The sequence below is a fragment of the Panthera leo genome, chromosome E1 (assembly GCF_018350215.1).
Source record: "Panthera leo isolate Ple1 chromosome E1, P.leo_Ple1_pat1.1, whole genome shotgun sequence".
NCBI lineage: Eukaryota > Metazoa > Chordata > Mammalia > Carnivora > Felidae > Panthera > Panthera leo.
The window spans coordinates 46,677,400-46,965,757 of record NC_056692.1 but is presented as its reverse complement, the minus strand read 5'-3'; the positions used below and the strand labels follow the sequence as shown (position 1 = coordinate 46,965,757).

General features: G+C 40.6%; 5 protein-coding genes across 19 annotated transcripts; 3 read left to right on the top strand and 2 right to left on the bottom strand.

Annotated features, from left to right (window-relative positions):
* The first annotated feature begins 56,868 nt into the window (after nucleotides 1–56,868).
* On the top strand, nucleotides 56,869–173,799 carry SMURF2 (SMAD specific E3 ubiquitin protein ligase 2). 2 transcript variants are annotated; one of them, XM_042917256.1, is made up of 19 exons: nucleotides 56,869–56,984; nucleotides 117,751–117,789; nucleotides 123,482–123,590; nucleotides 132,723–132,856; nucleotides 135,802–135,867; nucleotides 140,154–140,238; nucleotides 142,270–142,353; nucleotides 144,852–145,054; nucleotides 147,370–147,454; nucleotides 152,482–152,640; nucleotides 157,552–157,747; nucleotides 160,110–160,213; nucleotides 162,663–162,777; nucleotides 164,681–164,859; nucleotides 165,913–166,050; nucleotides 169,174–169,294; nucleotides 171,366–171,567; nucleotides 172,826–172,901; nucleotides 173,213–173,799. In XM_042917256.1, exons 1-19 carry the CDS (start codon nucleotides 56,933–56,935, stop codon nucleotides 173,310–173,312), a joined length of 2,247 nt encoding a protein of 748 aa, XP_042773190.1. In that variant the 5' UTR covers nucleotides 56,869–56,932; the 3' UTR covers nucleotides 173,313–173,799. The 2 variants fall into 2 exon arrangements, with proteins under 2 accessions (XP_042773190.1, XP_042773191.1); XM_042917257.1 differs by lacking the exon at nucleotides 152,482–152,640.
* An 8,732-nt stretch (nucleotides 173,800–182,531) lies between these two features.
* CEP95 (centrosomal protein 95) lies at nucleotides 182,532–224,937 on the bottom strand. Of its 4 annotated transcripts, none has more exons than XM_042916659.1 (21): nucleotides 224,851–224,937; nucleotides 224,428–224,558; nucleotides 222,787–222,915; nucleotides 219,144–219,251; nucleotides 215,789–215,899; nucleotides 212,951–213,056; nucleotides 211,132–211,247; nucleotides 204,287–204,406; nucleotides 203,567–203,760; nucleotides 201,425–201,537; nucleotides 201,120–201,249; nucleotides 199,991–200,144; nucleotides 189,546–189,685; nucleotides 188,705–188,794; nucleotides 187,771–187,900; nucleotides 186,747–186,916; nucleotides 186,558–186,632; nucleotides 185,368–185,520; nucleotides 183,685–183,831; nucleotides 183,123–183,194; nucleotides 182,532–182,833 (listed from the first exon to the last, which is right to left on the bottom strand). In XM_042916659.1, the coding sequence occupies exons 1-21, from the start codon at nucleotides 224,853–224,855 to the stop codon at nucleotides 182,657–182,659; spliced, it is 2,571 nt and encodes an 856-aa protein (XP_042772593.1). In that variant the 5' UTR covers nucleotides 224,856–224,937; the 3' UTR covers nucleotides 182,532–182,656. The 4 variants fall into 4 exon arrangements, with proteins under 4 accessions (XP_042772593.1, XP_042772594.1, XP_042772595.1 ...); XM_042916660.1 differs by lacking the exon at nucleotides 224,851–224,937 and adding an exon at nucleotides 224,673–224,766; XM_042916661.1 differs by lacking the exons at nucleotides 222,787–222,915; nucleotides 224,428–224,558; nucleotides 224,851–224,937 and adding exons at nucleotides 213,981–214,045; nucleotides 214,771–214,826.
* On the top strand, nucleotides 224,625–231,979 carry DDX5 (DEAD-box helicase 5). 2 transcript variants are annotated; one of them, XM_042916664.1, is made up of 14 exons: nucleotides 224,625–224,710; nucleotides 225,336–225,514; nucleotides 226,732–226,897; nucleotides 227,246–227,342; nucleotides 227,438–227,571; nucleotides 227,694–227,759; nucleotides 228,002–228,143; nucleotides 228,225–228,385; nucleotides 228,479–228,651; nucleotides 229,020–229,130; nucleotides 229,361–229,422; nucleotides 229,501–229,560; nucleotides 230,828–231,052; nucleotides 231,275–231,979. In XM_042916664.1, exons 2-14 carry the CDS (start codon nucleotides 225,471–225,473, stop codon nucleotides 231,676–231,678), a joined length of 1,845 nt encoding a protein of 614 aa, XP_042772598.1. In that variant the 5' UTR covers nucleotides 224,625–224,710; nucleotides 225,336–225,470; the 3' UTR covers nucleotides 231,679–231,979. The 2 variants fall into 2 exon arrangements, with proteins under 2 accessions (XP_042772598.1, XP_042772597.1); XM_042916663.1 differs by lacking the exon at nucleotides 224,625–224,710 and adding an exon at nucleotides 224,958–225,050.
* A 92-nt stretch (nucleotides 231,980–232,071) lies between these two features.
* POLG2 (DNA polymerase gamma 2, accessory subunit) lies at nucleotides 232,072–273,187 on the top strand. 7 transcript variants are annotated; one of them, XR_006196636.1, is made up of 11 exons: nucleotides 232,072–235,122; nucleotides 238,760–238,886; nucleotides 239,012–239,117; nucleotides 240,366–240,539; nucleotides 246,129–246,269; nucleotides 248,445–248,525; nucleotides 251,149–251,249; nucleotides 253,425–253,542; nucleotides 256,940–257,032; nucleotides 270,228–270,287; nucleotides 272,436–273,187. XR_006196636.1 is itself a non-coding variant. In XM_042916666.1 (9 exons), exons 1-9 carry the CDS (start codon nucleotides 234,561–234,563, stop codon nucleotides 256,976–256,978), a joined length of 1,449 nt encoding a protein of 482 aa, XP_042772600.1. In that variant the 5' UTR covers nucleotides 232,072–234,560; the 3' UTR covers nucleotides 256,979–258,356. The 7 variants fall into 7 exon arrangements, 5 of the variants coding, with proteins under 5 accessions (XP_042772600.1, XP_042772603.1, XP_042772599.1 ...); XR_006196637.1 differs by lacking the exons at nucleotides 270,228–270,287; nucleotides 272,436–273,187 and adding an exon at nucleotides 258,222–258,356; XM_042916666.1 differs by lacking the exons at nucleotides 270,228–270,287; nucleotides 272,436–273,187 and having other exon boundaries at nucleotides 256,940–258,356.
* MILR1 (mast cell immunoglobulin like receptor 1) lies at nucleotides 258,579–279,987 on the bottom strand. Of its 4 annotated transcripts, none has more exons than XM_042916671.1 (9): nucleotides 279,593–279,985; nucleotides 274,664–274,939; nucleotides 269,221–269,508; nucleotides 267,465–267,575; nucleotides 265,526–265,615; nucleotides 264,695–264,745; nucleotides 264,494–264,562; nucleotides 263,968–264,051; nucleotides 258,579–258,655 (listed from the first exon to the last, which is right to left on the bottom strand). In XM_042916671.1, exons 1-8 carry the CDS (start codon nucleotides 279,720–279,722, stop codon nucleotides 263,996–263,998), a joined length of 1,071 nt encoding a protein of 356 aa, XP_042772605.1. In that variant the 5' UTR covers nucleotides 279,723–279,985; the 3' UTR covers nucleotides 258,579–258,655; nucleotides 263,968–263,995. The 4 variants fall into 4 exon arrangements, with proteins under 4 accessions (XP_042772605.1, XP_042772608.1, XP_042772607.1 ...); XM_042916674.1 differs by having other exon boundaries at nucleotides 274,790–274,939; XM_042916672.1 differs by lacking the exon at nucleotides 258,579–258,655 and adding an exon at nucleotides 258,680–258,698 and having other exon boundaries at nucleotides 279,593–279,986.
* Nucleotides 279,988–288,358: the final 8,371 nt, after the last annotated feature.

Sequence of the window (288,358 nt, the reverse complement as noted above, 5' to 3'; positions counted from 1 at the left end):
GTGACCCATGGAAGAGGTGATGCTGTGCCCTGGTGTCCAAGCAGCATGGCTTGGCCAAGTCTTCTGGGCTCCTTCCAGCTCAGAAACCCATTTGCTTTTACCCTTCAATGTGAACCAGATGTGGGGCACCTCCACTCAGCAGGGCAGAGGCCACTCCCAGAGGCCCCTTACCACACCCCGGGCCCCTCAGCACCTGGGGAGGGGGTTCGCTGCAAGCAGCAGTTGGTGGCCCGGCCCCCTTCCCTCTCTCCTGCTCCCCTCCCCCCGCCCCACACTCCATTCCTCATGGCACCCCCTGTATCTTTCCTCCCTACCAACAGGAAATAACACTGGACAGATCTCAAAAGTCCATATGCCTTGGACAGTCTCTCTAGGAATTTTCTGGGCCTCTAGTTTGCTCTATGTGTCATGTCCTTTCCACTCAGCATTTAAAAACAAAATAGGAAAAAGGAAAATGAGAGTGAGCGTCCTTCTTCCCCCAAGTGCCACCTTACCTTCTCTCCATCTTGGCAAGAGACAGAAGGTCTGCGCGCACTCTCAGCTTCAGTGGGTTATAATCTGTTACTCTCATTACTTATTTTGATCATTATTCCCCGTTTGGCCACTGGGAGCCCACTCAAACTAATTGCTGCGTCCTTCTGCCAGGCCTGTCATTCTTTGAGCTTTCTAGCACAAGATGTTCTAGGCTCATCTCGCATTTTTCCTGTCCCGGCCCTGGGAAATCAGTCATTTCTCCAAGGACCCTGGTTCATCTCAGTGCAAATGGTGTTTAGAAGTCAAGATCTGGCTGCTGGGTGTGCTCATTGCTACCAGGGTGAGGCTTCCCTGGCCCTCGCAGGGGAGAACACTTGTGAGTGTAGGTGTGTATACACATCTGCACACACAGCAGAGCACGTACAACATGACATGCACACAAACACAACCATTTGTGTCTACATCTACTTATTAGCTTATTGATTAAAAACATTTTTTTTTGTTAGTTTATTTATTTTTTGAGAGAGAGAGAGGGAGAGAAAGAATCCCAAGCAGGTGCCACGCTGTCAGCACAGAGCCTGCCATGGGGCTCGAACTCACACACCGTGAGATCACGACCTGAGCCAAAATTAAGAGTCGGGCGCTTAACCCACTGAGCCACCCAGGCACCCCTACTTACAGTTTTTAAACATTAGGGTGAAACACACATAAGATTTACCGTCTTAACCATTTTGAGGTGTACATTTCAACGGCATTACGTGCACTCACGTTGTACAACCCTCACCACCATCCATTCACAGAACTCTTCATCTTGCAAAACTGAAACTCTATTAAATACTCATCTCTATAATTACTTTTATGTCCCTATGTATGGAAAGAGTTCACACCAATATGAGTTCACACCAATACGTCCAATTCCTATCCAACACCACAGGGTTTGTCCCGGGCTTCTCTTTTTCCATATTTGCAACTCTGTTCTCCGAGAGTAATGCTTTCTCCTCCGTGCGTGGGCTCTGACTGCCCACTCCAGGCCATGTCCTGCGTGGACACTCTTCCTACCCTGCTCAGGCTCTGAATCCTCATGTCAGGGCGCCCACACTCTGTGGCGAAGCCCGCTCTGCGTCACCGCAGCTCCCCACCCCCTTCCGCCGTAGATGCCTACCTTGCTGTCTCACCTACATTTTAGGATTGAATTGTTCCAGAAGGGAAGAGGAAGAGCTATTAGTCCCATGATTTAAAAAAAAAAATTTTTTAATGTTTGTTTATTTTTGAGAGAGAGAGAGAGGTAGACACAGAATCTGAAGCAGGCTCCAGGCTCTGAGCCGTCAGCACAGAGCCCAACGTGGGGTCTGAACCCACGAACCGCGAGATCGTGACCTGAGTCGAAGTCGGACGCTCAACCGACCGAGCCACCCAGGCGCCCGGCCCCATGATTTTTAAACTCAACTGCAGAGACCTCATTCAGTTCTCACTAGTTCTACTTGTGGCCTTTTTCCATCCTGGGATCAATCCAGGATACCATGTTGCATTGCATTGTCTGGTCCGTTTCTCAGTCTATCCTTGTTTTTCTTCACCTTGATACTTTTGAAGAGTATACTCGGGTATTTTGTATAATGTTCCTCAATTTGAGCTCCTCTGATGCTTTCTCAGGATCAGGCTGGGGATATAGATTTGGGAGAAGAATACCACAGAGATGAAATGCCCTTTTTATTGTAGCGTATGAAGGGGTGCACGATACCAGCACGTGTTGGTTACATTTTAAAGGCGGAGAAACTGAACTTCCGAAGCTGTCACCTGCCTAGACTCACACAGCCGGCAGATGGTTGAAGGAGGGCTAGAAGCTGGGCGAGTCTGAGCATTGTGATTTCCTGAGTTTGAGAGGAAGGACTGGCCAGTGAAGGAGATGACAAGAGGCCGCTGGTGTTAAAGTGAAGGGTGGGAGGTGGGGAGACTTTACATCCATATTAGGTCCTCAGACCAGGGCTGATTCACCACCCGTGGCCTCTTCCCCAGGGCCCTGTCCAGTCTTGTCTTAAATTCCCTCTGTCTTGTGCAAATAGCAGTGAGGGCTCCTCTTTAAATAGATCTGGCAAGACCATCTTTTGTCCATTAGATGGGATTGTCTGGTCTTTGTGCCTCTAGCACTGGGATGAAAATAGTCTGATAATTCAAAAAAGATGCATTTTTCATGAGGGTTCAAGTTATACAAGAATCCTATAACCAAACCAGCTAGCAGTCATGTGGTCATCTGTGTCCCCCCCCCCCCTTTTCCCCATCCCCCTTTTCCGAGTTCCTGCCTGTTCTTTGGGCCTCTCCCAGTGGTTTGCTTACAGAAGAGGCCATCGAAGGGAATTGGCTTATGGCTGTCGATGACACTGGCTTTCCTTTGCCTGCTCTTGAACTCTTTGCCTAGCAGTATATCGGCAAAATCACTGCATCAGAAACTCTGAAACATCCTGAAGTCTCAGAGTGGATGTTCCAGACGTCCTCTGGGCAGTGGTCAACCAGCATATGTGTTTTGTTTGGCCCTCACTTAATTTTAAAAAGTTTAAAATGAGTTCACAACATGGAAATATCAGGAGCTCATCATAAAAGCCTGGATTTTGGCTCCTCTCAAAAAAATCAGATGTGGCAATAGATGATCCACATTCCCACACGGAGGCAAATGACCATGGCTGAGTAGCGGCTGCCCCTTTAGAGGCGGCACATGGGCTCCAGTGTCTTCCTTGTCATTCCCTCCATTACCATCCCCAGCCCCATTCATTTGTATCGTCTGCCTGGCCTTGCAAGGCATTTGAGTCCACAGTCCTGGGCTAGATTCTTGCGGTTCATTCATCCACTCAACACTCACTAAGCCCCAACCCAGGCCACGGTCTATGCTGGGCTCCGAGATCAACAACAGCTTATACACTGGTGATTTCTAGAACTGTATGGAAAGTCCCCGAGAAGACAAATCGTGCTGATCTGGGAGCACTGAAGTTTGGCCGGTAGCTCAGCCTGGAGGGAGCCAGGGGAGGCATCCTGCAAGGGGGACGGGGCACATCCTTGAAAATTCCGTCATCATCTAAATTGAAGTGAGCTTGAGGGAAAGCTGCTCCCTTGACTCTGGGCCCCCTGACCCCAGGCTGAGCCATCTGCCTGTCTGGACTTGTCCTGTAGTTTGCTTTTAATGGCTTCGTCTCTCTGCTAATTTTTCCAGCCTCTCCACAGCAGCCTCTCCTTTTCTGTGTTTATCTCGGGCCCCCGCCACAGCTGTGGGGAGTTCCAGAGAGGGACAAGTGCAAGATACTCAGCTGTGGTGTGAGATGACATCAGGGCTGCGATGCCCCGTTGTGGGAGCGGGGGAGGCTCCATGCTGTTGATTTCTATTTACGCATTGAGTTTATTTACGGATTAGGAGGTTTCACGAGGCAGGGAAGGGGCAGAAGACTTGGAGTCAGATTTGGCGGAAGTCCTGGCTTTGCCGCTTACCTGCCGGGTCTGTTTGCTCCCCCTTCAAATGGGGGCTATAGTTTTTACTCACCAGGTTGCTGTCAGTAGCCTGTGTAATGTACGTGAAGTTCTAAGACTGTGTTTGGAACATGGTACTTAGCAAACAGATACTCATCAATTTCTTTCTAAACGTTCATTCCTTTTTTTTTTTTTTTTTTGGTGTATGGTTCCATGACATTTTATCGCATGGGCAGGCAGATTCGAGTGACTATTGCCACAATCTGGATACAGAACTGTTCCATCACTGCTAAGAAACTCCTCTGTGTTACCCTCTCCCTCTCTCTCTGCCCCTCCCCTATTAGTGCTTTCTCTCTCTCTCAAGATAAATAAAATTAAGCTTAAAAAAATCAAATGGTATGTAACCATTTTTAATAATCAACATATTATTATTATCTCAAAAAAGGAGTTATTTAAATTTTTAAAAATATTTATTCATTTTTGAGAGAGACAGAGTGCGAGCAGAGGAGGAGCAGAGAGAGAGAGAGAGAGACAGAATCTGAAGCAGGCTCCAGGCTCTGAGCTGTGAGTACAGAGCCCGATGCGGGGCTCAAACCCATAAACTGTGAGATCATGACCTGAGTTCAAGTCAGACATTTAACCAGCTGAGCCACCCAGGTGCCCCCCAGAAAAGGAGTTATTTTAAAAATGTGTACCTATACCAAGCAAAAAGGAGCAAAAACAGCTTTATGGGCAAGGTCTAATCTTTTTTCTTCCCTACCCCCCCACCCAGCTTTATAGAAGTATGATTAAAAAATAAAAATTGTAGGGGCGCCTGGGTGGCTCAGTCGGTTAAGCGTCCGACTTCAGCTCAGGTCACGATCTCGCGGTCCGTGAGTTCGAGCCCCACGTCGGGCTCTGGGCTGATGGCTCAGAGCCTGGAGCCTCTTCTGATTCTGTGTCTCCCTCTCTCTGCCCCTCCCCCGTTCATGCTCTGTCTCTCTCTGTCTCAAAAATAAATAAACATTTAAAGAAATTAAAAAATGAAAATAAAAAATAAAAATTGTATATATTAAGGCCTACAACGTGATGATTTGATACATGTATACATTGTGAGATGATCACCAAGATCAAATCAACATATCCATCACCTCCTTGTAATCTTTCGAGATTGGCTTTTCTCACTCAGCATAAAGCCCTGACATCCCCTCAGGTTGTTCCATGTAACAATAGCTCATTCCTTTTTATTGCTGAGTGATATTTCAGCGTATGGATATACCACAGTTTATCCATCCACCTGCTGAAGGACATATGATTTGTTTCCAGGTTTTGACTTGTGACGGTCAATTTTATATGTCAACTTGACTGGGCCACAGGTTGCCCAGGTAGTTGGTAAAACGTTATCCTGGATTTTTCCGAGGATGTTTTTGGATGAGTTTAAAGTTAATTTATTATTTTTAAGTAATCTCTACATCCAACACGGGCCTCGAACCCATGAACTGTGAGATCACGACCCGAGCTGAAGTTGGACGCTTACCCAACTGCGTTACCCAGGCGCCCCTCCTACTGTTCATCATTTTTATGATTTTACTACATTGGTTAAGTCAGTGAACTTCGAAATGAGCAGATGTTTCGAGGGCTGCTCGCACGGGGGTTTTTGCCCACTTGTATTCTAATCATGGCTGTTACACGCATCCTTGTTTTAACTTTCGTATTTATTAGCCAAATGCAGGGGTCTGCGGGGTTAGAGATTTGAAATAACAAACGTGGCTGCCTCAGATTTTCTTGGCTGGCACTGGGTCTTGCCAGGCCTTTGAATCAGCTGGGTGCAGGGAAGGGTCACCAGGAAACCCAGGCTGCCGGACTCAACAGGAAGCGTGGGACGAAACTTACTCTGGGTCTGGCTCGTGGTCAGGCCGGCTGGGGCCTGAGGCTTCCAGGCCTCCTCAGTGTGCACTGTCAGGAAACAGCTGAGGCTCTTCAATAAAATAAAGACAAATTCATAAACAAGGAAGCTCTGAGCTCCTTCCTTTGAGAAATATCATCTTATAGCCTGAAAGAAAATCTGTTTGCAGAGCAGTTCTGACCATGAGTTCCTTGGGGTCCATATACCCATAAGTCAACGACAGGTGGCTCTGAGGCTTTTTTTTTTTCCTTTTTCTTCTGGAGAAGACTATCGTGGAATTGCTCACCGACGCTTAATACCATGACCTTCTCCAGTCCACCCTCCCTGCACGCCTCCCCCAGAGTTAACATGTACAGAAGTATTTATCTTGTCTGTGGTTATTACCTAACACTATAATTTTAACACCTTGCATTTTAGTGTTGGTGAATAGATTCGATCAGACACCACAACTGAATGAACGTTTCTAGTTTTATGTTATGTTGCCAAAGGCTAGCAATAACCTTTACTGTACAAGCAGGTGGACTGTTAACTCTATTTTATCAGGAACTTCCCAGGAGTCTGAGGGAAATTCCTAACTATTGAGGCACCTTCCCTAGTTCCCGCGGCTGTAAGTGGGGTCGCTGGGCCGGGAAGCCAGAGGTCTGAGTGCTGGTTCAGGGCCTCTCCCCTCCTTCTAGCCCACCGCCATCCAGTACAAAAACCATGAGCCACGTGTGGCCACGGAGCCCGGAGCCCAAGCCGAGATATGCTGCTAGTGGAAAATACACATTGGCTTTTGATGACTTAGCATAAAAAAATAATGAACGGAGAATATCTCATTAATGATTATATAGATATATATTTAAATTTTTTAATGTTTATTTTTGAGGAAAGGAGAGCGAGTGTATGTGAGTAGGGGAGGGGCAGAGAGAGAGGGAGACACTGAATCCGAAGCAGGCTCCCGGCTCTGAGCTGTCAGCACAGAGCCCTACGTGGGGCTCGAACTCATGGACCGCGAGATCATGACCTGAGCCGAAGTCGGACGCTTAACCCACTGAGTCACCCAGGCGCCCCTATGATTTTTCATATTTTTTACAAGCCCAGATGATATTTTGGATATGTTGGGTTAAAAAGTTTTTACACAAATGAATCCCCTCATTTTTTTTTTTTTTTTTTTTAACGTGACTACCAGCAACGTGAATTGCACGTGCCTCACATTGCGTTACTCCTGGACAGTGTTGCTGTAGATCCCACCACAGGCACTTTTTTAATAGAGGAGAGTTTTAAACATATGATTTCATTTTCTCGTAAAACATACCCATTCCCAAGTGTCTGCCTTCTAGATGGCATTCTTGTGGGTTTCTTCTTGCCATCTTTTTTTTTTCACCTGTTTGTTCTGAGGGCCAGAGAGAAAGAGGGAGAGAGAGAATCTCAAGCAGTCTCCACACTCAGCAAAGAGCACGACTTGGGGCTCGATCCCGTGAACCGTGAGATCATGACCTGAGCCCAAATCAAGAGTGGGACACTTAAGTGACTGAGCCACCCAAGTGCCCCTCCCTACCATTTTTAAATGTCACCCTTCCCTGATAAATTCGGGGAAAGGGGCTTGTCTCCTGACTGTTCCTGAGTGCTTTCCTTCTCCTCCTCCTCCTTTCCCTCCTCTTCCTCCTCCTCCTTCCCCTCCTCCTCCTCCTCTTCTTCTCCTCCTCCCCCTCTTCTTCTCCTCCTCCCCCTCCTCCTTCTCCTCCCCCCTCCCGCTACCTCCTCCTCTTCCTCCCCCTCCTCCTTCTCCTCTCCTTCTTCTTATTTTTAGAATTTTTAAAAAGATTTTATTTTTAAGTAATCTCTACACCCATTATGGGGCTTGAACTCATGACCCTATGATCAAGAGTCACATGCTCCACTGACAGAGCCAGCCAGATGCCCCTGGAATTTTTTTATTGTAGTTAATACACACCACATAATATTTACCATTTAAACTATTTTTAAATGTACAATTCATTGGCATTAAGTGCGTTCACAATGTTGTACAATCATCACCAGCATTTCCAAAACTTTTTCATCATCCCAGACAGAAACTCTGTCCCTATTAAACACAACTCCTCATTCTCCTGCCCCGGCCCATGGTAATCTCTATCATATTTGTTGTTTCTATGAGTTCGCCTATTCTCATACTCTATACCTCATACAAGTAGAGTCCTATTTGTCCTATGGTGTCTGGTTCATTCCACTTAGCAGAGTGGATTTCATGTGGACTTCTAGTGCTTTCTAGCTTTATTCATGTTGTAGCGTGTATTAGAATTTCCTTCCTTTTTAAGGCTGAGTAGCATTCTATTGTATGTATATACCACATTTTGTTTATCTACTCATTTTCTTTTTTCACCCACTCATCTTTTGATAGACATTTGGGTTGTTTCCACCTTTGGGCTAGTGTGAACAATGCTGCTGTGAACCTTGGTGTATCTGTTTGAGTCTCTATTTGTCAGTTCTTTGGAGTATACACCTAGCAGTGGGATTGCTAGAGCGTATGGTGATTCCATGCGTAACTTTCTGAGGAACCGCCCTACTGTTTTCTACAGTGACAGCACCATTTTAGATTCCCGCTAGCAGTACCCAAGGATTTCAAAGAGTGGCTATCTTTTACAACATCTTTATTCTAAGTTCCAAATTGACGTATTCCCATCATAACAAATCCGAGCTGTAAGGAAGAATGGAAAGTTAGATGTTCTTTGGAGGGAACCGCATTGAGAGTGACCCATCCGGTTTTGTCTGTGCTTGTACATGGAAGGCTGTGTCTGGCTTCTCCATTCCTGCTTCCGCATTCCCCAGCCCCCATATAGCATCACAGGGGGCCTCTTAATGCAAAGCAGAACATATGGTTTCCCTGCCCGGAACCCTCCATGGGCCTCCCATCTCACTTTGTATTTATGCCAACTTGGACATTGGCATCTGGGCATGGCTGGCACCTAGCATCTTCCCCAACTGCATCTTCTACCCATCTCTTCTTCACTCACTCGGGTGTAGCCACACTACCTCTTTGCGGTGGTTCTAACCCACCAAGCTTGCTCCCACTTCTGGGTGTTTGTGTTTGTTTGGTGTATACAGAGCTCATTATAGGTTCCCTCTTTCCTCATTTGGACCTGTGCCTCATGTCACCTTCATCAGAGAAGCCTATCACGGATGTTCTGTCTGCTCTCCAGATACGTGATCCCTCAACGTGCTCTCTTCGTCAATACAGCATTTATCCCCATCTACCTTGTATGCTGTATGTTCATTTTTGGTCTCCCTTACTGGAATATAATGTCTAATAGAGCAGGGGCTTTTTCTGTTTTGTTCTTCTTGTCTCCCTAGTGCCTAGAACAGTGCCTCGCAAGTAGTAGGTGTTCATTTGATAGGTGTGTGTGTTTGTTGGATAGATGAATAAATGAACAAATATGCACATGTATAAAGTACACCTATTTTGGGGTACCTGGGTGGTTCAGTTGGTTAAGCATCTGACTTGGGCTCAGGTCATGATCTCACAGTTCTTGAGTTCAAGCCCCGCATCAGGCTCTGTGTTGACAGCTCAGAGCCTGGAGCCTACATTGGATTCTGTGTCTCTGACTCTCTCTGCCCCTCCCCTGCTCACAATCTCTCTCTCTCTCAAAGATAAAATACACCTATTTCTATTTACAAATCTTTCAGTTATTTGAAATACAACCGTGTTCCTATCTGTTTGCAAAAGGAGTGGAAATGATTGCACATCAAAGGACTAGCACCGATGATTGTGACCCGACCGTGGCGGTTTCGTAAGCAAACCCAAGGCAGTTGTGCAGGTCTAACATAGGGACTAACTTGCAAAAGCATCACAGTCACTCAGACTGCAGTTTGCTTCCTGCGGCCGAGCATGTGTTTTGCTTGGCTATAGGATAAAGCGGTAAACACTCTTGGTGCCACACTGCAGCCTGCAAAACCGGATTTCTGACACAGGCCTCCAGCTTTATTTCCTCACGGTCATTGTGGGAGGACAGGCCTCTGAGCCACCTCCAAGCCACGCTCCCATAAACCGTCTCGAACCTCCTCCTGGGGGAGAGTGGGGGAGGGACAGAGCAGGCCACGACCTCCAGTGGAGGATCTTCAACGTGTGTGTGTGTGTGTGTGTGTGTGTGTGCTTACATTGCAATATAACTCATGTGCCGCAAAATTGACCCCTTTAAAGTGGATGATTCAGTCTTTTTAGTATATTCAGAGTTTTTTTTATTTTTTAAAAAAAAATTTTTATGTTTATTTATTTTTGATAGAGAGAGAGACAGAGCATGAGTGGGGGAAGGGCAGAGAGAGAGGGAGACACAGAATCTGAAACTGAATCTGAAATCTGAGCTGTCAGCACAGAGCCTGACACAGGGCTCGAACTCACAGACCATGAGATCATGACCTGAGCTGAAGTCGGACGCTCAACCAACTGAGCCACCCAGGTGCCCCTATTCAGAGTTTTGCAACCATCATCACTATGCGATTCCAAGACATCTTCATCACCCCCCCCCAAAAGAAACACCGTATCCACCAGCGGTCACTCCCCATTTCCCCTTCTCCCCTCCCCTGCCAGCCATAGACAGCCACCCATCTGCTTTCTGTGTCTGTGGATTTGCCTTTTCTGTTTGCTTCACACAAATGGGATCATACAGAATGCGGACTTTTGTGTCTGGCTTCTTTCACTTAGCATGATGCATTCTAGGTTCATCCAGGCTGTAGCATGTATCAGTACTTGATGCGTTTTTATTGCCAAATGATATATGAATGTACCCTATTTTTTTGTCCATTCATCAGTTGATGGACACTTGGGCTATTTCTGCTTTTTTGACTATTACGAATAATGCTGTTATGAATGTTTGGGTACAAGTTTTTATGTAGACATATGTTCTCAATTCTCTTAGGTATATAGGTAGAAGCAGAAATTCTGGGTCATAGGGCAACTCTATGTTTAAGATTTTGAGGAACTGTCCGATGTTTTCCAAAGTGGCTGCACCATTTCACATTCCCACTCGGGTTCCAATGTTTCCACATCCTCACCCGTATTTCTGATTATCCATCCTTTAGATTGAGTGGGTGGGAAGTGATATCTCATTGTGGTTTTGATTTGCCTTATCCCGAATGACTAGTGATGTTGAATATATTTTCATGTGTTTATTTGCCACTGGTATATCTTCTTTGGAGAAATGTCTATTCAGATCCGTTGCCCATTTTCTAATTGGATTATTTGTCATTTTATAGTTGAGTTGTACGAGTTCTTTAGATACTGTGGATACTAGGCCCTTATTAGATATGTGACTTGTAAAAAAAAAAAAAGATATATGACTTGTAAATATTTTCTTCCATTGTGTGAGCCATTGTTTTACTTTCTTATAAATGTCCCTTGTAGTACGAAAGTTTTAAATGATGATAAAGTTCAATTTATCTATTTTCTTCATTGCTTGTGGTTTTGGTGCCAAATTGTTGTCTATCCAAAGTCACAAAGATGTGGAGTGCCTGGGTGGCTCGCTTGGTTAAGTGACTGACTTTGGTTCAGGTCATGATTTCACAGTTCATGAGATCAAGCCCGGCGTCGGGCTCTGTGCTGACAGCCCGGAGCCTGCATCAGATTCTGTTTCCCTCCCCCACTCACGCTCTGTCTCTCGATAATAAATGAACACTAAAAAAAAATTTTAAAAGAACCAAAGTCACAAAGGTTCATATCTTTGTTTTCTCCTATGAGTTTCATAGTTTCAACTCTTACATTTAGGTCTTTGATCCATTTTGACTTAATTTTTGTATATGAAAGAAGGTAGGCACTCCACTTTCATTCTTTTGCATGTGGATATCCAGTTTTCCCAACAATATTTATTGAAAAGATTAATCTTTCCCCAATCATTCCATTGTCTTGGCATCCCTGTCAAAAAAAATCAGTTGACCACAGGGGCGCCTGGGTGGCTCAGTCGGTCAAGCTGTCGACTTCTGCTCAGGTCATGATCTCGCGGTCCGTGAGTTTGAGCCCTGCGTCGGGCTCTGTGCTGACAGCTCAGAGCCTGGAGCCTGTTTCAGATTCTGCGTCTCCCTCTCTCTGACCCTCCCCTGTTCATGCTCTGTCTCTCCCTGTCTCAAAAATAAATAAAACGTTAAAAAAATTTTTTTTTTAAAAATCAGTTGACCACAAACATCCAGGGTTTATTTCTGGACTCCCAATTCTGTTCCATTGATCTATAGGTCCATTTTTATGTTTGGAAATTGGGAAGTGTGAATCCTCCAATTTTTTCCTTTAAAAAAAGCAAAAAAAGATTGTTTCAGCTATTCTGAGCCCCTTCCCTTTTTATAGGAATCTTAGGAACAGCTTGTCAATTACTACAAAAGAGGGTTCCATTTTATTAATTGTAAAATATTTCAAGCAAAAGTTCAGAGTTTAATATAACGTCCTCTGCACCCGTCATCTATTTGAGCAACTTTTAATATTTTGCCATATATGCTTCTGAGTTTTTGCTTATTTTTAAAGAAATGAGGCATTACAGATAGAGCTCACCATCACTACTCCTGCTGGGTAAGCTTCACCAATCTTGCTCCCTCCTCTAGAGGTAACTACTCTCCTGAATATCTAGGATGTCTTCATAATTTTACAACATATGTGGCATCCACACATAATATCTAGAGTTGTCGTTTGGGTTATTTATTAACTATTATTTTAAATATTTTTGTAAGTTTATTTATTTATTTTGAGAGACAGAGAGAAAGTGTGTGAGTTGGGGAGGGGCAGAGAGAGACTGCACACTGTCAGTGCAGAGTCCGACGCGGGGCTCGAACTCACGAACCGTGAGGTTATGCCTCAAGCCGAAGTCGACTGAGCCACCCAAGCGCCCCTTAACTCTGTTTAAATTACAACATGTATATATTATGTTTCAACATGCTTTCAAAGTTATGTTTTTGAATTTTTTCCCCTGGTGATATATGTAGCTCTAATTCTTTTCTTTTTTTTTTTTTTTTTAAGCACAATTCTGCTGCAATTTATTTATCCAGTCTTGTATTGATGGATATTTAGGTTGCCGGCAGCTTTTTGCTATTACAGGCAGAGTGGCAGTGGGCATTCTTGTTGATCCCTCTTTGGGCACATATGTGACAGCTTGCTTGAGGTGTGTAGCCGGAAGTGGAACCGGGGGACTGAAGGATTTGTTCCCCGTTGATTTTACTACCTCTGTTCTTCAAAGTGGTTGTACCGATTTGCACCCTTGCCAGCAGTGCATGTGAGTTCCCATTTCTGCACGTCTTTGCCAACGCCTGACATCGCCAGTCTTTTAAATTCTTGCCAACCTCAAGGATGTAAAGTGGTCTCTCAGGGTTGTTTCAATCTGCATTTCCCTGTTAATGAGTTCGGGGACTCTTTCCACATGCTTTTGACCATTCTCTGGGTTTCCTGTTAAAATCCTTTGCCCATTTTCCACTTGGGTTGTTTGTCATTTCTTCTTGTGTTTATGGGAGTTCTTTATATCTTCTGAAAATTAGTCCTAAAGCCTGTGGCTTTATTTTCTCTGTGATTACGGTTTTTTAATTTTCTTTCTTTTGGTACAGATTTTTTTAAAAAAATGTATAGTTTATCCTATTTGTGTCTTGTTTGAGAAATCTTCTACCCAATGCTATAAAAATAATCCTCTCTGTTTTCTTTCTAAAAGTTTTAAAGTTTTGCTTCCACATTTAGGCCTCCAATGCATCTAGACTTCCTTTTTGTGTATACTATGAAGTAAGGATCTATTTTCTCCTTAACTAATTCTGCCAGCACGACTTTTGAATAGTCCAGCCATCTTCTTTTCACTGATTTGTAATGTCCCCTCTGCTGTAGATTGTTTTCACATGGCACGGGCAGTTTTGGCCTCTGTATTCTGTTCGATTGATCTCTGTTTCTCCCTACAGAAATACCACACTGTCTTAATTATAACAGTCTGAAAGCATTTGGAAGGGCAAATGCTACTATACTGCCCTTCCTTAGATATTTCTTAGACCTTGTTCTTTTTTTTTTTTTATCAAATTCTATAAGAAAACCTATTGGGATTTTTAGTGAAGTTGCATTATAGATGATAAGTTAAGCATTATCAATTATAAATTAATTTGGGGGAAAATGGCATCTTTACAATATTGAGTCTTCCTATGTCGGAACAGGTTGTATTTCTCCATTTCTGGATATAGGTCTTCTACTGTCCTTTAATAACGGTTGGAGATTTTCTCTATAGAAGTTTTGAACGTATTTTGTTAGGTTTATTCTTAAGTGTCTTAGAGCTGGTGTTGCGCTGTATATATTTAAGGTGTAGAGCATAATGACTTGACTTACGCATTGTGAACGATTACCACAAGTGTACTAACATCCGCCATCTCATAAAGATACAAGAAAAAAAAAGGCAAAAACATTTTTTTTCTGGTGATGAGCACTCTTTGGATCTCATCCAAAATGAGGTCTTTTTAAAAAATTATCCTTGTTATTTTTAAAATTCATATCCAAATTAGTTAACATATAGTGTAATAATGATTTCACGAATTCAGGAATAGAATCTAGTAATTCATCACTTACATATAACACCCAGTGCTCATCCCAACAAGTGTCCTCCTTAATGCCCCTTGCCCATTTGGCCCATCCCCCCACCCACACCCCCTCCAGCAACTCTCAGTTTGTTCTCTGTATTTAAGAGTCTCTTATGGTTTGCCTCCCTCCCTGTTTTTGTATTATTTTTGCTTCCCTTCCTTTATGTTCATCTGTTTTGTATCTTAAATTCCACATAATGAGTGAAGTCATATGATATTTGTCCCTCTCTGACTTATTTCGTTTAGCATAATACACTCTAGTTTCAACCACGTTGTTGCAAATGGCAAGATTTCATTCTTTTTAACCACTGAGTTATATTCCACATATAAATTATATATATATTTCTTCTTTATCCATTCATCATTCGATGGACATTTGGGCTCTTTCCATACTTTGGCTATTGTCAATAGCGCTGCTATAAACATTGGGGTGTATGTTCCCCCTCGAAACAGCAGTCCTTTATCCTCTGGATACATACCTAGTAGTGTGATTGCTGGGTTGTAGGGTAGTTCTATGAGACCTTTTTTTAAAAAAATGTTTACTTTTATTTATTTTGACGAGGGAGGAGGAACATTGAGAGAGGGAGAGAGAGAATCCCAAGCAGGCTCCCTGCTGTCAGTGCAGAGCCTGACATGGGGCTCGATCTCACAAACCATGAAATGGTGACCTGAGCCGAAATCAAGATTCACACGCTGAAAACAGACTGAGCCACCCAGGTGTCCCTCACCTGGTAGCTTTTTAAAGACATCAATTGTATCCAGTAGGTACTCTAACATTGCAGGTGTGGTCTCCCAGCTGACCCTGTTACTGAGCCTTCAGCAGGCCATTCCAGCCTCTCCAAAACAGCTGCTTCTGGACGTTGGGACATATGTTAAGACCAGGGGGCGCCTGGGTGGCTCAGTCGGTTAAGCATCTGACTTCAGCTCAGGTCATGATCTTGTGGTTCATGAGTTCGAGCCCCGCTTCGGGTGAATGTGAATCTCACCTTGGGTGAGCCTTGCTTCTCTTGCTCGCTCAATCTCTCTCTGCCTCTTGCTCACTTGCGCCCTCTCTCTAAAATAATAATAATAATAATAAATAAACTTGAAAAAAAAAAAGACCAGTGAATTCTGTGGATCTGAGCCCCCCGTGATGCTTCTTTTGCTTTAAAAGGGTTCCTTGGTTGGAGACACCATTGTGTGGAATGGATAGTGATGGATAAGCTATTTTGTAAATCCACAAATGATGGGACTGGCAGAAGCACTACTAACAGGAAAGGTAATCAGAACCTGGAATATGCGTGTTTCTTTGAGGACACAGCACAGCCCTGTCCATGAGTCCTGTGTAATTAACATGTTACCAGGGAGCTGGCTGGCCCCTCCCTCCTGGGGATGACGCCCTATTAGAAGGTCAGCGTTGACCTCTGTTTGCAGACGGGGCCCTGAGCTGTGACAGTAGCTAATGCAGCTCGGGTAAGGGGAAGTCTATGTTGTTGAGTCCATGCATGGACTCCAGCCCAGCTGCCATGGCCACTTTGGCCACGGGCTATTGAAGGAGCACTGGGATGCCCGGGGAAAGAGCCCAAATGACATCCACCGGGTAAGTCATCTTGTCTACCTCATTTGGGGGCATATATGTGGTCATTATTGAGCACACATATGGGACATGAATACCTTCACACTGTAGGTCCATTCCCACGGGTCCACCCACATCTCCCTCCCCTCCAGAACCTCCTTGTCACCAGCTTTCCAGTCTTGTTCTTTCCAAGCCCCTGACCAGTCAGCCAATCCATGAGCCGCTGCCAACGAATCAGTGTGGATTCAGACCACAGGCCATCTTCCATTCCACACAAAGTGGACAATCACATGTTTGATCTCAAGTTCTGCCCACTGGGAAGATTTTCCTTCACCACTGTCTTCAGGGCCACGCTCGAGTGGGAGGCAAGGCAGGAGTCATCTGTTTCCTGCTGATGTCAGCGTGTTGTACTGACTCAGCCAGAAACCAGGCCCTCCTCTGTTAACATAAGGAAATTGCCATAGATCTGTAGGCATGGGTAGAGGGAGAGACGACAGAGCCGGAGGAACTCTTTGTTACCTGCCTGTACAGTTGACTTGTGCCTTCTGGATCTTCTCAGGCGTGGATCCAGACGTACCCACTGCATTTTATCACAGAATGCTGGAACACTGTTGCGCATGTCACTTGGTTCACAGTGACATGGGCCCAGTCATATCAGGTGTTCACACTGTACTTGGGCCCAGGAACAAACCAGAACCTGCTTTTCAAAGGGAGAATAATTATTGGTAGAAGAGGGCATGACTTTCTGCAATTTATCGTGCTTCTGTTGGGCCTTGTCAGCGCTCCTTAGAGTATCTCCATTGGCCTGAGACTCTTCTGGTTCCATTAGGTGTGCTAGGTCAAAACGCCCAAAGGCAGGGCAGCCTGAATGGGAGCCTGGACCTCTACAGGCCCTTTCTTACTGCAGGCCCCATCAACACCGGCAGCTTCGCAGGTCGCCCAGAGTAGTATGCCCACATGTGATATATGCTGTCTCCAAAACTCAGAGATCCAATCCCCCAGGGTGGGCAAAGCAAAGCATGACAACTTGTCTCTTACCTTGGAAGAGATGTTCTGATGTGCCCCAAACGTTTGGATCCGAAAAACTTCTCAACATGGCAGGCTTTGAGAGTCTGTGGGGTTTCTCTCCCACTCTGTTAGATGCATGGGGCTGACTGAGATATCTAGGGTGATTACTATATATAGCTCACTCATGTAACAGACCGGCCTGATGCTCTGTAGGTTATCAAGATGATTAAAGCCTCCTGGATGAGATTAAGATGGGAGAAAGGCGTTGATGGAGCCTTAAGGCAAAACAGTAAAGATCATCTATATTGACCCCTGCTTCTGAGGTTTTTTATTGATGGGTGTGGGGAAAGAGGTTTTTCTGCAAGCAAGCAAACAAACAAAAAAACAAACAGCAACAGACTCATAGAGAACAGAGTGGTGGTTGGCAGAGAACGGGGGATGTGGGGGAGTGGTGAAATAGGTGAAGGGGATTAAGAAGTATAGGGGCGCCTGGGTGGCTCAGTCGGTTGAGTGTCTGACTTTGGCCCAGGTCATGATCTCATGGTCCGTGAGTTCGAGCCCCACGTCGGGCTCTGTGCTGACAGCTCGGAGCCTGGAGCCTGCTTCGGATTCTGTGTCTCCCTCTCTTTCTGCCCCTCCCTCGCTTGCACTCGGTCTCTCTCTATCTCTCTCAAAAATAAATAAACATTAAAGAAAAAAAATTAAAAAAAAAAAGAAGTATAAACTTCCAGCTACGAAATAAATACATCACAGAGATAAAAAGTACAGCGTGGGGAATATAGCCAATAATGTCACGATGTTGTCTGGTGGCAGATGGTGACCGTGGTGTGGTGGCAAGCATCAAACACTGTATAGAACTGTTGAATCACTGTGTTGTACATCCGAAATTAACATGATATTACATGGCAACTATACTATGGGTTTTCTAAAACGTGTTTTTCTGGTGAGTTGCTGTATATTACAGTGTTGTGGCTATGCCAGTCACAACTGGCACCTGCTTAAGGCATCTTCTGACATTCTCCGTAACCACACGGGGCTTGTGCCATTCAAACAGGCATGCCGCGTGGGCGTGGGGTGGGAAGGGTTGCCCTGCAGCTTTCAGGTCTTTGATGGTGGCACTAATGACTGTGTTTTCTTTAGGGGTTTAGAGCTGGTTTTGGTTTGGTATCTTGGGCATTGAGAATGGGGGAAGTTCCACAGTTTCTCCTTATCCTAATAGCCTCACGGTACGGGTCCGAGCACCAATGTGGGGATGCTGCCCTTTACTAAGCATAATAGTGTATGGCTGTTGTAACAAATAGCGACCGATTGTGTCGTTTCAAACAACACGTTTGTTATCTTATGGTTTTAGAGGTCCAAAGTGTGTGATGGGTCTCACTGCACTAAAATCAAGGTGTTACAGGACTACATTTCTTTCTGGAGGCTCTAGGAGAAATCCATTCCTTGTCTTTTCTAGCTTCTGGAGGCCTTCTTTGGCTTGCGGCCTCTTCATCTTTAAAGCCAGAAATGGTTGGGCAAGTCTTTCTCATGTCCTGTCACTCTGACATTGACTTTGACTCTTCTGCCTCTCTCTTCCATGTTTGAGGACCCTTGAGATTACATTGGGACCACATTATCCAAGATAATCTCCCTATTTATTTATTTATTTATTTATTTTTTAACGTTTTTATTTATTTTTGAGACAGAGAGAGACACAGCATGAACGGGGGAGGGGCAGAGAGAGAGGGAAACACAGAATCGGAAGCAGGCTCCAGGCTCTGAGCCATCAGCCCAGAGCCCGACGCGGGGCTCGAACTCGCGGACCGCGAGATCATGACCTGAGCCGAAGTCGGACGCTTAACCGACTGAGCCACCCAGGCGCCCCAACTTATTTATTTATTGAGAGAGAGAGAGAGAGAGAGAGAAAGGAAACAAGTAAGCAGGAGCAGGGGAGGGGCAGAGAGAGGGAGAGAATCCCAAGTAGGCTCCACACTGTTTGCCAAGCCCAATGTGGGGCTTGAACTCACAAACCACAAGATCATGACCTGAGCCAAAACCAAGAGACCGTGGCTTAACCCACTGAGCCACCTAGGTGCCCTCAGATAATCTCTCTATTTCAAGGTAACCTGATCAGTGAGCTTAATTCCATCTGCTACCTTAATTCTCCTTTTCCATGAACTGTAACATATTCCCAGGTTGTGGGCATTAGACTGTAGACATCTTTTTTCTCTCTAAGTTTATTTATTTATTTTGAGAGAGAGAGCATGTAAGCAGGAGCAGGGGAGGGCTAGAGAGAGAGAGAGAGAGAGAGAGAGAGAGAGAGAGAGAATGAATCCCAAGCATGCTCTGTGCTGTCAGCATAGAACCCGACACGGGACTCAATACCATGAACCGTGAGATCATGACCTGAGCTGAAATCAAGAGTTGGATGCTCAACCGACTGAGCCCCCCGGGCATCCCTAGACCATAGATATCTTTGTGGGGGCTTTTATTCCACCTACCACACTAAGTGTATGTCTTCCTTGTATACATTCAAGGACTAGGGAAATCACCACCAGACACTAGACTTGGGCCAAGATTCCATTTGCGTCTGGTCTCTATAAACTCCTTCTGACCAGTAGACTACAGTGGTATTTTTGGTCTCCAGAGACATTAATATAGAACCAACATCTAAAATCCCCTAGAAAGTCTGGGTGTTTCCTTTTCCTCTGCCCACCGCCACTCTGGTAAATGGCCCTGGGATCTGCTAGGGAGGTTTTGGGGGAAGATTCACAGTATATACATGTGACTGCATTGCAGACCTTTCCTCAAAAGGAAGGCACCTGGGTGGCTCAGTTGGTTGAGCGTCTGACTTCAGCTCAGGTCAGGATCTCGTGGTTGGTGAGTTCGAGCCCCACATTGGGGCTGCGGACAGCCCGTCAGTGCAGAGCCTGGTTTAGATCTTCTGTCCCCCTCTCTCTGCCCCTCTCCCGCTTGCGCTTTCTCAAAAATAAATAAACATTAAAAAAAAAAAAAAAGCCTCTCCCTCAGTCAATGGGACTTGGGTCTGTGAACTGGTAGGTCTGGGAATTGCATAGGAGGCCATGAATCCCTATCATAGGCCGTGCAAATTAGAGTTCTGCCTCCCAGACCTGGAATTTTTCCTCCTTATGTGTCAAGAAGCATCTTACTAGGTTGTTCATCTACCTGATCCCCAGGAACCCTGTGATCAGTTGGCCATCACTAGTCAGTACAGTCTGATTACCATTCCTCTCTGCTGTTTATGAAGAAATTATGCCACATGGTCTCTGACAAATACCCATCTGACCACTACCCTTCTGGAATTTGGCTATTCTCATTGAGATCAAGGACTCTAATTTCTTTGTAGCATCCCCGACCTCAACTCCAGCCCACAGCGATGGTCACTACAGAGCTCCTGAAAGATAATGGCGCCCCCGTCACAATGCATGTGTTAATATCCTGCTAAAGAGAATGTCGTCCGGGCCTTGGGGTGAAGGAAGGGAGACATGGCTGGCAGTGGCTGAGAGGTCACACATAATCCATTCACTGAGCATTCCTATTTCTTTGGGCTTTCAGACTCCTTCCTCTACACTCAACATGCCAGGGATTTTTTGGCATCTCAGCCTCATTAACTTTAGGTCGCTATTAAATCTAGTCTGAATTAACCATTGTAGGAGATTATTCTTGCCGAACTCCAAAGCCCAAACCCGGGTGTGTATATTCACGTCAGCGAATTCAGCCCAATGAAGCATTGTACTTACGCTCCTTGGGCTGTCATGCTTAGAATCCATTCCATACGTGCTCCCAAGACTCTTGATTTGAGTTGGCAAGGTCCTGTATCTCTTTCTGTATATAGGCCATCTCCTTCTGGCACAGGGTTTGTATTTCCCCATCCGGGTTGGGTTGGGATCTAACTCTCCTTTTCGAGCCTGGGAGATTGAGGAGGATATTAGCCATCTCCTTTGTGAAGCAGCTGTCCTGGGTACAGTCACTGAGGCTCGTAGCCAGGACAAAGTTGGTTCCCCCAGACAGGGAAGGGACCAACTGAGCTGACAAGGGAGGTTCAGGGGATTTGAGAGTTCAAGGCTCTCTGCTACATGTACAGTGAGCCCCTGGGCTCAGTCTTCGGCCACATCTACTCTGCAAGGACAGAAGATGAGGGTTTCTTCAAAGCTGCCACCAAGCCTTTCTCACTTGGCCGCTGCATTCTCCGTTTGACATCCACAGCTTTCAAGTTTTCCTTTTCCCTTCTTGTCCTCTCCAGTGCTGCCAGAAGCCAAGCGACCACCATCTTTGAAACAATCAGAACTGCTGTAGTAACTTAGGGCCCAAGTCACCCCAGGTCCTGGTGCCTTATCCCCCACATGCCCTTCATCCCGTGCCACCACTGATAAGTTGAGCGGTTATGTTGCCACTGATTCCACATGACCCATCCCATGCCCACCACTGCCTTCAAGGAGGTCCTGGCTGCTCTCCTTAAATATGTGAGCAATCTAATCTGGGCATTCCATCTCGAGGGGCTGCCCTGGGTACTGGGCCACCCCTGGTACCATTTACCAGCAGGGACACAGGTGGCACCCTCCAACTGGGTCATTTGAGGAGATTTAATGAGAGGCAGGTGAGGAAAACAGCAAGGAATAGCATAGAACCCCAAAGCTGGTAATGGTGGAATGCTTTGCCATGCGTGGGCCTGAAAGGGAAAGCATGGGAGTGGTTACTGAAATCGGGGGATGGAGAGGTCCGAGACGAGCTGTGACCTTCAGGCAAGGACTGCCCTGTGGCAAGACCTGGAGGAGTCGACAGTTCGCTCCTCCCTTCCTCCTGTCTTCTCTTGGCGCCCGCATTGGCTGAGCCTATCAGAAGCCAGGACGAGGGGCAGCTGGGTGGTTCAGTGGGTTGAGTGTCCAACTTTGACTCAGGTCATGATCCCATGGCCCGTGAGTTCGAGCCTTACCTTGGGCTCGCTGCTGTCAGCGCAGTGCCTGTTTTGGATCTTCTGTCTCCCTTTCTCTCTGCCTCTCCCCGACTTGTGCTCTCTCTCTCTCTCTCTCTCTCTCAAAAAAAAAAAAAAAAAAAAAGAAGCCGGGGCCAGAAGGCCCAGTGATGTGGTCCTTAGAGGACAACCTTCAGGGACATAGAGCAGGATGGGGAAAGGTTGAAGAGTGGCTTTGAAGGGGCAGATGTCCAGCAAGGCTATAATTATAATTTTGATGTTTAACAATACTTCAATTCCAGAGATGAGTCTTACTTGGTCATCTCAATTTCATTTTTTTAAACGTTTATTTATTTTTGAGAGAGAGAGAGAGAGAGAGAGCACACGCGCACGCGTGAGAGTGGGGCAGGGGCAGAGAGAGACACACGCACAGAGTCCGAAGCAGGCTCTAGGCTCTGAGCTGTCAGCGCAGAGCCTGAACTCAGGATTCGAACCCACAAACTGCGAAATCATGACCTGAGCTGAAGTCGGACGCTTAGCCAGCTGAGACACCCAGGCGCCCCTTTAATTTTGTTTTTGTTCCCTGATGAGTTCATTTGGCAAGTATACTGTTAAGATGTTTAAATCTGTTGTTATTTTCTAGCCAACTAAAGGAAGGGTTTCCCCAATTGCAATTAGTTTTGGAAGACATATCCTGTGCTGATGATCCTTTGAGAGGTGATGGAGTTTGCCCTAATGTTCTTGTCCTTGGTATCCCTTTACCCCCCCCCCCCCAATACAGTTCCATGAGAATGTTTTCCTACTTTTTTCCAGACCCCTATGCCGCTCAGTCACAGCCTTGTAAGTCAGCGGAACCTAACTTTCGCACATGACAATACATATAGAGAGTCATACTTTTGATGTTTTAAAAAATATAAATCTTTATTCTTTTAAGTTTATTTTGAGACGGAGAGAGAAAGAGCGAGTGGGAGGGGGCGAGAGAGAATCCCAAACAGACTGTGCACTGTCAGTGCAGAGCCCGATGCAGGGCTCGAACTCACAAACTGTGAGATCCTGACCCGAGCTGAAGTTGGGTGCTTAACCAACTGAGCCACCCAGGCGCCCCCCTACCCCCTCACTTTTGATTCTTTTAAAAGTAATCTCTATGCCAAACATGGGGCTCAAACTCACAACCTCAGAGTCAAGAATTGCATGTTCCATTGACAGAGCTGGCCAGGTACCCCTGGAAAGTCATACTTTTGCATAGAATGCTGGGGTAATGAAACAGGCTGCTTGAGGCGGAAGGCTCCCATCACACCAGGCCTCCCCGGCTGCCCAAGGATGTTGTAGACTCACCTGTCATCCATTTGCCCTTAGTTGTGGCTTTTACGACTACAGTCTAGTCTGTAAAATTTGAGGAGAAATGATGTGTTCAACTCCCAGGCAGTGCCCTTGCAGGAAAAGTGTGCCTCTCCCTCCTCTTTATTCCCTTTCTGCTGCTTGGAATATGAACACAGGGGGCTGGAGCCCCCTTGCACCATACCCTTGGGAGGGGGCAGCAACAAGAGAGAAGAAGCTAGAATCCCTGACAACTGAGGACAGCTAACAGACGGAAACATCGTTTGTTCCAGCCACGGTTACTTTGGCTCTCAACTTAACTTTATTATTTAAAACGTTTTTTGTTTTTTTGTTTTTTTGTTTTTTTGCATGATGGTTATTTTTAAAATCACAAAATCAGGCACGGGTCAAGCGTGGACCCGAGGCAGGCAGCCTGCTACTCTGAGGCAATTACTGACCGAGCACAGGGTCGTGTAAAAGCCCGGACCCTGGAGTCAGACACTCCTAGGTTCGAATCTGATTCAGTTAACCACTGCCTGTGGTCCCAGGATGAAGGGTTTTTACCTCATGGGCTTCAGTTTTCTTATCTGTAAAATGCTAGGAGGAGGCAACCAGCCATGATTACTCAGTCTTCTAGCAACATCCCGTGGCCCTGAGCAGGCCTGTAACAAGCAGGCGTTGCCCTCTGTCCCTAGGGTTGCCCTGCGTCTCCCTCTCTGCCTTCTTGTCCCCCCTCCTGTGTTGCTCTCCTGTCCTCTCTTTCCCTCAGGAAGCTAACCTGTTGTTTCTTCTCCCTCCTTCTCCAGAGATGCTGCTTCAACCCACTAAGAGATTCTTTCTCTCCTCACAAGGCGATCGCGTGCACAGAACTCCCCAAGGGCAATTGTGACTAAGCCCAACCTGATGACCTGCCTCTACCTTCTCTGTCTCCCCCAGGGAAGGCCAGGACAGGGAGCTGTCCCCAGGGAGCTGTGCCCCGGGCCCTCCACCCAGCCGGTGGTGAGATTGGATTATCCAAGGCCCCAGCTGGGCCTTGGATATATCAGATTTTTTTTTTAATGGTTTAAATTTATTTTTGAGATGGGGGAGGAAAGGAGGGGCAGAGAGTTGGGAGGGGGACAGAAGATCTGACAGCTGAGAGCCCCACGCAGGACTCAAACCCATGAGACATGAGATCATGACCTGAGCTGAAGTTGGATACTTAACCGACTGAGCCACCTGAATATATCAGATCTTGAAGGAAGGGCACCCACTCTTCTCCGTGTTTCTCTGGGGGCTTGTTCCTGGGTTTTGCAGAACGTGTTTAATACTTCCTTGGAGAATGTGTGGGGGTCGAACAGAAGAGAGAAAAGGAACCAAGAACCAAAATACCGCTTATTCCCTGAGGGAATAGAAGGCCCAGCTCTGAGTCCCTCTCTTGCCGGGGCGGGGGCGGGGGTCCCCACTTCCTGTGGTAGCCTGGCTTCTCAGGCATGGGTTCCACCCTGGCTCCAAAGGTCACAGATCCCCGCACCCCTCCTGGAGAAGTTGACCTTTTGTGCAACCACATAAAGGTGACCAGCGTCTGGTGGCTTGATGGGATGGACTTGTAAGGCCTTCTTGCCTTTTGATGCATGCCATTCCTGTGAGCTGAGCTGGGCCTCTGAAGGTGAGAGGGCCCTTCAGACTTCCTGGGTGTCTCCACACTCAGACTCTTGGGCTTTGTGGTCTCAGATGCTGGCGTGAACAACATGTCCTATAAAGTGTGCCCTCGGGGTCCCAGCAAAGCTTTGTGCAAACCACCTCTAACCAAACTGACCCAGAGGGTCTGAAAGGCCCTTGACCTTGCTGCCTTTAGCAGAGAATGAGTGAATGGCCGGGGGGATCTGGGAGGATGAGGGAAACCGCCTGTCCGAGGGGGTGGTGACAGTGTGGCTGACCCTCTGCTGAACCAGACTGCCTCCCCACAGCTGTGTAAGTGTTGGCAAAGTCGGGAAACATGGGACAAACTCTTTTAAAATCACCTGGCTGGGATGGGGCGTCTGGGTGGCTCAGTTGGTTAACATCAGACTTCCGCTCAGGTCATGATCTCAAAGTTCAGGGATTCGAGCCCCACATTGGGCTCTCCGCTGTCAACACGGAGCCTGCTTTGGATCCTCTGTCCCCCTCTCTCTCTGCCCCTCCTGCACTCTCTCTCTCAAAAATAAACATTTAAAAAAAAAAAAATCACCTGGCTGGGTAGGGGGCGCCTGAGTGTCTCAGTCGGTTGAGTAACCAGCTCTTGGTTTTTGGCTCAGGTCGTGATCTCACATTTCATGGGTTTGAGCCCCATGTCCGTGCTGTCAGCATGAAGCCTGCTTGGGATTCTTTCTCTCTCTCTCTCTCTCTCTCTCTCTGTCCCTCCCCTGCTCGAGCGCTCCCTCTTTTTCAGAATAAATAAATACACCTGTATTTATTTTAAAATAAAATCACCTGGCTGAGGTCATGTTAGTCAGGTTTCTCCGCTATAAAGTTCCTCTCTTCTCCCATTTTCCGGCTGTTTCTTGGAAGGAAGTCACTATGCACAACCCGTGCTTAAGGACCAGGGACCAGGGAGCCTTGAGGGCAGAGTATATATACAAATTATTTGGAATTTTTCTTCATGGGAGATTTGTATTTCGTCCTCCATTCATTTATTTATTCAATTATTTACTTTCATAAAAGTTCTTACATTTTGGGGACACCTGAGTGGGTCAGTGGGTTAAGTGCCAAGTTTGGCTCAGGTCATGATCTCACAGTTCGTGGGTTTGAGCTCCACATCGGGCTCTGTGCTGACAGCTCGGAGCCTGGAGCCTGCTTCGGACTCTGTCTCTCTCTTTTTCTCTCTCTCTCTCTCTCTCTTTCTGCTCCTCCCCTGCTCGTGCTCTGTGTGTGTCTCTCTCTCAAAAATAAATAAACATCAAAAAAATTTAAAAGTACTTACATTTTCAAATCATAACCTCATTATGTTTTCAGATAAAGTACTTGAAATTGAAATTATTGGGTGTAACTGTTAAGCTGAAAAAAAAAAAAAAAGAGAGAGAGAGAAAGTACAATAAATGTACCACAGAATGTCCAGAAGTTCTGGAAACACAGGGAAAGTTGTGTACTTACTGGGTATTCTCCAAATAGTAATTAGATTCATTGGCTTAAATGTAGAGAGAGGCCTTTTGCCTGAAAGATGTTGGAAGGCTCACTTCCAGCAAATGGGGCCTGTTATTTGAAAGTGTTCCTGACATACGGCTTACACCTAAGTTTAGCCTGGTCTCCTGACCTTGCTGGCCACGAAGTGATGAGTCCTGCAGTGGTGGCCAAGTCTGTCCTGCCTGTGAGCGTCTTCCGCCTCTTAGGGGGTCCATCCTGCTCCCAGCTCTGCTCCTTCGAGGATACCAGGACTCATGTCCCACAGACTGCGGTGGGGAAGGGCCTGGCAGCCACCTCGTTTGATGAAAAATGAGATAATCTAGGGAGAGGCTGTGGCTGGCTTTAGAGAAGTGACAGCTTTGCTGAGTGGGAAGCAGTCAGTGTCTTCATTTGGATCCCTTTCCTGGTGGATAGCTCTTTTTTATCTTTATCTTTGTTCATGTTTCTTCATTTTTGAGACAGAGAGAGAGAGAATGAATGGGGGAGAATGAATGAGAGAGAGATTGGGGGACAGAGGATCAGAAGCGGACTCTGTGCTGACAGCAGCGAGCCCAGATGCAGGGCTCAAACTCATGAACTGGGAGGTCATGACCTGAGCGGAAGTCGGACGCTCAACGGACTGAGCCGCCCAGGCGCCCCTCCTGGTGGATAGTTCTAAGCCTCTCAGGCTTCCATTCCCTGTCCTGGTGATTGTTTCCAGGGTGGGCATGGGACCTAAGCAGGCCCAGTCAATGAGAATCTCTGTAAGTGTGCCTTCCAGAAACTTCTAGCTTGACCTGGGTGGAACTGTGAGAAGGGGATCTCCAGAAACTCGGTCAGGATTGAGCTCCCTTCCCTCCTGCCAACGCCATGATTCTGGGAATAGGACGACCAGCCCTCCTGGTTTTGATGGGACTGTCCTCATTTTAAAACTCAAAGTCCTATGTCCTGGGAAAACCCTCACTCTCAGGCAAATCAGGAGGGCTGTTCACTCCACCAGGGAGAATGGTTTCTTTGCTTTTCATTTCTAGCCTCTGGAAAGGAAAAAGTGAGTTTGGAGCAGGGTGAGGGGAAATTGCAGCGGGGAGGAGCTCAAAGACAGCCAAAAGGTGGCTCCTCGTGGGGGAGTATCTGGCAGAGAGCACTGAGCGGCGTGGATGTCTGCTTGGGGCTCGCCTTCAGGCCATCCCCAGGGTGACTCCGTCTCCTCCATCGGGGAAGACCCCTTAGTTTCTTAGTTTACAGGAAGTACATAGAAGGATGTAGATACAGGGGCACCTGGGTGGCTCAGTGGGTTAAGTGTCTGTCTCTAGATCTCAGCTCAGGCCATGATCTCACCATTTGTGAGATCGAGCCCCACGTTGGGCTCTGTGCTGACAGTGCGGAGCCTGCTTGGGATTCTCTCTCTCTCCCTCTCTCTCTCTGCCCCTCCCCTGCTTGCTCTCTCTCTCTCTCTCTCTCAAAATAAATGAATACACTTAAAAAGAAAAAGGATGTAGATATATACATACTAACATGAAAAGATGCTCATGGGCAATTACTTAAGCTAAAAAAAAAAAAAAAAAAAAGCAGGTTGCAGAATGCTTTGTACCATATGAGCTCTTTTCTGTGAATGAGTAAGTTAGAAGCAGTCTGCCGGGAGGACACCTCCCGCTCTCTTTAACCTCTTACCAAAGACAAGCTTAAAGATGCTTGTTTTGGTTTTCCGAGAGGAAGAAGAAAACGCGTCCGCTTTTATTGTAATAATCACAATGCTCACACAAGCTTTGAGTTGCTCCCTGCATTTCTCCAGAAACAGAAGGCCCAGAGCTCGTCTGGAGATTGCTGCGGTGTCGCAGGGTGTTGGGAGACTTTTCTTGCTCTATTCTTCTGGGAACTTGAATTGACGCGTCTGCCCGTTTCCATGCTGAACACCGTGTTTGTGGTTCTTTTCTTAAATAGCCAAGTTGCTTTCCATCGAAAGTTTCCTGGAGTGGGTTGTATGACATTAATGCCCTTTGGCCAAAATGCAGAGGCCACATTTTTGAGCCCACCAAGGCAGAGCTACCGTGGAGCGTCTGTAGGAACTATTTCTCTCTCTTCTGGCTGCAAAATAAGACTTCAGGCCGCAGCCTCCGTGGTCTGGAAGCGGGAACCGCCTTATTAAAGCAGGGAGATCCCTCTGCTGGGCGCCTGAGCGTGAGGTCCCAGGGCTCGGTCAGGCTCAGCTTGCTTTCTTGCCCACTGCTGGGGAAGGGGGAGAGAGCAGGTTTCCTAGAGACCCCGGGTGATGACCTTTTGCACCATCAAAACTCTGATCTCGAATCAAGGAAGACAACAAGACTGGTGAAAGGATTTGCTAAAAAGCTGCTCCCTCTGACAGTTTCTGCAGAGCCCTAAACTCGCGTGCTCTTTTCGGTCTCCGGCACGGAGTTGTTCCTCTCGGCAGTGGCAGTCACAGCACCAAGACCCTGCTGCCTTGCCAATGCTACCTCCTCATCCACATCATTCCCAGGAAGACGCCGGCACGGAAGCAGGTTAACCTTGTAGCCCACCCGAGCTGGCTGTGGGCTTGGCACGGGCCTTGCCTCTCCTTCAGCCCCCAGTGGCCCAAGCTGGGAACCCCAGAGGAGGAAACACCTGTTCGCCCTGTCTTAGGGATGGGCCGTGAATTCCCCGAGATACAGAGTGAGTCACTGCGAGACCGTGGAGCGGAATTTACTCATCCCCCAGGAATGGACCCTTGGAAGGCTCCAGAATGACTAGCCTCAAGTGTTCTGTCTCAGGCACAGGGCATTTTCCCCCCCGAACTATGTCTGCAGTCACTTCCTCTCTGGACACATCCTGTTTCTGGGAGCAGGCGACTTGCCAGGCAGATCACAGCCTCTGCTGCTGGGAGCAGACGGGCGGAGACATCCTTCCTCTAATTTCTAGTACCTAATCCCATCTTCCTTCCCAGTCAGAGATATCAATCAGCATCTCCGCTTTTCCCAGGTCCCTGCACGCCAGGAAGGGAGCATACAGAAGAGCGTGTTTCTGTTGGCAACCCCAACTTACAAGAGGTGCTCAGAGACCACTGTTGATTCGCCACCAGCTTCTCAGGCACAGGTAATCGGGAAAGGATCTAGGGCAAGGATCCATCCATCCATTCACTCATTCATGCAATAAATATTTATGGAGTACCTACTGTGTGCCAAGCGCCATTCTAGATGCTGGGCTACGGAGGTAAACAAAACATAAAAATCAATGTCCTCCTAGCAGTTACATTCCACTGGGAGGGACAGCTGATAAACAAGATAAAAAATTATGGCGTGTAAGATAATGATAAATGCTACGCAGAGAAAACAAAGCTGGGAAAGCAAATACGAAACGCGGGGTATGGAGGGAAGTATGAAACGTTCAGCAAGGTGGCTGGAGAAGTCCTGGCTGGGAAAGGAAGTCCTGAAAATAAGACTTGAAGGAGGCAAGGAAGCCAGCGGTAGGGGCAAAAGCATTGTAGGCAGAGGGGACAGCAAGTGCAAAGACCTTGAGGTAGGAGTGTGCCTGGACTTCTTGGGGAACAGGAGAAAAGCCAGTGTGGCTGGAGCAGAGTGAGAAGAGGAGAGGCACAGGAGTGAGAGTCAGGCTAAAAGGAGGCATTCCACATTATGAGTGGTAGTATGGACTTTGGTATTCACCCTGTGATATAAGAGAGTTTTAATAGTGAATGATGGGATCTCATTTATGTCCCAACAGGATTCTCTTAGGAAGCCGCATGGAGAGTAGCCTAAAGAAGGTAAGGGCAGGATGTGGAAGGTGGGAGACCACTGAGGAGGGGACCGCAATAGTCTAGGGGAGAGATAATCGTGGCCTAGACAGGTAGTGGCCAGGGGTGCGGTGAGCAGTGATTCCAGAATATTCTGAAGATAGAGCTCACAGGATGTGCTGATACACAGGATATGGGGTGTGAAAAAATACAAGGAAAAAAAAAAGACGACACCAGTAGGGTTTTCAGCCCCAGTGAATGGAACAATGGAGCTGCTATTAATTAAGAAAGGGAAACCTATAGGAGGGGCTGGCCCAGGGCAGATTAGGAGCTGGGTTTTGGCCATAGAGAGTTTGAGATGCCCATTAGACATCCATGTGTTGTCAAGTAGGCTTTGGAGACATGAGTCTGTGGTTCAGAGTAGAGGTTCTGGCTCGAGATACAGATTTGGACTCACGTTTTTTCTTATTTTTCTTCCTCCTCCTCCTCTTTCTCCTCCTCTTCTTCTCCTCCTCCTCCTCCTCCTCCTTCTTCTTCTTCTTCTTCTTCTTCTTCTTCTTCTTCTTCTTCTTCTTCTTCTTCTTCGAGGGAGGGGAGGGGCAGAGAGAGAGAGAGACAATCTTAAGCAGGCTCCATGCTCAGTGTGGAGCCTAACATGGGGCTTGATCCCATGACAGTGAGATCATGACCTGAGCTGAAATCAAGAGTTGGATGCTCAACCAACTGAGCCACACGGGTGCCCCTGAGCTCATGCTTTTAATGCTGGCACTGGTCAACTTGGGTTTTATTTCATATGGTGAACATTTAAAACATGTTATCTTTGGGGTGCTTGGGTAGCTCTGTCAGTCACTATCCTTACTGATAGTGTGGACTCTGCTTAGGATTCTCTCCTTCTCCCTCTCTCTCTCTCTCTGTCCCCCTCCCCCCTGCCCCGCTCTCTCTCTCTCAAAAATCTATATAAACTTAAAAATATATAATCTTTAAAAATTTCTATTATAAATTTTCTTTAAAGATATAGGTCAGATTATGTGATTTCTCTACTTTAAACCTTCAAATGATTTCCCTTTTTATTCAGATTAAAAAGCAAAGTTTGAAGACAGTTTGGGTATTCATCAAAGCAAATGCTATGCCCGGTAATCCCACCCCTCAATATTTACTTAACTGAAATGCATACTCATGTGTTCTGAAAGATACAAAAAAAAAAAAAAAAAAATCCTCATAGCAGTATTATTTGAAATAGCCCCCAATTGGAAACAATCCAAATGTTGATCAATGGTAGAATAGAAAGACACATTGTGGTATATGTATACGGTCAATACTACCTACTAATGAAGAAAATGAACCATGACCATCCATAGCTACATGGACAAATGCCCAAACATAACATTCAGCAAATAAAGCCAGACATCAAAGGTTAATACTGTATGATTCCATTTGCATGGAGTTTGAAACCAGGCAAAATGAATCCACAATAACAGAAGTTGAAATAATGGTTTTATCCTTGGGGGGATAATGACAAAAGAGGCAGGAGAGAGGCTTTAGGGTTGCTGGCAATGTTCTACCGCTCAGGCAGGTTGGTGGTTTAAATGGGTGGGTCCAGGCGGTGAAAATTCACGGAGTTGTACATTTATGACTCGTGTACATTTCTCTACGTGTGTTGTAGTTCCATAAAAATCTTATACAAAGTCCTCAGCGAAAAGGCCCTACATGATAATGGCACTCCCTCTGCCCCACCCCTATTTCTGGCTGCACCCCAACTTTGCTCACCCCACTCTTGTGACCCTTCTCTCATGGTTCACTGATACACCATTGTTGGTTTTTCCTTCCTCGAGGATTTTGAACTTACAGATCCATCTGTTCCCAGATATCCACATAACTTACTCCCTCACCTAATTCAAGTTTCTGCTGGAACTTCCTCTTATCAGAGAAATCTCGCCTGATAAACCTATGTGAAATAACATCCTCCACCACTCTTGTCCCCTTGCTCTTTTTAATCTTGTCCAAATATGTAACCACTGCTTTGCATATTATGTGTTTGTTTGCTCATTGATTTGTTGTCTATCTCTATTACTAGAATCTAAGCTCCATGAGACTCGGTACTTGGTTTACCATCGTATCTTCAGTGCGTGAATTGGGGCCTGGCGCATAGTAGGTGCTCGGTAAATATTTACTGGAGGGATGAATGCAATAGGCAGCAGTAAATAAGACAGACGTTATTCCTGTTCTCATGGAGGAAAGAGTGGCTTAGATCTTTAAAAGGAGCATAAAGAGTCTCGCTAGCTCTGAGGTAGGAGTTGTGTTTCTTTGTACTTTTATAGGGTGTAGGACAGGGACTGACCTATAGGGTAAATTTTCCGCAAGTGGTTATTGTGGTCTTTAAAGCTACATTTCTGAGCTTAGAAATTTACCCTCTCAAAGAAAGAATGAAGACAATTAATTGAATGAATGAATGAATATTTTTAGCCCCATCGATTTCCAAGCCATAGAAAAGAGACTGGATCCAAACCTACCAGCAAGTTCTTGAAATCAGGTGAGTGTGTGAGTGTGTGTGTGTGTGTGTAGATGTAACTGCCAACACCATCACTTGATGAGAGCTCACTAAATTGTACCACATTTCCACATCTTGACAAGACCATCGGATTCTGAGCAGTAAGTCTAGGGCATCAGAGGTCCTGGTGTGTGGAGACTGGATTTGCTTTGATGAGTAGGATCAAGGCAGGGCAACGAGGGGCTCTAGATGAGAGCCAAAGGCAAGGCGCCTAAACAGGGGACCAAGGAGGACATGTCATTAGTTCTACAGAAAGTAGCGGCAGGGGGCGCCTGGGTGGCTCAGTCAGTTGAGCTTCGACCCTTGATTTTGACTCAGGTCATGATCTCACAATTTTGTGAGTCCAAGTTCCATGTCGGGCTCTGTGCAGGCTGTGTGGACCCCACTTGGGATTCTCCCTCTCTCTCCGCTCCTCCCCCTCCCCCGCTGTTGCTTTGTCTCTCTCAAAATAAAAAAAAGAAACATTAAAAAAAAAAAAAAGTAGCTGCGGGGCACCTGGATGGCTCAGTCGGTTGAGCGACTCTTGATTTTGGCTCAGGTCATGATCCCAGAGTCGTGGGATAGAGCTCCACATCGGGCTCTGCACTGAGCTTGTGCCTGCTTAAGATTCTCTCTACCTCTCTCTCTCCCTCTGCCCCCTTCCCCCTGCTCATGCTCTCTCTCTCTCTCTCTTTGAGACAATTAAACATTATTTTAAAAAATTAAAAAAAAATTTTTTTTTAATTGGAAGAGAGAAAGAGAAAAAGAAGGAAAGAAGCCGCCCAAGGCGAGGCCTAGGCTGGTGTCCTAGCTGGGAGTTTCGCACCATTCATCCCTTTACCAGTGGCCATCTCTGCCCTGTTCTTCAAGTGATGTGAGCGTTTGGCCAAAGCCTGCATATTAGGCTGCACCTGTAGCTGCCCAGCTCTGAACCCGGGGTGCTGGTCTCTTGGGTGGACGAGAGAATCACAGGATTTACAGGGCTACAGGACTGGTAATAACCCTCCTTCTGCCTGTCGGGTCTTTTATCCCACCGGGTCACATACCTTTTCAAACAGTAATTAACCTCCCCACAGCCCCAAGTGGAAGCTGGGGATGTTAAACACAGTGTTCCTTGTTTCGTTGGGAGCAGAGGCCAGAGCACTTCTAAGTGTCTTGGCTGGAGGGCACACACGGTGAGTCAGCAGTGTCTCCCAGGAGGGGAGTCTGGAGTCCTGTCCACAAGTGACCTGTTTTACTTTAATCACCACCCCACCCAGCGCCTTCTGGTCGCTTCCTTCACAGCCCTGTGGTGTCTGTTACCACTCCTCAATCCGCAGACTCTCTCCCAAAAACGTGTCGGAATTTTTCAACCGTGAGATCTTTTTCTCCCCCCTCCTTTTTTTTTTTTTTTTTTTTTTTTTTTTTGTCTTTGTAGGTTCGTAATCTTTGCTCTCATTTTAGTGAGGTCTCCTGAGGCACAGGAGAAAAACCCAGAGGGACAATCTGCCATTCTTAAAAAGTAAATTGCACCACGTCGCAGAAAATCCGGAGGTAAAAAAGGTGGGGGAAAACTCTCTCGTCTCTCATGCCAACAAAACCATGTTATGATTCTGGTGTGCTGCTCATGTGATTCCTTGCTATGCATGTTTTCAGACTGTGGTCATGTTCTTGGTTTGCATAAAGTTTATATCCTTCCTTTTTCACTTAACTTTTGCATCAAAAGCATTTCCCCTGCATTTTGACATAATCTTTATAATCATTTCTTTAAAGGTTGTACACAAGTCCATCAGGGAGATTTACAAGAATACACTTTAAGCAGAATACTATTGTCGGTCCCTGTTGCCAAATATTTAAGATGTTTCTGGTATTGATTCATACATGTAGTGGGGAGGGGCAATAAAGTGGGGTATCTACACCTAGTAGTTTTTTTTTTTTAACCAGAAAAAGCTATTATTTGAATGTTGTCAGTGAAATTTATCATAAGAGTGTATAAATTAATGGGAAAATATAGATAGTCTTTCAAAATAGTGTTGGGGATAACTGAGTGGCCATGTGAGGTGGGGGAAGGGGAAAACTTGGATCCATTTCTTTAGGATAAATTCCACATGCACCAAATATTTAGATGGAAAGAAAGAAAGAAAGAAAGAAAGAAAGAAAGAAAGAAAGAAAGAAAGAAAGAAAAGAAAGAAGGGAAAGAGAGAAAAGAAAAGAAAGAAACTATAAAAGTACTTGAAAAATCCATTGGAGAATTTTTTATTATTTCCTAAGTGGAAATTTTGTCCAAGAATGAAATGAAGTCTGGAATCCATAAAATAAAACATGGATAAATATGATTATATAAAACTCGAATTTCTTCAAGGCAGAGACCATTATACATGGAGTCAAAAGACAAATGACGAACTGGGAAATATATTTTTAATTCCACATACAGAAAGGATTAATTTCCCTAATATATTAAGAGTTCCCACAAACTGGTAAGGAAACCAGCCAATAATCTAGTGGAAAAATGGGCAAAGACTGTGCAGACAATTCACAGAAAGGAAACACAAATCATTCTTAAATATATGAAAAAAAAATGTTCACTTTTTCCATTGGATGACCAATTCATAGAAAAACTACCCGGGTAATAACAGTCTTGATTTTTCAGTTTGGGAGAGACTGAAAGGGCAGTTCAGCTCAGTGACCAAGAGCCTGAATTTGGACTTAGGGAACCTGGGTTTGAGTGTCAGGTGTACTGTTATTAGATGGGTTATTAAATTTCTATGGAGAGTGGATTGGTGATATCTACTAAAATTTAAAGTATGTTTACCCTTTAATTCATTAATTTATCATGAGCAATGATGCCCCTTTGTGATATTGTGATTTACAGTAAGAAATATACATTTGATCTTAGTTCAGGCACAGAGCTCCCTAAACCCTTGGAATTTCCTAAGTGGTGAGAGAGGGAAAGGTATCTTTTGTTATGTTAACAGGGTGAATTTTTGGACCGCGCCTAAGAATGGGGGCTGGCTGCCCAGAGACCCAACTGTGTGATTAGAGGGTTAGGACGCACAGTCCCACTGCAGGGGACCTCCTGCAGCAGAGCTGGAGACTGAGTTCAAGTACCAACGGCCAATGATTTAATTAGTCGTGCCTTTGTAACGAATCTTCCATAGGAACCCAAAAGGAGAGGGTCTGGAGAGCTTCTGGGTTGGTGAACACTTGGAGATTAGGGAGAGTGGTATACCTGGAGAGGGCATGAAAGCTCTGCCCACTTTCCCTATCCCCCTGCCCCATGCATCTCTGCCATCTGACTGTTCCTGAATTATATTCTTTTAAAATTAACTGGTGATCGGGGCACCTGGGTGGCTCAGTCGGTTGAGCATTCGACTTCGGCTCACGGTCATGATCTCACGGAAACTGGTGATCTAGTGAGTAAAATATTTCTCTGATCTCTGTGAGCCACTCTAGCAAATGAACGGAACCGAAGGATGGGGTCATTGGGACCTCTGATCTATAGCCAGTGGGTCAGAAACACAGGTGTCAATGTGGACTTGGGTGGCCTGTGAAAGTGGGAGGTAGTCTCTTGGGACCGAGCCCTGACCCTGTGGGCTCTCATGCTATCTCCAGGTAGATAGTGTCAGAATTGAACTGAATTGTAGGGTATTCATTCAGCTGGTATCTAAGCATTGCTTGGTACTGTGGGGGGAAAACCCTCCTCTACACATTGGAATTTGGGTACAGAACCAGTTTACACTTCTAAGGGTATTTTTGCTGCATGGTTGATTGATTAGCAAAAGATTAAAAACAGCCTAATAAGGGATTGGTTAAATCAGTTATGATATATCCAAATTGTGCACTGATACAGATGGTGATCAAAACAAGGTGTGAAAAAAGATTACATATTATCAATTTCCATAATGTAATGCTGGCTTGTCTCTAATATCGTCCCTAAGCGGGGACAGGAATGGAGAATGCCTTTTCATGGTGTACCCCTTTGTATTTGTTGATTTCTTTAATTTAAAAAAATTTTTAATGTTTTTTTTTTGAGAGACAGAAACAGTGCGAACAGGGGAGGGGCAGAGAGAGAGGGAGACACAGAACGTGAAGCTGGCTCCAAGCTCTGAGCTGTCAGCACAGAGCCCAACGCGGGGCTCAAACCCACGAACCATGTGATCATGACCTGAGCTAACGCCGGAGGCTTAACCAACTAAGCCACCCTGGCGCCCCTGTATTTTTAGATTTTTGCGTGGAATTTATTTCCTCTTCACAGAAAAATAAATACCACTTACTTAAAAAAAATTGTCTTTAACATTTATTCACCTTTGAGAGGCAGAGACAGAGCGCTAGTGGGGGAGGGGCAGAGAGAGAAAGAGAGAAAGAGATAGAATCCCAAGAAGGCTCCAGGCTGTGAGCTGTCAGCACAGAGTTCGACACAGGGCTCAAACCCACGAACCGTGAGATCATGACCTGAGTCAAAGTTGGACGCTTAACCGACTGAGCCACCCAAGGACCCCAAACACCATTTACTGTTTAAAAATTAAAACAGAAGCTGTCAGCAGTGGGGCTGATCTTTAGGAAGGCCTTTAGGAGTGTCTCCTTGTGGTTAGGTAGATATAAGGCAAAGGGCACCCCATACTGTGGAGGATTCCAGAATGTGGAATGTGAGGCAACTCCACCAAAAATCCTTAGAAGGTACAGCTCATAAATTGTTGGGGAGGGGTGGGCAAATCTGTCCTTAATGAGGCTTAGTGGGATTAGAATCTCGCTGAGCTGCTCTTCACTGAGTTCATTTGAAGGACACGGGGGGCTGGAGGACAAACTCGCCAGGGTGGGCCACAAAGGTGCAGGGAGGCTGGTACCCAGACCTCTTGTGGAAATGAGCAAGGGTGGCCCGCCTGTGCCAAGTGTCCAACAGCCCCCTTCCAACAGTGACCCTGCGGGAGAGCCACCCCAGCAACCGTGGCGGAGATGGGACCCTTTGGCGACCGATCGATTTTCTCTTGGGAAAAGACTCTTGGGAGAAAAGACAGCAACGTGTCTTCAGTCATTTCAGTTTTAAAGAAGATAAGTTCTTATTTTTGTACCTGATGCTGGAGAAACACGACAAATTGGCTACGTTTAAATAATATCATGATCAGCAACTTCCTACTTGGGGCTTTCCCACCTTGCATATTATCTATTTATATTAGACATAATTTATTTGCTTAAATCAGATTCTGAGAAGCAGGGTTATGCAGTCAAAAGGTACGGACATTTTACGTATGACTTTGTCAAAGGGTTACATCCAGTTTACAGATTTCCAGCCATGTAAAAGACAATGAGTTATTCCACATGAAAACTTACACGTGAACGTTCGTCACCAGGGAAGAGTGGAAACATTCCAAATGCCCACCAGATGATGAATGGAGAGACAAAAATGTGTTACGTCCCTAAGGTGGAATACTATTCAACAATGAAAAGGACCGAAGCCCTGACACGTGCTGCAACATGGATGGACTTTGGAAACATCATGTTAAGTGAAAGAAGCCAGTCACGGAAGACCACATATTGTACATCCGTTTATTTGAAATGCGCGCAAAAAGCAAATCTATAGAGGCAGAAAGCAGATTGGTGGCTGTCCCTGGCTGGGGGAGAAAAGGGTAGGAAGTGCCTGCCAATGAGTGCAGTGTTTCTTTCTGAGGTGGTGAAAATGTTCTGAAATTAGATAATGATATGGTTGTACAACGCTGAATATGCTAGAACCCGCCGAATTGCCCACTAGAAAAGGATGAATTGTATGTGAATTATACCTCAACAAGGGCTATTGTTATTATTTTTTAAAATAAGGACTATTATTTCAAAAAAGGCAATGAGATCTCTGAAACCCTAATATGAGGTTGTTTCTTTGTTGTTATATTTTTCTGCTTTATATGAGAAATATTTTAATATTTGAATAATTAAAACTTTTTTGGAAATAAAAATATGTCTTTGTGAGCTGTATGTGCATATAGTTTGCCCATTAACCTTTTGGGTGATTGGGTTTTCTTCTTGTGAATTTAAGTTATGTGCATAATAAAAAATATTAAAATTTCCTAATCACATTTGGGAACAGAGTACAGTCTGTTTCTTCTACTCTTATGTTAATTTTTCATGGGAATGCATAACTGAAAAAAATAATTTTATAAGGTCCAATGCATAATTTTTTCCTTTTGTAATTACTTTTATTGTTTTGTTACTGGGAAGTTATTCTCTGAAGGAAATAATAAAAAAAAAATAGTCAGAAATAAAGTTGAATTGGCAAAAAATTAAAGGGCTGGGGCGCCTGGGTGGCTCAGTCGGTTAAGTGACTGACTCTTGATTTCAGCTCAGGTCATGATCTCACAGTTTGTGGGTTTGAGCCCCAAATGGTGCTCCATGATGAGAGTGTGGAGCCTGCTTGGGATTCTCTCTCTCCCTCTCTGTCTGCCCCTCCCCTGTTTGTTTTCTATCCCTGTCTCTCTCAAAATAAAAAAAATTTTTTTTTTTAATTAAAGGGCTGATTCTTTGAAACACCAAACTAATCTGGTTGTCTAATTAAGAAAAAACAAACAAACAAATAAACACCAACCCTCCCCATAATAACCAGAGTTAGAAATGAGAAAGGGAATATAATATCAGATGGGAATAAACCCCTTAAAAATTAAAATATATCATGTTCAAGTCAATTCTAGTAAATCTCCAATTCTTGATGAAGTGAACATTTTTTTCTAAGAAATATGAATTGCCAAAATTGATCCATGAAAAAACAATGTATCAGGGGCCCCTGGGTGGTTCAGTCAGTTAAATGATTGACTCTTAGCTCAGGTCTTGATCTCAGAGTCGTGAGTTCAAGCCCAACTTTGGGCTGTGTGCGGGTGTGAAGCCTACTTAAGAAAAAAAACAAAGGAGTGTATCAGAATAAGCAAACAGGTATGGAAGAAATTGTGTATGTCTTTGGGGAAAAATGTCACTTCCAAGAAAATTTCTGAGTCCAGACAATTGCCAGTCTATCCTGTTAGCTTTTAGGAAAAGCAAGACTTGTGGGCACGTGGTGAGATCTTTTCAGGATTCCAAAACAAGATGGTACCCCAAAAGAGTTCATGGCCTTCGACTTCAAGATAATCCCAATTCTGCCTCTCATTCTAATCAAGTAAACAGGGATTTATGAGCAAGAGTACTTTTATAGCTCTAAATAGTGAAAAACTGGAAACAAAAATATTCCTCACTACGAAAATGGGCAATAGGGGTGCCTGGGTGGCTCAGTCGGTTGAGTGTCCGACTTCGGCTCAGGTCATGATCTCACGGCTTGTGAGTTTGAGCCCCACGTCGGGCTCTGTGCCGACAGCTCAGAGCCTGGAGCCTGCTTCTGCTTCTGTGTCTCCCTCTTTCTCTGCCCCAACCCACTCGCATTCTGTTTCTGTCTCTCTCAAAAATAAATAAACATTAAAAAAAAAAAAAAAGAAAATGGGCAATAAATCAAGGATATTTACAGCACAAAATACTTTCTAGTCACCCAGTTTGTGTTCAAACAACATTTAATGATATGGAAACAGTCTCATGATAAGTGAAAAATCTAGATATAAAATTGATTTTACAATATAATCCCAACTTGTTTAAAACAATTTTTTACATTGATGCATAAAAACACGAATTGGATAGAAATGTCGGTAGTCATTATATCTGAATACTTAAAATTTTCTCTGTTTGGGGTGCCTGGGTGACTCAGTCAGTTAAGCTTCCAACTCTTGATTTCGGCTTTGGTCATGATCTCATGGTTGGTGGAATCGAGCCCCGCATCCGGCTCTGTGCTGACAGTGTGGAGCCTACTTGAGATTCTCTCTCTCCCTCTCTTTCTGTCCCTCCTGTGCTTGTTCGTGCTCTCTCTCTCTCAAAATAAATAAACTTAAAGAAAAAAAGATTTAAAATTTTCTGTTGGACTTTTCTTATTTTCAAAATTCTCTATATTAAACATGTATTACTTTTATAATCCAAAAAAGTGTTATTTAAAAGGCATAAATTTGTATAGAATAAGGAATAAAAGGAAATATACAAAAATAATAACAATGGTTATCTTTGGGTGGTAGATAATAAATTATTTTAGTTTCTCCTTTGTAATGTCGACCATTTTCCATATTGCATAACGAGCAATGATTACTTTTATTATAAGCATTTTAAAAAACAGTCTCCATAGGCTTGATAACTTGATAACATTTTTATTATATATTTTAGGTTTTTCATAATTATTTTTAAGTGGATGCTAAATATACACGGTAAATATATGCATATTATATTTTGTAATTTAGCTTCCCCTAGTATATTACGAACATTAAAATTTTTTTTCCTTAATGTTTATTTATTTTTGAGAGAGAGAGAGTGCAAGTGAGGGAGGGGCAGAGAGAGAAGGAGACACAGAATACAAAGCAGGCTTCAGGCTCTGAGCTGTCAGCACAGAGTTCTATATGGGGCTTGAACCCATGAACCATGAGATCATGACCTGAACTGAAGTCAGATGCTTAACTGACTGAGCCACCCAGGCGCCCCTGGACATTTTTTAAAGTAGACTTCACACCCAGCACAGAGCAGGCTTCAGGCTCTGAGCTGTCAGCACAGAGCTCAATATGGGGCTTGAACTCATGACCCTGAGATCAAGACCTGAGCTAAGATCAAGAGTCAGACACTTAACTGACTGAGCCACCCAGGTTCCCTGTATTATGAACATCTTTAACGTCCTTAAACATTAATCTAAAATATCATTTTTTAATGGCTCCATAATATGTTGTATATTTAAGTTTATTTATTTTGAAAGACAGAGCATGTGAGCTGGGAGGGGCAGAGAGAGAGGGAGAGAGAGTGAGAGAGAGAATCCCAAGCAGGCTCCCCACTGCCAGTACAGAGCCTGATGTAGAGTTCAAACCCACCAACCATGAGATCATGACCCGAGCCCAAGTCAAGAGCCAGGCAGTTAACCGACTGAGCCACCCAGGTGCCCCAGCATATTTTTTAAAGTTTAGTTATTTATTGAGGAGAGAAAATGCGCACACGTGTGCGTGTGCGCACACACACACACACACACACACACACACACACTTGCAAGTTGGGGAGGGGCAGAGAGAGAGAGAATCCTAAGCAGGCTCTGCACTGTCAGCCCAGAGCCCGATGGAGGGCTTGAACCCGCAAACCATGAGATCAGGACCTGAGCTGAGTTGGACCCAGGCACCTTGGCTGCATAATATTTTATTACAGTTTTTTTTTTTTTACCAGATTTAGATTAAAAATATTTTTCCTAATTAAAACTGTACTTCAGGGGCGCCTGGGTGGCGCAGTCGGTTAAGCGTCCGACTTCAGCCAGGTCACGATCTCGCGGTCCGTGAGTTCGAGCCCCGCGTCAGGCTCTGGGCCGATGGCTCGGAGCCTGGAGCCTGTTTCCGATTCTGTGTCTCCCTCTCTCTCTGACCCTCCCCCGTTCATGCTCTGTCTCTCTCTGTCCCAAAAATAAAATAAAAAACGTTGAAAAAAAAAACAAAAACAAAAAAAACAAAACAAAAAAAAAAAAAAACTGTACTTCAATAAACACTCTTACTCAACAGTCTTTCTCAGACAATCTCACAGTTTTTGAGTTCTCTACAGTCTGCTGAATGAGGGCAGCCCAGACTTGGATTTCTCTCCAGCGGAACAGGGCATTTATTCCCTCTCCAAGATGGGCAGTCTGGACCAGTGTGACCTACGACATGAATGTGCACGTGAGTTGCCTGGGCATCTTTTTGAACGTCAGGTTCTGATTTAGTAGGTCTGGGCTGGCCCCGAGATCTGGCACTTTTCTAATGGGCTCCCTTGAAGTCTGTGCTTTGAGAAGCACTTCCATGGCCAGCATATCATTTGCCAATTCAAGTTTCAAAAAGCTTTCCTCCTGTCTCAAGTTCTGTCTCAATGGAATTCTAGTCCCAGCTACACCCTGCAAAACCACAGAGCACAAGATTAATTTACCTGAACGTGAAGGTTTTTCAGTTATTTTAAGGCAACTGATGAGTTCCTCTGAGTTTTCTTTCTCTGCTTTTCCAAATATTCCGCATGGGCTATGACATAAAGTCCCTCAGCAACTTGATTTCTGTATCCCTTGTCCCTTTTACAGTGCAGCTCCCAGAACTGAAAGTATTGCTTATCGTCTAGGCTGATGGGCTGCAGGTAGAAGGGTACCATCATGGCCTTCATCTCCAGTAGAATTCTGTTAGGAATTCAGCTAAGAGCCCATGTTACTGGAATGACTCATGCTGAGCCCATTGTCAGCTAAGAGCCTGAAGTCATTTCCACATGGACTGCTGTTGGTTCACATCTTCATCAACTTTGACTTGAGCAATGGACTCTTTGAACCGAAGTAACCCAAGGGACTCTTGTTAAGCTTGGATTTTCTCGCTTGAATTCGGCATAGAGCTGTCCTTGTCTCAGAGAAAGATGCTACGACCACAGGAAGGGGGCGGTGTTGAGTCAGGGATCCCACCACCATTTGGACCAATATAAAGGTGTCACTGATATTTGCAAATTCCACCTTTTTCAGCTTTATTTTGGAATCTCATTATTGACAATCAGACATTTCTGAAGAAAGAATCTATACTTTTATTTACTTATATAACAGTTAATGATCATGCAGAATTTTTTTTTAATGTTTGTTTACTTTTGAGAGAGAGAGAGATAGCATGAGTGAGGAAGGGGCAGAGAGAGAGGGACACACAGAGCATGAAGCAGGTTCCAGACTCTGAGCTGTCAGCACAGAGCCTGATGCGGGGCTTGAACTCAAGAACCGTGAGATCATGACCTGAGCCGAAGTCAGATGCTCAACTGACTGAGCTACCCAGGCACCCCAGAAATTTTTATTTTTAGTTTATTGAAGTGAACTTTCTCCTGTGTGACCATTTCCTTTCCCCTTTCACATCCAATAGGGAGTGATATAATATGTGCTAGTATGATGCAATACTAATGATATATGTCGTGATTTTAATAAATGCTGCTTTTTTTGTGGAAAATTTAGAAAACATTAAAATTAAAGAAGAATATGAAAGTCCCATTTGATGGCATCATCTACTGGCATCCATTGTTTGACATTTCTTTCATTCTTTTTTTTTTTTTTTTCTTTTTAAGTAGGCTCCATGCCTGGCATGGAGCCCAAGTCAGGGCTTAAATTCACATCCCTGAGATCAAGACCTGAGCCGAGATCAAGAGCAGATGCTTAACCAACTGAGCCACTCAGGAGCCCCTCCTCCATTCTTTTTTATTTGCATATTTTTATCTTACTAAAATCCAGTATTTTATTTTATTTTTTTAAAGATTTTTTTTTAATTTTTAAGTAATCTCTACAGCCAACATGGGCTCGAACTTACATCCCCGAGATCAAGAGTTGCATCTCTACTGACTGAGCTAGTCAGGTGCCCCTAAAACCCAATATTTTAACTGTTTTATTACTGAGTAATAGATGTTCATTGTAGAAAAAAAGTGGAAAATACAAATGTGTAAAAGAAGAAGAAATAGAAATTCCCATTATCTAGAAATAACCTCAAGTTACATTTTGATATGTTTCTTTTAAGATCTTTAAATCTGCATATAAATTACATTTTTTGTTAAGAAATGAAGTTACACATTAATAGTGTATTATAAATTTTTTCCACTTAATATATTGGAAGCATTTTCTATGTCAAAAATATACATATTATCAATACTTGATATTTACATATTACATATGCTATATATCTTATGTATAATGAATATATATCTACAATATAGTTTAATGGATGTAATTTTTTATATATATATATATCTTATGTATATCTTATCTTAAATATCTTATGTATGTCTTGTATATATATATCTTATGTATATCTTATCTTATATATCTTATGTATAATGAATATATTTCTACAATGTAGTTTTTTTTTGTTTGTTTGTTTTTTAGCGTTTATTTATTTTTGAGACAGAGAGAGACAAAGCATGAATGGGGGAGGGTCAGAGAGAGGGAGACACAGAATCTGAAACAGGCTCCAGGCTCTGAGCTGTCAGCACAGAGCCCGATGCGGGGCTCGAACTCACGGACCGCGAGATCATGACCTGGGCCGAAGTTGGCCGCTTAACCGACTGAGCCACCCAGGCGCCCCTACAATGTAGTTTTAATGGATGTATAATTTATTTAACTTCTCCTCTATGGTTAGATAGTGAGAGTTAAAATTTTCTTGCTGGAATACAAACTTTTTATTCTAGTTTTTTTTAATGTTTATTTATTTTTGAGAGAGAGACACATACACACACACAGAGTGCGAGCGGGTTAGGGGCAGAGAGAGAGACAGACACAGAATCCGAAGCAGGCTCCAGGCCCCGAGCTGTCAGCACAGAGCCGGACACGGGGCTCGAACTCACAGAGCGCAAAACCATGACCCGAGCTGAAGTCGGACGCTCAACTGACTGAGCCACCCAGGTGCCCCAAAACTTTTTATTCTAAATAGGATCACTGCATTAGATCAGGTGTTCTTAACCTCTCTGTTAATATGAACTTCTTGATGATGCCTACCTCAAGTTTTTAAACAGTTTTTAAACTTAACTTTATTACAAATACACATTTAAATGCATTAATATAGTTTACCTACTTGGTGTCTTTACCGACCCTTATGGCGTTCTATTAATTGAATATATTATAGATTGCTTAGCTACAATATAATCACAAATGGCACATTAGAAATTGCTATTTTCAACAAGAAAATTAACAACGAACATTATGCAGTATAGTAGATAGCTTTAGTTTTCATTTTCTATATTTCTATCTGTATATTTTCTGTATTAATATCCATGAGCATTTTCTACCATTTTCTTTTTTTTTAAGTTTATTTATTTTTGAGAGAGTGAAAGTGCAAGCAGGGGAGGGGCACAGAGAGAGAGAGAGAGAGACAACCTAAGCAGTCTCTGGGCTATCAGCAAAGAGCCTGATGCGGGGCTCGAACTCATGAACCTTGAGATCATGACCTGAGCTGAAGTCAGTCACTTAACTGACTGAACCACCCAGGTGCCCCGACCATTTTCTATATCCATGCTTTTTCTCAAGCTTGTTAAAGTTGAGATCCCTCAAGCCAACAGATCTTCCCCATTCAGTCCACTCAGCCGTGGGGTGGGCACCTCAGTTTACTCAGCGTTCTCTCTTGTGTCTCCCACATTATGAGGCAGAGAAGCAATTCCCTTTCGTCTTGACACCTAAATCACTTTTCCGGGTTTCAGTTCTATGGCAAACTATTTTAGAGAACGTTCAGTGAACTTACTCTGTATGTTTTCACATTGTGAGGATTTACTCTGTAAGAATATTATTTCACCTGTATTTAGAGAAAGTTGCTTGCTTTGGCAATCTCTCTTTTGCTATGAGAATTCACAAGAGCCAAATTCCACTTTCAGAAATGCTGTGGGCCAAACTTCATGCTGTGTAAGTTCATATCTAAAGACTAAATTTCTGAATGGGTTCATAAGATGAAATGGAACTTACTTGTGCTCACTCCTTTCCTGAGAAATTAATTCCAGAATGTTTTAAATGCCTACAGTTATCTACTGAAGCTGCTAATGACAGAAAAAAAAGACATCAGTGTTTTCAGATGGGTTAGACCACACATTTTAATAATTTTGCAAATAAGAAAGTTCTGACCTTGAGGGGAAACCCATCTGAAGTGGGCTCCAGGCTCTGAGCTGTCAGCACAGAGCCTGACGCAGGGCTCAAACTCATGAACTGCGAGATCATGACCTAAGCCAAAGTCAGGGCTTAACTGGCTAGTCACCTAGGGGCCCGTAAAGGATATTTTTCAAGACAGTAACTTAAAAATTAAGAATTCCACTCATTTCAAGTTTGACAGGATTTGGCATAATAAATATTTGAGACATGAATGTATAGTTTATATTTACTTTACCAGGATAGTAGAAAATATGGCTCTGGTTTCTTGATTGTTACATGGTATATGTGGTGGGGACACAAGTCGACTGGATATAATTTTGTGTTTGGGTTTAAATATTTGCTTTTCAGGTGCTCGCCTCATGTTGTCTTACCCCAGCCTCAATCCATTGACCATGGTGCTGCTTTTCTAACTTTCTGTACGAAAACTATGTCCCACCCCTAATATCATCTGTCAGCTGTGGTTAAGAGTCCTTATCCTCTGGGAGCCTAAGTCATGTTGGCCACGAACTAGGGCTAACTATTGAACACTCCCTGAACTACAAACATGGGAACGGGGCATAATACTGTTGCATGAGAACGTCATAGCTTCAATCTTTCTGGGGAATATGGAAAGAAAATCCTTTTTCAGCTCAGTCCCTAATAAAAAAAAGTAACTCATCCTGAGAGGCTTTACGTATTTCCACTCTCCCTCCTGGGACTCTGAGCAGCTTCCATGTAAACAAGCCCAGGCCGGCCTGCTGGAGAAAAAGGTCAACTATCTTACCTGAGTGCGTTTTGGACTAACCAGGCCCTAGCTGATCTGCCAGCTTATTGACAGCTGACCAAAGATGCTTGGGTGAGTCCAGCTGAGACCAGAAGCCCAGTCCAAATTGCCGACCCCTATAATGTTGAGTGAAATAAGTTACTATGGTTTTACGCACTGAATTACGAGGTTGCTTCTTACACAGCAAAAGGCAAGTGATACATACTACTAGAGGCCTGGTCACAGGTTGAATAACTGGCTCAATTTTTCTTGATTTTGGAGCAAACTCTGGAGCTATCCTGCTCTTCCCTGACATCCTCAGCTCTGCCACAGCACTTTAGTGTGGTGGCCGAGGTCTTGGGCATGTATTTGCAGACCTGGGTTTGCAATGAGTCTCTCCCACTCTTTTGCTGTATGACCTTGGGCAAGTCACTTTCCTCTCTCTGAACTTTATTTTCTCACAGTGTGTAAAGCATGGAAAAGAATATCACCTAATAATATCACATGTGGTTGCTTATCCAGTATCCATTCCTGCCCCCAGCCCCACCCCCACCCTGTACTTCCTTCCTGGCAGAACCCTGATTGCATGCAGGTATTTATGCATCCTCTGTATTGTTTTCTGCATTCTCTACATAGCTTAAATGAGGAGGTGATTCCTAATTAGTCTTAACTAATCTGGGAACTTCCATTCCTCTTGCCAATGCTGAGTTTAAAAGTGAGCATCTAAGCAAATTCTGACCAATGAGAAATGAGAAGGAAGATACTAGTGTGGAGGGACTTTGGGGAAATAGTTCTTCACTTTTTTCTCTCCTTAAGTTTATTTATTGACTTAAATCCCTGCACCCAACTTGGAGCTTGAACTCACAACCCAGAGATCAAGAGACACATTCTCTTCTGACTGAGCCAGCCAGGCATCCTTATTTCTTCACTTGTAAGAAGCAGGCGGAGGAAGAAATGATCTGTTTCTTCTCCTAAAGATGATTTGGTCTGGATAGGAGGCCTGGGACTGTAGTAGCCATCTTGTGGTCATGGAGGGAGTTACTTAAAAGCAAAGCCGAAACCCTGAGGGAGGCAGAGGCATAAGATAGGAAGAACCTGGGTCCTTGAACATATCACTAAACCACTGGAACTTCAACCATGGAATCACCCCAATCTCAGAAATACTTGTTATATGAAAGACAAATCCTTCGTATCATTTAAGTTTGTTTGAGGAGGGTTTTCTGTTCCTGGCTAACCAAAGCGTCCTAAGTGAGATAACCCTTAGCACAGCATCTTGCCCGTAGTAAGCCCTCCATAAATATTAGCTCTTCTTGTGATTGTACTGGCTTCTTTCCCTCAACTGTTAAATGGTTTCAGATTTTACAGATCTTGGACAAACACTTTACCGAATTCTACTGACCCTCTCGGGCACGGTACTGTTTATCCTCTTACGGCTCCAGATCTAGAGCGGGGGTTGGCACCATGGTCAGTGAGCCAAGTCTAGCCCACTGCCTCCTTTTGTACCTTAAGCGGGCCTGTGTTCTGGAGTCAATTCTTCAATGATTATTCACACGGGGACCTAGTTAATAATGCAGATTGCAGCTTTTACCCCAGAGACGCGGCTTCACTGGATGGATCAGTTAGGACTCTTACGGGCAAGCGACTGAAAACCTGACCCAAGCGACCTGATGGCTTCAGGATACAGGGTTCAAATGGGATCATCAGGATCAGATTCCATTCTCTCCATCTCTTGGCCCCTCTTCCTCTATGTTGACTCCAGTCTCAGTGTCTGCCATTGAGGGCCACAATATGGCCCAGTAGTGCCTATCCTTTCTAGTTCATGTCTAGTGGGAAAGAGGTTAAGTCTGTCTCAACATTTTCAGTAAAACTTTGGAGAATCACAGTGATTGACTTGACCTAAGTATTGAAAATGCTCTCTAGAAAGCAACAGATAATCCCTTTGTACACTTAGCATTTTATACGTCGGTTGTCTTCTCTCACTAGATTACAAGCTCTAAGAACAATGCTCAGCACCTGGTATGTGCTTAGTCAATATAATTTTGAATGAATGAATGTATAAGCATATTTATTTAAAAGTTGGGATTGGGATCGTTTCTCACCCATATTTTTGTTTTCTGCTTTTTAAAAGTACACACACACACACACACCATGAGCATTCCTTTATGTTAGTAAAGCTGTTTGGGTTGGAGTCGAGAGGCAACAAGCAGTCATTGAAGGTTTTCAAGCAGTGGTTGACATTGACCCATTGGCTTATGAGCCATGTTGATCTCATTCTGGCCCATATTCTCTGCATTACCCATAAAGACTGCATCATACAAATATTTCCACATCTCCTCCTCCCATCCCGCCCTTAGAGGATTGTGTTGTAGCTACTACAGTTCTTATTTTGAAGATGATTGGATCTGACTTTTTTTTTGAGCCTGCTCATGTTGCCCAGTTGTCCAAAGTAGTTGCAGTCAAGTGATGCGCCCGCTCCCTTTCCCCCGGGGTTGGGGCTGCTACCTCATCCCCAAAAGATGTATTGCTTCATGAGATCAGCTTACAGCAAACCATGCACAGATAACTTTTCAAACATTTAATTGTAATACTTCCATGCTTAAATCACCAAATTGGCTTTGGAAAATATGCAATCTCTTCAAATGACATTCTCTTTTAACTCAGAATTTACAATATAACAGGGCAGTCTGTATACTTAAGGCATTTGAAAATGGGTGCATAAAAATGGCCTTGATTTACAGGATTTTCTATTTTTTTGAAAGCACTGTATTGTGAATGCAATAAATAATGAAAATCAGCTGTGCAATCTGCCTTTTTACCTGTGTGGCACTTAATATAATTGGGTGTACAGGGAACTTAGAAGTTATGTTTATTTTCTACGGCTCCTATAACTAAGTAGCACAAGCTTAGCAGCTGAAAACAACAGAAATTCATTCTCTCACAGTTCCAAAATTAAGGTGTTAGCAAAGCTATGCTCTCTCTGAGACTCTGGGTAGAGTCCTTGCTTGCCTTTTCCTAGCTTCTTAAAAAAATGTTTTTCCTAATGTTTATTTATTTTTGAGAGAGAGAGAGAGAGAGAGAGACGGAGTGTGAGCAGGGGAGGGGCAGAGGGAGGGAGACACAGAATCTGAATCAGGCTCCAGGCCCTGAGCTGTCAGAGCCCAATGTGGGGCTCAAACTCATGGGCGGGAGATCATGACCTGAGCCGAAGTGGGATGCTTAACCAACTGAGCCACCCAGGTGCCCCACCTTTTCCTAGCTTCTGGTGGTGACCAGCAATCCTTGGTATTCGTTCACTTGCAGCTACACACTCCAATCTCTGCCTTCGTTGTCACATGACCTTCTTTCCGCGTGTCTCTGTCTTCACATGGCATTTGCCTTGTCTTGTAAGGATAATAGTCATATTGAATTAGGACCCGCCTGCATGGCCTCATCTTGATTACATCTTCAAATACCCTATTTCCAAATAATGTTATATTCACCGATACAGGGGATGGAGTTTAGGGCTTCGACCTATCTTTTGGGGAGAATAATTCAATCAATAACATGGATCATCTAGTCTACGTCTCTACTGAACATATGAAGCTGCCATACAAGATCTGTCCCATCTTAAGACTTAGGTACAGTGCATGATAGTCGATTTAAATCAAAACCAGATAGGCGGGGTAAGGGCAGGGAGAGGATCCTGGTACCAGATCTTCCCATTCTCACTAGGGTGAGGTCGTTGCTATTGAACCGACCTAGCTATAGAAATTGATTGGAGACTTGGGTGGGTAAGATAAACTCTAAAAAGCATAGCAGGGAAAGTCAGATGCCGGGCAGAGTGGTGGGGAGTCCAGATGGTGGTGGACATTCTGGAGGTAGATGAGTGGGATCGTCATCACCCTCTAGATTCACCACTGGTCAGTAGAAGTACAGAAAGAGTCACATTGGTGGTTTCAGATTTTCCACTAGTCATGGTTTAAAAAGTAAAAAGACCGGGTGCCTGGGTGGCTCAGTCGGTTGAGTGTCCGACTCTTGACTTCGGCTCAGGTCATGATCTCGTGGTTCATGAGTTTGAGCCCAGTTCCAGGCTCTGCACTGACAGCACGGAGCCTGCTTGGGATTCTCTCTCTGCCCCTTCCCTGCTGGTGCTCTCTTTTTCTCTCTCTCTCTCTCAAAATAAATGAATAAATCTTAAAAAATAAATAAAAAGCAAGAAGACATAGGCAAATTAATACTATATTTTGTTTTGCCCAATGTATCCAAAATATTATTTTCAATGCCATGGATATAAAAATATTAAGACATCTTGCCTTCTTTTTTCCCCAGACTAAGTCTTCCAAACCCAGTGGGCATTTTATGCCTGCAGCACATCACTAGCCGTATTTCAGGAGCGTGATAGCCATATGTATCAGAGTGCTGTAGATTCTAAAAGCACTACCGCCGAGTGGTAGGATCCCAAGCCACAGGCTGGGTTGTAGGTGAGACTCATTTCTGGGGAAGAACATTGGCGGGAGCAAGGCAGACAATCAAGGGTGTTTGGAGAAATGCGCAGGACAGGCCTGAAGAGGAAAAAGTGTTCCAAGTGAAGACAGAGTGAATGCAAGGGACAGAGACCCATTTAAACCTGCTTAAGTAGGGGTGGGATGGTTGTTCTGCATAGTGAGATTCCTTGGAAATGAATTATAAGAAGTCACTCGTGGACCAGGAGTCCAGAGGGAATTCTGGTCAAATAATCACTCTCTTTGTCTCCCTCTTTGGGGTTATGAAACCTCATCCCCATTTTGGTTTGTCTGCTTTGTTAGTCTCTTTCTACTCACTGATTTCCTCATGTCTTCATCTACTTGAAACTTAAAATGTCTTTCTCAGGTGCCAGCCCTACAACCTGTCAACCCAGCTCCACACCACTAAGTCTCCCACTGTCCCCATTTCAAGTTCCAAGGCGATAAAATCGGACTGGCCTCTTGATCAGTCATCTCATAGCCAGGAAGCCAAGCTCACCTAGTATAAAGAGGGCCACCCAGCCTCATTCATGATATCAGGCAGTGGTTCTCAAAGTGGGTTCTCCCCACCAGCAGCATTAGAAATGCAAATTCATGGGCCCCACCCTAACTCGTTGAATTAGCATCTCTGGGGATGAGCATAGAACACTATGTTGGAACAGTAGGTGAGGGCAGATTCCTTCAGGAAGGATGTGGGGAGGGACTACCATCAAGGGCAAGAGCAAAGTCAGTGGCCTGGGGGGAATCCAGACCTGGAGAAACACAGGTCCCAGATGTGACCTCAGTTTCCATCACTGGGAACCAGGTCTACTGGGAGGGGATCAGGGAAGGGGTCATAAAGAACAGCTTGGAACATAACCTAATTCTAAACCATGTCAAGACAGGACTGCCCACGAGGGTTTTTAGTAAACCCAATTCTCAGTACCCAGGACAGGCAAAGGCAGAGAGGAAAAGAGTGGGGATAGGAGAGGGAGAGTCAGGTTAACAGCTATAAGTACATGGGAGTTCTGCTTAGCTGCTTCGTTAGTTAAAGCGAGAACTAGATACTACATTAGATTAAATTAAATTCATGGTATTTTAACCATTAAAAAAAGTTGAATTTTAAGCAGTGGTAGAAACTGCTGAGTGCTTGACGTTTGCTTTTTCCACGGTGCATAAACTGTATTAAATTAAAAATTTACGCTACAAAAATAGCTTCAAAAAAATGGCTTTCACAGGGGTACCATTATTAACATAACCTTACCTCAGACAGATTTTTTATTACTGGAGACAACTCTTCTATGTAAAAAATATATTAATGGCGGGAGCAGAAGAAAAATACCGACTACAGATGGTAAGCATTTTCTTGCAAAGTCACATCAAATTTAACATTAGCCTTGGAAAACAGAAACATGTTTCAAACAAAAGGTTTTAAATATTCTTATGACCGTGTGTAGATTTTCACCTCTGGTCTAGGATTCCATCATAAAGAGTGCAACTTTAAGTGATTAAAATATGTAAATAAAAGAGCTTAAATTTTTTGCGCCAAAATGCTATTTAATGAGTTGTTGTTATAGTATTTTCACTGCAAGTTTCTAGTAAGTGGCATTTATGGAAAAAAAGACTTATTTTATTAGTAGGAAATAGGTGGAGTTAGTAAACTTGAGACAGATGCCTAGAATAATGATTTGATAAAAGGTGCACAATTCTACCAAGAGCAAATTAGAAGTCCTAAGGGAGTAAGATCGCTCTGAAAAGATTTTCTGCAATCCTCATTCCCATTACAGACATGTCTAGGTACAACTTATGTCGGAAGTGGATTTCTATTTTAGGAAGAAAGAAAAGGGTGAATTCCCTAAGAATTATTTTTCCTCCCTTTTTTCTCAAACTTATTATCTAAAAGTGTTACCATGAGGAAGCAAAGCATGCTCCTAATGCTGAATGCTGAAATTTAATCTAATGAAAGTTTAGCTGAACAGTACGGTTTTATAGTGTTATTCTCATCTGACTCTTTTGTTTTACACGATGAGATTTAAACTTATACACCGGCAAGCCTAAACAGAGTCCTCCTCTGCGTATTAAACACGTATACACTTTTCTGCACTGTTCCTTACGTATCTGAACATACTGCTTTAAACTTCACAAAAGGCTGGGGCGCCTGGGTGGCTCAGTCGGTTGAGCATCCGACTTCGGCTCAGGTCACGATCTTGCGGTCTGTGAGTTCGAGCCCCGCGTCAGGCTCTGGGCTGATGGCTCAGAGCCTGGAGCCTGCTTCCGATTCTGTGTCTCCCTCTCTCTCTGCCCCTCCCCCGTTCATGCTCTGTCTCTCTCTGTCTCAAAAATAAATAAATGTTAAAAATAAATAAATAAACTTCACAAAAGGTAGCTTCCCCAGCTCCCCCATCATTTTCTGAAATCCTAACTATTGCTTAATAATACAAAGCTACAAATGATGTTAGTGGGTGGTTGGGAACGTAGCGTGTGCCATAAGAGTAAGGCAAATGTGTATTTATCTGTCAGTTTGCTAATTTTATTGCCATTGTCCATCCAGTCTTTCAAATTGTGATAGCAGCCATTGTTCAGATTCATTAGTGTAACTTCAGAGCTTCTGTAGTGCAAAGAAGCATTTCTCGAACTTGTTCACTGCTTTGCACATAGTAGGCACTTAGTATTTGAATTTGAATGAATTTCTAGTACCCTCCTTTGAATTTATTTTATTTTTTAATCATTTATTTATTTTTTAATTTACATCCAAGTTACTTAGCATATAGTACAATATTTTCAGGAGTAGATTCCTTAATGCCCCTTACCCATTTAGTCCATCCCCCCTCCCAAAACTCCTCCAGCGACCCTCTGTTTGTTCTCTATATTTAAGAGTCTCTTAATGTTCATCTGTTTTGTATCTTAAAGTCCTCATATGAGTGAACTCATATATTTGTGTTTCTCTAATTTTGCTTAGCATAATGCCCTCTAGTTCCATCCACATAGTTGCAAATGGCAAGATTTCTTTCTTTTTGATTGCCGGGTAATATTCCATTTTATATATATCACACATCTTCTTTATCCATCCATCTGTCGATGGACATTGGGCTCTTTCCATACTTTGGCTACTGTCGATAGTGCTGCTACAAACATTGGGATGCATGTCCCTTTGAAACAGCATACTTGTACCCCTTGGATAAATACCTAGTAGTGTAATTGCTGGGTCTAGGGTTGTTCCATTTTCAATTTTTGAGGAACCTCCATACTGTTTTCCAGAGTGGCTGCACCAGCTTGCATTCCCACCAGCAGTGCAAAAGAGATCCTCTTTCTCCACATCCTCGCCAACCTCTGTTGTTGCCTGAGTTGTTCATGTTAGCCATTCTGACAGGTATGAAGTGGTATCTCACCTCCTTTGAATTTCTAGTCTAACTTGTAGAACTTTATATAATTTTTTGGATACTTTAATTGTAGGGCTGTAGCCAGACTGATGTGATGCTCTTGGAGGTACTTCATCTGGAGAATGAAGAGACATTACTAATAAATTGAAAGTAACGACCTGGGACGCCTGGGTGGCTCCGCCGTTGAGCGTCTGACTTCGGCTCAGGTCGTGATCTCACAGTTCCTGAGTTCGAGCCCCACGTCGGGCTCTGTGCTGACAGGTCAGAGCCTGGAGCCTGCTTCAGATTCTGTGTGTGTCTCTCTCTCTGCCCCATCCCCACTCATGCTCTGTCTCTCTCTGTCTTAAAAATAAATAAAACATTAAAAAAAAAGTAATGACCTGACACTGAGTTAGCATTAAAATATATTAGACTTTACTAAATTTTAAATTTTTTTAACGTTTTTTAAATTTATTTTTGAGACAGAGAGAGACAGAGCATGAACAGGGGAGGGTCAGCGAGAGGGAGACACAGAATCTGAAACAGGCTCCAGGCTCTGAGCTGTCAGCACAGAGCCCGATGCGGGGCTCGAACTCACGGACCGCGAGATCATGACCTGAGCCGAAGTCGGCCGCTTAACCGACTGAGCCACCCAGGCGCCCCAGACTTTACTAAATTTTAAAATTGCATTAATAACAACCTTAAGCAAAATACTAACAAAGCGCGTATAAAAATCTCCCGTCTCCCCCAGTTATCCTTAGTTTTCATTGTCCTAGATACTTTTGCATGCATACAACCTTTTGTTCTGCTTTTAAACTTTATTTGTAAACTGTTCATTTCAAGCTATTATATGATTTTCATAATTACCATTTAAACGGCTGCATAAAAATCGATGCGGATGATGTAATATCATTCATCAGGAGGCTGCTCATTCATTCCCCTTTTGTTCTTAACTGAACTTTGCAAAGAACATCTTCTGTATTATTATATATCAAGAATAAATTCCCAAGAGTGCAATTACAGGGTCAAAGGGTAAGGTACACTCATTTCATTTTCTATTTTTCCTCCTGAGATAACGAAATACAGTACTGTATGAAAAGCTTTTCATACATTGCTCTCCAAGGTTTATCATGTTGATACTCCTTTCAAGCATTATTATCAATCTCCTATCCTTGCACTACAGCTGGAAAAAGAGCCAGAGCAAGCAGGTAACCTGACCCGTTCACCAGGTGAGTCCCGGATGGAGGTGGCAACTACCGTACCAGGAGCAAAACATCCCAGGAGATTTGCATTAGCCCTCGGTACGAGAACAGTGTCTTTTTCCTCACCCCAGCGACGCTAAATTCCCGAGGGCAGCGGACTCGGTTCCAACCCTGCTCGCCTCAGTCTCTCTGAGCGTCCTGCACGCAGTAGGCGTCTAATAAATGCAATCTGCGGTGCACGGACAAAAGCTCTGCCTTAAGTGGGCAGGACACTAAGCCCCTCCCGGTGCCACAGAGCTCCGCGCCGCCACTTTGTTCTTTTGCCCTCTCTCTCCCCCAAGTTCTGTGTGGGACCCTCGGCTGCACCGAGCACCGCCCCCCACCGCCAGAGCCCAGGCCCGCCCGGGCTCCGCGCCCCCGCGCCCCGGGCACCCTGCGCGCGCCCGCCCAGGCCCCGCCCCTCCGGCCCCGCCTCCCGTCTCCTCCCCGCCCCTCGGAGCCGACGAGTGGCGGCGGCGGCCCCAGGACCCGGCTCCCTCAGACAAGAGGGCGGGTGGAGGAGGAAGCGGCCGAGCCCCGAGTCTTGCTCCGGCGCCGCCGAGCACCGCCCGCCTCGGCCGAGCAGCGCCGTCGGCTCCTGGGCCTCGCCGAGCCGAGGGAAAGGCGGAGGCGGCTGCGTGCGGGCGGCGGGGGCGCGGGCGGAGGCGGCGCGGCCGGCCGCGGCTGCCGCTTTGTTGTGCGGCCCGGGCCGAGGAAGGAGAAGTGGGAGGAGGGGGGAGCTCGGCGTCCCGCTCCCTCCGCGGCTCATGGCGACGACGCTCGGCACATCCGGGACCCTCCGGCCGTGGCGGCCGCGGCGCCGGCTGCTCGGGCCCCAGCCCCGGCCGCTGTGGTGACTCCGCCGCGCCTCGCCGTCGCCCCCGCCCCGCCCGCCGGCCCCGGGCCCCGCGCCGCGGCCGCAGCCCCGCCGCCGCCGCCGCCGCCCCCGCCGCCGGGGACATGTCTAACCCTGGGGGCCGGAGGAACGGGCCCGTCAAGCTGCGCCTGACAGGTGAGGGGGGCGGCGGGAGCCGGGCAGGGGCAGCCGTGGGGTGGGCGAACCGGCGGGGGGTGCCTGTGGCCTTGGGAAGGGCCAGGGTCGTGATCAATGGTGAGTTGGGGGTCGGGGACGTGGGAAGGCCTAGTTCAGGGGGAGTAATGGCAAAACCACTCGCCCTTGTGGGGAAATTCTTTAAAAAACCGACGGTGTCTCGGGGGTCTTTTGTTGAGGGAGGGCTGCTCCGGTTGGAATCGCAGGCGGAGTGGAGGTCGGAAAGCCTTGGCCGAGGAGCACGACTCTCTCCCGGGCCTCGGGGAGCAACCCCTGGGTTGCTGCCCAGGTGGGGTCGTCGGGGGGGATGAGGAGCTCCTGTGGCGGGGATTATTGAATCCGGTCGCTGACTGCGCGCAGTAAACACTCCTTAAAGATGGAGCGCTTAACGGGAGGGTGTGTGTGTGTGTGTGTGTGTGTGTGTGTGTGTGTGTGTGTGTTCCCCTGCTTGTTAACTTGTTCGCCCACTTATGCCCGCGTGCAAAACCTTCATTCTCTGCCGCCAGCCACAGCAGCTGGTGCCGCACACCTGAAACGCACGACTCGGGGACGGGTGGAGACCGAGGTGGATGATTTTCCGGTGTGTCCGCCTGATCGGATGACTCCGGCTCATTGTACACTCTGTGTTTTGGAAGTGTTTGATTGTAGGGTAGCATGTTTTGGGTTGTTCCTTGTAGGCCGCAGAACTTGTGTCTCACTTCTAACTCCAGACCTGCTTTGAAAACACACTTTTTTTTTTTTTTTTTTTTTTTTTTGGTGGACATTTCTAAGTATGTGCTCATACAGACTTGCAAGCGAAGTTTTCTCCCTCCCCACCTCCTCCCCTTCCCTTTTCTAAATGGAAAAGAATGTCTGGAGGGGTTGCTAGGTAGGAGGCTTCTCTCTTACAAAGTGCTTATGATTCCAAGTGCATTAAATCTTTGACATTACAGGTACACTTTGCTTACACAGTGCCGTTTTCGGTATTCTTACATGGTCGTGTCCCCCCATTTTAAGGACAAAATTATTTTTGATTTGAAAAGTGGAATTGAAATCAGTGTAATTATCCTGGTTTTACTATTCACTAAGTTATCCACGTCGATGTTCGAATGTGTGGTGAGAAAGATGGTTTTTCTTAAAGGTCTGGGTGTGTGTGTGTGTGTGTGTGTGTAAGAATAAACTGTAATTATGTTTGCCTACAGTGGACGTAGAGATTTATATGGACTAATTTTGTAATTGAATGCTTGTGTGTCACATCCCAGTCCACTGGCTGAACTTTACAGATAAAAACTTGCAGTGAACTTGGTTTTTGAGAATTTAGCCTGACTGTAAATTGGCTGCAACTTAAAAAATATATTACTTTTATGACAGTGTTACTTTTCCTAGGGAAAATTGCAAAGAATCATTAACTGAGTTGCTCTTTAAAAAAATTTTTTTTAACGTTTATATTTGAGAGACAGAGACAGAGGGTGGGCAGAGAGAGGGAGACACAGCATCTGAAGCAGGCTCCAGGCTCTGAGCTGTCAGTACAGACCCCGACGCGGGGCTCGAACTCACAAACCGTGAGATCATGGCCTGAGCCGGAGCCGAAGACAGACAGTTAACCAGCTGTGCCACCCAGGCGCCCCTTCAGTGAGTGGTTCTTAATGGAAAACCTGGATTGGGGATTCCCCGCCCCCCTCCATTTCCCCCATTCAGTTTCCTTGTTTTCTTATGAAACCTTTATTAGGGATCTTTGTTGCTTTAGAGTTTATCTACAGCTGTTCCTCTGTAGACCCAGTGCTGTGTCAGTGATCATGGGAAGAACCTGTGATTCCGGGTTTGCAGAAAGCATCGGAAATAGGCTGTTGGCCATTTACTTCTTTGCAGGCTATATGCATAATGAGAAAATGAGGGAGAAAACAGGTATTTTAATTTTTTAAAATGAGTTTGAGATTTTTTACTGTGACTCAGTAGATCTTAAAGTGTTTATCTGTGGTTTCCTTACAGCCTATGCTACATTATAAGAATTTGTGAGTTCACTCAGGAGAAAAGATGACACTTCTTTTTTGCGGGGGAGAGGACACATTGGACTAAATTTGTAGAGTGATTTTGTATTTTTAGATTTTTCTGAGGAATATTAAATACACTGTGTCCCCTTGATTGTAAAAACAGTTGGAGGTACTCTCAATTTTTTAAAACCATTGGGAATTTGTCTCTGTCATATTTCAAGAAAAAACTGTTCAAATAATAAAAACATTGCCCTCTACTTTTTGGTTACATTTGGTGGATTCTCTTCTGTTTTGCCAGGAAAGTTAACTTCTATTTTTTTCATTTTAGTCCATTTACAAATTAGATGGTATAGATTTTAACAAATAGATTTCAAGAGCTGGATTCAATTAGCAGCTTTTTAGGACATAAACATTAAAGGGTTAGATGGAAAAGATTGTTTTGACTGACTGGATAAATGACAGGGCTGTGTTTGATGTGCGTCCAGGAATTGGTCTGGAGCTGGTGCCCAACTTTTCAGTCCATCTTGAGAAGCCAAATAAAATATTTAACCTAGGCCTCGTTTTGTTTAAAAAAAAAAAAAAAAAAAAGGTTGATTCTTTGTTAAGACCTTAAGAAATGTTTGGCATACCTTTAGACTAAGTGTTTAATAGTTTGTTTAGATCCGGGTTCCCTAATAGAGGAAGATCACTAAAAAAAATAAAAAAGTCACATCCCAGAGTGGATTTTTATTTGGTTTATAATACACTTGGGCTGTAAGATGCTTTAAAATTATTGTTCTTTGCTTTAAGTCAGTACCATACTAGTATTTTAAATTTATAGAGTGCCTTTGATTCCAAGGTGCTTTATGAACTGTACTTACTCAATTATATCTTTAACATAGAGCTGTCTCTTTCCTGAAAGGTGTAAACAATTTTTGCCTGATGACGTGCATGCACACGCACGCATACACATTCTCTCTTTCTCTCCCTCACTCACTCGCTCTCTCTCTCTCTCTCTCTCTCTCTCACACACACACACACACACACACACACACACACACACAAACTGAAGAAGAAATATTTGAATCACGAGATCTCTGCCCATGACAGATATTATACTTTCCCCTGTATTAGTCCTTAGCCCACAATCACCTAGTGAACTGTTTGGTATTTTTGGTGCTAAGAAGGTAGGGTTAATTGAATCCCACATTTGAGATTCCTTAGGCCATTGGCGGTTAAAATCTGATTTGGTTCATCAAGTTACTTCGGTTCTTATGACACATTAACACTTAATCATTAAAATGGGCTGTATGGTAAAGCTACCAATTTCAACTATTTCTATAGAAAATTGGTTAGAAAATGTAAAATTTGTGTACATGATACTTATGAATATCTGATACAGGCTTTTCTTACAATGCTTTGGATAGAAAATATTATTTGTATTTAGTTACTATAAAAAATTTGGGGCAATTTTTTTTATATCATTGATGTTTTTGAGAACCAAAGACTCAAAAAAGCAGTTTAGTATAATTTCTAATATTTAAGTGTCTTAGATATGGAGAAATAACTGACTTACTTCTCCAGAACGTATATTGCAAACCTTTTTGTAATTTAAATGTTTTTATATGCAGTTCCTCATGTTATTAATTTATAAAACCCTTGGAAGTAATGAGGTTAACCCTGTGTGTAGCTTGAGGAAAATCAACATTAAAAGTCTCAGTTTAGATATGCTGGTATCTTAGTATTGTTTTATTGTATATTTTATTGATTCAAGGCCTTAAAAATTACAACTTGAATTGTGTCTCATGGGTTTCTAATTAAGGGTGCTTGTAATTTGAGTGTCCCCATTTTATTTTCTTGGTTTCTGAGGTAGCTTAAGCTCCTGACTTTTCTCTTAAGTTACCTCTTCTAGTCTAACACTCAGACATGCAGTTGAACCTGTGTAGGTGCCTCATGTAGTTTGGTTTGCATTGGTGAGTAAAGGGTGTTTTAATCATGGATTCTACTTTTTTCCTGTTGGTGGAACTGTAACTATCATAATATATACTAGCATGTCTTTTATTTAGCTTATTTATCATTTAGCATGTAACTCAATTTTCAAGGTAAATGAAGGGCCACACTTTAGGCACACAAGATTTCTATTGTCGCCATTTTTGATGTCTTTTGAAGATTTTGAAGGTTTTCAAAAGTTGTAATATGTCCTACTTTTTTCATGTAGACCATATTTAACAGAACTTAATGTTTTATTTATGATTTGGTATCATTATGAATATAAATTATGGTATTGTAATGTGTAGTATGAGGCTATCATCATGGTGTATACAGAGAACTGTTTGACCCTGGCTACATGGCAGTATGTTGTTTAACCCCATTCTTACTACTTTTTCTCTTTTTGGTCTCGTTTTTTGTTTACTGTTACTTTCTCTGTTCTAAGAAGGCTAGACCCTTGAAATACACTGTTGTAATCAGCATTGTGTGTTTCTGTATGACTGACATATATTAAATGCTTATTAAGTGCCAGACATTGTACCAAGTTTATATCTTTTATCACTTTTAATTCTCCAAGAGGTAGCTCCAAGAGGTAGGAAAAAACTTGGAGAGGTTAAGTACATGTCAGAATCCCAAGTTGTCTGTCTAGAGAGCCTGTTACAAACGTCTAAGATTTTGTGTGGAAAAATAAAATATACATTCCATTTATTTGGAATTACCCTTGCCCTTGAGATTCTGGCTCATCTTTTAAGGTTCAACTCAAAGCTTACCCTTCTCCCTAGAACTTTCCTTGACCTGAATTGGCCTTTCCTCTGTGACTAAGAGGCTCTTCCTCTAGTGTCAGACCCAGCTCACTGAAGGGCATTTGTTGTTTCTATGCTGTCAGCTCTGGGAAGCCAGAGTCTTTGTTTCGGCTTGGATTGAGGGTTTTTGGCATTTTATTGAATGAACACTGGAGGCGTAGAAGTATTTCTCTGTCATTCTATATGTGTTCTTTGTGGCTAATGCACTAGGTATGAGTGGCAAGAGTTGAGGCTATAGACAGGGACCAACCCATTTAGGAACTTGTTATATTTTGCCAAGTTTTTTTTTTTTTGTTTTTTTTTTAGGAGGAAGGATTGTAAGCTTTCATATCTTTGATGTTTAGAAACATTATTCTTGGGTGGTGCTTGGGTGGCTCAGGTCATGATCTCATGGTTTGTGAGTTCGAGCCCTGTATTGGGCTCGTGCTGACAGTGCCGAGCCTGCTTGGGATGCTCTCTGTCCTTCTCTCTCTGCCCCCTCCCCCACTTGCACTATCTCTCTCTATCTCAAAATGATACACTTTAGAAACATCAATCTTGAGGCAAGGGATGATGGGAACTCTGAAGACTGCTTTTAGGATAACCAGTTAAGAGGATGCTACAAAACTGGTTCTTCTTTTTTTCTTGTTCTAATTTTTGTTTCTAAATTTTTATTACAGATTATTGCCCTAAACATCTTGGTGTAGATAACTTTTTTTTAAGGAGTATTTTTCTAGGATATTTCCATAGAAAGAGTGCTTTGCGTTAAAGAGTGTGAATCTTTTGTTGAGTTCTTGATAAATTTTTCCTCATGCTGCTTCCTGTAAGAATTGTTCCTGTTTAGGGAAGCAATGAATAAATAAACATACATTTTTATAGTACTGTTGCAAGCATTGGCTCTTGTTTTTAAAATTTTTTGCTAATTTCATGGAATACAGTATTTAAACATTAACTTGTGAAGTTGAATATTTTCCTGTTTATTATATTTATTTTTGTTGACTTGTTTGGCCTTTTCCTACTTGTCTGTTAGGGCCTTCGTATTTTTCTTAATGATTTGCCTGAGAATTAAAAAGATGTTAATTTGTTGTTATATTTGCTACAAACATTTTCCCCAGTCTGTTATTTGACTTTTAATTCTGGCCATTTTTGGACATGCACAAATTTGTTGTTTTAGTTAGGAGTCAAATCTGTTCAACTTTTCTTTTGTTTTTCTTATTCTATTATTTGGAAGGCCTTTTCCGTTAAGAAGTTTAGTAAGTATTTAAGTATATTTTATTTTAGTGTTTCTAAAAAATGGTTTAGGAAGATATTCCTTCCCCCCACCCCCGCCCCCAGTTTCTGTTTAGTCATCTCATCATTATTTATTAACTAATTCTTCCTCTTCACAGTGATGTGCTATCTTTTTAGTTATGTTAAATTAGTTATAATAGAGTCAGGTTATCTCTTGTTCACTGCCATACTCTTTTCATTATTATAGCTTTATAATTTAGTTTAATACACTCATTGTGATGGAATTTTTTTTTTTTTTTTTTTTGCTATTTTTACTTATTTGCTCTTCCACATGAATATTAAACTTGTCAGGTTTAAGAAGAAATTTCCTTGGTGTTGTAATTAGAATTGCCCTGCTTTGGAGGGAAAAAGAGGCATTTAAGTGTACTTAATTTCCTTCCTCGGAAGACGCTATTATTTTACATTTATTTAAGCTTTTGTCTGTATTGCTCAGGACAGTTCAGGTATTTTCTATGTTTGAATGTAATTCCAGCTAATTTATATTTGTGACATTTTCATTGTATTTTCTAATTTTAGTTATTATATTTAGGAACACAGCAATAGGTATTTTGCTTGATTAGAGCAATTTTGTTGCAAGCTAATCCTGTTAGTATTTCACTGAATGCTAGTTTTCTGGGTATGAGTACTTGGCATTTTTTACAGTAAAATCTTTACATTTAAAACATTTCTTTTGAACTTTTCCACTAATGTATAATTAATTGAACAAAAAGAGGAATTTTATGTTTGTTTTAGAATAGCTTCTGAAGGCTTGAACTGCTCTTTTTTTTTTTTTTTTTTTTAAAAGGAGGTTCCAGGCTGGGTGCAGGGCTGGAACTCACAACTCTGAGACCAAGATTTCAGTTGATACCAAAAGTTGGATGTTTAACCGACTGAGCCACCCAGGCAGTCCTGGCCTACTTTTTTAAAAACCACATTTGATACGCTAAGAAGTATTGATGTGTATCTTAAGTTTAACAGTTTGATTTCTTACTAAAAATTGACAGCAGACATAAAACTCAAGTTTTAAAATGAATCTTGGGGCTCCTGGATGGCTCATTTGGTTGAGTTGGACTCAACTCAAGGGTTGGTCGGTTGGACTCTTGATTTGGCTCAGGACGTGATCTCCCAGTTGGTGGGATTGAGCCCCCAGTCAGGCTCTGTACTGACAGTGTGGAGCCTGCTTGGGATTCTCTCTCCCTTTCTCTCTGCCCCTCCCTTGCTTGCACTCTCTCTTTCTCAAAATAAATAAACATTAAAACAAAGCAAAACAATAAATAAAATAAGTCTTGATGATAATGAATCTAATAGTACCTAAAATGTTAGGTAGGATTTAACTACATAAATTGCACAAAGGTTATTTTTCCCAGAAAGTTTCCTTATGCCCCTTCACAGCCAGTCTCCTCCTATCCCCAGTCCTTGACAACAACCACTTTACTTTCAGTCACTAGGGTTTTGCCTTTTCTAGAATTTTATGTCAGTGGAATCCTACAGTATGTAGTCTTCTGGCCCAGACCTCTTTCACTTACCATAGTGCTTTTGAGATCCATCCATCTTGTGTATCAGTTGTTTGTTTCTTCTTATTCCTGAGGAATGTTGCATTGTGCATGTATGGCTGATTTTGTTTGTCCGTTCACAAATATCCACAGATATTTGTTCTTTCCAGTTTTTGGCCGTTACAAATAAAGCTGCTGTGACCATTCTCTTTGCGCGAACATGTTTTAATTTCTCTCCAGTAAATGATTAGGGTTGTTGGGTCATATGGTAAATATGTGTTTAACTTTTAAAAAAATCTGCTAAAGTGATTTTCAAAGTTGTGCCATTTCCAGCAGCGATGCGTAAGAGTTCCAGTCGCTCCCAATCCTCGCTAACACTTGAACACGTACTATTGTCGTCTTTGGTTTTAGCCATTCTAATTGATGTGTAGAGAGATTTCACTGTAGCTATGATTTTAATTCCCTTATTGACCTGCAGGGTTCAGCATCTTTTTATGGACTTACTTGCCATCTGTTTATCTTTGGTGAATATCTGTTCAAATATTTTGCTCATAATTAAAATTTTTTTTTCATTAAGTTGTGAGATTTCTTTTTGTATTCTGGATACAAGTCTTTTATCAGATATGCGTTTTGTGAATATTTTCTTCTGATTTGGGGCTTTCCCCCAATAGTGTTTCAAAAAGCAGAAGTTTTGAATTTTGATTGAGCCCAGTTCATCAAGTTCTCATTTATGATTCATGCTTTTTATGTCCTAAGAAATTAAAAAAAATTTTTTTTAATGTTTATTTTTGAGAGAGAGACAGAGACACAGAGCATGAGTGGCGGAGGGGCAGAGAGAGAGGGAGACACAGAATCCGAAGCAGGCTCCAGGCTCTGAGCCGTCAGCACAGGGCCTGACGCAGATCTCGAACCCATGAACTGCCAGATCATGACCTGAGCTGAAATCAAAGAGTCGGACACTTAACCGACTGAGCCACCCAGGCACCTCATAAGAAATCTTTTCTTAATCCACAGTCCTAAAAGTTTTCTCCTGTATTATAATTTTAGCTTTTACATTTACATCTGTGGCTTTTCTAAAGTTAATTTTTAAATATGATGTGAGAGGTAATGGTCAAGGTTTTTCCCCCCCCCATATGGGTATCTGATTTTCCTGGTGGCACTATATGTTCACATACCTTTGTTTCTTCCATTGCATTGTCCTGGCACCTTGGCTGAAAATCAGTTGACAATATATATGTAGATCTATTTCTGGACTCTGTTCTGGTTCTTTTAGCTATAATTCTTTTGTTTTTTGTTTTTGTTTTTAATTTGAGAGGGCGAGGTGAGGGAGGGGAAGAGGGAAAGAGAGAATTCCAAGCAGGCTCCACGCTCAGCACAGAGCCCAGAGCCCAGTGTGGGCCTTGATCCCACAACCCTGGGATGATGATCTGAGTCGAAATCAAGAGTGCAGTGCTCAACCGACTGAGCCACCCAAGCGTCCCACTTTTTGCTGTAATTTTGTCCTTTCTAAGTTTATCATTTATGAGCCACACTTTCTTGATAACTATAGCTTTAAGTCTTCTGATTTCAAACAATGATTAAAAAGTTTTTCATAGACATTTTGATAACAGTTTAATAAGCATAATTGAGTCTTTAATTTAGAATTTTATAATGTGTTGGAGCCATTATTTCATGTACTCAACCAACAAATATTTATCAATTTCTTGACGTTTGTAGGCATTGATTATTTTTATTATATAGTACCATGAATGGAGATGTAAGAAATCAGAATAAACTTAGATTAGGGTCTGTATTTTTCTCCTGAAAATTTCTGTTATGGACTTTTAAAAAATTTATTATTTTAGAGCTTGAGTGGCAAAGAGGGACAGAGAGAGAGAATCTTAAGCAGGCTCCATGTTCAGTGCAGAGCTTGACACAGGGCTCAATCCCATGACCCTGGCATCATGACCTCAGCCGAAATCAGGAGTTGGATGTTCAACTGACTGAGCCACCAAGGTGCCCCTAATTTATAACTATTTTATTTCTTACTGATTGAAGTGAATTGCAACAAGTGTGAATTAACAAGGGATGCCTATTTATGAGTTATCAGCCCCTTCAGATCATTTTTGGGAAAAAGTGGCATAAAAAGAATAAACATAAAGAATGGAGCAATAGAAAGGAAATGACATATTGTTACAAGTGTGTTGGGTTCTGGGTATTTTTCGGGTTGCATTATATTATGAGCAAGTATTTTCTGCAAGACCAAGAAAGTTAATTTTATTAAAATCTAAGCCGACTTTTTTATTTGACCATAATACATTCTTAGGAACTGTCACAAAACAGACATCCATAATGTAGATCTTATTTACTCTGTAAGATATACTTGGTAATTTTTGGGAGGCAGTTGGAATGTTATAGAAAGACCATAGAACTTGCAGGCGGAAAATTTAGGTTTAGATCCTAGTTAGGCCACTGATAAGCTTTATGCCTTTTATCACCTACTTTCTTGGTGCCTGTGCTTTTAGTTTTAAGGGCATGCTTAAAATGATAATATTACTTATTTTAAGATTCTCCTGGGTGAGAAGTATGTGAAAAATACTGTTCAAGTTGTAAAGTGTTAATGAATTTTGTCATTTTTGACCAAAGACTTTTAAAAATAAGTTAGTCATCGGGTTCCTGGGTGGCTCAGTTGATTGGGTGTCCGACTTTGGCTTAGGTCATGATCTCACGGTTCCTGAGTTTGGGCCCCGCTGTTGTGCTCTGTGCTGATAGCTCAGAGTCTGGAGCCTGCTTCGGATTCTGTGTCTCCCTGTCTCTCTGACCCTCCTCTGCTCATGCTCTGTCTCCCTCTCTCTTAAAAAGTAAATAAACATTAAAGTTAAAAATAAAAATAAATTAGTCATAACCAATTATACGCTGTTATCTGTAGGAGCAAGTACAACATTAATAAGGATTAATATAGGTTTCTATTTAATTGATATCATGTCTTATGGGCACAGATGTCTTGTATACCTTGGGGGTGCCCAGTATATCAAAGAAGTCATGTAGATTAGCCACTGTGTTATAACTTTTGTCATTAACTCATATGGTGAACATTTAGGCAATTAACTGTGTTCTCTTCCCTCCCCTGTACCTATGGTGAAAAGTAGAAGAGCTTTGGAGAATAGTTTGAATAGTTCAGGGTTTTTGGAGGTGGCGGAACTGTGTGGATCCAAATCCAGTCTTTAATGACTTAATACATTTCCCTGTAGTTTGCTGGTACTTTCAAGAATGGCTTGTAGTTTCACCTCTTGTCAGTAGGTGGGGATATTTCGGCACAGGTAGATGTCAGGCTGAGTTAAGACCTATAAAACTGAAACCTAAAGTCCAAATGAATGTACTTGAAATAAATGGAGATGGAGAATTAGAATCTATCATGAGTGACACTGGCATATTTTAGGATAAACTTTATTTTATTTTTTAAAGTATTCTGAGAGAGAGCATGCGCACAAAGGGGGTGGGAGGATGGGGCAGAGAGAAGAGAGAATCCCAAGCTCCATGCTGTCAGCCAAGCTGTACTGGGGGCTCGATGTCACTAACCCTGAGATCGTCACCTGAGTGGAAATCAAGAGTTGGACACTTAACTGAGCCACCCAGGTACCCCTAGGGTAAACTTTCTTATATAAACTGTATGCTACATGTGTTGTAGGAACAGATACAAAAATTCTTTTTGTTATATTAGAATTGCAAACAGTAGTTAATTCGGTTTTCATTTTTTGTGTATGATCTTATGTCATCAGGCTTTAAATATAACTATTTCCCTAGTGAACAAAGAAAACTTATTGGTTGGTCCGATTATTCAGAATCATACGAATTTAATACTATAAGGTTAAATTTTTTAAAAATTGAATTTTGGGAATTTTGTAAAGGAAGAAGTATGAGAATTTTTTTTAAAATTTAAGAAAAGTAAAATGGCATTTAATACATGTGATACATTCAAAATACCATGCCTAAAGTAGTACTTGATACATAGTATATCTTTAGTAAATATTTGTGAATTAAAGAATGATTGAGGAAATTGAAAAAAGCTTACATGGTCTGTAGGACCTCATTTGAAACAAATAATAGGATCTCTTCTTGTGATGTCATTGAATTAACTGACATTTATACCTTAGTAATTTTGACAAAAGTTATGAAGGACAAGAGGACTGAAGTATTCCTGCAAGTTAATATTTGACTTCATGAATAGAACTCTTTCATCATACTCAGCAAAATTTACTTTTTTTTTTTTTTTAAGATTTTAGGTAATCCCTACACCCAGTGTGGGGGTGAAACTTAATAACCCCGAGATCGGGAGTCACATGCTCTGCCAACTGAGCCAGCCAGGCGCCCCAAAATTTACTTCGTAACAAATATCAGTGTGATATTCACCGCAAAGAGATCTGTTTTTGTAGCATCACCTAAGAAAATTCATGTATATAACACGTCTGTCAATGTTAGGGAGATGATATTTTTCCAGAGCTCTATAGTTTTAAAGTGTTCTCATTTATAATCTAAGTACTATTCACATCCCAACTTTATAAGTATTCTGAAACAATGAAAGTGAAATGAGAACCTTTATCTGATGAAATTTTTTATTTTGAAATTTTTTTCTTAAATCTCATGAATAGTAATAGATTTTTGAGGAAACAATTGGTACAACTATTCCAGTTCTGTATAAATGAAGTTAGTTGAACCAAAAGTCCTTTGGAATGAAATATAAATCCTTTTAGAGGTGCCTGGCTGGCTCAGGCAGTGGAGCATGTGACTCTTGATCCTTAGGGTCATGAGTTCGAGCCCCAGATTGGGTGTAGAGCTTACTTAAAAAAGAAAGAAAAAAAGAAATACATTTTAGTTTTCTATTTTCTAGTTTTGAATTTTTCTTTTTTTATTTGAGGTAGATAAAAAAGCTTAGGTAGGAAACTAACCTTTTTAGTACTTTAAAATGGGATTGGTGATGATATTTCAAATTTTTTCTGATTTCCAGTTTGGTTAACTCTTAAGTGTGTTTTCTCTAACTAGAAAGAGGATGTGGAATGTTGACAAAAATATTTACATATTCATTCAGGGAACATCTGTTGAGAGTTTTATATGTACCTAACATTGAGGTGTAGGTACTGGGATTTCAAGAAGAGATTTGGACCTTGATCTGGCTTTTGGGGAACTTGCATTATAAACAGAGACAAGCCTTGATGGATGAAGTAACCAGTTAGTGCTAGAGTTAGTGGTACACACAATGAGGGTGAAATACAAGAATGAAGGCCTATGGATAATTTTAAGGGAGCTCAATTTCCAGATTCTAAAGTTGATCAGTCTTTAAAATTTTCTTCTACTTTACAGAAGAAAGGTACGTCTCTTGGCCACCCCAAGTAGTACAGTGTCCTGTGGTGAGAAGCATTCCAGGGCATCAAAGAGACAAATCAGAGTACTGGTTGGGTTGTTGAGAAGGCAGTGACTCCAATGACTGATTAACATCTTTTCCCAAGTCAGGTACTCTAGTCCTTAATTTTAAACAAAATCGAAGGACTTGATCAAGTTATTAGCTAATCATTAAAAATAGTTTTCATAAAATGTAGAAATGTCAAGTAAATGCCATTATTTTCCAGAAAGTTAAAAAAGTCATGATTGTGATTTTTTTTTTTTTGTCCTGTAACTCAAAGAATTAAAATAATTTGACAGCATGGCTCTAATAAAACTCCTTTCATTCTCATCTACTTATTTATGTGAATAAGTTTTCTTAGCACTGATAGTTATAAAAATGAAAAAAATAGGAATAGAATATTTACAATAAATATTCACTCATAGATATGTGAACTAATTGAAAATAAGAAAACCCTATCCATCTCATGAAGAGATGTATTTCTGCCTCTTTTCCTCCTCCTTCCCCCCCCCCCCTTTTTTTTTTTCTTTTGGACTAATTGGTTCTAATCAGGATGCAGGAGAGGTCTATGTATTGTTCGGTTGGTATGTCTCAAGTCTCTTTTACACTGTAACCCCCTCAGCCCCTCCCCCCACCCTGAACTCCTCACTCTTTCTTATGCTTTTCACATTTTCTCCTGTCTCCCAAATTTTTGACAGTGTTGTTTCCTTACTTTCCTTTCTTACTAGTCTTCCTGTCTAATCTACTCACCTATTAAGACACAGCTGAAGCATTATCTCCTCTGAGAAGTCTTCCCAGACTTCCTCAGGCAGAGTTAGGTGCCCCTCTATCAGTTAGAGTCCTGATAGAAAATAGGTAACATTCTCACTATAGGTGAAAGAGAACGTCACGAAGGGACCACTGACAAGAAATGGACAGGGTTACAGGAATACGACAAGGTGTAGTGCAGCGCCTAGGGACTAGCACCATCTTTGGGCTAGCAAGGGCAAAGGAAGAGAGTAGTTACAGGAACCCAGAGAGACCCTCACTCTTGCTTCTTATTCACTGAACCCAGTTTGAAGCCAGGGGGCAAGGGAGCCTAGTTTGTGTAGTCCATAAAAGTCAGCCTCTTGGGACGCGAAGTCCTAGGTGAAGGGTGGAGAATGATCTGGAGGAACAAATGGAGAACATCCAGTACACCCTTATTTATACTCCTACAACACTTTAGCACACTTCATTGTGCCATGTATCATACTGACTTAAAATTCCTTGGTTGTATTTATGTTTTCCTCATAGCACTGGGAGCTGCTTTGTAGCTGTGAACTATTTCTTATTCTCATTTGCGTACCTACAGTGCTCATTAGGTATTTGTTAATTAAATGAATAAAAGTTTAAAAAGAGCTGGATGAGATACATAAATTAAAAGGTCTGTCTCTCTTAGTGGTAATGTGTGATGATTCTTTAAAAGAGAGTAAGCCTAATAATTTTTGCATCATTTGGCAGTTTTGATGCTTCTGCAGTAATTGGCTCACTCATTTTAGTTGAAGAGAGGCCAGGGATTGATTTGGTCTGTTAATAAGTAGCTAAATTTAGAAGGATTATAATGCAAGACCCTGAGTTGGCTGCTTGGTGGCGTGGTAAGTGTATTTATGCACTTTTCTTTTGCTATAGGAGAATCACGATGCAGGGCGAGAATCTATAGAGGCTGTAAGGCTAATTATGTTGACTTTAGGAAGAATGTGCCTTACTAGACTTTCTATGGGTTATGACATAGCTTTTGCAAATAGAGCCGGGCTCTATCAGGAAAATCCTCCCTCATTGCTCACCAAACAAATTTTTTCTCTCCCCCTAATTAGTTGAAGTAATTATCATATTTGCTATAAAGGCTTGTTAGAATTGCTGCATAAAGAATTACCGCAAGGGCACCTGGGTGGCTCTGTCGGCTAAGCATCCGACTTTGGCTCAGGTCATGATCTCGCAGTTCTTGAGTTTGAGCCCCCCATCGGGCTCTGTGCTGACAGCTCAGAGCATGGAGCCTGCTTCAGATTCTGTGTCTCCCTCCTCCAATCTCTCTTTTCTCTCTCTTTTCTTTCTCTCTCTCTTCTTTCTCTCTCTCAAGGATAAATAAACATTTTAAAAAATTGCTACAAAACTTAGAGGCCTAAAACACAAATAATAATTTTATTATCTCATGGTTTCTGGAGGTCAGGGGTTTGGGAAGAGTGGTTTTGGCTCAGAGTCTGTCATGTGTTTTATTCAGATGGTGTCTGAAGCTGGAATAGCTGGGGGTAGGCTGGGCATTTGTCTCTCTTCAGGTCATCGGAGAGCCTTTCCATTAGGCCTCTCTGCATAGGCTAGTTTATGGCGGCTCTAGGGCAATCACACTGCTGGCATGACAGGCTCAGGGCACCAGCAGTAGTCCTGAAAATAAGGTAAAGCTGCATCTTCTTTTCTGAAGTAGTCTAGGAAGTCCTTGCTGCATTTTATTGGTTACAAGCAAGTTGGTTCATTACAAGCTCCTCTAGATTCAAGGGGAAAGAACATAGACCTCATCTCTTGATGGAAAAAGGGTCCAAGAATTTGCAGCCATAAAAAATTGTCATAGGAGGCAGCTGTTGGCTATTTCTTTTTGTTTTGTGGGTTGGACTGCATACTCTTTGGTATCCTAATCTACTAGATAGCATTTTTCGGCTTTTATAATTTATTTTATGTTCTGCCTTTGAAGTTTCCAGGAATTTTATTAGAGAACACTTAACAAGTGGCATACTCAACAGCTTCTAGAAGAGTTATGATAGTTTGTTATTAAAGTATATTGGGGTGCCTGGCTGGCTCACTTGGTAGAGCATATGACTCATAATCTCAGGGTCCCATGTTGGGGGTAGAGATTACCAAAAAAAAAAATGTGTGTGTGTATGTATGTGTGTGTGTATCTATATACATACACATATGTGTGTATGTATGTGTATATGTGTATGTGTGTGTATATATATGTATATATATGTACGTACATATATGTATGTGTATCTATATGTATGTGTTTCTATATGTATGTATATGTATGTATCTATATGTGTGTATATATATATGTGTATATATATGTGTGTGTATATATGTATGTATATCCATAGATTTTGGTAAAGCATAAAAAAGATAATGGAAACAAAAGCAGACTGGTAAAAAGAAAGAAGGCAGATACTGTTTGAAAAAAATTATGCAAAGATACCAATTCTTTAATTCTCTGGAATGATTTTTATATTGAAAAAATTTTATAGTTCAGGGCTAAAAGTTAAATAATTTTAGTATTCTCCCATCAGATCCATGTTATTTTACTTTAACCTTTTTTAATCCATTCTCCACAGAGTAGCTTCATATGTTTAAAAAAAAAAAAGTGAATTGGATAATTTTCCTCCCTTCAAATCCTCCAGTGGCTTTCCATTATGCTTTAAATGAAGTAGATAATTATTTGCATAAGATCCTGTACAGTCTGGCCTCTGTTGACTGGTCTTTCCTTTGCTCATTATTTTATAATCACATTGATTTTGTTTTAATTTCTTGAAAAGGTCAGTCTCTTTCCCATCTCAAGGACTTTATATGTATTTTCTTTTGTGGGGGGAAGGAGGGATCTTTTTTTTTTTTTTAATGTTTATTTTTGACAGAGCATGAGCGGGGGAGGGGCAGAGAGAGAGAGGGAGACACAGAATCTGAAACAGGCTCCAGGCTCTGAGCTGTCAGCACAGAGCCCGACGCGGGGCTTGAACTCAGACTGCCAGATCATGACCTGAGCCGAAGTCGGACGCTCAACCGACTGAGCCACCCAGGCGCACCTCTTTATCTTGTTGCTTATTTTTATTTTTCTGTGTCATCCCAAAGAATTCCTAAGTATTCTGTCTAAAGTAGCTTCTACCCTCATTGTCTATTGCTATATCCTGTTAAGTTCAGAGGATTTAATAAATTCACTTTTGTATTAATTTCTTTACATGATTATTGTCTTTTAAAGGTAAAAATACCTTTAATTTTAGACTAGTTTTAAAACTACAAAGATATGACAGTGTTCCTGTATATTCCATACCCAGTTTCCCCTGTTATTAACTAATCTTACATTAGTATGGTTCATTTATCACAATTAACCAATAATGATACATTATTATTTACTAAAATCCATACTTAAATTTTCTTAGTTTTTCCTAATGTTGGTCACTGTCATTTGTCTTTACTAGATTGGGAGCTCCTGCAGGCAGGGACTGTGTGTGTTTCATTCACCTAGTATAATACTAAATAAACACTTGGGAGGTACTCTGTAAATATTTCTTGAAAGAATGACCGCTAGAAAGATGTCTTAGAGTTATAGTCTAATCTCTTTCCCATAGGTGAGTAACTTGCTTCGGGACATCATGTGTGTCTTCTCTAAGTTCCATGGCTAGTTGGCAGGGTGGCTTGTGATATCTAATCTGCTATATATAGAGGTGAGTTTACTATGAATCTCATGAAACTAGCGAAATTCGTGAGACTAATGAACGTTAACTTTCAAGATTCTATCAGAGGGCCTGGGAGGGACCCTAGCAATGAGTTCACATGGTCACTTTAAAAAATCTTTAATTGCTGGGGCGCCCGGGTGGCTTAGTCGGTTAAGGGTCCAATTCTTGATTTTGGCTTAGGTCGTGATCTCACAGTTAGTGAGATCAATCCCTGTGTCAGACTCTGCGTTGTCAGCGTAGAGCCTGCTTGGGATTCTCTCTCTCCCTCTCTCTCTGTCCCTCCCCTGCTTGTTCTTTCCTTCTCTCAAAATAAATAAACACTAAAAAAATCTTTTATTGGGATATATTATATACATGGGCAAATGCAAAGATCATAAGTGCAGCTTAAGACTTCCTACAAACTTAACACACCTGTATAACCAGCTCCCAGATCAAGAAACAGAACTTCTGTGCATTATCACATAGTTATGAAGAATTTGCAAATGTAAGATATCCTGAGCACAATCAATTAAGATTGCTGTCTCTCTTTTCACCGACTTCCCCTCTATCATACTTGTCCTCATGTTGGTGGCATTGGAATGGCTGTAGGCATCTAGGACATCTGGTGTGGGGGAAACTGACATTGGGGATACATTTAATTGGGTATCAGCAGGATTTATTTATTTGGTTCATAGTCTGTTCATGTATTGTCAAGGTATTGTTAGCCATCCCAGTATAGGGATAGTTTCTAGGAGTACTCTGTGTTATGTTAACTCACCTGGCATTGTGACATAAATGTGCAGACTTAGGAATGGTACAGTAACATGAATGTGTCCCATGGTATCTGGCACCTGAAGTATGTGGTTAGTGGAGGAAGAGCAAGGTTTGGTGCCAAAAGCCAATTGGTGAATATTCTTCCAAATCTTAAAGCTTCGTATGAAAAAGACTGAAGAGTTTTCCCAAGTTTCACCACCATCCTAAAAGTTTACATAACATTACCAATAATGGCCCTGTGCTAGAAGAAATTTTTCTAAGCTGCAAACAACAAGAAAAATAGGTTCAAGTATGCTAGAGGAAGGACTGAATTATTTTTTTGTTATCTCTGTGGAAGTGGCAGTATAAAACTCTTGAGAAAGTGTGATACTGGCACAAACATTGACAGGTCAATGCAATAGAATCGGGAGTCCAGAAGTAAACTCGTATACTTGTGGTCAGTTGATTTTGACAAGGTTGCCGAGACCATTCAGTGGGGAAAGGTTAGTCTTTTCAACAAATGATGTTGGAAACAACTGGATGTACACATGGAAAAGAATGAAGTTGAACTGCCACCTCACGCCAGGTGTAAAAATTAACTCAAAGTGGGTTAATGTCCTAGTGTAACAGCTAAAACCATGAAAACTCTTAGATGGAAATATGATACCTTGGGTAGGAAATGATTTCTTAAATGACACCATAAAGCACAGGTAACCAAACAAAAACCCAACAAATTGGATCTCATTAAAATTAAAACATTTGTGCCCCATTGGCAAGGATTCTCATACATTGTTGGTGGGAATTGAAAATGGTTCAGCCACTGTGGCCAAAAGTTTGGCCGTTCCTCAAAAAGTTAAACATAGAATTAACATTTGACACAGCAGTTCCATTCCTAGGTATATAACTAAGATAATTGAAAACCCTAGGTTGACACAAAAATTTCATACCAACATTATTCATAATAGCCAAAATAGTTCAGTGGAAGCAACCCAAATGTCCATTAACTGATGAATACACAAAATGTAGTGTATCTATATAATGGAATATTATTCATCCATAAAAGGGAATGAAGTAGTAATGCATGCTCCAGCATCAGTGAATCTCAAAAACATCCTGTGTGAAAGAAGCCAGACACAAAGGGTCACCTCTTCTATGATTCCAGTTGGCAAATCTGTAGAGACATGAGGTGGATTATTAGTGGGGTTGCTAGGTATGGAGTTTCTTTTTGTGGTGATGGGAATGTTCTGGAGTTAGATAATGGTGGTGGTTGTATAGCATTGGAAATATACTAAAACAAATTGAACTGCACAATTTAAAATGGCATATTTCATGTGATGTGAGTTTTATCTTAATAAAACAGAATGCAAACAATCTGTCATATGGGAAGAAATAAAGAGTATGGGGCTGGAAAACTAGGAAAAAAGGTATTATAGGGCTGTGTAATTAACAAAAATACTGTTGTTTTCTGTTTTTATGATGTGGTATTTGTCAGGTTGTTAAAATTATGATTTTCCCATTTTGAATTGACTGTTAGGTGTGAAAGCAAATTCTACATTCTTATTCTTCAAGTTGGGCCCCTCAAACTATAAACTCCAGGCTTCACAAAACCTGGATGCACCCTAGGATATATATTAGCATCAAATAAAAATCATTCAAGAGCTTTTGTCTTTTTACGCATGGGGGATTGAACAAACATTGATTTCTGTTCTCTCCCAAAACCCCGTTCCATGAGAGTAAGGGGATGAAAACAACGTACACTTAAAAGAGCAAAAAGAACAGAAGAGAAAAAAGCAAATACATGATGTGAAAAAAATTCAGGAAAATGGAAGGTGGTTGGAGTAGGTGATTTAGCTGAGAAAGTAGAATATATAAAATATCTGTAGTTGGATATACCAGATTCCTTGCAGTATTCCAACTAGTTCATATCTAGATCTCTACAAGAGGCTCAGGAATTGGAGGCACTCTATCTCTGAGGCTCCAGGTGAGATGTAAGGCTGAAAATGGGAAATGGTTTAGTTTGTAGAAGGTTCTCTATGTACTTCATCCCAGGCAGCCAGGTGACTGTTCTTCCTCAGCCCTCATAAAAAGTTAGTCTAACTTTGTGGAGAAAGTGAACCAAACTGGCTGTTTTAGAAAATATTGGACAGCTCCAGAGAAAACACAAATACTCTACTAAGCCTCTTACTGAAACAGGTCACCCTGCCAGGCACCCTACAGTGAAAGTTCTCAGTTGCCAGTGGTGGGGGCGGGGTGGGGGGAGCCTCACCACCGAGTCCTTAAACTTTCAGTTTCACGTAAAGAATTAAAAATGGCACTGACTTCTCATGGGGAGCCTGGGTGGTTCAGTTGGTTGTGTCTGACTCTTTATTTTTAAGTTTATTTATTTTGAGAGAGGGAGGGAGAATAAGTAGGGGAGGAGCAGAAAGGGAGAGAGACAGAATCCCAAGCAGGGTCAGCGTGGAGCCCCATGTGGAGCTCAAACTCACAAACCACGAGATCATGACCTGAGCTGAAATCAAAGTCGAACCCTGAACCGACTGAGCCACGCAGGCACCCCAAGTGTCTGACTCTTGATTTTGGCTCAGGTCATGATGTCACTGTAGTGAAATTGAGCCCTGTGCAGCTCAGCTCTGGGCATGGAGCCTGCTTAAGATTCTCTCTCTCCCTCTCCTCCCCCCACTGCCCCCTTTCCTTCTTGCTTCCTCTCTCCAAAAAAAAAAAAAAAAAAAGAAAAAAAAAAAAAGGCACTGACTTCTCAACAGCAGCATCAGAACTGAGAAAAGAGTTGAGCACTGCCTTTGGTATTCTGAGGGAATCTGATTTGTAGCCTAGAACCCAACCATTTGTTCCATCAAGTATGAAGGCAGAGTAAAGGTATTTTGCATGCCAGATTTCAAAAAAATCGTGTCCACTTATCCCTTCTTAGCAAAGTACTGAAAGATATGTCTACCAAAATGAGGAAGCATACTATGAAAGAGGAATACATGGGTGATTGTACCCTTGTACACAAAGGGAAAGACAGAAGGAGGCAAAGTCCTAGGACAATAAACCTTAACAGTCCAGGGTAGGAGACTCTCCCTTGAAATTTCATGCAATATCTTGTGTATTTTTTCTTGAGAGAGGGTATATATTGGGACTCTTGTTTATAAATGACCGAAAACCAAACTTGTGAAAATACTTTGGCCAACTATGAACATTATCACTTAAAAAAATTTTTTTAATGTTTTATTTATTTTTGAGAGGGAGAGAGACAGAGAGCACAAGCAGGGAAGGGCAGAGAGAGGGAGGGAGGGAGGGAGACAGGGAAATGGAGACACAGAATCTAAAGCAGGCTCCAGGCTCCGAGCTGTTAGCACAGAGCCTAACGCGGGGCTGGTAGCTGTGAGATCATGACCTGAGCCGAAGTCAGACACTTAACCAACTGATCTACTCAAGCGTTCCCAACATTATCACTTTTTTAGGATTTAGCAATTCTGTAGGTGAGAGAGATGGTATGCCTAAAAATTTTTGAGTTTGAAAGTCTTTTTTTATTAGGCAGGTTAATCACTTTTACTGTCAGAACTTTTTCCTTTTTCTCTGCTTTGGTCAATTACCTTATGGCTTTATTGCTAAAATACTTGCTAGTAGAAACACTCAAGTTTTAAAGCTGGCCGACAACCAAGTAATTACATTAACCTGGTATGTAGATATTTAAGAAGTCTGTGGATTGGTTCCAGGTTAGCACTGTGAATCCGTTGAGTTGTATGTAAAATTGTATATGCGAACACTTTTTTTTTTCTTCCTGGTATCAGGTCCAGTTTCATATTACCGAAAAAGTAGTTCAGGGAGGTTAAGTGACTTACAAAGCTATGGTCTCCTCACTCCTGTTCTGGTGTGCATTCCTGTTACATCATGCTGTCTGCAGAGTCCTGAATTAGTGTAGTTTTTATTATATGATTGATTTTAAATTTCTTCAACAGTGTGTTTAACGATTAAGATGAACCTAAGAACTGATGTGGGTTTCTCTTCAGTGATACATTATGTTAAAACATCTGAAAGATTAAAAAAAAATGTGACAACCTAAAATAGACATTTCAAATAGTCCTGAGCATTATGGAAAATAAAAATTTTTACACTTCTGTTTTGCAGAAAAATTCTGGAAACAGTCTTATAGGGTTAAAGTCTGCGTCTCACACACATTTTATAAATACGTGTATTTTGGAATTGCTGAAGAATGAGTATTTAGGGACAACCTGGGTTCTTTGTCTACTGTATTGGAACTTTTTTGTAAAAATGTAAATCTCCTTTTTTGCCCTAGTTAGTAATATCTTAATGACTGTTTCAGGATCTTGCATTCTTTAGTTTGCATAATCAGTCTGAATGCATTTTAGCATTGAAGCCTTAAGTAATCTAGGAAATTGGGTTGGACACACATTACATATTCCTAAGCTTTTGGTTAATTTTGGAGATAGAGTTTAAGGGCTAGTGTACCTTTCTGTGACATACCCCTTGAGCAACTACTGAGCTTAGTGTTATATCTAGGCGGAAACATACTTGGTAAGGAACTTACTTTAAGTAATTTGTATCAAACCTGTAAGGAGAGTTCAGAGCTTGTTTATTAAATAATAAAACCTGAGTTTAAGTCCATTAGGATGTATTTTAAAGGCTGAACTTGTCCGTTTTATAATATCATTTAAGAAAAATTGATTAGAAAATAATAGAGATGTATTTTAGAAGTTTTGAAAATTACTGTAAAGTACTTGAAAAAGAAGACATTACCCAGGGATTACCTTATATTTTGGAATTATATTGAAACATTTTCTTTCGTTAATCATCTGTGGCCCATAAGTGTGCTTTAATAGGGAAATTACTTTAAAAATAGATTTATATTGATAGGCAAAGACATTCTTTGCCTTTTTCTCTATTTAACAGTTTTTACTTTTACTATATAGTGAGACGGGAAAAGATCAGAGTTCCCCTGGGGTAGTAATTTAGCTTGAATTATGAAGAAGTCTTGCTGCTTGTTCTGCTCTTGTGATTGATTTGAGGTGAGTTGTTACCTGGATTTTGTATATTTTGTATGTAATTATAAAAAATTTAAAAAATGAATGAGCTAAATGTATATGCATGGCAAATTTAGCTTGTACGAAGATTACACAGTGAAATTATTAATTTCCTTCTGCTGCCTAGTTTCTTAATGTGTCTCCTCCAGATGTAATCAGTTACCAGTTTTATTGACTACTGCTGAAGTAGAGGATGCTTGCGGGTTTTGTCCCCTTTTCTTGTTAACCTGTTCTATTCCTTTTGATAGCCTCTTCTGTCCCATTCTCAATCCAAATCATTCCAGTGTTTTAAGCCTGCTGCTAGACTCAAGCTGTTCTAATCTTCAGGTAGAGAAGCATGAGCTAAGGCAAAGGATATAAAATGCCAAGTTATATGTATGGAGTAGGGTAAGGAGGGGAAGAAACGAAACACCCGAGGTCAGATTGTACAGTGACTTAAATGATAGGGTAAGGAGTCTGGATTTTTTATCCAGTAGGTAGTCAGAAGTTAATAAACATTTCCAAACAAGGGAGAAATTTTGGATTTATAATTAATTCCCCATTCCTCCCAACCCTAACTGTCAAGCCCTGCCTTTTCTGGCAAGCCCTGCCTTTTCTGCTTTGAAATTTCTCTTGACCCATCCCTTCCTTTTCCATTCTTGCTCATTCCACTACCATAAGTCAGTCTTTATTACATCAGACTGAGATTGTTGCTGTAGTTAACAAATGGTTTTTCTGCTTTGAATCCTTGCAGTCCTTTCTGGACATCACTCTCAGATTAATCTTACCGAGAGCTTCACTTTGATCATGTCTTTCTCCTCAGAAAGAAACTTTTAATATCTCCCTGTTGTTGACAGGGTAAGATCCAGACTTCGTCTGCCATTCAGGCCATTCCAAAAAATAACCCGGTCTACCCTTTTTAAAGCCTTCTCTTTTTCCCTTCATTTAACCTAGGTTTTAGAGAACTTGCAATGTTTCTTTTTACCCTCTCATATATCTTGCCCCCTCCATTTAAAAATTTTGTCTGTTTCTTTCCCCTGGGTTATCTCTTCTCTAGTCTCATCTTGACTTATTAAAAATCATACCCATCCTTAGAGTTAAAATTATACCTCTTTTGCACAGCTTCTTCAGATAACTTAGAAGCTAGTTTGAGTTCTTTTTTCTGAAATCTCAGAATTCTTTGCTTGTACTTAAGGCACTTGTTTAATGCTTTCTATTGTGCTTGTTTGTCTTAACTGTGCTTGTTTGCCTTGCTGGATGCTAGAACTTTATGGTGTTTATTTTCCACACACAGTACCTTCATATACTTGGGTGCTTGATAAATACTTGTTTTGTTAATTGGATTTTTCTATTTTGGACTGACTTTTGTGCTGATGTGTTTTGGTAGTTCAGTTTAACACTGTTTAGCACTAAACACAATTAACACATCTATCTAGTTTGATAGATGTTTAGTCATGGGTTCCCAACTAGAATATAAAATTCTTAAGGGCAGGAAATATGTCTAATCTGTACTTCCAGAATCCTTTCGTAGTGTATGCATAATGTGCTTTGTCTTTTAAAAATAGGGCTGAGATGCTTCTGCCTGGCATGAAATATTTGGCAACTGATTATGGGACTTAGAGTTTTTTTAATTGAAAAAATTTTAAGACTGGTTTCTCAAAACACATTTTAAAAATATATTTGTATGACAAGTAAACACAAATATGGAATGTCTGTGGCATTAGGTTAGGTTATATTTTAAGGAAACAGGTTCACGTAGCCTTTTGTGGCTACACATACACACATATACAGTGTGGTGCCCTTTTCTATGTATATTTTGTAAATATAATCTGTAATTTTCTATAATTTATGTTTGTGCAAATAATCAAAAACTTATGTACTTGTATAGGAGTTAATCTGTGACAAGAGTATCTTTTTTTTCTGTGTTTTGAATTTGAATTTGATGGGATGGTTGGTTTTATGACTACTTTTATTTTTTTTTTTGTTGTTGACAGTTTGTCATAATGTATCCTGTATTGCTACTTAGTAAATATATTATCTTTTTTTTTTTTATCTTTGAGGAGGTATGTGTATATGAGAATTTATATACTAATGAGTTGAATAATGTGTATTCTTATGTCTTTGTTTTTGCCTAGTGATTCTTTTTCTTAAAACCACAGAAAAATCAGTACCTTTCATGTAGGTACTGATTCATGACTATTAGGCCAGTCATCTTGGAGTTAGGACATAAATAAATTAAAAAACAACATAAATACATATGAACGTTTGACAAGGTTCTTGGATTGTGTGGCCGGCTGTCTGGTTTTGTAACGGACAAGTGTTAGTATGAAATAAAATTGCAAACATAGTCTGCTTTTGAAGTGGAATTGAGAAGTTTGTGTTCAATTTTCAAAAGCTTTAAAACTATTCAGAGAACAAAAGGAGAAACAATTTCGTACATATATAATTATTTAGAAAACTAATATTATATGTCAACTACACCCTAATAAAAAAAAAGTTTAGATAGGGGCGCCTGGGTGGCTCAGTCAGTTAAGCATGCGACTTTGGTTCAGGTCATGATCTCGCAGTTTGTAAGTTAGAGCCCCACATCAGCCTCTGTGCTGACGGCTTGGAGCCTGGAACCTGCTTCGGATCCTGTGTCTCCCTCTCTCTACCACTCCCCCCTCTCATGCTCTGTCTCTGTCTCTGTCTCTTTCTTTTTCTCTCTCTCTCTCTCTCAAAAGTAAATTAACACTAAAAAAAAAAAAAATTAAAAAGTTTAGATTAAAAAATAATCTTGACCCATTGTTTTAAAAACTGCAAATATAGTCTCTATAATGCAAAATTTTGAAATCTAAATTATTAAAAAACCCAGAAAGTAGGAAATGTTCAATATTTTAATTTTCATTGTTTAATTACACATGTATACATGGTCACTAAAAATTTCAAACAATATAAAGGTGTATAGAGGTCTTTGAATCTCTCTTCCCTAGAGGTAACCACTGTTCATAGCTCATTGTATTTTTCTAGATTTGTTCTATGCATTTGACTTACACACACTCACACGGTTTTTTTCTTAATAAAACATGGAAATGGAATCATACTGTACAGGTGTTCTATGACTTTTTCATTTACTTTGTCTTGAAGTTATTTTAACCATACTACAAATAGTGTAAAATACAATTCAGTGATTAAAAATAGAGGACTCTGGTCTTCTTTGCTGAATATTTAGATTGTCTCTCTTCAGCTGTAATAAATAATGGCCCAGTGAACATTTTTGTGTGTGCATCTTTTGGTTCATGTTTCAGTATGTTTACAGAATATATTTATAGAATTCCTGAGAAGGGTAACTGAATTTTGAATATTGTGAGATAGTGCAAAATTTCCCTCCAAATATTAATTTACATGCATATTTAAAAATAATCTGTTTCTTTATAACCCTGAAAAACATTGAGTTTTAACAGATCTTTATAATTGTTGCCAATTTGATGGGTTAAAATGTTACTATGATATTTAAGTTTAATTTCTTTGATTCTTAATGTGGTAATCATATTTTCATTTTTTTTCCCATGTTTATTCATGTTTGAGAGAGAGCATGAGTGGTGGAGGGGCAGAAAGAGTGGGAGACACCGAATCCAAAGCAGGCTCCAGGCTCTGAGCTGTCAGCACAGAGCCCCATGTGGGGCTCAACCCATGAACTGAGAGATCATGACCTGAGCTGAAGTTGTTTAAAATTTTTTTTTTTAATGTTTATTTATTTTTGAGACCGAGAGGGACAGAGCATGAACAGGGGAGGGTCAGAGAGAGAGGGAGACACAGAATCTGAAACAGGCTCCGGGCTCCCAGCTGTCAGCACAGAGCCCAATGCGGGGCTTGAACCCACGGACCGCGAGATCATGACCTGGGCTGAAGTCGGACGCCCAACTGACTGAGCCACCCAGGCGCCCCTACCTGAGCTGAAGTTGGACGCTTATCCGAGTGAGCCACGCAGGCGCCCCCATATTTTTTTATATTTTTATCTGCCTTTTCCACTTCTGCAAATTCTGTGTTTATGTTGTTTTAACAATTTTTCTATTCTGAATTTTTTTTTTTTTTTTTTTTTTTTTTTAATTTTAGAGAGCGAGAGAGAGCATGAGCAGGGGAGAGGGATAAAGGGAGAGAGAATCTAAGAGAATCCGTGCTGAGCATGGAACCCAATGTGGGGCTTGATTCCAGGTTCCTGGGATCATGAACCAAAATCAAGAGTCGTACACTCAACCAACTGAGCCACCCAGGCACCTGCCCCTATTCTGAATTTCCCTCCCTCCTTCCCTCCCTCCTCCCTCCCTCCTCCCTCCCTCCCTCCTCCCTCCCTCCTTCCTTCCTTCCTTCCTTCCTTCCTTCCTTCCTTCCTTCCTTCCTTTATTTATTTATTTATTTAGAATACAGGAGGGGCAGAGAGAGACAGAGAATCCCAAGCAGGCTCCACACTGCCAGTGCAGAGCCTGATGCAGGGCTTGAACCCACAAAATATGAGATCATGACCTGAGCCAAAACCAAGAGTGTAGGTTTTGGATATTAATCCTTTGTTATACTCTGTTTTGTTTTTGTTATACTCTATTTTGTTTCTGTCATTTCTTTTAAAATTTTATTGTAGGGGCGCCTGGGTGGCTCGGTCGGTTGGGCGTCCGACTTCGGCTCAGGTCATGATCTCACGGTCCGTGAGTTCGAGCCCTGCGTCGGGCTCTGTGCTGACTGCTCAGAGCCTGGAGCCTGTTTCAGATTCTGTGTCTCCCTCTCTCTCTGCCCCTCCCCTGTTCACGCTCTGTCTCTCTCTGTCTCAAAAATAAATAAACGTTAAATAAAAAAAAAATAAAAAATAAATAAAATTTTATTGTAACTTTTGCCATACAGAACCATAAATTAACCGTTTAAAAACAATTGTGATGAGATTCACATTTAATATTGCATAAAGATCTAGTCTGGCATTATAAAATTGACATAATTACTATGCCAGATTTTGACTTCTTAAGAAAAGTTTAATAAAAACTGATCATTGCTTCGTTTTATTTTCTTGCGTTATATAACACGGACACTTAAAAATCGTACTTCTCAGTATAAAGTTGCATTCAGGTCTCCTTTTGTTCCTAATTTTAAATAATGAGGATAGCAATTTAAATGGTTGGATTATGTCCAGTGATACTAAAATGACTTTTTTTTAAAAATTTTTTTACGTTTATTTATTCTTGAGACAGAGAGAGACAGAGCATGAATGGGGGAGGGTCAGAGAGAGGGAGACACAGAATCCGAAACAGGCTCTGTGCTGACAGAGCCCGACACGGGGCTCGAACTCCCGGACCACGAGATCATGACCTGAGCCGAAGTCAGCCGCTTAACTGACTGAGCCACCCAGGCGCCCCCTAAAATGACTTTTAAAGGCAGTAGTTTCTGGATAGCTTTTTTTTAAACTTCTTTTTTTCCCACACGGGTGATTTCATTTAGAATTGATACATTTTTCTGAAAGGTAAAAGAGTAGAAAATTTGTTTCCTGTGGAAAAAATGTGGAATTTTTGATCTCTTTGGACGGAAGCCTCTTTTTTGATGTTGTAATAAGCATGTAAATATGCTACTTGAACAAGAGATTGATTCTAAGCGTATATAAAGAGAATTTGTGGTCTCTTCAACAAATTTGAGCATATTTTTTGTGTGGGTACTCTGAAGGAAATTCTGTCCTAAATAAATGATTAGTAAACTGATTCTAGTAATGTTTAACTCCTTTCAAAAATATGAAATAATCAAAGCTAGAAAATGACAAAAGATTTATCTTGACCAAGTAGGTTTTTTCCAAAAATGGAGGGTTAATTTAACTATAGCAGACATGTTAAGTGATCATTACATTAACAGAATAAAATAGGAAAAGCATATTTTCATCATGATTGATCCAGGAACAGATTTTAACACCCACTTATGTTAAAAAATGCTTAGAAAACTAAGCCTAGATGAATTTTTCTTAACTTGATAGTGGATTATTATCTACCAAAATCTTAAAGGAAAAATCACACTGATCAAATGGTAGAATTAGGACAAGGGGTAAGTTCGGAAAGTCCAGTATTACCGCTTTTATTCATCATTGTACTGGAAGTAATCGACAGTACTTACGAGGCAAGAACAAATACAGGAATTAGAAAGGAAGACCTAAAATCACAAATGGCATAAAAACCTAAGGCTAAAGACAATACTGTGGGATAATGACCACCGTATTTGAGGGTAGAATAAAGGACCCAACAAGAGTTGCACTGAACTGATTTGTAAACTTAAATGTGATAAACATTTCTGCCACTGTATTTGATAGTTTGAAGTTTTTCATTTACTTTTAATCTTCAACGTTTGCCTCATTTTGGGAGTAAAGCACCAAGAAGTCTTTTTGTGTCTAGGATGTCATTTTTAAGTGTTAAACAGAGCAAGCCACAAATGATTTCTGAGATTACTTCAGGATGTCGTTACACTTCCTTGGCAAAAAAAGCTTTACCTAGTGGTATTCACGGTAATTGGTGAATTTGTAGTTCTCAGTTGATTCTGAGGTAAATTATCCTCATTGCCTGTCACCATTCATTCATTCATTCATTCATTCATTCTGTTGCCTACTTTGTCAAAATAAGGCCCTGAATGTGGTATTGCTGCTATATGGATGTATGGAAAGATGAACGAGGCAATCTCTCCCTTCTGGAGATCAGTTATAGCTTTAGTGACAAAAATTATGTAAACAGATGTTTCATTTGTTCATGTCCCAAATGATTCATTTGGTATATGTGCTATTTTTATATGAGGGATATATATCAAATATATTATGGGAAAACAGTGAAGTAATTGGGTCTGTTTTTGGACTTTTTATTCTGTTCCGTCAGTCTATTAATGCACCAATACTGATGTCTGTTTATCTGTTAGTGGTTTTAATTATAGAGGCTTTGTAGTTTGTTTCAGTATCTGGTAGGACTACTCTCCTTTCCTCCTATAGCTTTTCCTTTTCTGTGTTTTCCTAGCTGTTTTGCGGTATTTTTCTTTAAAAAAAATTTTTTTTTTAAGGTTTTTGTTTTTGAGACAGAGAAAGAGCATGAGCAGGGGAGGGGCAGAGAGAGAGGGAGACACAGAATCTGAAGCAGGCTCCAGGCTCTGAGCTGTCAGCACAGAGCCCGACGTGGGGCTCGAACTCACGGACTGTGAGATCACGGACTGTGAGATCACGGCCCAAGCTGAAGTTGGATGCCCAATCGACTGAGCCACCCAGGTGCTCCTGTGGTATTTTTCATGTGTACTTAGGTATCCATTTTTCCAGTTCCAGAAAAAAATTGCCAGTATTTTTATTGGGATTTCATTAAATTCATAAATTAACTAGGGGCGGTATTTCAATGATGATGAGTGAAACATTCTAATCAATAATAAGGGATTTCATTTCATTGATTACATTTAATTGTTTTTCAGAGATGTTTGTAATGTTTCTACTTTATAAATGTCCGATTTTTTGCGGGAGGGTGGTCCTAATACATGATCAGTTTCTGTGATGGTTTTGTGTGTATGTGTGCTTAATATTACCTGTGTTCAGAGTGTTATATGTAAAGTCTGTCAGAACATACAGTATTTGTATACTGTGCTTTTACCTATGTTCCTGCCTTTGTCTTCTTTGGAATTCTTTAAATACAATAAAATGCTCAGCACTTTTTTTTTTTTTTTTTTTTTTTTTAAGTTGCTTTAGTTACTTATTTCTTGGATGAAGCTCATCCTGTAGTTAGCCTCCTCAGGAAGGGTCCATGGATAGAATATTTCTTGAGTTCTTGTACATTTGGAAAGAACTCTTTTTTAAGTCTTGATACTTGAAAGATTGTTTTGCTTGATGTGAAACCCTTGGCTTGCACTTTCTTTCCTGGATTTCTTGAAAACGCTTCTCCACAGTTGCCTTGCTATGGGTTGTTCTTGAGAAGTTGGATATCAACCTGTTTTCTTAGGAGTATTAATTTGATCTTGCCTGGTATCTCTGGGGATTTCTTTGTCTTTAAAGTCTAGTCTTACTAGGATAATGTGTCAGAGTTTACTGTTTGAGTCAGTTTTCCCAGATATACTATGGGCTGTTTTCAATAGGTAGAAAACATGTGTAGATTTGCTTTCTCTCATTTCTAGAAAGTTGTTTTGTACTGTGACTTTAAATACTAGCTCTAAAAATCTTTTATTTTGTTTTCCCTCCTTAGATTCCTAATTATATGTGTAGGTATTGACCTTCTCTGTCTCCTTTCCATTTCAGTCTCTTTATTTCTGCCTGCCTCCTTTTATCTCATTTTTGTTCTGTTGACTGTCTTCCTCCTTTTCTTCAGTGACCCTTACTAGCTTTTCATTTGATTTTGTTCTCCCATGGACGCTGTGTTATCCCTGCCCCCCTCCATTTCTGCAGTGGTCTTCTCATTTTTCAGTTTCTTTCCTGAGTTTGGTCAATTACTGTTGCCCTTTTCCTCTTCCTCCTCTTTCTTACTGTTTTCATCCTCTCCTTTTCTTTCTTTTTCTGTTCTTTGTTTTTGTACATCTCCAAACTCTTGAGCATATTTAATTCAACTTGAAGTGTTTTGTTATAGTTTTTTTTTTCATTGTGTTTGGTTTTTTTTTGGGGGGGCACAGTTTTCTGAAGTGTTTTATTTGCATTTTCTGTTTTTATAGTATGTATGGAGAATATAAAATTCTTCATAGCTTTTTTTGGGCTAATTTCTTGGTAGTTGTGTATGTTCTTAAGTTACCTCTAAATAAAGTATAGTATTGAGAGTTGTGTGCAGTGAGTGTTTTAAGCATGCTGTTTGTTAAAGCCTCAGAATTGTAGAGATGAGAATTTTACTGACACCCCTGATGCCACTAAATAATTGAAGTTTGAAATCATTCATGGCATGTGAATAGCAAATCAGTGAAGGTGGTTGAGTCCTGGAATTTAGGCTTGCGGTACAGTGACTATGACACATTTAATGGTTATTCTTCTGTTGCCTGGTAAATGTATGCTAAGGGGTTTATGTAAATGAATGTACTTACTATTTTTACCCAGCTAATGCAGACATTTCACTGGGATCAAATGACACTGTGTGTTGGGGGGGTGTCAGTGAAAAGATGTTTCTTGCCTCTGCTTCTGTTTTCATACTGCACTTACTCTTTAAAGTTGTTCTCTCTGATTTTAAGGGATTCTGATGAACTCCCAACACTGGTTATAGAGGAGTGAGGAGTCTCTTGTTAGAGATTCTACCTTTTATTGTAATAATAAATACCATGTATCTCTGTGGCCAAGTACAGGTTTCCCCTTCTTATCCAAAAGTAGAGCATTTTTGTATGAAACCTTTCATAAGCTGAAAAATTGGATTAAAACAAAGAAACAGTTACCATTTTGTAAAATCGAAAATCCTCAGATTTCTCTCGGTTAGTGAAAACAGATAGTGATATAGTTCTGTTCTAAAAGTTTAGTGGGGATGGGGCGCCTGGGTGGCGCAGTCGGTTAAGCGTCCGACTTCAGCCAGGTCATGATCTCGCGGTCTGTGAGTTCGAGCCCCGCGTCAGGCTCTGGGCTGATGGCTCGGAGCCTGGAGCCTGTTTCCGATTCTGTGTCTCCCTCTTTCTCTGCCCCTCCCCCGTTCATGCTCTGTCTCTCTCTGTCCCAAAAATAAAATAAAAAACGTTGAAAAAAAAAATTAAAAAAAAATAAAAGTTTAGTGGGTAAAGCAAACTTTCAGATAGTGGAGGAAACTTGTATTAAATTCTTTACCTATATTCTCTCATCTAATTCTCAAAGTAATCCTATGAAGTAGGTAGATACAAATATTATCAGTATATCATCATCAGAAAACACTGATGATTATTAAGTCATTTGTATAAGGGCTCAAAGCTAGTAAATGTGGGGGAGATAGAATTTGAATGCAGATGTGTTTTGCTCTCTAAGGTTTGTTTTATATGGTCTTCCTAAATCGCTTAGATCTCTTGGCAGGTCTGGAGTGGAGGCCTTTGAGTAGTTTTTTTTCCCCTTCCCTAGGCAGTTTTTTGTCTCACTTGTCCCTCCAGCCAAAAAAAAAGGGGGTGGGGGTGGACACAGCCATGTTTGTAAGTTCATTTAGAACCAGGTTTTAGGTCAAATAGACTGAGTGAGCATTTTGAATTAAGAGAAGTTTTTCGTTTTTTTGTTTTGTTTTTTCCCTGCCCATGTCTCTTTCTACAGCTGGCGTAATCAGTTGGAGATTCATTTTGTTTAACTGGTGAACTATTCCCTGGGAGGGTTGATGTTATTGAGTGTGTTGGGGCACAGGGAGTTGTTAACCATGTGGTGTGGATTACACAGGACACTTTGGCCATTTTACCTTTAGACTTATGAACTAATGGAGGAATTTGTGATTAATATGTCAAAAGTTAATCAAGTCAAAACTTCTGGAGATTGAAATTTCCCTTTTTCCCCTTTTTAAAAAGAAAGTCTTAAAAGAACAGTGGAGTGATGGGTGGCTAATAGATGATCTGAGAGGCAGTATCTGATAGTGAAGCACAGGGTGACCATATGTTGATCTTCTCTAAACTTTCATTTTCTTCTGTAGAATGGGAATAGTATTATTAATCCAGAGAATTTTTGAGCTAGTTCCTATGAAGTGCTTAGCACAGTGCCTGAGAAGATAGTAAGCACTCAGTGAATATTAGTTATTATGTGAGCACTTTCTCTACTTGATAGAGTATATGAAAATGAATTCCAAAGTAGAATTAAGGATCTTGTCATATTTCACTGTTTATTTTGTTTTTATTTTTTTATTTGGGGATGGGGGTGGGCATTGGTTAAACGCCTTTTGTCTCATGAAAGAGTAGGTCAAGGAGCTGGTGTTTGAAGGAGAGCCATCAAGAAGTTTGTTGCTCATTTGTCAAGGCTGGTTAATTTTCCTTTTGGATTCTGAAACTTGGCCCTATCAAGTACCCTCTTACAATTATCTTAAATATCCACATATGCCTGTCATATTAAAAATGCCTTTCTTGATGGGTATTGAGGAGGGCACCTTTTGGGATGAGCACTGGGTGTTGTATGGAAACCAATTTGACAATAAACTTCATATATTGAAAAAAAATGCCTTTCTTTAGCCCATTTCTTTTAATTTCTGTTTCTTCTTTTCAAGTTTGACTTTCAGAGAAGAACAGTCTACTCTCATTTCTATCCACGTATCACCTTTCATTACGCGCTAGTCCAGTCTTTGCTCAGCACTCTTCCAAAGCTGCTCTTGGTGAGGATACTGGTGACCTCATTGACAAAAACAAAAACAAATGGACTTCTGTTTTAGCTTTCTTGACCTCACAAATTCATTTGACTAGTAGTTGATTTTAGGAATACCCTAGAGCTGGTGAAAATAGGGCCTCGGGGATGTTGAAGTTCTCTTTTGTCATGTACAAGGAAAGCTCTTAGCTGGAGCTTTCAGGAAGTTTGTAAAAGCAGTTTGTTCTTCGTGGGTTCAGCTACTGAGAGGCAAACTCTGGGCAATTCCTCTGGTTTTCTGAGAACAGTTTAAAAAACCTATTTGGGGTACATTTGGTTGTGTTCTATTCTGGTTGGGCTGTCATTTGTTTTCTCTCCCATTGTGGTTGTCCTAGAGCCTTTAAATAGAAATTTTTAGGTCTGATTGTATTAGCACACAGTTCTCCTGCCTTACTGCTTACACCAACCTGTTGTACCAGTTTGGGTGTGTTGGTGGGAACTAACTTCTTGTGTTTTGGCAGGTTAGCTCTCTGCGTGCTTGCGGACCTGCAGGTTCCCTTTCTTTTGTGGCATCTAATTTGAGTAGGATCATATAATTTTAGAAATTCCCAATTGACTGATAATCTCGCAAGTGAATTGGTTTTCTGCTTGATGCAGGCATGACTTTGGAAGCCTCTTGTAAAAAAAACAAAATCTTCTAGGATCTTGGGTAACCACTTAATCTACATTAACTTTATATTTCACAACCTAGGGGCAGAAAAAGCAGATGATTATTTCCTCCAGTCACCTCAAGTGGTTAGTCTTTCCTGTCATTCTTTGTCTTCTTTCGTAAAACCACCCTGTTCACTGAGTTCAGATTTATAGCTAATCTTCATACATATGAGAGCATTTCTGGGTTCAAACTACATATAGTTGAAATGCAACTAGTTTCATGTCTCTCAGCTTGACGCTTGTTTAAAATATTAAATAGCTCCTTCCAGGAATCTTTTGTGATTTCTCAGGTCATTCTTCTAAACCGAACTAACACTTAGGGTTATTGTCTTTATAGGTTTTATCGACGTCTTCTGGGTCTAAGCCTTTACTTTCTCCACCAGGAGCCTATGTTTTTGGATAAGTATTTTTCTTGCAGTCAGGTCACCAGATTAATTTCCTGTAGACTGTAGGTCAAAACTGTCGTCTCAAGGCAGCCTTGTTTGGTGGGTGTTCTAGGCTCTTCCTGTAGGAGGTTTCTGACTAGGCTTTCTTTGGTTCTGAATAGTTTACCTGTTTATTATCATGATTGTTTTTCCTGGCCTCTGTTCTCTTACTTCTGTTTTTCTGTTTGCTTTCTGTCTCCTATTGCTATGTTGTTTTTAAAATTCTGTTAATGTTGCTGTTCTTCTTAGCCTCATATTCTTAAAATTTGTCGTTCTCTCTAGCCTTTCTTCTGCTGTATTACTAAAAAGTCTTCTTTAAGATTCTGACTTAGGACACCAGTCCCAGTCTCCCAAGATTCTTTCTCAGGACATCACTTGGTTCCTCTGGAAATTTTGTCTTTTTAGAAACTTGTGGCTTAACACTGATCTGGTTGTCTCTTTAATTCTGGTGCAATGAAATTGCTCTAACTTGTCTTAAGGATTCTTAAATACTCTTTACAGTTTATAATCATGTTTTGCAGAAGGATAAAGTTGCCACAGTAGAGGAGGGGAGCTATTTTCTCTTTAGATTTTATCCATAAGTAAACAGCAAAATGTGGTAGAAAGGGTATGGATCTTGAAGTAAGAAAATTTTGGATTTTAAGTCTTCCTTTTCCGGTGGGTATTTTTGAAGCTGTAAGTCTTTTTTTCCTCACCAATAGAATTATATCCACCTCCTAAGATTGTTGTAGGACTAAAAAGGACAGCTCTTATAAAAGATGATACCTAGAAGATAGTATCTATATAAAAAGTTTTTTTTTTTTTCCTCTTAAGGAGTGGACTTCAGTTGTCTAACCTTATTGTGGTAATCATTTTGCAATATGTATATGTACCAAATCATCAGTTGTGTACCTCAAACTTACACAATGTTATGGGTCAACTGTATATTAATAAAGCTGGGGCAGGGGAAGAAATGGACCTCTTAGACCATTAAAGTAGTGAAATCCAACATCCTGAGAGCACCATTCATTCAGTAAAACAATATTTATTGGGTGTTTGATCTGTGTCAGACACTGTGGTAGGAGAAGAGGTTTAACATCTTTGTTTCTAAGGTAGTTTACTGTGTGTATTTCAGTATATTTTGGTAAATGCTATGATAGAGATAAACACAGTACCATGAGGAGACTGAGAAGGAAAATCAAACTGGGCCAGTAACTCAGTAGATGTTAAGGATCACTTTCTGCTGGGAAATGATGATTGTGCTCAATTTTTAAGGATTATTAGGATTTAGCTAGGTATATAAGCTGAGTAGTAGTGAAGGAGTATAGTGAGATTAGGCTTGAGAAGATGGTGTTCAGGAGTCAAATTATAAAGTACCATGTGTGCTAAGGTGTTTTGGCAAGTCATTGAAGGATTTTAAGCAAGTGAATGTTACAGTCTGAGTTATTTTAGAAATTTTGCTATGGAAGGTGTATGGATGATGGGTAAAGGCTAATTTCCAAGCTTCCTTGTTGACTGTGTGGATTGGTTGATGCTGTTAAACTTGAGGAGGAGAGGGAAAGATAAAATTTGATAGTGCGGAGAACCCTAGACATTATTACTAAAGACAAAAATAAAGACTATTAGAGATCAAAAATTGAGCATTGAATTAAGAACTTTTATTGCTAAACAGGGAACCTGATCTAGCACAGAGTCTAGGGGGGCTCTGGAAGACAGCATTTGAGGAGCGAGAAATGGAGATCTTTTAAAGTGAAAGACTATGAGGTATCTCTGTTTCATACTAGGAAAGCAAAATGCTGTTGATAGGCTGGTGACATGGCTTTGCTGGTCAGAGAAGCCATAGACTGGCCAGAAGGGGTCTGTGTATGTGTCTTGAGTATTTATGGATGTGCCCATCTTGAGATTATGGTGGATAGCCAGCGGCCAATGCATAGGCTAACCTGCAAACATATGTTTTGACCATACAAGGAACTAAATCTAGTTAAACTCAGTCTCACTATGCTAAGAGAACACAACGACCACTTGGTATTTGATTTAAATCACCAGAAAAATATTAGAACAATCATTTTTTAAAAAGAACCAAGCATTCTATGTTTTGTTCCAGTATCTTGTTTAGAAGTTGTTGTATGTGCAGCCATCAGCTTGATCTGTGGTTCTGGGGCAAGTTGTGTGTTGCTTGGAGTCGTCTGCTTCTGAAATTATTTTAGTAAATCCACTGGTTTGGACTGGTAGCTTGTTTTCACTATGACACATAAACATACACATCAGCACCTTGAAGCTTGACTGTAGTTGCTGTTGACAGGAGGACTTGAAATGGACCTTTTAGGTGAGGTCCTTTACAGAGGAAAGGGAACTTGTATTTCTTGGGGTAAGACTGAGTAACTCAGGTTACCCTCCTCAAAACTCTCAGTATAGTTTCACACAGTTTTTAGCTATATTTGCGTATAAGGGTATAGAATAAGTTTTTAGTGGATTGGGGGCCCAGTGGTGTTGGGCATATTGTAATGATTTCATAGGGGAGAAAGTCTATGTAGGTAATTAGTGCTAGTGGCAAAACTTTAGGAAGAATGAAGGGTTTCTGAAACTTGCGGGATCATATGAACAGTGGAGTTTCTAAGAGAAATATATTAGAGTTTCTGTTTAACTCCTTTAGTGAAATGAATTCCTTGATCATTTGATAGGAAGGTAGGGATTCCCTGCATTTCATTAAACAGTGAACCTGCTTCAGTGGCTACATGTTCAGTGGTAACAGAGTATCTTGCATGGGGAATGCCTTTGTCATTTTTAAGGTAAGTTGTTCCACAAACAGTATTAAATCAGAATTGACAAAAGGGGTATCTATAGGTTCAGAGGTGGGCATAATTAATTTTAAAGTTAATGCTAAGCAATCATGTAGTTCTCCTTTATTTGAGGAGGAATTGATACTGTAAGAGTAGGTTTTGAACAGAGTTGAAAAGTGTTACACAAAGTGAACAAGAAAGGATTTCATAAGAGGTAAGGTGGTTGATGGAAATGTTGACTCTTGCTCAGAAGTAACAAGAGGGGTGCCTGGGTGGCTCAGTCAGTTAAGTGTCTGACTCCTGATTTCAGCTCAGGTCATGATCTCACGGTTTGTGGGATCGAGCCCCATGTCAGGTTCTGTGCTGACAGTATGGAGCCTGCTTGGGATTTTCCCTCTGCCTCTCTGTCTGCCCCTCCCTCACACGTGTGAACTCACTTTCTCAAAACAAATAAGCTTAACAACAACAACAAAAAGTTTTAAGGAGCTCTTGGGACCCATCGAATGAGTAGAGAAAGTGCTACCAAATGCAAACAGGGATGGGATGTCTTAGCAAGATAAGCAATAGGCTTCTGGCGTCAACAGTGCTGTTAGATTACGTATGGAAGGAATTGAGGAAAGTGAGGTGTTTTGTTAAGAGTTATTGGGGATTCTAAGGATCACGGTTCCATTGATGCCCTGAAATCTTGAACAAATCTTTAGTCTTTTCCATTAGTTTTCTGAAGGAGCAATAGGGCAGTATTACGAAAGGCAATACATCTTTGCTATAATAAAGGCTCAATATGAGATTTATTCTTGATAATCACTTCAGGTTTAAATATTGGGAGTAACTGAGGGACGGACCCCTGGGTGGCTCAGTCGGTTAAGCATACGACATTGGCTTAAGTTATGATCTGTTCATGAGTTTGAGCCCCACATCGGGCTCTGTGCTGACAGCTCGGAGCCTGGAGCCTGCTTCTGAGTCTTTGTCTCCCTCTCTCTCTGCCCCTTCCCCACTCACTCTGTGTCTGTCTGTGCTCTCTCAAAAATGAATAAACTTTAAAAAAAAATTTTAAAAAATTTTGGAGTAACTGGGGCAGAGTTTTGTAAAGATGAGTTTGCACTCTTACTGGAGTCAGCACCATGTATTCTACCTGTGTCAGTAAAAATGTTTAGCCCAAAGAGTACAGGTATCTAACAGTGGGTTAGGAGAGGCCACTAGGCACAAGACAACAAGGGTGTCTGGGGCTGCTATAATTTGGTTTCGTGCACTTGTCATCTGGGATCTCTAAACATATGCCTTCTGTAGAGCATTTAATTTGATAAGAACATGCCTCACCCTAGCAAATTATACAGAGTAGAGGTCACACTAATGGAGACTCAGAAGATAAGAGAGTTTTTGGTGATAACTATTATTATTATTACTATTATTCTTTTAGTACAGTGAGGAAGAGTAGAAATGAATTTAAGGTAGAAACAGAAGACCCCTATACCTACTAGGAATTTGTAGGTCTGTTCTTGGACAGAAAATGGTTTTCATCTTGTCTGGTAACAGCAGAGAATGTAATAGAGTATTATTGAGATTCTCAGAGGCATGTTTGTACTGTATCTCTAACTTGGATTGTTGGACTCCTTTCTTGGCTTTTAAGGGACACTCGGTTGTCTAGTACCTGAACTCTTTATAGATTCAGCATCTCCCTTGGGACAGTTCTTAATCTGCCATAGGAGGGAGTATTGGACTTTAAGTAAGTTGTTTACACTGAAGGGACGTGTTGGCTTCCCCTACCCTTTTCATTATTTTGTAGTTTTTTGATAATAATTTGTTGTAATTATTTACAGATTATTAAATCTGTTTGCCAGTCTGGTTATTTTTAGTTTTAATCTGTTAAAGAGCTGAAAAGACCTTGTGGTGGTCTGGTGGTCTATATCAAAATATTTCCTAAAATTCCTAAAACCTTCTGTTTATGATGATTTTGCTTGCAATTTTAGATTTTGGTCCAATCTACTTTGGTAAAAAAGGCTTCTGGGATGGCCAGAAGTACTTTTCTGTGTCTTTAACTTTCTTTAAATGTTCTTCTGACTTGGGATATCTGATCTGCATTAGGATCCTACCTTGTTTTTTCGAATTACCTCTGACATTCTGTTGGGGGAAATTAGTAGTCTGTATAAGCTTGTGAAGTTCTGGAAGGCTAGGGAACATAAGTGTCTAAAAGTATTCTAAATTCCTGAGAAAACCTTTGGTTCTCAGTGGGCTTGGGGATTCCCTCAGGGACTAAAGTTCAGAAATAATAGCATGACCTTCTTTTGAAGAGTGATAAGTCCTTAATGGAAATTGCACATTGTCTATGCCTCACTATATGAGTGCTCAGCAACAAGGGAGGAGGCAGGACCATCATGTTTAAGGGAGGAAGATATTAGGGAAACCCATGGTGATAAATGGAGAAAAGTATGAGGTTTTCATCTGAAGAATCAGAACATTAACGTTTTAGAAGATGGAATAAAGGCTGAGCTTTACAGGCAGGAAGTTAGGCACAGAGAGTAAGCTGCTTTTTCCTTTGCTTTTTCCAGGCAATCCTTCAGGGAAGTTAGTTATGAGCTATTGAAACAGTAAGATGTCTTGGTGTACCAGTTTAAAAAGGTAGACCTATTGTCTTGGGGGTTTTACCTCCTTTGGTTCTAAGGCATTTGCAGAAGTGTAAGTCTTTATTGAAATCATAAGTTCCCCAAAGTGGCTGCTGCCATTATAAACTATCCATGGTGTAATTATGCCATATTATTAGAAACGCACATGAACTTAGACTATAGTGAGTATACGTATACTTGATTCTTTGAGCTGACAGTCCCTGCGACAAATACGAAAAAGGAGATTCCTTTACCATTTGGTAGACAAAAGTATATACAGAGTGTTTAGGCAGTTGGGAGGGAGCCAGTATTCTAGTACCTGCAGTCCTTGAATCTGGCCCAAACTATGAGTTTTCTGAAGAATCTTAGACGAGACACAGGTGGACTGACAATAGAACATATACAGGACACATCCCCTCTCTTTGTGTCACTCAAGAAAGTGACCATATTTCCTCTCCATCTGTATCCATGAGAAACCAGATGGCTCTGAGCCAGAATAAACAGAAACTTGTGGGACAGAATAGAACAAACTCAGAACTGAAATCAGCTGAATCACTCTCCGAAGGTGTCAGAAACTTGCTAAATCCAGGGCTCAATAGGTTCTTAAGTGTCAGTGGTCTGTCAGCTTCAGTCGGTAGCTCAATCATATCTCTGTGGGACCTTCAAACTGTTAAAGCATAGCGACTCTTAGAGACCAAAGACCGAGCACTATATGAAAAAGCTTTATTGCCAAGCATGGAACCTAATCCAGCCCAGGGTTGAAGCAGGCTCTCAAGGATGAGGTTCAGGGCAGGAGAAATGGGGTAGCCAAATTTAAATCCAAAAGATCATGAGTTATCTTTCGTACTAGAAAAGTCCAATCTGTGGGGCACTGGGTGGCTCAGTTGGTTAAGCATCTGACTCTTGATCTCAGCTCAGGTCTTGATCTCAGAGCTGTGAGTTCAAGTCCTGAGTTGGGCTCCACGCTGGGTGTGAAGCCTATTTAAAAAGAAATAAAATAAAAAGAGTCAAATGTTTTTTTTTTTTTTCAGTATATGAAATTTATTGTCAAATTGGTTTCCATACAACACCCAGTGCTCATCCCAAAAGGTGCCCTCCTCAATACCCATCCCCCACCCTCCCCTCCCTCCCACCCCCCATCAACCCTCAGTTTGTTCTCAGTTTTTAAGAGTCTCTTATGCTTTGGCTCTCTCCCACTCTAACCTCTTTTTTTTTTCTTCCCCTCCCCCATGGGTTTCTGTTAAATTTCTCAGGATCCACATAAGAGTGAAAACATATGGTATCTGTTTTTCTCTGTATGGCTTATTTCACTTAGCGTCACACTGTCCACTTCCATCCATGTTGCTACAAAGGGCCATATTTCGTTCTTTCTCATTGCCATGTAGTACTCCATTGTGTATATAAACCACAATTTCTTTATCCATTCATCAGTTGATGGACATTTAGGCTAAAAAGAGCCAAATCTTTGAGTGTTGTTGATTGCAGGTGATATCTGGGTTTGTTGGTTGGTAAACGCTGACTGGCTGGAGATTGTCTGTAGCATATGTGTGGTACAGAATTTTGTCTAGCTGCCTCTGTTTTTGTACTTTATATGTGTGAGTTAGGAATATGTCACCCATCTGCATCACTGGTATCAGGCTAGGTGGCTAGGACAGGGTTTATCAAGACTTGAGTAGTTTTTTGGATATGAGGGGGTGGGTATTAGGAGAGAGGTCTGGGTGTGGTGCTATAGCTGTATACTTTGCAGTGTGGTCTAGTACAGAAAAATACCAGCTTTCATGGGTCTTAATCTGTTCTTAACTCCTCTAGTAGTGTTCTTATTATCTGTTGATGTTCAGTAAACCACTCCAAAACTTAGTGGCTTAAAACAGTGACGTTTATTTTACTTGAGAAACTGCAATTTGTACAATGGGTGGCAGGCTCAGTTTGTCTCCCACTCAGCATCAGCTGGGTGGCTTAAAGGCTGGGACCTAATGTTATCTTAAGATTCACTAATATTCACTGGCAGTTCAGCGGGCTGTCAGCTGGGGCCTTAGCTGGGACTCTCAGCTGAAGTTCCTACAAGTGGCCTCTTTATGTAGCCTTGGTCAGTTCCACGGTGAGTACTCAGAGAACCAAATGACTTCCAAATATGATACGTTGGGGAATAGGTTTCAACATACCAATTTTGGAAGGAGACAAACATTCAGTCTATAGCATACTTATTTTTCAACTATATCAAAATTATGCACTCTGATTTCCATAAAAGAAAACTTTACTAAAAATAAAACAACATTATTTGAGATTTTCTAAATGTGGAAATAGAGGTTTATGAACTACAAATAATGAAAAAGTATAGCTCTTCATTTTTTACAGATTTTATTATAGGGCCTGTCACATTTTAGTTGCTATGATAGATACTCTTGAGGATACAAAGACCTAATAACCTTTTGAAACAAAAAGCCTAAATATTCTGCCATTGCAGGATTTATCCTGTCTATCCATAATGATATTTAGATCATTATGTAAAAGTGATATGCATCTGAATTTTTCCAGTGGCCCAGAGAGCTTTCAGAGAATGAGTTTTCTCGGGGTGCCTGAGTGGCTCAGTCGGTTGAGTTTCCAAGTCTTGATTTGGGCTCAGGTTGTGCTCTAGGGGTTCGTGGGATCAAGCTCCGCATTGGGCTTTGTACTGACAGCACCGAGCCTGTTTGGGATTGTCTCTCTCTCTCCTCCTCTCTCTGCCCCTCCCCTGTCCCAGCTCTCTCTCTCTTTTTCTCTCAAAATAAACTTAAACAAGCCATCACAAATTAGTGCATATTGTAGTTATGTAATAGATATAAAGTTGCTTTGTAGAATCATCATCCCATTGTAATCTTGGCTTATTTTTGCATGTGTTTGAATAGGCTATGAGAACATGTCTTCACCTTATAATCAAACCATGTAAACATGAGACAGTATATGCTTATGCTTTTTCCTTTCTACATACTACATTTGTTTATAAATCTATAAAAATTTGTATATTACTTAAAAAGATTTATAGGGCTGCCTGGGTGGCTCAGTCGGTTAAGCATCCGACTTCAGCTCAGGTCATGATTTTGTAGTTTGTGGGTTTGAGCCCTGCATTGGGCTCTGTGCTGACAGCTCAAAGCCTGGAGCCTGATTCAGATTCTGTTTCTCCCTCTCTCTCTCTGCCCCGCCCCCACCTCCCCATGCTCTGTCTCTCTGTCTCTCTCTCTCTCTCTCTCTCTCAAAAATAAACATTAAAAAAGTTAAAAAAATTTTACAAAAAGATATTGGTAGGTTTCAGATGCTTTATTTTATATACATACTGAGTGTTTGAGGGGGCATTGTATATAAACAAGTAACAGTAGATTTTTGGCACTTTCATTGTCAGTAATTTTTCTTCTGCCAGTGTTGGTAAGGATTTAGCATTATGCCTTTCATTTAAACTCTACTTAGTCAAAAATGATCATTTGAATAGAACTTGGAGAGGGTGATGTGAATGGCAGTATGCCATTATAGAAAGAATCTAGGAAATGTGATGGCTTAGTCATTTGCGCTGAAAATTTTACTGGGAAATACTTAAACTTTTGGCTTGCAGTGCAGTGAGAGGGAGGAGAAGTGGAAAAAGGAAGCCTTTTGTTTATTGTAAAACAATGCAGTGAATTAGCCATAGTGATGTTAGAATAAGAGTCTAAACATGACACATCTAGGCAAATTTCATCGGATGGCAAGTTCTGTTGTGACTCAATCCTGAGCCCCCTGTAGGGCTTCAGAATTTGTAAGACCTCAGTATTTGTAGAGGTTATTGAAGGCATACTCTGCACAATTTTCTAGTCTCTGGGGATGCAGTGGAGATCAAACCTCATGGCGTTTAATGTTCTAGTGGGAAAGACTTTAGGAACTGAAGGGTTAATCGAACTGTTCACGTTTGGAAAATGTGAGTCTTTATGGATGTTTAAAATTGGTAATTCCCAGGGGATCCTGGAGAAGTGACTGATTCTAGGGCAGGGGCGGAGAACACACAAGATGAACCTGGAGCATTTTCTAGTGTCAGAAAGTATGCAAGTGTGCGCGCTCTTCCCACAGTGATGCACGTTTGTCAAAGGAACACAGGAACCAACTGCAAGAACTCCCAGTGGCCAAAGCTGGGACAGTTTGAGCAACAAAGTGAAGTAATACTGGATTATAACCCAGAGTATAAAATAAATATTTATGAGTCCGTACTGGTATAAATAAATGGTTGAATAAATAGATAAATGGAGAAGGATGGACAAGTCTCCCATGCAGAATTCCAAATAATTTATGTGAACAGTCCACTGTTAAGGAGTGGGAAAATAACTCCCTGGCTCTTTAAAAAAATTTTTTTTTTTAAATGTTTATTCATTTTAGAGAGACCAAAACAATGTGTGAGCTGGGGGGGTGGGGGCAGAGAGAGAGGGAGATACAGGATCCAAAGCAGGCTCCAGGCTCCAAGCTGTCAGCACAGAGCCCGATGTGGGGCTCGAACCCATGAACTGCAAGATCATGACCTGAGCTGAAGTTGGAAGCTTAACCGACTGAGCCACCCAGGTGCCCCAATAACTGCCTGGTTCTTAAATCAGGGGGATAGCACATAGTGACTTCCTTCCAAAGAGCACAGTATGGAAAGGAGGTTAAAAGAGTACCTTTAGAGTAGAGAAACGCTACAAACACTGCTTCAGTCACGTCAAGGTTAGTATCAACAGTGGTAAGTCACATTGATAGTATATGCCCTTGACGTGATATTATGAGAATGCACCTTTACCATTGTGGTCTTCTTCCCAATGACCCATAACCCAGAATAATCATGAGAAATCAGACAGATTCATTCTACAAAATACCTGATGAATAGTCCTCTAAACTGTCAAGGTCATGAATAATAAGCCTGAGAAATAATAACAAAGTCTGAGAAACTGCTGTAGCCATAGGAGCCTAAGGAGACATGATGACTAAATGTAACATGACTTCCTCAATGGGATCTTGGCACAGATAAGACAGTATGTGAAAACTAAGGAAATCTGAATAAAAAATGAACTTTAGTTAATAATAATGTATACTGATTCATTAAATTGTGATCCATGTACCATACTAATGTAAGATGTTATGAGTAATGGGATAATGGGTGTGAGGTATATGGGAACACTGTACTATCTTTGTAACTTTTCTGTAAGTCTAAAATTATCCTAAAATAAGTTTATTAAAATTAGTAATTACCTATCAACCCAGGAAATACTTCAAAAGTATGAAATTATAGAGAAGTTTTTTTTTTTGTTTTTGTTTTAGTTTTTTAATGTTTATTTATTTTGAGACAGAGAGAAAGACACAGAGGGAAAGGGGCAGAGAGAAAGGGAGAATCCCAAGCAGGCTTCACACTATCCACATAGAGCCCAATGCGGGGCCTCATCCCATGAACTGTGAGATCATGACCTGAGCTGATATCAAGAGTCGGAGGCTTAACTGACTGAGCCACTCTGGCAGCCCTATAGAGAAGTATTATTATAAATCACAGTGCTTTTTTTTTTTTTTTTTATAGTTGCAGTCTTCTTTCCTATTTGTATTAGTAGCTTGTATTTACAAATGGGGTCTGTTTGGGAAACTAAATATCTTTGGCACTTTGCTCTGTTAGAGTAGATCATCAGGTATTTGAGTGACTACCGTTTTTAGAAGCTAGAAGGATGCGGAATACCTGAGAGCTCATTCTTATTGTTGTAGAAATAAGGTTAATATAATTGGTGGTTATAAAAGGTGGTAATATACCGTTTTATTGTATATGAAATCTGTGGTTTGTTTGTTTTAAGTGATCTCTACACCCAACATGGGGCTCGAATTCACAACCCTGAGATCAAGAGTCACACATTCAACTGACTGAGCCAGCCATGTGCCCCTCAGTGAGATCTGTTTTTAGGAAAGGGCCCTAAAATAAGCAGTGGTTACAAACACTTGAGAAAGCCACCCTGATTTCAACAAAAAGACTTGCTAGGTTCAGAGAAGTAAAGAGTGAATTTTATTCTTTACCTTTTAGTTTGCTCATCCTTATACCTTGTCGGTTTTCTGAGGATTTTCATGGATGTCAATAACTATTTGAGTGCATATCATGTTTATGATACTATATGTATAACTGTAGGAGAAATAAAAATAAATCATGGCTTTGTCTTTAAGAAATGTATAGCTGGGGTGCCTGTCATCTAGTAAACGAGCTTATTAGGCATTTTGAATCCAGGCTCTACCTGGATTCTATAGAATCAGCTCAGGTCATGATCTTGTGGTTCATGGGTTTGTGCCCCGCGTCAGGCTCTGTGCTGACAGCTCAGAGCCTGGAGCCTGCTTCGTGGATTCTGTCTCCCTCTCTTTCTGCCCCTCCCCTGTTTGCACCCTGTCTCCCTCTCTCTCAAAAATAAATAAAACATTAAAAAAAAAGGAAATGTATGTTTTAGTGGGAACATAGAGGGATGGAGAGAATATCACGTGAATAATTTAATTTTTTATTTAATTTTTAGAGTATGAGCGGGAGAGAGGGGCAGAGGGAGGGAAAGAATCTCAAGCAGACTCCATGCTCAGCACGGAGCCTAATGTGGGGCTGGATCCCACGATTGCGAGATCGTGACCCGAGCTGAAATCAAGAGTTGGATACCCAACTGACTGAGACACCCAGGTGCCCCACGTGAATAACTTTAATACAAGTATAGTGAGAAGGGACATACGAAACAAGTAGAGTCAAAGTGTTGTTGGAAATTCATAGGAGGGGAGAGAGAAAATCAGATTGTGAGAAAGGAGGAGATCAGAAAAAGTTTCACATGAAGTTGAGATTTGAATGGATAAGATTTTGAGGGTCTATGGTTAGAATAATAACACTTGAAGTAGGAGGAATGTTTTGAATAAAAGCAAAGGCAGAAAAGTCCTGGGTTTATTTTAGGGGACAAAGAGGCTGGTATTTTCAGTCTAGGGGTTAATGAGAGAGAAGGCTGGGATAATTGACAGCCTTCTAGATGAGGAGTGTATAGAAAAAGAAAAAAAATCTATAGAATCCAGGTAGAGCCTGGATTCAAAATGCTTATTAATAAGCTCATTTACTAGATGACAGGTAGGGCAAGCCGTAGCTCTTAGTTGTAGTTTACTTTTCTGTGGATATTAGAACATAACTCACAAACTTGCAAGGATCAAGCAAGAGACTCTGTGGAAGTTTTGGGGAGCACATTATAACATATTCTAGAAAGGGGCACCTGGGGTGGCTTAGTTGGTTGAGCGTCTGACTTTGGCTCAGGTCATGGTCTCGCAATCCGGGGGTTTGAGCCCTGCATCCAGCTCCGTGCTGACAGTTCGGAGCCTGGGGCCTGCTTCAGATTCTGTGTCTCCCTCGCTCTCTGCCCCTCCCCTGCTCGCTTGGTCTCTCTCTCCTCTCTCTTTCTCTTTCTCTCTCTCAAAAATAAATGAACGTTAAAAAACAATTAAAAAAAGAATTAAAAAATACTTTAGATGTGTTACTTAAATGTGAACATTGAAAATGGAAATAGGCAGAGTGATCTGTATATGATACCAGATATAATCTGGCAACTGCTTTAGATGTGCAGTGGTCAGGGAGAGGGAGAGATAAAAGAGACATTTGCTTTCTGGATTATTGGAAATGTGGTACAGTTCACAGAACTAGGAAGGTCAAAAAGAAGAAGAGCTGGTTCAGTAGGGAAGCTGTTTGGTTCAATTTTGAATAAATACAATTTTCAGTGCTAGTGAGATATTCAAGTGGGTATGTGGGGTAGGCAATTGAAATGTGGGTTTGGAGCTTGGGAGAAGAGTGAGGCTAGACATATACCTTGAGACTCACTTATCGATACATACTGAAAGCTTAAGTACAGAAACTTTGTTATAGACTGAATGTGTCCTCCCAAATTTTATATGTTGAAGGCCTAATTCCCAATTTGATGGTATTTGAAGGTGGGGTCTTTGGGAGGTAATTAAGTCATGAGAGTAGAGCCCTCATGATTGGGATTAGTGCCCTTATAAGAAGAGACTCAACAGAGAAGATACCTCTCTTGGCCATCTGATGATAAAGCAAGAAGGTGTCTTCCTGTCTACAGAACAGGAAGATGGCTCTCACCAGACATCACATCTGTTGGCACCTTGATTTTGGACTTCCTGGCCTGTGGAATTGTACAAAATGTTATTTTAAGCCACCCAGTGTATGGGATTTGTTATAGCAACCTGAACTAAGAAAAAAATTTTTTAATGTTTATTTATTTTTGAGAGAGACAGAGACAGAATGCGAGTGGGTTAGGGACAGAGAGAGAGGGAGACACAGAATCGGAAGCAGGCTCTAGGCCCTGAGCTGTTAGCACAGAGCCCGACACGGGGCTTGAACTCACGAGCTGTGAGATCATGACCTGAGCCGAAGTCCGATGCTCAACCGACTGAGCCACCCAGGCACCCCACTTGCACTTAAATTTTAAAAAGTTTATTTGTACACCCTAATCTTGTTTCAGTTTTATTCGGTTAAAATACACTTCTTTGGAAAATTCTTTTGACCAAAATCTTCATATGTTTGAAATTACAAGAAAAACTGTTTTAGTTGTTTGAGCCGCCTGGGTGGCTCAGTCAGCTAAAGTGCCCAACCCTTGGTTTCGACTCAGGCCATAATCTCATGGTTTGTGAGTTCGAGCCCCACGTCCGGCTCTGGGCTGACGGTGTGAACCCTGCCTGGGATTCTCTCTCTGTTTCTCTCTCTGCCCTTCCCCCATCTCAAAAATAAAGAAAATAAATAAAGTTGTTTGGTATGAGTGAGCTGGAAAGGTTGCCTTTAATTGGTTCACTTGAGAACCCATTTTGCCTTTGGTGAAATATTTAAATGCTGACAGTTTGGTTTTTTTAAGCAAGAATATTTACCTTGTTATAGTAGAACCTTTATCTTTTAATAAATCTAATACACTAGTTTCATGAACTACCTGCCAGGTACTAAGTATATTATGGTAAACTTAGTGGCCCAGTTTGTTTTGTAACATGCATAAAACAAACTGCCTAAAATTCCTGGATTAAATGGCACTGTGGCAAGATATTTAGTTAAAAGCAGGTCTAATATGACTGTATAGGTAAACTGTTATATATCTGTTGAAAGAAGGAAATTGCTAATTTTTTTGGAGAAGGCCCTTTTGCATCCTAAGTTTCTGTTGACCATTTTGTGAACTTGGATCACGCCAGTAATTGCTTTAACCAGCGTTAAGTTCCCTTATAAAGGAAGAAGTAACCTGGGAGACTGTTTCATTTTATATATGATGGTTAAGAGACTGGATTCTGTAATTAGTCTGTTTGAGTTGGAATCTCAACTCTAGTACTTACACTGTAATCTCTGGCAAGTCTTTATGCCTGAATCTCCATTTCTTCATTTCTAAAATGTAGGTAATAATACCACTTTCTTCACAGAATAGTTGGCATATACTCGCACAGTAAATATTCAGTAATAAATATTCAGTGTTAGCTAATCTTCTTATATTCCTTGCTAAAATTATATTTTATTAAATGTATTTGTAAATTGACTTTTAGTGTTTTCAAGAAATATTTTCTTGTCAATAAATATATTTACATAATTTTAATGGATGTGTAATAATATTGCAGCATGCTGTTTGTCATCTTTAACTGTTTCATTTTTGTTATGTGCATAGGGTTGTAGCTGACATTTTTGCTCATTGCAGCATTTTGTAATAATGCTCTTGAATGTGAATCTTTGTTAGTGCTCCTGTTTAAAGCAATAAGTAGAATACGTACATGGAAAAATTTGTTTATGAGTTTTCTAAAGAGCTTAAATTTCCTTTTCATTCCATGTGTAGGAGTTGGGGTAGAGGTTGTTTCTTGGAGCAGGAAAATCTAAATTGCTGTCATGTGCTAGCCATCAGGAAGGGTGCGTATTAGTAGACATTTTTACAGTACTAGGCCATCTTGTTGGTATATGTATAGGATTGTTATCCTGAACTTCAGTTTTAATTTACAATGATAATATAAGTTCAAGGAAAAAAAAACAGAGAAATCTACTCTGTTCAAAAATAGTACAACTTTTGAGTTGCAGGAACAGTATTATAAAATCTGTTTTCGTGGGGCGACAGAAGACGGGATGTCTGAGTGGTTTTTTCTTTCTCTCAAGCAGTTTCATTCCAGTCGGCAGTGTAATTGGAATGCAGCTCTAATCTGGAGGAGGAAGGGGAATTTTTGGCAAGAAGATACTGAACAGTTGGGAGTTTTACTCAGATTAAGCATAGACAGCCATTCATTATGAGTACAACTCAGTAAGAACAGCAATAGCATTCTGTTTCTACAGCTGGGATTTACTCTGATATTACTACATGGTGTGTTGCATATAGATAACTCCTATCCAACCATAAAAAAAATATTGATTTAAACAGTAATATTTACTGCATCTGCACTTCTGCAAATGGTTTTCTCCAGTCACTGCCTCAAATCAAATATACTAAAGGAGATTTTTCAAAATTTAAAGTCCTTTCTTGAGAAAACAACAAAAAAAAGGGCATTGATGGGGAACTTGGGTGGCTTAGTCGGTTAAGCGTCCGACTTCGGCTCAGGTCATGATCTCATGGTTTGTGGGTTCGATCCCCATGTCGGGCTCTGTGCTGACAGTTCAGGGCCTGGAGCCTGCTTGGGGTTCTGTGTCCCCCTCTCTCTCTGCTCCTCCCCCACTCAGGCTCTGTCTTTCAAAAATGAGTAAATGATGGGGTGTCTGGGTGGCTCAGTCGGTTGAGCGTCCGACTTCGGCTCAGGTCATGATCTCGCGATCTGTGAGTTCGAGCCCCGCGTCGGGCTCTGTGCTGACAACTCAGAGCCTGGAGCCTGCTTCGGATTCTGTGTCTCCCTCTCTCTCTGCCCCTCCTATGCTCATGCTCTGTCTCTCTCTCTCTGTCAAAAATAAATAAACATTAAAAATAAGTAAATGTTAAAGGAGGGGGGCGGGCATTGGTGGCACGATATAGGAATTATATCTGACCTGCAAGCTCTGAGAGCAGAGTACTAGGTCTTACTTATCTTTGTATCTGCAGAATCTATCATAGCACTTGGCACAAAGTTGGTGCTTAGGAAATATTGAAAGAGTGAATGATATAGGAAGTGCTACCTTCTTATTAAGCATCTCAAGATGATCACATCTGCTTCCCTGTGAAATAGGACCAGGACACCAACAAGGCTCATCTTAGTTTATTTTGAACACCTCCTCTACTGATTTAAAACCATTTATCTGCAGAAGAGGTGAGCAGAATAGAACAGGCTAGGTTTTAGGTGTGTAGTCTTAAGAATGAGGAATGCTTTGAAGGAATTTGAGAAGGGTAATAACGTGATCAAAGTAGTCTAGTGAAATTAATCTAGTGCAAATCTACAGATTGAGTGAGACCTGGTCCCCAGTGGATTCTGGAGTAACGGTACTATGCTTAATAATGCCACATTTGTAGTTAGCATTAATCAAAATTAATACATGACTGCTAAATATCTGGAGTCCAGTATAATGTTTTTAGTACAGAAATCAGTGAAAATTCATTGAACTATATAGTTAAGATTTCTTCACTTTCCTATATGTATTACTTCAATGGAAAGCTTACTAAACATTGAGAGATACTGAAATATTGATAACTGTCTAGGAGAAAGTCTGTACTCCTTAGCCTTTGTTCCAGGCCTTCCCAGCTTATAAGTTGTCTCTCTTGCTAGTCCCTTCCTGTAACTTAGTCTAGCATTTCTCAACATTATTTTTATCTCTCTTCCTGTAATGATTGTTTAGAAAACAAAAATAAGATTTCCTTCGTAGTGGTACCCCTCCCTCCCTAGCTGCAGGATTCCCAGTCTTGGCTCAACTTACTATAGTTTATGCTTCACAATAGGATAGGTTTACAAATACAAATTCATATCAATATAATTATGAAATTATGTTACAAACATAAAATTACATTATAATATTGTATGTACATTTCCCAGGAGATTCTGATACATACCTCCTTGGTTGAGATTTTGTTATGGTGACAGAGAGGAGTCTGTCTTGTTGAAATTCACCAAGTCATTGAGCATTTACTGAGCTCTCATAATTGGTACTGAAGATGGAAAGAGCAATAGGCTGTGGTTCTAGTACGCAGAATACATTCCCAAGAAAAAGAACAGTACAGAAAAGGCTTCTAGCTGTGAAAATTATTTATTTATGCAAATAGCTAAAATTACCAAATCTCAAATCATGTTTAACAGTCTCTCTTTTAAAACTTGCAAATGAGAGTTTTTGCTTTTAGAGTATAAAAACAGTTGAAGCAAAAACTGGCTGATGCTTTTGAGGTCTAGTGTTAAAGTTAGCAATCTGACCAATCTTGATATTTATGTTTTAAGTTAATCTTGTTTCTTCTGGAACCCTGGTACTGGCTTCCTAGTCTCTGGATTACTAAAATTCAATTTATCTTTAACTTTGAATCTGACTTTAAAGTTATTCTTTCGTGGGGTGCCTGGGTGGCTTAGTCGGTTAAGCATCTGACTCTTGGTTTCCTCTCAGGTCATGATCTCACTGGTTGTGAAATCGAGCCCCGTGTCTGACTCTGTGCTGACAGCGGGAGACCTGCTTGGGATTCTCTTTCTCCCTTTGCTTCTCTCCCTCGTGCACTCTCACTCTTTCTCAAATAAGTAAACTTTAAAAAAAAAAAAAAAAAGGTTTATTTTTTATTTTTTGAATGTTTATTAAAAAAATTTTTTTTTAACATTTATTTATCATTGAGAGACAGACACAGAGCATGAGCAGGGAAGGGGTAGAGAGAGGGGGAGACACAGAATCTGAAGTAGGCTCCAGGCTCTGAGCTATCAGCACGGAGCCCGACGCTGGGCTTGAACTCAGGATCTGTGAGATCATGACCTGAGCCGAAGTCAGTCGCCTAACCAGCTGAGCCACCCAGGTGCCCCTAATGTTTATTTATTTTTGAAGGAGAGACAGAGCGTGAGCAGGGGAAGGGCAGAGAGAGAGGGAGACACAGAATCCAAAGCAGGTTCCAGGCTCTGAGCTGTCAGCACAGAGCCTGATGCGGAGCTTGAACTCACGAACTGTGAGATCATGACCTCAGCCGAAGTTGGTTGCTGAACCGACTGAGCCACCCAGGTGTGCCCTGTGCCAAAAAAAAAAAAAAAAAAAAAAAAGTTAAAAAAAAATTATATTTTGTATTTTTCAGTTGACCTTTGAAACTTATATTAACAATATCTTAATGATTTTTAAAAGAAAATTTGTCAAATATGATCTGACTACTTTGTTTTAAATAAAAGGAAACGATAAAAATAAAATTTCACAAGTTAAAATTATGATTACTTGAGGATTAATTTATCTGTCACATAAAAAGTCCTCCTTTCAATGAAATTTTAGATTATTTTAGAGTCTGTTTCATTCATCCAGTAAATTTATTGAGCACCCATCAAATAACTGGTGCAATGTGTGCTTGTGCGCCACTGAGGCAGACCTGATTTATGCTGTATGGTGTTTACCACACCCATAGTCACAAGTGGTATTCTAAACTTAAGCATTTATAATGAAGTGTGAGGAGTGCATGTTATAACTGGGGGATTCTGTGAAAATACAAATGGGTGGAGGGTTGAGAGGAATATGTTCTAAAAGGTTTCCTTTCCCTTTTGAGATGATTAGGTGAAGAAGCCTGGGAAAAATGTTTCGGGCAGAGGGAATGGCATATGACTCTCTGGGTGAGGGATGGAGTTTGTTTGAGAAAGTGAAAGTTTAGTGTGGTTGGATCTTGGACTTAGGTTAGAGAGGAGGGGTGGTAATGAAAGATAAGATCAGAGAGGTAAGCAGGAGCCAGGGCCTGAAGGGCGTTGTTAACCAATATAAAGTTTGGGCCCAAGAACCTTGGGACTGTTTTGAAGATGGAGGTCAGCTACCTCCAGAGTGGTAGGTTGGGTGTGATATCCAGAGCACAGATGGAAGGATAGTTTTGAGGAATTTTTGAAGGGTATTTTGGAATGTTATTAGGAGGATGGGACATGTATGAAAGGCCTTAATTGTATTTTTAAAATTTGGGTCCATTGCAAAGAACTGGTGGAGGCTTGAGGCAGGGGACTGATTGGGAGGCTGGTTTTAGTGGCCTAGACTAGTTGATGGTGGCCTGGACAAGGGTGGTGGCACTGGTAATAGAAGTGGGCAGATGAAGGATATTTCAGAGGTGGAATTGATTAGAATTGGTATCTGCCAGGAGGTGGGGAGAGGGAGGAGTAGTGAAGGTTGCTATGGAGGTTTCTGACTGGAGCAGTGGAGTTAAAAGCAAGGATGTTTATTGAAAGAAAGTAAACCGGAAGAGCAGTTTTTGGGGAGGGAGAGATGGTGATTTTATTTTGGGGGCATATTTAATTTGTGTGGACCTGAAGTTCAGGAGAGAGTTAAGTTTGGGTCTTAATATTTAGGTGTCACTAAAATGGTAAAGGTCAGGGAGAATGCATGAAATGTGGCTCTTCAAATTTATTTATATTTTTTATTAAAATTTTTTAATGTTTATTTTTGAGGGAGCATGAGTGGGGGAGGGGCAGGCAGGCAGGGAGGGAGACAGAATCCAAAGCAGGGTCCAGGCTCAGAGCCTGACACAGGGCTCGAACTCATGGACCATGAGATCGTGACCTGAGCTGAAGTTGGACGTCCAACCAACTGAACCGCACAGGTGCCCCTTCAAATTTATTTTTTAGAGAGCAGAAAGAGCTTTGTTAGTCTGTTAAGCTACGAATTTTCTACTAGGAAAAATGTGGGTTCTTCCCCCAGAAAAATACACATACATATAACAGTTTACATATAATTCCAAGGTTTGCAGAGATGGGCATCTGTGCTTCTCAGGTTATAGAGTAGAAGAGGATCCAGGGCAAAAATCCCGAAGAACCTCAACTTCCGTGGATGGAATATAGGAAAACGATCTGGCAAAGAGGATTTAGAATGTATTTTATGCCTGGTATAAAACCAGGTGAAATGTGGTGTTAAACAGAAACCAAAAGAAAAGCGGGGTTCCAGAAGAGGGAGTGATGGCAAATCTCCTCAGGTGTCAAGTGTGATAAAGAATGAAAGTTGTCCATTGGATGGATTTAGTAATTAATGTCCCCTGGGCTTTGGAGAAGCCACGTAGTGGCAATGGTGACAGAGGAAGCCAGATTGTTAATGAATTGAGGCATTAGTGGGAAGTGAAGAAGTTGAGTCAGTCTAAATTTACTTTGTAGAGAGTTTTTATCATGAATGGGTGTTGCACTTTGTCAAATGCTTTTTCTGCATCTATTGAGATGATCGTATGGTTTTAATCCTTTCTCTTGTTAATGTGATTGATCACATTGACTGATTTGTGAATATTGAACTGCCCCTTGCATCCCTGGAATAAATCCCACCTGATTGTGGTGAATGATTTTTTTTTAATGTATTGTTGGGTTGGGTTTGAATATTTTGTTGAGGAGTTTTGCATCTATATTCATCAGAGATACTGCCCTATAGTGTTGTTATTCCTTTTTTTTTAATTTTTAATTTTTATAGTGTCTTTATCTGGTTTTGGTTTTAAGATAATGCCAGCCTAATAGAATGAATTTGGAAGCTTTTCTTCTTCTGTTTTTTAGAGTAGTTTGAAAAGAATAGGTATTAACTCTTCTTTAAATGTCTGGAATTCACAGTGAAACCTGGACTTCTGTTTGTTGGGAACTTTTTGATTATTGATTCAATTTTGTTAGTACTTCATCTGTTGAGATATCTATTTCTTCCTGAGTCAGATTTGGAGTTTCTTTGTTTCTAGGAATTTATCTATTTCTTCTAGGTTGTCCAATTTGTTGGCATAAAATTTTTCCATAATATTCTCTTAGAATCCTTTGTATTTCTGTGGCATTCATTGCTATTTCTCCTCCATCATTTCTGATTCTATTTATTTGAGTCCTCTCTCTTTCTTTTTTTTTTTTAATGTTTATATATTTTTTTTTTTTAATTTTTTTTTTCAACATTTTTTATTTATTTTTGGGACAGAGAGAGACAGAGCATGAACGGGGGAGGGTCAGAGAGAGAGGGAGACACAGAATCGGAAACAGGCTCCAGGCTCCGAGCCATCAGCCCAGAGCCTGACGCGGGGCTCGAACTCACAGACCGCGAGATCGTGACCTGGCTGAAGTCGGACGCCTAACCGACTGCGCCACCCAGGCGCCCCTAATGTTTATATATTTTTGAGACAGAGAAACAGAGCATGAACGGGGGAGGGGCAGAGAGCGAGGGAGACACAGAATCTGAAACAGGCTTCAGGCTCCGAGCTGTCTTCACAGAGTCCGACGCGGGGCTCGAACCCATGGACCGTTATGATCATGACCTGAGCCGAAGTCGGACACTTAACCGACTGAGCCACCCAGGTGCCCCGAGTCCTCTCTCTTTCTTGATGAATCTGGTTAAAGTTTTATCCAGATAAAATAAAGTACTGTTTGTTTTTGTTTTTCAAAGAACCAGCTACCGGTTTCATTGATCTTTTCTATTGTTTTTTTTTCAGTCTCTTTTTCATTGATTTCTGCTTTAAACTTTATTATTTCCTTTCTACAGACTTTGGGCTTTGTTCTTTTTGTAGCTCCTTTACATATAAAGTTAGGTTGTTTACTTTTCTTGTTTCTTTTGGTAAGCCTGTTTTGCTATAAACTTCCCTCTTAGAACAGCTTTTGCTGCATCTCAAAGATTTTGGACCATTGCGTTTTCACTTTTATTTGTCTCCATATATTTTTTTATTTCCTCTTTGATTTCTGGATTGACCCATTCATCGTTTAGTAGCATGTTACTTAGCCTCCCTATGTTTGTGTTCTTTCCAGATTATTTCTTGTGATTGATGTCTATTGCTGTGGTAGGAAAAATGCATATGATTTCAGTCATTTTGAATTTATTGAGACTTGTTTTGTGGCCTAACCTCTGGTCTATCCTGGAGAAAGTTCCATGTGCACTTGAAAAGAATGTGTATTTTGTTGTTTTTGGATGGAATGTTCTGTGTATATTTGTTAGGTCCGTCTGGTCCTGAGGCGGGGGTGGGAGAAGTTAAGAGCTTTTCCTCTAAGCTCAGGAATAAGACAAGGGTGTCCACTTTTACCACTTCTACTCAAAATAGTACTGGAAGTCCTAGCTGCTGCAATCAGACAAGAAAAAGAAATAAAAGGCATCCAAATTTGTAAGGAAAAAGTAAAACCTTGACTTTGACTATTTGTAGATACCATGATAGCTATATATATAAAACCCTAGAGACTCCACCAAAAAACTAGAACTAATAAATGAATTCAGTGAAGTTGTAGGATACAAAATCAATATACAGAAATCTGTTGGGTTTTTATAATTTTGTTTTACTGTTTATTTACTTTTGAGGAGGCGCGGAATGCGTGTGAGCAGGGGAGGGGCAGAGAAAGAGGGAGACAGAAGATCCAAAGTGGGCTCTGTGCTGACAGCAGAGAGCCTGATTCTGGGCTTGAACTCATGAACCTGCGAAATCATGACCTGAGTGAAAGTTGGATGCTTAATTGACTGAGCGACCCGGGCGCCCCTTAAGTAGTTACATTGAAGGAGAAGTAGGATGGTGTCTGGAGAGTATGTTTAAATGCTGATGAGGCCATAAGTAGAGGAGACGGGAGAACAGGTCCCTGAGAAAGTGGTGATTTGCATATAAGATCTAGAACACAGGGGGAAGGACAGTGTGAGACAGGACGGTGGATATTATAAGCAGAAGGAAGACAAAACGAATGAGTATCAAAACATAACTTTGTAGGGTTAGCAATAAGAAGTTGGAGAATTCGCATATATTTTTGGTTTCTCTAAAGCAGGATGTGAAATCAGTTCACTTCTGGAATCATAGGACGGTGGGTTTTTTTTTAATTTTTTTTTTAACGTTTTTTATTTATTTTTGAGACAGAGAGAGACAGAGCATGAACGGGGGAGGGGCAGAGAGGGAGACACAGAATCGGAAGCAGGCTCCAGGCTCTGAGCCATCAGCCCAGAGCCCGATGCGAGGCTCGAACTCACGGACCGCGAGATTGTGACCTGAGCCCAAGTCGGCCGCTTAACCGACTGAGCCACCCAGGCACCCCCGGACGGTGGTTTTAAAAAAAAGTCATTACCTCAGCAGTACTGAAGATTAGAATTTGGATTCATATATGTGTTGTAAATGTATTGATCCTGAGTATTCTGTACGGTTTATGTGGTGATAATGAAGATTAGAGAGAAGTTCTTCTAAATCCAATTAGTGATTTGGTACTCTCAGTTACGGCTCTTAGTTTTCATATTTGAGTTTTTATGTTTTTAAAAATAAAACTGTTTCTAAGACAGGGCCTAAATGACTCTGGGTACTAAATCACTATCTTGTACTTACTTAATAATTTTACTCATTTACCAATGGCATCTCTCTTTTTTTTTTTTTTTAAGTTACTTATTTTGAGAGAGAGAGAGAGAGAGAGAGAATTGGGAGGGGCAGAGAGAGAGAATCTCAAGCAGGCTCTGCTTGACAGTGCAGAGCCAGATGCAGAGCTTGAACTCATGAACCATTAGATCATGACCTGAGCTGGAATCAAAAGTCAAATGCTTAAACCAACCACTAAACCACCCAGGTGCCCGGCATCTGTCTTTAAAATAATTTTTATTTAACTTTTTTTAAAAGTTTATTTATTTTGAGAGAGAGAGAGAGAGAACGAGAGCACATGCAAGCAGGGGAGGGGCAGAGAGCGAGGGAGAAAGAATCCCAAGCTGACTCCGTGCTGTCAGCACAGAGCCCATGAACCATGAGATCATAACCTGAGCCGAGATCAAGAGTTGGAGGCTTAACAAACTGAGCCACCCAGGCTCCCCTTTATTTGAACTTTTAGAGTGATTAGTTATATATAGACTTATTCCCAAGGTTTGTTATGTTAAATAACACTAAACTTCCAGACCATTTCAACCGAGTAGAAGTGGGTAGAAATTAACCAAATATTACATGTATAGATATTTTATAAGTTATAAACCATACAGAAATCGATGTTTTCCCTTCAATTTTAACAAGTTTGAATTAAACAAGTTAATTTTATAACTCTATATAAGCAATAATTTTTTAAAGTGACATGTAACCACAAACTATAAAATTCACCCCTTTAGAATGTGCAGTTCAATGGTTTTAAAATTTTTTTTTAATGTTTATTTATTATCTTGAGAGAGACAGAGAAACACAGAGTGCAAGCAGGGGAGGGGCAGAGAGAGAGAGAGACAGAGAATCCGAATCCAGGCTCTGAGCTGTCAGTACAGGGCCAGACGCAGGGCTCGAACCCATGGACCACGAGATCACCTGAACCGGAGCCACCCAGGCACCTCCAATTCAGTGGTTTTAATATATTCGTAAGGTTGTGCATCCATCACCTTACGAGTAATAATTTCATGCAGGGTAATCCAGAGAATGTGGCTTTGGGATATCTACTCAGTGTATTAACTTTTAATTTTTGGTAGATACAGTAATCTGTCTTGTCATTGAGTGATGATTTAGAAGAAGGTAATTTATCTCTCCTATAAAATTTCTGTGGAGTTAGGTGGAGACTAAATAACAATGTTATTTTTAAAAAAATCTCATCTATATCAAGAAAGCTTTATTTTATTTATGATCTTCAGTATAAAATTATTTCATTAAAAAATGTATATGTCAACCTGAGTTTGCTTATTTTTTTCTTGGAACTATTTTCCCCTTTTCACTGAGCTGCTCTGAGATAAATCTTAATGGAAGATTGATTGGAAGTTGGTCCTTATTAGAATACCAGATTTATAAATTTTCTGGCTGTCAGCTGTTATGAGTGATCATTGCTAAAGTTGGAACCACTGGTTCAGCTGTCTTTTGCTAGTCTTTAATAAAAGCTTGTGATCATATTTCAAACCTTGCTATAATGTTTATCATTCACTGGTACTTTCAGTGTTTTAAAATGAACGTTTTGACAGTGCAGTCTTACCATTTTAATTCTTTCCATGTATTTTTTGTTTCCTTTACAGTACTCTGTGCAAAAAACTTGGTGAAAAAGGATTTTTTCCGTAAGTAAATTAACTTTAAATCTTGTATGTTGTGTGTAGACTTTTTGGATAACTTTTCAGAATTGTCTGGCTTTAGTGATTTCTCTATTCAGAAATATACTTCATACTATTTTATGAATGCTTTGGTTTGGACCCTTTTGGCAGTACTTTTTTTTTTTAAGAGGACTTTGTGCTTTTTAGCCGTTCTTCCTTTCCTTTTATCCACCCCTCTCACATATTTGTGTGAAATGTATATGTGTATAGGTGTGTATATGAGACATGTGTAAAGAATATCGAGGGTGTGCATACTACTAGGTTTCTAGAAAGGGTGGAGGTTATTTTGTAAACACTTTTTCTTTTCTAACATTTTATAGGAAATTTTATTCAGGCATTCACCATACCTTGGAAAGGAGAGAAGTTATTCAGCCTGCTTAGAATTTCCAGAGTGTAGGAAAGAAATCTCTGCCACATTCAGTCATAGATGCTCTTATGTCTCGGCCTCTAAAGCAGACATTTGGTTCCCCTATTTGCAGTCTCTTTGCCAATAAGTTGTCAAATTTTTTTGTGGCTTTATTTAGGATTAAGTTTTGTGAAGGAGGATTGGGAAGAACCCCTCACGTGTGTTTAAAATCTTTACCCTGTAATCTCATACTTCACAATAGCTTTAAGGTATTGAGTAAAAAAAATAAAATAAACATATATAAATAAGTAATTGAGTCAAAATGATATAATTTTTAGTAAAGAACTCGAAGCCAACAAAGTATTATGTGTAATATATTTGAAGTTATAAATTGAGAAGATTCATTAGATTTTCATTTTTTATTTTATTTAAAATTTTTATTTTAGAGAGAGCATGTGCACACTCACAAGCAGGAGAGAGGGGCAGAAAGAGAGAGAGAGAGAATCTTAAGCAGGCTCCACACTCAGTGTGGAGTGATCCCATGACCCTGAGATCATGACCTGAGCCAAAATCAAGTGTCGGACACTTAACCGAATGAGCCACCCAGGTGCCCCAAGAAGATTCATTACATTTTAAAATTCAAGTTCTACCAGCCCCCAGAAACTAGGTGTGAGTGCTAATTTAATACGATATTTCTTAATTTTCAGGGGTTTCATTAAAAGAAATAGTAAGCTCTTGATGCATTTTGAAATCATACTTCATTCATCTCACTTGAAATTTTCTTCTAAGATATCTAGAGTAGAACCAGAATTAAAGCTTATAAAATAACATAAAACTGTATAATTAGAAATTTTTCTGGTTTCTGTGCTTATATGGGAAAGCAGTTAAATAGGATGCTGTGGGACATAGTAAAGAAAGTTTTAAGCAGTCTCCAATATGTGTACCAGGTGCTGTCTACCGTACTGCGTATCACAGCGGGAGAGGCCAGTGGCCTCTCTCCATGCTGCCACCAAATTCTGTCTTCACAGGCTTTTTCTGAACTACCTACTTCATCCCTGTCACTAATAACCAGTGTATACTCTTTTTTTTTTTTTTTTAACCATTCTGAAGGTTGATTTGAGGTAGGATTAGTAGAACTGTGAAGTGGCAAATAGGATTGGGTAGGTAGGTGACAAGGAGAAAAGGGAGACGAGTGAGGCATGCACTCTTTTATAGCTCCTTCTGCATCCTCCAAGATGTCTGCTTTGGTTTTACAGATGAAATCTAACATTGTGTCTCCCAGCCTTCCTTCCCAAGTTCTTTTCTTTCCTCCAGAGTCCTAAGACACAGTTTCTCAAGTATAATACCCAGATCTACTTGTCTGAGTTTTCCTAGGAAATCTAGAAGAATCTTACTTTGATTTTTGGTAAACCTTGGAGAGCCAGTTAATATCAGTTATACGATCTTTATCTGCCCTTACGTTGTAGGTGGGAAAAAAAGTAAGAAAGGACTCTTTCTCTCTTTCGTTAGTGTAGGCAGTAAAAATTGATAAAAGTTTTCTTAAGAGTTGTGAGTTTGCTTCTAGGGATAGGGAAATTAGGGGAAACTCTATGATTATCTTGAAAACCTAGAATGGAAGAAACATTTGATGGCTCTGGAAAGGGAAATCGGAAAGCCAATCTTGAGGCCTTCAGAAGGTGCTCAGCCAGGGATGGGCTATCACCTGGGTTCACAGTGGGAATGGCCTCTGCTGACAAACTTAAGTTTGTCATTGATCTGTTTATAAGTTGAAGGTTGCCCACATTAATTCCAGAGAAAAAATTGTAGTACTTCCTAAATCTCTTCATGAAATTTGAGTGAGAGTGTGTTTATTGTCAGAATGCAGTTATCATTGATATCAAAAAGTAGTGTTTGCTTGTAATCCAGTTTAAATCATGTTGAATGAGAAAAGTAAACTTTAATATCAAGCATGACTATAGGCTGATGAAACATGTGTGTGTATATATTTAATTATAGGAAAAAATACACTGCCAAGTGCTGTCTTGTAATTTGTGTATTAGAGATAATACTCTTTATTCTGGGTATCTACCCTTGCTGAGAAAAAATTTGCTAACTTTTTGGAATTGTTTTCGAGCTTATTGGCTTTAAAAAATAAACTATTTCCCCCCTCCCCAAAATTTTAGAAGGAAAACTTTCTAAACGTATAAGAACATGGAAAAGTTTTATAGTGAATATCCACCATCTAGATTCTACCATTAACATGATCCTGTATCTGTCTTTATCCATTATCTGTTTCTTAAAGAATGTTTTCATTAGTATAATTTTCTTCTCTTTTATGCAACATTTGTTTGTTTATTTAAGTTTATTTATTTTGAAAAAGAGTGAGAAAGAGGACAAGTTGGGAGGGGCAAAGAAGGGGTGGGGGACAGAGGATCCGAAGCGGGTGGCACAGAGCCTGAGGTGGGGCTCAGACTCACGAACTGTGCCATCATGACCTGGGCCGAAGTCAGATGCTTAACTGACTGAGCCGCCCAGGTGCCCCTCTTTTATGTAACATTTAAATAAAAGATTTATGTGTAAGATACTGTGTTGAGTCACTATATTTAGGGGCCAAATTGAAGTCACTCAGAACCACGGTGATTGGTGAATGTTCTTTTTCTTCCCCCAATCAAAAATAAAGCTTTATTTTCTCCAGAAAGTAACACACTTTTAAGTTGAAATTTTTGTTTCATTGTTATTTGCAGCTCAAGTGCATTTGTATAGCGAGGAAGTCTTCAGCTTTAGCTATTTTTGTATGACTCAGAAATGATGGGGATGATTGAGAAATTTTTAAAAATACAGAAAATACCTTAGCCACTTGATATTTACCACTAGAAGCCTCACTAACTTCAGAAAACTTGATAGCTTTTGATCACATCACAGTAACTTGGCTCTCAAGGTAAATTTTTGTGGACTGATAGAAACAGGTAAGTTGAAATATAGGTACTTTTTGTTGTTAGGGCATAGAGCTTGTGTTTTGTATTATTTAACAGAAAAGAAACATAGGAGGTTGGGACTCAGAATTTCATAGTTAATTAAGGACTTGGAAACCATGCCTAGTGTGTTTATGTGGAAAAGTTGTTCCCCTTAGTCCTTAATTCTTTAAACATCTAAAAGGAAAGCTTGAAATGTGATTTTTGTTTTTGTTTACAAACATACATTTGTATGTTTGCTGAGATAGTAGAATCAAAAGAAAAAGAATAGATTCTTGAAAATACTTAATGTTATTGAAGGTAGTGGGAAAAATATTCTTCCATTAAACACTTTTAAAAACGGTAGGTATTACTGAAATAATATGAATAGCAGTAAACTTCAAGAATATAGTTAAATACATCAATACCCTAACTTCCAAGTATCTTCTTAAATACTTAACACTCTTAAAATTTGGTCCTCTCTTATTTGAAGTTGACAGATCACAGAATCATAGGATTGGGGAACTGACGATGTGATTTATGCCTGACCTCGAATCTTGGCACATACGTATCTTGACTTTAAAAAAAAAAATTAGCATAGATATCGAGGTGCAGAATTTCTCCAATTATCAACCCATACCAACATTTTGTTCTAGTATTTTCTTTGTTTAAAAAAATTTTTTTTTAAATGTTTATTATTGAGAGACAGAGAAACAGAGCATGAGCATGGGAGGGGCGGAGAGAGGGAGAGACACAGAATCTTAAGCAGGCTCCAGGCTCTGAGCTGTCAGCACAGAGTCCGACACGGGGCTCGAACTCACAAACCGCGAGATCGTGACCTGAACTGAAGTTGGGCGCTTAACCGATTGAGCCACCCAGGCGCCCCATTCTAGTATTTTCAACTGTCCATAGGAGATCTATGCTATCCCAAAATGTCATTTTTGTCTCCTTAACACTTTATTTAGTTCTACCTTCTAACTTTTTTTTTTCTCCAAAAGAACCACTGTTTTCATTGTTACTTAGGGCTGAAAACTATAGTGTCATCTTTGACCCTAGTTTCTTATAAACTTGTATTAGATCTTTCAGAGTAGTTTATTACTTCACTGTCCTTTGCCTTTTCCTGTGACTTCCCTAGTTCAGAGTCTGCTCATCTTACTGTTCGTTTATCCTACTGTGTGAAACTTATGACCGCTTCCTAGAGAGTCTCTGTACCAGTCTTCCCTTCTCCCAGTCCACCCTGAATACCGCTAATAGAAAAATATGACACCCTATTATCTACCTCAGTCACTTTCTGATTTCTAAGCCTCTCTTACCCACAGCATTTACTTTTAACATCGTAGCACAAATGATTTGGTTAGATTCCTCACAGCCCTTCAGATGCAGTCGTACCTTTCTTGTTGATCTTCCTGTTTGTCCTTTAAAGCCCAATGAGTCCCATCCCCCCCCCCCCCAAAAAAAAGCCTTGATTTACTGTTCAAACTCCCCAACAGTTCTGTTTTTCTGAACTCTTACTTGTACTCAACTGTTGAACTGCATGGTACGTGAGAGGTATACTATAGTATAGTAGTTGAGAGCATGAAATTGAGAACCAGATTTATGTGCATGGGTTTAAAATCTAAACTTCAGACCCTGGCTCTCTCACGTACTATCGTTTGTCCTTGGATTAGTTAATTAACCCCTTTGTGCCTCAGTTTCCTCATCAGTAGGGTAGAGACTATAGTAACATTTACCCCATTGGATTATTGTGAGGAATAAGAGATTTAATATATGTAAAGCATTTAGAATAGTGCCTGACATAGTGTTAAAAGTATTTTCTTTAGAATCTATACAAACATCTGTTTGTTCTCTGGTTTCCCTCTCCCCCAAGGCATTCTTAACGTTTTAAGGCAGGGTATTTAATTTTTTGATTCAGTTTTTCATCACTCATGGTAGTTATTCAGGAAAACTTTTTGGCTAATTTGATTTCTCTGTAGCCCATATTCTTGTGTGAAAACCTGTAAGAAGCTCTTTCTTTAAAAATGCTACTAAGGAGGACCTTGGGAAGGCCCTAAGAGAACCAGAACTGTTTTAATCTTCCTGGAGTCAAAGGGCTGGTAAAGATGTATAAACACTTCCCTATTATGAGGTAACCTCTAGGCTTTGGTAGTTTAAGAGAATGTTTTGAGATAGCAACAAGAAAAACGTAGCTTTTGGTATTTAATGTAGAATTAACTTTAATCTTCGTTCAAAATGGACCACTTTTCATTTATAGCTAAATGTTACGCTTTTTATAAAGAATGGAATAATCTTTTGTAGCAAATAGTAAGTTTTATGTAATTAATCTTCTATTTTCCATGTCACGTTATTCTTTAATTAAAAAAGAATTCTTCCCCTTTTTCCACAGGACTTCCTGATCCATTTGCTAAGGTGGTGGTTGATGGATCTGGGCAATGCCATTCTACAGATACTGTGAAGAATACACTTGATCCAAAGTGGAATCAGCATTATGACCTGTAGGTTTAAATGATTCATTTGAAATGAAACATAGAATCGATATTATTTGATATAGTATTTGAAAAGAATCACTGAAAATTATCAGAGTTTGATCTGTGGTATAATTTGGTCTTCACAGAGGGGCACAAAACCTAGTGGGAAGGTACTGTGACTTATTGATAGCTGGTTTTGGAAGATGAAATGCTCTTAGTAAGCCTATGGAGAATAAAACGTATATGCAGTATAGAGCAACCCCGTCCCATCTTCTTTCGGTTAAATAAAGGTATTAATTTACTTTAGGTCAATTATGAGTATAAAACCAGAAATCGTAATTGGAGTGCACTCATAGACATTCTTTGTGCTTTTATAGGGATGGTTTCCTTTTTTCAAATTTTAATCACAGTGCTATATGCACCATTCTAAAAATGTGCATAATACTGTAAGGCTTTTTTTTTTTTAATATTTATTTTTATTTTTGAGAGAGACAGAGGATAAAAACAGGGGAGGGGTAGAGAGAGAGGGAGACCCAGAATCCGAAGCAGGCTCCAGGCTCTGAGCTGTCAGTGCACAGCACAACGTGGGGCTCAAACCCACAAACAGTGGGATCATGAGGTGAGCCCAAGTCAGACGCTTAACCGACTAAGCCACTGGGGTGCCCCAATGTTGTAAGGCTTGTAATGGGAAACTGCAGTTTGCCGCCCCATCCTTATTCCTGATTCCCATTCTCAAGGTAACTAGAGTTACTTTGATTGTTTAGTCTGGTATTTTCTTCTCTTTCTAGATCTCATGCTTACTTTATACATCTCTCTGTATATGGGGTGGGGTGGGGGACGCAGAGATTTAGTATATGCATACTTTTAGGTATTATTTTTACATTTCTTACCATAGAAGAAGATTTAGCTTTTACAACTGATCTCTCTCATCCCTGTTCCTACAGCACCCACGTGGCCCTTCCTTTCTCCGAGCCCTCCATTTGAACCTTTTTGGTTAAATCACTGTTCTGTATTTACATTATGATCATGTAACTATTCATAACTGAGTCACATGGTGTGCAGTGATTACATTTCCTCTCTTGATAAATTTTGTTTTTCTGGAATTAACTATCTTATTTTGCCATTTGTTTAGTTTTCTAGCTGTCTCATTAATTCCTAGACTCTCCTACAGGACTGGACATTTCTGCATATATTCAACCGCATGAACTATTCTGTTGGCTTTGTTTCCTTGTTGGAGATCTCCCTCCTGAAACCTTTGGCCTCTTCCTCCATGCTGGTCTGGTGGTCTAAGCTGGTCTAGGACCTGCTGCACAACTGTCCAGGAACCTCCTTTATCATTATGTTGGGAATTTCCTTTGTCTCTTCTGGGTTCAGTGATTTCCCATTTTTTGTTATTTCCTGTTTCGATGAAGTCTTTCATGGTCATCTTGAGAAAGAGTACAAAGATAGGGAAAATTTCTTTGAGATCTTGTCTGAAAATGTACTTTGTCTTTCTCAATGGATAGTTTGATTATAACCTTCTAGTTAAGACACGCATTGCTCTCCAAATTGTGAATATACGCTCCATTGTTGTCTAGGTCTAGATCAGCACTTGAACAGAAATATAATGTGAGCCACAAATGGAAGCTTGTCTGTAATTTTAAATTTTGTAATAGCCACATTTTAAAAAGTTAATAGGGACACCTGGGTGGCCCATTTGGTTAAGTGTTCAACTCTTGATTTTGGCTCAGGTCATGATCTCACAGTTCATGAGTTCGAGCCCCATATCAGGCTCTGTGCTGACAGTGCAGAGCCTGCTTGGGATTCTCTCTCTCTCTCTCTCTCTCTCCCCCTCTCTCTGCCCCTCCCCCACTGTCTCTGTCTCTCTCTCTCTCAAAATAAATAAAAGTTAATAAAAAAGATTAAGCTTAATAAACATATTTAATTTAGTATAGCTGAAATATTCTCATTTCAACATGTAATCAAGATAAAATAATTATGGTCTTTTTTTCTTATAAATAAATGCATAGGTTAAAAAAATAAACATTTCTCAGCTAAGTCTGAGATTTTAGGGGTTTGTTTGCACTTACAGAGTGCCTCAATTTGGACTAGCCTTAAGTACTCAATAGCTCCATGAGACTGGTGACTGCCCTTTTGAGTAGTGCAGTTTCAGAGTATCATTAATGGCATCCTGATTTTGGTCTTTCTTGATTATTGTTTTCCACTGGAAGATTTCAGGGTATTCTCTTTATGCCGCGTAATAAATTTTTTGATGATGGTCTTGGTATATATGTTACATAGTGCTTGGTACTTATTGGGACCTTTTAATCTGGATAAACTCTTTTTAAAAAAATTAAAAAGTTTTTAATTCCAGGATAGTTTTTTTTTATTTTTAAATTAAAAAAATTATTTTTAATGTTTATTTATTTTTAAGAGAGAGAGAGAGAGAGAGAACAAGTGGGGGAGGGGCAGAGAGAGAGGGAGCCACAGAATCTGAAGCAGCCTTCAGGATCTGAGCTGTCAGCACAGGGCCCCACGCAGGGCTCGAACCCATGAACCGTGAGATCATGACCTGGGCTGAAGTTGGATGCTTAACCAACTGAGCTACCCAGGCGCCCCTAATTCCAGTATAGTTAACATACAGTGTTCTATTAGTTTCAGGTATACAGTACAGTGATTCAGCTTCCATTTATTACTCAGTGTTCATCAAGATAAATGTACTCTGGGGGCTCCTTGGTGGCTAAGTTGGTTGAGCAACTGACTTGATTTCAGCTTGGGTAATGATCCCCAGGGTCATGGAACTGAGCCCTGCGTTGGGCTCCACACTGAGCGTGGAGCCTGCTTGGGATTCTCCCTTGCTGTCTCTCCCTGTGCCCCTCTTCCTGCTCATGCTCTCTCTCAAAAAATAATAATAAATAAAAAATAAATGTACTTTTAATCCCCTTCACTTTTTTCACCTGTCCCCCCATCCACTTCCCCTCTGGTAATCATTTGTGTGTTATCTATAGTTAAGAGTTTGTTTTTTGGTTTGTGTCTCTCTCTCTTCTTTTTTTTTTTCCTTTGTTCGTTTGTTTTATTTCTTAAATTCCACATATGAGTAAAATCATTTGGTATTTGTCTTTCTCTGTCTTATTTTGTAACATTATACTCTCTAGAGCCATCCATGTTGTTGCAAATGGCAAGATTTCATTCTTTCTTATGGCTGGATAATATTCCATTCTTTATCCATTCATATCTTTATGGACACGGGCTGTTTCCATAATTTGGCTTTTGCAAATACTGCTGCAATAGACATGGGGGTGCATACATCCCTTGGATGTTTTCATATTCTTTGGGTAAATACCCAGTAGTGTGATTACTGGATTGTAGGGTAGTTCTATTTGTAACTTTTTGAAGATCCTTCATATTGTCTTCCACAGTGGCTGCACCACTTTGCACTCCCACCAACAGTGCATGAGGGTTCTTTTTACTCCATATCCTCACCAACACTTACTATTTCTTGAATTTTTGATTTTAGACATTCTGATAGGTGTTAGGTAATATCGCATTGTGGTTTTGATACATGTTTACTTGACGATGAGTGAGTTTTCATGTGTCTCTTGGCCATTTATAGATCTTTGGAGAAATGTCTGTTCATATCTTCTGCGCACTTTTATTTTTTAATTATTTTTAAAAAATATTTATTTATTTTTGAGAAAGTGAGAGAGAGCAAGCATTTGCGAGTGAGGGAAGGGCAGAAATAGAGGGAGACAGAGGATCCAAAGTGGGCTTCGTGCTGACAGCAGAACTCAAAAACCATGAGATCATAACCTGAGCTGAAGTCGAACGCTTAACCGACTGAGCCACCCAGGCATACCTCTTCTGTGCATTTTTAAATTGGATTGTTTGTGGGTTTTTTGATGTTGAGTTGTGTAAGTTCTTTATATTTTAGATACTAACCCTTTACTGGGTATGTCATGTGCAAGTATCTTCTCCCATTCAGTAGGTTGTCTTTTATTTTTGTCTGTTGTTTCCTTTTCTGTGCAGAAGCTTTTTATTTTGATGTAGTCCCGGTAGTTTATTTTTCTTTTGTTTCCCTTGTCATAGGAGACATGTCTAGAAAGATGTTGTTATGGCTGATGTCAGAGAAATAACTGTGCCTCTTCTGGATGCTGAAACTCTTTAGTTATGAGGAAATTTTGTCTTTTTTATTTGTTTTTTAAAGATTTTATTTTTAATCTCTGCACCCATCGTGGGGCTCAAATTCACAACCCCAAGATCAAGAGTCGCATGCTGCACTGACTGAGCTAGCCAGGTGCCCCTGTCTTTATTTATTATAGGTGATTTCTTCTCCATTTTCTATTTCCTTTCCTGGAACTCCTGTTACTTGGATGTTACCCCTTCTGAATTGATTATCATTTAGTTGTCCTATCTTTTTTCTCTCATATTGTATCTCCAGTGGAATAAAATATTTTTGTTTCAGTAAAAAATTAAAAACTATGATGAACTATCTGGGCTGTTTCCCCTACTTAGTTTTCCAACATTCCTTTTATTGTGATTTCTGCTCTCATATTTTTAGCTTGCAAGATCACTTTGCTTATTGACTATCTGTTTTTCGTAATTTTGTCTTATTTCTTGGATGCAAGAGAAGTGAGTTTTATTGCTTGTATTGCCTCTCTTTTGTCAAGGTTCCTTTTTTTTCTGTTAGTTTGATTTGGGTTTCTGTTTTTTTATATTTAAGGGGAGGCACTTCCATGTTGATTGGAAATTCTGTGCCCATGGGTAGAGGTAGTCCGCTTGCTAGGGTAATCAGGTATGGCTGTGACATATTCATTGCACAGAATTCTGCTGTTTCCTGCCCGGGGCTATATATTCTTGGATGCTAGTGTTCTTGGAGCTGAAGAGTTTAAGAATGCTAGGAGGTCTCTCTATTGACTGTAGTAACCTCTTCTTAGTATCCATGCTTTTATAATGGACTTTTACCTTCTCCCTTAGCTGTGCCTGGTGTCCCTGAGTAGAGAACTTTTCAGAGAGTAAAGCGTACATCTCCTGCTGGGTTGAGGATGACCTGGGTCAAGGAGGGGATTCAGGAGGGCTTTCCATTCCTTTTCAGTAATTTCACCAGTCCTTCTGTTTTAGCCCCACCGTCACTGTTAGAGTATCTTGGGCTAATAAGTCGGAAATATTTCAGGGATGGGGTGGCAGTAATAGTCTTGTTTCTTATCTGTTGTTCCCTGCAGGTGTAGGTGTCAGTTTTCTCCAGGTTGCTAATTCTGTTACTATATGTTTTCTATACCTCTACCATTTTGTCAGCATATCTCATGTTATAAACATGTTAACTGCCCTGATATCCTGACCTTTAAGTCTTTGGTCTTTTAAGCTTTTTGAGCTTTCTACTTCACTCTTCATCAATCTCAGTTTTTCTTCAAAATGTTCCACTTGCCTTACCTACAAAAATGAATTTTACATCTCCCATCAAACGTTTATGCCTGACACCTCATTACTTACTTCTAGACAATTAGTTCTAACCCACCCCCCTAGCAGAGTACCCAGCTCAGCCTAGACTCTGGACAGTTATTTAAATTTGACCTTCTAAACCACATGTGAACAAACATGTTTCTCCTAAAACATTGAGATACTGAGAGGCAGTTCAGAATAAGGCTTTTTTGTGTGCCCCTCAGTGCTATGGCTCAGTGACTCCAAGTTAGTAGGCAAATAAATAGGAACTAAAAAAGTAGGCAATAGAGAGAAGTGAGACTACCTGGCTTCCCACCCCCCAGCCCCCCACTTAGTTGTGTGATCATTAGCTCAGTGTTTAACCCCTCGTGTGTCAGTTTCCATTGGTGACAGCAACAATAATGCCTACTTTAGACGACTGATAGGAAGATGCAGTGAGATAACCCCTGCAAAGTGTTTAGACTAGTACCTCACAGGTAATCCTCAAATGTCAGACACTTTTAGTAAATATGTTAGGTCGCACCTTTTTTATTACTTTATTTGACCTGTGGTGATTTTGAAATCCCAGCTGTAATAAGCTACTGTCTGTGTAACTGACTCAGCTTTTGAGTTCTTAATCAGATTGTTTTAAGCCGTCTCTTTAAGCTTCAGTCACATTTAAATTCAGCCAGAGACCCAGGTATAACAGTGCATAAGATGTAGTCTCACAAGCTTTCAGCTAAGTGGTGTATAGACACAAGTGAATAGGAAATTATAAACAGTATGATAAGAATATGGGGAAGTATAGGTGCCCTGGAAATACACAGAACTTTTTTATATGAATTTAGGAGCTAAGGACAGCTTCCTAGAAAAGTGGCATTTAGGCTTAGACCTTATGTGGGAGTTAATTTGAAAAAAGAAACGGGGGATGGCTCTAAGCAAAAGTAGTCTGTGTGAAGACCCAGAGGTGAAAGAGAACATGACTCTGAAAACAGTTGGGAGGGGCAGCATTGGGGAGTTCACGTCAGGTAAGGGGAGTTCACGTCAGGTAAGGGGAGTTCGGCATAGGACAACCAAAGAGAGGCGAGTAGGAACCAGCTCGTGAAGGTCCTTGAAAGCCTACTAATAAGTTTGAATGCTCTCCTCAAAGCAGTGGGGAGCAATGAAAAAAGGTTTTAAGTGGGGAAATGCTATCATCGGGTTTATATCCAAGAGCAGACACTTAGGCGGTAACCGTCGAGAAGGGCTTTGAGGGAGACAAAGATGGCAAGGAGACTAGTTCCTACACTGTGGAGTGTGGGGCGACCTGATCGGGTGGGGACAGCATGGATATAGGCAGAACAAAGGAGGTAGTGAATCCACTGGATACGCTGCAGGGGAGCAGGGGGGCAGGATAGCAAAGGAAATACTGTCTGCCAGGAGGCAGTCAGTGGTGGGGGGCTCTAATTACGGGGAGGGAGTGTGGGAGTATAGGAACATACGGACTTTTCCTTTTTTGGTACCTGTGCCTGACCCTAGCCCATTGGTCGGCTGGGGTCTGTGGATATTTTGAGGTGGGTCTCTTCATGAGCCTTTGCATGCAGCTGGGTGGTCACTGTGGTCGGCCCCTCTTACCTTACTCAGGTTTTCATTGCTCAAGCTTGTTGCCTAAAAGGGGCCCCTGTTTTCCCCCCTGACGGGTCGACAATCACAAATCTTTGGCATTTGGGTGGAGGGCTCATCTTCAGTATCTGCTTCATGCTAGACCTAGGGGAGGGGTGTCCCTACCTAAACCTGTCAGTCCGTCAGGGGTTCTGTGCAGTTACAGACCAGAGCGTGGTATTATATTAACGTGCTGATCAGCGAGATTCCCTGGTGGCCAGGTCCATGGGATTTAGGGGGAGGGGACTCTGATGGTATGGGCTGGAATTCTTGTTGGACCATCATTAGTATGTGGAATTGTTGGGTCCAGCAAATAGAAATGATGACCTTATGTTAGAAAAGTGGTGATGTGAATGTAGACATTCTAAATAGTTGATTATGGCCTTAAAACTAAAAAAAAAAATTATGTCACCCTATATACACTGAAATCACACTATGTTTTGTGCTCTGCTGGGTTTGGGTCACAGGCTGTGTTTGCTGACCCCTGCCTTACACGCCTTGCTTCTACAGTCGTCAACACAGCAGCTAGAGTGATGTTGTTAAAACATATTTCAAATCTTGTTACTCCTTTGCTGCACGTCTCCCGTTGGCTTCCTGCCTTACTTGGAGAGAAGGCCAGAGTTCACACCATGGCTGACAAGGCCCTTTATGATTTGTGCCTGATTGGTTAGAGCAGGCTAACTGATGGAATAGGCAAACCCAAATTGTCAGTGGCTTCATACAAGGCCAATGTATTTTGTATAAAAGTTCATTTGGCAGGGAGGTGATTTCACTGTCTCACAGTCATTCCAGGACACAATTGACAGACGTTCCTCTGTTTTCAGTGTACGTTCTCAAGGTCTCTCTGGGCCTTGACAGCATAAGGGTGCTTATGCCAGTGGTGGGCTGTTCTAAGGCACGGGGATCAATACTTTATCATGCTGGGGAATCAGGCTTGGGGAACTGATTTAATGTGATTTTGTTTTAATGCTTGATCTGGGGTGCTGTAGCTGTTTAATAATTGATTCTGGTTGTAGAATTTTGATACACCATGCAGTAGGTACTTGCCAGGTTAGGTCTGTTAGGTCTCTTTGAAAATTGGTGCATGCATGTTGGATGTTTTCGACCAGAGTTTTCCCATTTGTAAGCAACAGAAATGAAATTCAAATTGGCTTAATTTTTAAAAAGGGAATGGATTAGCTTGCGTAATTAAAAGTCCAGTAGGGATAGGCATGCTTTATGCACAGCTGGATCTAAGTGTGGTTTCCCTGTTTCTCATTGAAAAGTTTTAGTTCTCACTTCAGTGGTTTTGGCTTTTTTACGTACTAGGTGAATTTTTCTGATATTACTGCTTTACTGAATGACACTTGAAGATCAAGGTTGCTGGACCAAAAATTTGACCACTTAGAGGCAATGAAATATAGTTAGGATTCTACTGATATAATTATGTTATTTTATTATATTTTTGCATGGGATGGCACCATGTGAACAATTGGCTGTGGTAGAGCTCTTAACGTACTTGCAGGTATCCGCACAGACAAGTGTAGTAACGCTTTCCCCTGCTCTGCTTGTCTGCAGGCAGTGAAGTGAAATCTGCAAGAGTCCTGCTCGCTCAAGGCCTGCATACAGGAAAGAAGCAGGGGAAAAGCGTTACAATCAGCTTTTGTTCTACAGCATTTTAAAACCCACCAGGTATGTCAGATTTTTGGTCTGTCAGCCTTGACAATGCCCCTTGAAAACTGAGTACTCTTCGAAATGATAGGCCATGTCATTGAAATGTTTTTTAAATGTGACTGTGATAAAAGCTCTTGTAAGATTTTTGTTCTTGGAAAGAAATAGCAGAAACCTGTAGTGTTATTTGACACTAGCTACTAAAATAGTTTTTTTACTACCACATTGTTAGCCAGTCTGAGAGTGGCAGATGTGATGAAGGATATATTAAAAATTCTTTATAGATTTTTACTTACAAGATTTTTAAAAAAATTAAATTCAATCTTGTGGGATTGATTGAACTCAAAACATATTTTGCATTATCTAACCATACTCTGAAACATTTGTGACTTTAGACTACAAAAGCAAAAGAAAAAATTTTACATTCGCTACTTGTAGTTGCCAAGTTACTCATTCAGTTATGTTGTTTTTTAGGTATATTGGAAAGTCTGATTCAGTTACGATCAGTGTATGGAATCACAAGAAGATCCATAAAAAACAAGGTGCTGGATTTCTTGGTTGTGTTCGACTTCTTTCCAATGCCATCAACCGCCTCAAAGACACTGGTTGTGAGTAGATACGAGTGTTTTTTAAAATATAAAAATATAGGGCACACACATTAGGCTCTGTGCTGACAGCTCAGAGCCTGGAGCCTGCTTCAGATTCTGTGTCTCCCTCTCTCTCTGCCCCTCCCCTGCTCGTGCTCTGTCTCTCTCACTCAAAAATAAATAAACATTAAAAAAAATTTTTTTTTAAAAATATAGGACACTTACATGGCTCAGGTCATGATCTCATTGTTCGTGAGTTCAAGTTCCATATCAGGTAGCTTGAACCCCACTTGGTGTGAGCATGAGCCCTGCTTCAGGTAAAAAAACACGAGCCCTGCTTTCGGTGAGCCCCACCTCTCTCTCCCTCTCCCTCTCTCCCTCTCTCCCTCTCTCCCTCTCTCCCTCTCTCCCTCTCTCCCTCTCTCCCTCTCTCCCTCTCTCCCTCTCTCCCTCTCCCTCCCTCTCCCTCTCCCTCCCTCTCCCTCCCTCTCCCTCTCTCTCCCTCTCCCTCCCTCTCCCTCTCCCTCTCTCCCTCTCCCTCTCTCCCTCCCTCTCTCTCTCCCTCTCTCTCTCCCTCTCTCTCTCTCTGCCCCTTGTGAGATTCTCTCTCTCTGCCCCTCGCTCACTTGTGCCCCCCCTCAAAAAAAAAATATGTATGTGTATGTTTGTTTTTGCGGGGGGGGGGGGAGGGCAGGGATCCAAAAATTTAACTTCCTATGTATGTTTGAAACATTGGTAAAAATACTTGTTTAAATTTATTTTATGGAGTTTATAAAAAGAATGAAACATTTAAAATGATTCAGCTGAACTGAATCAGCTGATACTTAGTGTACAGTGAATTTATAAGTGTTAGGAAATGTTTGATATCCAAGAGTAAAAAGAAGGGTGTCAAAGTGTATATGCCTTTTTAACATTTCTTAGCACCCTTCTCTGGTTTTGGTGGATTAATGAGATAAAATGAGTTTTATTTAGGTGACTGGAGTGTTTAAGGTGGCAATTAAAGGGGAATTATTAGTGAATAAGAATGATATATAAAACTAAAAAAAGGTAAAAGTTCTAGAAGGGTAAGACATTGATTGTAAGACAGCTGTGTTAACTGCTTAATTATAGCTTAGTTTTACACTAGCCTGGGCATTTAGAAGATCAGACCAAGGTTAAGACATTAGAAATGATTTTCGTATTGGATTGGCAGTAACAAGGTGACAAAAAATCTTTTTGGGGGTCTTTCTTTTGGGACATAGCTGAAGATAACTTTTTTGACAAAATTTTTTGTTGTTTTTACAGAATTCTTTTTCATATAATGTAAAAAATATTGCTAGTCATTCATTGTCATGGGATTTTAGTCCAGATACCTCTGCTAAACAGAAATTCACATGGAATCTAGCTAAAGAAATTAATAAAAAAAGAGTAAATTTTTCTTGGAGTATTAGATACATTAAGAGATAGTCCCTTTTACTGTAGTATGATACCACAGTCCAGATATATAAGTATTGATCTGTTAAGAAGAAAAAGGGAGAAAATTGCACCAGAAGCTCTGAGTCAGGGGAATTTAAAGGCACTTGAGAATTTCTTGTATTTCTGAGTTGACGAGGTGGCTGACCCAAAAGGAAATAGAGGACGCTGGGATGGGAAGAGGTCTTATAGTATATAAAAATGAATTGTTTTATTACCCAACCCAGCAGGCAAACTGAAGACTTACAGGCCACATGGATGACCTTATCTTTGGTTCAGTTTAGCCAGCATTTATCAAACCTTTAATGTGCCAGGCACTGTTCAAATCCATGGTGGATGTAAAGGTGAAAATGGGATGGATCCTGTCCTCTGAGAAACCAGGGCAAAGGCCTGCTGGTCTGTGCTGGCAGAGGGAGCAGGACACACTGGAAAGACTGAACAAGAGAAGAGGAATTGCCTTGCAGAAGTCTACTATACAGTTGATTTGGTAGCGTCCGTTTATTTTGCAAGGGGAAAAAATGTCTCTTTTTGGCTGGATAAATCTGGTGGGACACAGATTTTTCTTTGTGCTGCCTGTGGATGTTTCATTGCATTTATTTCCTTGACCTTTTTGATGTGTAATAATACTTAATTTATCAAACATTTATTGAGCACACTGTACAGCGTTCTGCCAGTTAGGAGCAGAGAATTCAAAGACTAATGTATGGTCTCCTCCTTTTTATCAATTCATGACTTCTTTGAATAGATGGCATGCGTGTATGTATATATATATATATATATATATATATATATAGCTGTAAAAGAATTCAGTTTTAAGTGCTATAATCAAAGTAAAAGCAGCGTGCTGTGGGTGACACTGTTCCTTCCTGTAACTGGCCAGGTCAGTGTTATGTCTGTTCTATTGATGAGGCATGAGAGAATAAATGAGTTGCTCCTAAATGAGTTAGTAGAACTGACTCAGACCCTTATCTTACAGTTTATACTTGGCTTCTTATTAATATTTACTTTATGTGTATGGAGGTCCTTTGAAATGGTTAGATAAAAAATAACAGTGATAATAACTCACATTTATTGAACACTTATATGCCAGTTACCTAAGAGTTTTACATAATTACCTGATTTGATCCTTCAAAAATATGAGGTGTAGGTACTACGTGAGAAAATCAAGACTCAGGGATAAATTGCTTAAGAACAACAGCTATTAAGTGACAAGCCAAGACTCAAGACAAGTGTCTGAAATCTTTGGAGAAAAAGTAATTGCATGTTGGCAATGTATATACACCAGTGACTTAAAGTTTTTGAAATCCAAATTTATCAAAACTGTTGTTAAGACATTTGTACCAATTATATATACAGTTAGAGATTTTAAATGTTTGTTTCATCTTTAAAATGTTATTATTTAAATTATAGGCCTGGTTGCCATTGGATTATGGAAATTTACCATCACTCTATAGATGTTAGAAGCTCTGATATCAGCTTATTTTTTAATTGCTTTTTTTGTTGTTTTCAAATAGATCAGAGGTTGGATCTGTGCAAACTTGGGCCAAATGACAACGATACAGTTAGAGGACAGATAGTAGGTAAGTGTGGAAATTTAAAGTTATGTGAAATTTTGGCATCATTCAGACTGACCTAAACTCTGTGTATCTTTTAAATCCAAGTACACTAACTATAGCTTCATTGTATTGGCTTAAATTAAATGAGTCCCATAAAATATTTCAAACAGTGGATCCAGGTTCCTGGCTACCTTAATTTAAAAAATTATTTAAAAAAAACCCTTCAAATTATGAATAATATAAAAAAAATAAAGGCTCCTGATGTAAAGAACTATTGATCCCTTAGGCATTCATTTAAAGTATGCGAATGTATGGTAGCACACTAAAATAAACTTTTACAGATGATCTGAAAGTTTTCTAAAAATAATCCTTAAACTGGTTTTTGATAAGAATATTCTATTGAACTTTGTTTAATGCTTTACAGTTTTATAATAATTGTGCTAATTGGAAAAGAAAATGAAGGATAGTATAGCACTGATTGAAAAAGGGGAGAAGCTATTACTTTACTCATAAGGTCTGTCTTGAATTGATTCAGAGGAAGGGCTTAAAGGTAAAATTTTCTGAGACCTAAGAATTGATGGATTGAGCTTTGATCAAGATACATAGTGTGGTAGGGGTGCCTGAGTAGCTCAGTGAGTTAAGCGTCCAACGTTAGCTCAGGTCAGATCTCACGACTCTTGGGTTTGAGCCCCGCGTCAGGCTCTCAGAGCTTGGAGCTTGCTTAGGATTCTGTCTCCCTCCCTCCCCCCCCCCCCCCCCCCGCTTGTGTTCTTTCTCTTTCAAAAATAAACATTAAAAAAAAAAAAAGATACATCATGTGGTAGGACACTGATATGGACTCCTTTGAGGCTTCTTAAAAACAATAAAATGCAAGTGGGATCCCACCACTTCACTACAGAGCAGAATTTAGGATAAGTTGATTGCATTATGAACCTGTCAGAGGTTTCAGTTACTGAAGTTACTTTTGAAGGGCTTCATTTTCCCAGGAAATGAATTGGGTTCATAATGAATTGCCAGAGTAGCGACCTAACAAAGCCCTGTTGTAGTTACCACAGGGAAGTATCTACACTGCAGCCTTATTGAGAATTCCTGTCATTCTTAGATTGAGAAGGGAGTAAAAAAAAACCTCAAAAATAAATGCTGGCATATAAAACTTTAAGAACAATCACATTTAATTTGATTTTGCATGTCATATAATAATTTGCCAACTAATGTCCAGTAGTAACAAAATAGTTTTACTAGGTGTAAATTGGCATTTATAAAAACAACCAGCTTTCCTTTGTCAGCAATTAGAAATATATCTATGGAGTATACTGTATAAAAAAGTAATGTTTTACTTTAAAATGTGTGCATGTGTAGTCCAATTTGAAGCTTTTGTATGAATTTAGTTTTCATAGTAGAGATGAGTTGGACTCACCCATTATGCTTCATGATCCTGCCATTTAAAAACAGAATGAGTTCCAGTTCTTGCTGAATTGGACCTTTGCAAATAATTATAGGGGTACCTGGGTGGCTCGTCTGTTAAGTATCCAACTCTTGATTTTGGCTCAGGTCATGATCTCATGGTTTGTGAGTTTAAGCCCTGTGTTGAGCTCTGTGCTGACAGTACAGTCTGCTTGGGATTCTCTCTCTCCCTCTCTCTCAGCCCCTCCCCTGCTCATGCTCTCTCTCTCCCCCTCTCAAAATAAACATTAAAAAAATAATTATACATATTCGTAACACTTTTTGAGAAATGAAGAAAAGTATGCTAGAATACTAATTTTAAAAAATATATATCCCTTTCTAGTAATTTTATATACTTTTATATGTGTATATTTTTTATGGTTTTGGTTCAGTGAATGTAAAATTTTTGTTTTCCTTCACTTACTGTAACCATTATTAGTGTTCAAGGGGTGAATTATATCAATATATCAAAACTTGATTATTGGACGGTTAAGTCATTTTTTTGCTATTATAACATTGAAAGTTGTAAGCATTTCTGGACACTTAGCTTTATCCTTTTCTTGGAGTGTTACCTTAGGAAAAGATATCCCAGAGGTGCCTGGGTGGCTCACTCTGTTGAGCGTCCGACTTTGGCTCAGGTCATGATCTCACAGCCAGTGAGTTCAGGTCCTGCATCGGGCTCTGTGCTGACAGCTGAGAGCCTGGAGCCTGCTTTGGAGTCTGCGTTTCCCTCTCTGCCCCTCTCCTGTTCATTATCTGTGTTTCAAAAAATAAAATGTTAAAAAAAAATCTACCAAATTGAGATGACTGATTCAAGTTTATAAATCTTTTCCCTGTTACGTTTAAAACTGTTGCTCCGTTCTTCCCATGTCTTGTGAAGTTTTTCTTTTTTTGTTATAATATAAAAATAGAGAAGATAAGGAACACCCATGATATGCCATCATTGTTATTAGCTTGATGTATATACCTTTTCTGTTTTTTTAAATGAGATTATACTGTGCAGAACTTTAAATAACCTGTTTTAATCTGTCCTAAACATCTTTCGTTGTTGCTGTTGTTGTTCATAGATTTATTTCTAAAGCATTTTTGAAAGAGTGGGCTTTTTTTAATGTTTTTAAAATTTATATATTTTTTTATTTTGAGAGAGAGTGCAAGCTGGAGGGTGGGGGGCAGAGAGAAGAGAGAGAGAATCCCAAGCAGGCTCTGCACTGTCAGCTTAGAGCCTGATGCGGGGCTTGATTCCGTAAACAATGAGATCATGACCTGAGCAAAAATCAAGAGCCAGACACTTAACTGACTGAGCCACCTAGGTCCCCCATTTCTATAGCATTTTCAATGTTGTATAGTAGTCCATGGTGGGCAAATAATTAATGTAGCCAGTCGATTATTGCTGTTTATTTAGATTGTTTCTGATGTTTTAGTGCTAATGAACAGCACTCTTATAAACATAGTACTTCTATGACTCCTTATATTGCTAGAATTAGACCATTTAAAAACACAAACCCACCTAGAAATTGCTTAGGTGTCTTGTAATATAGCATTCTGGAGCTGAAGCTCATGAAATCCTTAATTTTGAGCCTTAATATTATTCTAAACAATGCTAATGAGAAAGTACATCGTTTTTACAGTGATTATATATTGGTAAGCATTTCACTTAGCTTTTCTGTATAAAAACTGGTTAATGTTTTCTAGTACAACTTTCATATAACATTTTGCTTAAATTCACTGAAGAGAGGTGTATTACCATGTTGTCACCTATAAATGATACTCATATAAAGGAGTGATGTGTTGAACTTTCTGATTTTTCAAAAGTTTTACAGAACTGGATGATTTTAGAATTTTGAGATCCTTCCTAGAATGAAGGGTCTTAAAATATCATACTTTATGTAGTAACTATTTAGGAAGTTAGGTTATAGTTGGGGTACCGGGTGGCTCAGTCAGTTAAGCATCTGACTTCGGCTCAGGTCATGATCTCACAGTTCATGAGTTCGAGCCCCATGTTGGGCTCTGCGCTGATGGTGCAAAGCCTGCTTGGGATTCCCTCCCCTCGCCCTTCCCCCCGCCCCTCTTTCTCGCTCTCTCTCTGCCCCTCCCACCCCCTTGTATGAGTTCTCTTTCTTTTTCTCTCTCTCAAAAGAAATAGACGTTAAAAAAAAAAAAAAAAAGTTTGGTTATAGTCAAATTTGCCTGTTCCTTTCTATCTTTGAGGAGAATTACCAAAAATAGAATTAAAGAATATTAAAGCAGCAAGGAAGGACTTCAGGCTTATCAGTTAGCCTAGCTTCCTCATTATTTAGATTGGGATTATGTAAACTTTTAGGATTTTAAGTGTTTTGTTCAAGGTCACAGTGCTAAACTAGGTATTAGAGCCTGGTCTAGAGTTTACGTCTCTTGCTTCCAAATTTATAGTGGTAGTTTTACACCACACTAGATATTGATGTAGGGTTTTGACTTATGGAATCTAAGTGTTGCCCTGTTGCCAGAATCTGGTGTGTTTTGTTAAGTATTTTAAAGATGGGTCAAGAATTAAACCCAAATTGATATGAACTTTTCCAGTTCTTCTGTATGTGAATATACCTTTAATGCCTCTCTTAAGTATAGTAGGAGGCTTGCATTGCCCCATTACAATGGGCAGAAAGGATTTAGACTCCCCTCCATGAACATGATAAAGCATAGAAAATCATAAAATTCTAATATCACTCCTAAAGGGAAACATCTCATGGAAAAAGAAAATATAGAATTTATTAGAAGCTAAAGAGTCCATTCTAAAGTATTAAGATAAGCCAGATGTCTTTAAATATACATATTTTAAATTGTAGAAAATCTTTCTAGTAATTATTCTTAGTAATTTTTTTGTTGTGTTATAGTAAGCCTTCAGTCCAGAGACCGGATAGGCACAGGAGGACAAGTTGTGGACTGCAGTCGTTTATTTGATAATGATTTACCAGATGGGTAAGCTGAAATCATTAGAGAAATGTGTTGATAATGTCCTTCAAATAATGACAAATAAGTTGACATTTATTGTATACTTTAGAAATTTGCTGATCAGTTCCAGAATCTAGATTTTCCTTGTACTTGGAAAATTAGCAAGGAACCTTGTCAAGTCAAATTTATAAAATAAACCATGAATCAAATGTGTTACATTTATTTTTTAAGAGTTTTGACTAGGAGACCATCAAATTTCTTGACAGATATCTCTGTCTTGTAAATACTATGTATTTAAAAGAACAACTTTTTTGCATGATTAAATTATTCAAAACAGGGCATATAAATGCTGAATCTGAGACATAACTCCATTTAGAGGGATGGAATAGAGATTTGTGGAGTAAAAATGACAAGAACATAGGAACATTTGTTGAGTATGTGTGTGTCAGATACCGTTGTAAGCATTTTATGTCATACGTTAGATCGTTTAACTCATATGCATGTGATTCTGGAATTAGACCATCCGGATTCCAGTCCTTCCTCTTCTGTTTACAAGCTTTATGGATTTAATCAGTTCATTTAACTTCTGTGAGCATTGGTTTATATTTACTTCTAGAAGAGGATGGTGATAATAGTGTATATGCCATAAATTGTGAGGATTAAATGAGATCATTCGTGTAAAGCACTTAGCACAATGTTTGCATATAGTAAGTGCTTAATATATAGTAATATATTTTATATTATAAATATATATAATATTAAGATAATGTATATAAATGATCAGCTACTGTTATTACTCCTGCCACTACTGTTGTTACCCTCATTCATTCCACAGATTAAAAACACGGGGTCAGAGAAGTAAACTTGCCTTAAAGGCCACATAATGGATGGTAGACTGGAACACAGACTTAATTAAGCCTTGATTCCACATCTCATGCTTTTGATCACTGCTTTCTCTGTCTGATACTAGTGCTGACACTTTCTGACTTCATTTTTAACTTGAATGAGGTGTAGTTTACGTACAATGAATTATTTCAAGTATATAATTGGTTGAGTTTTGACTTCAATTATTTTTGATATGGAATTTTACATCCAAGTCAGGGTATTTGCTCACTTTGTTTAAATTCTTCAAAATTGCCATAATTTAATTCTATTTATACCTCACTTTAGCTCCTTGATCTATATGTTCACTTTTGTGGATGGGATGTAGATTTTGGTAATTTTGAAGGGGAAGTTTGGGACGAAATAACTAAACAGTGTTAAGAGATTACAACAACGCAAGGCTTATTTTTCTAAGCTTTTGGTTCTTTATCGTACTTTTTTTCCCATTTGTTTTTATGATGTATCCTTTAAAAACTTGGTGTACATTTTATAATACAGTCGTACATATGTATAATTTACAAATTAATTGATAAGTAATACTCCAGTACTGTATTCTGATTGTAATCACAGGAAAAGACCTCTTAGCATTTCTTTATTTCCTGGTTTTTATGGCCTCTAAACCTCTGCTTGGGTTTTGGTGGAAGTATTAATATTATTACATTTCTGTGGTCACTTGCCCTTTTCTTTTATTGTTGTTACATGCATTAAAAAGTTATTGAGGAGGAAGTACCAGTCTTTTTAAAAAATTAATTTGGATAGGCTAAATGTTTTAAAAAGTTTTATATGCTTTAATGTTAGATTTAATTTTAAAAGTTAGATGTGATTTTTATTTTTAGTATGGCATTTTTTTTTTTTTTTTTTTTTTTTGCCACTAAATTCTGAAGAAATAGTGTAATTTAGTTGAGCCTTAATGACATTATTGAAAAGTTCTGAGTTTGGCTGATGGAGAATGTTAGGCACACCTCAGTGTAAATATTGTAGAAGTTTCAGAATTCCAGAAGATACAGTGTACATTTTAAAAATAAGTTGAAAAACATTCCTGTATTCTGTGTAATGATTTTCAGTTTGTCATTCCTGATTTATAACAGCAGATGTCTTCCTGGCTCGGTTATTGCCCTTAAAAACATTCTGTATCCACCTTCTTATTAATGCCTTATCTCTCAATTTTTATTTAAGCTGGGAAGAAAGGCGAACTGCCTCTGGAAGAATCCAGTATCTAAACCACATAACAAGAACTACACAGTGGGAACGCCCAACACGGTAAGAACATACAAATATCTTTCCCTGGTTGTGCTGTTTGCCTTCCTGAAGTTGTCACTTTCTGTTTATCTGTCAGTCTTACCAGATTTCCTTTCTTGGTTTATACTGCTCAAGATCAGTAGATCTTAGAGCGAGTGCCATTATTATTTTTTTTTAATTTTTTAACATTTATTTATTTTTGAGAGAGAGACAGAGTGTGAGCAGGGGAGGGGCAGAGAGAGAGGGAGACGCACGCTCTCTGGCTCTGAGCTGTCAGCACAGAGCCCGACGTGGGGCTCGAACCCAAGAACCGTGAGATCATGACCTGAGCTGAAATCAGACGCTTCACCGACTGAGCCACCTGGGGACCCCTAGCAAGTGCCATTATTATTTTCAAAAAGTAATTTTCGATGAAGGTTGTTTAGCAAGTCATCCTGTTATTGCAGCTCTAGGGCCTGTGAAGGTAATTAGTAAGTATTGATTAAATAAGTTAACTGAATAAATTGAGAAGCCATCTCATTTCTGGGACTGTTAAAAATTTTTTTGAGTCTGTTATTGAATGGCTGTAAGAGAATATATATACCGGATCTTCATTTGTTCAGTCATGTAGGGGTATGATTATATCATTATATTATATCTAGTAAGGTCTGTGATCAAGATAAGAATGCAGATGCTCTGAGACCATAGGGAGGGCCCCTAACTTAGAGCAGGGAGCAAGGGGATGGTAGAAATTGCAAAGGAAAACTCTGAAGGAGGGGAATTTCTGAACTAAATCCTGAAGAATGTTCGAATTTAACCAGGTGAGGGGAAGGCGATAAAAAGTGTTCAGAATGGTGGTAACCGTGATCATTCAGTTCACCAAATGGTTCTATGCCGGGCACTGTGCTCATCATTTGCCGAACAGCCTTCATGGAGCTTAATGTGTAGAGACATGAGGAAGTAAGAGAATTTTTGGAAATTCCAAGAAAGTACTTTTTAAAGTAACTGATAATGAATAGGATAAGTGGCTGAATTTCCTTTTTTGCTTTTAAAGTCAGAACAGAGTTTATTTGCCACTTCTAGTGAGTGTTTGTTTAGCCCTCCACCCCCTTTTCCTAAGCAGGTCTGGCACCAGACATAGATCATCAAATGGTTCTCTAAGTTATACCCACTTTTATTTATTGGGGATTAATTGCCGAACTCATTAAATCACAGTTTTCCCTATTATATTTTGATTCTCAGGTAAAAGCTTAGCTCACGTTGGCATTTTAAAAGATGCTTGAGAGTTGTATTTCTAGTATTAAACTGCCAAGGATTTTACTGAAGTCCAAGAACGTTTTACTGTATCTGAGTGTAAATGAATGTGTACCTGTGTCAGTGCTTTAGTGAAGTCCATTTCCTTCTAACTCCTTTAACTGATGAAATTCACTTTAATTTCCACCAGTATAAAGTTGATTGTGGTTGTAAATGTTAGTTTAAAAATTAACTCTTGGGGCACCTGGCTGGCTTAGTTGGTTAAGTGTCTGCCTTTGGCTCAGGTCATGATCTCACGGTTTGTGGGTTCGAGCCCTGCATCAGGGTCTGTGCTGACAGCTCAGAGCCTGGAGCCTGTTTCAGGTTCTGTGTCTCCCTCCCTCTCTGCCCCTCCCCTGCTCGTGCTCTCTATCAAAAATAAATAAACATTTAAAAAAAAAATTAACTCTTGATTATCCTCTTACATTTTAGATTACCTACCAGTATACTGGAAGTTCTTTGAAGAGTCACATCATCATCTTTATTCAGTGTGTGTGTGTGTGTGTGTGTGTGTGTGTGTGTGTGTATGCCAAGCACTGTTCCAGGTACAGAGGATATATATAGTGGGAAATGAACCAGGCAGACTTTCTTCTCTCAGTAAATATTCTAGTAAGGGAAAACAAGGGTACAGATTAAAAAAAAAGTGTCAAATAATTGCTATGCTGAGAAACTAGGGTGATGTACTTACCAAATGCCTGGGTGACTACTTTAGGATTGAAGGTCAGGAAAGACCTCTCAGACATTTAAGCTTAAGCTATGATTTGAATGACAAGGAGGAGCCTGTCAGGCCTAGGGAGAATAAGAGAAAAAAGCTTTTGAGGTGGGAGGAAGAGCTCCTTTCCAGCACTAAAGGTAAACTGATCTTGGCAAGTTCAGGGAACAGGAAGAATGTCCAGAAGTGGAGTGAGAGAAAGGTGGGAAGTCAGATCTGAGAGGCAGGCCGAGGCTAAGTCAGGTAATGCTTTGTAAACTAGTACTCACATCTGTAAATATATGTGGATTTTGTATACAATGTAATTAAAATCAGTATAAAATGATTTCAATAAATAACTGACCTTCTGCTTTATCATATGAGTTTGTACTTAGAGGTGTCAGGTTTACTTTGATTCAGAGTTCTTGAAATCATTCTATTTGCATTGATCACTCCATTTCCTTGTGATTGTCCCTGCAGTACATATGTCGTCTAGAGAACTCTACTTTCGATATCGCACTTGGGTAACTTTTTTTTCCCTGTTACTTTTCAATAGACCAGCATCTGAATATTCTAGTCCCGGCAGACCTCTTAGCTGCTTTGTTGATGAGAACACTCCAATTAGTGGAACAAATGGTGCAACGTGTGGACAGTCTTCGGATCCCAGACTGGCCGAGAGGAGAGTCCGGTCACAACGACATAGAAATTACATGAGCAGGACACATTTACATACTCCTCCAGACCTACCAGAAGGCTATGGTATGACTAGCAGAGGAAAAAATAAAGTGTGATTTACTGATTTCAGCTTGCTAAGAAAGCCAGAAAATCAGCCGTAAAGAAGTTACTAATCTGGGTTTAGGGATTCGGCATGAAAATAAGTGTGTAAAACCTCCCAATCTGAAAAGTCTTTGAAGTGGTAGCGGACGGCCCGCCCAGCGGTTTGACTTGGGCTGGTCATTTAACCTCAACCCTTTGGCACTTACTTTATAAAGAAATGAGGTGAGTGACACCTCTCCTGGTCACAAAGCTGTTGCTAAGAGTACACGGAACAACGTGAGATTACTTTGCCAATAGGCACAATGTAAAGGTACGATGGTAGAGTTATCGATGATGATAATCTGAAGGCAGACCCACAGTGTGATTTTCTAGACCTGCATATTTAGAAGTGACTTCGAAAGCATATTTCTGACGGTATCTGTATATTTGTGTGGTCTATAATTTTGGATCATCTGAATGATTTGGGTTCGTGTTGGAAATGACTTAGTCACTTCTATGTTTGTATAAAATTATAGTCTTATATAATTTCCTAAATTGTAGAATTTCACATGGAAGATGACTTAAATCTTCTAGTTGAATACAGAACTTTCTAAAGTAGCCACAACTTGTGAATGCTCTTGTAGATACTATGAACTTGTCTTTTCCTTTCTTGCTCAAAGTTAACCAAAGGAATTACATCCTCGCCCTCTCAGCTGCCTGCAGATAAACCATTCTGGGCTGATGGTGACACCTAATGACCAACATTGGGAATCGCCTGATCTAACTTGTATTTTCTTTTTCCTCTACAGTATGTTGTAAACTGTTCTGCAAATGCAGAATTCTAGCTTTATTTTTTAAATATATTTGAACTCTTTAATTTAAAAAAACCAATTTGTCCATTAATTGTGCTGTGCTGCACAGTGATGAGAGCATGGACTTGGGAGACAGACCTGGGTTTATATCCTGGCTTTGCCACATGTTAGTTGTGTGACACTGGGCACATTAATTTCTCTGAGCCTCAACTTATCTTCCACAGAATGGGGAAATTGATAGTCCCAACCATGTAGGTTCGTTGCAAGAGAGGAGGGGTGATTGCATGTGAAGTGTCTGACACAAGGTCCAGCACAGGAAGCACTTAGTAAACTCTGGCTGTTATTATTAATGTTCAGACCCTAGAATAAAGTATCTTCTGTCATTTCTCTGTAATTGAGATTATAAGGCAAGCTGTTTGGAGTGGGGTGGTTATATTTTTATTTTACTTGTGTGATTTGAATTAAAAACAAATTTTGTACACCTGAAACCTAGGAGTAAAGTGGGCGCCAGGGCTGAAGTTTTTGCAGCTGTCATCTATCACCGATTTTAGACATTTTTATGTTTATAATTTTAAGAAGCATAAACTTTAAATTGATTGACTTTATTGTAGGCTTATGAACAAAGGCATACTGATAAATATTAGTAGTTTCACCATTTCATATGTTAGAATTTTTCATTAGATTTTGTTTAAAGACAAGTGGTTCTGTTGCTTAAAAACACAAATAGACTAAAAACCACTGTTGAAGAAACTCTTCAGCAGATACCTCCTCTTTGCCCTGACTTCCTTATCCTCTTCCCAAGAGCTCGGAGTTCATTTTGCCTTTGACCTTTTTCTCCCCAGAATGCATGCCTGTTCTTTTAGTCCTTCTTTTTCCAGCTTGCTTATTTTTGTATCTTTGTCTATTTTTGACTATAGAGTGTCTCTCCTAGTGGAGTATTCCATCTTTTTGCCTTTGTTTGAGTCTAAATATAGTCTTGAGAATATACCTCTCTGAAGAAAAGAAAATACATAAGTTTTGGTATAAAATTAGGAATAATAAACAACTATTACCAGCCTGCAGACCCTTTGATAGCTTTTGCAAGTCCTGTCAGCATCTCCCACAGTTGGTTAGCCTCTTCCTCTGAGCTTTCTTTTGTTCCGCTCAGGCTCCACTTTAAGAAAAATAAAAGATCATTTCTTCATGTTTGTTTGGTTTAAATATTGGTACTGTGACAATCTTGTTTTCTGTTTCCATAGCAATGTGTTTAGTATTTGAGCCACGTTGTAAATTTGTTGGATTTTAGATAGCTGGCCTCTGGCTCTCATCACCATTTATGAGGTTGTTTTCCAGGAGAAGATGTATTGAGTTGAGAAAAAAAATGATTTATAAAGCACTTTTTTTTTTTTTTTGGTAATATAGTAAATTGGTAATTTGGAGAATTTATTAATATCATTCTAGTATCTATAGCTGTCTTTGATTTGGACTTTCTGAATATGTTCTTATTAGTGTTTCTTAATTTTACAGAGCAGAGGACAACACAGCAAGGTCAGGTGTATTTCTTACATACTCAGACCGGTGTGAGCACGTGGCATGATCCAAGAGTGCCTAGGTAAGAATATATCCAAACACGCTTCACACCACTGGATCCCTGTTTTACCTGGGATTTCTTTGATTATTTAATTTTCAATTTGAAATGGTTTATGTAAAAGGCTGTTTGTGACAGTCGTTTCAGGTAACATTTAGTGGAAAGCCTTTCCTGTTTCTCTGGAGTCCCACCCCAGGGCCCTGCCCCTAACCAGCCCCCAGTCCTTCTACCCTCTCACCCTGAAAAAAATCAGGGTGAAAACATGGGTCTTTGTGAGTTTGAAAATTGACCTGGAGAATAACATAAACCTTAAAATTATACACCCCCCTCCTTTTTTTTTAAAGGGTAGCAAATTGATATTTTTATTTCTGGTTATGCTTTTTAAATTTATTTTTATTTTTAAAAAATGTTTGTTTATGTTTGAGAGAGAGAGACACAGCACGAATGGGGGAGGGGCAGAGAGGGAAAGAGAGAGACACAGAATCCAAAGCAGGCAGGCTCTGAGCTGTCAGCACAGAGCCTTATGTGGGGCTCAAACTCATGAACTGAGAGATCACGACCTGAGCCGAAGTCAGACGCTTAACCTGCTGAGCCACCCAGGTGACCCTGGTTAGGCTTTTTAAAAAAAGGTTTATTTAATTTAACCTAATATGAGAATATTCAGTGTTCTCTTATGTATTCCTTAATCAACTTTTGTTTTAATGTATAAAGGAAATAACCTAAATTATATTAAAAAAATTTTTTTTAATGTTTATTTTTGAGAGAGAGGCAGAGTGCGAATTGGGGAGGGGCAGAGAGAGAGAGGAACAGAATCCAAAGCAATCTCCAGGCTCTGAACTGTCAGCACAGAGCCTGGTGCAGGACTGGGACTCATGAACCATGAGATCATGACCTGAGCCAAAATTGGACGCTTAACTGACTGAATCACCCAGGCGCCCCTTATTTATTTACTTAAAACTTTTGTCCTTTTTTTTTTCTTTTTTTTTTTTTTTTTTTGGTATCAATTGGTACTATCGTGATTTTTCTTTTTTAATCTGTTAATATGACCGATTACATGGATAAGTTTTCAAATATTGAACCATTCTTGCACCCTTGAAATAAACCTCACTTGGTCATGGTGTCTCATGAATTAAATTTCTTTTAAATACCAGAACTTGGACATTTAAACTGTAGGCATTGTTGAATGCATTTACTAACCAAAATGTGAGCTATCTTTTAACTAAGAAGATGGAATGACACACAAGTCAATTTAGTAATTTGACATAACTTTTGATACATCTTAGTATCAAATAATGTTTTCAAACACTATTTAGCTCTCAGAGGAGCTATTATTTTCTAATGAACAGATGCAAAGTGTCAGGTAATTCAGCTGAAACTGCAAAAAAGTTGAGTTCTAAATTCTAAATCAGCTTGATAAGCCACGCATACACTTTTGTGAGATGAAGATATTTTATATTTTAAGTGCAGCATTCCCCTCCTCCCAAAAAAAGACCTATGGAGGGGTCAAGAGATCTTTTTCTGCCTAAAGCTTGTACTCAGAGCTCTACTTGTCAAGCAGTCATGTATTTGAATCAAAAACAGATGTGACAAGCTGATGTTGGATTGCTTTGATACTCTGTATTTACAGTTGACCCTTGAACAATGCAGGGGTTAGGGGCACCGACCACCCGCACAGTTGAAAATCTGTGTGTGACTTCTGACTCTCCCAAAACTTTGCCAATAGCCCACTGTTGACTATAAGCCTTAACGATAGATTAACACATATTTTGTGTGCTATTTAAAGTAAGCTACAGAAAAAATGTGAAGGAAATCATAGGGAAGGGAAAACACACTTTATAGTAAGTACTGTACTGTAAAAAATCTGCATATGAGTGGAGCTGCACACTGTAAACCTGTATTATTCAGCGGTTAACTGGTATTTATAAATGAAGCTATTATAATGTAAATGTTTTACGTTGTGATACAGCTTAATTAGAATCTTTCAAGGTGGCAACCAAGGAATGTGTTTTATCATTAATTATTCTATCAAGGTTGTCATTTCTGTGTCTTGATGATAAAAACTGTTTAAAAAAATAGTGGGGGAGAAATTTTTGTTTTGTTAATAAGCTCACTGAAAAGAAATCCAAGGGCCTAACTTTGAGAAACAAGAGTTTTGTTATGTAACTTATGAAAAGAAGTGTTTTGGAGTCTGTGTATTATACAATTGTAGGTCAATAATGAGCTTTTCTATAAAGTTATTTAAAATCATTGGCAGGAAATGTATAGAAGAAAAATGATTGTGTTTTTTTTTTAACTAAATTATTTATAGTGAGAAAGTTGATCTTTTGAGTTATCTGTTGAAAGAAAAGTATGGAAGCTGGCATCAGAAGTTGAGAGAGATCTTGTTACCAGTGTTGGTAATGTTTCTTATTCCTAAGGAAACGTCAGTTTTTCATTAACGAGTAAAGGGTTTCTATAAAGGTTTGAGAATATTTTGAGTATCGAATAATGACTTTATAAAATAGTGCTCTGGGTTATTTTTCTTTAGTTTCTGTGTTCTAAGTTGTTAACCCTAAATATGTGTATCATATCTTTTGGAGGATCCTTTAAGTAAATATGCCTTTTGTGTGGAGAATCTTGTATCAAAGCAGATTATTATTATTTAGGTCGATTATTTAGGTTATATTAAAAAACCTGTTCAAAGACGTTTATAAAGTAGTATAACTCAGACACTTTTATTTAAAGGTACCCAATAAACTTAGATTTATCTGAGAAGTCCCATTTCATCATCTTTGGCGTTTCCCTTTAACACAGTGATGAATGCCTTGTTGTTCATTACTCTGCACACGATGTAGTCTTGCAGTCCAGATCGGTATTTTTATGGCTGCATAACATTCCATTTTTCTTTAATCATCTCCCGATTGGACATAAAGATTGCTTCCAGTTAGCTTCCTTCTCTTTTAATCCATTCTTTACAGCTCTTCCACGTATGACTATGAATTTATAAAATTCTGAATAAAATGATTATATAATTTTCACTTTATGTCATTTGGTTTTGTAAACCAAATTCTGCATTATATCAAAAGAATTATTCATTCTTTGATTTTAGTAATCACTTTTCATTTCTAAAAATTCTGTGAAAAAAAATCCATGTGTTTAATTGTTCCTTTTTTAAGTTTATTTTTTTTGAGAGAGAGAGAGAGAGCGTGTGGGAGAGGGGCAGAGAGAGAGAGAGAGAAAGGGAGAGAGAGAATCCTAAGCAGGCCCTGTGCTGTTAGCATGGAGCCCGACACGGGGCTCAATCTCAGGAATGTGAGATTATGACCTGAATGGGAATCTAGTTGGATGCTTAACTGACAGCCGCCCAGTCGCCCCACCCAATTTTATAAAATTATTACTAAACGTTGCATAGCCTAGCCATTCTGTTTGATGTAATTTTGTGGTTTATTGTTTCCACTCACTCTTAATCATCATGTCTTCGTTCAGGAGTATGTGGTGCTCTTGGTGAGTTTGTTTGATCTTAAGTGGTTGGAGGTCTGTGGACCTCAAGTGGGAAATGAGGAAGTTTTCGTGGACTCATTTCATCTCCCTTTTGAGTTCTCAGTGTAGTAGGGAAGTTCCAGATTTCCTTTTCCAAACTTGCTGCTGGCCTGGGGCTGAATTTCCCAGTTAACTACTCTCTGACAGCCCCGCCCCCAGCTGATGGCACCAGCTCAAGTCCCTTTTTTTTTTTTTTTTTTTTTTTTTTAATTTGAGGAGGATCCTTGAAACTTTTCCTCCTCTTTGGAGACTGGCGTTTTTATCTAAGCTTCAGTTTGTAGCAGAAGAGTCTCTTGGAGCACCTGTAAGCACAAGTCAGATCACTGTTGCGACAAATCTATGGGTGCTTATGTGTGTCTGCCATTATGTTTCACCTTGACCAAGAAGAGGTTATTTCAGGAAAAATCTTTTTCTAGTTTAACTTTTAAAACACGATTTTGATGAGATTTATCAGTATAATTATCTGTTACAGTTTAAGTTTACATTAGACACGTTTTTATCTTATTCTTTAAGGTCCTGTGAATCTTTGTTTACATACAGTAGTACTTTAAGAATGTGCGGTACACGGGGCGCCTGGGTGGCTCAGTGGGTTGAGTGTCCGACTTAGGCTCAGGTCATGATCTCACCATTCCCGAGTTCAAGCCCCATGTCTGGCTCTGTGCTGACAGCTCAGAGCTTGGAGCCTGTTTCGGATTCTATGTCTCCCTCTCTGTCTCTGCCCCTTCCTCACTCATGCTCTGTCTCTCTCAAAAATAAATAAGCATTAAAAAATTAAAAAAAAAGTAAAATAAAATTCCAAGACCTGAAACCTTTGAAAAACAAAATCTTTAAAAAAAAAAAAAAAAAAAAAGAATGTGCGGTACAGTAACAATGGTCTTTGATCCATTAAAAGCCTTTCTGCTTTTTTTTTTACTGTATCAGTAAGCATTAGAGCATTCTTCCCTGGGTGTCTTAAACAGGTTCTTCATTCACTAGCTTTATAGCTTTCAAAATTCCCAGTGGAGCAGTTTTCCCTTCAAATATACACTGTGATTATTTTCAGGATCTGTAAATTAAATAACATTTCCAGTTTTGCTTTGTTAGAAATTAATATGGAATAAACATTTATTTATACAAATTTGATGGTGCAATAAAGAAAAATAATTGAAGGGAGAGTTTAGAGAACATTTCATTCCTTATGTCACTGACATTTGTAAAACAATATTTTGTCAGACAAGTATTGAAGTACAGTTTATGTTGGCAAATGTTGTGATTGCTTTTATATTAATTTGAAATCTGTGTTACATTAAGGCCCAGGAATGAACTTACTAAAAATGGAGGCTATGTGATAAGTTCCTGAGCCATTTATGAATTGGGTTTTGAATATGCAAGTTTGTTAAACCATTGGGAATTAAAGATTCTAGCTGGACATCTCAGGTTTCTGGAACAATACGTTTTCTCAGACTTCATGGAATTGTTCTGTGTCATTTACACTTGCTTGGCTCAGCAGGCCCAGCAATGAGGTATTTTTTATTTTATATTTGTTTTTGCAGGGATCTTAGCAACATCAATTGTGAAGAGCTTGGTCCATTGCCTCCTGGATGGGAGATCCGTAATACTGCAACAGGCAGAGTTTATTTCGTTGACCATAACAACAGAACAACACAGTTTACAGACCCTCGGCTCTCTGCTAACTTGCATTTAGTTTTAAAGTAAGTTTTTGAAACAATACATGTTAAAATGCAAGCCTGAACAAGAGAAGACTGAAAATGCTTTTTGTAATGTGATGGAATATTGCTCTCTCCAGTTGTAAGTTACTTTTGTTGGACAAAATTTTGAGACTATGACAAGTTCTACTCTGATACAGAAACATTTTAAGCCCACTGTACCTAAGTAGCCCACTGCACTTAAGTAGGAACCTGTTCTGAAGCATTAAGGAAAGGGTGTATATCAAAGGTGCTTATAGCACACTTGAAGAGACAGGATGCTTTCTAGGGGTGAGGCTTTTTATCTTTCCCCTGAGTACATCAGACGTAGCTCCAGGATGGCTGAATCCATCCCAGGGGTTTTTTATGTTTTTTTGTTAAAAATTTTTTAAAAGCTTATTTATTTATTTTAAGAGAAAGAGAGCATGCCACGAGCAGGGAAGGGGTAGAGAGAGGGAGAGAGAGAGAATCCCAAGCAGGCTCTGCACTGTCAGTGTGGAGCCTGACATGGGGCTTGAACCCACAAACCCTCAGATCACGACCTGAGCTGAAGTCAAGAGTCAGCTGCTTAACCTGCTGAGCCACCCAGGTGCCCCCATCCCAGGTGTTTTTTTTAATCACCCTTATTGAATGTAATCGACATACAATAAACTGCGTAAAGTGTTCCATGTAAGTTTTGACATATTATACGCCTATGAAACCATCACCACAATGTAGATTGTGAACATATCTATCACCCCCCAAAATTCCCTGATGCTTAAGTCCTCCTCCTGTATGGCTGCCATAACAAAATATCACACACTGGGTGGTTTAAAACAACAGAAATGGGTTCTCCCACAGTCTGGAGGCCAGAAGTGTAGGATCAAGTTGTCCTCAGGGCTGGTCCCCTGTGGAGGCTCTGAAGAAGAATCTGTTCAGTGACTCTCTCCTAGCTTCTGGTGGTTGCTGGAAAAACTTGCTGTTCCTTGGCTTGTAGACACATCATCTCCATCTTTGTCTTCGTTTTCACGTGGCCTCTTGTGATCTGTTTCCACACACAAAACCTCTGACTCCAAATGGGTTTTTCCCTCAAACCTATCAGTTCTCCAGATCTCTGGACACCAGCTGGGTATACGATGAGTGAATTCAGTTCTGACCCTGCCTGTGGTTGGCGCCAGACCCCACAGGTTAAGGGCTCAGGCTTACAAGACCGTTACCGCTTCAGACACCAATCCCAAGTCCAAGGACTTCTCTGGTTCTTATTGACCCGCTGTAAATCGGGGAGTTCTCATGACTTCGTTCTGGGGTTCAGTAATTTGCTAGAATGGTTGGCAGAACTCCTGGAGATACTTTATGTACCATTACCAGTTTATTATAAAGGATATAACTCGGAACCACCGAATGGAAGAGGTGCATAGGGCAAGGTGTGGTGCTGGGGGAGCCAAGAGCTTCCAGGCCTTCTCTGGGTGCTTCGTCCTCCCAGTGCCTCAGTGCATTCACCAACCTGGGAGCTGTCTGCACACTGTCATTTAGGGGGTTTTATGGACATGTCATCACCTATGTGTGATCAGTTATTAACTCAGTCTCCAGCTCTCTCCTCTCCTCAGAGGTTGGGAAGATGAGGCTGAAAATTCCAGGCTTCTAATCAAGCTTTGATTTTTCTAGTGACCAGCACCCATTCTGAAGATATCTAGGGCCCCACTATAAGAGTCACCTCATTAAAACAAAAAATGCCCCTGGGGCGCCTGGGTGGCTCAGTTAAGCATCCAACTTCAGCTCAGGTCATGATCTCGCAGTTCGTGGGTTCGAGCCTGGAGCCTGCTTCAGATTCTGTGTCTCTCTCTCTTTCTCTCTGCCCCTCCCCTGCTTGTGCTCGCTCGCTCTCTCTTGCTCGCTCTCTCTCTCAAAAATGAATAAATGTTAAAAACAAAACAAAACAACAAACCAAAATTACCCAGGAAATTGTAAGGGATTTAGGAGCTGTGTGTCAAACTGGAGGCAAAGACCAAATATTAGAACAAAGGACACTCCTGTCATCTCTGCCACACCGGAAACTGAAAGGATTTTAGGAGTTCCATGTCAGGAACCAGGAATGCCAAAGTACATTTCTTTTTTTTTTTTTTTTTATTTATTTTTGGGACAGAGAGAGACAGAGCATGAACGGGGGAGGGGCAGAGAGAGAGGGAGACACAGAATCGGAAACAGGCTCCAGGCTCTGAGCCATCAGCCCAGAGCCTGACGCGGGGCTTGAACTCACGGACCGCGAGATCGTGACCTGGCTGAAGTCGGACGCTTAACCGACTGCGCCACCCAGGCGCCCCGCCAAAGTACATTTCTTATTCCACACTTTTTTGTGTGTCTGGATCCAAATTTCCCTCTTTTTATAAGGCTACCACTTGATTGCATTTAGGGCCACCCTGATGCAGTATGACCTTCTCTTAGTACATCTGCAGAGACTCTATATCTAGATAAGGTCACATTCACAGGCATCAAGGGTTGGACTTCCACACATCTTTTTGGACACAGTTCAGTCCACAACACACCCCATCTTCACCTAATCTCTGGTCTGCTTCCTGTCACTATATATTCGTATGCATTTTCTAGAGTGTTAGATAAATGGATTCCTGCAGTATGTAGTCTGTTTTGTTTCTTTTACCTAGCATAAGTATTTGAGATTCATCTCTGATGTGCGTATAATTTATTTTCATTGCTAGATGGTATTCCATTATATGGATATACCACAATTTATCTCTTTCCTATTGATATTTGGATTATTCCCTCTTTTTGGTTATGACAAAACTATTATGGACATTTATGTGTAAGTCTTTGTATGGACATATGCTCTTCTCTAAGATAAATGAGCGCCTAGGAGTAGAACGGCTACATCGTATGATTTATGTTTAACTTAAAAGAAATGGCAGGTTGTTTTTCAGAGCTATTGTACCATTTGCCATTCCCTCCTGCAGCGGGTGAGACTTGTAGTTGCTCTGTGTCCTTGCTAACATTTGGTGTGGTTCACCTTACCACTTGTAGATGTGTGGTGGCGCCCCCTCGTGGTTGTAATTTGCATTTCTCTACTAACTAATAATGTGCATCTTCTCGTGCTTATTTGCCGTCTTTGTATCTTATTTGGTGAAATAGTTTGCCTCCTCTTTAAAAAAATTGAGTAGTTCATTAATTTTTTGAGTGTTTAGTGTTCTTTAGATATTTTAGAGTGCCAAAATACCAGATAAGTGCTTTGGAAAGATTTTCTTCTAGTCCATGACTTGTCTTTTCATTATCTGAACAGTATCTTTTGAAATTAAAAAAAAAATTTTTTTAATGGTTATTTTTGAGAGAGGGAGAGCAAGAATGTGATTTGGGGAGGGGCAGAGAAAGGGGATAGAGGATCCGAAGCGGTCTCTGTACTGACAGCAGAGAGCCCATTGCGGGGCTCAAACCCCTGAGGTCATGACCTGAGCCAAAGTCATCCGACTTAACTGAGTAGGCACCCTTCTTTTGAAATTTTGATGAAGTTCAGTTTATCCATTTGTTCTTTTATGGATTGTACTTTTGTTGTCATATCTAAGAAATCAGCCTAACATAGGTCATGAAAATTTTCTTCTGTGTTTCAAAAGTTATATGGCTTTCAGTTTTACATGGAGGTCTGATTGATTTTGAATTTAATTTTTGTATGTGGTATGAGGTATACCCAAGTTTGTGGGGTTTTTTGTTTTGTTTTTGGCATAGGATTAGTACAGTTGTTTAGGGAGTATCTTTAATACTCTGTTTTGCTTTTGTTTATATGTGTGTGTAAAAAACACCTTTCATGTTTATGAGAGTAGTAAATAGTGGTTTGTGATTTTCATCAAAGCTGCATTTTCTTTGGGTAGATACATGTTTTAGGAATACAGTTTGGCCTGGTACATAAGAACCACTGGTTGTAAAAAAAAAAAAAATCATTTTGTGTGATTTATTAGAAACCTTAAAGTTAATTTTGTTTGTTTTATTATGGCTACCATTGCCCTTTACCTTTAAGTTAGGAGATGATGCTCCTATCTGTTGTGTGTAAAGTTAAACTCCAAGATGATTCAGTGCCTGCATGGATATCCATAGTGAATTATCAGACTTTTTATTTCCTGACAGCTTATTGGAATTAAGTAGTTCATTATATCATAAGGTTCTTTAGAAAAAAGTTCTTAGGTGTAACTTACAATACTTTTGCTGGGAGAATAAAAATATCTCTAGGTAATGTGTGCCTTTTTTGAAAGTATTCTATTTCTGCTGTACTTGGGAGATTATTTTCTTGTATTTGTAGTAAACCATGTATGTGCACACTTAGAAGTCACTTTAGTACAACAATGTGAATGTACTTAATGCCACTGACTATATTAAAAAGAGGTTAATACGGTAAATTTTATGTGTTGTATATTTTACCACAATAGAAAGAAAGAGTAGTCACTTTGTAAAGCATTTAGACTTGCTTGTAATGTGCTCATTTCTCTGTGCCAGTAACTTACATGTGACTTTCCACATTCTTGTGGTCTAGACTTAGCACGTATAGGAAAGGGGACTCCTGCCAAACTGCCAGCTCCAACTGTTTGTCTCTCCCAGAGAGACAGACTCGAGATAACAGGCACAGCGTTTGGCATACGCCTGAATTTTAAAATGGCTGATGGTAAAGTATGCAGAAAAAAATGGAGATGGCATTTGAGAAATTTGTTCTTAGCAGCTGTACAAAGCTGGATGGGTAAAACTCCATTATCCAATGCCATAAGTGTGTGTGGATTCTGAGACGTAAACTTCAGAGCTCGTGTATTGTCATCACAAATGTCAAGCAAAGAATATTGTAAGGACTGAAAATCGTACAGGCAGACTTGCTTTATAGGATGATGTTCTTTTAAATGTATAACCGCAATCTCTTTCATTTCAAATAGTCACATTTCTGTTTCCTTTTAGTCGGCAGAACCAGTTGAAAGACCAACAGCAACAGCAGGTGGTATCGTTATGTCCCGATGATGCAGAGTGTCTGACAGTCCCACGGTACAAGCGAGACCTGGTTCAGAAGTTAAAAATTTTGCGGCAAGAACTTTCCCAACAACAGCCTCAGGCTGGTCATTGCCGCATTGAGGTTTCCAGGGAAGAGATTTTTGAGGTAAATGGACAAGTCTTATTGTAAAACAGAGAAAAATTACAGTGTTTCACTCTGTTTTCTAAGAGTGCTTTCTGGAACTCCTATCTCTCAAGAATGGGAGAGTTTTTACTAATTTCTGTTTTAATTGTAGGGAATAAAGACAATAATATCAGAGATTTAGTATATAAGATAAACATTTAAATGGGATGAAGAGGGTGAAATATTCCAGTTGGTTCAGCTTAGTCTCTGCGTTGCAAATACTTGTTAATAAATTTTAATATATGTATTTTTAAAGTAAGCTCTACACCCAGTATGGGGCAAACTCACAACCCCGAGATCAAGAGTCGCATGCTCATACCAACTGAGCCAGCCAGGTGGCCTTGCCCTGTTGATGGACTTTAAAAGACCGCAAATGGTATCCATCCCTTACCTTCTAATTCTTCCAAAAGATGAGGGACTCTTAAGTCAAAAAAATCATTTTAATTATTTTTGGACTACTTCCTTCATTTATTGAAAATCTTTCTTTCTAGTATATTCTTTTATCTTTGGACTTGATAGCCCTAGAGGTCCAAGGCAGGGGTTTCCCACTCAGGACTTGGGAGCAAAAGATGTTTGGGGATTTGATAACCCTCTTCCTAAAAGATGAACTTTTTTCTTTTTCCTTTTTTTTTTTTTTAAATTTTTCTTTTTGACATTTTCATTTTATTTGAGAGAGACTGAGCATGTGTGGGGGAGGGGCAGAGAGAGAAGGAGACACAGAATCTGAAGCAGGTTCCAGGCTCTGAGCTGTTAGCACAGAGCCCGACGACGTTTGAACTCACAAACAGTGAGGTCAGTGACCTGAGCTGAAGTTGGACACTTAACTGACTGAGCCACCCAGGTGCCCCTGAACTTTTTTCTATTGGAACAGTTCTGACCTTGTTTGCAAGTCAGTCATTTGTGTTTTAAAATAATATGAAGATGCTGGCTTAATGAAGGTCACATAAATGACTCGTCTTGTTCTTTTGAGCTTTCTTTTTCTCATCTTTACTTTCTGTTGGTACCTATGACCTAAAATTAGGTCAACCAATTTTTAAAAATTTGGTACTTTTATGAAAATTTTTTTTTAATGTTTATTTTTGAGAGAGAGAGAGAGAGAGACAGCATGAGTGGGGGAGGGACAGAGAGAGGGAAACGCAGAATCCGAAGCAGGCTCCAGGTTGTCAGCACAGAGCCTGATGTGGGGCTCAGATTCACGAGACACGAGATCATGATCTGAAGTTGGACACGCAACCAACTGAGCCACCCAGGCGCCCCAATCAAATTCTGTTTTTAATGTGAGTGTAATAAACCACACTCAGATATCACCTCACGCCAGTCAGAGTGGCAAAAATGAACAAATCAGGAGACTATAGATGCTGGAGAGGATGTGGAGAAACGGGAACCCTCTTGCACTGTTGGTGGGAATGCAAATTTGTGCAGCCACTCTGGAAAGCAGTGTGGAGGTTCCTCAGAAAATTAAAAATAGACCTACCCTATGACCCAGCAATATCACTGGTAGGAATTTACCCAAGGGATACAGGGGTACTGATGCATAGGGGCACTTGTACCCCAATGTTGATAGCAGCACTCTCAACAATAGCCAAATTATGGAAAGAGCCTAAATGTCCATCAACTGATGAATGGATAAAGAAATTGTGGTTTATATACACAATGGAATACTACGTGGCAATGAGAAAGAATGAAATATGGCCTTTTGTAGCAACGTGGATGGAACTGGAGAGTGTGGTGCTAAGTGAAATAAGCCATACAGAGAAAGACAGATACCATATGGTTTCACTCTTATGTGGATCCTGAGAAACTTAACAGAAACCCATGGGGGAGGGGAAGGAAAAAAAAAAAAAAAAGAGTGGGAGAGAGCCAAAGCATAAGAGACTCTTAAAAACTGAGAACAAACTAAGGGTTGATGGGGGGTGGGAGGGAGGAGAGGGTGGGTGATGGCTGTTGAAGAGGGCATCTTTTGGGATGAGCACTGGGTTGTATGGAAACCAATTTGACAATAAATTTCATATATTGAAAAAAAATAAACTGATTGTCAGAATGAAACGCAAAAAAAAAAAATAATGTAAATGTAGTGATTGCTGTGGTTCATAGAACTTAAGTGTGGAGTTTTGCCCTTAGGCTTTTAATATATTTGTCAAATGAATTAATTTCAGTAGTATTAAGCTATATCCATCTTGTTTTTAGAAGTTCCATGAGATTTCAAACACTTAGAGCTTATCTATTGGATTATTGAACACATTTTATCTTATTTTAATAAATGTACATTTTGTAGGTAGAATGCGAGGGAGAGTTTAACAAGTTAAAAGCACCTAGTAACAATAGTTTATTAAAATTTTTTCAGGAATCATATCGGCAGGTCATGAAAATGAGACCAAAAGATCTGTGGAAGCGATTAATGATAAAATTTCGTGGAGAAGAAGGCCTTGACTATGGAGGGGTTGCCAGGTAAAGACTTGCTCCTGAGCACATGACATATAGTTACATTTATAAGTTTAAGATGCTTCCTCTGGTGAACCTTCTCACTGATAATTTATTTTCTGGTGTAACGTTCCCAAATGTTCGCAATACAGACGATATCCTAATAGATGTATTCACGCTGAGGTTGGGATAGTAGAGCCGTCACAAGGGTAATTGAGAACTCCCTAATGGCTCGTACAGCCCAGTGAGACTTTCTCTGAAAACTGGCTGCAGCCGTACATGGGCCATGTTAGGACCTGTGGGCTCTGTATTTTCTCTCTCTCCTTCAGTACATGTTATTCCCTCTGCTTTCCATTGTTAGGAGCCGTGTTGAGATTTTAATGACATATATTCTGAACTGAATGCTGTTTTCCTTGGCTTCTATTGCCATGCTTTTTGACCTTGTTAAAGTAATGTTTGCGTGTGCATGTAAGTACATGTAAAAATGTGTGAACATGCGTGTATATCGTAAGTGGTCTTTAAAATGTTTCCATACAGGGGCGCCTGGGTGACTCAATCAGTTGAGCATCCGACTTTGGCTCAGGTCATGATCGATCTCACGGTCCGTGAGTTCAAGCCCCACGTTGGGCTCTGTGCTGACAGCTCTGAGCCTGGAGCCTCCTTCGGATTCTGTGTCTCCCTCTCTCTCTGTCCCTCCACTGCTCGCACTCTTGTCTCTCTCTCTCTCTCTCTCAAAAATAAACAAACATTAAAAAAATTTTTTTTAAATGTTTCCATACAGAAGCTAATATTTATGATACATTCATACATATATATTTTTTACAGGTGTGAAAATTCACTTTATGTAAATGTGGCAGAAACATCATACCTTCTGTACTGAAACATCCTAGGGACCATCATGATAATTTGCTTCCCCCAATCTAAATGTAGCCTAAATTTAAATTTGCGTTTCCACCAAGTCCCATAATTGTTACTTAGCATTACTTGTTTTTACCTGTGTTTTTGTTCTGTGGCCTTTTTACCTATAAATGGGATAGTTTGTTTAGTTTAGATTTGTAGAGTTGATCACGTGTACATCATACTTAGGACTTGCTAGTTTCTGTGGAATTCTTAGGAGTTACTCATCACTAGATTTGAATGCTTGTCGAGACAGCTTGTTAATTATCTGTTGATAGACTCTAAATGCTGTAATTCTGTGTAAAGTCAAATAAGTAGTTGTTTTTTGTTGTTCATTTCTTAACCTCACTACTGTCAGGGTTTGGGCAGACTGCATGGGATGTGACAGTGAACTGCTTCATTCTGATCTTTATTGCATAGTAGAACCCCAGAGTAGCTGGAATCTGCTTATATGTGTGTTCTAAATACTTGGTAAAACAAAAATTTGGGTTAATCCATAAAAAAACATAGAAGACATTTCAGGTAAGTGTTAGGTGTGGGGGTAAGCTTGCTTATATGGAGACCACTTTTTTTTTTTTATCTTTAGAATTTTTCGAGTATTACATAAATGGTGGTGATTTGATTTAGACTCCATCACTTACAGAACTTTGAGACATTTTTCTTTACTTGCAAATCGTGTTTCACTACATTTCCTAAAAACATATTACTCAGTCTGTTTAATCCATGATATTGGAACATATTTAAATACCTTTCCTAGTGGAAGAATGACAGGAATTGAGACTAGAACTACATCTTTTCAGGTCCTAGACTAGTGATTTTATTTCTCCAAGATGAATAACAAGTTATCTTTCATACTTTGAAAAAATAAAGAATTTAATAAGTTTAAGGTGATAGTACTATTACATGCCTTTTAAAACACCAATGTACACTTGAAACAAATGAGTAGTGTGGAGCCCACCCCCCCAGATGCAGGCTTGCCTTGTGTTCCTACCTGTACCAAATGCCTTGCAGTCTCTGACCACTTATACTTTTAAAGTTCACACAAAAAAGATGATGAAATGGGATCATTTCCTTACTAAACAATACCAACAACAAAACACACCCTTGTCCAAAAGAGAGTAAATTAACGCTTTGTTATGTATCAGTATAAATCTGCCATGATAGGAATGGACCAGAATAGTATAGATCACATGGATGTTTTGAAACAAAACCATATTCTTCTCTTCGTTTTGTATTTATCCTGGATTAGAAATGTATTTAGTAATTAAAAGTTAACAGACCACTAGGCTGCAGCATCTAATGAGTAATTGGCACTTCTGAATAATACTTACCCTCTCTGATACTGAAATGTCATAAAATTGCCCAAAATTGAGTGAGAAGTGATTTCAGTTTAACAAAACAAGAGTCTTCATTTGCTTTTTGGGGCATGATAGATTTTTCCAGTGTCATTTTATATAACTAGTTAGTGTTTTATGTGCTTTTATTTAAAAATTTCCTTGCTAAAATGATGAATTAATAGCATATCTTAATAAAAACATTCATTAACAAAAAGTTTCCTGTGTTCCATCTTGCTTTCTAGGGAGTGGTTATATCTGTTGTCACATGAAATGTTGAATCCTTACTATGGCCTCTTCCAGTATTCAAGAGATGATATCTATACATTGCAGATCAATCCTGATTCTGCAGTCAATCCGGTAAGATTGGTGGTTATGACGATGTGAATTAACCTCTGACCTGCAGTGCTTTTGATGTTGAAATGTCAGTGTGGTTTATGATGAAGGGTCACTGTCCTTGTCCTAGTCACAAGCTTGGACTTAGCAAGTTCTGTTGTAGAAGATTTTCTCAAGTAAATGATTACGGGTGTGTGCAGTAATTTGTGCTTTGGGATGTTTGCTGCATCGTTGTTTATAGTAGTGCTAACTGGAAGCAGCGTCATTGTCCGTAAGAGAGGGGTTGGGTAAATGATCACATGACGCAGAATTACGGTAATGGTTGAAGAGGAAAGGTTCTGGAATTAGAAAGATGTTGGGGCGCCTGGGTGGCGCAGTCGGTTAAGCATCCGACTTCAGCCAGGTCACGATCTCGCGGTCTGTGAGTTCGAGCCCCGCGTCAGGCTCTGGGCTGATGGCTCGGAGCCTGGAGCCTGTTTCCGATTCTGTGTCTCCCTCTCTCTCTGCCCCTCCCCCGTTCATGCTCTGTCTCTCTCTGTCCCAAAAATAAATAAAAAACGTTGAAAAAAAAAAAAAAAAAACTGTTAATAAAAAAAAAAAAGAAAGATGTGATATCATATCCTGGTCCTATACTAGCTTTGTGATTAAGGCTCCATTTTATCATTGCTAATAATAATAATCTTAGCTTGAAGTTCAGAGAAGCGTTGTGACAATTAAATGGGACCCTGCACATTAGGTATTGAGCATAGCGCTGTACATTGTTAACCCTGTTACATACTGTTGACCACTCAACAATAGTTCGTAGCTCTTATTAATTTGTTATCTTTCCATAGAATGGCATATTATATAGCCACTAAAATGACACTCTGGGACAATAGTTAATGACCTAAAAAGACGGTATTCATGATATATTAAGTGAAAAGAAGGTTACAGAACAGTATGATACAATTTTGGTAGATATGTGGGTGTATGAACGTTGAAAAGCTCTGTAGTATCATACTGATGGAGGTTATTTCTGGGTATGAGATTATGGGTGATTTTTTGTTTTTGCTTGTCAGTATTTTCTAAATGTTTTCTTTTAAAGAGAAACAAAAGCTATTTTTAAGCTAAAAGGGAGGTTTAAAGAGGAGCTTAAGGGGCACCTGGGTGACTCCTGATTTCAGCTCAGGTCATGATCTCACAGTTGTGACATTGAGCCCCGTGTCAGGCTCCACGGTGGGCGTGGAGGCTGCTTAAGATTCTCTACCTCCCTCTCCCTCTGCCCCTCTCCTGCTTGCGCTTGCTTCCTCACTTGCTCTCAAAAAAAATTTTTTTTAAAGAGCTTAAAGATTACTTACTAGCTGGAGAAGTAAAAAGAGTTGAAAATGCAAATATCCAACTAACAGTTTATCATGATAGACAAATACATCCAAACATGCTAGATTCATTGCAGGGAACCCCTTATAAAGTTGGGAAGATTTCAGGTGAAGGTTGTGCCTGGGGAGCCCATTACGCCAGTGTAGTTAGAGCTTGTGTTTGTGAGGTGTTTACCATGTGTTAGGGCAGAGCCAGGATTGTAAAGGGCTCAGCAGGTAAGATAGGAGAGGAAGACGACGCATCTGTTGAGTGGTTTCATGAAGCGACAGTGGGAGTGTAGTTTGGACTTCATTTCTAAAGATAATTTTTACAAAGTGACTGTACTCTCTGGGAGAAGCATCGTCCCTGGTGTAATAGTTTAGCAACGGAGAGGATCTTGAACGTGTGCTATAGAAACTCTCCCTGATGATTATTAACCTTTGCTATGATAGCCTACTCCATATAAATAAGTTATAGAATGTATAAACTGTTACTTATAAAAAAGATGAATGTTGCGTATTTAATTTTTATTAAAAATTCCCTGTGTAGTGTCTAACTTGAATATTTATATGTAAACTTCTCTCAATTTCAGGAACATTTATCCTATTTCCACTTTGTTGGACGAATAATGGGAATGGCCGTGTTTCATGGACATTACATTGATGGTGGCTTCACGTTGCCTTTTTATAAACAGTTGCTCGGGAAGTCCATTACTTTGGACGACATGGAGTTAGTTGATCCAGACCTTCACAACAGTTTGGTGTGGATTCTGTATGTATTGGGTCTTGTGTCCGCTCCTTACGGATAGAATGTGAGCCTTACAGATAACCGTTTCAAAATGCATGTACTGTTTTTTAAAAAATTTTTTAACGTTTATTTTTGAGAGAGATCGAGTGCAAGTGGGGGAGGGGCAGAGAGCGAGGGAGACACAGAATCCGAAACAGGCTCCAGCCTCTGAGCTGTCAGCACAGAGCCAGACGTGGGGCTCGAACCCACAAGCTGTGAGATCATGACCTGAGCCGAAGTCAGGCGCTTAACCGACTGAGCCACCCAGGCGCCCCATCAAAATGGATGTACTTAAAAAAAATTTTTTTTAAATGATGTACAGAAAATATTGAGAGAGATTATCTGAGTCTTAGGACCACGTAAGACTGTCCCTCTTTCTGTTGCTTTCCTGTGTGTTTCAAATCCCTAAAAGTTAATGTTACCACTTTAAAAAGGGGAAAAAAAAAAAAAGGCAGTATATTCTGTTTTAAAAATTACCACATGTAATGATTTTCTTGACATGGTACAAGTTCTGTTCCAGTCCCGCACGTGTGAGAAGAGTAAATTCCTGCTGAAGTAGTGATTGTTGAAGCCATACTTTAAAAAAGCGATCTGTAAGAATGAGTTCTGTTTTGTCAGAATATTTATTTACGAATAAACATGGGCCATACTTACTTTTACCAAATACATGAGTAGCTTTGTCTTGGGACACTCAGGCATTTGGTTGCTCGGGAATACCCGGATTCAAATAAGGCTTCTTACCTAAAAGCTGAACATAACCTAAGTTTTCCCTGTTTGTAAAGTCCAGCTTTGGGCAGGGCTCTTTGTCCTTACTCAGGAAGTAAAACATTTCCTGTGTGGATGAAGGTTAAAGCTCTTTGACTTTTGTGCGCAAGAACTGGGAGGTATGGTAGCATAAGTACTAGCAGAAGGAATCTGATCTTGTACTTGTTATGTTCTAAAACAGTCTCATTTTATCTGTCTCCCCAGTTAAGAGATCGGAAGGATCTGTATTTTAGATTTTCCAGTTAAATATCTTCTTCTCTTTTTCCTTTCTAGTGAGAATGATATTACAGGTGTTTTGGACCATACCTTCTGTGTCGAACATAATGCATATGGTGAAATTATTCAGCATGAACTTAAACCAAATGGCAAGAGTATCCCTGTTACTGAAGAAAATAAAAAAGAATATGTCAGGTAAACACTTTTATATTTTCAAACCTAAGAATTGTTTTAATGCTCTTGAACGGCTGTACGGAGAAACACTGAAGTATTTAGGTAGCGTTACTTACTGCTACAAAATAGGCCTCTGCAGAATTTAGTGTCTTCAAAACAACCACCATTTATTTTTTCTCACAATTCAGTGGGTCAGTAATAAGGATAGAGAACAACAGCGACAGCATTTTGCTCCTCCCTGGGGTGTCAGCTGGGGCTCACATCAAGATGGCCTCTTTTTTTCACATATCTGATGCCTCAGCTAGGATGGCTCAAATGGCTGGGGACTGGCTGGAATGGCCACTGGCTCACCCTCTGGGGTCTACTTCTCACTGTAGGCTGGGCCTCCCTGGTTATCTCCAAGTGGTGCCCGAGAACCCCCCCCCCCCCGCCCATCTTTTTAAAAAAATGTTTATTTTTTTAACAGCGAGAGCGTGAGCAGGGGCGGGGCAAAGAGAGAGGGTGCCAGGCAGGCTCCATGCTCGGTGTGGCGCTCTGTGCAAGGCCCGATCTCATGACCTGAGTTGAAATCAAGAGTCAGGTGCTCAGCCAACTCAGCCACCCAGGTGGCTTCTTAATGCTCCCCATGGCTTCTCTCTTCCCAGCGAGATAACCAGATTTCTTATGGGGTGGCTGGTTTCCCGGAGCACAAGAGCAGAAGTTGTCAGATCTCTTTAAGGCCTAAGCCTGGAACTGGCCAGATCACCTCTGCTGTGTTCTTTCTGTTAAAGCGAGTCACAGGCCAGTGCAGGCTCGTGTGGAAGAGGGGCGGTGTAGAGGCAGGAACACCAAGAGAGGTGGTGCATGCAGCTAGTTGTCACGTAGCTGCCGCAGCCGGCTGACAGTACTTCTGGGCTGTGACACCAGCCCTCGTCCTGTTTAGAAGTAAGCACATTGTGAGTTTAAGGGATAAGTATGAGAAAATACTCTGCAAATTTTACATAATCACTGGAGGATTTAGGAATTTAGAAGTTGGGTTAGATCATTTGGCCTGTGGTAACTAAAGTTCTTCTAAACATAAAACCGTGGTAATCAAATATGGGAGTTTGAACTCTGTTTTACCACATGTACACAAGAAATGTCTCTAAGTCTCATTGGCTTAAATTTTCCTGGTTGACACATGAGGCCCAACAGTCTGTTGGAATAGCTTTTTTTTGGAAAGGAATTTGATAACAGCTACCAAAGTGAAAATGCATCCTCGTTAGTATGGTGGTGAGTAACCTTGCTTGTCAAAATGAAAATGCATCTGCCTTTCAACCAGCAGCCCTGTTTTTAGGAATCTAGTCTATGGAAACACGTTAAAGAAATAAATTTAAGGATATTCAATTAAATATTACTTGTGAAAACAACTGAAAACTGGTGGAATGTTTTTAGGTGAGAATGATTAAATACATACATTCAACAGAATACTATATGAATATGTAGAAGAAAGAGACTGATATTTAGAAGAAGGAGACTTAACTGACTGGCATCCAGCTCTTGATTTCGGCTCAGGTCATGGTCTCACGGTTCAGGAGTTCAAGCAGGGCATCGGGCTCTACGCTGACAGTGCACAGCCTGCTTGGGTTTCTGTCTCCCTCGCTCTTTGCCCCTCCCCCACTTGCTCTCTAATCTTTCTCTCAAAATAAATACAAATAAATAGACTGTAGAAGATGTCCGATTTAAAAAGCAAGTTTTAGGGGCGCCTGGCTGGCTCATTGGGAAGAGAATGTGATTCTTGATCTTGGGGTCATGAATTCAAGCCCCACAATGGGTGTAGAGATTACTGAAACAACAACCACAACAAAACACTTTTTTTTTTTTTTTAAGCAAGTTTTGTAAGAATTCTATAGGGGGAAAAAGTCTGTGTTGTTGTTTTATAATTATTCGGAAGATGTCCAGGAAGACTGCATACCAGGTCAAATGTTTGCCTGGGGTAAGGGGGTGCAGGTGCCAGGCCTGGAAGTAGAGAGGGAGAAGAGGGTAATAGAACGGGCTTTCAGTGTTGACTCTTTGTTCACATTTAACGTTTGATTTTTCCTTGCATAGAAAATAAGCATGTATTACGTTTCTAAATTGGGAAAGAAAAGAATGGATGGGAATTTCCTGAATTTCAGTAATGTGTCACTTTAGGGTCCTAGACCCCATTTGCCAAGACTCCGTCATGCTTTCAGCACGCTGTCCTATCTCTTACCAGATACAGTTTTGGGAGAAAAAAAAAGTTACAGAGAAAGACTTTTTATGGAGGTGTCATTTTGCCATCCTCTTAAACAGACAAAAAGAAGATCCGCCAAAGGGTCTCATGTGAAGTAACTTATTACTGAAAGTAGAGAATCGTTTCTCCAAGCCAGGAGGAAATGTTGACATATTTGGCAGGGGAATAGTTCTGAGATTTTTGAGATGGAGAAGTTTTCCTGGGTAGACAGATTTTTTTAAAAAAAGGCAATTCAGTTATAAGTCCAAGTAAAAAATATAAGTGAAGCTATACATTAGGTATAGTTTGGTGTACTTTTAAGATTTTATTTATTGTACTTTTTATTTATGTACTTATTTAATTTAGTTACATCTTCCAGTTTTTATAAAGCTCCAGGGAACAAGGAGTGTGTAATCAGAAAGTGCACACTGTTGGCTTGACTGTTGTCATTTTGTATCGATAGGAGGAGTGTCTTTACCTCCTGTCCCCGAGCCACCACCCCCAAAATAGAAGCAAAACACCCAGCACACGCAGATGACATTTTCAAGTGAAACTAGAAAAATAATCCGTTTTGGTTGCACGGGCTGTTTTTTTTTTCTGGTTGGTGGCATGCATGCTAGAATTCAGAGAGAAGTTTCGTTCAGATTTTAACTCCAGACCCATCGAATCTCTAGCCGCCTTGCCATTGACCTGCCCTCTCTGTGATCTGCAGAGTTGCTTTGTTAGCAGAAGGTTTCCACCTTTTAACTTACAGTGAACTGCCTCACAGCGCAGCCTCCAGCACGCTTGGGAATCTGAAATTCCTTTAGACTCTGGACTAAATTCTTAATGCCAGGTGCTTGCGATGTGCAAGATTGCTGATGTAGAGATTCGTAATAGTTACTCAATCTGAATATATTCGATCATGTGAAACCCCTGGCCAATGTTTACAGGCTCTACGTGAACTGGAGATTTTTACGAGGCATTGAGGCACAGTTCCTGGCTCTGCAGAAAGGATTTAATGAAGTAATTCCACAGCATCTGCTGAAGACATTCGATGAGAAGGAGTTAGAGGTCAGTGTATTAATGTCATGACATCATTTAGTGTAACAAGGAAAGGTTGGGGATTTTCTGTTAACTTAGTTTTAGAGGGAAGTCGTATTGCTGGTGCTTTTGAAGCTTCACGGTGCGCTGCTATGAGAATTGGTATTCACGGGAAAAGTCTTTCCTGCTTTGGAATTGCTACAAATAAGCCATCTCTCTTACACTGTGAACATTCTTAACTTATCTGGCCATATTATCCTTTCTCGTTTTCAACTGATTTCATGTCTTAGGTGTACATTCTTCTAATGTTGTTTTCTCTTCCCTAATTAAGTGGCTGTTGATTTAATTAAATAAAACTTCATTACTTCGTCTCTACCATATTGCAGTTTATTTGAATTAGAAGCCAAGTCTCAATTGGTTTACACTAACTTTTGCAAGAAAGCATTTGATAGTCGAGACCATAGAGGCAGTAGTTAAAACGCTGAGGATAAACTGCATCTAAACATCTTTCCTCTCTTTGGAAATATTCATTACTAACAACAGCAGTAATAAACAGTTAACTGATTTGTTTTTGTTTTTGTTTTCTTTAAAGCTGGTCCTTAAAGCACCTGTAGTCTGGTTTTATAATTAAGACCTTTAACCAAATATATCTGAATTTCCACTGAACTACTTTGAGAAAACAATGAGGTTTTATTCTTCCAGGGGCATATTTTAATTAGTGGCTAGGGATAGCATAAGTATTTGAAATCTACAAATAAATGTAAAATCTGATTTTATTCATGAACTTCAGTGTGCTTTCTAAACTATAAATCTTGTAACAGACCTGTTAGCAAATCTCAAAAGATTGGTTTGATTCAGTATCATCCCCATTCCTTTCATGATTGAGCTGTTCCTTAGGGAAATGGCCAGGAGGAAGTGGTCAGGAAGAGGAAGAAAACATAGCAGGAATGGCAGCAAAGTTGAAATACAGTCCATTTTTATCTGTTCATACAACAGATGAGGAATTTGGCCTTATAATTACCATTCCTCTGGAGAAAAGAATTTAGGAAATATTTTTTGTGATATAAATAATTCTGTAATCCTATTTGGATCACCACCTCCCTGTTGAGTGTGGCTATGATTCAGTAATCTTTCTAGAACCCTATGAAAGCTTTGGTGGAGGTTTTATTCAGTAGGCCTAAGGTTTGTTACATACTTTCTACTGCTAATGAAATTAAAAATCTTTTATTAAAGTGTGTGTATGTATGTGTATATATATGTATATATGCATGTATGTGATATGGGATTAGAACTAATTATAAAATAGAGGATGTGCGGCTTGCATTATGCTTTACATTGTACCCTATCATCTTTCACTTTTCTAAACACATGATTGAGGTGAGTTAGTCTTGGGTTCTAAGGATATGTGAGTATTGATAGTATCAGAGTGATTTCGATACAGCTCATCTGTGCTGACCCTACATCAGGATGTCAGGCAGAGCTCTCTGTCAGCACAGTCGTGTATTTCGTACTTTGAAACAACTTGAAGATGATCAGGACTGCTTATTCAACACCCATTTCTTGAGTTCCTGAGCGAGCAGTACGGTTCTTTCACAGGATGGAGCGGAGCAGAGGAAACCGCTGGCCGAGGGAGGTGAACCAAATTGTCCAAATCCCCAAGCGAATAAGTGTTAAAACCCATAGTAGTATGATGCAGGTATTAAGGAAGGCACATGCAGACCGTAGTTACTCTCTGAGTCTAGTTTCTGTCCATTAAACAGAATTTAGAATTCTGTGGAAATTCGGAGCTTTGATCTTGTCATGTTTGTGAGCGTGGTGGTTCTCAGACCCTGGGGACGGACCTGCAGTAAGTAGGGACCCAGGGAGCTTTTTAAGTCCAGATCCCTCCTGTCGCCCCAGGCTCCCAGAATCTGAACCTCTGAAAGTAGGACCCGATGGTGTGTGTATGTTGAAAAGCTTTCCAGACGACTATGATGTGTACCCTTGATGCTAAAGAACCGCCATATGAGAGCCAGCACTACAGATCGAAAGTTCTGTTTTGAGGAATTTTTGGCTTGACTTGGATTTCCATTGGCTCATTATTTGTGCAATATTTTAACAGCTCATTATTTGTGGACTTGGAAAGATAGATGTTAATGACTGGAAGGTAAACACCCGGTTAAAACACTGCACGCCAGACAGCAATGTCGTCAAGTGGTTCTGGAAAGCTGTGGAGTTCTTTGATGAAGAGCGAAGAGCACGGTTACTTCAGTTTGTGACAGGATCATCTAGAGTGCCTCTGCAGGGCTTCAAGGCTTTACAAGGTAGAAAAGCCAGAAGAAACACGCGATATGGTGTCCGAGGATTGGGGGAGGGCGTCGATATTTGGGTTCCATAGTTTACAAGCCATGGGCTTATAAACAGATCTCTTCATTCTGCCTTGTAGCTATAGCTCTCGTATCTTGATACCTTCTCCTTCCTTTCCTTTGTTCCCTCCCAAGAGCCTCTGCTGCCGGGGTTCTCTGTGGTTGTAGTGAGTGCCGCACGCTAGAGACCATACGTGACGATGCTTGCCTTTTCTTTTCGGGTCACCCTGCCCTTAACTCATATCGCACATTCCTGTAGGGAAAGCCCGTCCCCTTCTACCTTCACACCTCAGCCCTGCAAAACCTACACCCACTTGGGATGCCTCTTCCCTCTACTTTTTTCTTCTTTTAATAGAAAGAGGCAGCATGAGTTGTGGAAGCTGTTTGGCCAGAGCACTTCCATATTGCATGGCATCAGACCATTCATTTACAAACCTATTCCATCTGTAAGAATTGTTTTCCATGGAATAGCGGTTTCATTTGGGGGAGAGTTGGTAATGTTGCTAATGACAGTGGAGCTTCACGCAGGGGCGGCTGCTTCCTTTACCTCCGAAGCTGCTGGCGGTGACTGAGGACGCACACGGCAAGACTGATGCATAATTCAGCAGTGTTGGCCTCAGTACACCTGTCAGAAGTCCATGGGGAAAGCGCGCTTGGAGTTGTGCTCACATTCCCCATTTGGAGAGCTCTCATTAGCCGACTACCCAGATGCGTAAAGTGAAGCCGTATTTCTGCATACCCGTTGATGGGGTGCCTTACGTTAACTGAGATTTATTCCATAGGCTGCTAATCTTTTGTTCTCGGCCAAGTTTGAGGCATGAAACCTGAATTTGTATTTAGGTTGTCATCTTTTTGAGTTTGTGTGTGTGTGTGTGTGTGTGTGTGTGTGTGTATTTGATCTTGGATTTGTCCATTTACTTTTCTTCTCACGCTTTTGGCACATTGATTTTTTTTAGAAGATAGAAGTTGGTGAAGGATTTCCATCCTGGACTGTTTGTCAAATGAAATGCTAGCATATTAAGGAATCCAGTGTTTGCCAAGGTCATTTCCAGCTTTCAGAACCCAGGTTCTTTGCCTGCTGCCCTTGGCAGCTTATGTGGAGTCACCAGTATCCCCATCCATAGGCCCTGTGGTTTAGGTACCAGTTTTCTTCCGAGATTTGGGAGACCAGTGCAGGCAGGTGTGGTGACGTGACCCACATTTACTTGTTTTGTAGGTGCTGCTGGCCCACGACTCTTCACCATACACCAGATCGATGCCTGCACCAACAACCTGCCAAAGGCCCACACGTGGTAAGCTATTTTTGAAGCTTTCCCATCCTTCCATGTATGTGCGTGTTAGTTTTAAACCGATGTTTCATTTTCTGTTCTTATTACTAAAAGGACCTCTAAAAGGAATGATAAGCAGTTTTTAAGTGATTTAAGATTATTCAGAAATTGGTAGGAAAACCCAAAAGTGGCAGTTTCTACTTTAGAGAAATACAGCCTTTTTTTGTAATTTTCTGCGTGTCACAAAAAGTGATATGACCGTATTAGTACACACTTAGGAGGCCAGTTTGCTGACTTTGAATAAACTGCGTTATATCTGATGTGCTTATTTCCAGCTTCAATCGAATAGACATTCCGCCCTATGAAAGCTATGAAAAGTTATACGAAAAGCTGCTAACGGCCATCGAAGAGACATGTGGGTTTGCTGTGGAATGATGAACTTCACGGATTTACCCCGGACTCTATTTATACCCTGACCGACAGCCTCCTTTCAGCAAAGTTGCCCGGAATGCTGAAATACAGGAAAATGCCCCACCCCCCCCCAAAAAAAAAAAAAAAAATGTTTAGGACACTGTGAGGGGAAAGGACAATTTTGAAATTCCTTTTCAAGGAAAAAAGAGGTCTTTATGCTTTGCCATGAGGCCACACTCAGCTGCTATTTAAAATTAATATCTTGAACCTAAAGAATGCTGACTTTTCCTACATTTCCAGAGTTAGGCAGTATTCTACACTTAAAGACTACTACTATTTTTATAAAAAGGTAATCTATTCAGATCGCTCCACAGATTTCAAGTCTCTCAAACATCAAGACAACTCCAGCAGTCGGTACACATCACATTTCATTTGGATCGAATACATGATTTCGAACAGTTCCTGTACTTGCTCTTTGTAAAAAGAAATAAAATTATTTTGAACGATTCTACCTTTGTAAACAATTGGCTAAAGGAATCATTATCTTAAAAAAAAAAAAAGCCATTTACACGTTTAATTACATTTTTCTATAGCAAAGCATTATATTTTAAAAGCATTATATGTTTCAACCTAGCCTAAGCGAGTCTTTTGTATTTTTTTCAAGCACGAATTTCCTGGAATACAGCTACATAATTTTGGTTGTCAGATTCCTAATGCAACCATTTAGTCTAAACTTACTAGCTTATTTGATACAGTAAGATGCATTCAGGGCTCCTTGTTTTTAAGAGACTTTAAAAAAACCCTAATTTTTTATCTTGAATCAATATGATCAGGTATTTTGGATTTACTTTTCATCTTAAATGGAAATACTGCATTTTTATTGCTCCTCAGATCATGTAGATGGGATGGGATTTTCATTCTTTTGCTGGGTCAGCTTATCTTTAATACAGATGCTGTTTCTGTAAACCAAAGTCTCCTATAACAAGTGCACCTAATTTATATTATATTTGAATTACGGTCTGAGTTTCTATCAAGTAAACCATCCAGAATCTTTGTTTAGCTGCTCACGATGTTTTAATCAGCTAAAATTACAAAAAAGGAAAAATTTTATTTAGCAAGCTTAGAAAATCCTGTTTTTACCTAATAAAGTGGGCATGGGATGGGGCCGGGGGTAGGATTACTGAAGCAATAGTGATTCTGGATCTCTGGTATAAATTACTTTAGAACCGGGGAGTTCACTTGGGAGGTGAGGGAATCCCAGTTCCCTGGGTGTTGATCAGCATCTGATTTTGAAATCTCCAGATTCGGCTTTCAAGGTGTGTGACCCAGAAGGCAGCCAAAGTTCTGGAGTGAGGGATTGAAAAAATCTGAAGTCATGGATGAATTTTTAAATTCAGCTATCAGAAATCTGCACTATATATATACATTTCTTACATCGATGTGAATCAAGGGCAAATTTTAACAAGAGAGCTCTGTTTAAATTTTGCAGCTTAATGATCAAGTGATAGGTCCTTTGCGTTCTTTCGTTTGATGGATTGGTTTTCAGTCTGTGTCCAGGAGCCAAGGGGTTCCCGCGAGATGCATCAGAAGTACTGGCTTAAGACAGGAGGGACAGAGAGGGCGAGGAGGGCCTCGTTGGTCCTTGGGCAGGAGCCGCCAGCTCCCCACCCCTACCCCCTTTCCCCAGAGCAGCTCCCACTTTGTCTCTTTTGTGTATTGGGATTCCAAGTAAGCTTTCATGGGGTGGGAGGCTGGGGAGGGGATAAAGGAAGCGGAGATTTTGCCGTTTAAAACAAACAAAGCTGAGAACTACCTGTGTGGTTTCTAAGTATTTGCATCCATTTCATTCAGCCAGATCGGACTGCTACGTGCAGGTTAGTCATAGTCATAACTGTGCGGGGGTAACGGGCTTACGCGGACCTTTTCCTTCCCAGGCACTTGGTGTTTCCCCGCTGCGTTGTTCGTAGTACCTGAGAACATCTTGAAATGTACAGAAAAGGTTTCTGAGCTATTGGATGGTCAGTGTTCAGCTCTCACAATAGTACCTTACTGGTTGCGGGTCTGTCTGTCTCATATTAAAGCACTAGTGCAGCATGATTGTGCCCACTCTTCTAACCTTCTAAAAAGTAAGTACGCGACGAACGCTTTAGAGAAATCTTGACTGACGGATGCAGCGATAAATGCTACTGTCATAATGGACAATAAAGCAGGCTCATACCATCGCTTCTGAGTGCCTTTTTAACTTTATAATAATGACTTAATAGAGCTTTAAAAGAAATCCACCCTAACGGTCTATGGTATCACCAACATAATTTATAAAGACGACTTAGATTTCATTTTCAAAATGAGATTACCTGATTTCTTCCAAATAGGTGCTAAGCAAACCAAACCCCCCAATGTGTCATTGAATCTTGGACTTGCACCTCATGTTTAATGTGAATATTTATTTCCACATATCCCTCTTAGCTGGGCTTTTTCCCAATCTCTTCCTCTGGCCGTGCTATTTCCGGTATGGGAGGTCACTTTTCCGTAACCCTGCCTTTCCATCATGAATGCTTAAGTATGAACTTTTGAGCGCTCATGTGCAGTACAGAGGTGAGTTTTGTTGCAAAGGGTCTCACTTCTTGATTTTTTTAAATAGTGCTGTGTATAGTGTACATTTTGTTTTGCACATAGTTTGTTGCCCTGATTGGGTTTTATTTTTATCGTCTTTTTTTTTTTTTTTTTTTTTTTTTTACCCCCCTACAGTTCAGAGCACAGATTTCCTTTCGTTTTAAATCCAAGGTAATTTGCTTTCTTTTACAACACTAAGTCTGCTTTGACCTTCCAGTGCATCGAACTGGTTGCACTGTTGGGAGTTAGAGATTGTTCCGGTCGTCGTTACGGTTTGATAGAGCAGCTCTTTTCTGCCTGTTTTGTTCAGCTGCAGCACACGGCCGACAGGTGCCATTTGTGGTATCGAACGTTCTTACGTGAGGGTGACGATTGTACCAAGCGCTGAGTTGTTTTGTTTCTAGATGTAATTAGTCCACTTAATGTAATATTCTTCCTTCTCTCAAACTGACTTTAAAAACAAAGTTTTATCGTTTCATTGTACTTGTATTTATTACAGAGTGTTTTAGCTTTGATATTCTTTGTATTTTCACTCCGTTGTTACATGAGCTTTATCAATAACATCTGTATAAATGGTTTTTAAAAATTAACTATGTATGTGCCCATGCCGAAGTCGAGCAATAAAATGAATGCTGTTTGCACTGTCACAGCATCGAAGTTTTTAAAGAATACGGAGTTTATAATGAATTGCTTTGGACAAAAAAGCTTCACGACTGGCTTTGCAAAGAGTGACAGCGTATGAGGCATCAAGTGAGGAGTTTAAGGGGATTCACGTGCCTGCCTTAGTTGTGGCCCATGTCGCGCTGCAGCGCTCCGGAGCGCCCGGGACCCCCCGTGTCTCCAGGTAGAGCGGGGAAGGGGCTGGTGTGCTCCTGCCGCGGCACGTCGGTGGGCTGGCAGGAGCCGTTGGGAGGCCGTGTGGAGCTGGGTGTCTGAGGCTGCCCTGGGCTCGCTGGGGAGCGAGCCATCCCGTGACCGTGCCTGTCCGGGCCCCTGGGGGGCCTCATTTGCTCCCGTGGCGTTGAGCGGTCAAATCCTCGAAATGAAAAGGAGAAACCAATTACATTTTTCCGAGAAACCAAGACCTTAAGGATCGTGATCCACAACTCTACAAATGATAGTGGATGAAAGTCCACTAAATATATGGGTGGAAAAAGGAACGGGTGCGATGTTTTCCATGCAGCGTGTAGCCTGTGTGAGTCTCTCCGTAGCACAGGCCAGAGAGGAAGGTCGGGAGATGCGGTGTGAGTGGTAGTGGTTTATGACAGGTCACAGGACGGCATAGTGTCCGTTTTTTACATCTTTTTGAAAAATTTTTTTTTGCTTTGTCTCACATTGCCACGTTTACTGGTTATTATCTACAATTTGTAGTGTTAGTATAGTAAGGATTTTAGTATTTTTTTTTTTTTAATATTTATTTTTGAGAGAGAGGAGGAGACACAGAATCAGAAGCAGGTTCCAGGCTCCGAGCTGTCAGCACAGAGCCCAACATGGGGCTCGAACTCATGAACCATGAGATCATGAGCTGAAGTCAGACGCTCAACTGAGCCACTCAGGTGCCCCAGCATTTTAGTATTTTTATAATCTGTAAATTACCCAGAAGTTTGATTTGGTATGTGTTCCGTTTTTCTGCTGTGGGGCGACCTAGAAGCTTCGTCTCTTCATTATAACGAAGCGTAACCTTGGTACCCACTGCATTTGTTTGTATTTTATATCCCAAACGCTTAGTTAGGATATATAAAACAGAACAAGAGCCTCCTAACGGGATCGAGGTAATTCTACAGAAAAAGGTTACATTCCTATGTTAACACTCCTAGCAAACTGGACAAGCCAGATTTTACGATTACATTTTATTAGGTATTTGCACAGACATTTCTGTTCATTCAGCAGATACCTACTGTGCTCCTACTACGTGTCAGGCTCTGTGCCAGCTGCGGGGGATATGGCTTCTTCCTTGTGTTTGTGTTCATTATACAGTTGGCTACGTTTCCAGGGTAATGTGCTCAATGGTTGCCGATCGCATACTTTTGCGGGTATTTGGGCTACGGTTTATCTAGATTCACATTAGTCTATAATATGAGCTGTAAACCCCACCGGGTGGGTGAGGGACCCTTCCAGGGTGTTTCTCCTGCCCGCACCCCCCCTCCCGCCCCCCGCCAGGTGTTCGCGAAGTGTTCTGACTTTCAACACAGGAACTGGGAGTGAAGACGCACATCAGACTCCACCTTTCAGACGCTCACTTCTCCCGGAGATGATGCCGGCGCGGCCAGGTGCAGGAGCGAGACCAGACGGGCAAAGTATTTTTTATCTTTAATTGAGGTATAACTGACCTGTAATGTTAGGTTCAGCTGTACAGCTTTCTGATTTGGTGTGTGTATAGATACGGAATGATCACCACGGTAACGTCTAGTATAACATCCGTCACCACATACAAATTTTTTTGTGGTGAGAACTTTTAAGACCCAGTAGCAACTTTCAAATATGCAATACAATATTAACTATAGTCGCCATGCTGTACATTAATCCCTGTGGCTTATTCATTTTTAAAAAATTTCTAGGGGTGCCTGGGTGGCTCAGTCGGTTAAGCGGCCGACTTCAGCTCAGGTCATGATCTCACGGTCCGTGAGTTTGAGCCCCGCGTCGGGCTCTGTGCTGACAGCGCAGAGCCTGGACCCTGTTTCAGATTCTGTGTCTCCCTCTCTCTGACCTTCCCCTGTTCATGCTGTGTCTCTCCCTGTCTCAAAAATAAAATGTTAAAAAAAAAAAAAATTTCTAAATGTTTATTTTTGAAAGCGAGGGACAGAGCACGAGCGGGGGAGGGGCAGAGAGAGAGGGAGACACAGAGAGAGAGGGAGACACAGAATTCGAAGCAGGCTCTGGGCTCCGAGCCGTCAGCAGAGCCCGACGCAGGGCTGGAACCTGTGAACCGCGAGATCATGACCTGAGCTGAAGTCGGACACTTAACCGACTGAGCCACTCAGGCGCCCCGGCTTAATTTATTTTATAACTGGAAGTTTGTACTTTTTGATTCCTTTCACCCATTTTGTCCCCCACCTCTGGCAACCACCAACCTTTTTTCTGGTTCTATGAGCTCCGTTTCGTTGGTTTTTAGGTATTTGTATTTCTGACCTATTTCACTTAGCAGAACACCCTTGAGGCCCATCATGTTGCAGATAGTAAGATTTCCTTTTTTTTTAATGGCTGAATAATACTGCATTATGTATACTGTTTTCTCTTATTGACACTTAAGTTTCCATATTTTGGCTATCGTTAAAGCTGCAAGGAACAAGGCGGTGCGTGTATCTTTTCCAGGTAGTGTTTTCATTTCTTCAGATAAATACCTAGAAGGGGAATTGCTGGGCCACGCAGTAATTCTATTTTTAATTTTGGGGGGAACTTCTGTATTTTCTGTAGTGACGGTGCCATTTTACGTTGCCAACAGTGCACAACGGTTTCCTCTCAATCCACATCCTCACCCACGCTTCTTTTTGGTAACAGTCATCCTAACAGGTGTGAGGTGGTTTTGATTTGCATTTCCCTGATTAGAGTCGAACACCTTTTCGTGTACCTGTTGGCCCTTTGTGTGTCGTCTTTGGCAAAATGTCTTTTCAGTCCCTCTGTCCATTTTTTATTCGGATAGTTTTTTTGCTACTGAGTTGTATGAATTTCTCTATTTTGGATATTAACCCCTTATCAGATTTATCTCATTTGCAAATACTTCCCCCCATTCAATAGGTTGCCCTTTTGTTGGTTTCCTTTGTTGTGCAGAAGAAGCTTTTTAGTTTGATGTAGTCCCCCTTATTGATTGCTGCTTTTCGTGTCAAATCCAAAAAAAAATCAAGACCAATGTCGAGGGGCTTACTACCCATGTTTCCTCTAGGAGCTTTATGGTTCCAGGTCTTACGTTCAGGTCTTTACTCCATTTGGAGTTAATTTTTGCGTATGTATTGTTTTGCATGGAGCTGTCCAGTTTTCCCAACACCATTTGTCGAAGAGACTGTCCTTTCCCCACTATATATTCTTGGCTCACTTGTAAATGAACTGACCACGTATGTGTGGGTTTATTTCTGGGCTCTTCATTCTGTTCCACTGATCTGTGTGTCTGTTTTTATGCCAATACCATACTGTTTTGATTATTAACAGCTTTGTAATATAGTTTGAAATCAGGGAGCATGATGCTTCCAGGTTTGTTCAGAGGACAAAGTTTTAAAGGCAGAGGAGTTTCATGTTTTTTTAAGACAAGAAGAAATCGGTCCTATCAATCCAATTAGCTGGGTAAGGTTTGAATGGCTGAGAATGCCAGATAAAACAGGTTTCAGCACGTCTAGATTTGTGATTTTAACAGATCTTTTGAGTTGCAGCTCTAGCCCCAATTTTGGATTCTTCGGGTAGTTTATGTCATTTCTTTTAATGACACTCTTCTGTCTGCTGTGCCCTTCTCATTCTCTCTTCATTTTTTTATTGTGGTGCTTCTTGCCGTTGCAAATAAGTTTTCCCTGTACCCTCAGCCCCCTCACTAACGCTCTGTTCTCTTGGCTGACCTCCACGCTGGTTCTTCCTTTTCCTTCCCATGTTTTTCAGAGGAGGCAGCTAATTCTCCAGCGCCCCACCATACGGTAATGCATATACACAGCTAAACATACAAAGTTTGTCATATACACTTAAGAACCTTAAAGAAAAAAGAAAAACAACCTTCATCGCCCCTCCCCCTGGCCCCACTCTTGCTTTCCAGATGGCATTAATCCCAAATATTCGGTCAGCTCTGATGTTTCTTCCATGTTTCTAAGTGACATGTTAATATTACTCATTAATTTTAAACCGTCTGGTTGGTTTCCTTTTATGGTAGTTAAGGATTTATAAACTTCCACCAATCCGCCTCTTTCCCTCCCCACTCATACGTCATATCGCAGTTCTAAGTACATTTTCAAATGCATGCATGATCAGGAGTGTTTCCTGCGTTCTTCCCTCTCCCCAGGCACTCGGATGGAACCATCTACTTGCTGAGTTAGCACTTCATTTGCTTTCTGTTTTTTGAAAAGAAGTTGGCATCTTTCAATGTGTCCTCCTCTCCTATTCTTTGACCTTTGCTTAGCAGGCCTATCCTTTTCCTGCTAAATTCCCTCACCCATTCTTTTTGGTTATTCCTAGTTATTTCTTAGCTTGGTAAAGAGCTGGCAGAACTAGCAACTTAAGAGTACTCCTAAAACATGTAATATTTAAAAATAAAAGTATCATTATACTTGTTTTAGCAAATTCAAATAGTATTAAAGTATATTAAGCACAGAATGAAAGTTTGTATAATCTATCACTCAGAGTGACACCTATTAATGTTTGGGGCCTATTCTTCCAGACGTCTCTACTGGTTATAGTTGTTGACCCTTGAACTACCTGGGTCCATTTATACATGAATTTTTTTGTACAGTACTAGAAAATACTATAGTATTTTAATGTTTTTTTCTCTAGGTTTATTATAAGAATACAGTATATAATACATATACACAATGTCTTAATTTTTGTCAGTAATGCTTCTGGTCAGCAGTAGGCTATTAGTAGTAAAGTTTTTGGGGAGTCAGAAGGTATACATGGATTTTTGACTGCACGGGGCCTTGGCACCTGTGGTCTCCACGGTGTCCAAAGGTCAACTACATACTCCATTATATGGGAGATCCACCCATACCACAGCTTTTAAAGTAAAATAGTATCACGGTGTATAGTTTCATTTGCTCATTTTACTCAAATATATCGTGGATAACAGATCTACTTTCATTTTTTCTCTTCATAACCATTTTTAGAATTCACGTTGTAGCCCTTACAGACCTAGCCTTGTCTTGTGCACGTCCCCGATCCTTTCCATTCACCTGCACTCACTCCCTTGTCCTGGTAGAGCACAGCTGTCTGGATGTCTGACTGCAAGACCAGCGGATCCCACGGATCACGCTCCCAGGGCCTCTGTTGTTGTTCATGGCCATTGCTACTCTCTACGTTCCCTAACCGGAGCCTCTCTTCTCCCCTTCAGTCCTTTCCTGGGGTCCCGTGCCATTCTCTGGCTCTGATCAGCAAAGTCCCCCTGTCTTCAACTGCTCTGGAGCCTTCCTCCCCACGGAAGGTGTGGTGCCTTCCTGCTGGGTGTGGGGTCTTCTCCTCCTCCACGCCAGAAATAGGCTTGGTGTGCACTTGCCTACTTCCAGTCCACTGCGCCTCCTCCCCACCTGCAGGCACGAGGGCTCCTTCGAGGCACACGCCTTCTGGCTTTCCACACTCCGCCTCTTCTCACGCCGTCCCCCGACAACGAACAGAAGCCACGGCCACAAATTCTCACCTTCCAGCCACCAGGTGAAAAACCTGCACACACGTGCTCTTTTAAAGGTTTGACCCCAGCTCCCACTGCTGATGACGAGCCCACACTTACAGCACTTTTCTGAATTAGAGATGTGTATTGTTTTTACCGAACTACAGCAATAGGTTTCAGGAGCTTGCTGCTCAATCAAGGCCTATTAACTAACTGCTTTGGTGCAAATATGACTAACGAAGAGTGTGTGCCTTTATTCCCTGCCCCCCCCCCCCTTAACTTATAAATTCACAGCAGTGTACTTCAAGAAAATTTTTATTTAAAAAAATCATGTCATAAAAAGTACTGGAATGAATATATAAGTAAAGCATTTGGAAAGGAGTCTCCTGGTTTAGAGTGTTTACTGGCTCAGTTCTAGCTCTGTCCTGGTAACGTCCTCCAGAAACTTCACTTACAAAATCTGGTCTCATGGGAAGGGATTTTTACTGTACTGAAAAGAAGCCAGATGAAGGCGCGATCTGAAGCGCTCAGCTTCCAGTTCCCGGAAGAAAGCATCGTCGTCATCCTGGGTGATCATGCACTGAAGTTGTTGAATCTCCTTCTCCATCTTCGACCTCAGCTCCCTCTTCACCTTATGCAGTGTCTGCAAGAGAACTCACGTCACCTGCTGTTCACGTGTGTCCGGGCCCAACCCTTGTTACACCCTCGCCACTTTCTAGCTGCTCCGGCCCCTGCAACTGCAGGAATTTAGCAGCAGCTCTTACAGAGACGTCACAGGTAAAATGAACACATGATAAATCCTATTTATCAGATTAACCATAGGATAAATGTTTTGGATCGTAGATGGATCTTCTCCATTTCCCGTAAAACGTGTACTATAGTTGTTTTCTAGTTCTGAAAACTATAAATCAATGATTTCTATTAATTATTACCTGTGCCTGGGATCTCTCTCTGGCTTTGAGTTCCTGGCGTTCTTGTGATATGGCTTCTGCCAGCAATGAAAACTGTTCACAGAGAGGACAAAAACCAAATGTTTTACCTACAGCCCAAATATAACAATTCTTATATTGAAAGTTCATAGACTTAACATCTTTTTTTTTTTTAAGTTTATTTCTGAAGAGACAGGGAGTGAGAGTGCAAGCTGGGGAGAGCAGAGAGGGAGACAGAGGATCCGAAGTGGGCTCTGAGCGGTCAGTACAGAGAGCCTAATGCAGGTTTGAACTCACGAACTGGGAGATCAAGACCCGAGCCAAAGTCAGATGCTTAACCGACTGAGCCACCCAGGTGCCCCTTAAAATCTTTAACAGGACCAGGGCGATGCAGATTCTGTACCGTGGTCAAGGACTAGCTTACTGTGAATCACCAGTGCAACCTGTATGGACAGGTTCTGAATGGATACATGGAGGCTTTTTATTAAACATACAAAGCTGATCTCTGACACAACGTGGTCAGGATTAAGCACATTAGGATGTGAACAAGCGACAGCGAGCCCACCTGGTCTTTATAGTAGTTCTCCATGGAGTCCAGTTCATTCTGGTGCTGTCTCTTTTGTTCAGCTCGCTTTTCTTTGGCATAGTTTCTTAGGTCTCGTAATCTTTGCTTTTGAATTTGTAAACCTTCTTCAAACAACTTCTTAAATATCTGTTGTTAGAAAAGTAAAGTTAATGCTGAACTTTTCATGGAGGAATAGAAACATTTTGTCCAACTGGTCCAGCTACACTGATCGTATTTCACAAAGGCTTTTTACGTAACAGCTTTGTTGCGATACAATCCACATACCATAAAATTCACCCTTTGAAGAGGTACAATTCAGAAAGTTTTTGTATATTCAGACTTGTGCGACCATCGTCACTAACTTCAGGACATTTGTATCATTCCAAGAAGAAACCGTACGCCCATTAGCAGCCACTCCTCCATCACCCCCCGACTCCCTGCAACCACTAATGTACTTGCCAGGTCTATATACCCTGGACATTTCATATAAGTGGAATCCTAAAGTATGTGGCCTTTTGTATGTGGCTTCTTTCGCTTATTAGCATGTTTTCGAGGTTCATCTATATTGTAGCAGGTATCGATACCTCATTCCTTTTTATTGCCACATAACATCCTATTCTATGGGTATATCACATTTTGTTTATCCATTCGTCAGCCGACGGGCCTCTGGAGTTTCTTTCTTCTTTTCAGGTATTATAAATAAGGTGCTATAGCTTATTTGCGTGAATATGTATCTAGGAGTGAAACTGCAGAGTCCTACAGTAGCTCTGTGTTCAACCTCCTGAGGAACTGCCAGACTGTTATCTAAGGTGGCCGCACCATTCTGCCAGCCCTGCGTGAGGGCTGTAACTTCTCCATAACCTTGCCAACACCTTTTTTATTTTAGCCATTTTAGTGAGAGGTTTCCCATGGTGGTTTTGATTTGTACTTCCTTAATGACCAGTGGTGTTCAGCATCCTTTCCTGTATCCCCAGAATTCTTTACTGCTCTCAGAAAACAATTCTCAAGGAGTCATGTATATAGGGGAAGAACCCCAGCCAGAGAAGGAACAAATGGCGCATTTACAGATGCGCACAACTGAGGGTGAGGTGGTTATCTGAGCCAGAGGAAAACAGATTATTCAAAGGATTTGGATACGCCCACTTTCGTTATGGCCACGCATTCATCAGTCAGCGGTGTCAGTCAAGTTACTTAACCTCTCAAAGCCTTAGCAGCATCATTTAGTAATGCTAATAGTAGCAGCCCAGTCAACTATAATTACCTCAATGTTTTACTCTAGAGATGAAATTTACTACCAGTTTGTACTCTCAAAATATTAAGCATTTCAGCTTAAGACAACAACCTACACTCCTTTTCTGATTTTATGTGGAATCCAGCTCATCTAGTCACACCTTTGATTCCTGTTCCTTCTAACACGTTCGCAACCCCCTTATAGCAATTGTCCCGGAGGATAAGTGCAGAACAGAGGGAATGAAGGGCTCACGTTCAGACGAGGGCAGTGGAGACTGACAACAGACTGGGAGGCACCACACAGGTAATAAGAAACTTTCGTAGCCAGCACCTGAGGATTTGCATTTGGGTTATGGATTCAAATTGGGACAGGAGTCACAAAGAAGGTCGTCCTGAAAGGTAACAGGTAAAATTCATCCTTTTGACAGGGGTTGGATAAAAAGCCACATTTACCATTTCTTCCCGGGTCCTCATTCTCATCATTTTGGCACGCAACTGAACTCTATACTCATCGTAGTATTTTCGGGCACGGACAATCTGCTGCCGGTTTTCCTTTATCTTTGACTGTGTCAACCTCTGCCTATGAATGCGGTCCTTGAAGTCTTGCTAGGAAAGGGAAAGGGAAAAAGAGGTTTAAGGACAAGAGGAAGACAGACTCTGGCATTCTTAACTGCCCTGTTCTGCACCAGGAGGTCCTTGTAAGCCAGGCCTGCGGAGCCAGGGGCCTATCACCTGGGCATAGGTTCTGAAAAACTATTGGCCCCCAGAAGACTTCCAGCCTTTGGTAGGTTCATCACCAGTCTGAAGGGCCACCCCAACGAGCCCCCACTGCCGCAGGTGATCCAGGTGGAACTGAGGATCGCATCGCCCCATGTCCACCAGGGGGTCACCTAAGCCCCACTCAGATGCCAGGTTAAAAACAGTAGAAAAAAGGCATTCTGACTTTCAAGCAAAACTTGTTACCAAGATTATTTACATCGAAACTAAGGAAATTAGACTATATCTTGCAAAGCAGAGAGGATGAAATAAGGTCATCTACATAAAGCCCTCAACTCAGTGTTCAGACTCATACTTGTTTTCAGATGGCTTCCCTTTCTTTCCCTGGAACTGTTTAGGATTACAGTTGTCATTGCTTATCTCAACCAAGAGTTTTAAAATCTCCTCCTCTGGCATACTGTCTTTGACCTCTGTCCACTCCATTATACTCAACAGAGGATGGTGCGCCGCGGACAGTTCTCAATCCACATTATAAGGGAAGGTGCTAGGCTACCTCAGCTCTCTACTTATGACCTGAGAAAGATCAGAGAGGACAAAAAACACTAAGTTACAACCACCTGGTACCTCGAAGGTGCTGTGGAAGTAGAGACAGACCTGAATTACCACAACCTGGCCCCTTGCTGATCACAGTGGGACCAAGTGTAAGCATCTCGAAGAAAACATCTGCATTACGTTACTATAAAGACCAAATCAAACTGTCTATACTAGCACCTTCCCCCCTCATCAGTTTTGGTTACAGCCCTAGATGCTTCCACAGGCAAGTGTTAAAGGTAAGTCTGTGGGACTATCACCCAGCTGTACAAATCCAAGTAATTAATATAACTTATAAAGTCAAAATTATAAGATTCAACTTGCTCTTAACATACCAGTCTCTTGTTATGTTCATATTCTTTCTTGACAAGTACAGTAAGGAGGTCATGCTTTTTTAAGGCTTCTTCTATCTTTAGGGGGGAAAGGAAGGAAGGAGGTTATAATGCTATTCACTAGATTCTAAAAGATTAGCTCTTCCCCTTTCTCCTTTCTAGTCCTATGCCTGAAATTGACAGGTAACTTACTTCATCCTGGAGTTTCTTCTTTGATCGATTTTCTCTATATGCATCTTTTCTGAGCTGTTCAACCTGTGTAATTTGCTGTTTCCACATTTTGCTTAGTGTTTCACCAGAAACATAGAGAAATGGAAACTGCTCCAGCATGAGGGGCAAGAGGCTGTGTTCATTCACTTTCACTGCAAGGTAAAAACAAAACAAAACAAAACAAAAAAAACCCAAACCCCCCTTCACCTGAGAGATTTGCTGACAGCTTTTAACAATAACTCTCATTCTACCTTCCTGGTAGAGCAAAGCTTATCTAAGTGATACAGTTCAGATCCTGAAAAAAATACTTCCAGAAGTACGTCATTAACTTTTGCCCTCCTTCTCTGATCCCAGCACACCAACTACCAGAAAGGATGAAAATAAGCCCAAGAGACCTGACTGATGACACACGGTTCTCATGAAGTCCGTCCTGACTGCTCGGCTGACTCAGGGACTGGGGCGGACGCTGTGTGTGTGGTCACACACACGCTTCCCGGCCCTACTGGGCGGCAAAGTCTGTGTCTGATGGGATGTAGTCAGAAGGCCAGCAGTGTTTGAAACTGAACCCTGGCATTTCACATGACTTTGTTTTCCTTTTAACAGGACTCTAATGCTCACTGGCACCAACTGTTGACGTAACAGGAGCTGGATGGGCCATCTGCTTGCTTTGGACCTTCTCTTTGGTTCTACCAACTTGCCAGAAACAAAGATAAGGCAATTAAAGTGTGAGTGAGCAGAGTGAGGCTGAAGCTGCAGCAACAGGTAGCAGCCCTACCCTGTCTCTGGTACCAATATATAGGCCTCCCTAAGGTATTAAGAGTTTTAAATAAATGCCTTAAGAGTTTTCTCTCTCTCTACAGAAATCAAGCATATGGCAGTGATAAAAGAGGGCACTTTCTCCAGCTAACTGGCAGATGTGAAGTTTTCAGTGCTGTGTCCCTTGGAATGTAGCACACACTTTCAAAGGATGCCAGTTTTCCGTGAAGCACAATTTTGTGGTTCTTACTTGGAACTGCTTTATTTGGCTTTGGCAAGCCACCTCTTGGACTTGGAGTTGTGGTCTTTCTAGAGTAAGTCTTCCAGGGCTGACTACGTTTTGGAGTTCCTTTATGAACAGCTTCTCTGTATATTTTTTCCTTGGAAGCAGACATAAAACAGGATAGAAATAAGATAGAAGTCTAATAACTTTCATATATTAAGTATTACATATTGATAAAAATAGCTAACCAATCCCCAACCAAACTGTCGTACTTTACATTTCTAAAATCTGGTTAGTGTTTATCCACTCTAAGTTAAAAGCATCTTTTGGCTTCTGGCACCTCTTGGAATTTGAAAAAGCGCTGCATCTTGTTTGAGTTTCATAGTCACCAGAGTCCCACACCCTAAATACAACCACCAGTAATACTTCGATGTACTTGCTTGACGACTTTTTCCACGTAGATTAAAAAAGTGCTTAAATAACATTTAGTTGCAATCATAATGTATTTTACATCCTGTTTTGTTCACGAACATTTCAGCACAAGCATTTGTCCTGTTTTCACTTAGTTTCTGTAACCATCCTTTTGAAAGGCAATGGAAATTTATGCTTTGGGTTTCTTCTCATCAGGCATAGAACAACTGAGATTATCTAACTCCCCTTTAACCTGTCAGCCTCAACTAGCTTTTAAACTACTGGTCAACTGCTAAACAACAGAACCACATAAGAACTGATGGCAGTTTGGGGCAGGAAGGAAAAATGCTAGTATTCTCTGATACCATGTCTTGCCACATTTTAGCAAGTTGGCTACCCTATAAATAAGAGAAAATCCTGCTTCACGAAATCCTTTTTCTAAGGAGCTAATGAGTAAGGCCCTGTTCTTTTTTCCTTTTAAAAAGATCATCTCTGTACTTGGCACTGATCTGATCAAATTGCATTTATTACAGTAGAGACTTTTACCCACTGTTTCCTCATCATTGTTTATTCCTAGAGATCCAATATTCTCTTGAACTTTATTTCTTCTTAGCTCCCTTTCAAATGCTTCCGTTATTGCCTAGAGGAGAAAAAGCCATATATTAGAACTATTAAAAACGTATACAAATGAAAATATAAGGAACAAAATTCGCCTAAGTTCCTTGCAGACTCCACTATCCTAAATGTACATTATTTAACAGACATGTAATTGGGACATGAAGTTTTACATAATACACTTTTTTGTTCTCAGGTTTTGTAATTATTTTGATAGTCCCTTGAGTGGAAGTTACATGGTGAGTTGAAGTTACATGTCATTATAAGACATATGAATGCATTTTAGTTTTTCACTAATTATAAAATATACTATAGCAAACAATGTAAGCGTTCTAAATTTATGCTGCATTTCAAACTCCCTGTTCCACAGCAGAAGTCTTCCTTGGTACTCATGCATTCTCCATGTTGAATTTTAACCACCTCCTCTCATTCCTGTCTTGAGCACTTAAATCCTATCTGTAACTCAGCAGGCCGCTCACTTTTAACCCACCTCAAATTCTCATCCTCTCTGAAGCACTCTGCAAATATCAACCCACATTGATCTACTCTTTCTGAATCCACTGGAGTGCTGGATTATATGTGACAAGGTTAGTTTTCTTAGAGTATCACAAGTTTTATGGCGCCTAATGGGAGACATAAAAGCTCTGCCACATCATTTCCTATCATTCACTTAGTTCAAGAATATTAAATGCAATTGAAGCATGTTCACTGTAGCACTTGGCTGAGGGTAAATGGTATTGCCTGCTACTCAACAGGAATCAAGAGATGGGCTGTACCTTTGCTTGGAATTGGTGGATATCTGCCTCTTTAGGCTTTCGCTGCCGTTTTCTCTCCATATGGAACTGTGTGTTTTTGTTAACTGGAGATGGAGAGAGCGAATGAGATCTGTAGGGTGGCCTTCTATGCATAGGAACTCCTGAGACACGGAAGAGACATGCACCATTAGTTCCTGAGAGCCAGAAATAGTAAGGTGGATATCTAAGTTGACTTTTACCAAATCCAAAAAAGAATGACTGTGAATGTGCTAAACATACTCTCTCCTGTAACGAATTCGTATTTATTTATATGTTTAGTCATACCAAGTAAACAGATAAAGGCACATAAATGTATACAGCCTAAAAGAAGTGGAAGGAAGTGGTGGTGGAGGAAGAAAATGTTACACCATCCAAGCTGCGTGTCTGCTATCCCTTTATACCTATCTCGGTCCTGAGGAGGCAGGACGTAAGTATGTATACATCTCATCCCTACGAAGCAGCACGCTTAGAAGACAAAGTTAATGTAGGTCAGCATTTTGTAAGTCAGTCTCAATTTTGCCCTACTAAGTAATTTAGCCCTCCTAACAATTGCACACTGCCTAAGACATCTAACAAACCACTTTTCTTCACAAATGTTTTTAATGCTCCACTGTGTATAGTTGTGCTAGGGCATCTGGTAGTTGTGTAGAGGGGGACTCCATGCCTTTTCAGAAAAGTGAGTAATTCTAAGATCAAGGAAACTAGTGTGGTATCTTGCTAAATAAACCTTCCAAGAGAACTAAAATTTCCCTAAGCTTTTATTTTTTTCAGTCTTTGAATTCAAATCTTTTAAATTCACTTTGAATGTAAGGTATTAAGGGCGTGCCTGGCTGCCTCAGTCAGTGGGGCACATGACTCTTGATCTCAGGGTCGTGAGTTCAAGCCCCATGTCAGGCACTGATATTCATAATTTAAAAAAAAAAAAAGATATTAAGAAAAACTGACTTGCACAATTTACTTTTTAATTTTTTTTTAATGTTTGTTTATATATATTTTTTATTATTATTTTTTTTATTTATTTTTGGGACAGAGAGAGACAGAGCATGAACGGGGGAGGGGCAGAGAGAGAGGGAGACACAGAATCGGAAACAGGCTTCGAGCCATCAGCCCAGAGCCTGACACGGGGCTCGAACTCAGGGACCGTGAGATCGTGACCTGGCTGAAGTCGGACGCTTAACCGACTGCGCCACCCAGGCGCCCCTAATGTTTGTTTATATTTTGAGAGAGTGAGTGAGGAGGGGAGGTGCAGAGAGAGACAGAGACAAAGAAAGAATTTGAATCAGGCTCCAGGCTCTGAGCCGTCACCACAGAGCCTGATGCAAGGCTCACACTCATGAGCTGAGCCATGAGATCATGACCTGAGCTGAAGTCAGATGCTCAACCAACTGAGCCACCCAGATACCCCCACAATTTACTTTAAATGATGCTTTCATGACATCTTACTATGTCCACAATGTATTCTTTAGAAACTGAAGATCCAATTAAAATAGCATTGTAACTTACTATGAGTTTTCAAAATAGGATAGATGTGTATGTGTATAGCAAGCGAAACATGTAGCTTACTAGGTGAGGCTTACCTAGAGATTACTTGAGAAAGTTTAAGAGGCGGGGGAAGATGAAATAACCAAGGGAAGAAAGTAATTTTGGGGTAAAAAGAAATTCTACTAGATGTAGATCCCAGAGAAACTTTCTTTAAAAAAGTAAACTGTACCCTCTACATGGGGCTCGAACTCATGACACTGAGATCAAGAGCTCCATGCTTTACAACCTGGCCTGGAGATCCTAGAGAAACTTTGCACATTATAGGTTGTTCATTGCAAAACTGTAGTTAGGAAAAGTAGAAACAATCTACATGTGCTGAAATAGAGGAAAAGGGTGATCTATATATATTGATACAAATGGAGTATATCATATGAACTTACAGTTCATTCATTTTAACTACGTATCTGTATCAACACAGATTTCCAAAACAAGAGAAAAAAGTTACAGAATAATACAGTATCTATATAAATTTAAAAACAATAGCATTTATAAATATGAGCTGTTACAAGTATAAAAAAAAGGGATGAGAAGGTTCCAGTTTAAGATGGCAATTTAGAGGCTCCTAAATTCACCACCTCCCCAGGATGCACTCAATTTACAGCTACATAGATGGAACAATTCCCTCTGAAAGGAATCCAGAAACTAGCTGAATGACTTCTACACCTGAAGTGAATGAGAAAAAAAATCCCAACCTCATCTTCTGGGAGCCATTAAGAACAAAGACGGCAGTCTGACAATCACAAAAGTTTGGCACAACCAAGAACTAGGGACGGGCTGAATGATGAGTGCTCTCCTACACAAGATGACTCCTTAAAGCCTGGGAGAGGTGGGTGTTACCTAGTGCACAGAGACCGACACAGGAAAATGAACAAAAAGAATATGTTGTAAACAAAAGAATAAGACAAAACTCAGACCTTAATGAAACAAAAATAGGGATTTACCTGATGAAAACTTAAAAATAATGGGCATAAAGAGCCTCCACAAGGTCAGGAGAACAATTTCACAAGTGAAAGTGAGAATTTCAACAGAGATAGATAATATAAGGAAGTACCAAACCAAAGTCACATTATTGAAAAATACAGTAACTAAAGTGAAAAATTCCATACAGGGGTTCAACAGCAAACTAGAGGAAGCAGAAAAAATAACTACCAACCTCAAAGACAGGACGGTGGAACTTATCCAAACAGATGAGCAAAAAGAAAAAGAATGAAAAAGAGTGAAGACAGCTTAAGGGATTTGTGGGACACCATCAAGTGGAGCAATATTCACACTACAGAGGTCCCAGAAGGAGAAGAGAGAGAAAAAGGCAGAAAGCTAATTCAAAGAAATAATGGCTGAAAACTCCCCTAACCTGGGTATAGGAAACAGACACCCAGATTCAGGGAGCCCAGAAACTTTCAAATAAGATGAATCCAAAGATCCCACTCTAAGACACATTATAACTAAACTGTCAAATTTAATTTGAGAGAATCTTAAAATCAGCAAGAGAAAAACAACTTGTTATTTACCAGGAAACCCCCATATGACTATCCTTAGATTTTTCAGGAGAAGGTTTGCAGGCCAGAAGGGAATGGCACAATATATTCAAAATGCTGAAAGAAAAAAATGGCCAAGGAAAACTATTTTACTCGGCAAAACTGTCCTTTGGAACTGGAGAAATAGTTTTCAAATAAGCAAAAGCGGAAGCAGTTCACCAACACCAGAACGGCTTTAAAAGAAATTTTAAAGGCGCTTCTTCAAAAAGCAATAAAAGGGTGCTATTTAGTAACAGGAAAGCATATAAAAGTAAAATCTCACTGGTAGGAGTAAATATATAATTCAGGAAAGTCCAACATTGTGACAGTGGTGGGTAAAGCACGTGTAAATCTGGCATAAAGGTTAAAAGAAGTAGCAAAAACAACTACAATTATTTGTCACTGGATACACAACATGAAAAGATGTAAATTATGGTATCAAAAACAAAGTATAGGAGCAGGAAGAGAAACCTACAATACACAAAAAATAAAGAAGTGTAAGCATACCCTTAAAGAAAATCATCAAATCACAAAGAAAGCAAGAGAATGAACAGCGGTATTACAAAACAGCCAGAAAACTAACCAAATGGCAACACTAAGTTGACACCTATTAATAATTACTTTAAATGTAAATGGAGTAAATTTTCCAATCAAAAGACACAGAGTGGCTGAATGGATTAAAAAGAAAACACAACTACACACTGACTCTAAATAGAGACTCACTTTAGGTTCAGGGACACTGTCCACGCAGAATAAAAGTGAAGGGATAGAAAAAGGCATTTCACACAAATGGAAACCAAAAGAAAGCTGTGGTAGCTATACTTTTATCAAACAAAACAAACTTTTAAGACAGAGACAGTAACAAGAGACAAAGGCGACTGTTATATAATGATGGAAATGTTATATACTGTTTATGAACACTTCTAAGTATGTATCCAACATAGGAGCATATAAAGATGCTTAAATTCCACACTTTTGACCAGATAACAGACATTTACAGAATATTCTATCCCAAAGCAACAGAATATACATTCTTCTTAAGCATACAAGAACATACTCCAGGACCAATCACATGTTAGGGCACCAAACAAGTCTTAAGTTAGAAAACTGAATCCTATCAGGCATCTTTTCTGACCACAATGGTATGAAATTTAGAAAGCAATTACAAGAAGAAAACTGACAATCAGTTCACAAATATCTGGAGATTAAACAACATGCTACTGAACAACTAAAAGGTCAAAGAAGAAATCAAAGGAGAACTTTTTAAAAATCTTCAGATGGAAAAGGAAATACAACATATCAAAATTAGAGGATGTAGCAAAAAGAAGTTCTAAGATGGAAGTTCATAGCAATAAATGCATACGTTAGAAAACAGGAAAGATAGGACACCTAAAGTATAAGCAGCAAAATAAAAAACAAGTGGAGCTACATCAAACTAGAAGTCTTCTGGAATGGGGAAAAAATTTGCAAATTAGAGATCTGATGAGGGGTTAATATCCAAAATACATAAAGAACTCACACAACTTGGGATGCCTGTGTGGCTCAGTTGGTTAAACCTCCAGCTCTTGATTTTGGCTCCGGTCATGATCTCACTGTGAGATTGAGCCCTACATCTGGGGAGCCTGCTTGGGATTCTCTCTCTGCCTCTCTCTCTGCCCCTCCCCTGCTCACGTGTGTGCTCTCTCTCACAAACTGAAACCAAAAAACAAATGCATACAACTCAATAGCAAAAACCAAATTTAAAAATGGGCAAAGGAACAGAATAGACATTTTCCAAAGAAGATCTACAAACGGCCAACAGGTACATCAAGTGCTCAGCAGCACTAATCATTACAGAAATGCAAATTAAAACTACAATGAAGTATCACTTCATGCCTATTAGAATGGCTACCAACAAAAGACAAGACATAAAAAGTGTTGGAAAGGATATGGAATAAAGGGAACCCTTGTGCACTGTTGGTGGGAATGTAAACTGGTACAGCCAGATGGCAGTTCCTCAAAAAATTAAAAATAGATGCATTACCATATGATGCAGCAATTTCATCTTTTGAAATACATCCAAGGAAAACAAAAACACTGCTGAAAAGATTATCTGCTACCCCATGTTCACAGCAGCATTATTTATAATAGCCAAGACACGGAAACATAAGTGTACAATGATGGATGAATTATTCAGTCATAAAAAAGAAAATCCTATCATTTGTGACAAAATGGGTGGACCCTCGGAGGATTATTGTATGATCTCACTTGTAGGATCTAAAAGAAAAAGAAATCAAACACTTAGATGTGGAATCTACAAAAAAAAAAAAAAAAAAAAAGCTAAACTCATAGAAAAAGAGACCAGATTTCTGGTTATCAGAGGCAGGGGGTGGATGGAGGAATTTGATGAAGGTGGTCAAAAGGTACAAGCTTTTAGTTATAAGATAAATTAGTACTGGGAATATAATGTAAAACATGACTATAGTTAATTCTGCCATATGGTATATTTGAAAGTTATGGTAGATCCTAAGAGTTCTCAACACAAGGGAAAACTTTTTTTTCTTATATCTATAGGAGATAATGGATATTAACTTATTGTAATCATTTCATATGATAGGTAAATCCAGTCACAGCACCATATACATACACAGTGCTATTTATCAACTAGATCTCAAAAAAATTGGGAGAAAAAAAGAAACAACATCTCAAACAACCTAAATTTACACTGTAAGGACCTAGGGAAAAAAGAACAAAGCCCAAAGTTGGAAGGAAGGGAATGACAATGATCGGAACAGAAATAAGTGAAACAGACAACAACAACAAAAGAAAGGTCAGTGAAACTAAGAGCTGTGTTTCTTTGAAAAAATAAGGATAAACATTTATTTAAATTTTTTTAAATGTACGTATTTATTTTGGGAGAGAGAGAGAGCAAGCAGGGGAGCAGCAGAAAGAGAGGGAGACAGAATCCCAAGCAGGCTCCACACTGTCAGCACAGAGCCTGATGTGGGGCTCGAACTCATGAACCATGAGACCATAACCTGAGCGGAAACCATGAGTTGGATGCTAAACCAACTGAGCCACCCAGGTGCCACATAAAATAGAGATAAACCTTTAGCCAGACTTACCCAAGGGAAAAAGAGCAAAGACTCAAATAAAATTGGAAATGAAAAAGGAGACATTACAACTAATAAATACCACAGAAATACAAAGGATCCTAAGAAACTACTATGAACAATTTTATGCCAACAAATTGAACAACCTACAAGAAATGGATAAATTCCTAAAAACATCAAATGTACCAGGATTTAGTCACGAAGAAATAGAAAACCGGAAAAACTAATTACAAGTAAGATTACATCAGTACTCAAAAACCATCCAACAAAAAGTCCAGTACCAGACAGCTTCACTGGTAAATTCTACCAAACATTTAAAGAAGAATAGCAGTCCTTCTCAAACTCTTCCAAAGAACAGAAGAGGAAGAACACTTCCAAACTCATTCTAGAAGGCCAGCATAATGATGAACATCAATGCAAAATGAATATGGATGAACACTGATGTGAACGAAAATCCTTAACAAAATAATTAGCAAATGAGTTCAACAGTATATTAAAAGGATCACACACCATAATGAAGTGGGATTTATTCCAGGAGTGCAAAGATGGTTCAACATCCACCAATCAATGTGATTCACATTAACAAAATGTAGGATAAAAATACGATCATCTCAACAGACGCAAAGAAAGCATTTAATAAAATTCAACACCCATTCATGGTAAAAACTCTCAACAAACTGTGTATAAAGGGAATGTACTCAATATAATAAAGGCAATGTTTGATAAGCCCACAGCTAACATTATAGTTAAGGGTGAAAAGCTAAAGTGTTTCTTCTCATTTCAGTAACAAGACAATACCTACTCTCACTACCTTTATACATATACGTATGTTGTATATATACACGTATACAATATAGTAGTGGAAGTCCTAGCCAGACCAATTAGGTAAGAAAGAAAGCATTCAGGGGCACTTGGCTGGCTCAGTCAGTGGAGTATGCGACTCTTGACCTCAGGGTTGTGAGTTTAGGTTGCGTGCAGAGATTACTTAAAAATAAAATCTTTAGGGGCACCTGGGTGGCTCAGTTGGTTAAGTGTCAGACTTCAGCGCAGGTCACGATCTCATGGTTCATGAGCTCGAGCCCCACAATGGGCTTTGCACTGATAGCTTGGAGCCTGCTTCAGATCCTCTGTCTCCCTCTCTCTGCCCCTCTCCAGCTCACACTCTTTCTCTCAAAAATAAACATTAAAAAAATAAATAAAAAAACAAAGCTGCAAGATACAAAATCAGTATACAAAAATCAGTGACCTTTTATATGCTAATAACTATAAGAAAGAGAAATTAAGACAACAATCCCATTTACAATGCTTCAAAAAGCCATAAAAAAGAATGAAATCTTGCAATTTGCAACATGGGTGATCTAGAGAATAGAATGCTAAGTTAAATCAGAGAAAGACAAATACCATATGATTTCACCTGTATGTGAATTAAAAAAAAAAAAAAAAAAAAAAGACGACAACAACAACAACAAAAAACAGACTCTTAAATACAGAGAACTGGTGGTTGCCAGAGGGGAATAGGAGGGAGATGGGTGAAATAGATAAAGCAGATTAAGAATATACTGATCTTGATAAGTACTGAGAAATTTATAGAATTACTGAATCGCTATACACCTGAAAGTAACATTGTATATTAATTATACTTGAATGATAATTCAGAAAAGAATAAAACACCTAGGAATAAACTTAACCAAGAAAGTGAAAAACCTGTACACTGAAAGCTATAGGACACCGATGAAAGAAAGACACAAATAAATGGGAAGATATTCCATGCTCAAGGATTGAAAGCATTAATACCATTACCACCCAAGTGATCTACAGACTCAATGTAATCCCTATCAAAATCCCAATGGTATTTTCACACAAATAGAATAGTCACAAAATTTGTATGGAACCACAAAACACCCCAAATAACCAAAGTGATCCTTAAAAAGGAGAACAAAGCTGGAGACATCACACTTCCTGATTTCAAACTGTATTACAAAGCTATAGTATCAAAACAATATGGTACTGACGTAAAAGACACACAGATCAATGGAACAGAATAGAGAGCCAAGAAATAAACCCCCATATATATTGTCAATTAATTCACAACAAGTGACCCAAGAATATTCAATAGGGAAAGGAGAGTTTCTTCAATAAATGGTGCTAGAAAAACTGGACAGCCACATTTCACAAGGATGAAACTGTAACCTCTCTTACGCCATACGCAAATATCAACTCAAAATGAACTAAAGATTTGGATGTAAGACCCGAAATCATAAACTCCTAGAAGAAAACAGGGGGTAAGCTCCTTGCCATTGGTCTCACCAATCACTTTTTTGGATTTGACACCAAAAGCAAAAGCAACAAAAGCAAAAATCAGCAAGTGGTCATACCAAGCTTCTGCACTGCCAAGGAAACTATCAACAAAATGAAAAGGCAATCTACCAAACAGGAGAAAATATCTGCAAATCAGATATCCGATACAGGATTAATATCTGAAATATACAAGGAACTCATACAACTTAATAGTAAAAAAAACTATCCAATTAAAAAAACGGACAGAGGAACTGAATAGATATTTTGCTAAAGACAACACACAAAGAGCCAAGAGGTATGCGAAAAGGTGTTCAACATCACTATCACAGAAATGCAAATCCAAATCACCATGAGATGTCATCTTACGCTGATTAGGATAATGACTATTACCTTTTTTTTTAAGTTTATTTTGAGAGAGCAAGTGAGCATGCGTGCGAGTGGGGGAGGGGCAAAGAGAGGGAGAGAGAATCCCAAGCAGGCTTGAAGTGGGGCTTGATCTTATGAACCGTGAGATCATGACCCGAGCCAGAATCAAGAGTTGGACACTTAACCCACTGGGTCACCCAGGCGCCCCAGAATAATGGCTATTATCAAAAAGACAAGTGATACCAAGTGTTGGAGAGGATGGAGAGAAAAGGGAACCCTTGTGCATTGTTAGGGGGAATGTAAATTGGTGTAGCCACTAAGTAAAACAGTATTCAAAATAAATAAAACAGTATAGAGGTTCCTTAAAAACTTAAGAACACCAAATGAGCCAGAAGTGAAAAGAAATCACTACCTCAAAAAGATACATGCACCCTCATGTTCACTGCAGCATTATTTAAAATAGCCAAGATGCAGAAACAACCTAAGTGCCCATCCACAGATAAATGGATAAAGAAAAAAACATATATAAACAGATATTATTCATCCATAGAAAAAAAAGGAAATCCTGCCATCTATAACAGCATGGATGGCTTTGAGGGCATTGTGCTAAGGAAAGACAAATAATGTATGATCTCACTTATATGTGGAATCTAAAACACCAGACTCACAGACACAGAGAATAGAATAGTGGTTGCCAAAGGTGGGCGTGAAGGTGCTCAAAAGGTACAAACTTCCAATTATAAGAGGAGTAAGTTCTGGGGATATAATGTACAGCATGGCAACTATAGTTAACAATACTATATTGCATATTTGAAAGTTGCAAAAAAATCAACCTTAAAAGTTATTAACAAAAAATTTGTAACTATGTGAAGTGATATTAACTAAACTTACTGTGGTAATCATTTTGCAATATATAAAAATATCAAGGGGCGCCTAGGTGGATCAGTTGGTTAAGTGTCTGACTCTGGATTTTGGTTCAGGTCATGATGTCATGGTTCATGAGTTCCAGCCCTGCATCAGGCTCTGCACTGAAGTACAGAGCCTGCTTGGGATTCTCTCTCTGCCCCTCTCCCACTCTTGCTCACTCTCTCTCAAAAAAAATAAACGTAAAAAAAAAATACATACGTATATGTGTGTGTGTGTGTGTGTGTGTGTGTGTGTGCATACACACACACACACACACATATAAACATGTCAAATCATTACACTGTACACCTTAAATGATTTTATTACGTGTGCTGAAGCAAACACCTATACACCTTAAACAAATATAATGTTATATGTCGATTTTATCTCAAACAAAAAATCAATAAACAATAAAAACTGGGATAAGAAGATATCAACTTTGAGAGAATTGTTTCTTTGAAGGAGGAAAAAAATGGACTGCAGGGAGGACAGAGGGGATTCTAACTCTTATTTTTAAACACAAAAGGTGTAAAGCACACATAATTGTTAGCATCTGCTACTTTTAGATGGTGAAGATAGAGCTATTATTTTTTATCCTTTTATGTATTTCTAAAATATTTAAAATGAAAAAGCCAGTCATTATAGACCAATGGATGTGCCTGCATGGTTCCCTAGGACTGCATCCTGGCTTCTCTGGGAGAAGAAGTACCTGGCCTTCGCTTCTTCGGCCCATACTCCATGATGCTGTCACTGTGTTGAGACAGTGTCTCATCATTTCCACTCTCCACCTCTTTATTTCCAATATCATCTTCTTCGTAGCCAGTCTTTTCTTTAATTCGATCACCCAGAGCACTTTTTAACATCTATTGAGAAAATACTTTTTAACATCTTTCATTGATTTCAGCAGAATGCAAGTAAGAAAGAGTAGATAGAATCTTTAAAAAGCTTCTTCTCGGGGCGCCTGGGTGGCTCAGTCGGTTAAGCATCCGACTTCAGCTCAGGTCACGATCTCACGGTCCGTGAGTTCGAGCCCCGCGTCGGGCTCTGGGCTGATGGCTCAGAGCCTGGAGCCTGCTTCCAATTCTGTGTCTCCCTCTCTCTCTGTCCCTCCCTCATTCATGCTCTGTCTCTCTCTGTCTCAAAAATAAATAAAAACGTTAAAAAAAATTTATAAAAAAAAAAAAAAAAAGCTTCTTCTCATAATTAGGTATTAATAACTTTTAGATACTTATGCATATTTAGTTTATCAAGTGTGTATATTAACCAGTGCTATGGACTATTCAGTTTCAATCAACTTTAGAGTAAGTCACACAAGGATTTAATACATTTATTCAATGATACCCCTAAACTGTAATACTGGATTTTGTGAGAAGCAGAGATCTAATTTTATACCAAATCTTAGATGTGTCTAAAATAAAGGTTATAATGTAGTTTTCGGGGTGCGTGGCTGGCTCAGTTGGTAGAGCATGCGACGCCTGATCTTGGGGTTGGTAAGCTTGAGCCCCATGGTGGGTACAGAGATTACTTACAAATAAAATCTTTAAAAAAAGTAAATAATTAAAAAATTTTTTAAAAAAGTAAATAATTAAATGAATAGCTTTCATCAGAATTCAACAAAAATCTGGTTAAATCCATACCAAATTTGGTTATATCATGAAAGGCTAGGTGGAGATGACTTCTCATCCTATGTCCTATCTGCCTGATTAATGGAACATTTTTACAATAATTAAGACACAACTAATTTTAGTACCTTAGCTTAGCTTCCATCTTCGACTGGAAGACCACTTAAATACTCACCAACTATGGCAACTGCAATATAGATAAAAAACAAGACTTGCCCAATCTAGTTCAGAGAGCCGTTGAGAGAGTTTCTCGGAAACTGCGTGTATTTCTTGTTCTGTTAACCTCTTCCTTGCCCTCTGGGAGAAGGGTGAATCCCAGGATGAGACTGTAGGTCTACCTTCATATCTGTAATAAAATGACCATGTGACATTTAAGTAGCCAAGTAACATTACTTAGACAAAATAACTGTAATGCATGCTTTAACAGATTCATACTGGTCTTCACAGCTAAGGTCAGAGAGTACACACCTTTCTTCAAATCCCTTTGCAAACAGACTAAAAACAGAGTGCAGTAATATTACCTTTTTCCTGTGGGAAGTTTCCTTGTCCTAGGGCTTTGGATCTGAGCTGAAACCATTTCCTGTTTGCTATCTTTAGGCAACTTAGAAGTTAAGATAACTCTATTATCTGATTCCTGTTAAAAACAAAAAAGAGTTGATTTGAAAAGGATACAAAGATGGCACATAAAAACATTTTGGGGGAGGAAAAGGGAGGTCCTATGGCACACAACTAGGTACCTTTATTCTCCACATTTTACTTTTTTAAACGTATTTGTCAAAAGTACTCTCTTGATCCTCAATACCAAAGGAACAAATGTCTATAAACATGTACTCAGATAAAAAGTGTGGGTCAGGATGCCATTCAAATATAAAGGCAGGTGAGGTGTTCTCAAACAAGAAAATTCAAGGGTTATGGCTAAACCTGGACAATGAAAAAGTGATCAAATCACAAGTGGTAAGTACTAAAATAATTCTCTTTGGTATCAAGAAGTCAACAGAAACTGTCTAAAATTGAAACAGTTAAAAATCAAACGTTATGAATATAAATGCTTAACATTTTTAACAATTTATTTCTTAACTTCAGAGGAAATCTTATGAAGAGACATTTGATGTTTAAGAATCTCTTCAATTTAGGGTGCCTGGGTAGCTCAGTCGTTTAAGTGCCCGACTTCAGCTCCGGTCATGATCTCATGGTTTGTGGGTTTGAGTGCCACGTCGGGCTCTGTGCTAAGAGCTCAGAGCCTGGAGCCTGCATTGGATTCTGTGTCTCCCTCTCTCTCTGCCCCTCCCCTACTTGTGCTCTGTCTCTCTCTCTCAAAAATAAATAAAACATTTTAAAAAGTTAAAAAAAAAAAGAAAGAATCTCTTCAACTTCACTTATGTGTTTCTTGTGTAAGTAAAATTAAATTTAACACTTTTTAGTAAATAACAACTATAAAAACAATCACATTTTAAAAAACTTATTATTGAAGTTTAAGTGTCCTGCTCAAGAATTATTTCAAAAGGAGTATTCCCATTTAAATGCCACTCAGGTCAGGAAATAGAATATTACCAGCAACTCAGAAGCCCTTCTACCCTCCTCTCTAAAAGTCCCCCAAATGTAATCATAATCCTAGGATCCCTTTTTTCTAACTTATCCACCTTCCTACCTGAATAGATGCACAGAATGTTTAGAATGATGGCCACCTAATGCTAATGATGCTCATTTCATCTTCGTACTTCTATGTACTCTCTGAATTTTTTAATAATGAAAATGTATCATTGTTTATAAATTCACCACCTGCATATCCCTACATGTTCGTTTCTAGGAGGATAGGGACAGGATAATTATAAAAATGGATTTTTTTCTTCCTAAAGTACAGTAGAAGCAAAAAGACCAAGATATTACTAGCAGTTCACACTGGATAATAGGAATACGGATGAAAGGTTGTTTTTCATACTTTCTTATTAAATTTTCAGTGATTTAACTAGGGACATAGAATACGGTTTCTGAAACTAGAATACCGAATTCAAAAAAAAAAAGGTGTTGTTTTTTTTTTTTAATGTTTATTTATATTTGAGAAAGAGAGAAAGTGAGAAAGAGCGTGCGCGTGAGCACGCCTGAGCAAGAGAGGGGCAGAGAGAGAGAGAGACAGAGACAGAATCGGAAGCAGGCTCCAGGCTCTGAGCTGTCAGCACAGAACCCAACAAGGGGCTCGAATTCATGAGCCGTGAGATCATGACCTGAGCCAAAGCCGGACGCTCAACCAACTGAGCCACCCAGGTGCCCCTAGAATATGGAGTTCAAATCCCGACTCTACAGTTGTTGTGTGACCTCAGACTAGATACTTAATCTCTTTATATCAGCTTCCCCTTGGGAAATTAAAAAATAAATAAATAAATAGTACCTACTCCACAGCTGTTGAGGAGTAAATTACTCAATACCAGTAAAGTACCTAGAACTGTGCATGACACAAAATAAACAATGTGTCGTTAGCTCTTACTATTTTCCTTTCTATACATTCATCCCCACTGTTCTAGAGTAAGAAAATGTAAGTATACCCAGAGGCAAAATTTAAGAAGTACAATGCTTGGATTAGTGCAGTATCTATAATTACCATTCTAGCAGAGACGTCTTTAAATTGATAGACCTCCATCTCATTGAAAGTAAGCTTTTCCACTTACCACAGAAAATGCAGTGCCCTCTCCAGTAGAATTCACAGCAGGGGAGATGTGACTTGAGCGCAAGTATTCTTTTCCTATGGGACAGGGTGCTCGAGGCTCTGAAGGGTGGTAGGGTGGATGTAAAGGAATAGCTGATTGAATAGGTTCCCCTAGTTTCCTAGCACTTGGAATCACATCCACAGAAGGAATTTCCACTAAGTAGCAAAAATAAAGTAGACATTAAGATGAAACTGTAAGAAACACATCATTTGATATATATACATGCCTATAGGTACTAAAAACCTAAATGGCTGGAATAACAGCTACAGAAATTATGGTTCATCCACAGGTTATACAGCTAGTTCACCATTAACAATGACTTTATGTAATACTAACTAATAAAAATCCCAGACATAACAGTAAGAAATGAGAATATTTTTCAAATTGCTATGTTTTGTCATTCCTTAATAACTGGAAGACCGTAAACTGATGTGCTAACATATGAGAAACTTGTATTGTCCTAAAGTCTTTGAGAGAAGAGTTAGAAAATAGTAGATGCACAACATGTGACCAAAAACCATCTTAAGAAATCAGAACTCATAATAGGAAATGTTTACAAATATAATCATAAGCGTAAAGCAACAAAAGTGAAAAGACTAATAGCATCCGAAAGTATCCCAGGAAATAACTTTTGGCTCTAACTCATAGCAGTAGTCTCACTAATAACACGTTACTACTCACTGTCTTCAACAAAGGATGTCCTACTCCTGGACAAAAAACTAGATGAGGGAGGGTGTAGCACTTCTTCATGTAATAGAGTTGGGGCTTTTTTGGACTGCATTTGGTTAGGGCCTTCGGCACCTAGAAAAGAAAATATTAAAAAGAATTTTTTTTACTGCCGAATGATATACTAAAAACCAAGAATTTTGTATCCAGAGGATATAAATCTCAGGAATGACGTAATCCTAGAACTATGTTGGTCTGATTGTTCAAACTACCCATTACTTTTAATAACCACCAGAGAGTAAGATCTAGTTCTATAGCCCAGAACCATTTATACAAATTAAAAACAAAGCTTCACATCACATTGCTTTGCTTTAGAAAAATAGGTGCCACAAAAACAGACACATAGATCAAAAGAACAGAAAAGAGAGCCCAGAAATAAACCCCATGCTTATATGGTCAATTAATCTACAACAAAGGAGGTAAGAATATACAATGGGGAAAGGATAGTCTCTTCAATAAACGATGGTAGGAAAACTGGACAGCTATATGCAAAAGAATGAAACACCATACACAAAAATTACCTCAAAATGGATTAAACAACTAAGTGTGAGACATGAAACCACAAAATTCCCAGAAGAAAACATATGCAGTAATCTCTTTGACATCAGCCTTAGCAACAGTTTTCTGATAGGTCTCCTCAGGCAAGGGAAACAAAAGCAAAAAAAAAACTATTGGGATTACACTAAAATAAAAACTTTCTGCACAGCAAAGGAAACCATCAACAAAATAAAAAAGACAAACTACTGAACAGGAGAAGATATTTGCAAATGATATATCTTATAAAAGATTAATATCCACAATATATAAAGAACTTTATAACTCAACATCAAAATCCCAAAAAAATCCAATTAAAAAATAGGCATAGTTATGGACTGAAAAGTCCCAGGGATGAAAGGAACCTCATAGGGAATATAGTCAACAGAACTAATAATAATGTATGGTGACAAATGGTAACTATACTTGGGGTGAGCATAGCGTAACATATATAGTTGTCAAATCACTATGTTGTACACCTGAAACTAATGTAATATTGTGTCAACTATACTTCAACTAAAAAAAAATCAAAATAACAAAAAAAAAATGGAAAAATATTCCACGCTCCTGGATAGGAAAAACAAATATTGTTAAAATGTCAATACTACCCAAGGCAATTTACATATTCAACGCAATCCCTATCAAAGTAACACCAGCATTCTTCACAGAGCTAGAACAAACAATCCTACAATTTGTATGGAAACAGAAAAGACCCCAGGTAGCCAAAGCAATCTTGAAAAAGAAAACCAAAGCAGGAGGCATCACAATCCCGGACTTCAAGCTGTAATCATCAAGACAGTATGGTACTGGCACAAAAACAGACACTCAGATCAATTCAACAGAACAGAGAATCCAGGAACGGACCCAAAAACGTATGGCCAACTCATCTTCGACAAAGCAGGAAAAGAATATCCAATGGCATAAGGACAGTCTCTTCAACAAATGGTGCTGGGAAAACAGGACAGCGACATGCAGAAGAATGAACCCGGACCACTTTCTTACACCAGACACAAAAATAAACTCAAAATGGATGAAAGACCTCAATGTAAGACAGGAAGCCATCAAAATCCTTGAGGAGAAAGCAGGCAAAAACCTCCTTGATCTTGGCCACAGCAACTTCTTGCTCAACACTTCTCCAGAGGCAAGGGAAACAAAAGCAAAAATGAACTATTGGGACCTCATCAAAATAAAAGGCTTCTGCACAGCTAAGGAAACAATCTGCAAGACTAAAAGGCAACCGACGGAATGAGAGAAGATATTTGCAAATGACACATCAGATAAAGGGTTAGTATCCAAAATCTATAAAGAGCTTATCAAACTCAACACCCAAAACACAAATAATCCAGTGAAGACATGGGCAAAAGACATGAATAGACACTTCTCCAAAGAAGACATCCAGATGGCCAACCGACACATGAAAAAATGCTCAACATCACTCGTTATCAGGGAAATACAAATCAAAATCACAATGAGATACCACCCCACACCTGTCAGAATGGCTAACGTTAACAACTCAGGCAACAACAGATGTTGGCGAGGATGTGGACAAAGAGGATCTCTTCTGCACTGCTGGTGGGAATGCAAATTGGTGAGGCCACTCTGGAAAACAGTATGGAGGGTCCTCAAAAATTGAAAATGGAACTACCCTAGACCCAGCAATTGCACTACTAGGTATTTATCCAAGGGGATACAGGGATGCTGTTTCAAAGGGGCACATGCACCCCAATGTTTATAGCAGTGCTATTGACAACAGCCAAAGTATGGAAAGAGCCCACATGTCCACTGATGGATAAATGGATACAAAAGATGTGGTGTATATATATACAATGGAGTATTACTCGGCAATCAAAAAGAATGAAATCTTGCCGTTTGCAACTATGTGGACGGAACTAGAGGGTATTATGCTAAGCAAAATTAGTCAGAGACAAATCTCATATGACTTCACTCATATGAGGGCTTTAAGACACAGAACAGATGAACATAAGGGAAGGGAAGCAAAAATAATATAGAAACAGGGAGGGGGCCAAAACATAAGAGACTCTTAAATATAGAGAACAAACAGAGGGTTACTAGAGGGGCTGTGGGAGGACGATGGGCTAAATGGGTAAGGGGCATTAAGGAATCTACTCCTGAAATAACTGTTGCACTATATGCTAAATAATTTGGATGTAAATTAAAAAAATTTTTTTAAATTAAAAAAAAGAAAACCACATAGATCGCCCTGCAAAAAAAAAAAAAAAAGCAAAATAAAATTACTCATATGCCTTGCCTGCTTCAGATTCTGTGCCCCACCCCTCCACTCCACCCCTGCTTGTGCTCTTTCAAAAATGAGTAAACATTAAAAAATTTTTTTTCTTGGGGCGCCTGGGTGGCTCAGTCGGTTAAGCGGCCGACTTCGGCTCAGGTCATGATCTCACGGTCTGTGAGTTCGAGCCCCGCATCGGGCTCTGTGCTGACAGCTCAGAGCCTGGAGCCCGTTTCAGTTTCTGTGTCTCCCTCTCTCTCTGACCCTCCCCTGTTCATGCTCTGTCTCTCTCTGTCTCAAAAATAAATAAGTGTTAAAAAAAAAAAAAAAAAAAAAAAAAAAATTTTTTTCTTAATGTTTATTTATTTTTGAGAGAGAGAGAGAGAAATGTTTATTTTTGAGACAGAGAGTGAGAGAGACAGAGACTGTGCGTGGGGGAGGGGGGGAGAGAGAGAGAGAGAGACACACACACACAGAATCTGAATCAGGCTCCAGGCTCTGTGCTGTCAGCACAGAGACCGATGGGGGGCTCGAACCCACGAATGGTGAGATCATGACCCAAATGGAAGTCGGACACTTAACTGACTGAGCCACCCAGATGCCCCACTGTATGACTGTATTTTAAAAGAACATATGTGAGGGGCGCCTGGGTGGCTCAGTCAGTTGGGCATCTGACTTCAGCTCAGGTCATGATCTCACTGCTCGTGGGTTCGAGCCTTATGTCGGGCTCTGTGCTGACAGCTCAGAGCCTGGAGCCTTTCTCTGATTCTGTGTCTCCCTCTGTCTCTGCCTGGCCCTCTCCCGCTCACACACTGTCACTTTCTCTCAAAAATAAATAAACTTTAAAAACAAATAAAAAAGAACATATGCGATGCACATTTGCATATCCGTAAGTAAAGAAATCAAAATGTTAACAGTGATTTTCTCTAGGTCAGAGGTTGGCAAACTATGGCCCAAAGTCCAAATCTGACTCACCAACTGTTTTTGTAAATAAAATGTGTGTGTGTGTGTGTGTGTGTGTTTTAAGATTTTATTTTTAAGCAATCTCTACATTCATCATGGGGCTCAAACTCACGACTCTGAGATCAAGAGTTGCATGCTGTACCGACTAAGCTAGCCAGGTGTGCCTAGCTTGTGTTTTACTGGAATATACTCATACAAATAGGTGCGAGAATTGTAGAAATGCTGTTCTGTGGGTATATCTCTGAGCTACGAATCCTGGTTGATACCATAATAAAAAATTTATAGGTCAAACTGTTTTGTCTAACTTTTGAATGCTTAATATTTAATCAGCTTTATAATGTTATTACATAGAGAGCTGTATCAAAATAGTTCTGAAATTGAGGGAATATCCACTTTGCTCCCTTAGAAATCTACAATACATAAACTTCCCACAAACAAAACAGACTTATGACTCCTCCTCTACAAATGACTATTTATCCCTTCTTCAATTTAATGAAAGACTTCACCATAAACTTACTCCTCACTTTGAAGGTATGAGAATGTATCCTGAAAACTCAGTTACTAAAGTGGTTAACTGACATAATCACACTAAAAATGAAAAATTCACCTTGCACAAACTCCATGCAATGTATTTCAAGACACTGCATATTTTAAAATGTCTGACATTCATTTGATGTCTCTTAAAATCCAGCAAACACATCTTTTTATGCTCTCCTTTTCCACAACCCAGTGCAACAGGGCCATTTTCACATCAACATGCTTAAAATATGTGAATCTCACTCCATAACTTCATATTTTACACGAAGAGCATCTAAGATCTAATATTCAAAATTCATAACGTGGTCCACAATTTCTCTACTACCTAAACTAAATTTGTCATCAACTTGACTCCAGGCTAATTCATTTTTACCTGAGTCCATTTTTTCTTCAGTTTCTTGGATGACAAAGAAACTCATATGCTGTTTCTTTTTGATAAAATTTCTCCAAAATTTCATGCTTAGTTAACATTTGGCACTTTTAATTTGTCAGACTGAAAGTGACACGCTCAAATTTCCTTATAGTTTTTAGACTGTTTTAGGATATACTGTTTTATTACTGAAAAGTCTCTGGACCTGTCTACTGCAAGCATTAATAAGTATCTATAATAAACATATATGACATTTCATAAATAAGGGGGAACCCTGGGTAGGAAAAAATGGGTGAAGATGGTCAAAAGGTAAAAATTTCCAGTTAAGTCATGGGAATAAAATATACAGCATGACTATAGTTAATACTATAAGTTGCTAAGAGAATAGATCTTAACAGTTGTCATCACTATCTGTGGTGACAAATATTAACTAGACTTTTATTGGGACAGTCACTTCACAACACATGTAAACATAAAATCCATAGACTGTATATCTGAAACTAACATAATGTTACACGTTCATTATATCTCAATTAAAAAAATAAGATTCATAGCCCAGAAATTGAAGCCTAAGTTAGATGCCTATAAATGTATACGACGACAGTTATCTGATGACTTAAATCCAAATATAAAAGGAAGCTACCATAGCCCTTAATGACACCAAACCAAAACACCTCAGCCTGGCTTTTCTCTCAACCTTTTCTCTTTTGCCTTAATTGCATTATAACCCAAATAGTTAAAATCTGAAAACAACTCACTTCTTACAGATGCAACCTTTCTACACGGTAGTTGCTATCACAGAACACCATTTCTAAAATCATAGTCCCTTCCATCTTCTGTCAATCCACTTGACTCTCTTCCTTCAAGAAGCATTCTTTTGTTACTTTCAATTGACTCTGGTCATTCTGTTACTTCGCTCATCCCAGTGGCAAGTACATGCCTTTAGTCTACTGTCTAACCTTCCATATTGAGGTTCTTTGAACATTAATTCCTTGGATTTCAATGTATATTCTTTGGAACCAAAGTACTAATGCTCAAAGGGATTTCTCAGATGGTTTTGCTGAATTCTCCAATTTCACATGTTAAGAAACGGGCTCAGGAAAGATAAGGGCCTTGTCCAAAGTCACATAGCCAGTAGCAGAGTCTGGATGAGAACTTGGCCGCTGGATTCCCAATTTAATATACTTACTGCCTATCCAGCATTCCTGTTCTTCCATTAAAAAAATACAAACCACAACTTATTTTGGGCTTGGTGTTTTGAGAAGCTCTAAAACACTAAGATGAATATGAATAATTTTACTATGTATCTCACTTACTTGTCTTACTTATTGGCCGCCTCCCCAAGCAGAACACAAGCTCCGTGAGGGAAGGGATTGGTGTCTATTTTGTTAACCACTATAACACCACTGCGTGGCACAGGGAAAGCACTAAATATTTGCTGAATGAGTCTGGTGTGGTTACTGTCCCTGGAACTCACAGTTTATGAAACAAACATACTCAAAATTACTATACAATGTGAGAATAGTATTACCAAAATAAGATGAGAAGGCCACAGTGTAGAAATAGAGCCTCAGAATCTAGGCATGTGGGGGAGGCTGGGCTTTGTAGGGTGAATTTGCCAGGAATAGAGATGAAGAAAGAGCACCCCAGCAGAAGAAACAACATGAAGGCAGAAAAGAGCATGACAACTAAGGTAGGCAGGACAGGAAGTGGGATGAAGCACAGCAAGGTACGAGGATATTCAGGCTTACTGTGTATGAGCAGCAGACTCTTGGAAATGTAGCCTGATGCCTGGAAGAACTGCCACTGACTTGTTGTTTGAAACCATGAAAAGAGTGAGTCATCCAGTTTAGGAAAACTATACTTAGGGGGTAATCTGAATGTGAGTAGACTATTAAGTTGCATTCAGAATTCTCTTCTCAGGGTATCAGGTCTCACATATTATATGACAAACTTGCTCATGTGTCTATAACTCCTACTTGTTTGATTTCAGGTAACTGTTCATATTTAGGTTAATCATGGTATACTCTGGAAATTCAACTCTAAGGTCGAGTTACAACCCTATTCTTCTCAACTGTAAACATTCCTAAGAATAACTATTTTTATTTTCATAGTTGTATGCTGAATAACAGGTATCTGAAGTTTACTCACCATTACTTCTTAGAGAAAAGGTGTGTGCTGTGTCTCCGAGTCTAATTACTTCACCAGTGGATTCTGTTTCATCTCCATCCCAAGAGGGGCCCAAAGCCTCAGATGACAAGGAGCACCTGAAAGAATTCCCTTACTTACTTGGGCCCAGCCTAACCAGAGGACCCCTCCTGACGAAAGCTGCTTTAAACAGCCTGCCTATGAGTATTCAGACTGCTCATGGCTACGTGCAGAAAAAGGGCAAGACACTCCCTTCTGTTGCTTATCACTTTTTGGTGTTTATCTGTTTTAACTCATACACGTATGGTAGAAATAGCCGTGTAGAAAGTGTCAAGGATTAAATGCATAGGAGAATACACACAGAGAACAATAAACATTGGATACTCGACGGGTGTGGGGGTGGAATCTGGGTAGGGTATGAATTTTGCATTAAATATCCTTGCATCGTTTCACTTTTGCACTGTAAAAAAAATCTAATAATAAAAAATAAAGTCAAGAAATTCATCTCGTGGTGGTCTCCTTTAAGACAGGTTTTCCCCAATGTACTATACCTAAACAGGAAGATATTGCCTGTGTCTTTCAAATCAGGACAAATTCCATAAAAAAAATGGAAAGTCATACATTTAAAAGTCATAGCATTATGTTCAACCCGTAGTTAGAACTACCATCAAATCTGTAATGACATTATATTTTGTCTATAAAAGTTGCAGGTATTTTAAAACTCTGATATTTGTTAATGAGTTAATGTTACTGATTCATGAGGATACAGTAACGAGCAATTTTATACTGCCGGTGAGTGTATAAACTGTCATGGCCTTTTTGGAAAGCAGTCTGGCAACTTCTAATAGGCTTATAACATTCATACTCTTTGGATGTAGCTTAAAGAGCAAACAAAAGCATGTATCACATTTTCAAAAACTATAAAAAAACCCAGAAACATCCACCTCCACTTTAGAGGAGTGGTTTAGCCCATTGTGAAGCACCTATATGGTCTGTTATACAGGGATTAAAAATTATTACAAAGAATTTAACAACTCGGAAAAAGACTTGATATGTAAAATTTTTAAATGCGGGAAACAAAACTATGTAAACAATATGACTAAATAAAAAAAAAAACGTTATAAAAAAGACTCAAGTATAACAAAACATTAACAAGCCCTTGTTTCGTTCTGAATGGTAGAGCTCATCTTTTTTTTTTTTCACTTGTTTTTTATTTCTTCGTATTTTCCAGGATTTCTACAGGGAACATAAACTATTTTGATGACCAAGGGAAAAATAAAAAAAATATGCAGGTGCACTTAACCAACTAAGCCACCCAGGCGCCCCACTAAAGACGTATTTTGGAAAGGGGCACCTGGGTGGCTCAGTCAGTTAAGCATCCGACTCCAGCTAAGGTCATGACCTCACTGCTCATGAGTTTGAGCCCTGCGTTGGGCTCTGTGCTGACAGCTCAGAGCCTGGAGCCTGCTTCCAATTCTGCATCTTCCTTTCTCTGTCCCTCTCCCACTCACGCTCCCTCTTCTCTCAACAATAAATAAATGTTTAAAAAAAAAAAAATTTTTTTTTTTAAAAGAAGTATTTTGGAATAAAAGAACTAACTAGGAAGAAGACAATACACAGGTGTTTAATACTGAGACTTAAGTATTACATATAGCACAAGGTTCTTAAAATTCCGTCGGGGAGATTTAAAATATGAGAAGGTACTGAGATTTTCCCATCAGTTTGTTTTGGTTTTTGCTGCCATTGTGGTATGTTGTGTGCCAATTCTTAGAAGGAAAAAGCATAACTTGTTTTGATTAAATTCATAGACATTGAGTGCTACCTCCCAAAAGAAACCTTTTTCCATGATGATTTGGATTCCTTAGTACTTTCTGGCTCTTCTAAAGGTTCTCCTTGATGGAATTCTTTAAAACTCTGTCCAGTTTCACCTGTTTAGAATAGATAAAAACAACACCAAAAAACCTCTAAATTAATAATGCTATTTTGATATGGGGGTGGGTAGAGGTAAGAACAGTTAAGCACCCTCATCTTCTCCTGGTAAACTGGGCTTTTGTGAACATGAAATTAGAAAGAACCAAATTATCACCTGTGAAGACCATGTATTACTTGGGTAACAGAAGCAAGATAAATGGTGCTTTAAAAGCAAGGTCTACAGTTGTACTAGCAATGTTTTATTTTTTAAGATAGGTGGTAGGTTTATTTTTTATTGTTTTTTATTGTCAGTAAGGGATGTCTGAAGCAAGAGGACTAGGCTGTGGCTTCAGAACACAACTGTGAGCCTCAAGCTCCAAGACTATCCCTCCCAGGCTAAGAGTCAGAGTACATCAAAGCTCGGCTGCAGTTCCCTTTCAAACTACCACTCCTTTTTCAACTCAACATTTCTGAGGAATACACTTTCGCCAGCAGCAACACACTAGGGAATTGATTTCAGGAGGTACGTGGGCGAAACTTCCTATGATTCAGATTGACGCCTCTGAATATTCCCATCCCCATTTCTAGAGATTTCTCTATTTGAGCATCTACCTTCATTTTTTTCTGTTTCTGTATTCAAAATAACCAACACTGTAACAACATTAGGTAACATTCACTGCGCACTGACTCGGAGCTAGGCTTGGGACTAAACTATTTATGTATCTACTTACTCAACCATCACTATAGCCACGGAAGAATTTCAAATGAGAACACTGAGGCTTAGAGAGCTTCAAACAATGAGAGGCAGAACTTAGCATTGACGCAAAGTCTGCTTTCAAATCCCTGTTCTTCAGTGGTAAGTGAATGATAATGCTAGCTCAGGTACCAGGAAAAAGCTGCTCTGTACATGATGTGACTCATGATAATAAAGATTGACTTCCCATTATTAACTGGCATTTTGAAGACTCTGATTAGCTCTAGGTAATGCTGCCGTATCAACTTGGACCTGCAAAGGTGAGAATCACACTTCAGAAAACATCATCCAACCACAGCACTGCTGCGCTGGGAGGTCCCACCCCTGCAACCCCCTCCTAGCAGCACTAAACTCACCACATTTTACTGACCTCCCCTGGAAATCTCCCTCCCGCATGCCCTGCCTCCGCGTCTCACTATTACCAGACTCACATTTAAGTATCTCTCAGTTCTGCCCTCCTCTCGCCATCCCCACTGCCCTACTCGTGGTAAAGCCACTACCATTCCTCTTCTACCTGAAATCAAGCACTACATTGTAAAAACTGCTGCTGTTAGTGTAAAACTTCAGATTAATCAATTTCCACCAAACGTAGTTTTCCATCTCTTAATCTTGTCGCTAAAATGGTTAAAGCCACCAAGCCTCAAAATACCTACTAAGTAGCCTTGAATTAGGTAAATTTCACATGTCTTTCACTCTCCCCCAATTCTCCTATAATGGTTTTTATTGTTTAACAGTCCCCCCCCCCCACCCCCGAGGGATACGTTCCAAGACCCCCAGAGGATGCCTGAAACCAGATAAGATTGAACCTATATATACTATGTTTTTTCCTATACATACGTATGATAAAGTTTAACTTCTAGATTAGGCACATTAAGATAAGCAATAGCTAATAACAAAATAGAACGATTATAAAAACACACTATAACAAAAGTTATAGAAATGTGGTCTGTCAAAATATCTTACTGTACTGTACTCACCTGCTTCTTGTGATGATGTGGGATGATAAGATGCCTACGTGATGAGACGAAGTGAGCTGAATGACACAGGCATTGTGATGTAGCATTAGGCTATTAATAACCGACCTTCTGACAATACCTCAGGAGGATCATCTGCTTCTGGACCAAGGGGGACTGCGAGTGGAAAGCAAAACTGCATCTAGGGGGACTACTGTATGCAGTTATGGCTGTCTTCCTGACTTAAGTCAGAAACTTAGGTTTCTTTGAGAGCAATAAAACATGGCATGCAATTATGAATCCTCCTAGCGAACCGAGGCTGGTACATATTTAACATATTTCAAACACTCAAAACACTCCACACTCAGAACACTCAAGTGTTTGAAATAAGAAATATCCCCTGTGGCAGTTTTTCCCTCCAGGCCAGACCTACATATGCCTTTAAATCTTTTCAGCAACAATGATAAAAGGTAGAAAACTATCACTAAAGAGTTTAAGGCCAGATGTTATCACAACCACGTGAGAAGTAGGAACGAGGAGCCTACCCACATTTTTTGGTCTTCATTCATATTAGAATTTATGTTGTTATTGCTGCTGAAAACTTGTTGGATAACTTTTTGGAGAACTGGATTACTCAAAGGCTAAAATAAAACTTTCAGGCTGTCACAAACCTAAACATAGGTTAAAGACAAAAACACTCCAATTCCTACTGTTAATGCTTTAGCAATATCCAAATTTATAACAAAAATGGCAGTTCTGACAGGAAATTTTGGAATAAGTCATTTCATGCAATAATAGGACAGTAAGCAACTTTAATCAGAACTTTTTATAGATTAGCACATCCAAACTGACAAAGGACATGATGATAGTCTAAGATAGTTTTTTCCAACCACTTAGAACAGTTAAGAAGTGAGATTTAATTTACCAGGTATATGCATTAGTTATTCTAATTCCTTTGAAGAAAAATACACAAAAAGAAAAGAGGCAAAAAGGGACATGATGTAGAATATAAGCCAAATCAAATTACAATTTTAAAACTTACTTTTTTCGTGAGATGTCTCACTGATGTGTTCTGTAAGATACTCCAGCAACCCATCAAAGATTTCTAGCAGATTCTTAATAGATTCTTTATCTCCCTTCACTATATTTTCTCCTAAACACAAGATAAAAAGCTATTAAAAATATTAACCAAGAAACTAAAAGTCTCAAAGTTTCAAAACAAATATACCACTGTGTAAATACTGTTCAGATAAAAGAATTACAAATTAATTCAGGAAAACGAATAATATTATAAATATTAAAAACATGAATGTCTTGATACCTAATTATATTTGAAAAAACAAAGGAAGCAGTCTTGAATATAAAGTTTGGTAATTAATTAGCATATTCCTTCCTTTACCAAGAAACAAAATAAGTAGACTTAATAAAACATCCTCTGGTAAGATTTATACCAAGATATAAAGTATCTAAGCAGAACTTTTTTTAGGCTGGTGAAAAAAAATGGCAGGAAGCAACACAGTTTCAGATCGTGGGATCCTACTTCTAGATAGTGGTTTGTTCTGAAGATAACAGCAGTAGAGTAACATAAAAACAAAAAACTTGTTGGGATACTTTCATCAGGAATTCCTCATTTTTTCTATTTGTTAACTCCTATTCATTTTATATAGGTTATGTCATTTTTCTTAATTTAAAAACTGCCCATGTGGGATGCCTGGGTGGCTCAGTTACTTAAGTGTCTGACTCTTGACTTCAGCTCAGGTCATGATCCCAGGGTCCTGGGATCGAGCACCACCGCCCCCCCCCCCCCATGTCAGGCGTGGAACCTGCTTGAGATTCTCTCTCCCTCTCCCTACGCCCCTCCCCTGCTCAGACCCAGGTGCTCTCACTCTCTCTCTCTCTCAAAAAATAAATAAAATACTAATTTTAAAAACTTGTCCATTCATACAAATTTCCAATTTATACAGCTTTGCATACAGTTTGTCTAACTTCCAGTTATAAAATAAATCAGAGATGAAAAATAAAGCATAGGGAATAACATCAATAACATTGTAATAGCGTTGTAAGGTAGTGGTCGGTTACTATACTTATTACAGTGAGCACTGTGTAACATATAGAACCGTCCAATCACTATGTTGTACATCTGAAACTAATGTAATTTTGTATGTCAACTAAACTTCAATACTAAATTTTCTTAAAAACACTGGCCATGCACGTAAAACTTTTTAATCTCACCTCAGTCCCAACTTCTCCAGCCTCACCTCCCACCACATCCACTTTACACCCAGGGGTTACTCTTTAAACAATTCCTGGCACAATACTTGTCCCCTAATAAATTTTTAATACATGCTAAATTGATATGTTGACAAGAAATGGGTTGGTAAAAGCATGGAAACTTAGCATGCTTAATATCACCTAAAATGGACTCTCATCAACATCAGGTATGGAAGGAATGTAACTCTTGAGACAGCTGGGTTGTCCTTTGGGAGGTCATGCCTGCATTCTCTTAAGTTCAAACCAGTAAGGGAAAGACACCATGGAAACTTGATATTTGAGAGAATCTAGCCATTCAAAATTTCACTCATGATGCAAAACAAACCTAAACCAGAAATACGATGTTTTACAAAATTACCAATACAGATAGACAGTATTTGACAATTTTTTTTTTTTTTTTTTTTTTTGGTTTAAAGCAAACAAGTCTTCTTAAGCCTTGTTTTTCTGGCTTAACGAGATACACAAGTATACCCCAAGGGCATACTCAGAACTTCTCAGTTGCCAGGATGGGGAGCATCCTCTGCCAACCCAGCAACTAAGGCCGCCCATCAAAATGCAGTGCTTCATGGTACAGAAGAAAGTATTTTAAATTGAACAAGAACACAACGAGTAAAAAGCTGCTTTGCAGTATACTGGAGGAGATAAGCAGTTCTGCAACTTTTCACGGGGTGGGTGAGAGTTGTTAGGAGCAGCTCTGCGTTAAAAAGTTACATAAGCAGATACAACTATGCTATAGGTTTAAAAAGAACAAATACCAGAAATTACCCTATTCCAGTGATAAAGCAATTCTGAATTGCAAAAGAACAGGAAAACCCTGGGATTATCCCTCAAAATGAATTCTCTTCAAACTAATTTACCATTTTTACTCCTAGAACTGCACTCAAAACTTAAGACAGAGTATTTTTGCAAAACTTGTCAACATCACATTGAGAGATGTGAGTGACCAATCCTGATTAACATTTAACTGCCCAAGAACAAACCAATGGTGTAAGCCTTCTCTAAGTGATTCAAATGTAGGTTCAAATGCACAGATTCCCTCTTTTCCTTAGCTTGAAATAATTTACTGGAATAATCCTAGTTTTCTACCTAGAATACAGGGATTTACAAATATATTTATATTTGGTATGTTTGGCTTTAGAATACAAGCACGATATACTCTATTTTGGAAAAAGTTTCAAAAACAATTTACAGTTTTATTTATTTTGAATAGAGAAAATATTCATGAGGCTTAAAATTCAGGGGCGCCTGGGTGGCTCAGTTGGTTGAGCATCTGACCCTTGATTTCAGCTCAGGTCATGATCTCACAGTTTGTGGGATGGAGCACCATGCCGGGCTCTGCGCTGACAGTGTGGTCTCCTTGGGATTCTCTCTCTCTGCCTGTCCCCCATTCACGCACTCTTTCTCTCAAAATAAATAAACTTTAAAAAAACAAAATAAAATTCAGGAAGTATAAAAGTTATATAACGAAGTCTCATCCCACCCTCGTCCTGCAGCCCTGAAGTTCCTCTTACTGGAAGCAACTGGCATTACAGGTTTCTTGCACATGCTTTCAAAGAGTCCTTCTGCAAGCAATCAACTGCATATTTCCTCTCCTTACCTTTGTTTTTATAAGCAGCACCCTACTCTGCACATTATCATTGTTAAGTGCACATCTTTCTGACATTACATATATTGGAGACTGTTCCGCTAATATGGAACATTGTACATAATGAGCATCATCAATCATCTTTTACAGTAGCAGAGTAATTCCCTGCACGGAGCTATCATAACTTATTTAACCTGTCCCTATTTAATGGATATTTAGATGTAGCTAATTTTTAGCTACTACAAACAAGCAGCATGTTAGCTTTAAAATAACAAAATAACAAAAAACATACCTTTAACCACCAGCCAGAATTCTTACATCTCAGACTCAGGTCCATCATAAACTCAATGTTTGACTCTCCTAAAAAACCTCTTAAGAATGGCTGCCTTAACTCTACCAGTCAATTTGTCTTGGCTCAGTCTTGCCACTTGGTTTATTTCATAAGCTTACTCATTTGGTTAACTAAACAATGTCTAGGATTCTACCCAACAAATTATTTTAGTCAAATGCAAAATTATCTGATGGTTAAGTATACACCAACCTGTTATGTGAGACAAGCTGACTTGCAGGTAATCCAAGGCCAGCGAATCAATTACTGCTTGTACATTGTGAGCTTCATCCTCTTGACTCCTGGGAATAGCTATGAGGTCTGTGGAAAAAAGGCTACACATTTTTCATCTGAGGGTCCAAGTTTTCATCTGTCTCTGATCAGGCTTCTGAGTCAGGTTAAGTGCTACAAAAGTAAGCTCTACCCAAACAGAACAGGCTCTAAAATTCAGATAAAGCTAACAGAGCCTGATTCCACACAGCACCTTTAGTGGTTGAATACTTAGTCAATCAACATATATATTAACATGTTCTACAATAAGCACCATGCTACAGAAAGATAAAGAGGTCCCTAAATTCAAGGAGGTGCTAATACTCTAGTAAGGGAAACAATAATGGAGTGAGACTTTAACCCATAATCATGGGATGCTTTCCATGAGAGGAAAAAACCCCACAACCTTCTGAAGGTAACCTAGTAGGAATTAATGGCATAATGATTTAAAAGGTCAGTATATAAGGGTGTCTGGGTGGCTTAGTTGGTTAAACGTCTGACTCTTAATTTTGGTTCAGGTCATGAGCTCAGGGCTTCTGAGATGGCATGGAGCCTGCTTAGGATTCTCTCTCCTTTGTTCTCTCTCTGTCCCTCCCCCACTCATACACACACTCTCTAAATAAAAACAGAGGCCCCTGGGTGGCTCAGGTGGTTAAGTGTCCAACTCTTGATTTTGGCTCAGGTCATGATCTCACAGTTCCTGGGATTGAGCCCTGAATCAGGCTCCATGCTGACAGCATGGAGCCTGCTTGGGATTCTCTCTTTACCTCTCTCTGCCCCTCCCTGTACATGCTCTCAAATAAATAAACTTGCACCAAAAACCATAAAATACCTAGTAATAAATCTAACCAAAAGCATAAAAAATCTATACACTGAAAACTACAGAAAGCTTATGAAAGAAATTGAAGAAGACACAAAAAAATGAAAAAATATTCCATACTCCTGGATAGGAAGAACAAATATTGTTAAAATGTCAATACTACCCAAGGCAATTTACATATTCAATGCAATCCCTATCAAAGTAACACCAGCATTCTTCACAGAGCTAGAACAAACAATCCTACAATCTGTATGGAAACAGAAAAGACCCCAGGTAGCCAAAGCAATCTTGAAAAAGAAAACCAAAGCAGGAGGCATCACAATCCCGGACTTCAAGCTGTAATCATCAAGACAGTATGGTACTGGCACAAAAACAGACACTCAGATCAATTCAACAGAACAGAGAATCCAGGAACGGACCCACAAACGTATGGCCAACTCATCTTCGACAAAGCAGGGAAAGAATATCCAATGGCATAAGGACAGTCTCTTCAACAAATGGTGCTGGGAAAACAGGACAGCGACATGCAGAAGAATGAACCTGGACCACTTTCTTACACCAGACACAAAAATAAACTCAAAATGGATGAAAGACCTCAATGTAAGACAGGAAGCCATCAAAATCCTTGAGGAGAAAGCAGGCAAAAACCTCCTTGATCTTGGCCACAGCAACTTCTTACTCAACACGTCTCCAGAGGCAAGGGAAACAAAAGCAAAAATGAACTATTGGGACCTCATCAAAATAAAAGGCTTCTGCACAGCGAAGGAAACAATCTGCAAGACTAAAAGGCAACCGACGGAATGGGAGAAGATATTTGCAAATGACACATCAGATAAAGGGTTAGTATCCAAAATCTATAAAGAGCTTATCAAACTCAACACCCAAAACACAATCCAGTGAAGACATGGGCAAAAGACATGAATAGACACTTCTCCAAAGAAGACATCCAGATGGCCAACCGACACATGAAAAAATGCTCAACATCATTCATCATCAGGGAAATACAAATCAAAGCCACAATGAGATACCACCCCACACCTGTCAGAATGGCTAACGTTAACAACTCAGGCAACAACAGATGTTGGCGAGGATGTGGACAAAGAGGATCTCTTCTGCACTGCTGGTGGGAATGCAAACTGGTGAGCCCACTCTGGAAAACAGTATGGAGGTTCCTCAAAAAATTAAAAATAGAACTACCTTCTGACCGAGCAATTGCGCTACTAGGTATTTATCCAAGGGATACAGGTGTGGTGTTTCAAAGGGGCACATGCACCCCAATGTTTATAGCAGCACTATCAACAATGGCCAAAGTGTGGAAACAGCCCAAATGTCTATCAATAGATGGATAAAGAAAATGTGGTGTATATATACATATGGTGTATGTGTACATATATATACCTATGTATACATACAAACGGGTATTACTCAGCAATCAAAAAGAATGAAATCTTGCCATTTGCTCCTATGTAGATGAAACTCGAGAATACTATGCTAAGCAGAATTAGAGAAACACAAATATCGTATGACTTCACTCATATGAGGAATTTAAGATACAAAACAGATGCACATAGGGAAGGGAAACAAAAATATAAAAACAGGGAGGGGAACAAAACATAAGAGACAAATATAGAGAACAAACAGAAGGTTGCTGGAGGGATTGTGGGGGGGGGGGGGGGATGGGCTAAATGGGTAAGGGGCATTAAGGAATCTCCTGAAATCATTGTTGCACTATATGCTAACTTGGGTGTAAATTAAAAAATAAAAATATAAAACAAAGTAAAACTTACTTTGAAATGCAAATAAACTTTAAAAAATTAAAAATAAATCAAAATAAACTTAAAAAAACCCAAAAGGTCAGTAAAGACCACAGTGAGGAAAGATTTTAACACTGAACTTATATTTGGAGTTTCTCCTCTGGCACTGAGGGAGATGAACGGGGGAAGGAAGAAAAAAGTACTTTATTTTTTAAGTTTTTCTTTTATTTATTTTGAGAGAGAGAGAGCAAGTGAGCAGGGAAGGGACAGACAGAGAGGGGCAGAGAGAGAATCCCAAGTTGGCTCCATGCTGTCAGCACAGAGCCTGATGTGGGGCTCAAACTCACGAACCTTGAGATCATGACTGGACCCAAAACCAAGAGTCAGATGCTCAACCGACTAAGCAACCCAGGTGCCCTGAAAAAAGTATTTTAAAAGACTGGTCTAATAACTATAGGCCTCTGTGCTCAAATGAAGGTTAAGACTAGCATCAAAGATACCAGCTAGAGGCCATCTCCATTATTCCAAGTGATGAGGGCACTAACTCATGGTAACAGTGGGAAAGGAAAAGAGACTACACAGAGCTTTAATACTAATGGTTATAGCAGAGACAGTAGAGATCTATGGATAAAGACTCTGAGCTACTCAACCAGGGATGCAGTACAATCATCAATTCATATCCATAATACTGGTTAAGCAACAGGACCCAATAAGTTTCCAAGTTCTACTCAATTTTAGAATTTTTGAAAATATATGTACAGAAAAGGTGTGACTTTCACAAGGTATTAGCCATGATTGACACAATGACCAAGACCACTCAAACTGATTTGAACAAGGCTGTTACTATATGTGGGTCTTTATTATGGTAACGAATGCAACAGTTACATGCAAATAAAATGTAAACAAAGAGAAAATACAGGATTTTATAAACACCACAGGATCTAACTTAAGGCACTCAAAACACCTGGCCTAACATATAGTCACTATTACTCCCACTTTTTAGTACCCTTACCTGGTACCTTTTCTCCCAAAATGGATTGATAAAGAGCAATAAAAACATTAGCATCACAGTCTTCCAGTTCTCGGATCCTCAGGTGTATGTGACATTTCAAAAGAAGGTTATTGGCAACGGTTATCCACTCTGTTAGGAAAGGAAAAAGATAAGCCTTAAATAGCAAAAGTCGACCCCACAAAGACAGACATTGAATGAAGCACAAGATAAGAAATTTGGTTACTATCTAGGTTCAAAGGCCCTCCAAGGCATGAATTTTGAAAATACATTATTTAATTTCTAGCACTCGAAGTGCTAGAGTGCTAGAATTTCAACGTAGTAAAAACTATGATGCAAATCCAATTTCTACCGTTATAAGCTAAAGTCCTAAGTTATGCACCCTTTTCTTATTTTACAAGCCACACAAAGCTGTTTTTATTTAAAACATACGTATAAGTAAACAAATATTATGTCATAAGCAAGACACTTTGTTAATGACAGTCTGAGGCTACCAGAAACTAATTAATGAATGCTGTTTCAAATTCCCAATAGCGTTAGTCATGTTTTTACCCAATTATCTTGTGCAAGTCAGAATTTCTCTGGTGCCCAATAGGCTGATTAACGCAGGCTGTTAAGAAGTGAAGTAATGACACTAACACTACAACATTTGTTAGTTGTTAATTATATTTAATGTGTAAGAAGTAAAACATAGAAAATACCTAAAAATGTCTCTAAATTCACAGCTAGCACATTATCAACACTGAAGTTTCCTGTGCCACCGCAACCCACCCCCAGACACCGTTGGAATTATAGCAAGCACACTTCAAGGGTTTCTCGAACAATTCAGAAAGCTTGAAATATTTGTGCCCTGAAATAATTAGCAACTAAAGAGAAAGTGCTGTTACTCTGTATCTGACATGCTCAGCAGGTTCTAAAAATGTGTCTGTATTCAAGGCACATCATCTCCCTCTTCCCAGAAACAAATGAGAGTATCTTCCAAGAATCCCGTTCTCTCTCTCTCCCCGTGCCCAGTTCTCAAGCTGACCAAACCAAAGGGTTTGAAGTTTGAACGCTGCCTGGAAGAAAAGGATGAAGGCGTCCCAGGCAACGCAACCAACTCGCTTCTCGAAAGCGGTTGCTAGAAAAAGCCAGGTAACGACACAGAGCACCGAAGAGAAAAATCCACCACCCTTCTACTTTGGCAAGGGCATCAACAACACCGTAAGAGTGCCGTTGCTCAAAAGTTCAATGCACAGGCAGGTACGGCCTCAGTCTCCACAATGCAAGAAGCAGAGAGCGCGCTGGCCTCAGTCTCCACAATGCAAGAAGCAGAGAGCGCGCTGACAGTGGCTGGATTCCCGAGAATACAGGTGCCAGGAGGACACGTTCTGCTTTCTGACTGCCCTCTTTGCAGCCAGGCTGCAGGCGTGCTGCGGGCCCTCCTCTTCACACCCCAAAATCGCGCTCGATGGCCACTAAGCGAACCGAGAGCGGGGCTAAGAGACCCAAACCCGCCGACCACGACGGGGTGTCTGTGACGAGCCCCGTCGGCAGGCCAGACCAGTGAGTCCAGCCGGAGGATTCGAGATAAAAGGAATAGGGGCGTTCGGGTTCTTAAACGGTTTCAGTCCACACACACCGGGGCTCCGGGCCGAGACTCACCAGCCTCTGAGCCGGCCATGTCACGGAGGCAGGTTGCCGCTAGACTCCCAACTGGGCGCGCGACGGACGGCGTCCTGGAAGGGCCGAACAGCGCAGACGCACCGCCGAGGTGGGGGAACGAAACGAAAGGGCTGGGGGAGAAAGAGGGTGGGACTTTAGAACGGCTTCTCGCTGCTGATTGGTCATCACAGGAGGACTTCCTTTCTCAGCACGGGCCGAGGCGGCGGTTTGTGGGCTCTAGATACCTTTCGCCGCGGGCAATATCCCGCTAAGGGATTCTCAGGTGGGTGGGTTTGACATATCGGGTCACACCCAGCAGCCCAGGTCGGTCTCCCGGGGGCATTGGTACGGAACTTCCGGCGAGCTATTTCGTTTCGTATTCCTCCGCCGACGCCAACTGGAGATGTAGTGCGGTCCGCTTACCCCATGGGCGGGAGCAGCCACGTGACAACGTCTGGCTCCGCCTTCCCGTCTCATTTGGTTAGAGGCGTGAGGGCTCTTTGGAGACGTAAACATCTCCAAGTGGGTTGAGTGGGTTGGCTTGTGCTGGCCATTTTGTTGGGTAGGCTGAACCTGGAAAAGGGCAGGGTGGCCTCCTTGAAGTGTGGAAAAACGAGAAAAAGGTAAAGAATAGAGTGTAGGCTGAGACATCTCAGTGTGGGTGGGTGCAGCCATGAAAGGGGCCCTAAACCGGCGATTCCGAGGGAGGGGCGGTGGGGGGTGGGGCGAGAACATGGCGGATCCCGGAACGCCGGCGGGCGTTGCGGCCTCTGCGCAGGGGCGGAGTGATTAGGTCATAGAGCGGCTCCCAGCGTTCTTTGCGGCGGAGGAGGCGGTCCAGACTATAAAACCGGCTGCCGGGACGCGGCCGGCACCTCATTCATTTCCACCGGTCTCTCGTTGAGCAGCTCCGGCCCTAGTCATCGCCGCTCCTCCGCCGCTGCCGCCCCCGCAAGGCTTTGCTGTCGCCAAAGCCACCCGCAGCGACTCGTCGCACCCGATTCTCTCCATTTCGTTCCCCGCCAACCGCAACCATTGACGCCATGTCGGGTTATTCGAGTGACCGAGACCGCGGCCGGGATCGAGGGTGAGTGTGGGAACGGACTTGTCAGGCCTGGCAGTGGGGGATGGGAGGCCGATGAAGGTGGCGGGCGGGGGCGACAGGAACTTGGGTTTCTCAGCCTATCCTTAGGCTTTTGTGACCGAAGGCTTGCGCCATTTTGGTTTTTGTCAAAAACTGATTGAAAGCTGTTATTCTGTTAACGGCTTTTAAGGTCGCCTTTTGTTGGCGGGCTGGCGGGGGGGGGGGGGACATCGAAGTTTCCCCGGCGATTGAGCAGCTGTTGGGAGAATTCGGGGGAGGGTATTTCGAGGGGAGGAAAGCGCGACGTTTCCAAGAGGATGAAGTCGTCGCTATTAGGTGCAACCCTTCGAGATGTGGTTTAGGTGCCCCGGGAATTCTATGAGAGCCGCCGGGCTCGTCTCCGAACCCGTTGATGTGACAGGGGCAGCAGGGTGGCCAGCGCCGCGGGAATCGGCCATGTGGTTGGGTCGCGGGTACAAAATGCCGGCGTCGGACATGGCGGCGGCGCCTTTGTTACCCCGCCCGGCGGAGGAGCTCAAAATGGCAGCGTCGAGAAAATGTGGCGCAGAGAGAAATGCGAGACAAAGGGGGAAGCGCCGCCCCAGCGGGAACGCCGCCCGGTCCGGGACTCCTCCCCCGGTAGTTGCCAGCTCCTCCTCCTCTTTTTCTTTGCGTTATATAATTTTGCTATCAGAATCAGGAGCCCTTCCGCGGGATACCCCCAAGTCGATTGGCTTGCGTAAGTGTCCCTGAGACCACCGTCCTTGTTCTGTTCTCATTGCTTGTGTTGTCCCCGTTATTCCTTAAAATCAAAGCTTCTTCGCTTGAAAACAGTTGATAAGTAATATCGCTGTTAAGCTCCTCCCTTGTATTGTCTCTTTCCCAGACATTTAATTCCTAAGCTTACGGGAAAGGCTAGTAACCATAAGCTGTTGTCTACCCTTGTAATCGGAACTTCGGGCGTTTGGGCAGCCAGGTTCCGACCTGCTATCTCCCGGGCTGTTGACTTGGCTTTAGTAGTGTGTACTTGGGACAACGGGAAGGGAGAGAGATGGTGGCTAATGGTGGCTTTTGATAGCATGACCATCACCAAGGGCAGTGCTAAGTCTTCAAACTGTGAAAGTCATTTACCTGTAGTGTGTGCCAAAGGATGAAAAGTCTGTATGTAAATCACTGTGTAGACACTTGAAAATGTGAGGTTTTTGTTTTTGTTTTTCCAGGTTTGGTGCACCTCGATTTGGGGGAAGTAGGGCAGGGCCCCTATCTGGAAAGAAGTTTGGAAATCCTGGGGAAAAACTAGTCAAAAAGAAGTGGAATCTTGATGAGCTGCCCAAATTTGAGAAGAATTTTTATCAAGAGCACCCTGATTTGGCTAGGCGCACAGCAGTGAGTAATTTCACATGGTTTTATCAGCCTATAATTCAATAATGACTTAAATCAAAATGTGAATAGAGAGGTCTTGGAAATGACCAAATTAAGGGAAATTCACACTTTTATGGTAGCTAAGAAAGAGGTGGTACTTATAAAAACAAGTGGCTTGGGATTTTTCTACTTCAGAGTTGTTGACCTATAACCACCATAGGTGAATCTTGTGCTGTGTGGTGTCTGTATGTGGATACAGGTTTAAAATCCCATTAAGGTTTGTTAATCATTTAAAAAGTTAGGGACCTGCTGACTTGCATATTAGTGAAGGTTGTCATGGTACTTAGTAGATCATTAAAATTTGTTTTTTAGCAAGAGGTGGAGACATACAGAAGGAGTAAGGAAATTACGGTTAGAGGTCACAACTGCCCAAAGCCAGTTCTGAATTTTTATGAAGCGAACTTCCCTGGTAAGTGCCTAGTTTTGAGGTCCCCCCCCCACTTCATTTATTCTTTTTCTTCTGGTTTCGCTAATATTTTATTGAATTATTGTTCCTAATTTTAGCTAACGTAATGGATGTCATTGCAAGACAGAATTTTACTGAGCCCACTGCTATTCAAGCTCAGGGATGGCCCGTTGCTCTAAGTGGATTGGATATGGTTGGAGTAGCACAGACTGGATCCGGGAAAACGTTGTCTGTAAGTTTGGGATAACTCTTGAGTTTTATTCGGTGGTGATGTGCTAGAGAAAACAAATTGAGAATATAAAGAAACCGGAAACATTTTAACTTAATTCCTGTTGTTTGCCTCCCCCCCCATAGTATTTGCTGCCTGCTATCGTCCACATCAATCATCAGCCATTCCTAGAGAGAGGTGATGGGCCTATTGTAAGTAGACATATTTTCATTAGCTTTTGCTTAGGAGTATGATGGAGAGATTTGTAGCAAATGTTTCTATGTAGCAAAAAACTCGTGCTTTTACATGGAGATGTTAGTTGACTTACTCAACTTAGTCGGAGACAAAGCTGTCTTTACAGCAAACATCAATTACCTGCCAGCATAATGCCAGTAAGTTTAAAACTAGGATCCGGGACTCTGTTAAAGTCTCCTCTGCTTTGTGTTTCTTTTAGTGCTTGGTGCTGGCACCAACTCGGGAACTGGCCCAACAAGTACAGCAAGTAGCTGCTGAATACTGTAGAGCATGTCGCTTGAAGTCCACTTGCATCTATGGTGGTGCTCCAAAGGGACCACAAATTCGTGATTTGGAGAGAGGCATGTAACAATAATTTTGTCAGTGTTGGTTCTAGAACTTCTACACTACGTGTTATAGTTACATCATGTGTTTCATTGAAGGTGTGGAAATCTGTATTGCAACACCTGGAAGACTGATTGACTTTTTGGAGTGTGGGAAAACCAATCTGAGAAGAACCACCTACCTTGTCCTTGATGAAGCAGACAGAATGCTTGATATGGGCTTTGAACCCCAAATAAGGAAGATTGTGGATCAGATAAGAGTAAGTTAGCCTTTAAAAATGTTTCCTTTTCAAACTTATCTCAAAGATTTATTCTTAGAATACAATGCTTTTTTTTAACCCAAAATTCTTCAGCCTGATAGGCAAACCCTAATGTGGAGTGCAACTTGGCCAAAAGAAGTAAGACAGCTTGCTGAAGATTTCCTGAAAGACTACATTCACATAAACATTGGTGCACTAGAACTGAGTGCAAACCACAATATTCTTCAGATTGTGGATGTATGTCATGATGTAGAAAAGGATGAAAAGTAAGTTTTCTGTAGAAGTATTGTTCTAAAAACATCACTGTACAAATTCAGGAGTTAACCGTTTGATAGGTTATCTTAAAAGTGACTGTCAGTTGGGTGCAATGTTGGGTGTGTTTGTTTAAAATTAGTCTGTCGATCCTTATTAAAATACTTTCATTCACGCAACTGGTTATCACTATATAGCAAAGAAGGAAAAGGAACTCATTCTTTATGGGTTAAGGACCAAGGATAGAATTGCTTGATACAAGTGTTCAAGCAGGTGTTTTTACTTGAGTTGTGTAAATCGGAGTTAGTGATTTCACTGACCATAAATATGTGTCTGTAACTGTGGACTTCTTTTATTAAAATTCACAATTTGTTTTTCCAAGACTTATTCGTCTAATGGAAGAGATCATGAGTGAGAAGGAGAATAAAACCATTGTTTTTGTCGAAACCAAAAGAAGATGTGATGAGCTTACTAGAAAAATGAGGAGAGACGGGTATGTGGGCTTCTTCCATTGAAGCAGGTGTATGAGAGCTGAGTTTAGAGGGAGAGGCAAACAGATCGAAAGTAACAGATTTGAGTTTCATGGATGGCAGTTCTATCTGGTGTAAATAAAACTGTACATCAGGTAAAACTAAAGGAAGGAAATTGTGATTAGTTTTTTAAGCAGACTAAAATCTATCAGGTTTTAAAGGTGAACTTACTGATAGTTTTTCTTTAATGTAGGTGGCCGGCCATGGGTATCCATGGTGACAAGAGTCAACAGGAACGTGACTGGGTTCTAAATGGTAAGTCAAATGAAAATGAAAATTTTTTTATTAAAACCTGTCATTCTTACATTATTGATGATAGTTTTTCTTTCACAGAATTCAAACATGGAAAAGCTCCTATTCTGATTGCTACAGATGTGGCCTCCAGAGGGCTAGGTTAGTAAAAACTCGAATTCGTGGCTCGGTTTCCCAGAAGATCTCCATATACTTTTTTAAAGAAAGTTTATTGCTTTCTTTAACCTCTGCATTTTTTCCAAGTTTTTTTCATATAAAGGTGCAGCCTTTGGCAAGGCCTAGGCATGACAATCGGAGGACTCGAGGGGGATGGAGGACTAGTGGTCGGCTGGCTGCTTCCAGTCGATTAGAGAGGTGAAAAGCTGAAAGTGTGCCAGTAATCTTCAAAAGGCAGAACATACCACCTCTGCCCCGTAAACTGTTCTCTCCGGGGGAAAAAAGTGCAAGTTATCCTCACAGTTCACTGCCGTGGTATTTCTTCTGTCCCATGCTTTGCATGACTGCCATGGTACAGCACTGTTTCAAACTGTTTACTGTGATCTGTGGGTCTTTGAGTTTCAGTGAGTTGGCTGAAATGTTGAAGAACAATTTCCAAACTTCAATGTTCAATGAAATTTTTGTTCAAGTTTGAAATGGAGAGAGCAGCTTTAAAAGGTACTAAGCCTTTTACAAATTGGTGAGTACTGGCACATGAGATCTAGAGCAGGAGCAACTTCTCACACTTAGTCAGTGGGAAAGGAAAGCAGTGCTTTGAAAGTTCCTCCCTCACCTACACAGTAGTCGTCATGTCGAGACCTGCCAGAGAGAGACACATTCTCAAGTGAATCCTGGCTTCTTGGAAGCGCTTGCCTAGACGAGACACAGTGCATAAAAACAACTTTTGGGGGACAGGTATGTTTTTCTTGCAGCTGCGGTTGTAAGGTCTTGGCAAGACAAGCAGTGTGGCCAGAATTTTGAACTTCTGATGAGTGTGTAATGCAAAGGACCATGTACATTTTTGTTTAAAGGTCCTCAAAATGAGCACATGAAGAGGTTGCTGTGAACCTTTAAGTGGCCCTACTGCGCAGAAGCATTCAGATGTCACTTGACGATCTGTAAGGGGACTTGTTGGTTTGGGAATATGTTAGAGAATACACGTCTTACTGACAGGCTGTCTATCATTGGGTGGGTAATGAGACATCCAGGTAGATGGTGTGTGCTTTTTTTTTTTTTTTTTTTTTTTTCTTTCCTTCCCCCTTCTCCAATTTCAATGGTATTCCTACAGGGAATGGATAACCATTTTAACTGTATTTTTTGCAGCCCGTACCTTCTTGGGAATACAATTGTCTAACTTTTTATTTTTGGTCTGGCTGTTGTGGTGTGCAAAACTCCGTACATTGCTATTTTGCCACACTGCAACACCTTACAGATGTGGAAGATGTGAAATTTGTCATCAATTATGACTACCCTAACTCCTCAGAGGATTATATTCATCGAATTGGAAGAACTGCTCGCAGTACCAAAACAGGCACAGCATACACTTTCTTTACACCTAATAACATAAAGCAAGTGAGCGACCTTATCTCTGTGCTTCGTGAAGCTAATCAAGCAATTAATCCCAAGTTGCTTCAGTTGGTCGAAGACAGAGGTTCAGGTAAGACCAACCTTCATTAAGAAATGTTGGTGATTTGGGGTCACATGATGGTCTACAAATCCATTTAAATGGGATTGGCGGGTGAGTAAAAATCTTTAATCTGAAACCGAGAAACACTTCACAGAGTGAATAGAGCTACTTGCTACCTAATTCCTTTTTGTGTCAGTAGTGATTTGTGGCATGGAAATAATCAGCATGCGATTATCTTTTTTTTCTTGACAGGTCGTTCCAGGGGTAGAGGAGGCATGAAGGATGACCGTCGGGACAGATACTCTGCGGGCAAAAGGGGTGGATTTAATACCTTTAGAGACAGGGAAAATTATGACCGAGGTTATTCTAGTCTGCTTAAGAGAGATTTTGGGGCAAAAACTCAGAATGGTGTTTACAGTGCTGCAAATTACACCAATGGGAGCTTTGGAAGTAATTTTGTGTCTGCTGGTATACAGACCAGTTTTAGGACTGGTAATCCAACAGGGACTTACCAGAACGGTTATGATAGCACTCAGCAATATGGAAGTAACGTTCCAAATATGCACAATGGTATGAACCAACAGGCATATGCATATCCTGCTACTGCAGCTGCACCTATGATTGGTTATCCGATGCCAACAGGATATTCTCAATAAGACTTTAGAAGTATATGTAAATGTCTGTTTTTCATAATTGCTCTTTATATTGTGTGTTATCAGACAAGATAGTTATTTAAGAAACATGGGAAATGCAGAAATGACTGCAGTGCAGCAGTAATTATGGTGCACTTTTTCGCTATTTAAGTTGGATATTTCTCTACATTCCTGAAACAATTTTTAGGTTTTTTTTGTACTAGAAAATGCAGGCAGTGTTTTCACAAGTAAATGTACAGTGATTTGAAATACAATAAATGAAGGCAACGCATGGCCTTCCAATAAAAAATATTTGAAGACTGAATTAAGTGGAAATTGTACTTTATTTTACATATATAATGTCATGTAAAACTTTGCTTAGATGGTCTGTTTTTTTAACCATAAAAACTAAAAAGACTGCTCCTTTCTATAATTTAAGTTTGGGAAGTAGGGAGATCAGAAGGCCCTCCTTAAAATGGTCTATTAATATTGCAAGAAGTAAAATGAGTTTAAATTTATAATTTTAGGCAAAATTGCATCAAGGCTTTTTGTGAGTACCTCATCAGGTGAGTCATTTAATAGCCTGGTAGCAGAATGGTAAAGTGAGATTAAGGTAGGAAATAACCAACTGTGTAGCCCCACCCTCAAAGTGCTTCATGTGAGAGCAACATGGAGGACTTTATTCCTTTGTAAAATTTCATCATTTGAAAAGCTCCAAATAACTTGCTGTTTCAGAATAGATTATATTTTTGCTCTTGGCTCTACTGTGAATTAACTGAAATGGTGATTAAAGCTAAAAACTTTACACCTTGTAAGACGTTTGGCTAAGAGCTAAGTTTCAGTTCGTGTAGATTGTAGTCTTCAGGCTTGCTGGGGCTCTTCGCTAGTTATATGGGAAATCATGAATATCTTTCCAATAATTCAGGGAATTCTAAAGACTTCAGACTGGAGGGTCTATTCATAAACAAAAATCTCGTTGAAGTTAATAGTTAACCAAGAGGAGGCAACATAACCAAAAGCACAGTGACCATTGTACAAGTCGTCTTAGGGTCAACCTGGGTTTTTATTTCTAGAAAGGTCAAGGGAGGGGTGGTGGTTTTCGATACAATTTTGGCTCACCAACCTTTCTAATACTACATTTCAATTATGACTAGAAATAGGTCTGAATGTCTTCCCAGACAGTCTGGTATTTATGTTCCTTTTTGTCAGGAGAGGAGAGGTCTTAATGAGACTTCATTTAAATTTTGATTATTAAACTGAGGCTTTAATTGGTGTCAATGCCTTATCTCTAAAATGTAAAACTTAACTAGAATTTGCTTGGGGTGGGGGATGGGGATTGGTATTTTTAGGACTAATAACATTGAAAACTGATTCAGCCTGTCTAGTAACTGAACAGTTTTCAATAGCATGGTTAGTCAAATTCATTATGACTTTTAACTTAAAAAGCTTTTGGGGTAGGTTGGAGTATTTATTACATATTTTACTGTTTAATGTCTAACGGCCTTTTAATTTGTAAACATTTATTGAAATGATTGTGGGGCTGTGGAAAACATTTACCTATTTACCTTTGAAGTAAGTTTTAAGACAGTCCACTTTTTAGCATGTGTGTTGTGTCCAGCCTGTGGTTGTCTGAACTAATAAATGTGATTTTTCTCCCCGTTCTCGCTTTTATTTATTTGTGTATAGGCCTCTTCCCTGGTGTTTCCTGATTGGAAAACACGTTGATAGAGCCCAGCTTTGCAGTTCTTGTAATAGAATTACAAGCAATACACAATACGGTCTTAAAGCTTTTTACAAACTAATGCACATGTGCTTGTATGGAATGATTTTCTGAGCCTGATAAATTTTAACTATTGTTAGGTTAATTCAACTGCCTCAGCCGTTGTACCCTCCTTTCACAAACTGCCCTTTGGTGTAGTACAGTGAAATCCAGTTGCTTGTGTCTTACAAGGCTACCCTAACTGCTCTAAGGGAGGCTTAGAAATTGGGAGTTGTGGGCTTTGGGAAGCAACAATTTTCCTCAGTGGGCTGAGGCACCTTTCCACCATTTGGGCAATTCTAAAGGCTCTAAGTGTGGAAATGAAAATTGTGAGGTCTTAAGTGCCTGCTAGGTAATCCTGGTTTGGTTTTGAGACCGGTAATCCCCCATTACGCTTTGATGGACCTGTGGAAGGATCCTCTAGTGGGAAAACTTGCCTCTACCACTGATGATCAGTGTGTCTCCACATCCACCTGGAGGATTTGTTTAAAAGGTCACAGGGCTCCTTTTCCAAAAGTGTTCCCAGGGGGTGCAGGCACTGCTGGCCGAGGACTCCCTTTTGAGAACCACTCCCAAAATGTGAAAGATCCATACCCTTCCCTGTCGCACAACCCCAACCCCAGAGAGCAGAGAACCTCTTTGTGGGTAGGTAGGTACCATGGCGGCAACATTTACAAGGAGTTGCAACTAAAGCTTGTGTCTGTAATCTATAAAGGGCTCAGACTTTAAAAGAGGTAACGGTTATTTACGCAAACACCTGAGATTGAAAAGGTGTATTTAAATGGCGATTTGGCGAACTGAAGTATTTTGATGTGATTTGCAAAACACTTGAGAAGCAAAGCGGACTTGGTTCAGCACGATAGTGAAAAGTAGACGAGGATGATCTTTATCGGTGCTAATGATGGCTAAAAAGTAGGGGCCGAACTTGGTTGAGGCGAGAAACGGTACCGGGTCTGCGCCGGCCATAGCTACTGGCCTAGGCCTGCAACCGCTACAACCGAAACACGGGCGCGCTTCCGTGGGCGTGGCCAGCCGGGCGTCAGCGCACTTCCGTCGCGCCTGCGCAGTTGGCTCCTGGGCTCACGTTTGTGGCCGTTTCCCGGGACCAGCCAGCTAATAGGATACTGCTGTTTAACTCCCGTGGGCGATGCGTTCTGGTGCTGCAGTCAGGGCCTGCCAGAAAGTCTGCAGGTGCCTATTGTCTGGGTTTGGAGGTCGAGTGGATGGGGGGCCGCCTGAGCCTTTGACGGAAGGGAGTAGCTCCTTCGGAGTGCCCCTGCGGTCGCAAGCGGAGCTGCCCCGGGGGAGCGAGCCGACCGAAGTCCCCGAGTCCGGTGAGGGGAGCGAGGAGCTGCTAGAGATCTGTCAGAGAAGGCATTTCTTCAGCGGCAGCAGGCGGCAGCTTAGCCGACATTCTCTTCTGAGCGGGTGCCACCCCGGCTTTGGCCCCTTGGGCATAGAGTTGCGGAAGAACCTGGCGGCAGAATGGTGGTCCTCCGTGGTGGTGTTAAGGGAGCAGGTCTTCCCGGTAGACGCCCTCCACCATGAGCCAGGCCCTTTGCTGCCCGGGGACAGTACCTTCAGGTTAGTTTCAGCAGCAACTCTACGCGAACTCTTGCAAGACAAAGAGCTGAGTAAGGAACAGCTAGTAGCATTTCTTGACAACTTACTAAAAACTTCTGGGAAACTACGGGAGAACCTTCTTCACGGTATGCTTCACGATTTCATGCTTCAAAATAGATGGGGTGGAAAGGCAGTCTTGGTAGATTTCGCGAATTGCAACAGGCCCTGTATTCACGTGGGAAGGAAATTATCTGGTTCTCATCTTTTTGATGTAGTTGGGTATATTCACTTCCTACCATGGAGAAAACTGGTCCATTTGACTGGACAACACTAGAGTTCAATTGAGCAGCTCCAGAATTCGGGCCTAAATTAAATGATGTGAGTCATTTGTTCGACGTTACTAAAACGTTTGTAAATACTTTGTTATCTTTAATTTTACACACAATAGACTAATCAAAAGCTTATTTTTCTAGAGCAAAATGAAAATCCCCCTCCCCCAATTTTTTCTTACAGAAAACTGGTCTACAGTTGTTTGAAGTGCCCCTTAAGTGATTTTTGAGTCAGTTAAAAAAATAATAGTACTAATCAAGCTTTATAAATAATTCTTGAGTGAATACACAGAAATTTGTAGGTCACAATTTGCCCTTGGAGTCAAATAGAACATGATAGCAGAGATTCTGAAAAAAGTAAAAAAAAAAAAAATAATAATAAAATAACAAAAAATAACGGTTCTTTACAGGACAGACTTGCAGCCACAGCTTCTCATCTTTGCAAAATGCTATCCTTGCTATTTTAATTAAGTGGCACTATAAAGTAACTTAAAATAACCCAATGTCCATGGTTGTCTGAAAATTAGTACCCATATTTTAAAGATTTCCCTAATAAAACAAACTGGTGAGTATTTGTGACAGTTCTCATTTGTGCTACTTTAATTATTCCATGTCTTTTTTCTGGGGGAGTTAAATCACTACTTGTTACTATGTCCAAAACACATCAATGTTTTCTTCCCTATTAGAAAATGAAACTTAGCTCGCTTAGATGCCCATTCATCAAAACATCTTTTGATATATCAGACCTTTTCTTTAGCAAATTTAAAACCACTTATTTGCAGAATCCTTTAATTGACTGGTGTTTTTAGCTTAGACTTACCCAGTTTGCTACTTTCTATTCCCAAGGTCCTTGCTTTCTTTATTTCATGTCTGGACAACTTTGGTAGCCTCTACTTATGAATAGCTTTTTAAAATTCTCAGCCATTATGTTTCTGGATATTGTTATTGTCTTTTATGTTTTTGTTTCCAGATATTGTTATTGTTAATTGTCTCTTTCTTCTGTTCTTCTGTGACAAATTACACGTGTTAAACCTTTTCCCCCATCTTGTCATCAGCTTTCTTGAACACAATCACATTTTAAAGTCTGTGTCTAATGACCGAGATGTATCTGTTTCTAGTGTCTGTATCTCCGGCTTTTGGTCATTGGACTTTTCTCCTGATATTCTCTGTAATTTGTGTATAAGTTGGAGAGAGAAATTGAGATATTGGTGGTGTTTTCTTCTTCCTGGGAGGATTTACTTTTGCTTTTGGCAGGCAGCTATCGTGGGAGCATATCTTCTTAATGCAGTTCAAGATTGAGTTTATTGGAGGCTGGTCTTAAGTGTTTTCATCTTTGCTCCTACACTATAGCTCTTTGAATGTCCCTCATGAAAGGCTGGAGTGTTTACCTTGGCACTTCCTCCTTCAGGAGCCCGGAACTACAATTTTTGTACTTTCCAGTCCCATAACTTGTCAGGAAGTTCTCAGCATTTCAGCTTCTCAGCTCTGCTACTTGAGCATTAGAAAAGCAACAATCACTGTTGGGTTCACCTCTCTGCTCTACCCTTCTCTCCATGTTTTGGACCCACAAGTCTTTACTGCCTTGATAGTCTTTAAACAGATTTTTTTTTTTTTAATTTTTTCTTAATGTTTATTTATTTTTGAGAGAGACAGAGACAGAATGTGAGTGGGTTATGAGCAGAGAGAGGGAGACACAGAAGCAGAAGCAGGCTCCAGGCTCTTGAGCTGTCAGCACAGAGCCCGACGCGGGGCTCGAACTCACGAGCCGTGAGATCATGACCCGAGCCGAAGTCGGATGCTCAACCGACTGAGCCACCCAGGCACCCCCCAGCTTTTCTTATCAGCAGGCTAGTGTACTATTATCAGAAGTGGAAATTTCAAGTAATTTGAACACAATGCTGTCATTTAGTGGGATGCCATCTCAGTGCATAAAGAACCACAAAGAACTCTTGAATTTAGATTTATTCCAAATAGAAATGTTGGAAATAGAATTCTGAAGCTGTTTCATATATGTTATATGATAAAGCAAGTAGATGGATAGGTTAAGGTTATTAGGAACCAAGATTTTCGCTGTAAGAAAAAAGAGATACAAATATAATATAAAAGATACAAATATAAAAGAAGGCAAGGATAAACTTTGTAATGTTAAATTTGAATCAGCAATATTATATTAATATTAGTATGACCTCATAATTTTGAAAAACATTTCTTAACTTTCTTCATTTTGAAAGGACCTAGAAGTGATGACAATAGCAATAAACACAACTAGTACCCAGACTTTGATTTTTAAAATGAACCAGTGCTTGGAGAAATGGCTAATCCCAGATCTGGGGCAGGGAAAGTACAAAGTGAGTTTGAGACATTTTATGGTGCTAGAAAGCAAAGAATTACTTGAAGACTAGTAGAGTTATATCACAAGGACACAGATAATGGCTTGAAGGAGAATCCAGGTGAATATTAATTAGTAATAGTAATAGATTATAACACATTAAAAATAGAAATTTATAGTGTTAATCAAAAAAGAAATAGTTGAGACTGCCGGTAGGGGAAAGGGATGGAAAAACATTGTTTTTACAGAAGCTATGAAATAAATGTAGAAGGAAAGACAGAAAAGTCACCTTTTAATGATTTTGCAATCCCCAGTATAATGATTCAAGCAGGATCATGAATGGATTCTAAAATGTTGGGTGGAAGTTTGTTGAGCAGGATGTTGTTGGGGAATGGATATTACTACCTGATCAGGTAATCAAATTTGGTTTCATTAATATGGGATAATCTGAAATTATGTTCCTCCTGTTAAAATGCAAGAAGACCTACATATCAACTATGTAGTATTTAGTTCTGTTAAAAATGATTTACCCCAATTAATGAAACAATTAGCCAGATCTTGAGTATGACTGTCCTGGACTCCAGTCAAGTTAATGTCATTAAAAGCAAAGTTAGAGAAGGAGGGAGGAGCAAGGGGACATGTTCTAGATTAAAATAGATTAAAGAGACCTGGTAAAAATGCAGAGCAGGAACCACAGCAATAAATGACATTTTGGGTGACAATTGGAGAAAATAAAATATTGACCATGTGTTAGATGAAATTGTGGTATTACGATTAATTTTATGGTGCAGTAATGATAGAGAATAATTTCAGGAGCCACATGCTGAAATGTTTCGGGGTGAACAAGAAAACATGGCAGAATGTTGACAGTTGGTGTGTCTAGCTGAAGAGTTTACAGATATTTATTGTACTATACTTTCAACTTTCTTATTGATTTGAAAATCAAGAAGTTGTGGGGAAACCCCCTAAAACTAAGTGGTAATCAATTAAGATCTGCCTTAATAGTTCCATGCTACTTGTACCGCTTTGCTGGCATTATTATATTGTTAACTTGTTTATAAACTGACCCTTATGACTTGGGGATATGGAATAGATTGATATGATGATGAATTTATCTTTTGACAGGTGCGTTGGAGCACTATGTTAATTGCCTGGATCTGGTAAACAGGAGGCTGCCTTATGGCCTTGCTCAGATTGGAGTGTGTTTTCATCCTGTTTCTGATACTAAGCAGACACCTGATGGTGTTAAAAGGTACAAAAAAATAACAAATGACATGGCCTTGTATTTAAGTAGTCAAGAACCAGTCACTCTCCCTTTGATCCAGATAGATTATGTAATTTCCAAGTAAGTAACTCTGATATTTCTGATATCCAAAGAATCGGTGAGAAGACTGAGGCTTCACTGGTTTGGTTTACTTCAGCAAGAACTGCAGGCCAGTGGCTTGATTTCTGGTTACGTCATCGACTCCTGTGGTGGAGAAAGGTACCGTTAATTTAATAGTTAATAGGTAGAGTGTCTTAGTGTGTCAGAGATGATATTTCTCTACGATAAAATATTTTATTTGGTGTAGCTACGTTATGCTTGTAAGAGCTATAACGAATAGATAAATGCAAGTAAAACCTCTTTGTAATGATTTTCATTGTCGCATATAAAAAGTTTCTTTGGTAAAGATACCTGTTGATGTCTGTCTTGCTCAGAAGCTTTTGTTGAGTAAGCATTTGCATTCGAGATAGAGTTCAAGTCCCTCACTTGGCATTCCTGGCTGCTGTAGAGTTTGACCCTTGCACACCCTACAGCCCCAACTTTTGTACCCTGCCTCCATGAACTCTGTATTTGTCAAAATGGTTCTGTAATTTATAATTAAGTTTTAGTACCTGCTGAAGGGAAAACAGTTGAAGTAAGCATGTGTGGCTCACCATTGTCTTATCTCTCTCCAATTCTTAAAATCCCAAACACCCACTAAACTGAGTGGAATAATTACAAATAATCACACTCTTCACAAAGGATAAGAATGGTGAGTATACACTTTCTTCTTTACCCCACTTAGTTTACGGTCACCTTCCCCTCTTACTAACTGACCTCAGAAAGGTTACATAGCTCCAACAGTTTTTCTCTGTAGTTCTTTCAAACTAAAAACAATATTTTTAGCAATATATTCACTCATTTAACTAAACTTCATAATTTTTATTTGGAATCTGACCAATTTCATTCAGTTCCTGCATAGAAAGTCTCAGGCAGCTTTCCTTTTTTTTTTTTTTTTTTTTTTTTTTAATGTTTATTTTAACTTATTTTGAGAGAGTGAGAGCACAGGGGAGGGGCAGAGAGAGGGGGTGAGAGAATCCCAAGCAGGCTCTGCTCTCTCAATGCAGAGCCCAATGCAGGGCTCAAAACCACACAAACCATGAGATCATGACCTGAGCTGAAATCGAAAGTTGACACTTACCTGACTGAGCCACCCAGGTGCCCCACAACTTTTCTTATTTAAATTTTTTTTTTTTTTAAGAGACAGAGCATGAGTGGGGGAGGGGCAGGGGCAGGGACACAATATGAAGCAGGCTGTAGGCTCTGAGCTGTCAGCACAGAGCTGGACACAGGGTTAGAACTCAGGAACTGCGGGATGATGACCTGAGCCGAAGTTGGACGCTTAACTGATTGAGCCGCCCAGGCGCCCCTCAACTTTACTTTTTAACATTTATTTTAACAAGTTAATAAAACAAGTTTCTTTTCTAGTTTGCCAAGAGTCCATCTAACTTCAGCAGCAGTGATTGTCAGGACGAAGAGGGACGAAAAGGAAATAAACTTTACTACAATTTTCCATGGGGAAAGGAGCCAATCGAGACCCTGTGGAATCTAGGAGACCATGAACTTTTAAACATGTGTCCTGGAAATGAGTCTCAATTACACGTATGTTTTATATTAAGCTCCTATATATTTTTTACCCAGGTTCTCTAACTGATCTTTTTTTTTTAAGTTTATTGATTTATTTTGAGACAGAGACAGAATGCAAGCAAGGAAGGGGCAGAGAGGGAGGGAAAGAGAGAGAATCCCAAGCAGGCTCTGCACTGTCAGCACAGAGCCCGATGTGGGGCTGGAACTAACAAACCATGAGATCATGACCTGAGCCAAAATCAAGAGTCAGCCAACTTAACAACGAGCCACCTAGGCACCCCTAACTGATCGCTTCTGAAACCATTTGAGAATAAATTGTAGACATGGGGCCCCATGACCTCTTAATACTACAGTATATATGTCTGAAATGCAAGGACACTCACCAACTTAACCACAACACAGCTGTCGAAATCTGGAATGTAATGATAATCTAATTATTACCATCCAATCCACTTAATCCTTCAAATGTTGTCCTAATGATGTCCTTCATAGGTCCAATATCCAATCTAGGATTTCATGTAGTTGTCATGTCTCTTTAGTTTCCTTCAGATGAACAGTTCCTTTTATCTTTGATGACCTTGACATTATTTTTAAAGATTTTATTTTTAAGTAATTGCTACACCCAATGTGGGCTTGAAATTACAGCCAAGAGATTAAGAGTCGCATGCTCTACTGACCGAGCCAGTCAGACGCCCCATGACTTTGACATTTTTGAAGAGTATATGTCTTTGTAGTTACTTTGTAGAATGTCCCTCAATTTGAATTTCTCTCATGTTTCCTTATGATTTATGTGTTTTTGCTAGGAATACCACAGAAATGGTGCTGCCCTCTAAGTGTATCATATCACAAGGCAAATGATAATCAGATTTTTTACTGTGGATGTTAACTTTTATCTCTTGGTTGCAATCGTGCTACCAGGTTTCTCCAATATGAAGTTGACAAATACTTTGTACTTAGTAATTAATGAGCAATTAATATGTCTTTTGTGGGCAGACAGTTTAAGACTATGTCAATAACCTGTTTCTCACCGCATTTTGACCTACCAGTTGGAGCATGTGTTGATGTTTCTTGTGTAAATCAGTGGTTACTATGAGGGTTGCTAAATGGTGTCATTTATTATAATTATTAATTGTATTGCTCTATTAGATTTGTTTTTCAACAGTATACTGTGGGGTAGAGTTTTCTCCCCCTTTCTGTAAATATGGACTTACCCATTCCAGTTTCTCTCAGAGGGTTATAATCTGTTACTAGCATTATTTATTTTGATGCTGAAATTGCCCTAGACTTGGCCAGGGTCCTTTTGACATACCTCTATCATTCTCTGAGCATTTCCTTACTTTTTGTAGCAACAAGTTGTTCCAGGATCATCTTGTTTCTTGGCCTAGCTGTGGAGTCAGCCATTTCTCCAAGGAACCTTAATTCTTATTAGAGGAAAATGTATTTAAAAACTGAGATTTTGCTACAAGATGTACTCCTTGCAAGTGGGTATCATTGCTTCTGGGCCCTTTCTGTGGACCCAGCTAAGAAATATTTGTAGGCGATTCTGTACATACATGTTTACACACTCACCTCTATATTTGTGTCTGTATTTACCTGGTAAAAACTAGGAGTGCACACCAGTTCTTCAAGTTCTAGTCTAGTGTCACAGGGTTTATTCTAGCTTCACCTCTTTCCAAATTTATAATTCTCTTCTCTGACAGTGAGAAACCTGGCTCCCAGTATCTTCAGTTACTGATTTTTCATTTCTTGTATGTAACCAAAGTCCCTACCATTGTTATACAAAGATCAGCCCTGATACATCCCTCTTCCCACCCCATCAGACACTCTAGGTGAGTGTTTGAAGCAGGGGAAGGAACAAGGAAGAAAGACTAAAGAACTTGACTGTAGATATACTGTTGCCCGCTCCCTTTACAACCCCCATCACTAGGTGCTCTGGTGAGAATATAGAGAAGGAGGATTAGTTAGAAAGCCTGGCTTTGGGCCTCAGTGTCCCCTTCTTTACCAGTCACACTGGCTAGAAGTTGGGCCCTGGATCTCTCCCAGTTGGATACACTAGCCAGCTGACCAAAAACTGAGCCCTGGCCACAGAAGAAAGGTGCTTCATTTACATCCTAAAAGGAACAAAGTTTTCAAAATTTAAACAGGTGATATAGTTTTCTTAGAGAAGGAACCTTGCTTTTCCATCACACAGGGTTCTTTATAAATATCTATAATATTTTTCAAGGTACCCATGGATACAAAGTTTTAGAAGCCACATGGATGGATAGAATTGTGGCTGAGCCCTCTTATATGCTGACCCAGTCTTTCATTTAATTTTTTTAAAGTTTATTTATTTTGAGGAGGGGAGGGGCAGAGAGAAAGAGAATCCCAAGCAGACTTTGCATTGTCAGCACAGAGCCTGATATGGGGCTTGATCTATGAGATCATGACCTGAGCAGAAATCAAGGCTGGGATGCTCAACAGACTGAGCCAGCCAGGCACGCCCATGCTGACCCTTTCTTTAAGTTTATTTATTTTGAGAAAGAGAGGGCGGTGGGGGTTGAGAAGGGGCAGAGAAAGAGGGAGCGAGAAAGAATCCCAAGCAGGCTCTGCACTGTCAGCACAGAACCTGACGTGGGGCTTGAACCCACAAACCATGAGATCATGACCTGAGCTGAAACCAAGAGTCAGATGCTTAACCGACTGAGGCACCCAAATGCCTCTATGCTGACCCATTTTTGAGCTGTTGCAGATTTGAATGTTTAGATTTTCTGATTGGCAACGGGTGGAGTTTTTATGTGCTATTTGGTGACTAATAGAGTCTTCTCGTTGTTGAATATTTTCCCATAGCACCAACACCATCACATTTCATTTGGGGATATTCAGCACTCTTATGAAACCTGGTTAGCATAGTCATAGTTAAATAATCATTATTATAGTTAAAAACCAATCAGTCTTGTGACTAGGAATTTAATGTTTTTAGGTCTTTTTTTTTTTTTTTTTTTTTTTTTTTTTAAACGTAATCGCTACACCTAGTACGGGGCTTGAACTCAGATCAAGGGTGGCATGCTCTTCTGACTGAGGCAGCCAGGGCCCCAGTCTTATCACTAGAAATTTGAAGATAATCTCTTTGTTATGGCTATTAGTCTCTTAATTTTTGTTCATTTTTTCACTATCTCCATGAAAAATTTTCCATACTCACCGTTAAATTGTTGCCCTTCCATTTCCATGGTTCTCAAAATTGCTCATCATTAGTTGAACATGTTATAAAATAATAAGTAGAATTTCTGCTATTTAGTATGTTTTTTTGAAAGGCTTCTTGGGCTATTTGGTGTTTGTTTTTAGTAAATTTTACAGTTAACATCTAAGTACATTCTTGGAGGGATTTTTTTTTGAGAATGGTGAAGTAGATCAGCAACGTCTGAAGAACAAAGTGAGTATAGAAAGAAGTTTATTCTGGATGGTATAAGAAATCAGATATTCTAGCTAAGAAGAGTTACCATTGGATACCTTGGCATCCTTGGATATCCAGTTATCAAAGAATTAGAAAACATTACCTGCATCTGGTTGGCTCAGTCAGTAGAGCATGTGACTCTTGATCTCGGGGTTGTGAGTTTAAGTCCCACGTTGGGTATAGAGATTACTTAAAATCTTTGGGGCATCTGGGTGGCTCAGTTGGTTGAGCGTCTGACTTCAGCTCAGGTCATGATCTGGCAGTTTGTGAGTTCAAGCCCCCTGTCGAGCTCTGTGCTGACAGCTCAGAGCCAGGACCCTGCTTCGGATTCTGTGTTTCCCTCTTTCTCTGCTCCTCCTCGGCTTGCTCTCTGTCTCTCACTCTCTCTCAAAAATAAATAAACTTTAAAAAATAACAATAAAAATAAAATCTTCATTAAAAAAGGAAAACATTAAAGCCTTCCTAATACTTAAACACAATTTAGTCTTTTTTTAATTCAAATCGCACCACAGAAGCTTGCAGTGCCTCAAGAGTTATATTAAGTATCATATCTATAAATGTGTACAAGATGTCAATTAATAGAGTTATAATAGAATCCCAGATTTCAGGAAGTTTACTGCCTTTTGAGAACAAATTTACATTAATCTTTACGGTACCATATGCCATAAAAATGGGTTTAAAATGTCAGTACATATATGTATTAGTGAAAACTATGCTTGATCATGGATAGTAGAAGTTGAGGATTGACAAATTTTTTAAGTATCAGAATTACATGAATGTTCAGATGACAGTGATAACAGTAAAAAAAAAGAATGAAGGTAGAACTGTTTATATGCAGAACCTTTTTAATTTTTAGAATTGACATTTTAAAAATTTTGAGATGGTTGTTTATCAGCTTAAAAGGAAGGAAAGAGGGGTACCTGGCTGGCTCAGTTGGTTAAGCGTCCGACTTCAGCTCAGGTCATGATCTCACAGTTCGTTGGTTCAAGGTCCACATTGGGCTCTGTGCTGACAGCTCAGAGCCTGGAGCCTGCTTTGGATTCTGTGTCTCCCTCTCTTTCTGCCCCTCCGCTGCTCATGCTCTGTCTCTCTGTCTCTCTGTCTCTCAAAAACAAATAAACATTAAAAAAAATTTTTTTAATAAAAGGAAGGAAATAATTGGTCTCTTATCAGTATCTGATTTATATCCTGCATTATGGTATATTTTACATTCTTAATTGTAGCCTTAAAGTAATAACCCCAATGCAGGTTTTCAAAAGATGTTTGCTTCTTATAAGAACTTTACATTTACATAGATTATACTCCAAACCCCTATCCCTAAGTGTACCAATTGTTTTTTTCTCTAAGGGCCCTTCTGAACTTTATTGTAATATTATAATCTGTATTATAACACTCATGTAGGGAGCACTGGAAAAGTAGTGATGTTGGGGTCCCACTCTTGTCCAGGTAGTTGAGAACCTCTGGGAGTGGGGCCCAACACAATACCTTTACATTTTATTCATTTATTTATTTTTAATGGGGTTTGTTTGTTTTTTGTTTTTGTTTTTGTTTTTTTTTTTTTTGAGAGAAAAACAGAACAGAGGAGCTGAAGCAGGCTCTGTGCTGCCAGCAGCAAGCCCTTTTGGGGCTAGAACTCACAAACTGTGAGATCATGACCTCAGCCGAAGTCAGATGTTCAACCGAGTCACCCAGGTGCCCCAAAACCTTTTACATTTTATAATTCAGGGCAGTTTTATGGGGCCCCTGGATGGCTCAGTTTTGAGCCCCACATTGGGCTCTGTGCTGACAGCTTAGAGCCTGGAGCCTGCTTCAGATTCTGTGTCTCCCCCCGCCCCCCCCCCCCCCCCCCCCCCCAGCCTGCTGCCCCTGTCCTGCTCATGCTCTGTTTCTCAAAAATAAATAAACATTAAAAAAAATTTTTTTTTTAATTCAAGACAGTTCTAATACATAGTCAATTGAGACTTAATGATCTAATCTAAATCCTAATCTCCCTGAAAGCAGGAAATGTGTCATAACCATCTTTGTGGGTCCAGTGACTAGTATAGGCCTGGCCCAGAGTAGATACTTTCTTAAATGAATTTGTAAGTTTGTGTTCTGATTCTCTAAGTCTATAGTTTTAAGAGATAGCTCTGCTAAGTGATACTTTATTTTTGTTCTACTTTTCTATGAAGGGCCGAGATGGACGAAAAAATGTGGTTCCTTACGTTTTATCTGTTAGTGGAAATCTAGACCGAGGCATGCTGGCTTATCTCTACGATTCTTTCCAGCTAACAGAGAGCTCCTTTACAAGAAAGAAGAATCTTCATAGAAAGGTGCTTTTAATATTTCAGAGATAAACTTGGGAAACTAGAAGCATATGTTTTTTTCACTCATGTTATTAGTATACTTGGTTTCTAACACAAACTGTGAATAATAAATTTCTTTTAGTGCAAGTTATTTTACTGGTTTTCAGATTTTTAGAATCTGGCCACAGGAATAATAAGCAGGTTCTCACAGAATAGAACAAGGCATTCCTATTGGGTAATCCCAGAGGCATTTCTGTTTGATCCTGGCAGACAGGGAGACAGAAATCTCTGATTCTTAGCTCCTGAGCCTTTCCCTCAGGTGGCTTCCATTTGTATCAGAGTGTTAAGTAGGATTATGTCACACTAGTAAGACTTGTGGTATTGACCTTACTGCTTCTAGTCCCCAAGTGGCTATTGAGTAGATCATAAGAGCTAGCTATGGGCCTGGATAAAGGACATTTTTAAGGGCTCAAAATCAAGAGAGAGGAGGAAAGAAAGTAAATGACTAATGGAGCAAGATTTTGGAAGAAACATGAGGAGTCAAGGCAGGATCAAGAACACAAGTGGGAGGGATTGGTCTTGAAAAGGAATTATTTGAAAAAGCAGGGAGGAGAGAAATGATTGTATAGATAGAAGTAGGCTACCAGGGCTGGTTAGCCTTTGAAGGAAGTTTTCCTCATACCCTCTATTTCCTTAGGGAATTAGAAGGCAGGATTATTAACTTAAACTGGGGAGGAGTACGGTTTAATTGGCAAGAATTTAGAGTATTCATATCCCCCTTGAATGCAACAGGGAGCTGCCCCAAATCAATTTCAACATGTTGGGTACTCAGCTGGGACTGGAAACTGAATTTGTCCTGCCACGCTGCAGAGCTAAGTGATTTATTATGCAGTGTTCATTTAGCCTGATAGGCCCCTAAAGTTGGATTATAGAATTAATTGTTCGGGGGCTGGGATTTATAGGATGTATAGCAAACAAGGGGGATCCGTTCCTTCTCTCATATCCCACATCCAAACCGTCAGCAAAAACCATCGGACTCTGTCTTCAAAATATACCCTGTGTCTGACCATTTCTTACCACCAACTGCTTCCGCTCTGATCTAAGCCACCACCATCCCCTCCCTCTGGCACTGAATGACCCTTTTCAAAGGTACGTGTTCCTTTGCCCGGCTGCTCAGAATATTCCGCTAAACTCCTCCGCTCACTCAGATGAAAAGGCAAAGCCTCCCAAGTGTTTCACAAAACCCTTCCCTTTTGACCTCGCACGCCTGCTCCAGCAGCACAGACCTCCTTGCTGTTCCTGGGACATGCAGGTCACGCTTCCATTTGGCTGGGATGCGCCTTCTCCAGGACCCACTTGCACCTCTCAAGTCTGCCCCAGTGTCACCTCAGAGAGAAGAGCTTCTCTTACTACCTTATTTAAAATTGCAGCGGTGCCTGGGTGGCTCAGTCAGTTAAGCACCCGACCTTCGATTCTGGCTCAGGTCGTGATCTCCCACGTCACAGTTCGTGAGTTTGAGCCCCATGTTGGGCTCTCTGCTCATGACGTGGAGCCGGCTTGGGATTCTGTCCCCCTCTCTCTCTGCCCCTTCTCCGCTCATGTGCGTGCACCCTCGCAAAAAAAAAAAAATAAAGTTAAACTAAAAAAAATTGCAAACAGCCTCTCCAAACCACCACTCACCAGCACTTCCTGTCTCCTCCCATACCACCTTCAAATATATGATTTACTTGTTTATTACCTGTCTATCCCCTCCATGAGGGGCAGGGAGTTTTGTCCCCAGTACGTAGAACTGTTTCTGGCACTAAGTAGCTGTTCAATATTTGTTGAGTGGATGGATGAATAAGAAAAGTGGTAAGTTTTGGCAAAAGAAGAGTCCAAACAATAAGCCACATGGCTCTGGCTGGGTAGGGAAGGCAGTGATGCCAGGAAGGGGCATTTTGATTGAGGGAAAATAGAGTTGTCAGAAAATGGGAGAGTAGCAAGTGACCTTATTTCTGCAGAACGTTTAAGTGGGGAAGTCAATGAGCACCTGGATATAGCCAGCTAAGTACGTCATTACATGATTTTTTTCTGACCTCAGCTAGCTTCCGTTTTCATACAAGATTTTACTGTTTAAGAAGCTCTATGTTTGTTAGTGCTTGTGTTATGTTTAAACAAGGTGTGCTGTCCTTTCCCCCCCCCCCCCCTTTAAATTGCTTTTAGGTACTTAAACTTCACCCTTGTTTAGCCCCTGTTAAGGTTGCTTTGGATGTGGGAAGAGGCCCAACAGTGGAATTAAGACAGGTGGGTTAAATGAGTTTTAATGTCATGATTTTAATTATTACCATTATTTCAAACAAATGGGTAGCTTGCCATTTAAAATTTTTGATTTGTTTGATTTTTTAAATTAATATTTTTTTATTTGAGAGAGAGAGAGGAAGTGGGGTAGAGGGGCAGTGGGAGACAGAGAATTCCAAGCCCTGGGGATAGATACCATGACCCTGGGATCGTGACCTAAACTGAAATCCAGAATTGGACACTCAGCTGACTGAGCCACCCAGGCATCCCTCATCGGCTTCTTAAAAAATTTAATTAAATGGCTATGGATAAATTCTATGGTTAATTATGGATAATTGGAACTATAGTATATAAAAGAAGCTGCATACAGTTCAGTGGATTTTACTGTTAAGTCATGCTTAGTGATAGTTGCATTTTTTAAATGAGTGTGCATAGTTTTGGTAATCCAAATATTTGTACAGATGTCTAGTGAGTTATTTCTTGCCTACTTACAATTTTAACGTAACACTTTTGATACCTGTTGATATAAACACAAGTTCTAGATCTGTAATCTTGTTTTGGTTTCTCTAATCTATCTAGCCTAATGAAATACTCTTGAGAAAAGCCAGGAGGGTGGTTTTAGTTTCTTTTGAGACCCCCCTTTACAGTGATGCCGGGTCCTGGGTGACTCAGACCCATCTAGCAACTGAGTGAGGACCCTAGCAAGATTCACCCAGCTTTTTTCTTCAGGGTCCTGTGGAGAGGTCTTGGGGGGAGGGGCAGGTAGTGCACACAGAGGAAGGGAAGGTAATGGTTTAACTTCCACTTTTCCCCCTGGGGTCATGGCGGACTCCCCAGCACCCTTGTAGGTAGAAGTTCCTTGGGGTTTTTTGCTTGAAGGACAAAAAAGAACTCTGCTCCTTAAATATTTGTCATTGTAATTGCAGGCCTTGTTTTGTTTTGGTTTTCTTTACGTGTAAGAATATAATAGTATTGTGTCCCGTGGGTGTTTTTAATTTACCAAAAGGGAGCATGTTGTATATCTTACTCTGTTTCTAACTTTTTTCCCTCAGCAGTATGACAGAAGTTTCTGGGCTATGCAAGGGTTTTTTGCCGGTTATATACATGAAGATGGGATTACTGGATAAAATGGATATGAATCCTTAATTTCACTATGTCAGTGAGATTGTCTCCATATCGGCTGCATGGTGTATTTGTATTCTCACTCATGGTGTGGGGATTGTCATTATCCCATGTCTTCAGCACCTAATCATGCTTAGAGCCATTTCTCTTCTACCTTCCAAAAGAGCAAAAATTTTTTAAGTTTATATATAGCGGGGGGTGGGGGGCAGAGAGAGAGGGAGAGAGAGAATCCCAAGCAGGCTCTGCACTGTCAGCACAGAGCCTGATGTGGGGACTGATGCCACGAACCACGAGATCATGACCTGAGCCGAAATCAAGAGTCGAACATCCAACCTAATGAGCCAGCCAGGTGCCCCAAAAGAGCAAATTGTTTGCTGTCAACCACTAACCTGTTAAAATCCACAATTATGTTTACCTTTCTCTGTTAACTTCTTACTTCGATTTATTAATATTTATATTCTCACCTATCCCCAAAATATCAAGTACCTTAACACCCACCTACTTAGTTACGGTCTTTCCCTCGGAACTTGTTAGAAATGCAGATTCTTGGTCTTCGCGGCAGAGCTGCTGAATCAGAAACTCTGGTGATGCAACATGTGTTTGACAAACCCTCCAGGGGATTCTAATGCTAGCTGAAGTTTGAGAAACAGTACTGTCGCTCAGGCACTCCCTCCACATTCCCCAGTCCGCGATGGTCAACCTCCCCACCAGGGACATTTGTTGTTGTCTAGAGAGAGTTTTGGTTGTCACTTGTGGGGAGAGGAGTGCTAGAGGTATCTCGTGGAGGCCAGGGATGCTGCTAAGTATCCTGCGTCAGCATTCAGAGGGGGAGAAACCCTTCTCCAGATTGTTAAGGATGTTTAAAGTTTTTGCTCTGTTTTGCTTCACCATTGCTTGTTAAGAAAACTGTTTATTATGTAAATTATGTAATATTACCCCTTACTACTTCTGTATTTCCAGTCAGGCTTTTGTGTACAGCGTCCCACCAAAATCAGTCATTCTGTCCTGGAAACGTTTTCTTTAGTTGGCTTCAGGAACACTGTTGTCCCCGTTTTCATCATGTTCGTCTGACTACTTCTCCCTTGTTTCCTCTCTGCCTGACATGGTTGTACAACCCTGGGGCTCAGTGCCCTGCTCTCAGATGAGTTCACAGCACAGCGCTTTGGACTGTTTTTTCTCCAACAGAATCTGCTTTGGTTTGGTTTTGTTAGTGTTTTGAATGATAACGATGATGACAAAAATTCTTGTATTTGGTATAAAATTTTCTCTCTGAGAATATTTGCATTTAGTATTCAGCTTTGCAGTGCTTAATTTCTTCATTTCCAGAGGAAGTATGCAGCTTATAAGTATATAGTATGTGAATTGTGAACACTATTATCACATAACTAAAAGAATTTATGCCCATTTTAAACACTGGAAAAGGTGATTAGTGGTTTCATGAAAACAGGGTAATCATCCTAGTTACTTTTACTTCCTTCATATTTGAATTTTATGTATTTTTTCTCAGGTTTGTCAAGGACTATTTAGTGAATTACTAGAAAATGGTATTTCTGTGTGGCCTGGTTATTTGGAAACTGTGCACTCCTCACTGGAACAACTTTATTCAAAGTAAGAATTGTCTTTTTTTTTTTTTCCCCAACATTTATTTATTTTTGAGAGAGTGAGAGAAAGAGAGAGAGAAACAGAGCGTGAGCAGGGGAGGGGCAGAGAGAGAGGGAAACACAGAATCTGAAGCAGGCTTCAGGCTCTGAGCTGTCAGCACAGAGGCCAACATGGGGCTCAGACTCATAAACTGCTAGATCATGACCAGAGCCAAAGTTGCACGCTTAACCAACTGAGCCACCCATGCACCCCAAGAATTGTTTGTGTTCAGAGTTTTTGATCCTGTGATGTTTCTTTATGAGTAACAGAAATCTCTTCTAAATATCCTTCTAAATATCTATCTATTTATATCTACATAAAATTATTCCTAACTCTCCCATTTACAGAACCATGTGCCCCTAGTTAATTGCTATAGCAGGAACAGTATTCATCAGGTATATCTGAGCACATACTATGTGCAGCTTTAAGACTTAATGTCATGGACTGTGTGTACCCGAGTTTATCATTTTATCAAGGATGCATTTATGTGTATTAGACACATTTATTGAATTAGGACTGAGGGAACATGAGTGGAGTGCCTTTTCCTTGCTTGTGTTGTGGTTCATTCTGAGGCTGAGTGGAAGATAATTCCATCCCAGACAAAGGACAGAGGACTAGTTTCAGTGATCAGCACCTCTGTTCACCCAGTTGATCCAGACACATTCCTGGATTTATCATCCTTAACTCTTTCCTCTTCCTTACTTTTCACCTCCAGTTCATCACTACATGCCAGCCTGCTTCCTGAATAGTATCTTGGACCCATCTCTCGATCCTTAGTTCACTGCCCAAGTTAAAGTCAACAGTGTCTTCTGGCTGGTTCTTGCAGTAATCTCCTGATCTTTTTTTTTTTTTTTTTTTTTTTAATTTTTTTATGTTTATTTTTTGAGAGAGAGAGCATGAGTTGGGGAGGGGCAGAGAGAGAGGGAGACACAGAATCCAAAGCAGGCTCTAGGCTCTGAGCTATTGGCACAGAGCCTGACACAGGGCTTGAACTCACAAACCACAAGATCATGACCTGAGCTCAAGTCGGACCCTTAACTCAGGCGCCCCTCCTGATTGATCTTCTGTCTCTAGTCTTACCCCCTGCTATTTCATTAACTTCTCTTTTTCAAATAATCCATTCTTCCCTCCTTTGGGTTTATTTTGTTATCTTAATAACTTTTTGTGTTGACTGTCTTTTGGCTGAAAAGTTGGGAAGCTTTATGTTTTTCTCTTCAGTTCTCTAGCAACTTGTTAAAATACGCCTTTCAGATGATGTCAGAGGAAAAACAGGTTTCTATAGATAAAGCAAGTAATGGTTTCACTGTATGTAAAACTGAAAGGTGCAGCTTGAACCTGCCAGTCCTGTGAGTTCTAAAATCTTATCCTTTGTGTCATTAGAGGATAATTGAATATTATCAAGTTACAGTTGTTTTTGAATGGTAAAGCCCAAGAGCTTTTTAATGGAACATTTATTAAGCACACTTATTATATTTTGGGCACTTTGATAACAGCAATAAACAAGACAGAAAAGATTCCTGTTCTTATGAAGCCTATATTGGAGTGGGACAAAGTAGACAGTAAACAAGTAAATAGATAAATAGGATAATTGCTGATGGAATTCTAGAAAGAAAACAATGAGGTAGTGTAACTGGGTAAGCAGAAAGAAGGCCAGTGCGAATATATTCAGTTATTGCTGAACTAGAAACTATAAGTTAGCATACTAAGTTCTGTATTAAGCAAGCATGGTTTGGGTATAATGTATTGTACTCAAGATCTTTGTTACAGTAGTACCATAAGAGAATTTAGTCTAAAGTAATTTTTCTTGAATTGTATCCAAGTACCAGAAGGCTACAGTTATTCTGAGGTTCCTCCATAATTTCGCCCCAGATGATGTGTTGAGGTACCAGTGTTTATTTCTCAAATTTTAGTTTTTTATGACTTTCCATCTATTACAATAATTCAGAGAAACTTTATGAAAAGTTTACTTTGAATACAATTTGGAAACTTTGAAAAAGTTTTTTGGTCTACCTTTCAAGCCCTGCCTTTGAGTTTTGTGACTCTGGAAAGTGACTGGGTTCTAAAGTAATTAAAGCTGGTAGTATGGCGAATTTACAATTTAATTTGTGCTCATGTGTTTTGTTTGACTACTTTTTCCCTCAGATATGATGAAATGAGTATTCTCTTCACAGTTTTGATTACTGAAGCTACTTTGGAGAATGGGTTAATACATCTGAGAAGTAGAGACACCACGATGAAGGAAATGATGCATATATCCAAAGTAAAAGACTTTTTAATCAAGTATATATCATCAGCTAAGAATGTATAGATTTTAATATTTATATAATAAATATTCTTCCTTCCTAATTTGATTGTCTTCTATTAACTTAGATTTGTTTTTAGCACCTTTACACTTATGAAGTAGACATTTTCAGTGCTTTTTGAAAATTCAGGTTTTATTCCTTATATATCTTGATGTATTCCATTCTATCAGAAATATGTTCAGCTACAAGAAACAAAAATCCCACTATATTGGGTGCCCCTAGTTGGCTCAGCTGGAAGAGCATGTGACTCTCGAATCTCAGGATTGTGAGTTCAAGACCCTACAATGGGTGTAGAGATTCCTTGAAAATCAAATCTTAAAAAAAACCCAACATATTGGATTAAGCAAATTGTAGTTTGTTTTTCTCGTAACAAGAAGTCCAAGGGGTGGACTGTCCAGAGCTGGTATAATTATTTCAATTATACTTGGGGACCCAGGCTCTTGATATCTTTCTATTCTACCATCTTTAGTATTTTGGTTTTTATTTTTGTACTTGCTGCTACATGCTCATAAGGTGACTCCCGTCTAGGCTTCTTGTCCACATTCCAGTTAGGAAGAAAGTCAAGGAAACAAGAGCTAACCAGCCAAAACTGTTTCCTTTTTTTTTCAAAAATTTTTTTTAATGTTTATTTATTTTTGAGACAGAGACAGAGCATGAATGGGGGAGGGTCAGAGAGAGGGAGACACAGAATCAGAAGCAGGCTCCAGGCTCCAAGCTGTCAGCACAGAGCCCGATGCAGGGCTCGAACTCACAGACCGTGAGATTGTGACCTGAGCCAAGGTCGGACGCTCAACCGACAGCCACCCAGGTGCCCCAACTCTTTCCTTTTTACTTGGGAAAGTAAAAGCTTTTCCAGGCATCCCAATTAGAAGACTTATTTACATTTCATTGGTCAGAACTGGGTCACCTGGTCACTCGTAGGCCAGTCACTGTCTGAGGGGATGAGAATATCATGATTAATTTGGATCAAACACAGTTTATTCTTTGGGGCTTTAGTAGTGTCTTCTCTCTGAAATGGGTTCTACTATCAGGAAAGAAGGAGTCTTTCTAGAATCTGCCACATGTATATTGTCAAATACTGAAGATTAACGTAAAACTAAACTTTCAAAAATTAGCACATTTATTTTTAAAACGCAAAATAAAATGTTAGATGGCATAATCTAGTGTTACAGTGTATTTTGTGTCTGCTTCTCATAGATAAAAGAAATCTTTAGACTTTTGTGTGCTGATTATGTTTGTGTTAATTATGCTGTCATTACTCGCTTGGCAAAAATTCCAAATATATGGACAATAGTGTAATTGACTCCAAATACTATAGCCCAGCACCAGCAACCATCAGCCTGTGAACATCTTGCTTCCTCCCCCTAACACCACCTTTCCATTCCAGTTTGAAGCAGATTATGGGTATCATTTCGTCTGTAAGGATTTCAGTTAAGTATCTTGTTAACCGTTATCCCACCTAAAAACATTAATACTAGATGATATGAAGGAATTATTGACAATTTCCTTGGGAGTCTGATGATGGTATTATGGCTTTTTTTTTTTTTTTTAACATCCTTATCTGAAAGAGACACATACTTAAATATTTTTGAGTGAAATTATACAATATCTGAAACATGCCTTAAAATTCTCCAGTTTAAAAAAAAGTGGTGGAATATAGATAAAAAAAATATCTCTGAGTTGTTGGAGGTGGGTGATGGGTACATGGAGGTTCATTGTAATGCTTTTCTATTTTTGCATATGTTTGAGAATTTTCATAATAAAAAGTTTTTAAAAACAAATTCTTTTTTTTTTTTTTTTTTTTTTTTTTTTTTTTTTAATGTTTATTTATCCTTGAGAGAGAGCAGGAGAGGAGCAGAGAGAGAGGGAGACAGAGAAGCCAAAGCAGGCTCTGGGCTATCAGTGCAGAATACGATGCAGGGCTTGAACTCAGGAACTGTGAGACCATGACCTGAGCCCAAGTTGGATACTTAACTGCCTGAGCCACCCAGGCACCCCAAAACCAATTCTTTAATGTCAAATATCCACTTGATTTTCAATTGTCTCATAATTTCATAAAATTGAAGTTGATTGTTAGGTCTTTTAGTCTCTCTTATCCCATAAATTTGAGCTCTCTCTCTGTTTTTCCTTTTTTAAGAAATTGGGCTGCTTATTTTACAGGCTTTGTCACTGTTTGGACCGTGCTTATTGCATCCCCATGAGGGTTTAACCTGTTCTTCTCTATATATAATTCCTGTAGAGTGGAAGTTGAATCCGGAGGCTTGATCAGTTTCAAGTTTAATTTGGGGGCGGGGGCGGGGAGACAAGATTTTTCCTAGGTTGTGTTCTCCCATCAGGAGGCAGTTAGGTCTGGTGGTTTCTCTTTTGGGGATGCTAGCAATCAATCGTTGATCAATGCTTAGGTCAGTCAGTTCATTAGAGGTGGCAAAATGGTGATATTCTGATTTTCTTACATCTTCATTCATTAGTTAGAATACTTCTGTAAGGAAAAGCATCTCTTACTTGCTTAGAGGTATGAGAGAGGTAGGATAAATGCTGATTCGTCCCCTTTAAAGTTGTTCCTTTTGATGTTCAAATTGTCCTATCTTTAGCCAGTGGGAGCTTCTTCAAGTTGGCCTGGAGTCCTTTTGACATAACTTTAGTAGTGTTTGATAGCTTCCTTGGTATCTAATGTCTGATCTAGAAATTGTATATTTCAGAGTTTCTCCAAGAAACCCTGGTTCCTTTTAATGGAAAACAGTATTTGGATGCTGTACTCTGGGTACTAGGGGTACTGATAGTTAGAAAGTGGACTTTGTGTCTAGGCCTTTTCAGTGTTCACAACTAGCGTGTGTGTGTGTGTTTGCGTGTTTGTGTATGTATATGTTTTAATCAGCTTTATTGAGATATAATTTATCTTCAATAAATTTACCTATTTTAAATGTACAAATTATGCGTTTTAGGTAAATGGGTAACTACTACCAGAGTGACAATATAGAACATTTCCATCACACCAAAAAAGTCCCCTCTTGCCCTTTAGGACTGCAGGGGTTTTACTTAATCTCTTTTATCAGACATTTGTATTCCCATTCCAAAATCCCAGTTCTCAGGACTATTAAGGGTGATGATAAAATTAGAAAGCCACATCTCACAACTGCTCATTTGTTTTATTTTACCTTAATTACATCAGTCTCAGAATTGCAATACCAATATGACCCCTGTACGTCTACTTAAAAGTTTAAATTTCATTTTTTGCAATTTGGGGTTCAATACTTAGTTTTAATATAACTAAGAATTTTTTAAGTTTTAAAACATTTTTCTAAAGCTCTCCGTTGTACTGCCAGGTCCCTTTATTTAGGTACCTTTTCCTTTTAGGGGCCTCAGCCTTCACAGGAGATTGTATTCCTGGTTTGACTGCTAAGGCATCTGCACTGATGGGCAACATAGAATGTTTACACTGCAGGTGAGGTAAGTAATATTTATGGAGGTTTTTCCAGATCACAGATGTCCAGCTGGAGTTCTACATCAGAATCCCCTGTGGAGCTTTTAAAAACCTGAATATATTTGAGCCCTATTCTTTCTGATAACAATCTCTGACCGTTGGGCCCACACAAGTATATTTTTAAAACCTACAGGTGATTTCTGATGCTCACTGCAGCAGCAGTTCCCATTAAATCTGTCCGAGAGCTGCACACTTGCATGGCATTGTTTTGATGTATTTTCCCTCCAATCCAATTATTTTTAATACATTTGTTTTTACCAAATACCCTTCTCACGTATTACACCACACCAATATCTATTGAAAGATGTTACTAAGAAATAGTCCTGTGAACTCATTGTTGATTTAGCCATAAGAGTGTTTTTGGAGGCATTTGTTTGCTGTTATACCACATCATCCTGTAAGGAAGCATGGGAGAAATTTCTCTCAGATAATTGTGCTCCTCCTGAAGACCGGCCTGTTATTGTATGTGTTCTCTATTTATTCATCTTGTTCATTCAAAAAGGCTTTCTGAGCACCTGAGTCCCAGGGACTGTAAGTGTTAAGGACGTGGTGGTGAACAACACAGACAAGTCCCTTCCAGGGGTGGGCAGGTGGGGACAGATGCTAAGCAGGAGGCACATGGACAATTTCAGGTAATTTCAGATAGTGATAGTGTTGTAGGTAATAGAACAGGATGATGTGCCAAATCGTGGCTGGGTAGTGTGTTTTGCATAGGTTGTCAGGGAAGCTCTGAGAACCTGACCTTCAAATTGAGGCTGAATGATACAAAGGGGTCAGGTGTGTGAAGATCTGGGGCGGTGGGACTAGCAAGAGCCAAGGCCCTTACGAGGGAAAAGGTGTGGAATGATCAAGGAGCAGAAAACAGGCCAGGGGAGCCGGAATAGATGAGCATAGGGGAGATGGGTAGAAGAGGTCAGAGAGGTGGCCAAGACCCACATCCCTTAGGGGCACTTGGGTGGCTTAGTCAGTTGAGCGTCCAACTCTTGATTTTGGCTCAGGTCATGATCTCATGGTTGGTGACTTTAAGCCCCCCATCAAGTAGCCTTATAATGTTTGCAAACCTTATGCACACCTCTCTTTCTGCCCCCCTGCCTTCTGTCATTTATGTTTACTCTATGAATGTTCTTGAATCTTACACCCTATCTCTGTGTTCAGGTTTCTTCTTCAAGTATACGGCGTACTTCTTTCACTGAGAACGTGATTGGAAAACCTCCTTCTCAGTCTTTGTCTTAAAATGCCTTCACTGTACCCTCAGTCTTGATTGATATTTTGGCTAATGTGGTAGATTCTTTGGCTCTCTTAAGTGTCATCATGACCCTCCTATTTGGTGGCATCAGAAACCTAAAAAATTACAATGCCCTTACTGCCAGGGTGTGTGTGGTTGTGAATGTCTTCCACTTACACACGCGTGCGTGGGATCTGGGAAGTAGAAGGGAAGGTGGTGGTTGTCGCTGAGAAGCAAATGTCTGCGGTGGCAGAACTCCACATCCCATGTCAAGCCTCCAGTTTCTGGGCCTGAGGCTGTTGTGGCAGGAGGCAACCAGGGTAACGGCAGCAGTAACTCTCCGGTCTCCAGAATGTAAGAACATCTACAGTTAAGTTATTTAAGTTGAAGAGAGTTCAGCAGGGTTGCTAAAGGATACAAAATCAAACAAAAAAAAAAAAACCTGTGTTCTGTATATCAACAGTATGAAATAAAATACAACTTACAGCATCAACATATCAAGTACCTAGGAATAAATAAGATGTGGAACAAAAGATGTGTAAGATGGGTATGCAGGAAATGATAAAATGTTAAGAGAATCCAAGAAGACAAAAGCAGTGAGATGCTTGTAATGTGCAAGACTCATTATTATAACAACGTTAATGCTCCCCAAATGGATCTATAAATTCAATCCAGTATCAATCAAAATCCCTCTAATGTTCAGGGTTTGTTTTTGTTTTTGTTTTCTTTAAGAAAATAACAAGCTGACTCTAAGATTTAATTGGAAATGCAAAAGGTCAAGAATAGCTAAGACATTCTTAAAAAGAACAAGATGGGAAAATTTGCTTTTCCAGTTATCAAAACTTATTTAGAAGAGTATGGTGGCAGGGCGCCTGAGCGGCTCGGTCGGTTAAGCGTCTGACTCTCGGCTTCAGCTCAGGTCACGATCTCACGGTTCGTGATTTCGAGCCCCGCATCGGGCTCTGCACTGACAGTGCAGAGCCTGCTTGGGATTCTCTCTCTCTCTGCCCCTCCCACAATCACTCAGTATCTCTCTCTCTCACAATAAATAAATAAACTTAAAAAAAGAGTATATGGTACTAACGCAGGAGAGATAAGAAGAACAATGAAACAATCTGAAGCGCAGAAGGAAACGCACATTGTACATGGACATTTGATTGTGCGACAGAGACGATATAGCAGTTTGGTGGGCAGAGGACAGCTTTTCAGTGGTTGGTGCTAGAGTTGGCTATGTTCGTGCACGGGAGGGATGAACTATGATGTCCACACCATACACATCTGGGTGGATGTAGACCAAAATATGAAAGTCAAAACGCTTCAGAAAAACAGGCTAAGTAAGGGCCTCAAACAGGGATTTCATTAAAAAAAGAAATCCAAATGACCTATAAATATGGGAAAGTGTGTTCAACCTTATTAGTCTCAGGGAAACGCAAGTTAAAATCACAAAAAGATATTACTAGATGGCCACAAGAATGGTTCAATTAAAATGACTGTGCGGGGCACCTGGGTGGCTCAGTCAATTGAGCATCTGACTCTTGGTTACTGTGTAGGTCATGACCCCAGGGTCATGGGATCGACCCACATCAGGCTCATGCTGAGCATGATGCCTCTTTGAGGTTCTCTCTCTCCCTCTGCCCCTATCTCCCACTCATGCTCTCTAAATAAGTAAGTAAATTAATTAAAGAAATAAATAAATAACGACCCACATCGGACTCGTGATGAGCATGATGCCTGCTAGAGGTTCTCTTTCTCTCTCAGCCCCTCTCCCCTGCTCACGCTCTCAAAATAAATAAATACATAAATAAATAAATAAAATGACATCATCTACCATTCAAGGGAATGGAAAGGTGATAGAAAGGTGATAGAACCACTTTGGAAAATATAATGGCATCATCTCCTTACATTGGGGATAAACATGGGGATGAATCCCATGACCCAGTCATTGTATTCCTATACATATTCAACATAGTTGCACGCACATGAAAGCAGCAGACATGTTGTTGCATAAGAGCAGTCACAGCTTCATTATTTGTAATAGCCCCAAGTTGACAACAGCCCAAATGTTTGTCAGCTGCAGAATAGATAAGTTACAGTATATTCAAACAATGGAATACTATTTAGTAGTGAAATACACAATTAAAGCTGCATGCTGCAACTCACAAATCTCACAAATACAATGTTGGGCAGAAAAAAACCAGACACAAGAATGCTCCATGATTCCATTTGTATTCAATGCAAAAACAGGCAAAACTAAAGACAGTATGGAAAAAGAACCAAAGTGAAGCTGAAATAGACCTGAAAACAAAGTAGCTATTGAAATGAAAGCTCAGTAGGTCTTTTCCTTTTCCTTTTCCTCTTCTTCCCTTCCTGAACAATTCAATCTGAAAGCCAGAACGTGTGTGGGGAGTGGGGTGGGGGGGTGTGTGGAGTGGGAAGCCACAGGAAGTCGCAGCTGGATGGGGAGGGAATCGTGAGGACTATGGAAGCATATAAGGTACACAAAGCACTTAATAGCAGCTGGACACTGGTATGGCAGTTATTGTTTTCACAAAGGAACTTTGGCAAGATGGCGTAGCCACCACCTCTGTATCTTGTGTCACATCCTCGGGGCCTCACCTCTGATTCCAGCTGCATCTGGGACTTCGTTCACTTTGTGTTGACAACTTCTCACTTCAAGCATGCAACACATATCACTCATTTTCTGCCCTGGTGCTTTGCAGTTCCCTGCATGAGACGCCCATGGAAACCCACTTGGAATGTCCACATGCACAGCCTAGAGGTCAGGGAGGCATCCCCTCCTGGGACACCCCTCAGCCAATCAGGGATGGAAGTCAATGGATAACCGCTTCTTACTATCAGTCCTTAGGCAGACAGTTCTAAGAAACATCTTCTCATTGCTAAGAAGGTTCCAGTGAGATCAAGCCCCAGTTGCCCAACTCAACAGTACACCCTGGTACTGGCTTTTCCTCCAGTACCTGATGCTTGCGTCACCTCCCAGATAAATTATTTGCACAGAAGGCCTTATCTCAGGCTCTGCTTTCAGGGCTAGCCCAGGAAAAGACAGGGTATCAGAAGGCCCTAGAAAGCAGTGCTGGGAAGCTGAATTACTCCTTGGATGGATGGCAACATGTGATGTTGGAAGGGGGTGGTGATAACACTTGCACGCCATAGCCTCCCAATTACTTTACAATTACTAAGACCTTCCCCTGCAGTGGGAAAGGGGACAGAGGTAGAAAGTGAAGCACTAGGCTCTTCCATGGTTTTAGCACTTGAAAGGCACAGGGCAATCGTAATTATATGGATTGTGGACTTGGTTGGCTTCTACTAAGTGCTTTAAAAGCTTTGCAAGGAGAAAATGAGAGGCTGTCGATTCAGGGCATGCTGTGAAACCCAGAGGCATTCTGGACTTCAAAACTTCAGAAGGTCTTAACTGGATCAAATCCAATTCCCAGTAAGGTTTCTAGCTTGCTGGCCCCTCCCCGCCCTGAGTTGACTTTCCCTCCTCTGAAATGTTTCACTGTACCTGCTCTCTCGCTCCCAGCGCCTGGGGTCACCTGACATATAGGCTACCTGCACCCAAGTCCTTATCTCAGGCTCTGCTTTAGGAGGGAGCCCAAGACAGAAGAGGCCAATGGTGACTGAGTTGCCAAGTTTATGACCACAAAGACTTCAAGATTTCTAAGGGGAGCAGCCAACTGGTATGACTCAAGAGTAAGCATCATACCACAAAGAGTAGCCTTTTAAAAATTCTTATTATATGCCTGACCCTGTTCCAAGCCCTTTACATTCATTACCTGAACTAATTCTCACAGTGGCTCCATGATGCAGGTATTTATTTGTCTCCCCCACCCCCCACTTTGCTCTCACCCCCCAGATGAAAAAAAACTGAACCCCATAACTTATCCAGAGTCACACAGTTAAGACATGACTGAGCCTGAATTCAGCTCAGTCTGTTTGACTCCTTACTCTCTTAGCCTCTGTGACATACTGATTTCCCCCAAATACAAATATCAGCAGAGAAAGGGCAGAAATTATGCTCATGAATCCTGCCTTATGACAATACAATCCTCTAGTCTGGACCTGTGTGCACAGTATCCCTTCCCACCCTAAGAGGCATTTCCATGGCCAGTGCTTCTGCTGATCTTTGCTAGGACTGAACTCCCAATTCAACCACCACTAAGCTGTGGGTGACCTTGTAAAATTACTTACCGCATCTGAGTCTAAGTTTCCTTACCTGTAAAAGCAAGTTCATAATATCGGCCTTACAGAATGTTATACAGTTAGTGTCTAATAACTGGTAGCTGCGCTTTTTCTAGTCAGAGGTCCACTGTTGGGAGCGATTAAGACAGAGGTTCAGGCAACACCCAGAAGAAGAGCAGAGCAGAAAAATTTTGGCCATGTTGTTTTGGTTGTCTACAAATGCCTTTTGCCTTTTATTGGATGTTACTAATAACTCCTAGGATGAGAGGCTTAAACTAGAAACCATTTTGTCCCCTGTAGGGGTCTGAATGGGTGGCTCCCCAAAAAGATTAAGTCCATGTCCTAACTCCTGAAACCTGTGAATGTCACCTAATTTGAAAAAAGGGTCTATGCAGCTATAATTGAGGATCTTGAGATGAGGCCATCCCAGATTATCCAGGGGGTTCCGAGATCCAATGACCAGTGTCCTTATAAAAGAAAGGCAAAGGACGAGCAGGCCATGTGAAGACAGAGGCAGAGACTAGAGAGATGTTGCCACAAGCCAAGGAACACCAGGAACCACGGGAAACTGAAGCAGACAAGCAGGATTCTCCCTTAGGGTCTTCAGAGGGAGCCCAGCCCTGCCGACATCTTGATTTTGGATTTCTGGTCTCCAGAACTATGAAAATAAATTTCTGTTGTTTTAAGTCACCAGTTTGTGGTAATTTGTTAAAACAGTCAAAGTAATCCATTCTCCTTTCTCCCACACAACACTGTTCTCTCTACAGAATGCTGATGGGAAACATAAAGGTACGCCTTTGATATTAGCTAAGTCTTGAGGACTGAGGAAGTCCATGAAAATCAATATAAATGTTTTTGCAGCCTTCCAAAATCTGAGAGCAAACCAAAACAGCAATGGATAATAAAGGTGTACTTGGTGTGTAACTATAGGGACTGTTTTCTTCAGACACATTTTCAAAGGCACCAATTTTTGTTTTAGAATTTAGACACGAAAAGCACAGTGGTCTAACCATTACTCTTTTTTTTTTTTTTTTTTTTTTTTTTTAGAGAGAGAGAGAGAGAAAGCATGGGAGGGACACAGAGAGAGAATCTTAATCAGGCTCCATGCCGAGTGGAGCCCCGGGGGAAACTCGATCTCACGACTGTGAGATCATGAGCTGAAATCAAGAGTCTGATGCTTAACCAACTGAGCCACCCAAGACGCCCCACAAGTACTCTTTTTTAATGATGTGGCAATGGGGAGAGAATGGTCCATGCCTAAAAATAGCAAAAGCATTTAAAATCTGTCACCAGTCAGGATCCCACCTGACAAAACTATTATCTGATGACAGGATTGGATGTACCCAAATAGGCCAAAGGAATAGTGTTTGATCATGAAAAATAGTAATTTATTTTAGGTAACCAGTGAGATATTTTTAAGTATCAGTCAAATTTGCTTTTTCTTCATGTAAATCAGCTTCATAAAAAGCATCTTACTCTGAGATGTAGCTTGTAGCTTTAAATGTCATCTTCTGATGAGCTCAGAATAGATAGACCCAGTTTTACAATCATTATAGGCTTCTGAAATATAAAAGAGAAAATAATTCAGTAAAACTAATGTATATATCCATAGAGTCTCTAAAAACCAACCACCACCACCCCTCAAAAAAAAAAAAAATCTCATTTTAGTAGCTGGGTGGATTGACAGAACCAAGAATTAACTGGGTTTTTTTCCTGGACTGTATACAAGCAATTTATTCTTTAAGATGGTTTAGGAGTACCCCCGTATCCTCCTCTCTGAGTTTTTTATACGTCACTATGTCACATCGTTCCCTCTTCCCTACCCACCCGTCTCCCGATGTCATTTGTTAGGAGCTGTGGTATTGGTTGCTATTGGTACCCTGGGTGTGCACGTTGCCCCCATCTACCCCGTCCTTGGGCTTCTAAAGCCCCAGAGTATGGTGGCCTCACAGGGACCGCGGTCTCATTTTGTTAGCATCTCTTATCCCAAACTGTGGCTCACCACGACCTCCAGGTGCCACCTCCTGGAACATGGGGGTAGCATAATGTATCTCCTGGGAGTGTCCAGTTCCTGGGCAAAAGACAGGGAACAGAGTTACTAGGCCTGTCATCCGAATCTCTCATCACCATTTTGAGGGCAGGGTTTAGCCAGCTGCCCTCGAAATGGTGTGCAGCCTCTGGACTTTTCCCAGAGAGCACTCACCATCTTGGGCTGTGCGAACACACTGCCTTGGTTCCAAGCCTGGCACAGAGTCTATGGGAACGAGATAAATCGGGAGTCAGTGGTGTTTGCATAGTACAGAGCAGGTAATTTGCTTAGCGCCATGCCTGGGGATAAGGCCGGCCCTCAGTCAGTTGGCTGGGTTTATTCTCATCCTTACCAAGGCCCTGCCCTGGGTCTATTTACCATAAAGCAGTGTATGATGCCTGCATTAAGAGGGGGTCATAAGAGTGTCTGGAACACCCTGCGGATCATTCCGAATTGACATTAAAATATCTTCACGTTGTGAAGTGAAAAAAATCAAGGCGTATGATGGCATGGCTATGACCTGCTACCATATGCATAGAGTATCTGTGGAAGGATTTTAAAAACTGATGGTTGGGGCGCCTAGGTGGCGCAGTCGGTTAAGCGTCCGACTTCAGCCAGGTCACGATCTCACGGTCCGTGAGTTCGAGCCCCGCGTCGGGCTCTGGGCTCATGGCTCGGAGCCTGGGGCCTGTTTCCGATTCTGTGTCTCCCTCTCTCTCTGTCCCTCCCCCGTTCATGCTCTGTCTCTCTCTGTCCCAAAAATAAATAAACGTTGAAAAAAAAAAAAAAAATTAAAAAAAAAAACAAAAAAAAAACTGATGGTTAAACCAGCAGGGTGGAACTGGAGGTCATGGGTCGGAGGGAGCCCTTGTATTCTATAACTTTTCTTCATTTTTTTTTTTTTTTGGTACCCGTGTGTCTGTACAACCTTAAAAAAATTTTAAAAAGACGAAACCTGAAACCAACCAACCAAACCAATCAAAATACCCAACAAAGTTCTCTTACCTGCTTGAGTTTCACAGACATTTGCGTATATTCCAATTTCCATGGGTGTATTTCCATTGTCTCTGGGTGCCTGATCTCTCATAGCTTTTCCTACGTAAATTGGTACAGAAACATTAAACCAATTCAGCCATATTTTTCTCATTTCCTCTGCCAAGGAGCCGAATCCCCCAAAGTTCCGAAACAAAGAATGACCCTGCTCCAATGGCCTACACTGTCATCCATTAAAGGAAAACCATGGGCTCAGCGAGGAATCCATATCACCCGCTTCTCCAAGCCAGAAGCCCTTCTGATTTATTTCCCTGGGTCTGCAAGGAACATCCTTTGCCCATCAGATTACGCAGATTACATTTGGGTTGGCCAGAGACACATTTTCTTTCCTTTGCTGAAAAAGAACAGTCTGTAAAAAGCTTTGTAATATCTGCAAGAGACAGTAAATTACCCAGCCGAGTTCTATTGAATCCTGGCCAGAAACAAGAATGCTAATTCCACTTTTGCAAGACCCTGGGCTTTTTGTAAGAAGGGAAGACAGGTTGTAAAAAGGTATAAGATGTATACATTTTGACATCTAGTTTCAAGTATTGTGTCAACTGAGTCCCTGACTTCTCTGACTTAAAACTCTCTAGAGGAGGCACAGGGGGAGGCACAGGCGGCTAACATGCATCACTTAGGTCTCTCCCTAGCTGTGACAGTATCTCCCCATTCTACAGGTCAGAACACTGAGGCTCCAGCAAGTGAAGGAGCCTGCCCAACGCCCCTCGGCTCACTGGTACGGAGACATCCTGGTTTTTTGTGCAAATCTTGATATTCCTCCATACTTGTGGGCCAAGTGAAAAGGCCAAATTTCAAAATCTTAAGTAGAGGTGGTCCCGAGAGGTGACTGGCGAAAAGCAGTGCCTGGGGCTTGATGCAGCACCTGAGGTGAGGCAGAGGCATGTTGCTCGAGTTCATCTTCAACTACGGAGCTTCCTCGGAGGGGCAGGGCCAGCAAGGAGGTGGACAATTACAAGGCAAAGCTCTTGCCTTTGCGGAGCTGGCGGTCGGGACCCACCACCTCATTTGTAGGGCCCAGTGCAATGCAAACATGCGGGGCCTTTTGTTAAAAAATTTGTGTGCCCATGTTTACAGCAGCATTACTCACAATAGCCCAAAGGCAGAAGCAACCCAAGGCCCCACTGACAGACGAATGGATAAATTTAGCGGATATATGTATTTGTATCTACGTATGTATCTGTGATGGAATATTCTTCAGCTTTAGAAATGAAGGAAATTTCTGACACATGCCCAACATGGATGAATCTTGAGGACATTACGCTGAGTGAAATAAGCCTGTTACCAAAGGAGAGACACCCTAGGATTCCCCTAGATGAGGTCCCCAGAGTAGTCAATTCATAGAGGAAGAAAGGAGAACGCTGGTTGTCAGGGGCTGGGGTCGGGGGAGCTGAATGGGGAGGGTTGAATGGGGACAGGATTTCAGTGTTGCAAGATGAGAAAAGTTCCGTGCACGGATGCTGGTGATGGTTGTGGAGCAGTGGCAGTGTCCTTATACTCAACTGTATACTGAACAGTGGTTAAGATGGTAATGTTTATTTTTTTATGTGTATTTTACAATTTTTTTAAATTTTTTTAATGCTTATTCATTTTTGAGAGAGAGAGAGAGAGAGGGAGGGAGAGAGGGAGGGAGGGAGGGGCAGAGAGAAGGGGACAGAGGATCAGAAGCGGGCTCTCAGCTGACAGCAGCGAGCCCAGTGCGGGGCTTGTACTCACGAGCTGCGAGATCCTGACCTGAGCCGAAGTTGGATGCTCAACCCACTGAGCCATGCAGGCGCCCCCTTCGTCGTATCCCATTTTTAATTTTCCTTTCCCTTCCTCTTCACCTTCTCTCCTGTTCTCTGTATCCCACGCCCATGGAAAACCGTGAAAAGCTGCCAAAAGAACTTACCTGCTCTGTACTTTGGTAGTATCCAAAATGTCAGAATTGGGATTATTACCATTAGCACCAGCAATAATCCCAGAAGCAGTAGCTGCAGACAGAAAGGACAGCTGCCTCCTCCTGGAAGAAGATAGCGGTTCATTGGTTACCGCACAGCTTTCTTTTCCAATGACATTGAACTGTAGAGTGTTCTGGAAAGGGCAGTTTACAACCGTCTCCTAAATTAACTAATTTAATTGCCTCAGACCACTATGGACACCTGCAACTCTTGAGAGGTAGCTTGTTAGTCAGTGAAGTTGTTAAAGTCACAACCAAATACATCTTCCACAAGGGGTCGCACAAAGGAAGAGAAAAAACAGCACAGCCTTGAACCAGATTCCTGGCAACACTGTTAGAGTCATAAGGCTCAGAACAGCCTGGCCACTTATTGGGCAAAGCCCTTAGTCATGTTGGCATGATTTATGTCACCTAAACAGCTACCATTCGTTATTAACTACACGCCAGATGCTGTGTTAAGCACTTTGCGTGCATTGCCTTATTTATCTCATTGATAGCACTCCCATTTTACAAATGAGTAAAGTAAGGCTCAGAGAGGATAGAGGACTTTCCTACAGTCACACAGCTAGTAAATGGAAGGGCTGTGGTTTGTAGGCAAAACCAGGACTCTGGAGCCTGAGTCCAACAGGCTGCCTCATCTGTTAGAACTTACCAAAGAGCAGGGTGTGGGCTCTCTTCTGTGGATGAGGCTAAGTGAAGTGTTCAATGCCCAAGTGTGCCTACTGCCTTAGCTAACCTCATTTTTGTTCTACCCTCCTCCTACCTCGACAAGTGTCCCTTCATAAGGACCTGGAAAGCCAGGTTTGAATCTAGAATTCTCAGACTCCTCAGACTTCTGTGCCAGAATATGGCAGCATGAAGAGAGTCAGCCCTAGCCCCAGGCCCAGCCCAGCTTTCCACTTGGGCTCTGATGTGCACCCCAAGGGGCCTCGCCTGCACGTGGATCCTCTAGCCTGCATGTCCAAATGCTATCCACACCCCCCACAAGCAGCCCCCTACACTTGAGTCTAGGGATGCTCCTATCCTTACCCTGGTACAATCTTGGGAGGATGAGCTGGGAACAAGACTTGTGTAGGCCCTGGAAGGAGGGTTCTGATCTGACTGGGTAGGGAATTCAGGTGCAGGTACCCAGAATATGGTTTAGGAAAGTGGAGATACAGGGTCCAGGTGGGCACTTTCTCATGTGCCCCTGGGCCCCTCGGCCTGTGGGAAGATACATGGCCAAGAAGCACCAAAGCAGTGCCTTCCAAAACACAGGACTGGGACAGGGGCCCTTCTCACCACAAGGGTGGTCCCAGAAGTCTAGACTCACCAAGCATTAGTAGTGGGCAAGAAACAGCCAAACGGGAGGGCACAGGCGTTAGAAGTCAATGAAAAAGCAGAAGGAAATCAAGACCGGGCTCCAAGCCCAAGAAAGATGCAAATTCTCATGTGCTAGCTTAGAACCTGGGCAGCGGGAGATCAAGGCAGGAAGCAGGGTCAAGTCAGGAAATCTCACTGCAAGGTTTCTTCCTGACCTAGCTTCTAGGCTTTTCATCTTCTTTTGGATGGCAGAAAGAAACCCCATCAGAATTTGTGTGGAACCTTCCAAAGGAAAGGCCTTTGGATGCGTACAGCCAAAGTGGGAAGTGCGTGGGCAGGGGAGAGGCTGGCTGCAGTTTTTGGAAGCAAATCCAGAGCCTGTCGAAAGAGTTCAGGTAGCCCTTACCTGTCCAGGGATTGATGAAGACTGGTTGACTGTATTTTGTGTGGTCAGGCAATTTGTTTTCAGCTTTGCACCTATACTCTTCCCTTCCGCCAGTGCTTTTCTTGGTTAGGTTGAATTCAGCGGGCTCCCTTACGTACTTGGAAATGGCTGGTGATACGGCAGTATCTTTTTCAAAGAAAGTATAATTGATGGGCAGAGAGCCGTTGAATGAGATGCAATGCAGTATTATATGTCGGTCTGTTTCTATTTTAACGACGTTAACATTCAGCACTGGTGTAATCACTGGGTCTAGGCAAATGAAAGTATGTGTTAAAGGGATGAGCAGAATGGATTCACCCACTCAGTCCACCAGCATGGATTGAACCTCTATTCCTGACTGTGGACGCAAAGGTAATGACACCCTTCTTGAGAAGCCAGGGAGCTTGCAGCCCAGTGGGAAAGACCGATGGTATATGGTTAGCTCCACTCAGTGTGGCACAAGCTGGGTGCTGAGAACACCAGAGGGTGGAGGGTGTCTCTTACTTTGAGGAATCAAAGCACAAACTTGCCTTTCAGCAGAATTCTCCATCTGTTTATTGTTGACAACGAGTGTGATTCTGTCAAAGATCTAGTTCCAAGTATGAAGTTGAGAGGCGCTCTTAGTCCCAGTCTTTATAAGGCTACATTGTTGTTTTTTTTTTTAATCAAAGAAATCTAAAAATATAATCTTTTCTAACTGTATTTTTATTTATAGAATTCAGCTGAATGATTATCTTCTACTTCCTCCCACAAGCAGGAAGTAACTCTGATAGATTCAAGAGAACTTTTCAACAGGAAGTGTGTGGGTCTGCTTAACTTTGTCAGGGAAAACCCTGTGGTATGGGTATTTTGTGGGAGAATCCAGCTATATTATTTATTTAATAATTCAGTAAGAAAGCAGTGTTATAGGAAAGGAAGTATAATTGTTGAGTATCCATCATGTACCAGGCTTGCTATTCACATTACCTCCTTTCACTTTGTAACAACAGTACTACAAGCAGGATAATATCATGCCCATTCCGCAGATGAACCAACTGTGATTCAGAGAGGTAAGAAACTCACACCGCTAGTAAACCAGCAGATCCAGGGCCAACTCTCAAACAGATTTTTTTTTTTTTTTAACAATATCAGTTTGGCACAGAAACAATGAAATACAAGGACCCAAGTATAAGTAAAATCAAGGAAAATGATTTAGTCTCCTTGCTCCACCCCTCCCTTGAGCAGAATCCCTGAAGCAACATCCTTGACAAGGCAGCACCTGGTTGGTGATGGTGGCCTCAGAGAGCAACTTTGGGAAGAGCACTGATAGGACATTCTTCCAATGGAACTGAAATCTATATCCTGTAGTGTTCAGGAAGGAGCAGTTGAAACAATTCATGAGAAATCAGGGTGCCTGGACTCCTCGCTGAGATGGGATGATCCAAACTGGACCAAGGACTGATATCTAAAGTGACTGGAAAGATGTAAACTTTCCTGAGAGTTTGTAAAAGGACTGGTAAAAGGGAGTCACAGCATCACAGTGATCAGAGTAAGGGGGTTGCTACTCTTCACTAACCCAGTTATATTTTTAAAAACTTCAAGGAGTCCTTTAAGACTCATTCAGCTGCCCCGTTTCCTTTAAGACTTGCCTAAAGCCTCCAGGCAGAAGTGCTTCCTCTTCTGCCTCCTCTCGTCTTTGGCCATCCTCTTATATGATACACTTGGGTGTCTCATGGTCCCCTCAAGTGTAATCTGTTTGAAACTGAACTCTAGCTGATCTGCTAGTTAATGAAAAATCAGTAGGTAGATAAACATATAACAAAATCCCATTCTTTAAGAAATGTTTTTATTTAGATATATATTCATTCATCCACCCATCCACTCATTCATTTACTTACTTTACCATGGTAAGAAGAGTTAACAGGAGATCTACTTTCTTAAATCTTTAAGTGCTCAATACAGTAGTATTAACTACAGGCACAATGTTCTACAGCAAGATCTGGAGAACTTACTCATCTTGCATATACCCATTGAACAGCTCTCCATTTCCCCCACCTCCCATTCTTCTAGTTTTCCCCATCTCAGTAAATGCAACACTCCTATCGTGGATCACATTAGATATCTGGAAATCATTTTGATTCCTTCCTCACCTTCACTGCTGTGAATCCAAATCCAATCACCAAACAAATCCTGCTGCTTCTTCCTCCAAAATATACCTGGAATCCATCCATGTCTGTCCGTCCTCACCATTGTTTGTCTCCTGGATGACTTCAAGAGCCTCCTAACCAGTCCCCAACTTCTCTTGCCCTGCCTCACCTAGAATGTACTTTGAAGATGATCAATTGGGTCATAGGCCCTGCCTGACTTGGCCCCTTCCCACTCTAGTCTCACCTGGGGTTACACTCCCCTCATTTGACCTTTGGCCATACCAGCCTCCTATCAGGTCCTTCCCAACCAGCCAAGTTCTTTCCCAAGTTGGAGCCCCTGAACAGGCTAGTGTCCCTTGACTAGAGCCCTCTTTCTCTGTCTCCTTGCATAGCTAACTCCTCATTCTTCAAGGCTCTACTTCAATGCCATCCCCTTTGAGAGGCCTTCCCTAACTATCCTACCTAAGTAGATCACTCCACCATGCCTTGCCTCACTCCATCACTGTGCCAGTTTCTTTTTTCTTCATAACAAGCAATGCCGTTTGTGATTATGAATCTGTTTGGGTACTTGGGTTTTGTGTCTCCCCAACAAGACTGTAAGCTCTACCAGAGCAGAAACTTAACGTATATCCAGGGTTTGGCACATTTGGGATATCATCAAATATTTGATGATTGAGTCAATAATTAGTGAATTTGTGTTCATGGCTCATATCCCTACTGGGCTGGGGACAAGAACATGTCTTAGGCATCACTGAAACCCCAGCAACACCCAATACCCAACACAATTACTTGCACAGGGTAAGCACTCAATAGATATCTACTAATTGGATCTAAATGGGGCTGAAACAGTCTTATAATCTATCAAAATAGTTCTACAGGACAGTGTAGTTACCATGACAAATTGCAGGAAACTTGTGCATTTACTTGGAAGGCAGGATGTGGGAAGACTTTATACATATCTGTGGGACAGAAGCTCAGGAAATGAAGACTTGGGTTTTTTTTTAATCAGCTGATTTAAGGCTTCAGCCATCAAGTTCATAAACCATCTAAAACTGGGCTTATTCCTTACAGGAGTGTAGGTCCCCGTTATTCAAATGGAGGAAACCCACACTAATAGTGGGTCTTGACATCTTTTCTCACACTGAATCTCAGTGATTTGAAGGACAATCGTATGTTTTCTCTGCCAAGTAAGTGCCTACTCTTCTCACCCCATGCTGCCCACAATAGACTGAGATTCCCACCCAGAGTTAAAACCCATGTTAAATGGTATTTTACCATTTAACCCATTTTAATGATTGAGGGCTGGAGATATAGCAAAGGTGCATCTAAAGGGAATATGCAAAGTTGCACGGGAAGCCAGGGGTGCACAGGTTCCCCAACGCTCACCCCGTTGCTCTTTCTGCAGTACAAGGCGGCTCAGTCCAGCCTGGTGGCCTAGATGGACTATTATCAGCGGAGGGCCTGCCCTCATGTTATGTACCACATCCTAAGACCATGTTTGTAAGGATTTTCCCCTTCTTCACTCTTCTTCTACAATATGGCTTCTGTTCATTTTGGGTTCAAAACTGTCCTAAAATGGTTGGTTTTAACCTGGATCTCCTAAAAGCCTTATGCAGAGATTTGCATCTGTAATCTCATGAATATGTCTCAGGAAAAGTACCCATCACTATCATTCGATTGTTAAGACAGCTATAACCTAAAATGCTAAGAACCCTTGCACTAGAGCAATGGCGCTCAGTAGAACTTTCTGTAATGATGGAAACGTTCTGTCTGCACTAACAAAGCAGCCACCGGCCGGCTGTGGCTATTGAATACACTAAGGAATTGAGCTTTTTGCTTCATTTAGTTTTAATTAATTTGGATGTAAATGTAAATAACCACACGTGGCTAGTGGCTACTATGCTAGACAGCACAGACCTAGAGAATCACTCAAAGATTCGATCAGTGAGTCAGAGCTCTTATGTTTAGAAGCCTCCAGGTTCCATGCCCACATATTACCTGGAAACCCTCTCTCCCTCTCTCAGAAGTCCTTTATCAAGGTCACCTTTATAAATGAGACCATTAATGCTAGGTTGTGAGAGGCTTGGGTGGGAAGATGGGAGAGAAAAATATAGCAGTAATAAGATGTGGTTGGGCAGGAAGAGTGCTGGCTGGTGGGGCACCTGCTGGGTGGTCACTGCAAAGGGAAGAAGTTGGAAAAGACCTGGGGCTTTGAAGACCTTTGCCGCAGGGTCCAATACTGATTCTAAGTCTTCCTGCACCTTCAGAGAAACAGTGGTTTTTGCCTACGTGATGGGAATCCTAGAATAAAGCATCTAGAAAAGATCTCAACAATTTCCCAAATTGTTCACATAAGGCTTTTTGTCTAAGGCAATCAGGCTATCATTATTTGAAATAGCAATGAGTCTTTGGAAGAGGTATGCCGGATTGCCACGATGTCATTCCCCAAATACCAGCCGTGGCGGTTGGCCACCCTGCCTGCTATCTTCCACCCAGCCGAATACGACAGGCACATCTGTGGAAGCCCAGAAGGCGCAAACTGAGCGGTTGGTCATAAGACACCAACCTGGGGCGCCTGGGTGGCTCAGTCACTAAGCTCCCGACTCTTGATCTCACCTCAGGTCATGATCTCACCGTTTGGGAGATTGAGCCCTGCGTTGGGCTCAGCGCTGACACTGCAGAGCCTGCTTGGGATTCTCTCCCTCTCACCTTGCCCCTCCCCAACTCACACCTTTGCATGAGCGCTCTTTCTCTCTCTTAAAATAAATAAGTAAACGTTAAAAAAAAAAAAAAAAAAAAAAAAAAGATCCCAACCTAAATGGGAGTACTTGCTTCAGTACAACGATCTGAGCCACAGAGGGCTCACCAAAGATCCTGCCTTAATTCATTGGGCCCTATGCAAGATCAGCAAATATCTATCCCAATCCCAAGACCTCACTCTTAGGAGCTCTGTTAGGAATTGGGTCCCCCTTCTTCTGGTATTATGTTTTCAAAACTGACAGAAATAGGAAAGAAAAACTTATCTAGGAAGGAAAATTGGATCGACCATTTAACATTTCATATTAAGTCTGGCAACGATGACCCTATGTATTATAATACCTTAAAGAAGTCTATTAATCATTAAAAAAAAAAAAGTCTTCGGAAGAGCAAGCAAAATGGAATTAATAAGAATAAAGATCTCAGTGACATACTTTCCAAGCCCTTGAGTGAGTATTCTCAGGAGAGCAGAGAGCCCATTCTAGGACAGGAAAGAATCCCACAAATCACAGGGCCCCCCCCAGGGATGAGTCTCTACTTACCAACAAAGGTGAAGTTGAACTCATGACTGTATTTGATAACTGAACAGTTAGAAACTTGGACTTTGCATTTGTAGGGACCCAAATCATGGGCTTCTGAGACACTTAGGTTAAAAATCATGGGTTCACCTTTGCCTTCCTGGGTTCTCAGGTGCTTCTCATGCCGAAACAAAAGATAGGTGATCTGTAGTGATGGGTTCCGGCTGGAACAAATTAAAGACACATTTTGACCCCTCGTGACTGCATTTGTTTTTGAGTTCAAACTTGGAGAAAGGAGTTCTGGAAAACAGAGTAACACAAGAAAAAAGTCTTTGTTAATGTCGCTTAATAACTAAGTGGTAATCTGGCCACATTTTGTGGGTCAAGGGGTAGAGACGCTCGTTCCTGGAGAACTTTCTTGTTGGCACGGCCAGGCTGACCAGTGTGTGAGGAAAGCCTCAGCACCTACAGAGGCTCCTTCCAGTGACAGATGGGTGGCCTTGACCAGCTCTTCCGTGCTTGTTAGCTCTTCTGCTGGTGAGAGCTTGAAGTGGACACTCTAATTTTTCCTTCTTTCTTTTTTTAAATTTAAATCCTAGTGAGGGGGCGCCTGGGTGGCTCTGTCGGTTAAGCATCCGACTCTTGGTTTTCGTGATCTCGCGGTTTCGTGAGTTCGAGCCTCACATTGGGCTCCAAGCTGACAGTGAGGAGCCTGCTTGGGATTCTCTGTCTCCCTCTCTGTCTCTGCCCCTCCCCCACTCGCGCTATCTCTGCCTCTCTCAAAATGAATAAATTTTAAAAAATTTCATTCCAGTTACTTAACGCACAGTGTAATATTAGTTGCAGGTATACAGTTTGATAAAAGACACTCCCTTAAGACTGGCTGTGCTGACTTAGAGATATTAAAATTCCGGGGCGCCTGGGTGGTTCCGTCGGTTAAGAGTCTGTACTCTTGATTTCAGCTCAAGTCATGATCTAACAGTTCGTAAGACCTAGCCCCTGTGCTGACAGCACAGACCCTGCTTGGGATTCTGTGACTCCCTCTCTCTCTGCCCCTCCTCCACTCTCCCTCTCTCTCTCTCTCTCTCTCACTCTCTCTCTCTCAAAAATAAATAAACATTAAAAAAATTATTTTGAAATAAATATTAAAATTCTAGGTTCTCTGACCAAACATTATGTCTGGTGACCTTTTTGGACCACTATTTCTTTTAAATTTCTTATTTTGAAAAAAAAAATTATTTAAAAATTTTTTTAATATTTATTCATTTTTGAGAGAGGGAGAGAGACACAGAGAGAGAGAGACATAGAGAGAGACAGAGGGCAAGCAGGGGAGGGGCAGAGAGAGAGGGAGACACAGGCTCTGAGCCGTCAGCACAGAAATCCGACAAGGGGCTCAAACTCACAAACTGTGAGATCATGACCTGAGCCCAAGTCAGAGGCTTAACCGACTGAGCCCACCCAGGTCCCTCCCCGTTTTTTTTTTTAATTAAAAAAATTTTTTTTAATGTCTATTTATTTTTGAGAGAGAGAGAGAGTGATAGTGAGGGGGAGACACAGACTCTGACACAGGCTCCAGGCTCTGAGCTGTCAGCACAGAGCCCGACACGGGGCTCAAACCCACGAACTGTGAGATCATGACCTGAGCTGAAGTTGGACGCTTAACCAACTGAGCCACCCAGGCGCCCCTATTTCTTATGTCTTTTTAAATCTGTAGATGTTTCCATCTTTTTCTTTCCCCCTGCAATTTATTTGTGGAAGATGGCAAGCTCTTTGTTCGATAGTGTTTTCCATGGTCTGGATTTTGTTGATCACATTCCCATGGTATCCTTTACCTTGGTCCTCTGTCCCTTGTCCCCTGAATTTAATGAAATTCAGATTAGCTTTTTTTTCTTTTAAGTTTTATTTATTTAAGTAATCTTTACACCCAATGTGGGCTTGAACTCATGACCTCAAGATCATGAGGCTCATGCTTTTCCTATTAAGCCAGCCAGGTGCCCCCAGATTAGCTTTTATTTAGCAAGAATGCATGAGGGTAGGGTGTACTTCCATTGTGAAGCACATAATGTCTGGTCATCTCTCTTTTTGTTTCTTAGTCGGCTTTGACAATAATCACTTGGAAGCATTATTTCATTAGAGGTTGCAAAATGGTGATATACTAATTCATTCCTTTTCCATTTATTATCTGAAATAATTCTATAAAGAGAAACTTGCCCCCATCAACTATGGTTATATGGAGATACGGTTTGCATTGAAAAAGCAGGATAAATGCTTGATTCTCTTCCTTTATTGACTGGTTCTGAAAATAATGAGTTGGTTTCCTAGCATCTTGTAACAGGATATTTTTCTTTCACTGTTGTTATTTTTTTGTTTAAGAATCATTATGAACTTGGGGCACCTGGGTGGCTCAGTCAGTTAAGCGTCCAACTTCGGCTCAGGTCATGATCTCATGGTTTGTGAGTTCAAGCCCCGCGTCGGGCTCTGTGCTGACAGCTCAGAGCCTGGAGCCTGCTTCGGATTCTGTGTCTCCCTCTCTCTCTGTCCCTCCCATGCTCATGCTCTGTCTCTCTCTGTGTCTCAATAATAAATAAATGTTAAAAAAATTTTTTTAAAAAAGAATCATTATGAACTCATAGTTTACATATTTGATGTATTTCAATCCATTGCAATTATTATTTTTATTGTTCCATTTTTTGGCCATGAGAAGCATCTCTATACCAGCTCCTGAGTCCTTTTTTGTTTTGTTTTTTGTTTGTTTGTTTGTTTTTAGGTAAGCTCTATATTCAATATGGGGCACAACATGGGGCTCAAAACGGGGCTCAAACTCATGACCCCAAGATCAAGAGTCACATGCTCTACCAGCCAGGAGCCCCTCATGAGTCCTCTGACACTAGCTAGTAGTCTTTGATAGCTTGTATGTTTGTATTTTATTATTTTAAAATGCCAAGGAAAAAAGTAACCCTCATCAGAAAATCTAATGTAAAAGAATAAAATTATTAAAGAATTAAAGAAATATTAGAAAATGTTTTTATATCACCTGAGAAGAAAAGCTCTTCCAAATAAGACACAAAAATTGGAGCCACAAAGAAAAGACTAAAAAATTGACTCCCCTAAAACTTAAAGCTTTTCTATGGCAAAATTAAGACAAGTGACAATCGAAAAGGAAATACTTAACATATAAATGAAAGCAAAGGATTTTTCATGTATATATATTTTCATATATGTATATAGATAGATAGATATGTCAATGGCAACTGAATAAGAAAAAGACAAATAAATGGGCAAATAATATGAATAGGTAATTTCCAGAAGAATGAATGCAAAAGGCCATTAAATAATGCTAGGGCCACGGGACAGTTTGGGTAGAGGAGGAGTTTAGGCCCCTCAAAAATGTCATCAAGCTCCCTTGCCCTTTTTGATCTGGGCAACTGACATTTTCTCAGCTTCTGTAAGCTCAGCTTCAAGATAAAGCCTCTCCTCTCCTTCCAACCAGACGGCTGTCCCTAAATTTCCTTTCCATAGAACTTCTGGAGCTTTCATGACCAATAAACATGAAGAAGATGCTCTGGCTCACACGTGATGAGGTCAAAACAGCCCTGAGATATTGTTTTTTACTCATCGGATTGGCACAAATTTAAAAACAGGTTGTGTCCACTGTTGGAGAAGGCTGGGACACACTCACCCTGTGACTGGGTACCCGGTCTGCGTGTTAAGAAGGCAACTTAACGATTCAAATGTACATGCCCTTTGACCCAGCCATTTCACCTCCAGGATTTTATCCTCCAGAGATGCTCTCCCCCTCTCCTGTGTCCACAAAGGATGTTTTGCATGAGGATTTTCATTGCAGCATTGTATACATTACAAAGAAAAAAATGGATAAATCAGTAAGGGGGGTGGTTACATGAACTATGGCTGAGTCACATTATGAAATGCCAAGCAGCCGTTGAAAAAAGAGAAGTGAGTCTACATCTACTGCTTACAAGGATTTCTGTGATGTATTGTCATCTAAAAATAGGACTGGGCCCCTGGGTGGTTCAGTTAAGCATCAAGACTCTTGATTTCAGCTCGGGTCATGATCTTGAGGGTCGTGAGTTTGAGTCCCACATGGGGTTCCGCGCTGACAGTGGAGAGCCTGCTTTGCGATTCTCTCTCTCCCTCTCTCTCTGCCCCTCCCCTGCTCTCTCTCTCTCTCTCTCTCTCTCAAGTAAATAAATAAACTTTAAAATAAATTAAAAAGGACACATCACAGAAGAGTTTGTTTCCTATGGTACCAAATAGAGAATGACTGTTGATAAGTGGTTGCTTCTGGAAATGGAGAATTGGAGAGCACAACAGCACTTTCATATTTCATCTAGTCACAGCAGCATGGGCTGGCATTTAGCGACAGCTTACCACATACCAAGTTCTGTGCTAAGGGACATGGCTTGTCTCACCGAGTCCTCGTAAGAACCCTCCCGGGTAGGTGGTTTTATTATCCTCACATCACAGAGGAAAGAGATTAAGGGTCAGGTGGTTACATCAGACACCCAGCCTGCCTGCTGGAAAACGGTAGAAACCGGGGTTAGGACCACAACCCTGGCTGGTCTAGCTCCATGATGGTAAACCACCTCCCAATATATATTTTTATTTTGTTGCTTGAATTATTTTACAATGATTATGCGTTGATTTTCTAAATTAAAAAAAAAAAAAAACCCAGTAACAACAGAGAAAGAAAGAAACATTTCAGCGTAAAAACAATCTCAACATTTAATCTCTGAACCTCAGCAAAGAGCCTTCAACTCCCTCCCTCCCATCATTTCCTTTTAAACTGTAGGTAACAGAAAAGACTTGACTTTGGTTGTTCATCTAAAAGCAAAGAAAGACTTATTTGTGAATGGTCGTGCTGAAAGCTGACCATCTCCACGTGTCGGTGAAAAGAGTTTTGGTAAAAGAGAGAAGGAAGTAAATGAAACTTACTGTTCCTCCATTCACAATCCAGGGCAGCTCTTTGAACTGAGAGAGAGAAAAGGAACATGAGAAAACTCTTTTTCCACATCACGTTTTCGTTTGGAGACACAAGCTTCAAAATGGCAAATGAGCCATACATGCGAGAGAAGAAAAAAATGCCCTAAAAGAACAGTTTGTTGAAACAGCTCCAGAAGAAATTAGGGAGGAGGACACAGAAGGCATGATGACCCCATACTGATGAGTCATTTAGGGAACTTCCTCTTTTTTGACAACGTAAAAGAAATTGGAGGTGCCTAGACAAGTTTGAAACAAAATATGATTGGTTGGTTTGACCGACCTGTGTTCCCCCAATGAGTTCTTGTACGAAGAGACTGGTGGTTCATGGGTTCAAGCCCCATGTCAGACTCTGTGCTGACAGCTCAGAGCTGGGAGCCTGCTTCAAATTCTGTGTCTCCCCTTCTCTCTGTCCGTCCTCCACTCACACTCTGTCTCTCTCTCAAAAATAAACATTAAAAAAAAAAATTAAAAAAAAAAAAGAAATGCCTTGTATTAAATATTATATTAAACGCTGGTTCTTAGGCCCCACTCCAGACTTACTCGGAATAAAACCTGGGACTCTGAATTGTAACAAGGGCCCCCAGCAGTCTCTGAGTCTCTACGTTACAACCCAGAGAGGCTTGTGATTCACTTCTACTCCATCTAGCATTCTCCTGGCTCTGTGAAATGCATGCAGAAGTAGAGTCACATAGCAGCGCCTGGGCGGCTCAGCCAGTTAAGCATCTGACTCTTTTTTTTTTTTTTTTTTTAATTTTTTTTTTTCAACGTTTTTTATTTATTTTTGGGACAGAGAGAGACAGAGCATGAACGGGGGAGGGGCAGAGAGAGAGGGAGACACAGAATCGGAAACAGGCTCCAGGCTCTGAGCCGTCAGCACAGAGCCCGACGCGGGGCTTGAACTCACGGACCGCGAGATCGTGACCTGGCTGAAGTCGGACGCTTAACCGACTGCGCCACCCAGGCGCCCCAGCATCTGACTCTTGATATCAGCTCAGGTGGTGACCTCGGGGCCATGGGATCAAGCCCAGGGTAGGTTCCGCACTGAACATAGAGCCTGCTTGAGATTCTCTCTCTCCCTCTCTCTCTCTGCCCCTCCCCTGCTCAAGCTCGCTCTCTCAAAACAAATAAATAAAAACTTAAACAAAAGAAGTAAAGCCACATATTCCAGTGTCACCAGTCTGAAGGGGGGGGGTAGGAAGTGTGAGGGGCTTCCCAAGTGGAGGGAGCTGTGATCTGGCCAGGCCACTTTGGTGGTGATTTCTTTTGCCACTCTAAGGCCTGCCCTATAGGTCTCCCGCTTTTCTGTGGACAGGGGCTCTCTCCGGGGGAAGTCAGTTTCCTGCCCAGGTGCATGTCCTTCTGGGACATCGTCCAACCCACTGTGTGCATTCAGTCCAGGTGCTCTTTGCTTGGCCTCCCCACGTCCCATCCTGTGGTGGTGAGTCATTCTGGGTCTCACACCTAGCCAGCCCTGGGGGACTGAGCAAAGCCAGGGTCTGCCACCTGGCCACTGTCTGGAAGCAAATCATTAGTTAACTCTCAGTGCATAGAAGGCCCTTATTCCCTTCTGATAGTAAAAGTTGCTTTTGGGGGGCACTTGGGTGGCTCAGCCGGTTAAGCACCCGACTCTTGATTTCAGCTCAGGTCATGATCTCATGGTTCGCGAGTTCGAGTCCGACGTTGGGCTCTGCACTGACAGTGCAGAGCTTGCTTAGGATTCTCTCTCCCTCTCTCTCTCTGCCCCTTCCCTCCCCGTCTCTCTCAAAATAAGTAAACTTTTTTAAAAAGTTGCTTTTGGGACACCTGGGTGGATCAGTCAGTTAAGCGTCCAACTTTGGCTCAGGTCATGATCTTGCAGTTCGTGAGTTTGAGCCCCGTATCAGACTCCCTGCTGCCAGCACAGAGCCTACGTTGGGTCCTCTGTCCCCTTCTCTCTGCCCCTCCCTTGCTGGCACATTTTCTTTCTTAAAAGTAAATAACCATTGAAAAAAAAATTTTTCAGTTGCTTTTTGGGCACCTCTTGTAAAAAACACGACAGTGATTGATGGTGATTTTCTTTTTTTTTTTTTAATGTTAATTTATTTTTTGAGAGAGAGAGAGAGAGAGAGGGAGATTGAGGGGGAGACACAGACTCTGACACAGTCTCCAGGCTCCGAGCTGTCAACACAGAGCCCAACACGGGGCTCCAACTCCCAAACTGTGAGATCATGACCTGAGCCGAAGTCGGATGCGCCACCCAGGCGCCCCAGTGGTGATTTTCATGCTGGGATAGTGGTGGTAATTTCTCTTGCTGAAGAGAGGGAGGGAAGGAACCTCACAAGTTTAATCTCTGGTGGGATGATCCTTCTCCATGTCAGAACTGTTGCCAAAGGAAATTGGAGGTTTTGCAGGCATGGCCGGTTTGACACTTTCCCCACCAGTATCTTGTGCATCCTTGCCTGGGTGGTGGGCGGGGCCAGTCCCTGAGGACTTTCATGCCCAGGAGGACTGGGGGGGCAGGGGCAGGGGTACATTCAGAAGAGCTGACGTGTCTAGAACATTTTCCCTGTATGAAACTCAGCTGGGTCAGGAAACTTGCAGACCGCAGCTCGGATGCTTAGAGAGCAGAGGAAGTGCTACTAACAGCTGTTGGTAAGTACTGATTGGTAGGGGTGCGTTGGCAAGGCCCCATAAGAGGAAAGTAATTTGTCAAAGGTTACACAAATATATCAAGAGGGAAGTCTCAAATGGAAAGAGAAAAATCCATCCATGGACTTGTCATGCTTACTAATAGTAAAGTTAGTCTATTCCTCTTACCTGAGAACTTTACACTGATAATCTCATTCCATCCTTACAAAATCTCTGTGAGGTGTGCGGAGGTATTACAAATATTTAACAACCAAAAAAAAAAAAAAAGAAAGAAAAGAAACCTACAACCCCCCCCCCCAAAAGATTTAACAACCTACGGAGTAATGTAAATAATTATTAACTCAAAGCACAGATCAAAAATTTTAAAACACACTCCCCCTTATTCTAAGTAAACTAAGCCATGTGATACAAAGCTACTTAAGAAGTGATATACATATTTCTGCAAATTGTTAATCAAATCATTCTCATATTGTCCAAAATTTGGTTGATGTTTAGAAATGGTTGGTGCAGTCTTTTGATACAGGGCTCACTGTCGGGGATGATCTAATGTGGGGAAGTGCCTTGAACTTTTCCAATGAATTCTTTTAAATAGATAGCCATGGAGTAATGTGTAGTCTCAATAGAGAATTCCTCTTCCCATCAAGGATATTACTCATGATGTTAAATCTTCAACCCCTGATGACCAATAATTACAACTATTTATTTATTTATTCATTTATTTAAAATGTTTATTTATTTTTGAGAGAGAGAAAGAAAGAAACAGAGAAGAAATGGGCAAAAGACATGAACAGACACTTTTCCAAAGAAGACATCAGATGGCTGACAGACACATGAAAGGATGTTCAACATCATTCATTCTCAGGGAAATACAAATCAAAACCACAATGAGATACCACCTCACACCTGTCAGAATGGCTAACATTAACAACTCAGGAAACAGCAGATGTTGGTGAGGATGTAGCGAAAGGGGAACACTTTTGCACTGCTGGTGGGAATGCAAACTGGTTCAGCCACTTTGGAAAACAGTATGGAGGTTCCTCAAAAAATTAAAAATAAGGGCTCCTGGGTGGCTTAGTTTGTTAAGCATCTGACTTTGGCTCCGGTCATGATCTCACAAGAGTTCGAGCCCTGCATCAAGCTCCATGCTGACAGCTCAGAGCTGGAAGCCTGCTTTGGATTCTGTGTCTCCATCTCACTCTTCCCCTCCCCCATTTGTGCTCTGTCTCTCTCTGTCTCTGTCTTTCTCAAAAATAAGTAAATATTAAACAAAATTTTTAAAATTAAAACTAGAACTACCCTATGACCCAGCAATTGCACTATTAGGTATTTATCCAAAGGATACAAAAATGCTGATTTGAAGGGGCACCTGCACCTCCATGTTTAGAGAAGCACTATCAACAATAGTCAAATTATGGAAAGAGCCCAAATGTCCATCGACTGACAAATGGATAAAGAAGATATGGTACATATATACAATGGAATACTACTCAGAGATGAAAAAGAATGAAATCTTGCCATTTGTAACAACATGGATGGCATTAGAGGGTATTATACTAAGTGAAATAAGTCTGTCAGAGAAAGACTCTGACATATGATGTCAGATCATATCATATGATTTCACTCATGTGGAATTTGAGAAACACAACAGATGAACATAAGGGAAGGGAAGGAAAAATACGATAAAAACAGAGAGGGAGGAGGCAAATCATAAGAGACTGTTAAATGCAGAGAACAAACTGAGGGTTCCTGGAGGGGTTTTGGGTGGGGGGTGGGTTAAATGGGTGATGGGAATTAAGGAGCACTTAACTGGGATGAGCACTGGGTGTTATATGTAAGTGATGAATCACTAAATTCTACTCCTGAAACCATTATTACACTATATGTTAACCAACTTGGATTTAAATAATAATAATAATAATAATAATAATAATAATAATAATAATAACTCAACTCTAGAATATTGTCGGGTGGAGATGAAGTGCCATGGAGAGAAAAAGGCCTCATGGAATCTAATTTCTGAGGGGATTGTTAGGTTGGTGTAACTATTCTCTAAGAAACTGTAATGTTGGATACATGTCATACAGCATTTGTCAAAACCCACAGAAGTGCCCAACACCAAGAGTGACCTTTAACATAAATAAAGGACTATAGTTGATGATAATATACGGGTATTGGTTCATCAATTGTAACAAATGTACTACACTAACGCAAAATGTTAATAATAAGGGAGACAATGGAGTTGGAGGCAGGGTGCGTATATTGAACTCTATGTACTACCTGCTCAGTTATTCTGTAAATTTAACACTGGACTAAATAAATCAGGTCTTAAAAAAAAAAAAGAAACATGCTATCTATATACTGTATGTAAATGAAAGCATTTAAAAAATTCAAAAAAAATGATAAAACTACATATTAAATTGTGTTAAAAATTCTGACAGCATTTTGTGAATATCCTCACTTGCTGTATAGAGACAATTTTGATTTGAAAATTTCCAGAATTTTTATCTGTGTGAAGTAGATTTAAGGTATTCTTTTTTTTTTTTTTTTTTTAATTCAAATTCAAGTTAGTTAGCATACAATGTAGTCTTGGCTTCAGGAATAGAACCCAGTGATTCATCTCTTATATATGACACCCAGAGCTCATCCCAAAAAGTTCCTTCCTTAATGCCCATCACCCATTTAACCCATCCCCCACCCAACACCCCTCCAGGAACCCTCAGTTTGTTCTCTGCATTTAACAGTCTCTTATGGTTTGCCTCCTCCCTCTCTGTTTTTATCGTATTTTTCCTTCCCTTCCCCTATGTTCATCTGTTGTGTTTCTCAAATTCCACATATGAGTGAAATCACATGATGTCTTTCTCTGAATGACTTATTTCACTTAGCATAATACCCTCTAGTTCCATTCATGTTGTTGCAAATGGCAAGATTTCATTCTTTTTCATCCCTGAGTAGTATTCCATTGTATATATGTACCGTATCTTCTTTATCCATTTGTCAGTCAATGGACATTCGGGCTCTTTCCATAATTTGACTATTGTTGATAGTGCTGCTCTAAACATGGAGGTGCAGGTGCCCCTTCAAATCAGCATTTTTGTATCCTTTGGATAAATACCTAATAGTGCAATTGCTGGGTTGTAGGGTAGTCCTAGTCTTAATTTTTTGAGGAACCTCCATACTGTTTTCCAGAGCGGCTACACCAGTTTGCATTCCCACAATGAGATACCACCTCACACCTGTCAGATGTAAGGTATTCTTTTCATTATTTTGCTCACTGACATTGTAGAATTTATTAGAGCAATGAGCTTTGCCAGCATATGATTACCATTCCGATTAAATATATTTAGTATTTTCAACTTTTCACATTACAGCTGCTGAACCCCATTTACTCACAACCTCTGAAGGCTATTCATGTTTTTTGTTACGATAATCCAATTGTTTTTCATCGCACAAGCCGAAACTGTTTACTGTATTTTGTACTTTTCTTGCACAGTGTAAAAAGATACTCTGGGCTGGGCCCTATAGCAGATGTTCTGGGCTGCAATTCGTTATCTGTTTCGTATCTTATTTGTTCCCACGGATTCTGTATTCGATTGACTAGTGCTCCCCAGACTTCATATCTGTCCAGAACCTTAGAATATGGGCTTACTCAGAAGTGAGGTCTTTGCAGATGTAGTCAGTCAAAATGCAGTCGTACTGGTGTCCTTACAAGAAGGAGGCTTTGTGATTCTTCACAGCGGCAGGGTCTGGCAGGGGCTCTGGTAATTTTGTCTGTTTTCCAGTTTTCCTGCATCCAGGATGGTGTGGGCTGCTGCTGAGAAGGCAGCCCCATCCCTGGGTGCAAGAATGATTTCAACTGACCCCCTAACCCCTCCCAGGGAAGGGGCTGCTGAAGATTCTGGGGTGGGTAGGAGGAGTTCACAAGGCCAGATGCAGGCCTTGCCCTCCTTCTCCTGATTCTTCTTGGACTTTCCTCCATCTGTCCGCAGCTGGGAGCAAGCGACTTTGGTGTCCATGCCTGGACTGAGCTGGTGACCTCCCAGTTGTGGAGGTCACCACTCAGGAAGTGCATCATGTGACTGAATTCACCAGGGTCTGCCCTGCCTCTGAATTTGCTGCACACTCATCTAGAGTCTCTCGAGAACCCATGGGGAGGATCTAGCATGTACTGAGCTCTTGCTAGCCAGGGGTCGGTCCATCAGATGGACCAGCTCCCTGCGTCCACGTAACACTGTGAGTTGTTCTGTTTCGAGAAGGGAAAAACCATTCGGGAACAGACGGATCTAAGTCTGCAGCTGGTCGAGGCAGATCTGGGGTACTAACCAAGGTGCCTGGCCATACCTAGCTATGGTAGATTGTAGTAAGAAGACTAAACCACATCTCCCTCCTCCCCTACCTACGATCACTGGGGAACACAGGCCCATCCTCAACAGAAAACTCACTTCAGCAAATGTCAAAACATTTATCTTCTTGGAAGAAAGTTGAAGGGGCTTCTACCACACCTGCTAGCATCAGAATCCCTGCATCCAGAGCTGTGTCGTATAGACCTAGAAATTTCCCTCTCAATCTACACGTGTGCCAAGTGTAGGCACAGGGCATCCCTGCAGTTTTGCTTGTAATCGTGAAAAACTACAGACACTTAAGCGCCCATCGATTGGGAACTAGTTATTTAAATGATAGGCATTCCTTACAATGGTATGTTTTTTGGCATCCTGTTCTTTTAAACAGTTTTGCTGAGATATACACACCATAAAATTTAAAGTGCACAGTTTGGGGGTTTTTAGTATACCCACAAAGCTGTGCAACTATCACCACAATCTAACTTTAGAACGTTTTGGGGGCACCTGGGTGGATCAGTAGGTTAAGCGTCGGACTCTTGATTTTGGCTCAGGTCATGTTCCCAGGATTGTGGGATCGAGCCCTGTGTAGGACTGAGTGTGGAGCCTGCTTAAGATTCTCTCTCTCTCTCTGCTCCTTCCCCATTCACACCCTCTCTCTCTAAATAAATAATAAAATAAAATGAGAATAATTATCGTTAAAAAAAAGAGTATTTTTATTACCCCCAAAATGATTCCCATACATAATGAGATCTTTTGGAGACATTTTTAAAAAATAAGGTAATTCTGTATGTATATAAATGAAAATATATTCATAATGGGCAAAAGGTGAAAAAAAAGCACATTGCAAAAATATATAATATTATCCAGCGGTGCCTGGGTGGCTCAGTCAGTTAAACATCCCACTCCTGGTTTTGGCTCAGGTCATGATCTCATCATTCATGAGTTCAAGCTCCACGTTGGGCTCGGCACTCATAGCACAGAGCCTGCTTGGGATTTTCTCTATCTCGCTGTCTGTCCCACTCGTGGACAAATACTCTCTCCCTCTCTTTCTCTCTCAAGAGAAATAAATAAACATTTTAATTTACTTAAATTCTTTTTTAAGTTTATTTATTTATTTTGAGAGAGAGAGAGAGAGCACACGCAGGGGACAGGCAGAGAGAGGGAGAGAGAGGGAATCCCAAGCAGGCTCTGCACTGTCAGAGCAGAGCCCAGCATGGTGGGGCTTGATCTCAAGAACTGTGAGATCATGACCTGAGCCAAAACCAAAAGTCAGACACCTAACTGACTGAGCCACCCAGGTGCCCCAATAAATAAACATTTTTTAAAATAAAATAAAAACTAGCAGTACCTGGGTGGCTCAGTTGGTTAAGCATCCGACTTCAGCTCAGGTCATGATCTTGCAGTTCATGAGTTCGAGCCCCATGTCAGGCTCTGTGCTCATGCTCTCTCTCTCTCTCTCTCTCTCTCTCTCAAAAATAAACATTAAAAAAAATTAAATTAAAAATAAATAAAATAACATGGTAAAAATGGTAAATTAAAAAAAAAACGTTATCCTATTTATTTATTATAGTATGTATACTTACATATATATCTTTTTTTTAAGTTTATTTATTTTGAGAGAGAGAGAGAGAGAACACAAGCGGTGGAGGGGCAGAGAGAGAGAAAGTGGGGGAGAAAGAATCCCAAGCAGGGATTTTGTCAGTGCAGAGCCCAATGCAGGGCCTGAACTCATGAACAGCAAGCTCATGACCTA

Bases quoted from the DNA above. Each gene is read 5' to 3' on its own strand.
- MILR1 (XM_042916672.1), bottom strand. From the start codon at position 279,722: ATGTATGGCTCATTTGCCATTTTGAAGCTTGTGTCTCCAAACGAAAAC. The intron at 265,616-267,464 runs GTAAGTTCTTTT...CAATTTACGTAG, and splicing joins ACTACCAAAGTACAGAGCAG to GAAAAGCTATGAGAGATCAG. The intron at 264,052-264,493 runs GTGAGCCACAGT...TTTATATTTCAG, and splicing joins GGTGGCACCTGGAGGTCGTG to AAGCCTATAATGATTGTAAA.
- SMURF2 (XM_042917256.1), top strand. From the start codon at position 56,933: ATGTCTAACCCTGGGGGCCGGAGGAACGGGCCCGTCAAGCTGCGCCTG. The intron at 157,748-160,109 runs GTAAATGGACAA...AAATTTTTTCAG, and splicing joins CCAGGGAAGAGATTTTTGAG to GAATCATATCGGCAGGTCAT. The intron at 169,295-171,365 runs GTCAGTGTATTA...ATATTTTAACAG, and splicing joins TCGATGAGAAGGAGTTAGAG to CTCATTATTTGTGGACTTGG.
- DDX5 (XM_042916664.1), top strand. From the start codon at position 225,471: ATGTCGGGTTATTCGAGTGACCGAGACCGCGGCCGGGATCGAGG. The intron at 227,343-227,437 runs GTAAGTGCCTAG...TCCTAATTTTAG, and splicing joins TTATGAAGCGAACTTCCCTG to CTAACGTAATGGATGTCATT. The intron at 229,561-230,827 runs GTTAGTAAAAAC...AACACCTTACAG, and splicing joins TGTGGCCTCCAGAGGGCTAG to ATGTGGAAGATGTGAAATTT.
- CEP95 (XM_042916659.1), bottom strand. The intron at 213,057-215,788 runs GTAAGTTTTAAA...TATTCTAAACAG, and splicing joins TGAGACATCTCACGAAAAAA to GTGAAACTGGACAGAGTTTT. The intron at 203,761-204,286 runs GTGAGTAGTAAC...TTTGCTACTTAG, and splicing joins GACATCCTTTGTTGAAGACA to TGGAAATTCCTTCTGTGGAT.
- POLG2 (XM_042916665.1), top strand. From the start codon at position 234,561: ATGCGTTCTGGTGCTGCAGTCAGGGCCTGCCAGAAAGTCTGCAGGTGC. The intron at 238,887-239,011 runs GTACAAAAAAAT...TGATATCCAAAG, and splicing joins ACACCTGATGGTGTTAAAAG to AATCGGTGAGAAGACTGAGG. The intron at 246,270-248,444 runs GTGCTTTTAATA...AATTGCTTTTAG, and splicing joins AGAAGAATCTTCATAGAAAG to GTACTTAAACTTCACCCTTG.